Source organism: Astatotilapia calliptera, chromosome 7 (genome assembly GCF_900246225.1).
Source record: "Astatotilapia calliptera chromosome 7, fAstCal1.2, whole genome shotgun sequence".
NCBI lineage: Eukaryota > Metazoa > Chordata > Actinopteri > Cichliformes > Cichlidae > Astatotilapia > Astatotilapia calliptera.
In genome coordinates, this window is record NC_039308.1 from 44,367,950 (window position 1) to 44,656,307 (window position 288,358).

At 39.1% G+C, this 288,358-nt stretch overlaps 4 protein-coding genes and 1 long non-coding RNA gene across 13 annotated transcripts; 4 read left to right on the plus strand and 1 right to left on the minus strand.

The window, feature by feature from the left end:
* Nucleotides 1–58,775: 58,775 nt before the first annotated feature.
* LOC113026342 (uncharacterized) lies at nucleotides 58,776–61,633 on the plus strand. Of its 3 annotated transcripts, XR_003272904.1 has the most exons (3): nucleotides 58,786–59,398; nucleotides 59,899–59,967; nucleotides 61,608–61,633. XR_003272904.1 is itself a non-coding variant. In XM_026175015.1 (2 exons), exon 2 carries the CDS (start codon nucleotides 59,995–59,997, stop codon nucleotides 61,126–61,128), a length of 1,134 nt encoding a protein of 377 aa, XP_026030800.1. In that variant the 5' UTR covers nucleotides 58,776–59,163; nucleotides 59,899–59,994; the 3' UTR covers nucleotides 61,129–61,600. The 3 variants fall into 3 exon arrangements, 2 of the variants coding, with proteins under 2 accessions (XP_026030800.1, XP_026030799.1); XM_026175015.1 differs by lacking the exon at nucleotides 61,608–61,633 and having other exon boundaries at nucleotides 58,776–59,163; nucleotides 59,899–61,600; XM_026175014.1 differs by lacking the exon at nucleotides 61,608–61,633 and having other exon boundaries at nucleotides 58,778–59,398; nucleotides 59,899–61,600.
* Nucleotides 61,624–64,571, plus strand: LOC113026343 (uncharacterized). Its single transcript, XR_003272905.1, has 4 exons — nucleotides 61,624–61,678; nucleotides 61,797–61,834; nucleotides 61,917–62,078; nucleotides 63,518–64,571. It is a non-coding gene; the product is annotated as an uncharacterized LOC113026343 (long non-coding RNA).
* Nucleotides 64,572–98,937: 34,366 nt separating this feature from the next.
* Nucleotides 98,938–227,684, plus strand: mgat4c (mgat4 family member C). 7 transcript variants are annotated; one of them, XM_026175017.1, is made up of 7 exons: nucleotides 98,938–99,723; nucleotides 122,223–122,464; nucleotides 152,571–152,641; nucleotides 166,956–167,039; nucleotides 220,869–221,020; nucleotides 222,310–222,457; nucleotides 223,131–227,684. In XM_026175017.1, the coding sequence occupies exons 5-7, from the start codon at nucleotides 220,892–220,894 to the stop codon at nucleotides 224,285–224,287; spliced, it is 1,434 nt and encodes a 477-aa protein (XP_026030802.1). In that variant the 5' UTR covers nucleotides 98,938–99,723; nucleotides 122,223–122,464; nucleotides 152,571–152,641; nucleotides 166,956–167,039; nucleotides 220,869–220,891; the 3' UTR covers nucleotides 224,288–227,684. The 7 variants fall into 7 exon arrangements, with proteins under 7 accessions (XP_026030802.1, XP_026030806.1, XP_026030803.1 ...); XM_026175021.1 differs by lacking the exon at nucleotides 152,571–152,641; XM_026175018.1 differs by lacking the exon at nucleotides 122,223–122,464.
* Nucleotides 227,685–240,953: 13,269 nt separating this feature from the next.
* On the minus strand, nucleotides 240,954–246,036 carry nts (neurotensin). Its single transcript, XM_026177041.1, has 4 exons — nucleotides 245,759–246,036; nucleotides 244,260–244,321; nucleotides 242,069–242,266; nucleotides 240,954–241,347 (listed from the first exon to the last, which is right to left on the minus strand). Exons 1-4 carry the CDS (start codon nucleotides 245,817–245,819, stop codon nucleotides 241,204–241,206), a joined length of 465 nt encoding a protein of 154 aa, XP_026032826.1. The 5' UTR covers nucleotides 245,820–246,036; the 3' UTR covers nucleotides 240,954–241,203.
* Nucleotides 246,037–251,320: 5,284 nt separating this feature from the next.
* rassf9 (Ras association domain family member 9) lies at nucleotides 251,321–261,938 on the plus strand. Its single transcript, XM_026175024.1, has 2 exons — nucleotides 251,321–251,543; nucleotides 259,103–261,938. Exons 1-2 carry the CDS (start codon nucleotides 251,497–251,499, stop codon nucleotides 260,361–260,363), a joined length of 1,308 nt encoding a protein of 435 aa, XP_026030809.1. The 5' UTR covers nucleotides 251,321–251,496; the 3' UTR covers nucleotides 260,364–261,938.
* The last annotated feature ends 26,420 nt before the right edge of the window (nucleotides 261,939–288,358 follow it).

Below are 288,358 nucleotides of genomic sequence, written 5' to 3' on the forward strand. Positions count from 1 at the left end.
GTCGGCCTCTGTTAAATTGTAGAAACTTTTTATTTGGCATTTTTTTTCAAGTGTTATGCTAAACACATGTAACATAAAATTATTTCAGTGTTTTTAGCATGAATACAAAACACATTTGCTAATATTTGACATTTCAGCTGAAGTTGTTTTAGGAAAATAAAATAGTGTTGACCATTACACACCCTCTATTTGTTTTGTTTTTTCATTTTTGAAACATGCTGGGAGATTCTCACTTTATTTTGTAATATTACAGGGTATGCATTGTTTATATTAGGACATTACAATCTTATCCTTTTGACTCAACAGACAAATGTCAGTAATTTTTTCATTAGTGTTTACTTGGCTTTGAATGTGGTATTACTATCTTCTTAAAGACCTCCTTTCTTTTAGGGAAAAAGGCCCAAATGAACACAAAAACTGTTTGTTTGGAGGATATAGAAAGCCCATTGCAGAAAATACCAGAGCATTTATCACATATTAATTAAAAAGCCATTCCAATAGTGTGCTACTTAATTACTTGCTGAAGAAAGTAATCCATTACACTACCCATTACATTACTTTTCCGTTTCTCCATAACATGACCTGAAATGCATTGTCACATAATTACCAGTTAACAGTATAAACCTTGGGCTATAGTTTCACACACCGACACACCCCAACAAACACAACAATGTCGACGAAACGTTTTGTACCGTCAAAGGCAACCGCGGGTGCCTTTGATTTCATTCTATAACACTGGACTTATTTTTCTATGAAGGTTTGAACTTTGAGAGTGTTTAAACAAGAGAGAAAAGTGTGCAAATGTTCGTGCCTGTCTGACAAAGGTGTATAAAGTGTGTAGTGAGGGTAAAAAAAAAAAAGTTGGCTACTTTGCGGATTTCACCTATCGCGGGTTATTTTTGGAAGCTAACTCCCGCGATAAACGAGGGACCACTGTAATAGCAAAAATACAAGTGTATGAATGTTTCCCAGGACTAAAATCTTCTGATGCTGAAATACATCTTTTAAAATTAAACCTCCCACACTAAACAAAGAAGGGGAGAAGGGCACAAGATGATGACTTAATACTGCTGCATGTGTATACCAAAAAGGATGATGTTGCATTGGTGTTTGTGAGAAACAATACCTGGAAATGAATAAAAATAATTAAACAAAACTAAATTTGCCCAGAAACATGCTAAGAGGAAAGTGGAAGAAAGGGATGCTGTGTGATACAAATGAGAATTGCATTTTGATGCAGGTTTTTCAGATTCCCACTAGAGGGCAGAATGAGCTCTTTATTTGAAATGGAAAAGCCTTTGAAGTGTTCACTGACTTCTGCTGTCTGCTGTTCAGTCCTCCATTAGGTTGCACTCTCACCCAGGATCTTTCCTGAAACTTATTACCTCCCCCTCTCAGACCCACTGACTTCAACCCCTGCAGACAAAATAGAGCACCTATATTCTTGACCATTGGCAAGACTATCATGTAGTTCTCTCCAGCCTCTTTCTCAATTCTCTCTCAATTATTATCCCAGCTTCCTTGAGGAAAACTTTCATCTTGCAGGTGTGCATGAACCCGTCTTACTGCTAAAGATCTCTGACCCAGTTAGTTATCCTTATATAATAATAGTCCACAGGCCCTCATTTAAACCACCAGCTGAATCTTATGCCAGCCTCACCCTCCGTTTGTGTTGTTAAAGTACAAAGTGATTACAGATTTAATTAGCTCAGGACCTTGCTCCCATATCTGTACTGATATTTGTGCAGAGTTTAGAGATAAAAGTCTCAGCTGTGTGGCAATAAGTTGCAAAAAGAAAGTAGCAACGTTTCTGCTCTGCTTATCTGAGACCAAATCACTGCTGTAAGGTGGTAAAAATCACTTCCCACCCTCAATCAAAACACAAAAAAACATCACTTTAAATAATTTCCTAATCTGTTTATCAGTTTTCGGTTTTAAAACAAAACAGGCAACATCTGCCAAGGAGATTTTGCGTAAAACAGTCAGCATGTAGAGCTGTACTTTACTGACACATCTCCTAAATGTATTTGAGTGGGCTTCCAAAATCTCTGTTCTCTTCGCCCACACTAAAAACAAGTCAGTTTTCAGATTCATCTCCTCTAGAGGCAATTTTTTAAAAAGCTGGGCTTTTTGAGTGGTGAAATGGCTTGATATTCCAACCAGTTATGGGCAGCACAAGGATGTCTGAAAAGAGGCCCTTTACAGAAATCATAAGCATAAAGTTAGCATGGACACAAGGTCAAAAGGAGGGAAACAAAGACGAACTATGAAATCAAGAGTCTCAACTTAAGGGTTGTGATAAATACTACAACCTTCCACCCTTCCAGTCATGTTCTATAGGTAGATAGTTAAACATAACGTACAGCATGTCATTTTTAAATAATTTGATCATATAAAAGTTTATGTTGTCATATATAAAATATACTGACCGAAGAAGTAAAAGAAGCACTCCCAGTAAAATCAGATGAATGGGGTTATCTCTTCATTCCAAAATTCATTATAGGGCTGTTATTTTTCTTAGGCATCAAACGTTGTTTTTATTTGCCTTACTCTCAAAAGAAATTCAAAAAGAGCTTTTTTAAAGAACCAAGTGCTGACAAAGGTCTGTGAGGACGGCTGGGGTTTAAAAAAAAAGAACCACTGTGACCTTTTCAAAAGACGCATTTATTGCTAAATGACAGCCACAGTATTATTTCTTTCTTTTACTTTGCTTGAATTTAGTTTGACTTAACATGCTTATTTGTACTTCAAAAGATGAATAGGGTCAAGGAAGGTCTAAATGTGTAAGACAGAACGAAATAACGCATAACATGCTGAAAAATATTGTTATGATTTGTAACTTTCCAAAAGCCCTTTAAACTATGGTAATTATCTAACAGAGAGCTGCCAATAACTCTGGATCACAGCAGTGTAATTATCTTCTTCTATGGACGGACAAGGTCGTGCTTTGCACCTCTCCACACCAGCTATTTATATCAGCTTCACCTTTCACCTGCTCCTGTGTGTATTCATCCCTGACCTGAGAACATTCATTAAAATATGAATGAAACATTCCTTCGTCTTCAAGGGAAGACCGAAGTGTACGACCTTTCTCGCACATCTCAGAACTTCTATTTGTCCAGGGAAGGGTTTTTTCAGCATGCTGTTTTTCAGCTCCACAAGCTCTGTGTTTATACAATATTCATAACTGAGAGAGATACCCAGAACCGGGAAGGTCTTTTACTGCCAATGAGTACCAAGAGTAGTGTGAAAACTTTTTTTCCCTGCAGACTTATTAAAATCAGATGTTAAAAATTATTCCTGTTGTTTTGCGGAGCAGCTGTCTAATTGCTGACCTGTCACACTCGAAATAATTATTGGCAGCAGCTAATCAGCTGGTTAATACCTGAAAATGACATGGTAACATTGGCCTCTCTTGTGCAATGACATTAAATCATCATTCAAGGATAAAACCATCATTGCAGAAGATGATTCACCAATTATCAATAGTGACCTTAATAAACATCAGTGTACTATGATAAATGCATAAAAAATATACTTTGAGGGACCTGTTGAAGGGTGATGGCTAAGTAAAGCTAAGCGAAGAAGTCCTCGAATACACTGACAATTACAAATGAATAACATCTAATAACAGAAGTTCTGAAGACGTCTAGAAATATTTGCTCCACCAAACACGTGACATTTTTCCAGGCTGAGGAATATGCACTTCACAAATTCTACAAAGGTTTTTAAATGTTTGTCAGGACACAGTGTGGCACTGGCGAGCTGACTTCCCCCCCCTTTTTATTCTTCAGTTACACCAATATTCACTTTTTCCAATGCTACTGATATTTTGCAGAGTAGGAATATGAATATGTTGTCATTCTTATGCTGCTAGCGTTTTGCTCAAAGCGCTGCTGTGCTTAAATACAGCCTTGCAGCACCTTACACATGACTGTAGGCCCTTTCATTCCTTTTGCAGCTTTGCTGATTGACATTTTAATAGTCAGGTTTAGTATTCAGCCAGGCAACTTTCCACTCACAAGTCACTGTCACCTACATTTTCTCTTCTCCGAGGTAAATTATGCTGAGAAGTGTCTGATGTATTGTGCTCGACGCCTTTTTCAATGTGGGTTCAGTGTAAGAGTGGGAACAGGGCGTGGACACAAACTTGAAAACAATTGACTGAGTGCAACCTTTTAATATCTCCCCCTTGTCCCCAGGAGGGTTTTATAAAAAGTCTCCCATTTCCAGACTGTCTGCTGGGGTGCTGATAAACTGTGGTACATGTGACCCTCTTAACATGTGAATCAATAATGCACTGTGATATCTTCTTTTTAATCTCCCCAGTCAATTACATTGTACCTGACAGGCTAATCTAAAAGAACACATTACTGTTTGAGCGGCCTTTGGCAAAAGGGTATCGCTCGCCGCATAAGAAAGGGGTTTCTGGCTGCTTGTATGAATTGGAGTACAGACAGCAAAATGAGCATAAATCAAATTGGAGAGATGTGGTAGAAATAATTCACTCTTCATATGAAAATCAATATAAGCCTATGTTTGCAAACCCCCACTCAATTTCTTCTCCGTCACAAGATGGTGATCTGTTGAGCTGACTCTTTCAAAAACTTTTCTAAGTGGAGCAATTGATCACTCGTCAGCTATTTGTCAGTCCAGAATGACACAGAGCACAATCCAAGGATCAGTGTGAGAGAATTACTTCACCATAAATACACCTAACAGTATAGAGTGGATGAGTTTTCTCTGTGTGAATCTATACTTGTCTTTATGTCGAAAAAAAAATACAAATTTCTTTCATACAAAAGAAAGAAAATGTTATTTGTTTTTGTGTGTCTCCATCTTGGGAATACAGGATTAAACTATTAGCGCTTCCTATTCATTCTCTTCTCTCTGGTTCAAAAACAAAAATCAATATGAGCTCCATTATGTAAAAATGTTCAAAGAAACCTGGTCCCAAGGGTCAGGTCGCTCACTCTGAGTATTCCAGTGCATTTCAACTTGAGGATGTACACCCCACTGATAGAACCAAAGATTACCTTTAGACTGAAGTTTTCCAAAAGATCACTTCAAAGTAAAGCCTTTCTGTTATTGAATAATACATTTTTAGATTTTTATGTGAAGTATTCACGATGCCTATGTGGTTTGTGTATGATACTAATGGCACTGTAATAGTAGATGCTATAGGACTAAAGTGTTCCAGCCTCTTGATGCTGGTTGTACTGATGTCAAAATTATGATCTTATCTTAAAACGAAGAATCCAAAGCGTCCGAGCAAATCAGCTAAAGCTGCCAAGGTAAAGCTTTGAGATTGAGTGCCATACAACCACGGGAGGCTTTTGCCTTAAGTGAACAGAATGAAGATTTGTGTTCTTTCATGCCACGTCTTTACTCCCTGCCAAAATTAAATATGAATACAATGTGAGTAAAATGCAATTTCTTTCATCTCTGGACTTGGTCTGAAAAAGAAGAAGAGTAGCAGCACAAAATGCCACTCAAACACACAATTACTCCAGACCTCTGTGGTAATTCTGCGCGATTCCAATTACCACGCCCTGTCATTTGTGCCATTCACACTTTAATGGGCAGCCTAACATAAGAGAGCTAAAGTATCCAAAAATAATTTCTTGCTATGAAAATGGAGGAGACCACTGAGCTAGAAAGTGGTCTTGCTGCTAATTAAAAAGCCACCGTCTGCGCCAGTCGGCTTGCTCATTAATGCCTTCAGTCCTCCCTGGCTCGAGGAAAAACTGTGTTCCTATAATGACCAGGCATCAAGATGAGGGACAGTCAGAGGTTACAACTAAGGAAAAGCAAGGCGGCTTTTTGGAGGATGACATCTAAACCTAAATTAAGTTAATTTGAGGTTCTGCAGTGAGCCTGTCAAATCCTCACAGCATCAGAACTCCAGCACACATAAGACTAATAGGCAGGACAGCTCTGTGGATGAAACACTGTGAGGTGCAGCGTTAGTGTCACATTCTATCTGTGCCTCAGCCCTTCTCATGCCCTTCCCTGACACTGAACATGAATGACATTTTCAGGAAGGAAATTAGAGTTTATTTGCGTGAGGTGTATCTCCGTACATTTTCTCAGGGTTTCTGGTAATGCTTTAAATGACAAATAGTTGCTGTTGTGGGTTGCATGTTGTTATCTGTGCTACTGCACAATATTCTCATTAGGGAAATAAATTGACTTGCTGAATTTTCGTTGGACAATTGCCGTAGCACAATGATGAGGCATAAGCGCCAGACATCAACATCCTCCTTCTTTGATTTATATTCAAATGAGCTGTACACAAGGAATTGAATTTCATGTCATTTCCCAAAGGCTTTTTAATATTCCAACTCACAAATTAGAGGTGATTCTTCATTTTGCATTGCCATTTAAAAAAAGGTATGTCCACAGTGGAGCACAAACACAAATTAACGTTAATTCCACCCTCTTCATAGAATCCCTGCCTTTTCTTTTTCGTTTGTGATTTCCTGAAATAATTAATTATCACTTGGCTATTTTCACATTTATACTTTAAAGTCTTTTTTCCTGCCAATGAAAAGATCGTAGAATTAAAATGAAAACAGTTTGACTGTAGTTTAATATGCTGACATAAATTGTCTTTCTGCAAGGTCTAAATGTTAGCTATGACATTAGATATGCATTATGCTGTATATCATGTCATCAGTTATGATTGTCTGAATTAAAACAAGTGTAGATGCAAACTTGAAAACTACAGGGCACCTTTTTGAGCAGAGAGATTCCACATTTGCTCTGGTCTGGTGTAAGAAATACATTTGATAATATCATTGAACTTCCAGGAAATCCCTTGAGAGCTCAAGGAAGGTCTCAAAACCCAGTACCCAGGTAACTAAAATTTTCTGCAGTTATCCAGTAACCTGACCAACATAAGCCGGAAAAGCACATTAGACCCTACAATCATACAGGGGAAAATTCCAACAATCCACAACCCCCTGTGAGGAAGCACTGAGTGACAGTGGGGAGGAAAAACTCCCTTTAAACAGAAAGAAACCTGCAGATCAGGGAGGGACAGCCATCTGCCTCAACCGGTTGGCGGTGCGAGGACAGAGACAGGACAAAAGACATGTTGGTAGAGAGCCAGAGAATGACGACTACTGATTAAGTGCAGTGAGTTAAAAAAAAAGGTGAGCGAGGTAAAAACACTCAGCGCATCAATGGAAGCCCCAGCTGCCTATGCCATGTACATAAGCAAGAATTCTACTAAAAAGGGTCTGTCTCCCAAATGCAAACTGGGAGCTAGTTCCATTGACAGTAAAGTGCTCTAATACGTCTATTGGGGTATTATGGAACTATGAGGTCTTTAGGATAAGATTGAGGGTGATTAGTCAATTTTTATTCCTAATCTGATGATTAGTTTATTTTTTAAAAACGAATTTTTATTTATTTATGCACAGTAATGAACTATATCTTGCTGAATGTTTCAAAGATATTACATATAGAAACTGGATGTCAATAAATATTCACCTGTAGCCTACAGGTGGATGCTCCTGGAGGGTGACAAACAGCAGGCACCAAGGCATGCCTGTGTTTAGGAACAGCCAACATGATAAATTCAGTGAGCCTATACAAATGACTTCTGGCTTTCATCAGTCAAGCAACATTCGAGGATGCTTTTGTCATGATGCTGCTGCAATTTAAGGAGCAGACTCAGCCAATAAAAAATTTATCTACCAACCAAATGGAATGAATGACAGACATGTGAGGAACTGGGCAGGAACTATTTCAGTCAGGAGGAAGACAGTCTGCAGAGGGAGACTGGTTATTGGTGAGGGGGACAAGTTAGCAACTCCAGCAGAAAACGGAGTTAAGAAGCTCAGAGGTCTTACTTGTTAGCATTGCAATCTGAAGCTAAGAAAAGGTAACTGGTGGCTGGGATCTAGAGAAGATGAAAGCAGTTCAGTGAGATTGGGCAGGCAGGCCATTAACAGGTATGTCCTTGTTTCCACAGTGACTGACTGTGATCTTCTGACTCCACAAAGGAACACAAGTGAGATCTCCAGGGAACTGACACCAAACCGGGAACTAGAAAACAGATAAAGAAAGAGGATTACTAAGCAAAAAGCACAAAAACAAGAACTAAACTTGTTGAACCAATTCTGACTGTAATGGAAGCAAAGATTAACAGCCACAGTTGGTTGTTAAATACTACGTCTTAATGAGGTTATGTGCTGCAGGTGCAGTGTTGGGAAGGTTACTTTTAAAATGTATTCCACTACAGATTACAGAACATATGCCCCAAAATGTATTTTGTAACGTATTCCGTTACGTTACTCAATGAGAGTAACGTATTCTGAATACTTTGTATTACTTAATATATTATCATGCTGTTTACAACTACGTGAATGTACTATTGCTGTGTGATTTATTACTATTACTGAAGGTCCGCGGCTCCGAACCGTAGTAAAGGGACCTCTGGCTAATACCGTGGGTTCCGTGTCGGCTCGTAGCCGAAAAATAGTTTTACTTTGTTGTGTGGGTCAACTTTGCTTGCGAGAGACAGAGAGAGGCGTTGAAAGGCTGCTCCAACGGAACTTATTGTTTTCGGAGGAAAACACGAGCACAGTGTACAGTCGAGTCTTAATAGCTTACTTACAACTGGGCTCGTCAGGCACTCTTCTTGGCTGCAGTGGTTATTATTATATTTACATGCTTCCAGCTCTCGTTTCTGCTCGATGACAGCTTGTACTTTTCCTTTTTCTCCCTCCCTCGCTTACAGACACATAACGGGTGTGGCAGTCCATTCTCCCTGCAGCACGGACTACACTGCCCATGATGCTACATTCTTTAGAGCTATATCTGTAGCATTCTGCTTATTAGCTTAGCACAACAACAACAAATAGGGCTCTCTCACCCAGGAAACACGCAGAGAGAGAGTCACCCTGTAACCATGGCAACCGTAACGCTGCCGCCTGGAACAACAGAACACAGCTGTCAAACAAAACCCAAACAGTCCTGACCCGCCACAATATGAAACAGGGAAGTACCGTCCTGTAATCAATTTATTTCAACAAAGTAACTGTATTCTAAATACCACCTTTTTAAACGGTAACTGTAATGGAATACAGTTACTCATATTTTGTATTTTAAATACGTAACGGCGGTAGGCTCCGTTACTCCCCAACACTGTGCAGGTGGATAAGTGCAAAGGGCAGCCCTGCCCATAGGCAGAGACACAGGTATGCACACCTCTCCACCTGAGAGAACAGAAGAGAGTAATCAGAGAAAAACCCAGAGCCTGCCCAGATACTGACAGGTTCTTGATTTCTTCTTCATTAGCGATAAATAGGCCACCACGCTGCTTGACCTTTCTAACGCCCCCCCCCTCTTCATTGCGTACTTAATTAGTGTGAATGCTTGAAAAGCATTCACAGTATTGTTGTTGTAATCTTTATTATTAGTGTGAATGCTTGAAAAGCATTCACAGTATTGTTATTCTAATCTTTATTATTAGTGTGAATGCTTGAAAAGCATTCACAGTATTGTTCTTCTAATCTTTATTAGTGTGAATGCTTGAAAAGCATTCACAGTATTGTTATTCGAATCTTTATTATTAGTGTGAATGCTTGAAAAGCATTCACAGTATTGTTATTCGAATCTTTATTATTATTATTAGTGTGAATGCTTGAAAAGCATTCACAGTATTGTTATTCGAATCTTTATTATTATTATTAACATGGTTATAACATGGTTGGTTATAACATGGCTGGTTATAACATGGTTGGTTATAACATGGTTATAACATGGTTGGTTATAACATGATAATAACATGGTTGGTTATAACATGGTAATAACATGGTTGGTTATAACATGCTTATAACATGGTTGGTCATAACATGGTTATAACATGATTGGTTATAACATGGTTGGTTATAACATGACTGGTAATAACATGGTTATAACATGGTTGATTATAACATGGTTATAAGATAGTTGGTTATAACATGCTTATAACATGGTTGGTTATAACATGGTTGGTTATAACATGGTTATAACATGGTTGGTTATAACATGGTTATAACATGGTTGATTATAACATGGTTATAACATGGTTGATTATAACATGGTTATAAGATAGTTGGTTATAACATGCTTATGACATGGTTGGTTATAACATGGTTATAACATGGTTGGTTATAACATGGCTGGTTATAACATGGTTGGTAATAACATGGTTATAACATGGTTGGTTATAACATGATAATAACATGGTTGGTTATAACATGGTTATAACATGGTTGGTTATAACATGATTGGTTTTAACATGGTTATAACATGGCTGGTTATAACATGGTTGGTTATAAAATGATTATAACATGGTTGGTTATAACATGGTTGGTTATAACATGCTTATAACATGGTTGGTTATAACATGGTTATAACATGGTTGATTATAACATGGTTATAAGATAGTTGGTTATAACATGGTTATAACATGGTTGGTTATAACATGATTGGTTTTAACATGGTTATAACATGGCTGGTTATAACATGGTTGGTTATAACATGATTATAACATGGTTGGTTATAACATGGTTGGTTATAACATGGTTATATCATGGTTGGTTATAACATGATAATAACATGGTTTGTTATAACATGGTAATAACATGGTTGGTTATATCATTGTTGGTTATAAAATGGTTGGTTATAACATGGTTATAACATGGTTGGTTATAACATGGTTGGTTATAACATGCTTATAACATGGTTGGTTATAACATGGCTGGTTATAAAATGGTTGGTTATAACATGGTTATAACATGGTTGATTATAACATGGTTATAAGATAGTCTGTTATAACATGCTTATAACATGGTTGGTTATAACATGCTTATAACATAATAATCAAAGTGTTTTTATTGAGTTTTCAGAAAGCATATCATACATACAGAAAAGCTCGAACTCAAGTCCTACAACACAGTGTAAGACAAAACTATACCCAGACAGAGAAAAGAGAGAAAAAAATAAATAAAAAATATATATAAGGGGGGGGGGGGGGGGGGGGGTTGCCAGTTATGGAGTAGACGGAAACTCATCTTCAAAATAGGAAATGAAAAGCTGCCAGACCTTAAAGAATTTCTTGGTGTTGCCCTGTATAGTAAATCTGAGATGTTCTAATTTGAGGTGTGCCATCACCTCCTCCACCCTGCGTTTATGGGATGGCGGTGTTGCCTCCTAGCCAACCATGAGGTGAATGCTATTGCCTTCCTCTGAGAGGCTGTTAGTTGAGTTTCCCTCGGTGCCACACCAAAGATGGCTGTCAGAGGCATTGGTTCCATATCTTTATTATAAATGAATGAGAATGTTCTAAAGATATTAGCCCAAAAGTCTTTCAGCCTGGAACAAGACCAGAACATGTGGCATAGGTTGGCTGGCACCTGTTTACATCTGGGGCAGGTCGGATCGGCCCCCTGGTACATTCTTGCCAGTTTCTCCCTTGACAAGTGGAGTCTGTGTAACACCTTGAACTGTATCAATCCATGTCTTACACATACAGAAGCAGAGTGTACTAGATCTACAGCCCCTCCCCAGTCAACCTCTGAAATGTCCAGCCCCAATTCTTCCTCCCATTTCCTTCTTACATTGTCCAGGGAGGGGGAAGCCACATTCACAATATTTGCATATAGCGTGGAGATTGTCCCCTTAGCAGTCGGATCTGTGTCCATCAGCTCGTCTATCCAACTGCTTTGTGGAAGCTCGAGGGAGGGACTGAATGACTTTTTCACAAAGTCCCGAACCTGGAAATATCTAAAGTAATTAGTCTTGGAGGAGATTCCATAGTCCTTTTCCAGTTGAGCAGCAGACATAAAAGTACCATTTTTAAAAAGATGTTTGACACATTCCACCCCAGCTCTATGCCATTCCCTAAAGGCTGTTCCCCCGAGGGCTGGGGGAAACAAGTGATTTCCATAGATGGGAGTAGATAGGAGGGCATTTCTGTTTTTAAAATGTGATCTGAATTGAGTCCAAATTTTCAAAGAATTAGATACCACCGGGTTGTTTGTGTAAAGATGTTTGCTCAAGGGTAGAGGAGCGCAGACCAGGGAGCGCAGGGACACTGGGCTAGAGACATACCTTTCCATATGAACCCATATTGGGGTTTCATCCTCATCTAACTCTTTGACCCAAAATAACAACTTATGTATATTAGCAGCAAAATAATAGTGCATATAGTTCGGCAGAGCCAGGCCTCCCTCTTCTTTCTGTCTCTCAAGAAACTCCCTTCTTATCCTGGGGACTGTTTTTTCCCAAATAAAGGCAGACGTACATTTGTTCAATTCCTTAAAAAATGGTTTAGGAATGAAAATCGGTATCGTCTGAAATAAATAGAGGAGCCGTGGCATTATATTCATTTTAACAGAATTTACCTTCCCTGCTAATGATAAGGGGAGCGATGCCCACCTTTCCATATCTAATTTTGCTTTGTCCAGTGCAACTTTAAAGTTATAGTCCAGTAAATCTTTATACTTACTAGTTACATTGACACCTAAATATATGAATCTATCCTTATGTATTGCAAAGGGATAGGCCCGGAAAGAAAGTTTCCTCGCCTGTTTATTAATAGGGAAAAGAACACTTTTGTCTAAATTAATTTTATAGCCCGACACCCTCCCAAAATCTTTGATAATACCAAGGGCCACCGGGATACTAATGGCAGGGTTTGACAGGAAAAGGAGGAGATCGTCAGCATATAAGGACAGCCTATGGTTTTGTGTCCCCCTTTGTATCCCTACCAATTCAGCAGCCTGTCTCAGCATCATCGGAAGGGGTTCAATTGCCACATCAAAGAGCAGGGGTGATAAAAGGGCACCCCTGTCTTGTTCCCCGGAATAGAGAGAAGGGTTCAGATATGATATTATTCGTTCTCACCATAGCCTGGGGGCTCGAATAAATTATTTTAATCCACGAGCAAAATGTTGGACCAAAGCCGAATCTCTCGAGGGCCATAAATAGATAGTAATGTGGGCATCTAGGGATATCACAATCTCTGGCATAATGTTATCTTCAGCAGTATATACTACATTGAACAGACGGCGGAGATTGCTGGAGAGTTGTCTACCTGCAACAAACCCTGTCTGATCAGGATGTATTATCTTACTTATAACAAGCTCAATTTTAGCTGCCAGTACTTTGGTCAGTATTTTATAATCACATCCAAGTAAACTTACCGGGCGATATGACTCACATTTAAGTGGGTCCTTATTCTTCTTAAGGAGTACAGAGATCAAGGCCTGTGACATTGTTTGGGGCAGAGCTTTTTTATCAAGAACTTCCTTAAATACTCTGCAAAGCAAGGGAATCAGTGCGGGAGCAAATGTTCTATAAAACTCACTTGGGTACCCATCAGGGCCCGGCGCTTTTCCTGTCTTCATACTCCGAATTGCTTTGTCTATCTCTGTGGCAGATATGGGCCCCTCTAACCTATCTCTATCTGCTTGGCCGTTGTGGCCCGGGTGTGCCTTAAACCCCTCAGCTCATACATCTGCCCCTCAGGAATCAACTCTGAAACGACCCAACACTGTGAAGATACCATTTATTTTTCATTTGAAAGCTTTTCTTTTGATTCTCTAAGAAATTGCTTCTAGTTGAATTTTTTTTTACCTTGTACCGTGACATTAAGTGGCACAAAAAGTAAAAGAAGTCATTTTTGTGCTGTTGTTAAAGTGCTGCCTCTTCATTAATCCTCCAACTTTATCTGAGTCCTGAGTCCAAGCTTACTCAGAGAGTTTTTAGAGCTGCTGGTGAGGGGGTGGGTGTGGGTGCAGTGAGGAATGGTGAGAGGTACGCTCGCACCAGGAAGCAACTCAATGGCTCCTTTTGATGCTCTTCAATGATATACAGTATTTCATTACCACTCTCACCACACACACACACAAACTATTATAAGAAAGACCATCAAATGGTATACACATCCATATAACGTCAATAAAAAACACATTTTGTTATTTATAGCCACAGCCGTTTCACACACAAGCACATAGTGTACAGGCACAAGAACAATGACAAAATGAAATCAAACAAACAAAGAAAAAACATTCTGGTGAAAATTTGCATAGAGATAGTTCTTTTAACTTGAGACAGAATCAGCCTCGTCTCTCTAATAATGATAGTCAAATGGAAGATTTCTCTTTAGTCAGGTTCCAAACTTTCTTCACAGAAGGATAGACTGCTGCTGTGGTAACATATTGGTGCTCATGCATGTAAGTTTTAACAGTTTCTGTTCCCTTTTTCAGCATGTGGACTTTAAGATGAGTTTTTAGATAATATACAAGTTCCTAAAGCACAGAAAACACTTTTACAGTTGAGCTGACCTATTAGGATTAGTGGGCAAATGCTATGGGTCTACAACTGCACTGCTATTCAAATCATCATGTTACATCACAGGCAACATATTTATAGATATTTTATGTGTATATATGCATTTGTGGTGTCCAGGATAAATATTTATACTTCTGGTTCTTTTTTAAAAATTTAATTCGTTCAGTTGTCAGGGACACTGAACTGTAGCACATCCTCTGATTCCATCTCATTTTATTCCTAACATCCTGTCACGTCATTCCTCTATATGTTGCTCTTCACTACATCCAAGTTATGTCTGATAACTTCATATCCAGCAGTCTTTTCAACAACCAAAATATGTACCAGTCTTTGTTCAGAGGAGGAATAGAGGGTATTACTGTTTCTCCTCTGAAGATGTCCAAACCATCTCAGCCTCGCTTCTCTCACTTTCTCTCTGAACCGCTCAACCTGAGCTGCCCTTCTGATAAACTAATTTCTAATCCCGTCCATCCTCGTTACTCTCAGTGAAAACCTTAACGCCTTTGCCTTCTGTCTTATTCTCAGTGCCACCACCTGCAAATAATATATCGTAGCATGTCTTTCTACCAACTTGTAAATCTTACATTTTGCTTTTGCTGCTATCCTTCTGCGGCAAAAAACCTCTGACACTCGTCTCCACCTGCTCCACCTTGCCTCTTATTCACCTCTCTTGTGCACTGTCCATTCTGTGTACGTGACAAATAAAATTTGAATTTTTCCTTCAGATGGTTGATGCTAGATATTTAAACTACTCTGCCTTCACTACCTTAGCTCCTTGCAGCTTCATTCCTGATTATTTCCTCTTATTCACACACGTATCCTGTCTCACTTCTACTGACTTTCATTCTTCTTCATTCCAGAGCATACCTCCACCTCTCAAAGCTCTCTTCCACCTGCCCCTTACTCTCTTTGCAGATCACAGTGTTGTCTGCAAACATCAATGCATTCTGCTTTTACAGGTCGCTCCAGCTTTTTTGGAGCTGCGGTTCTCCTGTTGTGTGCGTTGGCTAGATAAATAATGTAACTTGCAAACAAAGAAATCTCAGGAGTGTTTTGTCTGAGAAATAAGAGCTTACTCTGAAAAAACTAAATTGGTTGTCAGTTATCAAAGTTGCCTGTGAGTTTCCTGCTTGTCCATTCTCCACCATCACTGCCGCAGGGAAACTTTGGCTTCCTCCCCCACCTGCAAGCTCATGAGAAAAATACATGTAGCAATCTGAATCAAACCTGAAAGAATAATTCTGGGAATAATAACTATTTTGAAATGGTGCTAACCTTGCTCTCCCCTCTGGCAGTCCTGTTGTGTTTGCATTCTCTCTCTCTGCTGTAATACTTACCAGCATGACACTTACTTGAATCCTGATTTCACTTTAATTTGTGTAATTAAAGAGCTAAAACCTGCTTTGAGTCCATTTGATGTTCTCACCATTTGCACTTAGACATTTTTGGTCTCCTCCAAAAAATCTGGAAAATCTGGAAAGTACAGTCGTTGCAGAGTGACCACTGTGTTGGTGTGGACAAAAAATAATATAATAAAATCCTGCATACTCAAGATAAAGCCACCAAAGTCTCCTGACATTGTCATATAGCTTTGTCTGATCTGATATGACCACTTTGGGTTTGAAGACTGTGGACTTTTCTGGGAAACTGATGTTTGCATTCTTGGCCCTACTTTTGCTCTCTCTTTGAGTGTGAGGTCTGTGTTAAAATTGGACTCAGAAAAGCAGGTGGTCAGAACAGGGATTCTGAGAGGAGAAAAAGTAGGCAGTGAAGGAAGGAAACCTTGAAAGGACATTCTCCCAAACTTAAATCAGGTATGCTAATTGTTTTTCATGGTTGGTGATGTGTAACTTTTTGAATTCACCTCATACATACATCAGGTCCACTGTTCAGCTTTCCTCTGAGTCACTGATGATGGCTCAAAAGAGAAAAGAATGTAACAGAAGTGGCATCGTCACACATTCCAAAACTAGTAAAACTTCTGTAATCATGTCTTCTACAAATGTAAAAGACCACTTACCAAATAGCCATTGATCAAATGAGCAATTTAGCCATTATGAGTCAGACAGGATCACTCTTAAGTGTTACATTTTCTAAAAATGGCAAAAATAGTCCCAATTTTCCCCACATGAAACCCTGCTCCCCTGTGCTGTCCCTCTAAAGCAATTTGTAGCACTAGATTGCCTCTGTGCAGTATGACAGGGAGAAGTGGCTGTTTATCAGGCAAGCTGGTATTTAACTTTGTAGGACACATTTGTATTGATTGGGCTTTGTAATTTTCTCCTGAGTAGATTGAGCTTCTGGTTTCAGGCTGGTGTGCATTAAAATTAACAGGATATGCCTCCAGCATGGCTGAGTAATGCCACAGTGTAGAAAGCAAGGCATGATTCTCACACTCATTTGTGTAAAATGGAAGATTGCCACAGGAGAGGTCTTTTTCCTGGCTGAGAGAAACTGTGGCATCTTTTTTTGGGGCTACTAGCTAAACTTGTAACATATAGCTGTGCTGGATTTTAAGATGTAAAATTCGATTTTATTGATGCCTGTAGGGAAGGTTAAAATTATAGATAAATATGGTTATTTTAAAAAGAAGAGAGGACTATGCTTCAGTATAATTCAGTATAATTTGTTAACAGCCTTCAAAGCAGTGGCCCTGGAGCATGTCTATGTAGATTTTCTTTGTTTTTCCTGTAATTAATGGGAGAAGCTGCAAAGACAGCCATAGTGTTAGTTTTTCTTGTCTGTTTTGTTCGTCTCATTTTTGAGACCATGGCCTTTTGCTGAACCAGTAACAAGATGTAAGTGAGTTTATTTATTAAGCCCTTTTCTTTTTTTTCTTTACTTTACTTTTCGTTTCTTTACTCTAGCACCACTAATGTATACATGCATACTGAAATAAAGATTCATTTTTGGTGAGAAAAAAAAGAGGCCTGTCTAAATAATTAAACATTCATGCAGACATGAAACCATCCATATGAGCTAAGGTGAGCAATTAGCTCATTATATGTTTATTGTAGACAGCTGGTAGGAACCAGAACACAAAGAATTAGACCTAACAGTAATAAAAGGTGAGTTATTGTGAAGAGCTGGATGTAGCAAAAAATGTGATTGCAATAGAAAAAAAAGAGTCTGTTAAGAGTCTGTTAAAGTAATCATGTCTCACAAAAAAGTTGTTTCTATGCAGAGGTCAGTTGGACAAATTAATTATTAAAATTCTTAATGCTATTTTTTTTTATTAGATCAACTAATACCTAAAGCAGTTCAAATTGGCTCCACCTCTTGTAACTGCGACAGTATTGCAATACAGTTACAGGCTTTTTGGCTTTAAGTGGCATATACAGTGCTTTTGTTGATGTTCTTAAGGCAGAGGTATCAAATGTATTTAGTTCATAAGCCACATGCAGCCCAGTTTGATCTCAAGTAGTCCAGACCTGTAAAACCATGGCAAGATTGCATTTTTTAAAAAACAAAACAAAACAAACACTCCAAATTTTTCCCTTTTTGTGAAGAAGTAAAATGCATTCTCAAATTGATCATATTTAGTAATTAGTGCATTCACAAAGCAGTTGAACTGAGATGCCTGAGATGTTTAAGAAAAAAAACAACAACTTTGTTTTTCCAGTCCTTGTGTCATGACAAAGAAACGCTACGCCTGGTTCGTCTGGAGGTTTCTTCATATTTAAAGGGAGTTCTTCCTTTCCACTGTCGCCAAAGTGCTTGTTCATAGGAGGTCCTGATTTCTGTTGTTTTCTTTCTTTTCGCTGTGTTATTGTGTTGTCTTTATTTTACAGCATAAAGTGCTTTAAGGTAACTGCATGTTGTGATTTGGTGCTGTATAAATAAATTGAATTTCACTGAAAGTAAGTCAATAGTTGCATAGCAACAGCAGATCTGCCCAACAAGTGGACAGAGGAAGACTCTTTGCTTTTTGATGGCACTTCATGCTATTAGTGACACATAGTTTACTTCAGTTTTGCTCACTCCAGAATTCAGTTTGACAATTTTATCAGCTTGTCATGGTTTACTCCCTCATTCTGGCTAATTTCCATCTGAGCAGAGATGTGATTATGCTCAAAGTGAGAGGAAGTCTTGATCAACACTCTGGGTTCCCTACTGAGATTCATTATCTTCATTCGCAGCATTATGCCAAAGGTCAGACTTATTTCTGTCCACACACACACACACAAACACACAACAAACATACGTGTGTATATACACACTGACAAATTATGAGACACTATTAAGATTAAAAAAACATTTTTGTTCAACCCTATAAAAGACATACTAAAATCTCACCGCATCAAATATCCATCTACAACATTTCAAATACTTAAAAAAATAAATCTATCATTGTATTCACATGAAAACATTATTTCTTTCAAATGTCTGTCAAACATTGGTACCATCTATACATTGCATATTCCCTGTCATCGTCATAAAATACTTATGTGTAATAGTACGAGAAAAACATTTTATGACTAAATTAGTGTGAAATTTCTTGTGATTCATATCTGCATTTCCTTAAAGACCAAAACCCTGTGGGCTCACGCTCTGAGGACATTTAGTTTGCTTGGATACATTATGCGTTTTTCATTTCAGGCTACTTTAGAATGTAAAAATAATGACACAAGTCATTTATTTCTACTAACCAACCAGGCATTTATTAGAAATTTCCATTCCTAATCACTCTCCTTGCACCTTCATGACAACGTCAATAGTTCCAGAAAAAGTGTTACTAAACCAACTATTCCAGCAAGGAAACAGAAAAAACAAAGGTGTTTGTATATACCAATTGCTCTCAATTTTTGGGTTTAACAACAGTGCAATCTTTTCCTTCCCTTAAGATGGAAGGAATATTTTAGAGCATGATCTGGGTTTCTTTATTAAACCAGAGAAGGTTAAACTCAGGATTGCTCGAGCAGCAGTGTTGCCCTCTCTTTCAAGTTTGAAAAGAGCAGAAGAAACAAAGTGAGAAGAGAGGTTTGTATAAATATATAGCCGTATTTATCCTCTATGGAGTGTTTCATGGCACTAAGCTAAAAGAGCAAGGAAGGCCTGGATACAGCTCAATCTGATTGTGCCTGCACTTGATCATCCTCTGGCTCTCAGCGCCTAACAGGGGAGATGAGTTCTGCTTCCTCAAAGCAGGTTACAGCATTCCCAGCGGTCTTTGCAATGCTGGGGTGGTCCCTGGTGTAAATGTGTGTCTGCAAGGATGTGTGTTTTTACACTTAGCTGTACCTGTGTGCATGTCTATGTGTGTTTGTGTATGTGACTACCCATATACACCTTTCTCATAGGTGTGTGTGAGTGGTCCAGGATGGAAAAGAAACACCACTAATAGCCCTGTCGTCTCTGTGGGCTCTCTTCCAGGCTCAACCGACCTTGAGCGGGGGGCTCTTAAAAGATGACATGCCCAGGCTTTCTACTTGCGCTCGGCTCCAAAGAAATATCGTGTAAACCCTTCCATTAATCACGCAACTCCTGGGTCATTAAGCACCTGAAATCGCCTACTGCAACATCTACTTTTACAGGCATGCTATCCCCTAACAATAGCCAGGAGCTGCTTTTTAATAACAACCGCACACACACACACACACACATATGCAGTCATGTATCCATGGCTTTAAAGGACATTACATTGACCTATATTTATTTCCTGAAGACTTACTTTAACCTTAAACATAAGCACTGCTTGCCTAACCCTTACTCTGACCTTAAGATCTGTCTTCACCTTAAACTTAAACAACCTAATGATTAATGATTTAGGTTACTGTTTTCTTTGTCCTCATAAGGAAGACACATCCCAGGAATGTGACCATGCAGAGATTTCTGTCCCCATAAGATGAGCAATTCCTGGACAGCACACACATCTCTTCCCGCTTCCCTCAATCCTTCCAGCCCAACACTGTTTGAGTGTCAGCTACTCTGCTGGTTAATGCAGAGAGACAGGTGTAAATCAGAAGATAATGGAAAATTCGGAAGCCCTGAACTGGCTCCATGTGTTAATACCTCTGCTCTATTCACTGGAGGCAAATAGCACAGCAGACATGATTTCATGCAGCACAAAACCGTTTCCCTCCATTCACAGGTAATGATAAGTGGATAAATACATGGCATGATGGGATATTTGGCGATACAAACAGAGCTCACAGTGAGACCCACTGAGCACCAATCAGGATCAGACAAGATCTGGCAATCTTCCTTGTACAATGTTAGCTGAAATAAAAGAACTGTGTGAATTTACTAACTTATCGCATGTAGGGGGTTTAAATTAGTAATTTGTTTAGGAAGAGAGCCATTTGGAAGAACAGCTAGTTTATTAAAGTACTGGCCATAATTGGACCCTGTTTCAAGACTGTAAAGTGTACACATTATACTGAGCTCATTATTTTGGGGTTTCAGGGATAACTGAGCAGCCCATTTTATTTTACGTCTCCTTTCCCCCTTTACTATCTACTATCATAATCATTTTATGAGTTGTCCTTGGTGGAACAGTTGGATGTAAAAAAATTTATAAATAAATAAAACTAAAATATGGATCAAACAACAATTGCTTATACATTTAAATAATATTTTTGGTCTATTAGCTTTGTTAAATTCATGTAGATTCATATAGATTATCCTTCAGCAAAATGAAATAAGGAAACCCAAATTGCCAAAACCTAATAGTTAATCTGTATTAAAGCCAGTCATGGGGCTGGATGAGTGGGGGAGACGGTGTACTTCTACAGTGTACCAAGCTCAGAAAAACAGGGATGATTGTGTCAGGAAGGACATGCAGATGGGTGGTGTGACAGAAGAGAATGGGGTGATACGGTGGCAGGTCATCCATAGTGAGATGGTTAATATGCATTTAAAATATACTGGGATCATTTGTTTAATTTATTTTTGAGTGGTAAGTATTCGTGAGTTTATGTTATGATTGAGATCTATATAATTCTTATCAGTGGAACATTCCAGTAGACTTAAAATACATATATGGAAATATAGTGGCAGGTGCAAACAGACTGCACAGAGCGCTGTTCCTCTCAGCTCTACGTGTTTTCTACATATTTCAGACCACTGTTTTGATTTAAAAGGCCACAATTTAATGAATTATTTTTAGCATCAAGTGTGTTTTAGTGAAATCTGCTAACTATGGGGCATGCAACAGGGTAATGATCTCAAACACAGCAGAAAATCTAAATTTATAATCTACAAAGGGGTTGCTGGAGTTGTTGCAACCCTAAACAGAAAAAGTAGAATGAATACTGGAATTAATTGGATAGCCAGAAATACAACTTTAATTCCAACGTGATTATAGCTTTACTGGATTTGGAATTTGTAAGTGGCTGTTGTCCATATTTCTTTTCTAAAGTAACATTGACATATTAATGAGACTGTTCTGCTGGTCTCAAAATCTCATTTAAAAATAATAAATCTTCTTTTAATAAAAAATGTAATATAAAATTTTAAGGCCTTGACCTTTATGTAGTGCTTATAATCTGTGTATTCATAGCACGGTCTGGGTCAATTTTGATCGGACCCAAGAATGGGTGTCTACAGCAAATTTTGAACAACAGATCAATTTAGAATGTATAAACAGCTTGACTGTCATTAACAAATATGTGCTCAATTCTTGATTAATATTTTAGAGCATGGAGGGAGTATAGTTTTTAGCTTTTAAAGCACTTATTTTTGAATAAAATAAGTGCTTCCAGTATTCTCCAGTATTTTTTTTTTTTACTTTATTCCCTGCAGGAATCACCTTTCAAATTTTCATCTTCATAGTATTCTATATTGTACTGTAAAGTATAAACACTACATGCGAATGCTCAAAAAAATGAAATAGCTACATAAAATGAGTCAGTGCATAGCTGTTTTTTCCCCAGAACTCACCTGATCATTTGCTTACAATTAATGACTTTTGACTCCAGTCTCCTGTCTTTTGAATCTGCCAAGATAGTGCTGGTAAGTGAGCCGATGGCTCTTCTTTGTTGCTATAATACCAGATGGAGTCCAGTTAGATTGCTATGGCCACAGTCTCCCTTTGTGCTTTTTCAAGCAGGCTTCACCATTCAATTACTTTTAATTACTGAGGGGAGAATACACTCAGCACCTTAGCAACAGTTGGGGCGAATGGAATTCTGAGCTCATCGGTTGCTGATGGGGAATTAGCAAGCAACAAGGCTGACATTCGTGGTTTATGAATGACTTCTTCTGTGGCTCGTGGGGAACTTCTGTCTGTGCTCCTCAAGGGCTGAATTAGCCCTCTGATCCACTAATCAACTTGGAGAGGAAGGGGAAATGAACACAGGTTCTTGTGCTTGAAGTCAAGAAGGAAATATATTCCTCCCGGGTGTTATAATTCACTGCTTGTGTTTTAAAAAAAAGCAGTGATAAGGAGCAGGTTATTTGTGGCATAGTTCTTCGTTATTATTTCTCTGTGATTTATGGAACACTTTTGCATTTGTTTGAGTATTTTTGAATCAGATTCTTGGCTGAAACAAGCCATTTTTGAGGACTGTTAGGTCCTTGTGATCAGGTAAGAAAAATGTATGAGAACCATCCATGACCTGTATAAATCATATCCACTGGCATATTTAAAGTATTATCTTCCCCTGATGAAATATTCAAATGCAGATTGCTTTCCCCCCAGCACAATGGAGAAGGTAAGTCTGTAATGATGACATAATGACCTAGGAGAAATAAATGGGATTCATGGGAAATGAATCAGAGTCTCCAGGACTCACATTGTGAAAGATGAGGCTAGAAAGTGGGTCAGAACCACAGGTTGGTTGGCTGCACATCTGGGCCAAGATACAAGGTGCGATCAGGCATCAGTAGACATATATCCTGAGGTCAATTATAGATTGTAGCTTTCCAAAATGAGGCCATGGGATGTTAAGAGGAGAAAATGACAGATAATTAATTTCTGTTTTGCACACGAGTTAAAAATGAACTTTAATATCTTTTACCCAACCTTATTCATAACTATTTCAAAACCCCAGCTGTCTCCCTGTGTTGGAACAAAAGACGTGTCATTTTTGGTCATCAAAAGGAACTAAATTGAGCCAACCTTTGACTAAGTTCGGAATTTTCCACTAAGTCAGTCATGTTTTAATCATACCAGCCCTGCAATTAATCACCGAGGTGTTTAGTGTGATTGCAATGAATATTCAGTTACCTACTGAAGTCTTTCACCCAACCTTTCCTCTCCCGTCACCTTAATTATATTCTGTTCAGCAGCCCCGTGGTGGAGCAGTGCCTGTTTGCCTTGCTCACTCAGTCTCCCCTTAACAGTCATTAAGAAAAATGACACAAGCGCAGGTAGTGAAAGTACTTCAGTATGCAGAAATTAGTTTAAAAGCAGACGTCACGAAGCTTGCCGGAATGAAATCCCCTCTACCTTCTCCCGCTCAGTGCAGAGAGTCATAAATCACCATGTGCTACTTCCTGACAGGTGAGAATCAGAGCATTCTGTCTTTGAAAGTGTGAGGGGCTGGGACATCTCCAAATGCATGGCTGCTACAAACTGCCCTTCAAAATGCTCACGCACTTGGATTAATGTTGATTATTGGATATTCAGTGTAAACTTGGCAGTAAGAGGAAAAGCCTTTGTCCTGCTGAGGTGCTTCATGGAGTGGGCATATAGAGATAAATAGCTTTATTGACTGTTAAAAACAATATACTACATATTGGTACAATGCTTAATAAACTGAGGAATGTTATAGTCATGTACTTTCCTCATTATTCATACTGACATTGTGAGCATGTTGGCAAATTATTTTGTTTTTGTTTTATTTTACCCGAAAAGTTGGATTGTTGCACTGGTCACTCAACCACACTTGAATGATGGGGCTATTCATGTCACCGCACCTGCAAACCTCATTGTCTAACACTGATTTTAGACTAATTTTACTTAGTAAGCAATTAAATGTGTGTGCCTGGAGTGATTTACAAGTCTGCAAGCATGCAATGCAAAACTATGTGGAAGACATATTTAAATGTAGCATTGTCAAAATCTTTGAAGTTTTGGAAATGAATCCACAATCAGTTTGTGTTTTTAATGAAGGTTTATCATTGTTTTTTAATTTTTGTAAAAGTCTGATTTCAACTCTTACCGACTGACTGTGATTTTGTGGATGAAACCACACATCACTTACTTTTAGTTTTGTGATGGCTATCACTTCTTAAATTGTCCTTGTCACTTGCTGATGGCGGTTAAAACTGCTTTTGTTTTGCCTTTTTTGTCTGTAGACACAAATACACCCTTGTCTAGCCTTTATTTTTATATGAATTTATTGAGTTTTTATGGGCCAATCTCTTGACGTGTTTCCTTTCTGAAATATAAAGTAATTAGAGATGGATGGATGCCGTGCTATCACTGAAAATATTTCTGGTGATAGCATGGTATCCACACACAAGCATTTACCCAAACAAAAACAAATATATAAATGCACAGGGTTTCTCTGCTCACGTAAAAGAGTGATATTTAAAAGCATTAGTGTAGTGCAGTCACAAGGTTATTTTCTGTTTCATAATTTGGTGTGCATCTCGTGTTAAATGAAGGTTGGAAATGTCAAAATTTTAATAATAATTGCTTTTTAATGAAAACAGTGTGACACTTCATCTCCATTAAATATGCCCTTCAAAATAACTTGCTGCTGAGTGTTGATTACATCATATTGGAGTCTATCATAAAAAATCAAACAAAAACAAGTAAATTCAAGGTTATCCTTTTAAATATATGAAAAATACAAAATATATGAATGGAAAAGAGTGGTCCTTGGTTTTCTTTTTGAATACATAATAATAATAATAATACATACATACATACATACACAAGAAGTATGCTTAAATAAACAACCACCTTTCTGTTACAAAACTAAATGTAGAATTATATTAGGGGGCACGTTTCCCCACAGCGTGGGTAAGCGGCTGTGCCATGAGGTTTTCTCTTTCCCAGTTTGATTTTTAATATCATCAGAAGTATAATTCCTCATTAAAAGGGGGATTCGTTGACATAAATCTTTGGTACAGTCAGGGTAAAAAAAAAATCCAACTGAACCAACAGCCACCCTGGGGCGCCTCTGTCAGCCTCGCCTCTGTCAGTGCGCCCCAGGGTGGCTGTGGCTACAATGTAGCTTGCCATCACCAGTGTGTGAATGTGTGTGTGTGTGTGTGTGAATGGGTGGATGACTGGATGTGTAAAGCGCTTTGGGGTCCTTAGGGACAAGTAAACCGCTATACAAATACAGGCCATTAAAATGATTAAGAGTTTCCTGATCTTAAGAGGTGACTGAGCTAACCTGCAGGACAGCATAAAGTGACTTATAGGTGTATAAACATTCTACCTTCCAAAAGTTGCCTGTGACTTTCTTTCAGACCCAACAGATCACTTAAGTACTGTTATCTACAAGTTCTACAAGAAACATGGTTTAAAATGCATGATTTAATAACTTTAACATTGAATATTCACTGGCAGCATGACCTCAAAAATAACTCTTTTACAATGTTTGCAGTATAATAAGGAGTCATTATACACTTCACGGCTCTCTTGCAGTGCAGTGAGTTATTATTATAATAATTAATCACCCATGTTAGTTGCCTGGGGGCAGATTTGTTGATCTCCCATGGACAAAAAAAGCGTCCTTTCATCTTTCTGTGCAGATCTTGGGAATTAAAAAGACTTGGTGAGAGGATATGTGGATTTGTCTGCTATACTCAGAAACTACTCAGACATGCTTCCTTAATACTAATTTCTAAAGATGGCCTTTTAGAGAACAAAAAAGAAGGAAATTATAGTGAAATGAGAGAGAAAATTGAAGATAATTTGACTGCTTAGTGACAGAATTCCTTTTCATGTTATTGTATGACTTAGCTGCTGACTTACATTAGTCAAATGTGACACCTTTGGCAATGTAAAGCAGATTTGTTGAGACTCCTGCATGTGTTGCTGTCTGCCCAAGACATTTATTTTTGGAAACTGTTCAGTCTGTTCAATGAGGCGTCTAACATTTCAGACCAAACAACTTTATTGTGATAAATTAAATCTTAATGTTTATGTCAGTTCTGAAATTGCTACCATTGTGTTTCATGATGTTATTCTGTGATGATGCAAAATAGCCTATTTGGTAAGCAATGTAGCTGTCACTATATAAGAATGTGATTTAGTAATGGGCGTGTCCTATAAGTCTATCTGACACAAATAACCTGTTGATTATTCTTAATCATATCTGAATATTCTATATTCTGAATATGTAGAATTCAGAGATCTAAATTATAAAAACAAAGAAACCAAAAAGTAATTGTAATCAGTGAATACAATGACAGTGAAGTATGTGCTCTAGGTTGGTGTTGTGTTCTGTAATCTTAAACAAAAACACTAAAAAATATTAAGAACAAACACAGTTTCTGTATTTGTACAAGCATAAATTTTTAATCATTCAAGTTTAAAAAAAAAAGTCCTTCCATCCATTTCCCCCCATAAAACACACAGCACTAAAATCTACAAAGCATCCATTCTCTTGTCCTTGTCAGGATTGCACGGGGGCTGGAGTCTATCCCAGCCACCATAGGGCGAGAGGCAGAGTACACCCTGGACAGGTCGCCAGTCTGTCACAGGGCTAACACATGGGAACAAACAACCATTTGCACCTATGGGCACTTTAGAATTACCAGTTAACCTAATCCGACTAACTGCATCTTCTTGAAATTTGAAAGGAAGTTGGCATACCCAGACAGATCCCACGCACACACAGGGAGAACATGCAAACTCCACACACAAAGGACCCAGCCAGGTCGTGGAATCAAACTCAGGATCTTCTTGCTGTGAGGCAACAGTGCTAATCGCCGCACCACCAGAATCCTCACAGAAAATAAAAGCTGAAGTGAAAAGTTGAATGCCTAAAAAGTGGAGTAAATTCCAGAGGTGACACTGTTGTAGACGTATTTAAAATGTGCACACTTATGTTCTCTGAATTGCGAATTAAAAATATGACTTTATCATTTGAGTGGCTGATGAAAGGTTTTCATTGTTAAAACATCAGTGTGGCTAATGAAAACAGGGAGAAACATGAATGATAAGTAGGCAGAGTACATCTAATGTGATAATGAGATTTCCCACTGATAAAAACTACCACAATTTCTTTACATTGGGTGATTAATGGACAGAAAGGTGTAAAAAGACCAATGAGAAACTAACATTTGATTACCATGAATATACCAATATGTGGTTGTTCCATGAAAAGTGAATTTGGTAAGGAAAAAAAACATAAATTTATATCCCTCAATGTTCACTGGTGGTTATTTATACAAATACATAAATGATCTATGTTTCAGAGAAAATTGGCTAAAACATTTTAACTAGTGCAAACAGCTAAACAGCAAGAAAAGTAAACAGCATATGATAACTACATAAAAATCAAAACAAAGCTAACTTATTTGAGAACAATGTGTGAAGAACATATTTAACACATTTAACATATATTTACCTTTGATGGATCCTTACAGGCACACAGACATGTTCATGGCTCAGTAATCTAAAAGGCATAAGGACAGGGTGCATGGAGAAACTAGGGGACTTCTTTTTATTTATTTAGTTATTATTATTTTACGCCATGAGAATGTATATTTTTTGCCTGTCCACAATATTTTCCTAACTTTGTAAGTGTTAATCTATTAATTCTATTAAGCTTCTGTTAATCTATTTATCAGTAGAGGTTCAATAAAAAAAACAACACATTAAAGAACTGTGTTTTGCATAGCCACAAGGACAGATCCACCACCACCCACATTACTGTCAGTATGAACAGTTCTTTCTTGTAGTGATAATTATTTCTGTGTGAAGCTGAAGACGAAGCTTCACCTGCTTTGTCATAGCCAGCTTAGCTCACTAAACTCACACACAGCTCAGTGTTAACTGTATTAATGTCAATCTTCCCTTTTTCACTGTGATTGTTGGTTTATCTCCTCCATGCAGTTTAGCAGATAGCAGTTAAGAAGTGTAATCCATTGTCCCCATTCTTTCATATCAGCTTGTTTCATCCTCTTGTACCTTGCTTCTATTATTCATGATTATTATGGGGTTACAGGAATGCTAGAGTGCCTCCAGCTTAAACCCCTTCCTCCTCTGTAGGCCTGGTGATCCAGGAACTGAGGCTCAGACTACTACTGTGCACTTTCCACGTCCTTTTAAGCAACAGCTAAATTACTCGCATTAAAGGATGCTAATTCAATGCCAATCAAAGTTATTTTCGAAAAAGGGAGGGGGAGTGCTTTTCTTTTTAGGCTATATATATACTCCTATTTGACAGATCGCCTCTAATAGTGTTGTAAATGGCCTAAAAAGTGATAACTGACAGATCGAGCACAAGCTGTTGTGTGTTTGTTTGTGTGTGTGTGTGTGTGTGTGTGTGTGTGTGTGTGTGTGTGTGTGTGTGTGTGTGTGTGTGTGTGTGTGTGTGTGTGTGTGTGTGTGTGTGTGTGTTAGGACATTGTGAACATGTTTCGGCTGGAAAATACTTAAATTATGTCATCATATGCTGGCACATACCTCCCAGGGAACAAAGGAACTTCATCAGTGGAGCAAGGTTAATGTGGAGTTTTTTCACTGCGTTGAGGCACAGATGGAAATAAGAAAACGTCTTAGAACACACTGTTTATATGCAGCATAATAGTGTATGAATAATTTACTCTCCCTCCAGATGAGTCATTAACACCTCGGCTAGACCACTCCCACCCCCCAGGCTCCAGTAACAATGCTTTCGTTCTGCAGTTTGATTGAAAAGTCAAAGTGATTCTGATTTCTTGGACAAGTTGGACAGCTGTTAATTAGTTTGTCTTTTTTAATCATTTTGGGATGATCCAAATGAAACCTGCCTGTCAGTGTTAATAATTGCGCCTTTTCATCTTTTTCAGAAGTTTTACTAGCACTGCAGAGACAGTCTTGTCATGTAACTGTGTCTTGACAGCTGTGACACCGACTTTACCCAGGAGATAAATGTGCTCTGGCACAGTTGATAGGATTCAAAGATGTAACTTATGTAGAAAAAAATCCAAAATCTAACTTCAGTCTAGAGGTGCTTGAGTGATGTTAATTACCGTATCCCTTGCCAAGACAGTGGCAAGTGACAGTGCTCTACCATTTAAGCTCTAGCATTTCTGAGAAAATAATCTTTCAGAGTTACATACTGAAATGATTAAAAATTAATGCAATACACAAATCTAGGACTTTTCTGTCGTGAACACAACTCTGACCCTAACCACATCCAGCACCTTCAGAATAAACTGCTGACTGTGACCCGAGCCTTATCACTCAGCATCAGTTGCCGTCCTCAGCAATACTCTTGTGGCTGAACGGGAACAAATCCCTGCAGCCAGGCTTCAAATCTAGTAGATATCTTTTCCAGAGGAGGAGGAGGGCTTTAATGAAGCATATTAAGACAAATGAACTACTGTGGTTTTAACATCTTAAAACCAAAACAATTCCTTTGGTCCTCATGTGACTGCTCTCCAGTCACATGAGGACATTTGCATACTTTTAGCCAAGCAGTTTATGGTCTTGAGCAACAAACTCTTAAAAAAAAAAGATTCAGAGCAATAAAAAGAGGCATTTTACTGGAAAGGTTTTTGCATCATGGAAAAAGATAGTCAGGAACCTTTCTGGTTGTTTCTCTGCACTTTTCAAAGGCACGAGAAAGTTTCGCTATGTGTCACCCAGCAATGAGCACCCACAGCACATTTACCTTCACACATCCCAAGATATTTTTGTCATGCATGTTACAAAAGAAAAAAAACTTCAACCCTTTTTACACCTTAAAAGCATCGATTACTCTACACTGTTCACAGCAACTGACTCTAACGCTTCATATTTTAAAGCCCAACCTTTCTGTGCACTGTATCTAAATCATTTGTGACATATGGATAAATAATGAATTTCACCATTAGTTACACAAATACACACACAATAGAACTTCACACTTGTATCTTTAAAGTGGGCTAAACATGGGAATCAACAGATTCACAGTTACATGCATTTAACTTTAAACAACAAACATGTCTTATTTTCAAAGGCATTTTAGCTCTTCACCTGTCATTTAAGAGTGTATGTATGCCTGATATCATTTGACAGACTATAACAAAGTATGATCTGTCCTGACAACCACCTACAAGGATTCTGTGTCTATAAATGCCATCTTTGCCATCTGACTGAGAGAAGAGGGTGTTACTTTGCAGGGATGTTCATTGGTCTAAGTGTCCCTTAGCATGATTGCTGGATCAGTAAATACCAGTTATAAGAGCAAACTGATGGGGTCAACAAAATAACTCCTGTGTAAGGAGTTTACATTTAATAAAATCCTTGTGCTGGAGCTGTTTTGGTATGTGGATCAATCAGCTTTGGGGGGGAAATCGCTGACGATATGAAAAAATAACTGAGAGAAATACTGGATATCTGCAAGTGTCTACATTTTATATAGCTACCAGTTGCAATTGAGACTCAGACTGAACAGCCCTGGCCTCTTTTTATTTATGTTTTTGTGTGTGTAAAACAAAAAATGTATTTAATTTTCATTTGAGATAAAAATCAAGTCTCTTCAAGTGATTTACTGTTTTTAGAAGTGTCTGAAACTGATTTTCAAAGTTTTCAAAGAAGAATGTATTGTGGCTTGTAATAGATATATTCTATAAAGTTATATATCTAACTAAAGGACAAAAAGTAATAAATTCACTAAAATGCAGCTCCAGGATACAACTTTTTAGAGCAAGACAGTTCTACCCCAGAATCTGTTTGGTCAGCTCTTTCGTTTAACTGGAAATTCTAGCCAAAGGTGGCTGCCCCTGCATCTGCTACCCCAGCAATTAATGAGATGGGTCTCAGGAGTCACTGAGGCAGATCCCCAGATAGAGCTGTCCACTTTATCTTAGGCTACATGGAAACGTTGTGGCTTAGACAATGATTCAGTACCTGGGCCTCCTAGAAAGGTCATAGCTTCCTGTACCTCACCACAGGACCTCCCCTACTGTATCCACCAAAGAGTAATGGGGGCTGACTCTGCATGCTCCACAGCTAACATTAACATTTTTCTTTTCTGACATGCTTTCGAATTCTTCAAACCTACTGTAGACTACAGTTTTCCTGCAGCCTGCTGTGGCATACTTGTGGAAATCCAGAGCCAAAATAAAGGTACTATAAAATGTTTAGCTGTGTTTTATTGCCCTGAGGTTCATGATGTTGTCCTGTAGTCAAACCAACTTGTATAATGCCATTTCTAACAAGGATTAAGTTCTCATCACTAACAATATTGGTCCAACAATATAGTACAAGTGTTGTGTTACTTTGATGTCGCTTTGATCTCTCGACTTTCTAAAACTGCTCTTACGATTAATATGCCGTCACATAAATGTTGAGCCTGTTGACACAAAATGTTCCTTACCACATGCTGCCTTGCGTGTCATTTATCGTATCCTCTGAGATTTTGTTCCTCTCATAATTGTGAGCTTCTATAAATAGCATCAGGAGGACTTTTGTATTTGTACCCAAAATTCTATCCAAAACATCCATTTATATTTACTGACAAGGCCTTCAGCATTCTTGAAGCAGAAGACAGGGCATGTGAAAACAACCAGCATCACAGAGATGCCACTTCACACAAGACTAACATTATCACATCATATTTTGTGAAGCATAATAGGCAACTTGCACTGAAAATTTCACAGTGCAAATTACAGTACAGACTGGCATAGACTAGATTAAGATAGCAGATGACCTCCACAGCTATGAAAACTACTACTACTAATACGTCAGGGTAATTCAGCCAGTCCAGAGCATTCAGCTAGAAATGACCTTTCAGATTATTCTCCACCAAAGAAACTAAATTCTTTGTGTGAAAAAGGAGGATAAGATAGGCCATTATCTGTGCACTTTATGAAGGGAGCCTCGATCACAGGCATTTTTTCCATCTGCCCTGATGTGCATCTGAACATCAACTTTGGCTAAAAGATTTGAAGTGCCTGTTCAGCTGCCTCTTTACTTCTAATCATCCTTTCTTACCTCTTTTCTATACCTTTAATTATAAAAAAAACTTTATGGATTTAAACTTTGTAATCAAACACCGGTCCTGCAGGAATGTATCCTCTTGAATGGTTAGATTTTTGTGAACCAGCTGGCATCACTTCTGTTTCTGCCCTCAGTGACCACAAATCATTCTTTTAGTTCCTTGTTTCACCAACAAATTACTGAAGACTCGAATTATCTAAATGCTAAAGCAGTCACATTTATCTGGATTAATGACTTCAGATAAAGACTATTATGCAGTGCAATTCAGAAATCGGTCTGTAGATGTAACGCTGGAGCAGTTAACACTAATGAATCAGCTTTTGTTCACAGAACAAGAAGCCACAGAAATAATGTGCCATTTAAACTGACACTGAGCTTTTGAAGCTCCTCTGCTACTTCATGGTAGGAGTCTTATTCATGGCTGTGGGGAGTTCACACCCAGCACACCCATCAAACTGCTAACACTGAACCATTAAACGAGGAAAACTCTCAAGCTTTTAAGAGGAAAATGCTTCTAGAAATGCTTTGCAATCTGTTTAATGTAATGAAACACAGAAACACAGAAACACACACACACACACACACACACACACACACACACACACGCGCACACACACGCGCACACACACACACACACACACACACACACACACACACACACACACACACACACACACACAGGTATATGAGGGTAATTCTACAGTGGCTAAACGAGGTTACTCACAGGGTGCTGGTAAGAAATATCTATATTGCACGGAGATCATGGACTAACCATCTACCATGAGAGCACAGATGCTTAATAGTTCAGTATTTTTACCTTTTTTAAAGCTACCGGTTTAATACGATTCATAACAGAAGGCCAATTAATCACCTACACATTTCATAGAATTTTCAACAGAAACCCAAAATGATTGTAGTTAAAGCTGATTTAATTACGTGACCTTGAGACTACATCAAATGGTGTGTAGCAATTGACCACTCCTGTTTTATCTCCATCTCTGATCGGCTACCATCGATCTCAGCTGCCTGGCAAATGAGCAGGGGATGCCATTTATTCTCCTGAGACGGCCTTCCGGTCGTCTCGGATGGCCTCCCGGTGAGATCTGACTTAGGAGATACAGGAGAAAACGATTAAGTAAGGCTGCTGCAGGACTCAGAGGACTTTCCTATTGAAGGTGATGTACAGAAAATCCTTAAACTTTGTTTTCCTTTCTTTTCTTTTTTGTGTTTAAGTGAAAACTGCAAGAAGGGCAGGAATGATTTTTTTTAATTGAAAATACGCAATTTTGTATTTTTGTGAAACCTAATATATGGTAGAAAATAAAACATGTTGAGGCTGAAAATCATATATCCATTACGAACAGTAGACTTACAGTCCAAACACTGTCCTGACTAGCTGGCTACTAAAATAAATGATATGAATACATTCATGAAAAATTTACATTTATAATCTTGCAAAATCTTTGGAATATAGAGCTGTCTGTTAATAGACAGGATAAGCTCGCTGTCTAACAACAAAAACTTTCTTTAGAAATATAGCTTAGCATCTGCTTACCCTAACTCTTTTGATGGTTAGGGTTAGTGGCTAGGGTAAGCATTATGTCAATTATGTTCTCACTAAGATATGAAAACAAGTGTGTGTGTGTGTGTATGTGTGTGTGCTCCTGTCTAGCTATCTTTGTGAGGACCGAAATCTGCATTCTACTAGTGAGAACCAACAGTCACTTGTGAGGACACACACACCGGTCCTCACAAGTTTGAAGACCTTTTTGAGGCTCAAAATGTGGTTGTAGTGTCAGGGTTACAATTAGGTTATGGTTAGGTTTAGGGTAAGGGTTAGGCATTCATTTTTAATGGTTAGGGTTAGGGTAAAGGGCTAGGGAAACCATTATGTCAATGAAGGTCCTCACTAAGATAGCTAAACGGGCTTGTGTGTGTGTGCGTGCGTTCGTGCGTGTGTGTGGTGTGTGACTTTATTTATTCGTCAAAGCCAGCAGACGTGCAACTGTGCCCATGCAGGTGTCTGCACTGAGCTGATAGTGCTCTCAGCTTGAGCCTACGACTCAACTGCACAAATAGCTTTAAAACTTTGATTCAGGTGAACCGAGCCCGACTATTATCTAAAACCTAGAAGCAGACTTTGCCACTCACACACCCTTGTCACCTCCTGGCAATCGCCTGTTCAAACTTTTCAAAGAAGTTCCCCACAGAGACGCTTTTTACTCTCCCTCATCTTTCTGGTCCGTCAGAATTAAAAAGAAAGCTGATCTTCAAATAACTTCCTGTTCTGTAAATGACTTAAAAAAGGCATCAAAACAGCAGCAGGTATGACTGAATCTGGTTGCAAGTGTATCAGCAGTGCATGCATGATGAGATGAGAATGCAAGATGAAAATCGTGCATGCTCAGAAAGTTAGCATGTTTGAAATTCAAGCGAGGAGGAAAAAGTTTTAATTTCATATGAGCAAGAGATTCAAAAGACTATTTTTGAAATTTCACTTTTTAAAGGCATCTATGACTGGTGAAAATTTCTTGCTTAATATTAACAGATTCTCTTTGTATTTATTTTGCTGTCAAACTATCCAGGGACCCTTATTAAAATTGCTGTCTGTTTTTTATATTTTGGTTCAACAGCAAAAACAGGAGCAGTGAATGAGATGTCATCACAGGTCACCATGCAATCTTTCTCCTATTGAATTCATGTTTCTGACAGAGAGTAATTTTATAAAGGAAGATATGAAAGAGAAAAAAAATCCTGAGGAAAAGGAATAACATAGTGTCAGCATTACTGGTTATATAATTGGCCTCTCAGCATGAAAATAAGATGGCTTGGATCAGATATTGCTGTTCCCTGGTCATAACTACACCTGTCTGTCATTTTTCTGAGGAATGGCAGGAGAACATCAAAATGGTAGAATATAAACTTAAGCTGAGTCTAAAATTGCAGGATGTTTGTGTACCTAAGATTTATGGAAATTCAACCAATACAGTTATACTTGCACTTGTCATAATAATAATAATGGATTGGATTTATATAGCGCTTTTCAATGCCACTATTCATTCACTCTCACATTCATACACTGGTGAAGGCAGCTACGGTCGTAGCCACAGCTGCCCTGGGGCAGACTGACAGAAGCGAGGCTGCCATATCGTGCCATTGGCCCCTCTGGCCAACACCAGTAGGCGGTAGGGTAAAGTGTCTTGCCCAAGGACACAACGACCAGGACAGAGAACCCGGGGATCGAACCGGTGACCTTCTGGTTACAGATACGCTTCCCAACCCCCTGAGCCACGGTCGCCCCAGCTGTGAGAACCCAAATGCAGGACTCAGGTGCAACGTTAAACTTAAACAGCATCTTTATTGCTAAACTCCAGAACTCAGGGAATGCAAAATTTAGGCATCATCTGAAACTAAGAAACATGGGAAACACACACACACAACAATGTGACAAGGAACAAAGGGAAACTGAAGACTTAAATACACACATGAGGTGTATAAAGAAATTGTTGCAAACTGGGGAATGAAATGATAAGCTTTTACAATTAATACCGTTAATGTTTCACTGCATGAGAAAGAAACTCTCTTCACTTCTAAAGACACGACTACAATGAGTTCTTTAACCTACTTAATCGAAAACAAAAAAATACATGTGTTTATAACAATTTTAACTGCTAGATTTACAAGTTTTAGCTACGCAAGAATTTTTTCTTGCTTTCAATTTAGTCTGTAATAATTCTTTGGAGCATGAGTTTTTGTTTTTGTAAGTATAGTACAAAACTGAAAATGGTGCTCCAAACATGTGGCCACTTCGTAGTCAAAGCAATAAAGCTGTGTGCTAACAGGTTTTTTCTTTTAGCTATCAGTGATTTTTAAAAACCTGATCTACAGCATCTGATTAATTATCAACTCCTTCCCAAAACAAAAACGCAGAAACACAGACACCCTGCAGAAATCTGCTGGGGCTTCAGACACACCTTCAGGCATCTGTGTGTAACAACTCTGGTACATGTTACTCCGACACACTACTGCGGCCTTGTGGGAGGTATTTCATGATAATATGAATGGCTGTGACCTTTCATAGAAACCCAACACTAAATCATTGCCGGTGCTCTATGTTTCTGCAAAAGCTAAGATAAAGTGAACAGCTATGCCTCAGGATCTGCCTCAGCAACTCTTGAGACCGTTCATTAATTGCCGGGGCTGCAGACTGTCACCACAAATCCACTAATTCAGTAACTGAACACATGATTCACTGTAACAAGCACATGAGTCATTGTAACACAGTCAAGAGTTTTAACAACACACAGGTGTCCACTGGAAAGACAGATTTCAGCCTAAAATTACAATGGCAGTGAAATAAATACAGCTGCGTGTATTTTCACTCCACCGACACATTCCTGCCCAATGACAAGTTTCAGTTTGCCTAGATCGTGTTGATTTGCGAGTTAACAGCAGTTTTATTTCTTGAACAGTTAAAAGAGAAATGTTAAATGCAGAACCATTTATTTTAAACTTTATATAAGAGAGGATAGAATGGGCTGAGTGAATGTGATGTACTCCTGTAGACTTCCAGTTCCCCAAGAGATCATAAAATGTCTTGACTTTGACCAACTAGAGCAGAAAAAAATGCAGCATCAACAACCAGATATTATTGTGCACCTGCAAGTGTATGTTGAGTAGATTTTGCTGACATACTTTTATTCTTAATGTAGTATCTTGGGGAACATTGTTTCTATCTGAGTCTCTTGCATAGATTTGCCTATATACACCACTCTATTCAGAGTGAAGGAAAAAAGAAAAAAGCACTTTTCATTGCACTTCAGTAAAATTAGGTAATAATGAATTAATACAGTAGAACAACAAGGTAATAATATGTAAATAACATGTTATTACTGCTTACTTATAAAGTAATGTACAAGCAAAACAAAGCAATAACTAAGTAATATGTTGTATAAACAATAGTTTTAGTAGAGTACTATTATAATGAAATTCATAAAATCTGCTAATAAAGGACCAGAATCTGGGGCTAAACTGTGGAAACAAAAGTAGGCCTATGACGTGAAACCTCTAATATTAAAGTAATACATAAGTAACAATATTATAATCTGCTAGCAATATATTAGTATCATTTGTGCATGAGAATGTTTATATGATGACTTTAAACTGATACCTGATAATAACAATGTAAAGTTTTTGATGGTTTAACATTTTAACATACTATTCCCATATTATAATGCTGGAGTCAATCCTACTATATTCTTTGTTCTTTGAAGGCATCAGTGTCAATATCGTGTTTTATCCTGAGGCTTATGACATGAAAACACTTGTGGCAGTTTCTGTGTAATAACCAGGAATCAGGCTGGGAAATGCAAAACTTCATGTTTCTATAAAACTTCAGGGTAATTTTTCCAATAATGGAAAAGTTTGGGGAGTAAACTATTTGATTGATGCTGCAACTTCTCAAATCACAGTTCAGTTCTCTGATTACGCCATAAGTCAAACGAAGGGAAACAAACTTAAACAATAATCCTTTCTTGTAGCTGAAAAAAATGTGCTCATCGAAATAATGCATGAAAAAAACAGATGAAAAACATTTAGCATTTGTAACGTCATGTTCAGAGAACAGTGACAGTTCAGTGATAGTTGTGATTTTGTTACGGTTTATTATTTTTAACCCATTATGGAGAAGTGGGCATTTCTTGATTCCAGATCAATTTGTTAACATTATGTCTGAGAGCTGAAATAGAATAATTAAATAGATTGGTTTGATATGTTGTTGCTTCTATAGGCAGTACATAGGCTCTGTGTAGGACTAACTGAACTATTAGCATCAGAGGTCTGAATTTACTATGTGGACTAAAAGTTCATGTTTAAAAATTCAAACAAACAGCAGTTTGTTGAACTGAATACCGAGAGTTACTGAACTGATTATCCATCCATCCATCTTCTTTATCTGGGGCCGGGTCGCGGGGGCAGCAGCCTAAGCAGAGACGCCAAGACCTCCCTCTCCCCAGCCACCTCCTCTAGCTCATCCGTGGGAACACCAAGGCGTTCCCAGGCCAGCCGAGAGATATAATCTCTCCAGCGTGTCCTGTGTCCTCCTCCCGGTGGGACATGCCCGGAACACCTCACCCAGGAGGCATACTTGTCAGATGCCCAAACCACCTCAGCTGGCTCCTTTCGATGTGGAGGAGCAGCGGCTCTATGAGCCCCTCCCGGATGGCTGAACTTTAAACCCTATCTCTAAGGGAGAGGCCAGCCACCCTTCGGAGGAAGCTCATTTCCGCCGCTTAACTTAACTGATTAGTTTAGCCAAATGGCTAAACTAATCAAAACAATCATGACATCGCTGACTGGATGATCTGCTCAAGAAAGACAGTCATGTGGGAGCCTTCCATGTATCCTCAGGCCTCCTTCTGCTCGACACCTACCCATCAGTCATCCTGGGCTGAAGTGGTAGTCTGAAGCCACAAGGGGGTCTTGGATGGAGTTTTTTCTCCCCCCTCTCTGAACTGTTCCAACTGCTACATCACCTTATCTGAAAATAATCTATCAACTCAGCTGATGCCCTATAGCAGTTCCATCTCATCCAGGTCTGCACCTGAAAGCAGTGCCTGCTGATATTATTATCTTTCCTTCCCTACATCTGATGCCACTACCCTATCACAGAAGTTGCCTCTCCAGACACACAGTGAAGATCAAGCACTTCATCTGAACACACAGTATTCATCTGGTCATCTCCTCTTCTCCCCAACCACTTATATATTTGCCTGTTTAATGCTGTCACACACTGCTCAGTGCCCAGTAAACACTTTGTGACTGCATTAAATAAGTCTCAAACTGTTTAGTTACTGTTGGTCTAATGTTTAATGCACACAAACCTGGTAGGTCTGTAAGGTCTGCAAGATGTGGTCAACTGGTAGTCCACAGATCTGAAACGAAATAGGCTAATAAGGTATTGCATTTGCTATGCTGCCCAAAGCTGGAACCAAGTATCTGTTAGAGTCAGATGGCAATCTTACCTATTATTTCAAAAAGAAGCTGAAACCAGCAGCTCTATCATTGTTGTTATTCTATTTTTTATAACTACACTATAAATTTTATTATTATAACTAAAACAATAAATAGTGTTTTTTCTGTCTTTTTTTTCTTCGTTTATACCAATATACCAAGGCTGTCTGTGAAATGTTGTCTGTCTTTCTGTGTTAGCCTTGCGATAGACCTGTACAGGATGCACGCTGACTCTCGCCCTATGACAGCTTGGACAGGCTTCCACCCCCAATGCAAGAATCTCAGATCAATGTCTGAATAGGAGAAAGAGTTTATCTGCATGTCCAGTATTGCTTCTAATCTAAACTGTATATTAATAAATTGTCAGTTGTATTGTGTTCTTCAGTTCTAGTCACTGACATATTTAAAACATGCATTTATTATTGAATTATTTTTCAATACATTTTATGCCATGTAAGTTTTATAGAATGCAATACATAAATAGGGTTTTACATTTACATTTGATATCAAGTTATTATGAATAATTGTTACCGGTAATTCTCGTATGTCTGTCTGTGGATAACAGGGTGAATAAGGTTTATTCATCATATGATTCATATTTGATTTGAATGACACCGAGCTGAATGCTTACTGTCGGGCAGAAGGCTAAGTAGAAAGAAATTCCTGGTAAAGTACAACGTTCACTTGATGACTTCATTGTTCACAAAGCCAGTCAACTTGAAAGCCACTACAGCAAAAAGCAATGTAATTTCAGCTTCTATTACAGCTACATTTTAAGAAGTCAGAGGAAAGGGAAAAAACACAGTCTTCATTACAAGTAGTTAGCCTTGATGGGCGTCTTCAATTGACTCTTAAAAACAGCTGTAACGCTGCCAGAGAAACACATGCTGCTATGCTGTAGCAAAAGCCCACTTAAGGAGAAGGGAAATATCTGGGCTGATTTACAAACAGAAATGAGCCCGTTTGCAGTGTGCTCCACCTAAAATTAGGCCAGAAACTCATGCATTTTTCTCAGCTGGGAATGGCTGAAGAGATGCGTTTCGGGACCATTTTAAGCAACCACGCCACATGCGCTATTTGCTGTATTTTAGCAGCTACTTGAACTGCCTTTTGCATCACAGATGGAAAAGCTGGAGTGATCTCCCTGCTGCTGTCAAGGCCACTTTAAAGCTGGCGGAGTTTGCAGATCATCTAAAAAACAAACATTTGATGATTTGTCCTCAGAGGGACTCCTTTCAATTATTCTGGCAGCATTTGAAAAAGAAAGATGCCATGCTGTCTAGTCTCTGTCTGTGCTAAGAGATTGTTCTCTTACTGTGTTGTTACACAGCCACCATGGCACATTTGAATTTCAAAGTTCAATCTTCCCAAAGAAAGTTTCAAGAGTGACTTTCACAACAACAAAAAAAGCTGTGAAAAGGTATCATTCACTCCAAATCCCAAGAGACATTGTTTGTCAGTGCCAATTTAGAATAAGTCCCTTCACATATGGTATTCTGAAGGAGAAGACAAGTATTCAAAGGGATTCTCTTTGCCAGGGAAAAAGATTTCTTTCTTTCTTGAAATATATAAATATAATGTTCTGATACAGCACAGTAACCTAGATCCAATACAATATATATTAATTACTGCATACAATTGTCAGTGCAACCAAATTTGCTCAGTTTTAGGTTAAAAACAGTTTTCACCCAGTACGGCTGGTCAGGAGGTCAAGCTGGAGAATGTTAACATTCACATATATGAACTCATGCATATTAACTCATTAATGCTAAAATGTGAGTGAGACATGTTTAGAAATCCTCATAACGTTTTTGTGGGTATTTGGCTCAACACTTGATTCAATCTTGTTCCATGTTTGTAAAATTGTCCACCTTAAAAATGAAATAATATCTCTGAAGGATCAAACCTATTTCCTTTCAATTTTCAAATCAATTTTATTTATATAGCACCAAATTGCAACAACAGTTGCATCAAACTATTTTCCATTGCAAGGTAAACATGCTTCAATAATACAGAGAAAACAGAAAGAACCCCAACAGTCAGATGGCCCGCTATGACCAAACACTTTGGCGACAGCGGGAAGGAAAAACTCCCTTTTAACCTCCAGGAGAACCAAGCTCAGGAAGGGGCAGCCGTGTGCCGTATTTGGGGTGAGGGGAGGAAGACAGGACGAAGACACACTGTGGAAGAGAGCCAGAGAAGAATAACTATGGATTAAATGAGTGGTGGTGTATAAACATAAACAACTGTAATGCAGCTGTATGAGTAATGGCAACATGATAACTTCAGCTTAGTAGCTAAAAACAAATGTTTACAGCGGTACCAAAGAATAACGAGTACAGTATTTACAAACCAAGTGATGCTGACATAGTTTTAATCTTACAAGTTAAAACAAAAGGTCGATTATACAGAAACAGAAAGGAAATATTAACCAGATCTTTCTTTAAAATCTATTCAGATATTGTAGATAAGCCCAAATCATGCTTTGTGCATGTCATACAGCTCAGGAAAGGGCTGACAGACCTCACTGACTAGGAGCGACATTTCCCATAATTGGGAAAACAGCCCTGCATCCTCTGACCATGAAGCCACATTGATTTTCTATTTATCCATCCCTCTGTTCCTGCAATTCAGTAGTGCAGCCACTGCAGAGGAGAAGCAGCTCCCAGAATGTCTCACCTCCTCTGGGAGCAGCTGCACTCTGAGGAAGAGATGCTCCTGATGTAAACAGCAGGTTGGTGTGGATGTGTGTTTGTTAGTATGTGCTTGGATGTATGCGCCCTGGCTTCATCTGTCTTGCTCTTCATGTTAAGGGCAATGACTCATGCTACAGCAAGGGCCAAGAGACAAACATGGCACAAGCTGCAAGACCACCTGCTGGGCTGGAGAGCAGGGCAAAGGGAAGTGGCTCCATCTGACATCCATCTCGACTCTGATTCATTATCATCTTTATATGAGCAAAAGGTTGCCGTCTGTAGATTCGGTGGAAATAGCGTGTGATGCATTTGTCCGCCTACTATCCCCAAAGGCTCAGCAAACCTTCCCTCCCTCGCTGCCAGCTCTAAGTACTGTTATTTAGAGTGATGCATTTCCCTCTGCCTTCTTGCTGGAGTGGACTCTTCATCACCTACACAAACTCACACACACCAACAGTGGCATTCACGGCGTGAAGACACACATGATGGCTAACGCAAACAGACACACTAACACAAACCTACATAAACATCAGTGGCACTAGTGTGTAGTGCAGGAATTGGAGCACACATGTCAAAGTGTCCAGGGGCAGCAGATCCTCTCCTATGCAGCACAACTTTATTTGAAACAGCTTCGTACTTTGCTAAAGCAAAAGTCAAAGTCCTCCTGCTGACACTCTCTGACTGTGCACATACTGAAGGCAAAAGTTTCTAGGTTAAGGTTTTTCTGAAGAAACAGACATATAATTTTCTTGCTTAGCAGTGGGGAAAGTCTCAGTGGTTGCGTAAACTGAGGAGATCTGAAGTATATGTTTCTCGTGTATAAGATGTATTGTACCTTAGATTTAGAAAAAGGTAATAATCATGTTGGTTAACTCAGTAACTCACACTTTAGCCCAGAAGATTAACGCAGCATGGTGCCTTTTATATCTCATCAATGTGAATGACCAACATTCGTGTTTGGTCAGAAATAATACATTTTGACTTATTTTAACCAGAAGGTGTTTAATTTATCACCACTGAATGCTCTTCTTACACACGTTTTTCAATTAATGTAAATAAATAAACAATCTGTATCATAAGTTGCAAATATACTGATACTGAACATAATGTTCACTGACATAAATATTTATTTTTTCCACTGAAATATCATGACTGTCAGTACAACATGAATCTGCAGGCCAAAAATGCTTTCATTCATTTCTTTTCTCATATTCAGCATTTTTCAAGGTTACATCTGACAGTATGTGATTAAGGTTAAGGAAAGATGAAGGCCTGGTCTAATACAGTGACAGTCTGCGATGACTTGAGACATTATGAATTTGTCCATGTTTAACCAGACTCCTGAACTTTTCTTAACCTCAAAGAGCTTTGGGGAGTCAGCCAGGACTATTTTGCACACCCAACCGTCCACTTCCGATTCCTAAAGCCAAATCTAATGAAGTTCATAAACATTTATTTATGAAAAGTTATTCAGCTACCAATCTTCTAAACCAGAGCTTCCCAAAGTGTGGCGCAGAGCCATTGCAGGAGGGGCACGGTATGAAAAGGAAAAAAAAAACAAACGGGGCACACAAACGCAAAGTAGGAGATGAAGCGTCGCTGAATATGTTTCCAAACCAACTTCATTCTAAGCCAAAGACTAGAAAATCTGGTGAAGCATATCTGCCCTTTGGTTTCACCTGCACAAGTGCCGAGGTAGGTCTCAGAATTGGTTTTCCCTTCCTCGGGACCAGCGCTGGGCTCTTCAAATCACAGACACACAGTATCCCACATTCTTGATTTTTAGTTCACAAACACTTGTTGTAATGACTAAACTACTCCTGACATTTTGGAGATGTTAGCTCTTTATACAGTAAAGTTACAGTGGGATACAAATAATATCAGGCTGATCCTGCCACGATTTGTTTGTTCAAATCACAGACAAACAGTATCCCACGGTTGTTTATGTTTTTGAACCCATTTTGCACAGAGGCATTTTTTGAAAAATGTATTGATAGCAATGTTGAATATTATTACACAGGAAAAAAACAACTACACGTAAAATAATCACACCGTGACGCCTCTGCCTTTCTAAATAGAGGGACAGTAACTGCGTGTGTGTATGTAATCGTGTAAAACGCTTACATACAGATTAACAGTAACAATATTTTGTCTCTATCTGCCATTCTGCAATTCATCTCATGTAAACAATAATGTGGCGCACAGCATGACGTGAAAAAAGGTACAGACGAACTCTGTATTCCTCGTCCACACATAAACACAAAAAAGGAGTTTTAAAAAATCTCGTTTTCGGTGATTGGAAACGCCGTTTACGTGTGGATGAAACAGCTGCGTTTTCAAAAATACCCGTGTAGGTGCGGACGTAGCGTAAAAGAGTTAGTAGTTTACTTTCTTTCTACCTGTAATTTATTGCAGATTACTTGTATTTGCTTAATCGTTTACTAAGTAAGGCGCTATATAAATACAGGCCATTTACCATTTACCATTTAAATGTTTGAGGTGTGAAATAAACGGCAATGGAGCAAAATATGGGTGTGTGTGGTTGGAGGATATGTTGGGGGTGGTGGGGGGGAGGGGGACATTTTTCTTGTAAAACAAAGGGGGGCCCAGTAAAAAAAGTTTAGGAACTGCTGTTCTAAACATTACAAATATACGATACAGACTTGCATTACAATAATGATTTTGAAAAAAATGTCACTGCTGGAATATACTTAAATACATATATTCAATATCTGGACATTGAAGGTGTTTTTGATTTACTTCAGTATTTCTAATGCAAGAAACTTTATACTTGTACACCGCTGCAGATGGAAGGAAATTTTTATTTTATAAATACATTTTTTTTTATAACCTTTCAATGCAGATGATGAACGGCATTTTTCTTCACAGTGAGTGACTTTGAATTTTTCTTTTTTTTTTTTTTTGGATGAAGCACAGTTTTATGGGTTGAGAAGACTTTCGTGTATCCCAAGTTAAGTGCATTATTTGAAGGCCATGCTTGGAATCACCAGAAAGCACCTTCACTAACTCTAAATTTAGGATAGCTTTTCATAGCTCATTAATATTTTCGCTACAGATTTTATTCAATGGCAATGTTAACATATAATCATCTTGTAGAATATGATGCATTAGCGTATACTAGGGGTGTCAAACATAAGGCTCAGGGGCCAGAATCGGCCCTTCAAAGAGTCCTATCTGGCCCACTGGAAAGCTTTAGAAAATGTAAAGGAGTGCATAGAACTGTATGTCAGACGTTTTGCAGCTTTTCTTGTCAATAAAGTCTACAGCTGCATTGCCATCCATACCACACATGCTACAGCAGTTAAGTCATAGATAAGCAATTAAATGACAGAAAAGTTTTGCTTTTCCACTAGTGATACAGCACAAATACAGGACAATTTGGGTAATAAACTATCATAACTAACTAACTAACTAACTAACTAACTAACTAACTAACTAACTAACTAACTAACTATTTTCTGTCTTTTTACGAACTTCTCGTGTAAAGGAACTGAGAACTACTGTTAAATTGCACTTCTTTTACTTATATTAAAATGTCTAAGGGATTAAATGTTTAGTAAAATGTATTTGCACTGACAGAAAGGGCAGTTCGACTAGTCCAACCCACTTGAGATGAGGGTGGACTGTATCTGTCCCACACTGTAAAATGAGACTGAGCTATCCATCAAGTACAATCTTGAATACTCTAGTAATATGCAACTATTAAACATATTAAACACAACACAATTATGTAAAATGATTGTTAGTCTACATAAAAATGTTTACCTACAGGTAAGTTTTTCAGTGCAGTCTCTTTACTTTTATTATCATTATTTTCACACTAAGGCCACTGTTAGTGTTTCTTCAGATAATTCAAAGGAGACATCCACCTGGTTACAAATAAAGAGTCACTTTTATGAAGAAAAAGGTGAGTGAGAAGAAACGCAGAAGTGCATCTTGTTCACGTCTCTCTTCTAGTTTGAATTGGGGAATACAGGACTATAAAATGCACAGACAAGTAACTGAGTAATAGAACAGGGGTAAATTTAAGTAAGGCTGAGAAAGAAATCCTAAAGTCTTTTTAAAACTGAGACACATAAAGCAAAGAGAGATTTAAAAAAAAAAAAAAAGGTATATCGAGGAAAAATAAAATTTTCAAAAAGTGTAGACATAAAAGAAAATATAACATCTCATGTTAGTGTCTTGCTCAGTCTTTGAGACTCACTGAGAGCTCATATTGTTCTCTGTTGTAGTTTATCTCTTGTGATAGAAATAGACAGTCACACAAAGAGATGTGAGTTAAAGTTTGGATCTCAGCTTGAACATCTGGAAAATGAAGGTCTTTGCTTCAGGATAGAGTTCTTCGGATTTCTGCTCTGTTTTGGTTGAAGTTCTTCAGCTTTTCTAAGCAGCTCTTCTAGCCATATGGACCCATCTGCATTTCAGGGTCTGGCAGTCAGCGAGACACTCTGAGGAGCCTCCTTTAATGTTTCAGCATCCAGCAGCCTGGCTCTATAATTTTCCAGCCAGTGTGGCGGAGGGAGCTAAAGTGCTAAATTGCTGTCTGGAGATACTCAGGGATTCCTAAAAAAAGTAACCCCCTGATATGTTCGTGTGCAGGACTGCGCAACCTAGTGCATATTTAATCCCTAGTTAATCAGTGCAGGCGATAGTGCATGTAAGCAGATTAGTCTGACCCTTATTCATCCATAACAGGGCAAATCAATGTCTGTCCATTTTGCTGGAGGAGATCACTGACATGTAACTGACGTGGTCCTTTACTTACCAATAAGATTTTTATAGAAAATGTAATTTTGATTCTAGTCTGCTATTATCTGCCTAATCCTTAGGCGGAATATCATCACTGTCTGGTGAGGACCATGTAGCACTTAAAATAAATAAATAAACAAAATTCTAAATTACGTTTTTTCTGAAAAAAAAAAAGATCGGTAAAGTTCTTCCCTATCTGGAAACTAAAGATCCTAACAAAATGAAAATATTCTATGCAGATGTTATAGCTAGTGCTGTATATGAGCGCTTGAAAGCATGTAGAAAGCATGTAACTTTCATAAAGTTTCACGCCGCGAGAGAACATGAAACTCAAATTTTTGTAGCTCCAGAGACGAGTCCTCAGTCGCTGCACCCCTGGGAACATGCAGATTGTGAACAGAGAAAAGAGATGGAAATAGTTCCTTTAACAGATGGAAATTGATTTTTTTTGTTTTTTGTTAAATTAGTATCAAACTAAAATGCTACAAAGGGATTAAGGTGTTAAGGACATATTAATTTCTTCATAAAAAATGCTTCCTGTATGTCAGTGTTTGCTACAATTGCAGACATCAGTACAATAAGAAAAATATGTTCTGGGATAGCAATGGTCAAACTGTACAATACACCATGTAAGGTTGCTCACAGTGCACAAAATATGACAATGGGATGAAAAACTGTCATCTCACAGCAACAGACACTGACATTAGAAATCTGCAGCCCTTTTAACATTTTATTTTACTGGGTGTAACTTTTTTTTGGCTGCAATTCCCAGGTCATAGATTTACAGTTTTCATAAGCAATTTTAATCTTTTTTCAGATCGATACTTTGAAGTTGTTGCTCCTGTCAGTGACTTCTGACGCTCATCTTCCCTGTCACATATCATTTTCTGTAAAAGCAGTTTTTAATCTGTGTTCAGTTTGAAATAACTGAAAGTAAAAACATATAGAAGTGTCACTCGCCTCCATACCATTATATCGAATGTTAAATTCAAAAGGGAGTATTAGCCCAAGTATTAGAGTTCTTTTGTAGTCACAGAGGCTCAAGAAGAGGACTAATACACATAATCCTTAGAAGTTCCTTTATTCTGCCACCTTGCCTCTTTGTTGCCAAAAATAGACATCTCTTTTCTATTTTCAGATGTTTTGTTTTTTTGTTTTATAAAGTGAAACAGATCAACATACTCAAATAAAAAAAAAAGAAAGAAAACAACCTGAGCTACTCTTCAGAGATTACAACCAGAGGATGAGGCGCAAAATGCAGGAATATGATTAAAACCAAAGCAAGTAGCTGGGGTCAGAAGTCGTTTCACTTGCTAACTGAATATTCATCAATTTCACCCTTAAACCGTGCAGTGATTAATTGAACCTCCAGTGTGATTAAAATATGAATGCGTTCCTTTCAAAGCCTAAACTCTCAGGGGTGGCACATCCAAACTGAGCAGCTCATGTTTAATGCATGAGCTACTTATTGGTTTATCTTGGTGAGACCACTTACTCCTGCCAGGTAGTTTCTTTCCTCACTGTTCACCTCCACGAGCATAAATCACCAAGAGTTGTTTGTTCGTGGCCTCACTGTTTACCCCAGTCAGGTGTCTTTAGAGGCAAAAAATATAAAAGTCAATGCTGCTAATGAAAGAGGGGAAAAAAATGTGCAGAGCGTGCCATTTTTGGGAGCGCACAGAAGCTCCTTCATTGCCTTGGGCGTTGTGTCTCGGCCCAGTTGTGCAGCCAACCAACCTGTGGTTCTGTCCCACTTTCTGCCCTCATCCGTCACACTGAAAGTGTTACAGACTCTGATTCATTTCCCATGAATCCCATTTATTCCTCCCAGGCCGCTGTGTCATCACTGCAGACTTACCTGCTCTATCGTGCTGGAAGCAGGCAGGCTGCATTTGAATATTTCATTATAGCATGATAATACTTTAAATATGCCACAGGATATGATTTATACAGGTCACAGAAGATGTTCACACATTTCTGTGCCTGGGTGTAATTGCCACAGGTTGCGATCAGTGACCTGACATGAGAATGTAGTTTTATATGATGAATTATCAACTGTTAGAAAAGGGTTTGTTCCCTGAGAACAGTATATTTTTTATTCTTCTTGCAGATACCAAAACACATATGTGCATGAACCTGTAGCATTTAAATTCACTAAGAGGAGCTGTAAAAAAAAAAAAAAGGAAGGAAGAAAGAAAAAAAGAAAAGAACAAGAAACAAGCGCTCTGTTAATTTCTCTTCAAAATGATTAGTGGATTGGGGTGTTAATTTGACCCTTGAGGAGCTACACTTAGACAGAGACTCCCTGAGAGCCCCAGAAGAAGTCATCCATAAACCACACATCACCCAGCGGTTAGCCAGCCTGTCCCCTTCCTCCATACACTTCAGCTGCAGTCTGCTGTGGAAAGAAATTGAGCCCAACGTAATTGAATTCACATTATTCCCTAAAGAGCAAGAAAGAAAGAGAGGAAAAGATGACAAATAAGATGATAATGAAAAAAAAATCCAATTAAATCCTGACATTGTTGCTTAAAAACAAGTTGTCCTTGTTGAGCACACAGCATCACACAAACATGTAGCATGATTACATGTTTCTCACATTTGAAAGAAAAGACAACAGATTTTTCAAACCCATTTCAGAAGATTTTGGGATGCTGTGTAAAACGCAGATTAAAACAGACTGCAGTGATTTGCAAAGCTCATGCAGCCATAGTTTATTCACAATAGAACATAAACAATGTATCAAATGCATTAGAAACACATTAGCTCATTTTGAATTTGATGGCAGCACAAAAAAAAAAAAAGTTGGGACATGGGCAACAAAAGTCTGGAAAAGCAAAACACCTGGAGGAACATTTGGCAGCTCCTTAGGTTACTTGACAAGAGGTCAGTAAGACGATTAGGTGAAAAAAGAGGGTCTGAGAGAGACAGGGCTTTTTTAGAAGTAAAGATGCTCAGTGTTACCAGTCTCCACAAAACTGTATATAGAAGCTACTCAGCTTGCACATCTGGATAGGCCCCATCTTTGGTGAGCCATGTGAATTGTAGCCTCCTGTTTCCTGTTCTTCGCTTACAGGAATGACCCATCCTGACCTTCTGCCACTACAGCCCAACTCTTTCAAGGTTCAACGCTGTACATTCAAAGAGTGGTTATGTGAATTACTGTTGCCTTCACTCAAAGCAGTCAGGCCATTATCTGACCTCTGGCATCAACAAGGCATTTTCACCCAGAGAGCTGCCGCTCATTTGACATTTCCCTCTTTTGGACCCCTCTCTGTAAATCCGAGAGATATGAGGTGTTGGAAAATCCCAGCAAGCAGTTTCTGAAGCAGACTAGCACCGTCAACCATGTCATATTAGAAGTCAACTAAATCTCCTTTCATTAGCATTCTGTTTGAACTTCAGCAAGTTCACTTGAACATGACCATTTGTGTAAATATACTGAGTTACCGTCACGTGACTGTCTGATTAGATGTTTGTGCCAATTTGCTGTTGAACAGCCATATCTAATGAGGTGACCAGTGAGTGTAATTTCACTAAGATGCCAAAGCTTTGTAATGGCTTACATGATTGAAAAACCCAAGCTACCATAGGCCCAGGTGGATGGAGAACCTCTCATTATGTTCTCCTCTCCTTACTGTGTTTAATACTGCTATTTTTAATTTATTTTGTGTTTTTTCCTCTTAGGTTTTTTTTCATACCCTTTCTGCGGGTACACTATATAAACTATATGGGCCATACCTCTTAATCACTGAATTCACGTATTTTCAGTCCCAGTGTCCTATAGTAAAAGTCACGCCCCAAGCTATGCAATCTGCAAATGAGCTATTAGATCTGAACTGTGTTTGATGTCCTGTTTTACCTGGCTTTTAAAGAAACACCAACATTAGTGGTGAAAAAAAAGTAGACCACATTAAAACACATAAATCAACAAGGCATTTCTCAGGACAGATAGTGTCTAATATCTCAACTGCTCACTAATTTGACTGACTGAGATTCCAGATACACTGACTCTAATATAAGTGGCCACGGGAGAAACTGGTGGCCTGAGGGAAACACACACCGAGTTAGTAAGTGAAGGTTCATTGGTCATGATCAGGAACACCCTCAGAACGTCAAATGACTGCTGATGGCTGGATTTTTGTTTTGAGCTAAACCTGAAATACTTTTGTAACTAAAGCTTAGTCTAGCCAAAATCCTTTGCTTGATTATTAAACTTTTTTTCCCCAGCTGAAGTATAAAATGATTAAAAGGAAGAATTCCCCATTGATTTCCTGTTGGAAGCATCCTGAGACATGTTTTGTTTATTGCTATTCTGCAAATCAGTGGAGCACAGCAGGAAGAGAGCAATTACAAATGCAAATTCCCAATAAGGGCCTGGAAGGTATGTTGAAAGGTCCTCCAAAGGATATAATTACAGCCTGACTTGATTACATATAAAAAAGAGATGAGGAAGAAACATTGCTGAATTATTCAAGCAAACAAAAAACCCTCCAAGCCTGTGAGAAGGAAGAACTCACAGGCTTGAAGAAGAATAAGAATTTTTTGTCTATCCTCAACTTAAAGATTGACATCAGTGCAATAATTACATACAAATCCTATCTTGATTGTTTGCCTAATGCATTTTTGGTTATTTCTCTCTAAACGCTTCATGTTCCTCATCAAAAATGCATCTCCACTAGAGGAAAATCATATCTTTTTTTTTTCCAATAAATGAAGCTAGAACTGAGTTTTTATGAGGCCATCAAGCCACATTATACATTTTTTATTACCACTCCCCCTAACATTAGCTGAGATTAATGTGAAGTGGAGTCGTTGATTAAACTTCTCTCCAACTGGTCAGGAGTCACCATCAACCTCTTCACTCTTCTCTTCAGTGCCTGAACTGAGATGAGCGAGGCTAAAGTAGAATTTATTTAGTGTGAAACACCACAAGAAACCATTTAAACCCAAACCTTTGGCTTGGGTGTGTCTTTGTCATTTTGTCATATATTGGCTTTGAATGTCTGAAATGATTATTAACTTATACCCACTTCATGATTTTAAATTTGTAAAAAGGGCAGGGCAGCCTGTATCTGCAGCTGCTTTCTAAAGAATGTATTTATTCCATTGTATTAAATTAGTTTTATATATATATATATATATATATATATATATATATATATTCATATTAGGGGTGCAACGATACACCGATCGGTTCGGTTCGATACTTTGGTGTCACGGATATTTTTCGATACAAAAAAATGTTCATGCTTTTTTAATTTTTCATTTATTAAAATTATAAATATATATTTTAACTCAAACGTACAGTTTTTAAATTTAATGTTGCTGAAACAGCAAAGGGATAAAATAATAAATCTATCTGATTGAGGAATCACTCATCTTTGGAAAAGAGAGTTTATTACAGAGAAATGGCTCTTTCCAAAATAAAAACTATACTATACGCTTCTTCTGGGCTATATTCTCAGCAGCATATTAAACATATCAGTCCCCATAAGGAGAATCATGTGCTAACGGCTGTCTAAATGACTCGGGTAAAGTTTGTAGCATGCGTGCTTCTTGTTTTTGTCTGCTTCCACTTGTCTTTGCACTAGGATGATGTCGGCGTAAATGTGCAGTCATATTCATTGTGTTCCCACTAGTGCTGTCAGCGCTAATCTGAAATTACGTTAATGCCACAACACGGCAAATCTCCATTAACGAGCTACCGCAGATCGCCGGTGCGTGGGGCTGGACGGCGTCAACACGTTAACGAGCTAACTGCGCTAACGCAGTAGTTCCCACCATGTAATTGAGCATTGCGTGGCACATCCGACATACTGTTTTACTTTTGCCCATGACACGCTTACCTTCAGGGTCATACTTCACATGAAGACCAAAATAGTTCCAAAGGCCAGATCTGAATGAGGGTGGGGGAGGTTCAATTTGCCATAGCTTCTGTCTTGCTAGCTTGCACTACACTTGGTGGATCTGCACTCGACAGTGCAGCCTACACTGAAAAAAATGCAATAGGGTGGTTGTTGAATTTGCATAGAATTACTTCATATATCCAGCATGACTAATTTAAATTTCACATCTAAACATATTTTTGTCTTTTAATTTTCACATATTCTTTAAGAATATTCATTCTTTTAGAACAAATCATGTTGAAAAGAAACAAGTTAGTCGTGTTTTATCCTCAAGCTCCGCCTCCTGGAAAGGAAAAATCGGCTGCACTGTCCGCCATTTTTGTCTCTCGCTTTGGAAAATCTACTACCATCTGGAGTTTTACACTTGAAGGTAAATAAGATTTTAAAGCTAACACACCAGTGAGAAAGAGTGTAGACCCTTTATATATTTGGACTTTTACTGGGGTGTTGTTATTTTACAGGTATGTGGGCTGTTTATCGAAAACCATGAAAGGCCAATGTTAGCTAGCTCCAGTTAGCTAATGGTAACCGAAATTATGCGATAAGCAAATTAGTAATTAACATATATAATGTGAGTTAATATTGTTTGTATATTCTTTCAGTCTAAATTAACAGACTATTACAAACTTGCATCAGTGTCTGTAGTAAGTGGTGGTACCTGCAGTGTCTTAACCATTAAACAAGCTAATGTAGGGCTGGGATATGACTAGTTTGTTGAAACATGTCTGCTGCCAATGTGACTGCTCACACACGGTAACATTACCAGCACATAGCCACAGCTGCTATAAACATGCTGAAAGGTCAATCTAGCTTCTGTAGTCAGCAGCTGGAAGACTCAACACAGACCCAAGATTCAGTGTAACGGTTATCTAAATGTTGTGTGTCCTGTTTGTAAGCCCAGAAAAAGAAATTAAATAAAATGACGACCTTGAGCTTAAAGCTAATGTAAGCGTAATGCTATAGCATAAAGCGACTAATGCAATGATGAGGTTGTTAAAATAGTAAAAACACAGTAAATATATCCAACATGAATCATTTATATTTTTGGTCTAAACATAATTAAGTCTCGCGCCTTTCACTTGTTTTAGAAGGATGTTCAGTCTTTTAAAACCAGCCATATCAAAATCACAGAAAATAGTTATGTTTTCTGTTGAAACTCCACCGCCCCCGCCCCCCCGCTAATGTGCATTAGCTTTTTTTCAGTGTGTGCCCAGTCACATTCGCTTGTTTTTTCTCAGTGAATACAGACTAACAAACTTGTGTCCATTTAGTTAACTGGTTGTACCTAAAATGTTTTAGTTAAACAGTTAAATAAGCTAGTTTGCCATGGGGTGTGCTCTGTGTGTGTTGGGGGGGGGGGGGGTCTTCACTAAAGTGGGTTTATTTAGGGCATGACACCTATGCAGTACTCATTAGGAGAGGAAGTGCATGACGTGGGGTTTTATTTCATGTTCTGGGGCAGTGAATGTAATGTACTGATAACATGTTACAGACAAACAAAAACCCAACAAATTATTTTAACTGATTTATAGAGAGACTGAGAGGAGGGCTTAAAGAGATAAAAATAATGACAATATAAATATGTTAAATTTATTTTTTCTGTATCGATATATGGTGCTTATCCTCGTGTAGGGCAGATTGGTGTTGCTTCAGAACAATTCTCTAGCGCTGTTATGTAGAGGTGTTACAGTTAAGGTTTTAATAACATTATTTTATTTACTAGTGAAGATTTGCATATGTTATCTCACATTCTGTAAGGTAAATTTTCTGGAAAGGTCAAATTAACTAATTTAACTAAGTATTAATGAAAGACCTTGATGTGTATATGACAATAATAGATGTAGTTTCTGGGTCATTTGGCAGAACTGCAAAATGGCCAGAAGGAGGCAACTGCTGTGATTGCAAACAGGCTTTGGGTGGTATGGAAGTAAGGGCAACTATGGAACTGCTCAGCAACATGGGACCCATAGCTAATAAATAGTAATATGACAAAAAATAACAACTTTGTGTGGATGTAACCTTGTGAGATTTGAGATTTTGACAGCATTTTTATGTGACAACTTCTCTTTTTAGATAAATGCAGAGTTTAAGCGCATTACCACCATGCCACTGCAGTCCATATTACTCTCGCAGATAGATGTGCTATCTGACAAACTAATAAAGGTCTTCAAAAGGCGAGGAGGACAAATAGGAAGAAGACTTCAGAACATTCTGGAGCCCACAGCCCAGGTAAGAAAAAAATTAATTTGTGTATACACTCTAGGGAAAATAATAATTTTAACAAAATGCTGCTTGTCACTCTATGCCAGGAGTATGTTGAAAATCACCTGGGATTTTCACAATTTACCATCGGTGCGTTTTTTGTTTGTCTTTTTTACCTGCATTAGAACTGTGTGTGGAGTTCATAGTTGAACACCTCTCTATGCTCTGACAGTATTCCGCTTCTTTGCATGGAGATTTCACTTCATGCATTACCTTTTTAAGCATTCTGAGGACTCAAATCACATGCTGTAATGAATCCATTTTTGTTCACCTAATGTGTTAATGTTAACATTTTTTGGAATAGTGACACAGATTAAAACAAGATTTGGTATAATGTTCTTTGACCAGTGTTCTGTTTAATTAAATTTTGGAATTCTGCATTTTCTAGGCCACAGATGAAGCCATTATCCAACGATCTAATAAGGAAACAACCATGGGAATTTACATCATAAAGTCAAGAGATGCCAATGGCAGCCCTGAGGACATCAGGATAGTCCTTGAAGGCCAGAGAGTCTGGCAGGATTTGGATAACTATACCCTAGCAGCTGCAATGCTGTTTGGACTAATGTACACTTTGAACCTCACCTATCCACTGGAAAAGTATACCTTTTGAGGTATTATAGAAACTGGTTATGGAGCTCAAAAGGAACAGCCTTTCAAAGAAGGCCCAGGTTTTCAGGACCAGACTGTACGATTGAACAGTTTTCCAGTTATGATGTGGGAACAACATGTTTACCTCTTCGAATATGTACCATCCTTTCTTTTAAGCCAGCACTGGTAAAGTTGCAGTACATAGTGAAACCTATTTTTCTGGCACTTTTCAACTTGGGGCCTTTATTACTGCAGTTTTCACTTTTCAAGCCATGGCTCTTTTAAAAAAAAATTCAAACTTTGAATTTCCATTTTTCTCAATGGAAATGGTGCCTTGCACCAATTTCACCAGTTTGCAATTTTTTTCCCAAGGTGCACCACTACAAACAGATTGCATCGTCTAGTATTAGTGATTGTGATGTTTAGTGATAGAAGCAAGCCAATACTAATCAGTTTAGGTCTCTTGGTTTTGTGCCTGTGGGTTATAATGTTATTTTAAGTCTCTTCTTTGTGTCATTTTAATAATTACACCCCTGTTGCCATATTACCTCATGGCTCTTACATTTAAAAAACTATTTTTTACATAAGCGCGATGTCATAAGGCCCCACAATGTTGAATTCAGGTTACAGCAGATAACTTTGAGGAATGTTGTGGAATGTTTTTCAAGAGATGCATTGTACAAATATGACCCATGAATTGAAAGTCCATTGTTACAACTGTGTAGTATTTTCAAAAATACAGGTCATTCTTCAAAAATGTTTTGCTTATTTCTTTGATTGAGAGAAAGTGTACAGTACATACAGTAAGATCAGCCTTAATTTAGTTTTATTTATTGAACACTCAATTAGAGCAGGGTGATATGGCCAAAAATATTTATCACGATATATATTTGAAAATTTGCGATAACGATATAACTGACGATATAATTGATGCAAGACAAAATACAACTCCACAACATTACTAGCGCAAAAAGACAACCTTCCATTTATTTTCACTTAAACAAGAAGCTGGTTTTTATGTACATTAAAGCTTTATAAAAATGTAACAGTGCAAATGCAAATTCCTTGCTGAAAGTTTAACCAAAAGGCATTTCCAGTAGAAATGGGCTGACATATCCTGAGCATAACCATGTATAATATCCACTGAAGTTAAAAAGAGGTGCTTTGCAACATTAAACTGCAGTGTGCAGTACGTATTTTTCGGACCATAAGGTGCACGGGATTATAAGGCACATTAAGCGAAACAAAGCAGTCAGATAAATCAAACTTTATTAAACTCATTCTTCTTGCTTCCTCCACTTCTGTACCATTGATTCATTAATGTTGAATTCTCTGGCAGCTGCTCTATTCCCATGTTGTTGCAGTATATTAATGACTAACCTTGTATTGTGGATGGATTATCTCAGTTGTTCTCCTGACTGAAGTTTGGTCCGTTTACAGCATCCTGCCATGCGATTGCATTTGTCTCTAACTATCAGGCACGTTAACTTTTATAAGTGGAAAAGTGTTAGTGTTCGTCCTCCAGCTTCACTGTTTATGTCATGCTAACATAGCTGTGTCGCTAGCGATCACGTAGCACATCATTATATACCAGCTAGCCCAACTTCAGTAACCCTACAAACGCCACTGCTGTTTAGTTTCCTCTCTTCATTTATGTTGGAAGTGATAGCAGAGCTGTACGTTTGAATTTTTTCAGAAATCTCTCAGTCAGAACATGCAATATCATGCTTGGGTAACTAGCGAAACTAGCGAGCTAACTTCCGCTAGCTTCCTGCTAACTTCTAACTCCGTTAAATGTAATAAATGTTGTTTTCATGGATGCCTGGAAGTTAAACTTCATAGTTACACCTGGTAAAGCAGCAATGCTGATCGTTTTATTAAAGAATTTAGACAGTTTTTAACTCTCAGTGATGCTGCAGTGTTCGTTTGACCTGAAGGTACAGAGTTTAGGACCCAGATTACTCCCAGATTTAAGAGCATCTTAGTCCGACAAATACAACGGCCGCTTGCATGTTCTGCAAAAAAATGTGCCTTGTCGTGTATCTGACGGACAAACACCAAACCAGTTCCACATCACTGAAGTTGCACCATTTTTACAAACCAATTCTGGTTCATTTGTTTCACTCAACAATCGGCCATGTGCGTATGAAAACAAAGGCGCTGCGCATGCGCGTTTTACTCATATTCTATCGCGATATTTCATTTTCCTATCGTTGCCTAACATTATACCGGTATTACCGTGAACGGTATAATATGGCCCAGCCCTACACTCAATTATATATTAGATTATATATTATATATTAGAAATTTGTTATAAAATAAAATAAGCTTACCATAAAATAATCTTGTCAATATAACATATAGTAGTCCAATACAATTAACACAAAAAGTTCATGTCTGATAAACAAGTGGTTTCTATAAATATTTGACCGGAATGAAAAACATAACAACAACATAAAAAAGTCATGTTCGTGTTACCAGAAAAATGTGTGCAGGTATAACATAAAAAACTAAGGTTAACCAAACATAACTTAATTTCGTGCAACCGATTACAATGATTTTTTTATGTTTATCCCACTGATTATTTTTTTCAGTGTAGGCGGAGTAGTCGAGCGCAGATCCACTGAGCTCTCAACACAGACAGCATTGTCAGAAGAAAAGTTGATAAAATAAATTAAACATTTTGTATTGTTTGATACATATGTGTACCGAACCGAGAGCACTGTATCGAACGATTCAATATCATTTTGTTTGTATCGAAAAAATATTGAACCGTGACACCAAAGTATCGAACCGAACCGTGAATTTTGTGTATCGTTGCACCCCTACTATATATATATATATATATATATATATATATATATACATATATATATATATAAACCACTGAAAAGGTCAAATCTGGTCTAATTTCAAATTTCATTTGACCACATTCCATTAAAATTTACATACACAAGCTACATACATACAGAGTGTAGTTAAAAGTATGTTACATGAACAAGGCAACACACCACAGCATTTATAGGCTAAGCTACTTTGCAGTGCTGGTCCCTAGTTGGCCATTTACAGACTGCATATAAAAGCCTAGTGGTACGTGGATATGAAACTGGAAATTCTTATTGTAAATCAAGCTACATCGTCCAGACTGAGAGGGGGTGGGACCATCAGCACACAGTTCAAGCATCTGGGAGGCATGCAGAACTTGCACATCTTTAAAGGCACTGTTAATACACTGTAAAACCCAACAGTGCATCTTACTAAAAGAAGTAAGTTGTTCTTACTCAGTTCTGAAAAATAGTTAAAGTAACTTTCATGAAGTGTGTTAGGTAGACCCAAAAGTATACATATGATATAATAACTTTATTGTAATAAGTACACATTATGTTTTTGTAACGTTTTAAGTACTGTTGCTTTAAACTGTTTAAGTTGTGCTAATTCATTTGTATTAGTCATCATCCACAGCCCCGCCCCCAGTGTTTTGCCTGGACTTGTCGGCCATGAGACAGGAGCCTCGTCAAGAGAGTGGAAAGTACAAGATAAAGTTATTTTTATGTTTTTTTGTTAATGCTTACTTCTAGCATACAAAACGTACATTTATCAGACTGCTTTGTTTTAGTTGTACTTCGTTGTAATTTATCAGACTACTTTGTTGTAGTAGCTCGTAACTTAGCTTGCCAGCACACAATTCCCGCCTAGCGCTGTATGGAGTCTGCCTTCACAATTTAAAAAATTAACGGTTGGTGGCTTGTTTCAATCAATAGTTGGTAAGTAGTCTGATTTTTGCAAACTGCATGCCACAAAACCTTTGGTAAAATCAGTGTTTACGCTTTTCTGACTCTGACCTTTATCAAGTTCAAATGTAGCCTACTTTTGACACAGTGAAAATAGTAGAAAATTTATTTAGTGTTAATTTTAAGAGTTTAACGGACAAGTTCGCCTTCAGAAATTTTGAATATGATGGTTAGTGGCATTTTAGTCGCGAAATAATTTACCTTTTCAAAGCTGCACTGCACCAAACCTAAACGTTTCTGACTCTGTACTTTCCAAGGGTTAGCCTATTGTGTACTTCACTTGTGTAAAATTGCTTTATTATTTTATAACGTATAGAGTAGTTGACCAACCTGAATTGAAAATGAACTGTAGTGCAAGAATAAATCTTACTGTTTTCCAAGCTTGTGTTATTCAGATTGACTGTTTTTAAGTGAAGTAAAAGTAAAAACTGTTCTGCTAGCTTTCTGTCCTCATGGCTTTTGTGTTATTACAGTCTGACGATTGAAGGAGCAGTAGCATGCCGAGAGATCATCCAGCACTGCACTAAAGACAACCAGTAAAGGTGATTTTAAAACGATTTGGTATCAAAATGTGGAATTGCAAGTTGTGTAGTTTGTCTAGTTTTTCTACTGCCATAAAAGTCATGTTGTTGAAGCATTATCGGCTCAACCATGGTCAGTACTCCACAATTTCACCCTTACCCTGTCTCTACAACACATGCATGTGTACATTTAATACATTTAATTCATTAAAGATACACATGTCAACAATGCACACTCCCACGCAAAGAAAAGACGGTTCTTATCCAGATTTGAATAATTATGGATTTTGTTGCTCTATGTGTAATTTTAAGCAGCCATTTATTGAAAGCCAAATGTTTATCCATCTGAGGGGGCATTTAAAACGAAAAGAAACTGTTCCATGTCCTTTCAAGAACTGCAATTTTAAAACCAATGTCTACTCAACCTTCAATGCCCACAAATGCAGAGACCACCAAAATTCAACAAGTTACAATGAAGGCATTGTGCAAAGTGTTATAAATGTAGAACAAAAAGATGACATGCAGCTTGATTCAATAGAGTCATCAGATGACAATCAAGTGGCATCCACCAGTGAAATCAGTGGAATTGAGGGTTTAGAAGAGCAGTTGCAATACAATCTGGCTGGATTTTTCTTGAAAATGCAGACCCTTCTCCATGTGTCCCAGAGAGCAACACAGGAGATTATTGAGCATATTGATCAGTTGTTTTTGTTATCACAACCTTTGGTTAGAAAATCAGTTGTAGATATACTGAAAAAGCACAACTGTACATATACGGACAAACTGGTGGATGAGATTTGTCAGGCAGTTTCTGATAGTAATGTTTTACATAAATGTGTCACATCTGAAGGACCACTATCTACAGCAAAGAGGAGGAAATCATATTATGAAGAAAATTTTCCATATGTCAAACCTGTGGAGTATTTAATTGAATCGTCAAAGCACACTTATATGTATGTGCCTATTCTCACATCTTTGCAATTGTTGTTGAAAAAAAATGATGTGCTTGAAGAAATTAAACAAGCACCCACACAGATTCCTGGACATTTCATGTCATTTTGTGATGGATCCTACTACCAGGAAAATGTTCTACTGTCACAAGAGGGACAGAAATTGTCAATGATACTTTATGTGGATGATTTTGATCACAAACCCACTTGGTACCTCAAAGAAAATACATAAAGTCTTTGCAGTTTATTGGACACTGGAAAACTTTCCAGTTAAATCTTGTTCTGCTCTACACTGCACCCAGCTTACTCTGCTGTGCAATTCCAATGATGTACGCCAGTTTGGGTGTAAGGAAATGCTGTCACCACTCTTAAATGATCTGAAAACTCTTGAAGAAGTAGGTGCCTACATTGAGACTCTTGGTGAATGTCTTAAAGGCACTGTCTACTCTGTTGTGGCAGACAACCTTCTGCCCATGGACTTGCTGGTTTCAATGAGAGTTTCAGGTCTACATATTTCTGTAGGTTTTGTCATGCCACCCAAACAGAAATGCAAACAGAAAATGCTGTTACAGGGAATTATGTAATGAGAACAAAAGATGCTCATGATAATTATTGTGCAAGAGCTTCAGAATGATGACATTAAGGAAAACTATGGTGTTAAAAACACCTGTGTTCCTTCTGACCATCTCTCTTTCTTTCATCCTGTCACAGGCTTCCCACCTGACTCCCTACACGACCTGTTTGAAGGTGTCATTTCAGTGGAGTTGGCACATTGTTTAAAGGTTTGATTTCTAAGAGATATTTTAACTTAGAAGACTTAAACAGAGCAATTCTGCACTTTCCATACCAACATTCTGACAAAGTTAATCGCCCTCATCCAATAACCTCAAATTTTGCCAGGCGAGGGACCATGGCCAGCACTCTTTCATGAGACACAGGTAAGTACAACTATGTATATAACATTTGCTGCTCATATAGTATGCTGTGTTTTGCTTATAATATTTTTGGAATTCTCTTCAGCTCTACTTTGAATTTCATCGGATCACCAATCAGAATCTGCCACATGTGTTTTATGCTGCGCTGGATGATTATGCTCCTCAGCTGACTGGACTTTACAAAAAGAGGAAAACTGGACGGGTCGGTGAAAGGATGGAGCAGCTTTTGTCGGCATATGGAAAACAGGTATTTAAAAGATACTAATTATTATTCTGCTTGCTTGGCAGTTGCCATTGTTATGTGTTTGTTTATTTATTTATATATTTATATATATATATATGTATATATATATATATATATATATATATATATATACATATACATATATATATATATATATATATATGTATATGTATATATATATTAGGGCTGCCACAAACGATTATTTTGATAGTCGACTAGTCACCGATTATTTTTGCGATTAGTCGACTAATCAGATCATCATCCATTGAACGTAAAAGTACAGCTTATTGCACCAGCAGCATCTGCTCTTATAACTATCATTAGCTTACAGCTTTAAGTGTTTAAGGTCTGTGCTAACTAAAAATAAAGACAAGATGATAGTTAATTGAATTCTAATTAAATGTGCAGATTGTTTCGGTGGAGTTTAATAAACTCAGCCGATTTACTCAGGAACAAATAAAATACTGAAAAAAGCCAAACAATAACATTTTTAAGTTATCTAAGTGACTTGTATATGTTTAACCTGAGTAGGGCGGTGGGTTTGAAAACGATCTGCCGGGAGTCCGGTGCTCTCATGGCCCCCGGCTAGCTATCGAGCTAGTGGGTAGCAGACGCCTCCGAAAACGTCGGAGCGCTTTTGAAAATATGTGGTGTCTTGATAAACTGAGCTGATATTTGAGGTTTACACAGCTACATTCTCGCCTGAAAATATGTTAAACGTTTATTTTGTGACCCAGAAAGAATAATAAGAGTAATATTAAAACTAACTAGCTGCCGCCATTGTTGACAACTGCGCTGGGCCGCGCTATGAATTCTGGGACACAGTTTCTTCTTCTTCGGGGTTTAACGGCAGCTGGCATCCTTGTACATGCAGTGCTGCCATCTTCTGTTTCAGTCCGTTATTACACTCTTAAATCCTGCTACTTATTCCTGCTTTTGGGATCTTACAAAGCTTCAAATGACGCGTCGACTATTAAATCAGTCGTCGACGATTTTGATAGTCGACGTAATCGTGACTAGTCGACTAAGCGTGGCAGCCCTAATATATATATATATATATATAAGGACACAAACGACATCTATGCAACTAGAACAGCAGTTCTGGCCGGCCTACCAATGTACCTCAGAGATTTTCAAAACATGCAAGGTACTTTGGTATTACAATAATTTGCACATTTGAATTTAAAAAAGGTTGAAAGGAGTTTATAAGTCATCTGGACTTGGGTTGAAAGTTGAAGACGTGAAGTTGAATGACTTATAAACTTCTTTCATCCTTGATTTGACTACCTGGATGAATGAAAAATGAACCTTCACTGTCAACTTAAAACATGTTATGATATATAGAATTTGAAAAACTGAAGAAAGGTGCCTGAACATTTGTATTTATGCTTTTAACAGAGATATTACAGATGAATAATTGTGCACTCTGTATTATATCTTAGGGTGAAATTGAGTTCTATGAAGCCATAGAATTGCTCTGGTTGCTGATGTTGATGAAGAGGAGGTGCCTGGAGGAGTTCCTTTCTCACCACGCCAAGTGTTCATAGAACTTGAAGATCAGTTTGTTATGACTCATCACTCATGGACTGATGCCCTGGTGTCTTTGTTTGGGCTAATCTATGCTCTGCATCTGAGCTATCCTATGAAGTATACTGGCTTTTTTGAGTTCATTCAAGTAGTGTTGCTGAAGCTAGACGATGAGAGAAAGCAACTAAAACCAAAATTGCAGACACTAAAAAATGAGCTTGTGCAGATGATGTTTGTTTTTCACTGGTCACTATATTCGTGCTTTTTCAGTTATCTGTGAATGGCTTCAATAGTTTTATTTGTTCTGGGTAATTAGCTTTCTAAAAGGCAATGTGGAGAAAGCTAAGAATAAGGAGAAAATCCATATTTGACGTTTTGTTTGTGATTGAAAAAAATCTTCACATAGTGTGTAATCTTAAGCTTATTTCTAAAAACATATTTTAGTTACATGGAAATCTTTTGCGAGATAACTGATAATTAGTCAATATGTACAGTATACTTTCATGCTTTATTTTTTAATTGTGTGATGAGTGCCAGTTCACTCGAGGTCTGGGCAAAACTGTTGCGAAGCCACAAATACCTTTGAGAATACTTTTTGTTAGTGACATCCTTAGTTCAGCTGTTTTCTATAGTTGCATTGCTGTAGTGCATGTGATTTCATTATTATACTAAATGTTACTTAAAATTGTGATTGTTATGGCTCTAATTGCCTCTAGACTATTGTTTTTTTATGATGTACACCTATGTATCAGGTCTACATGACTAAATTTGTGTTTTGTACATTTAATCGATTTTCAAAATGCTACAAAAAACATTCAAAATTCCCTAAAAGTGCAAGTTTTAAAATGCCTAATTATTTGTTATTTGATAATGGCTTTAGCAGTCATAGGTTATGACTGAAAGTATGGTTGTATTCATTCTGTATTTTCTCTGCAGTTAAAGTTAATAAAAACTGAATGGAAAGAATAATAGCTTGGTTTTGCATTAATAGTACTTGAACCATTTGGTGCAATCGGTTTCCCCAATTGGATTAAGTTGTTTAAATACAATATTTAAGTTAATTTAACTTAATTTGAATATGAGCATGTAACACTTTAAATAAGTTTGAATAAATACAGCATCTTAGTACAAGAAATTTAATGGTTTAAGTTGAAACATACTAAATACAATGAGTAAATAAACATAATGCATTTGAGTTACATTATCATATTTGCTTTGGGTTCTTGGGACTCTAATAAAGTACTTAAATAACCCCAAACTGTTTAAGTTATAAAACTTGAATCAACTGGTGCAATCGGTTTCCCCAAATCATTTGAGTTAACTTAACTTGTCAGGTTTTACAGTGTACTGAGCAACATGTGCTACCATCAAGACAAGATCTTTCAAAAGGGCTTTACATCTGCCACTCCAGCACAGTCATTAAAAGTTTTATTCTCAAAGTTCTTCCCAAAATGTTCATAAACATTCTAAAAAAGCAAATAAATGATGCAGAGTCATAAATATGGCCCTGTCATAACTTTTTGAAGCAACATTTCTCAGTTTCAGAATCTGGTATTTGGTTTTTGGATAATTTGTTGAGGATTTACAATATATACATATGTATATACTTGAATGAACTTTACAGAGTACCAGTTTCTTTGGAAATAGAATTGTAGGAAACAATAACACACCGTTTTACTGAGGCTAGTTTACACTATTGGATAAAACTAGTCTCAGTAAAACCGGACCTTTACTAGATTCCTGGATGCTTCTGATGACCTGAAGACCTTATTGCTTAACTTCAAACTTTTTTCTAAGCTCCAACTCAGCAAAACTAGCCTCAGTAAAACTAGACATTAAAGTGCTGAGTTAAGTATATATTAAGGCTATATCTTAGCTTGTCTGATTTTTAAGTTTTTCAGTGGGGTTCTTCCTCTATAGGAATATGAAATAGAAAACTTATTTAAGGCAAAGCCATGTCAAGGAAACTCAAGTTATAAAGAATTAATCTTATGCAGACAACAGAGGCAACAATAGTGGGCCTCACTCAAAGAGGATCTGTGGGAAGGGAGAGTGCTAATGGATGTTTCTGTCAATTTCTGGATGTTTTCACAGGCTTACCTGTCCCGGCACAGTGCTGGATCAAGAGAGGGGGGTGCTGGTGGGCAGAGTTCAGAGATAGAGAGAAAGCAACTCAGCAGAAAGTGGGCAGGCAGGCAGGTGGATTCCAGGTATGTCACTGTTTCAAAGGAGAGTTTCAACCAGTATGACAAGGCAGTTCTGAGCTGGCTGTGACTGTTTAGTTCTAGAGATTTATTAGTCTTTTATTTATCCAGGTAAAAAATCTCATTGAGATTAAATATTTCATTTCTAAGAGAGACCTGGTATCATGGCAACAAAAGTCAAAATACATGTACTTCATAAGTACATAACATTGAAAACAAATACAATATTGTTGTTATGTTACCATACAACAGATGGTAACAGGTAGGTTTCTTCAAAAGGGAGAGGCAAGAATTCCAGAGAGTTACTAGACGGAAGAAAATATATGGGAATAGCTTTTTGAACGTCAGCAGCTTTAGTGACAAAACGTTGCCCAAAAGGCGTAGAGACAACGATCTGACGGAGAATCACCGCCATAGCCGAGCCTTAAGTTCCCCAGCAGGTGTGCAGCAGCGAGTACGGGAAACAGCAGCTCTGCCCAGCTCTCCACCTGAGAGCGAGAGCAAGAGTGAGGGAGAAAAAAAATGAAACGGGGGGGAAAAAAACCCAGCCTGCCCCGGATCTTACCCATACCATTAAAAAAAGAGTCTTTAAGGACTATCAAATCACTTTTATCATGGCTCTGCTGATTTGTCTCACAAAATGCCAAAAAAATGAATAAAGAGATAAAATAAAAAGGAAATAAGGAAAGGAAAGGAAGTTCTGTCAAAAATGAAAAAATTCTAATGACCTTTAAGCAATATTGCAGAACTTTAATTTTTACATTTCAGTTGTGCTTAACAAAAGGAGGTGTCCGGTGTATCAACACAGAAATAGAGAAGATTAATCTCTGTGACCCATTTGGAGCAGTTTATGTGTGACTGAAGAAGTCAGTGTGACCTTTGGTGTAATGGTATGAATGCAGATAATGATGCTCTGCAGGGAGCCTCGTGTGTAAATTAGGGCTGCTTTTCAGTTTGTTATGGAGCATAATCAAGATTGTGCTCTGGCACCTCTGGATGGAAATTAGCATGGCTGAGGCGGTGAACTGTGAAGGGCTGGGGCATCTCGAGGACAGGTGCTCGCTCATACAGATAAGCTAACTCACTGATACACTTCCCATGTGCACAGACACAGTTATTCACTTTGAGACACATGCACTTGACCTACAGTGATGTTGTTCATCCAAGGTCTCGCTTCCTTTGAGATAAAGAATTCGAAATGTCGAGGGAGTCCAGTGACGTTTAGATCAGCAGGTACTTTTTAAACAGGTTACAGCAAGTGTTTAGTGTTGATTCAATACTAAGATCCTTTAAGTTGAAACCTGTAGTGTTGTGACTTCCTCTGGCAACGAGTAGGCAGGAGTAATGTTAGTGGGACAATGGTGTCCCACTAACTGTATTTGCATTAAAAAAGCCTGGCAATAGATTTACACCTTCATGTTGCTGACTCTTTTCTCAGGGATTCATAAGTAAAGTTATTCCTGCAGATTGTCAGGCTAGTTTTTTTGTTTCTATCAGACCTTCTATACACCTTATTCACAGGAGACAGGTACATGGCAATTAGACACCAGCATCCCTCACTGTACAAGTGTTTTATCTGCCTCTCTCTCAGCTTATAATTAAACTTATTTTTTGTCCACCGTACTGCCAATTAAATGTTTTATGAGAACAGAAACTCCTCCTTGAAATGTTGTTTTATGCTGCTGTAAGAAAAATGTTTCAAGCATGTATGTAAATGCCTCTGCATCAAATGGCTATGTAAATTGAGAGTTTGTATAATGGAAAATTATGCATGTGAGGATGGCAACGCTAGAAAAAAGCAAGCATGCTCGATACACTTTTAAACGGAAGATTGAGGCTTAGAAGTAACACGAAGAGAATGATGCACACATCTCTTCCTTCTTATCAACTGCCACCCTCCTTGATCTGGCAAAGCCATGCCGAGGATCAAATGTGCTTACGAGCTGCCCTCTTTTCATTACCCATCATGTCAGCGTATGTCTCAGCATCTGACACCTGCACACCAAGCCCCCTGAGCCTCTGCTTTTTACACTGCACCTATTTTCACCTTCCCAACTGCCAATTGCAACCCCCCAAATCCCCCCTTCCACCTCCACCCTACCGCACTACTACTACTCCTTCTATTTGAACCTGTTATATTGCTCATTCAGCAAATTACTATTCATGCATGGAACAGTTTCTGCTTCAGGGATGTAGTCGTCCATCTGCACCACTTTATTGTTCACTCACAGCACAGCTTTTTGTGGAGAAGGAAGCATATTCTGTTCATGTCCACTCACCCTCAGCATTCCGGCAAAGGAGGACATGGTTTATCTGCCTGCCCTGCAACGTGTTACTCAACAAGGACCTAGAGATGTTGTGTCACCTGAAGATGTGTATGAACTTGGTCCTTCTATTAAAGCAGTCCTATTGTTTTTGCCTTTTTCCCCTTAATCTGTTTCTGAGATAGTGCTGGAGCTGTTTGAGAAACAGAGCGGGGGAGAGAATGCTAAGAGAATTTGTTTTGTCTCCATGCCAACATGTGGGGCCAGAGGTGGATATTTTAGCATTACAAAATATCAGTGGATTAAAAGATGGCCTGCATGCTGCCAAGGAAGGGCTTTAGTAAACTGAGTGGAAAAATACAGCACCTGTAAAACATGGTGCAATACATACTACAACATGTCAATTTTTTTGCGGGAGTTCACTGTTTGTGTGTCACGTCTTTTTTCATACAACTTGCCTCACATTTAATTTGTACAAATCGGGCAGATATTTTTGTCCAAAGCAGTGCACGAAGGCGCTATCTTCCAGGAGAATTTACATGTACAAAGGTGAATAAGTGCTGTTGGAAGAAGTGCCTCATTTTTATTATCAAGTGGTTCGAAGGCAAGAATTAGATTTTTCTGGGTTTTGCTAGTCATTATCCTTAGGCCTTCCAATTTCTGCCTTTCAGAGATGTTGCATTATATGTAAGATTTTTTTCTGTACCTCATTTCTGCATAGCAAGAAGCAGAATATGCCACAAATTAAGCTAACATGAACATTGCCCTCAAGTAAGCAAGTCTGAGAGAAAAAATAGCAATTTTAAGAGAGACCTGTGGTGACATGAAACAGCAATAATAAGTGTTATTAGAAAATATAAAAGAGAGAATAATTTCATCACCTCGTTTGCAGTCAGTCATACTGCAGACAAAGCGAAGCCATTCACTTATCTTACATCACTTTAAAGCTGATGGATGTTAGCTTCCTGACCTTCCAGGCTCCTGGTTACCCAAGTGACCCTCTAATGTATTACCAGGTTATATTAGTAGCTTCATTTGTTTACATGAAAGCTGAGAAAATCTTATCTCAGGTCCTGCCCATTTTTTGTCATCTGCAGTTATTTTGGCCATGCTCACCTGAGTGTCACTTAGTCTATGTTGTTGCCATGTGGGTGCAAATTACTTAATGTTTGTAGCTTATGGCCCTAGTCACACAGCACACACACACACACACACACACACACACACACACACACACACACACATATTAAATCTATTATTTCAGGCTCACTGAAACACATCAGGCAGTCACTTTGGAAAGGTTGAATTGTAACAATGAAAAATAAGAATTTTTATATAGTTTGCTCATTTTGTACAAAGAACCAAAAAATGTTCACTAATCAATATGAAGAAGAATTTTATGTGTTATGTTCTTCAGTTTCACTCTGAATATTTAAACTCAGGTTACCTGAAGTAGTTTCCGTCATACTTACTGAACAGTATGTAGTGAACCTTGAACCTTGAACCTTGAAAGCCAAAAGCTAATCTCTGTGGGCAGCAGTTTCTGTGCTGTTTTCAATTTCTGTTTGGCCGGTCATTATGTATTACAGTTTTTTACAGACGCTAGGACACATTTCCCAATACTTAGGTCACTTTTGCAAAACACTTCACACAATCCTCCTAACTGACCATCAGCTTGGCAAAGCAGTTCATTCCACATTCAAAATGCACTACAACTACCAAAACACTTCATTCAGGTCTCAAATAAACTCATTCTTCCAGAACACTAGCAAAGGTTGACAGCCGACAAACACACTTTGTCACCCACAAAACAATGACCTAAAAAACACTAACAACATGTAGCATTACACAGTGTTTTCTTGTGTAAAACAAGGACACATCTCTGTTTATAATTTCAATATATGTTACTGGAATGAATCAGACATCATGCAGAATTCGTTAATATTTGTTTCTGTATTTTTATTTTTTTGCACTAAGTAATCCCAAAATACAAGAATTCGTATACACACCATCCACTGATACACATACAATAGTAATGCTAATCTACTCGGTCTTCTCTATTTGGCCACAGGTTCTCATCCACATCACATCTCATGTCATCTAGGGCAATACACCTAGGAAATAATCTTCTGGCATGCCAGAATTGAAGGAGTTGAAAAATTGAAGGAGTAACACCTGTGTAGATGTTCATCTACAATGAGAATAAGCTGTGGCTGGTTAAACTGCATTTTTAGATTTAAAATATGTTTCAATAAAATATTGCTGTTGGATTTTGCTGTCTTTTTAAGTTTTGCATTATGTTATTGTTTTGGCCATAAGTTTAACAGTTTTGAAAACAGTATGTAAGCACATGCAAAATGTCCTGTACGTACAAAGATTTTTGGCAGTTGTTGTGTCTGAGTGAGAAGATAATTCATGAAATTTGAGAGATGTAGTCATTGAATGCATTTTGTGCCAAAACAATGATAACTGGTCCTCAGTTTAGCCCACATAGACTTCTGTTGTGCTCACTGTGTGAGGAGTTTTGCAAACGTGACCTAAGTATTGAGAAATGTGTCCTAGCGTCTGTAAAAAACTGTAATGGCACTAAATTAATATTAACTTATAAAAATGAAACTTGTTGTCAGTTGCTGTCATTCTTTTGCTCTCCACATCCAACAAATCCTTCCTCAGATATCACTGATTAATATCAACACAAGCAGGCTAAAAACCAGAATGCTTCAGGTACGGAAAATCTTGCCCCTTTTCTATAGATTCATTTACTGAATGCTTCAATAAAAATCTTTTGCAATGAAACATTGTTGTCCCAATGCTTAGATGATGTCATTTAAGTTTGTTGATGTTATCATGAAGCCTTAAATAGGGACTGGAACTGGGCCACAGAAGCACAAATTCGAAGCAACAAACAAAAAAGAATACAGCAGCTTTATTATAGTGGTGTTGCTGTCAGATCATATTATTATATTTATAAGTTCAAGTTCACGTAGATGTCTTCAGCTGTAGGCATAATATTTGTTCTCTCTGTAGTATCATGAATACAAATCGCCATGAACACACATGCACACAGTTTTGTTTGTTTTACCTTCACTGTTTTGCATTTCAATTTGACATTTGCATTTGTTTTAAATTCTTGAGGGTCAAATATTAAAAACACATTTCATCTATCATTGAAGCATCTTTCCTGCACTCTTAGTTCTGGTAATGGGATACACTTCCTTCTTGTTATCTACCTCATCTGCTTACTTAACTGACCCATCAAGTCAATTCACATCAATTTAGTTTTACTTATATAGTGCTAAATCACAGCAAAAGTCACCCAAAGGTGCTTTGCATTGTAAGCTAAATACTATGCATAGTTTTTAAATCAATACACCCACAACAATTTATGTAAGCATACAGTACTTAATAAATGTTTACTTTATCCCACCTCAAAGCAATACAGATCACATATATGGTTAATAGCCTTTTAGGGGTTTTTTTCCCCTGGAGGTGTCTATGGGTGTTTTTTGCTTTCATTCAGTTGTTAACTATAAGCATCAGTGTTCAGAATCTCACCTCAATGCATTTGCATTGTTAATGAGTTAATGAGATGTTTCGTTCTCTGATCCAAAGCGTTTGTCTTCCATTGTAGAAATACCATTAATCCATTACTTACAGGTGGGTATTAAGTCCATGTGACACCTTTAGTAGTGTGGGGTGTACAGTTCAGTTTTAAGAGCAAAGACTCACCCTCGAGAAAAAGGAAGCGGGACAATGCCATCTTGGCCCTAAGCACTGTGGATATATATTTATAGTATTTACCAATTGTGCCCAGATCTTTTCGTCCAGCTCCTGTCTGTGTGCTTTCATTGTAGAACTGACGAACTCTTGGAAAGATGGCACTGATGAAGTAAATGAGAAGAAAAGGCTGCGGTATGCCAACTTATTAGCTGAAGCAGAGGAGAGAGGATGGGATGTGAGGGTGGATCTATTGGAAGTGGGCTGCAGGGGCTTTGTTGCCAGCTCAACCATAAGGCTCCTGAAGGAGTTGGGGATAAGAGGGCAGGCTCGAAGAAAGGAAATAAAAGAGCTTGCCACTAACACAGAAAGGAGCATTCATTGGCTTTGGTTAATGTGGAAGACAGTGTGGACTGCAAAAGGACCACGTGAAACTACCATGTGACACGCACCAAGGTCTGATCAGCCTGTGGTGGGCCAGCCTCGGATGAGGGTATGTTGTAATAAACACCCAAAACACTCAATGAGTCCGGGGTATACAGATGATGTGTCAAACTGTCAACTTACAGAAGAGCTGCGATGTCCCATGTGGATTTGTAACACCTAAGGCCAGTCGAAACACAGGATTAGCTGGAGTGCTTGCCCCAGTTCCAACCCACCCAAGAATTGTTCTGATTATTTTAGGGATTCTAACACCCAGTGCTATCAAGCAATGTACACACAAAACATGCTACACGCATGCATATATGTGCTACCACAAGCTGTATAATATATCTTCAATCACAATGTACACCTGCAAGCAGGTGTTCTTCACATAACAATACAGATATAGACTCACATATACATAAACACGTGTATGTGAAGTTCAGAGAAAAGCGAGGTTGAAAAGAGAAATTTGTGTACTCATGGCCATGTCAATGGTCATTATAAGATTGGGGAAACCTGCAGTTAGCTGAGATTGCAGAAGTCACTTGGATGTGACGAAACATTTCTCCAATTAAAAACGTTACGTCCAGATGAACAGAATCAACTTTTTGGCACCAGGACTTTTCTTATTGCTTGCTGCCAAGCCAGTCTGAGTGAATGGGGTAGAAGGGCCTTAGTTAGGGAGGTGATCAAGAGCCCAGTGGTCACTCAGACAGAACTCAGATTAAACCTTTATGGTAGGGTGGCCCGACGAAGTCACTCCTCAGTAAAAGGCGCATGAAAAAGAAGGAATTACTCTTGGGACCACTTTGCCCAACAAAGTATTGAGAAAAGGCCGTGAATACTTCTGTTTATGATATATATACTTAAAGATATAATATAGAATACAATCATAATGATAAGGATGGTGTTATATGGTTGAAAAATGGCACTCAACAACCCACGATATAAAAAATATCAGTGAAAATCCGTAAGGGCAAAGATGGCTCCTGCTCCTGCCCCAAAGAGCCAATCAACAGCTGATTCAGAAACATATGAGCCCATTGTGTTGTGGGACTGATGCAAGCAAACAATGGAAATTTATGACCGTTTTAAATGCTGGTGGACCTATACCTTTTTATACACTAATCAGTAGATACATGTTGTTATCACTTTTCTTGGCTTACTGTACCTATAATAAAATGGTGTATAATTTAAATTACACTACCAAGTTTAAAAAGTGTGGTAAAATAACTTGCCTGCTGCTACAGTAATGTGGGGAATTTGCTAATAACGACATTCATTTTGACTTCTTGACATTTTATAAACAATTTATACATTATTTTCCGCATGACTATACCGAATCTAAAAACTAAAGGCTCCTTTTCCCATTACTTTTTAAAAGAACATTTATTACACAAACATTGTTTGTAGTATTACAGTACGAAATATCATTAAGCTGCTCACATGACACGCAAAATAATTCAGTTGGAACAAAAATTGGATTCAGATCAACTTGCTTTATCAACTGCCATGATCATCATCTGCATTTTCTTAATAGGCCTGTTCCTCTGCAAAATAAAGAAATTTCACTCTCACAAGCGTGTTCACTCATTTTAAGGGATGACATGCTTCTAATGAAGATGACATTATGCCTTGCACAATGGAGATCCATTTAGACAAAAATGTATCTGTCACCCTGAACACTCATTTATCAAGGAAATAGTATGCATCTGTGTATATGTGTGTGTGTGTGTGTGTGTGTGCGTGCGTGCCTGTGTTTCCCATTACATGACAGTGAAATTCTAATAAGCTGGTGTTAACATGTGACTATACATCTAAAGCAAGTAATGTCGATTTATATTAGCACCCCACACAGACGAAGATCACAAAAGCTTTATAGAGCATACATTAACAGAAAAAAATAACTGCATATATATATATATATATATATATATATATATATATATATATGCACATTTATATATTACACAAACCTTTCAAATTATCTTAGTAACAATATACCTGTTAAAAATGTAAATGGTAAATGGTAAATGGCCTGTATTTGTATAGCGCTTTTCTAGTCCCTAAGGACCCCAAAGCGCTTTACACAACCTGTCATCCACCCATTCACACACACTGGTGATGGTAAGCTACATTATAGCCACAGCCACCCTGGGGCGCACTGACAGAGGCGAGGCTGCCGGACACTGGCGCCACCGGGCCCTCTGACCACCACCAGTAGGCAACGGGTGAAGTGTCTCGCCCAAGGACACAACGACGGAGACTGTCCAAGCCGGGGCTCGAACCGGCAACCTTCCGATTACAAGGCGAACTCCCAACTCTTGAGCCACGATCGCCCCAAAATGTATACTACATAAAGTATCTGCATTGGACCCGAGCCACACAAGTCTAGAGACAGTGACCAGTAGGTATTACCTGACCAGTTGGATAGCTCCAGGTTGTTGGCAGTCTAATAATAAAAATGGTTGACATACGAAAAATCTCCTTGTGATTACATAGTTTACATGGAAGCTGGTAACTTGTCTATACACGCAAACTGGCAGCTGTGTGGGAGCATAACTGTGAAAAGTGTGATGCAAACCACAAGCAGAGAATGTTTTCCTTCAAAGTGAAAGTTGTGCTTTACTGCTGCTACCAACCTGCTTCAAAAGTCAAGTTTTTAGTTTGTTCTCTTTTTCCAGTTTATGTCGTACTTTCTTAATTTTTACAGTCACTGCCAAGTTGGTGAATGTTTATAGACGCATCAGCATTTTCCACACAAACTATGGGCAAGGGGCCAATTTGTCAGGCTCCAAAGAAAACACAAGAAGGTTTAGGGTGCAGCAAGCGCTTTGCAGCTGATTTCATGTAGCAACAGACAGCAACCTCCAGCAACCAGAGCAGCGACAGGAGGTTCCAAGGGGACTGATGACAGGCCTCTGTGTGACAGTTGGTCAGTTAAAAGAATCTACAGAATCTGAAAATATCGGTAGAGCAGTCCACAGGTCAGACTGTAAAGCTCAGTTAACTCATCTTTGGATGGTTACACGTGACAGATGTGTATTTGGACTAACTAAGCAAAATGAGGGATGATGAAGATGACACGTGCGATGATACGATGAGCGTTTGCATGCTTTGTATGGAAAGATCACAATTTTAAATTATATCCTGAATGCAACTTGGAGCCCTGTGAAGAGATATAAATAATGGGGTGATATAATACTGTCTGTTTGTCCTATTAAGTACTCCAGCACGAGCATTCTTGATAGCATGCAAGTGATCAAAGGCTGACTCACTAAGTGAGAAGAAAAGTGCATTAGAGTAATCAATGCTAGGAGAAATAACAACATGCATAAGCGTCTTTAGCTCTTTGTAAAATATAGGTCTCAGTTTATTGATCCCAGAGAAAAAAACAAGTTCTACAATCAAAATTAACCCCCATTTAAACATACATATATAGTGTACTATGTAGTTGTATTGCACATCTAATGTGATGGTGATTATGGTTTATGTGCATCTTTGTGTGTGTTTCGGATAAACTAGGGAACACTCATGGACATTATTGGCCACGACAGCTCTGGAGCTGAGCCCAGCCTTGAGCCACATTAACTGATGCGTCAGGTGTTAGCATTTCTTTTTCCTACCATCTTGTCAGATCAACAGACAGATACAGTAAGTCAAGCTGTGCCAAGCAAATCCAAACCAGGCCTTTTCCACTCCACTGCTTTCAGCACACCAGTTTCTGCACTTGGTCAGCACTGACTGTCCCCCACCCGCATATTTTTGGGGGCTGTCAGAAGAGCACAGGGCATATCTAAAAGAGGCAACAAATTGGACAAGATTCTGAATCAGCTACTGGAAAAAGGATAAAAAAAGAATCTTATTGATTTAGGTTACTTTTATTCAACAAATCAGAATAATTTGAATCTTTACAAGGAACATTTACCTGAATTTATCATTTGGAAATAAATATTCCTAGACCTATATAAAATCTTTTAGAAATGATGCTATTGTGAATGGAGTGACAGAACAGATAAGAAAAAATAGATAGAAAAGACGTGTGGTATTGCTCGACAAAGACAAATCCAGATCATATAAATTCAGCAACGTTCATTGCTTCAGCAATAACAGGAGAAATGAAATAAACACTACAACCACTCCATTCACTGGTGTACTGTCGGGAAGGACAATTCCACTCTATCGTATTGATCTAACTATATTGCCACAACATGCTCCAGTGCCTTCCTTACATTTGTAAATGGATGAGCACTTGTAATCTCTAAATTCAGACACAGATTGCAGCCCTTTTTCACCAAAGGTTTATTGCTCACAAACGTAATATATTACAACAGCGCATCATGTCACACTTGCCTCAGGTACAGCAATGTACTGATTAGCAAGAGGTGATTAGGATGAGGATAACACTTGGGCCAGACAGTATTTTGTCATGATTCTAATCCACGTGAAGATTGCATAATTAATCAAATAGTTTCTGCCTGACTATACACCACAAGGTGTGACTTAGGCATTTCTAGGTTGCAAACTAGAAATCTGATCCACTTCAGCATGTGATAGCAGAGCTAGGTGGTACCCCCACCCCCTCCCCTGATTTGGATGTTTATATCCAAGTCAGAAGAAGGAATTGTTGCCTGTCATATGTCTACGAGGGACATCATTTGTAACACTGATGATATTTTCATTTTCATCTTAGCTCTTTGAACTTCAACCTTTTGTTAGTTGGTCTTTCACAGGTGATTTCCGATGTACTGCAGGGACTTAAAAAGGAGAAGAGGTAAAAAAAGGTTTTTCTTTCTTGCTGACTGGTAGGAGAACAAGTGAGCAGCTGAAGGAAGCTGAAGCTGTATACTGCATTGAGGATTGTCATATGATGTCATAGACACATTACTCAAGAGTTGGCAGCCATATTGGATTTGATACAACAACAAGTTGGAAGGTGTACTGCCCCATGCAGGGTTTCCTGGTTGTTACTGGCTGTTGCTATTTAAAACTGGTTGCAGAAGCTGCTGCACCAAAATCCTCCTAGTTATAGCTTTCCTTGCAATGCATTGCTTGCAAGGAGATCACTACAGTTTGCTTTTGATTATCATATCTGTCTTTTAAATTCATGCTAACTACTAGCCAAGTGGTAGTAAAACTTAAAAAAGTATGATGCAAAACCTGAAATGGAGGAGACTTGCATTTAAAGTAAAAAAAAACTACTTTAATGTTGCAGCCAATATGTTTCAAAGGACAAAAGTTTTACTATGAAGGCAAACAGTCTCCATTTTTGTGTCAATCTTAGCTAATTATAGGCCAATCCAAACTTCCTTTTCCTGAAAAGGAAGAGGGTGTCCTGATGGTCGTACTGGTGCTCAAGCACCCTCTGGGAGCACCCTCTGTCCTATACTGGGAGACTTCAAAGCTTATAGACATAAGGGTGTACAAAAGTGCACGTGGCACCAGGACATCCTAGGCCACAGGTCGATGATCCATTTTGTAATCATGTCGTCAGAGCTGCGGCCATATGTTCTGGACACTCGGATGAAGAGAGGGCCTGAGCTGTTAACTGATCACCACATGGTGGTGAGTTGGATCAGGTGGTATGATATGGATCAGGTGATTGACACATGGAAGGATCCTGGACAGACCTCCACAAGATCTTCAACACACACCAGCGGCAGAGCTTCTACAGCATTCCGAGGAATACTGAGGACACTGAGTCCGAATGGACCCTGTTTTAGCACCTCCATTGCTGAAACAGCTGCACTGAGCTGTGGCCGCCAGGTGGTTGGCGCCTGTCGTGGTGTTAATCCCTGAATCAAATGGTGGACACCAGAGTTGAAGGGAGCCACCAGTCCGAAGGAGGAGTTTTGGTTAGCCTGTGGGACTTGAAAGGCAGCTGACAGGTACCAACAGGCCAAGTGGAATGCGACTCAGGCAGTGATTGAAGCAAAAACTTGGGTTTGGAAGGAGTTCGGAAAAAGACTTTCTGACTGCCTTGAAGAAATTTTGCCAAACTGTTAGGCAACTCAGAAGAGGAAAGCGGTGCTCTACCTGCATTGTGTATAGTGCGGGTTGAGCACTGCTGACTTCAACAGAGAAAATTGTCAGGTTGTAGAGCAATCACGTCGAGGACCTCCTTAATCACACTGGCATGTCTCTTCCTTGGCACTCACGCCTCCTTAATCGTACTGGAGGAAGCAGAGTCTGGGGAGGAGGGGGACGATCTCCTGGGGTGAGGTCACTAAGACAGTTAAACAATTCCTTGATGACAGGGGCCCTGGGGTTGATGAGGTTCGCCCTGAGTTCCTGAAGGCTCTGGATGTTGTAGGGCTCTCTTGATTGACACGCCTCTACAATGTTGAGTGGAAATCAGGGGCAGTACCTCTGGACTGGCAGACTTGGGTGGTGGAATCTTTAAGGAAGGTGGGTAATGTATTCTGCCAGTGACGCCCTGTGTAACAAATTCTGTTGATAATTTTTATGGATAGAATTTTCTATCCATAAAAATTATGGATAGACCGCTTGGGTGGTCACAGAATCTCATCTCTGCTTTTGCAGAGGATGTGGTTCTGTTGGCTTCAAGTGAAGGACTCCAGCTCGTACTGGAATGGTTCACAGCCGAGTGTGAAGCAGTGGAAATGAGAATCAGCACCTCCAAATCAGAGGCCATGGTCCTCAGCTGGAAAAGGGTTGAGAAGAGAATGGATGGATGGACGGACGGATGGATGAATGGATGGGTGGATGAATGGATGGATGGATGGATGGATGGATGGATGATTTGTTCTTGCATTTGCACAATAACTAAGACCCGTTTATGTATTTGTTACTTGTAGGCTGGACTATTGTAATTCATTATTATCTGGATGTCCTAGAAACTCCCTGAAAAACCTTCAGTTGATCCGAAATACTACAGCAAGAATACTGACAGCCATTAGAAAGAGAGAGCATATTTCTGCCATATTGGCTTTTCATCACTGATTCATAATCTGGCTCCATCATATCTTAAAGACCTCTTAGTACCGCATCACCCCAATAGTGTGCTTCGCTCTCCTGGCTTACTTGTAGTTCCTAGCATATTTAACAGTGGGAAGAAAGGCAGAACCTTCAGCTTTCAGGCCCCTGTTCTGTGGACCAAGCTCCCAGTGTGGATTCAAGAGATGGACGCCTTCTGTACTTCTAAAATCAAGCTATCCAGCAATCACTTGCAACCAGTCGGGGAACATTCATTTTTCCCTTGGGTTCACTGGGCCAAAATGACAGAAAAGTTAACATCACATGTTTAGTGGTCATATGTCTGCAAAAACCTCAGTAACAGGACAAAGATGATCAGACAAAAACACTGATACTGAGAGTGATACAGTATATACAGTATATTCATTGTCACGGTCTGGAGGGCAGACCGTGGGGATGTGGGGAAAGGAGGACCCAAAACGCAGACTCTGCGATGCAAACAGTGCTCTTTATTTACAGTGGAAAGCTGTAAACACAATAACTCCCCGTTGCTCCCTCGAACCCCATGTGCGTGCTTCCCTCCGATGTCTGTGCTCATGCTCGTGCTCCCCGCTGTTGTGTTATTGCACACCCTGTGCGTGCTGCCCTTCTGGTCCCTCGTTTCACCTGCAGGACAATACAGAAGCAGCCGTTAACACTGAACCCGCGCGCGCGCGCACACACACACACACACACACACACACACACACACACACACACACACACACACACACACACACGATCCGCACTTCCTAATGCTACACACTGCCTTGGAGTCTTAGCTTAATGATCCCGCGCCGGTGGGAGCTCCAACTCTCTCCTAAGTAGCTCCCCCGACGAGCCCTGATCACCAACAGGTGTGGCATGAACTTCAGGTGTGGCCAGTCCTTCCGCAGGGCCACACCCCTCAGGCCTGCAGGTGGCTGAGCTCCATCCTCCAGCCACACCCGCAGACATACACACCCATACCCTGCCTATACATATGAGTGGGACACAGACTAACACAGCACAGTGCAGAAAAACACACACATCACCAAAATAATAATAACAACAATATCAATGGGAGGTGAGTCAAAACTGCTCACGGACCCCGAGTCCTCCAGAGCTGGGTCCGTGACATTCATGGTGATATGGGTAGTTGTTATTCTCATGGGAGTGAGCAGCAACAGTGCAGATGACTGTGTGGTGAGGTCAAAAGAAAGTGTAAGACTGGAAAGATAGAAAGGGAATGCAATCATTGACACATAAACTGAATGTAGCTCCAAGACCATTTGGTTGCTTAAGAAAAAGTCCTTTGTTGTCTTGTACATATATCTAGTAAGATCTCTCTTTACCATTTCTCACTGCACTACATATATAGAATACATTAAATAATAACTTATGTGAACGATGCATGGACACAAACATGCTACTTGCTAATACAAACTTTGTCAGAGACAATATCAGATTTTTAGAGTTCAGACAGTCAGATCATTTCTTCAACAAGTTAACAGGATCTGAACAGGATCTGATATCTTTCTTTCCTCCCAATCGACAATTTCTAAAGTGCTAATGCATACACAAACACCTGAACAGACACACACACACACAGAGGCATTTGACATCCCCAGAGTCCGCCATTATACACAGCTTCATTTGAACACAGTCCTGGGGATGAATAATGATGCAGAAGTGTGAGCACTTTGTCTGCTCACAGCAAGAGCAGCTCAGCTTACTTTCTGAGAGGCTGTCAGGGTAGTCAGCATTTCTCTTGTCATTGGACAACAGCACCCTGCTCTTAACATAAACCAACACAGACACATTTGCATCAGTATACACAAGGGACTTTTTCTGCCTACATCTACTCCTGAAACATTAACCCTTGATATTCATTATTTATTGCAAACGTAACCTCTTTGCTACCAATGTAGCCTTATCTTATAGAAAATGTTTGTATTTTTAAAGATATATAAAATATAAAAATGTTGTTTATGTAGGTTTTTAGCAAAATGACAGCAGATATTGGGGTGGACGCCACAATTCAACTTTTTTGCACATAACAGACATTTGTGAAGTTTGGAATTAGACAGATGTGACTTTGTGGTGAGAAATCCTTAACAGTGACCCTTCCCATAACCTTAACATATTGCGTCCTTACTCTGTCCAAACTGATCTTATATTAAAGGTTGAAAACTCAAGGTGATTTTCAAAGCCTAGCTAGTTACACACATACACACAATATGTGTCTACCCTGGACTCAGTGGGAGCCACTTTTTGAAGACTTCTTATTTGTATTTCAAGGTTGCACACTGCTCACATTGCTGGAGGGCAATGTCTTTGTGTTGATGGCACATTGGAGTTCATGGCAGAAACAGTGAAGTCACTCTGCTGTAAAATGAACAGCAAAATGAAAAGTTTGTAATTTCTTTAATAGTAAATGTAGATTATGTTTTCGGCTTCTATAGAGGAAAGATGGGCATGCTGCAGAGAGTGCACTGCTTGAATTAAATGTGAGACCGTATTATTACTTGAGAGACATTAAATTATTTTCCATTTACTGCAGTTTCATTTGCAGTGGGGTTTTTTTTTTTAGGTTTTATGTTTTCATTTTTTGAAAAAAGTAAATAATCCATCATGCCAACATTCAGAAGATAAATGCTGGCTAATAACACTCTCAGGAAAATAGCTGTTTTTCCCCATAATTTCTTTTTTGTGACAATCCGCATTTTCATATTTTCCTCACAAGGAATGCAGAATCTGTAGAAGAGGTAAAGAGAAAAAACTTCAGGTCTTGCTTTAGGAAAACATACCAGAAATATGATTTCAGGGTTTTTAATTTAATTTAATTAATTTAATTTAATTTCATTATCTTGCACAAATGAGTCCTCCAAAATACACCATTTGAGAGCAGTTCAGTAATTATAAAATGCAATCATAAATGTCTTAGGAAAATAAGGCTCTGTTATACTTTTCAGCTGTGCCAGTCTTTCTAATATCGTGTACCTCGTCTGAATGCGGTAAACACCATCAATCTAGGTTAAAGAAAACATGAAAATTACAGAAACCATCTGAGGCCAGTAATAAGATATTATTTCAGTGTTCAGTGAAAAAAATAAATAAATAAATGTGCTACTAAAGTTAAAGAAAAAAAAGTCTCATTGTCTGTTTCATGGTGCATCATGGGTTCTTGTGCTTCAGGCATCCAGTCACATCATTTTGTAACTCTGAAATGTGGCACAGCTGTCGAAGCTAACAAAACTCCTCGAGTGTGTAAAGAGGTGATTAAATACACTTTCTTCTGCTTTATGAGACTTTGACGCGATACTAAGTTCATCTTCATTCACTGATCCTCAGGGCAATTTAAATGAAAGTGTTGAAAAGGGGTTATTGAGGTCAGGAAAGCAAATTTAAGAAATAAATATGAAGGTAATAAATTAACAAATAAAACGTATGTATCTTCATCATTTCGAACTTATATGTTTGATCTCCAAAGAGTTATAAGAAGTATATTTTTTTTAAAGAGAAGAGGATTTACAAAATGCATCAATCCTGGTGTTGATTTAGGGTTAAAAGGACAAAATTTGTGTATTTAATTATGGTTACTAGAAAATAAAAAGGAGTAAATACGTTATTCCTATAATTTACTCACTTTGTCATTGAAAAGAGGAATGAAGTTGTCATGAAAACTGTGGCTGTAAGATGACTCTAAGAGCCTACTTGTTTTTTGTATTTTGTCCTGTACTTTCTTATTTAACTCCTACTGCTCCTCTATATGACATGAGGGGGGCTATAGCCTATAATATAATAATATATAGCCTAATATAAATTTAAAGCTATTTATACATGTAAATGTCTTTTCTTCACACAAACAAGTTACATAATGTCAAAAAACAACTAACTTTACCTTTCTGGGAATTAACATGACATTTTTGTTTTAGTCAAACAAAAGATTCAGACTTGGAGATTGTGGCGGAGCCTTTAAAAACATTTTGAAATGGAAATAAAAGTCATGTCCTCTCTATATATCACATGTGTCTACAGCAGGTAGTGGGCTTTTTAATTACTTCCTCTTTTTCTAATTAGCAGGTGTTCTTGGAATTTTGTGCTGACAAGAAGAAAATAAACATTAGCAATCAATTATAAAGGGGTGTAGCTTTTGAAGCTCAAGGAAAACAGCAAAATGAAAAGTTTTTTCATTTCTTTGTTTACAAAAATATTAAACCTAAGCATATTTCTGGAGAGCTTAGCTGAATCTGTCATCTAGAAAGCAGTCATAGCTGACTTCTCTTTTTGAAACAAGTCAACCAGAGGTCACTGGAGCAGCGGTATTGCCATAGAAACTCATTCTGCGTGATATGAAACAAACATGGCCACCATGGTCATCCATCATCTCTCTAGTGAATCCCATCCATCATCGCAGACGCATGCTGACATCCACTTTGCTCTGGTTCCTCTCGGCTGGAGTGTGATTGGACGGTGTTAGGGAGCTGAGCTGCCTAAGTACACGGGTGCTTTCATGCTTGCAGAGCAGTGAAATGCCCAAACTGTACAACCTGACAGAAACACACTAATTTAGAAATCTATAGAGATGGGATTCATCAACCTTGGAATTCGGTTCACAAGAAAGATTTCTTTTTTCTCCTTTCAGACAAAAAGCAGTGTGATGACCATGAACACAACAGTAAAGTATTTTCTGATACACACCAGTGTATGTGGGTTTTTTTGTTTTTGTTTTTTAGGAAGATGAAAAATTCACTTTACCAGAGTTTTGGTGAGAAACATCAAAACTGGATAATTCCTACAGGGAAACACGTTACTACAGAAAATTTCAAACCACGTTAATAGCTCAATGCACTCCCCTTTCCTTCCCTTGAAGTTCACAAGCATTAATACATACTCAAAATATAGTTCAAATGTTGAAAAAATACATTTATATCTGTAGTAAATGAAAAGCAAATGTACTTTTGTTCAGAAAAAAAACTTTTTAAAAGTTTGTTTGTCCATGCATCCATTTACCCCGTGCTGGTGACTTACAAGAACTGCTATATCATTTTGCAGTCATGTAATTATAAAAAGCCATCCATCCATCCATGCTTGGTTTTTGTTTTATTTAAATTTTTCTGTTGGGGGAGGGGTGGTTTTAAAATGGAGTTTTGCAGCAATCTGACACTTCTAAGGCAGGAAAAAGAAGAAGGATGTGATTTAACAGAGAAAAGTGAACAAAAGCACTTGAGTTACAGATGCACACATGTCAAAGTTTCATCACAATGTCAGCAGACATTTACTGTAACAAAGTGACAGACTCAAAGCTGATTCCATGAGCAACTTACATTATTTATCTCTGCCATTAATAGTAAAAAGAAAACTACTGATGCTGACATTTCCTCAGCTGACAACAACAGTGCAAAGTGCCTTTTCTTTTCAACTTTCAGATAGACTACGGTTTTTCAGAGATGAAAGCAGCATGACTGGACCAGAACCCATCAAGGCATCCAGATAAGATCCAGCAGGAGATAAGTCAGAGTGAGCCCTTCATACAGGGTACAAAGAAAAGAAAAGCGCCAGTTTCAAATGCTTTTCTTTGAAATTCCACTGAATAAAATGACATTTGAATAACATAGCTATCTACATCTTTGGGAGTTCTGGGTTGTGAAGCTGGTTTTTATCACACCTCATTGTCAAACCATCTCCATAGGATGAATACCTAAAACACCTAAAACAGCCCCACATGCAATAGACACCTGTCATTTATGAATCAGTATTCTTATGATGTGCTGTGATGAGAAAGAAACTGTTCAGTGGGGAAACAAGATGAGAGTGCCTCAATGTTTGTGATGCAGAGCACCAATCAATTAAGTGGATAAGATGTGAATGATTACTCTAAGAGAGTGGCAACTTAATAGCAACATAGACTTCTGCCAATTACGTTAATTACTTCATTTAATTTACAATGGTTTGTTGCAGATGGTGCATTACCGTTGTGGCTAACAGGAATGGTGGACAGAGTGAAATCACGTAAATATAAACAGACCCCATTTTACTGAAACTTTGGTAAATGGACTGATTCTTATATAGCGCTTTCCTACTCTCCCGGAGTACTCAAAGCGCTCTATACAACATGCCTCATTCACCCATTCACACACACACTCATACAAGCACTTCTAAACTCAAGTGCAGCTAATAAACATTCACGCTCCGAGGGCAACCTTCCGATCAGTAGCTGATCTGCAGTGTTGGGAAGGTTACTTTTAAAATGTATTCCATTACAGAATACAGAATACATGCCCCAAAATGTATTCTGTAACGTATTCCGTTACGTTACTCAATGACAGTAACGTATTCTGAATACTTTGGATTACTTAATATATTATCATGCTTTTTACAACAACGTGAATGTACTATTACTGTGTGATTTATTACTATTACTGAAGGTCCGCGACTCCGAACTGTAGTAAAGGGACCTCTGGCTAATACGGCGGGGTCGCTGTCGGCTCGTAGCCCAAAACTAGCTTTACTTTGTTGTGTGGGTCAACTTTTCTTGCGAGAGACAGAGAGAGGCGTTGAAAGGCTGCTCCAACGGAACTTATTGTTTTCGGAGGAAAACACGAACACGGTGTACAGTCGAGTCTTAATAGCTTACTTACAACTGGGCTCGTCAGGCACTCTTCTTGGCTGAAGTGGTTATTATTATATTTACATGCTTCCAGCTCCCGTTTTTCCTCGATGACAACTCGTACCTTTCCACTCCCCTTTTTCTCCCTCCTCGCGCTCACAGACCCATAACGTGTATGGCAATCCATTCTCCCTGCAACACGGACTACACTGCCCATGATGCTACATTCTTTAGAGCTATGCTTGTAGCATTCTGCCTGTTAGCTTAGCACAACAACAACAACAACGAAAAGGCGCTCTCTCACCCAGGAAACACACAGTCGCATAGAGAGAGAGAGAGAGAGAGCGTCGCCCTGTAACCATGGCAACCGTAACGCTGCCGCCTGGAACAACAGCACGTAGCTGTCAAACAAAACCCAAACAGTCCTGACCAGCGACAATATGAAACAGGAAAGTACCGCAGTGTAATCCATTTATTTCAACAAAGTAACTGTATTCTAAATACCACCTTTTTAAACGGTAACTGTAACGGAATACAGTTACTCATATTTTGTATTTTAAATACGTCACGGCGGTACTTGTATTCCGTTACTCCCCAACACTGCTGATCTGCTCTACGACCTGAGCCACAGCCACCTTTGAATTTAAAAGTTGAACAAAACATGAGCCACCTTTTTAAATTTTGAAGATGTTTAGCTTGTGTCTTTTTCACTGCTAAGATAAGTGCAGACAATGGGTAGATTATGTGTTCCTACCTTGTACAGCTTATACTACTGACAGCTTCATATTGGATGTGAAAAAAATCACAACCAGCTGTTTTAACTGTATGTGACTGCAGGTATGTATTTTATCTAATAATTCGCATACCGCCAGAACAGGAGCACAGAGGATGCAGTCTCCATCGCACTGCACTCTGTCCTCTCACACCTGGACAACAACACCTACGCCAGAATGCTGTTTATAGACTTCAGTTCAGCATTCAATACAATCCACCCCTCACAACTCATCAGGGAACTGACAGACCTGGGCATCAGTTCCCTCATCTGCAAATGGTTACTGGACTTCCTGACCAACCGCCCCCAACATGTCCGGCTGGATAACCGCTGCTCATCTACAATCACGATGAACACCGGTGTACCACAAGGCTGTGTGATGAGCCCTTTCCTCTACTCCCTCTTCACCCACGACTGCAGACCTGCTGATGGTTCCAACACCATCATTAAGTTTGCAGATGACACCACGGTGATTGGCCTCATCAGTGACAACGATGAGGCCGCCCACAGGGAGGAGGTGGATCGTCTGGCTGAGTGGTGCGACAGAAACAACCTGCTGCTTAACACCGAGAAGACCAAGGAGCTCATCGTGGACTACAGGAGGAATGCTGACCCACATCCACCCATCCACATTAAGGGGACGGCTGTGGAGCGTGTGAGCAGCTTCAAGTTCCTGGGAGTTCACATCTCCGAGGATCTCACCTGGACGACCAACTGCTCCAAGCTGGTCAAGAAGGCTCACCAGCGCCTCTTCTTCTTGAGGACTCTGAGGAAGAACCACCTGTCCTCAGACATCCTGGTGAACTTCTATCGCTGCACCATCGAGAGCATCCTGACCAACTGTATAACAGTCTGGTACGGGAACTGCTCTGCCTCAGACCGGAAGGCATTGCAGAGGGTCGTGAAAACTGCCCAACGCATCGCCGGAGCACCACTTCCTGCCATAAAAGACATCTACAGGAAGCAGTGTCTGAAAAGGGCTGGGAAAATCATCAAAGACCCCAGTCACCCATCACATGGACTCTTCACCCTCCTGCCCTCTGGGAGGCGCCACAGGAGCCTCCGGACTAAGACCACCAGGTACCGGAACAGCTTCTTCCCCACAGCTGTCAGACTCCTGAACTCTGCCTCCTGACATCTGACCCACGTTAAACTCATGGACTGAACATACACACACACACAATGGACAACTGTACCCTCAAACACACAATAATAACATGGACTGAACCACCACTCACAACCACTAGCACTTTATATAGCCTCTGTAGGAATTATATCTCACTTATCTTAACTGCACTACTGTATAGCTCTGTGTAAATAATCATTCTGTACATTCGATAATCTTTAATCCTACAACTGTTTACAACTTGCATAGTTCCCATTTCTGTATAGCTGTATATCCCAGATTCTGTAAAGTTATTTATTTCATATTCTGTATAGTTTTTCATATTTATATCCTGTTCATATCCTGTACATAGCTTGTACTCACTACAGCCTGTACATACTTATAGTTATAGAACATTCACAACATACTTCATACCGTGTACATTAAAACATACCATAATAGACCCATTTCTGTAATATACTCACATATCTTTATTGTTGCTAATATATATTGTAATATATCTATATCACTAAAGCACTTCTGGATGGATGCAAACTGCATTTCGTTGCCCTGTACCTGTGCATGTGCAATGACAATAAAGTTGAATTCTATTCTATTCTATTCTATTCTAACACTGAATTTTTTTCTTGTGATAATATGAGGTCAATTTTTCATCCAACCTTTCATCTGTCCCAGCTGTAATTGTTGTTTCTTGCTCAGCATGCAAACATGTTAAACATGTTAAACATTACACTGTTGTACATTAGCTGTTAGTGTTGGGACTGACACCACATTAACATATTAACCACACTACAGTTTTACCAAACTTTGTAGTTCAGATTTAATGATGTTTATTTTTCATTTGTTTGTTTACATTAACAGAACAATTTCAAAGATCCATAATTCAATAAGTAAATAGAAAGTAAGAAAGGCTGAAGTTCCCTTTTATTTAATATATGTAAATGGTTTTGCAGGTAATTATTGTGGTATAGTACCAAAAAAAAGTTATCAGTGAGAGGGTTTAATTTCTTTGAACAGATGTATATGAAGGTCATCACCCTCACAATCATTATCATTATCGTCTTAATTATTACCTCAATCAGCATTATCATTATCAGTAATACCCCACTCTCATCCCTGTCACTGTCTCCCCAGTCAAAGCTTTAAGAGGCTTCATATCATAAGGAAGTCAAGTAATAAATATTTATTGGATTTCAGACTCCGTCTTTTTTTCTCGAGGTTAATTATTCAGGAAAAAAAATTGTCATTTGTACATCCTGGTTTTGCATATATAGTAAATGTGCAAGAGAAATCATTATGTTTTAACAGACTTCTGGGTCACCCAGGTAATTTGGTAGAGGCTGAGCTATGCTAACTGTCGTAGCATACTTCCCAGAATCACATTAGTGTATACTGTAATGGGTTACCAGGTAATCTAAGAAAGGACAGAGCAGAAAGATTGCTGCCGTATTCAAAAACGTCAATAGAATTAACAAAATGCTGATCTGGATCCTGTTAGTCAGAGGTAGTGAATATGTCCTTACAATAGATTTTTCATATAATTGCCTGATTACTTGCATATTTTCTTGCCATTTTACTCAAGTGCTTCCATTCTAAAGCCCTGCGTACTTGGCCTGTTATTCAAAAACAAGGTGTGCCATTTTTTTGAAGGTTGCTAAGCATAGCCTTTCTCTACTAAGACTTAATATATCATTTGTTCTGCTTTATTTCTACTGCATCAACATGTCTTCCTATGTTTTCATGTCTTTTGATTATCCTAATTGTAGAGAGCACTTTGGTTAACACTTGTTGTTTTAAATGTGCTATATAGATAAATTTGACTTTGCCTGTCCAGATGGAGAACAGATGGAGAAGAGTGGAGGTCTTCACTAGTGCCCCAACGACTTCACTTCAGGTATAAGGACAAGTGAAGTGAATGGCCTGATGGTGAACACGGGTGACATTTCTTTTTTCAACACGACTCAATAAAATATGATTTGATGATATTTGGTCTGTTTACAATTTTAATGTAATTTTTTTTATCTCACACCCTATTCCCCGCCCCCTAAAATAGATAACCTGAAAGGTAAATTTAACATATGTTATTTTACTTCTATTTTATTCTTTTCCTATAAGATTTATAATGATTTACACCTAATTATACTTTTTATGGGTTTGACAAGCCATTAAAGTTCATGATGACTGTTGAGCAGCCAAATACTTTTTTTTTCCAAGTTAAATGCAAATACCCACTGCATTATATAAACTGTCATAAAAAAACAAAAAGTATAAATGATAATGATAGCTTTACATCCCTGCCAGATCAGCCAGTGTCAGGTCAGCTTAAAACTGCTCATTTGAGTTTATTGTGATTGGCAGAACATAGATTGATCTACCCCACTCCCTGGCAGTGAACTTTAACACTGCAATAGGCAGTGGACCACAGTGTGATGCAAATGCACGCCTACACTCTGTTACCCCGGTGGACAAGTGTCAACACTTTCTGTGAATATTGATCTTTGGACAACACTGGATTTAATATGCTTTGTACTTGTCAACAGCCACAAGAGAAGCATCGCCTTGGCTCTACTTACTGTGATTTGATGAACGTTTTGCCTTAAACTGAGAGGAGAAGTTCTATTTTGAGCACACACAGCAGCATCACAAGGCTTACACAAATATGCCATCCAATTGTAAATGCAATGATCTATCACAATGCCAATTCTGATTCGTTTTTTGGGTTTTTATTACAGTTTAAAATAATACTTTGTTGACTTGATTAACATCATTCTTTAGTATTTAGCTTAACAGCATTTATGAACATAAGTCGATAGACATACATGACAACGATATTTATACATCCGTTTTTAGATTATTTTATAATGTACAACAGAGGTTGCACAGGTAGTCCAACACATCAAGTCCAACACAAAAGCACTTTGAATCACCTTGTTATTGAATTGTGCTATACAAATAAACTTGCCTTGCCTTGCCATTGCCAGAAGATTTGTCGTGTCTCCCAGCAGAGTCTCAGGAATGAGGAAAAGATTGTAGGAGAGCTGGACAGGGACATTGAAGGTCCTAATCCCATGAGCAGAATGGTATCTGCTCCTTGGTGCAAGGAGGAACAGGATGACCTCCAGCAGGCCACTGGAGTGGGCTACCATCCTTGTTTGGTTGGGTATACACCCTGAATTCAATTAGGCCCTACCCTGAAGCTGTGGGTCCTGGGTTCCTTCTGGTGCACAACAATGCATAGGAGAACTACCAAGAACTACCTTCATACTGTGGCAATAGTGTGAAGGTAGTTCTTGGAGTTGGAAAAATACATATCATTGCTCATCCATGCTCATCTGACCTAATCCCAGTAGAACACTTCCTGGGACATTATGTATTAGTCCTTCTGAGGCTTCATCTCAAACTGTCCTGGAGCACAGTGATGCATCCTTTCACACTTAACATATCACTCAGTCCATTTCAGTGTAGATATCCAGCACGAGGGTTTTCCCATTGAGATCTGATTCTGTGTTCTAAGTGTTCCTCTCCTTCGGGATTAATAAAGTATTCTGATTCTGATTTAATTTTGTTTGAGCAGTGTAGACTGATAAAACGAGACAGCAATTTAAATTACACATGTCTGGTCAATACTAGACCCTTCAATAAAGTCAGCATTGGTGCAGTCACTGATGCAGTGTATGTGACTGCTGCATTACTGCTTTTAAAGTAAAAATGTGTGGCATTTTCATCTGTCAGAGTCCTTGCTATTTATTTCTCTCTTGTCTGATCATTACAGCTTTTTCAGCCGTCATATACGACATGATAGCTTTCACAGTTTTACAGTTTTATAGTGATAGCAACATTGTCACCATGGACATATAAAGCTATAGATACGTCTTCAACAGGAAAGCCATGGGGAAATAATTTCACAGCAATGTGCTCACTGTTTGACAGGTCCTCTGGGAAATGCAGCTCAGCAACATCACATTAAAAAAAAAACTGAAAATGCTATCAAATATTTAATATATTCTGTGAAATATATTTAATTAATTTATATTAAATAAAATTACTTTTCAACACAAGCAAAAGGGCAGCACGGTGGCATGGTGGCACTGTTGCCTCACTTCAAGAAGATCCTGAGTTCAATCCCACCATCAGGCCGGGGTCTTTCTGTGTGGCGTTTACATGTTCTCACTGTGTTTGCGTGGGTTCTCCCCGGGTACTCCGGGTTCCTCCTACAGTCCAAAGACATGCAGTTAGTGGGGTTAGGTTAACTGAAATCACTAAATTGCCCAAAGGTGTGAATGGGGGAGTGAATGTGACTGGTTGTTTGTGTCTATGTGTTAGACCTGCAACTATGAGGTGCCGTAAGGGACATTATTACTGAAACGCTCTCACACAGTGTGAGAGCGTTTCAGTAGTGTGTGTGAGAGCTAAAATTTCAGTAGTGTGTGTGAGAGCGTTTCAGTTGTGTGAGAGCGTTTCAGTAATAATGTCCCTTACGGCACCTCATATGCAACAGACTGGCGACCTGTCCAGGGTGTACCCCGCCTCTCACACTAAGACAGCTGGGATAGCGCCAGTGCCCCCCGTGACCCTGAAAAGAATAAGCAGAAGCGAATGGATGGAACACAAACAATATTGCTGCTATTTATGACCATCCTCTTAATTATCACTAATCTTGCTTCTGTGGGTTTTTCTTTTTTTTTTTTAGTAATTTTTTAGCTAATAGCTAAAAGCTGAAAAGCTAATGATTATATAGTGAAGAAACAGAAAAATTTAATAGCTATAGGGCCAGATTTTTTTAAGAGTTTGTGGTGTGAAAAACAAAAGATCCTTTAGAGATATGTTCATCAGTTTGACAGAAATATGCTAATATTGGTCTATGCCTGCCTGTTACAAATTTGCTTGCTAAACCATTAACATAACATGCCATGGATTCACGACCCCCAAAATGTTTCATATACAGATGAAGTATTATTCATTAGTAGCCAATATCAGTTAGCAATGACAGTTTTCTTGGGTGTTTTGTTTTGTGTTATTTTGTGATGCTTTCAGTTCTCTTGTGTAGAGCTACAACAAATGGACCTTGTTAGCTGCTTAGAGCAGAAGTGGACAACCTCTGCTCCTTTCTTGTCTTTTTGCTTTTTGTCTCTCTTATTGACTCTTGCTGTACACAATTATTTAAAGTGTTTCCTTTGTTTCATCACATTATATATTCATGTGCAAATGCCTCTCTCTCAGTCTCTCAGCCAGAGCAAGTTAATGTGAATCTACATTATTTATCCCTGAGCTGAATGAAGAGTTCTAGCTTCCCCAATTCACTGGAATATTACTTGTCCCAAAGTGTCAACACAAGCTCGGTTGTCGACATAATTACATCACATTATTAAATAGCCTAGCGTCATGCCTCATTCAGTTTTTGCATTTCTGCTTGTCTTTCTCTCATTTTATTAAACCCCATACTTTAATATTTCTTCAGTATCCAAGTGGCAGTTACTGATACTTGTCTAAAAATGTCCCCATCCGCAGCCTAAAGGTTTAACATTTATTTACATCACCTTCCAAATGAACAATTACTGGTGAAGGTAAAATTTGCCAAGCATGGTGGGTGGTGATTGTATGCCACACCAGTAATCAAAGGTAAAAATCTTCTCAGATTAAAGCAAGCACTTGCACAGTCCTCGTTGTGTCGATGTGCTGTCAGCTCAGCATGATGATAAATGTTTACGGCACTACATTAAGAGGAAATTACCTCTTTTTGCTAGAGGCCAGATCATTCATTCACAGGCGTAGCATGCCCATCGTCAGCCCTGTCGTAAATTAGTTTGCACCTTTCAGTAGGAAGAAAGGTGGGGAGGATTAGGAAGATCAATCTTTCAGACGGGCAGTTAAAATCATTATTTGGCTTCCTGCAGGACACAGGTTGCGCTAAGGAGTGACAAATTGTACCACACTGTCATAAACATCCCTATTCATGGCAACCCTGGGGTACGGTCGCTTTGTGTTCCTCTGTATGGAGATGACCAAAATAACATAGGGGAAGAGAGGAGACTGAGTTAGTGAGGTTATTAAGGCTTCTGGACCTCCACAGTTATTCATAAGGAGAGAACATAACAAGCCCACTGTGGCTTTTCTAGCCAAAGATTTACAGTGTATTTTAAAAAATCCAGCCATATCTCCACAGAATCTATTATTTTGACTCCATCTCCTCTGTCAAGGTTGGGAACAGAGTTGAATGAAAGTCTTCCTCAGGCATTGCTTTGTGCATCATCTGTCTAAAATTAATCACAATTAGTTTGTTTTAAAGATGTTTTAAAAAGTCTTCATCGCTCTGTGACTGACAACGGTTGCATTCACGTTTTGTTTTGTTTTTTAAAGTAGAGATTTGGGTTTTTAATAAATATAGATCTAAACACTTTCCACACTGATACAATTCAGACCCACAGCAATCACTGCTCGGCCACATCATCTGTTTGCTAATCCAGTTAATCTTTCCATTGGCAACTGTTCTCGGAATGATGCTTTCCCTGTTATTTTAGGAGAACGATTAAGCATTGTGGAATTAACAATGGCTTAACCTCTTCACAAGATTCCTTTACATCCCCCTTGCAGAAGGCTTGGGAAAGTTTTCAATGCGGAGCTCTCCTGCTCTTGCTTCCTGCAGTGAAAACAATGTGAACCAAGATGTTCGGACCAATTACCAGATATAATTCACTGCACAAATGATACTGGGAGAAAAGGGCCTTTCGTCCTCTATTGTGAAATCTTGAATTCTTGTTAAGCGTTTGTTTGGCTGACGTGAATTATCTAGTGTTGTCCTTTCAGCACATAATACACCTTGTATTGTACATGCTCTGTGAGATATGAGGCACACGGTTCTTGTTAAATAAAAAAGCTTAATTATTGGTAATTAAGCTTTTTTAATTACAAGTAAGATCAATTTCCCTCTTTTGTAGCTCAGTAATGACTCATTCCAGGAAATCAATTGATATATTAAGAGGGCAACAGTAAAGTTACTGGAAGGACTTAAAAATAGACCAGATATTTTGCATACTTTGCACAAAGCACAAACCCATAAATTCAAATTAATGCATGGCGACTGGGCCAAACCTCTATGAAAGAATATATGGATCAAATTTAATATATTTGCTGTGTACTGTAGGTTACTGAGGTTTGCTGAAACATGCAGAGTATCTAGTGTCCTTTTTTCACGTGAATACAGCACAGGCCTATCATTACTGTAATTACTGCACTATGTCATCATGCTTTGTTTTTGGTGATAGCCACACTGTTGAATGATGAGAATAATACTTTCTCATTTAAACAAGATGTTTTTTGGATTAAACTTGTGTGAGGAGGAACTAGCAAGATGGTGTTATGTTTCAACCAGGCCCACAGCTTCATGCTTGAGATGGATTGCATCCCAAAGACTGGTCTTTGTCAGTCCATATATCAATAGATTGCTCAAGCGTACAGCTGAAAGCCTCTAAATGTTCATCTATATAAATGTTCTAAGGCAAACTGAGATCCATCCAGTCTTCGATCAGATCAGGCTGTGATCAATAATCTGCAGGCATTGTGAAATGATGTAAAATCATGTCAGATGAGGCCAGTTTGTGCAGCCTGCTTTCTGCTTCAAGTGATCTACTCATTTTTACCTCAGGACTTAATATAGTGTATGCATGTTTGTAATATTTTTGCATAACTCATTCTATCCACCCAGCTGTCTGTAGTAAAATATAATTTTTATTCTGTATAAGGATAAGATAAGAAGAATTCATAGATGTTGTGTTAACAATATTTGTTTTTGTAAAAGTAGTCACGAAGCAGTAAAGGACTTATCGTGATATTATGTAAGTCCATGAAACAGAAGTTAGTTCACATAAGAAATTTCTTTTGCATTGTCACCCTCCCTTAACCCCAACTAGTCGCAGCAGATGGCCGCCCCTCCCTGAGAATGGAAGTTTCTTTCTGTTAAAAGGGACTTTTTCCTTCCCACTGTGTGCTCATAGGGGGTCTTCTGATTTCTCTGTATTATTGTAGGCTCTTAATTTTTCTGTGTAGATAGATAGATAGATAGATAGATAGATAGATAGATAGATAGATAGATAGATAGATAGATAGATAGATAGATAGATAGATAGATAGATAGATAGATAGATATTTGTATTTCTTGCTGCTAAATTGTTTACAGTTGGTATATCAGAGCAAAGCCATTTCTCATACAAGAAGTTATGTGATCAACGCGTCCTGGTAGAATATTTACGATGGTGGCTTTAAAACAATAAATGATGTTAACAAAAATTTTCTTCTCAGCCATGTATATATTATATTGGCATACATTGCAACCCCTTTGAAATGGAGTGTGATTTGTTTGGTTGTTTTGTTCTCTTTTTATAACAGTTTATAGAGCTTTTTTTAAAGCTTATAAGAACATAAGCTCTTCATAGCGTTTTAAAAGAAACTAAAAAAAATCAGGTCACATCTATGTTGATAATCAAGTTATGAATGCAGGCGATAAAATAATTTGAGTATTTTCTCCCTTTAAACTAAACTCTGACCTGGACATGGAAACAAGAAGTATCTGATTTCAGTGTCGAGAAAAGTATCAAATGTGTATGTAGTCCAGCTCTATTAAACCTCAAGAGAGCCAAACCAGATTCTCTTTCCCTGAGGTGCATAAAAACTTCTCTCTCTTCTTAGTTTTGTGCTGAAATAATCTCTGCTGAGAGCTGAGGGGCTGGAGAGGGCTTAGGATAAGTCAGAATGACAATTAGTGGAATGACACATCTTGACACATCAGACCTCCAAACACCCACTAATGAATCATAGGAGCATGTCCAGAAATAGTCCCTGCAGCCCCCGCAAAAGAACAGCCGAACGCCTGTGTCAACTCTGTTTTGCATCCTAACCTGAAACGGTATCCTTAAGCCATTTGTACTTTACGAGGGAAAGCAATCCAACAAGTCATCTAATCTACATCTTTACACAGCTTTGTCCCTATCCTCTCATATATCAGGTATTTTAAGCAGAGGACCAGCGACTGATATTTTGGATTTGCTCAGTGAATTAATCAGAAAACAAAACAAAACACTTCTATCAATAATGAATTTCACAGCACTCTTAAAGTGGCATTAAAGCAAGTCGAACATCCTACTGATGCTTACAGAAAACTCAAACCTAAAACCCCAAATGCATTATATCTGACACACTCACTTACTTTTAAGCAATAAATTGCATAAAGATACCAGATGTAGCACAAATGATACAAATAAATCCAAATTTATATTTTGCTATTTTTTTTTTTTTTTGCATTTGTCAGAAGGTTCAGGTAACACTAAGCTTTTCACATTTAGAGTTCTTTAGCAATTATTTCATGGTTCACACTTTTAAGGGCTAATATGTGGACATGCATGTTAAGAAGTCCTGCCTGTCAGTAGAATATTTCAACACTGCTGTCAGAAGTGAAATACAAGAAAATACAATATTCGGTGACACAAGATTATATGCGACTCATGAGATCGCCTTACCTTACCCGCATCATCTATCAGTAACCATTTAATTTGTTTCAAAATGGATTAATAATTCAAATGTTTCTGTGGTTCATTTGTTATATACAGTGAAACAGTCGTTGATGACCACTGTTGGGGTTGGTGTTAGTCCCTCTGCTGTGTTCGTTCCTCATTTATTATGTAAGAGGCTGCTGTAAAGGACCAGCAACAGGCTTGTGTGAATGCATAAAATACAAGGCAGATCCCCTGTGCCCATGCCACACTGCAAGCATGCCCCTGTATTAGAACTAAACATGGAAGGCTGTTTACATTATTCTAAGAACCTCCAAAACTGTGAGGGGGAAGGGCTATTTCACGTCAGTGTAAGAGTCTCTACCACATCTTTCTGCATTCTCCGACGGTCTGTTTAGCTGCACAGACCTACAGCACCCTGTCTCTGGTTTAAAAGTACTAGTCTTTGGTGACTTTCCTGGTTAGGAGTCAGACAGTTACCATAAGAATATCAGTCAGTCACATATCATATGAACATATTATATTCTCATAATATGTGGGGGGATGAAATTATAACCACAGAGAAGGCAATTCTAATTTTTCTTGCTACCTTATTTTAATCGGAAAATGATAAATTTTTACAAAAACAAAAAAAAAAGAAGCGCTTGCATCAGTGAACTTTATTAAAAAATGTTTTTTAAAAATGTACCAAAATACACTGAAATGCTTTTCTTGAGTAAAGACGTCCTATTTTCCACATTATATCTGCTGGAAAAGGAATGAAAACTTTGCCAAAGCCCAAATGTTAAGAGATGTACTGTTATCAAGCTAAACTTCCCACTGTTTTTGTATCACTTGCAGCGCTGATGTGATTTAGGAATATAGTACTAAGTAACAGTGGCTGTTTTTCTTTGTGTACCACAAAATAAATATTTACATCAACAGTGATACACAACTAAATGCTATAATGAAGGCATTTTCATGCACATTTACACCCCAGTATTATTCAGGAGGCTCAGTATTTCCATTTGGGCCATGAAAACAGTGTTTCCCATCTGGTATAAGCTCCCTTCACAATTATGTGCTGGGATAGGCTCAGGATATCCTAATGTTATTTTGCTGTCACACTAAGTTCTCTATCCATAATAATATCCAAAGTATTTAGCTCAATTATGTGTGCTGAGGTATTTGTGATTAGGATATGAATATGCATATAAACAGCTTAGCCCAAAAATGACCTCAAATGGAGCGTGAGCTGGTACCCAGCATTTTCTCTGAGTGACTGTGTTCTTTCGTGCAAAGTCATTTTCAGTGAAAATTTCCAATCAGCTTGACTTAATAGGCCCACCATGGATACTTGTGATTATAAACAGGCTAATATTTTCATGCTGCATATTTCTTTACTGATTAATGTCAGGGCTTTCACGCTGATATCAAAGTCACATTTTATGGATGATTAATTTTCTGCTTAGATATTGAGCAATTTATACATATAGTCAGAAGTCTGAAACTATACAGGCTCAAAACACAATCAAATTATTTTTCAATTTGACAGCTGTCATCATAAATCAGTTAAAGATGGTTTGAATCCTTTTTCCCACTTATTAATGTATTGCGATTTCAGTTATTGAATAGATAGATAGATAGATAGATAGATAGATAGATAGATAGATAGATAGATAGATAGATAGATAGACATAAATGATATGAATATATGAATATATGGAAAATGGCAAAAGATAGTGCTTTCCAATCCAGGGCTCAGGGTCTTTAGGTTATTTCTGAGAGGTCACTATCAAATGAGATCTGAATTGATTTCTTTCACATAAAAATGTGAGCAATATGGCTCTAAGTTTAGTCAACGATTTCTTCTCTAACCTGGCGCACTCTACATCATGTAGAGGGTTTCTAAGCAAATTGCTGTTATTTGTTAAACTTCTCCCAGAGGAGGAGGGGGGTTGGACAAATGCTCATCTCTGTTGGATCAGAGATGGGATCTCCTAAAATGTTATCAGCGCCCCTGGACCCGAGAGTTATAGCCTGTGAGGTATGTCTCATAATCGGTGCATTTTGAATAGGACACATGCACTCTGTCTTGTGATAACGGTTGAATCCTGGAGCGTTCGTGCCACGCATGCACCGCTGGAGCGCACGAACCCAGTCGCACCGCCCTCCTGTCCGCCTGCTGCCGGGAGGAGCTGAGGAGAGAGCAGACCGGAGCGCAGCGGTACCTTAGGGATGTGGCAGCAATGTTTTATGCTTAGAAATAACCTTCGAAATTGGCAAAGTTTGTCTTTTACTAGAGCTAAAAGAGAATATCAAACCGCGTGTGAGAGAAAAAACAAATGTCCATCGGTCGTTAGAGAAATTTCTTACGGTGCCTGCCCGCCTCCCTGGGCTCTGTCGTAGGAGATTACGAAGCGCATCGGAGCCGGTGTCCGCGCCAGTCTAACCATCAGAAGATAAGAAAGAGAAACAAAGAGAAAAACAAAGAGGTCGTTGGCTCTGCAGAGCCCCCGCTGACACCTGCCTTCGGTCCACGGTAGAGTCTGCCGGTGTGGAGGTGAGTGCAGATGTCATGTTTGTGGGATGTTGGCTGGTTTGATATCCAGTTGAGGTGACGGATGCTGAAGGTAAGGCCACGTGGGTACACTGATAACTGTACCAGCACGCTTGTTCTGGTTCTTATCAAGCTCTGCACAGCATGTCACCGAGATGCGAACCAAGTCATAACTTTTGCACATTACAGCCTCCCTCGCTGCACAGGCGTCACAGCATGTGGGGTTGCGTGTCTGATAACATCAAAAATGCAATAAGTCACACTCGGAGAGCGTGTGTGCAATTTCTATCCAGCCTAGCAACCAGGCAGCACCAGAGGGAAGGAGTTCACATCTTTAACTGTCTTAAAACACGCTGTGGGAGGCTTTTATTTATTTATTTATTATCTTTTTTTTAAATCTAAAGAAATCACATAAACATCCGTGACATACGATGTCATAGCTTCGGGCTGTGCCATATTTAAAAGATCATGGCTCAGAATTCGGTAATATTGATATTAGGTTAATAAACCATAGCCATCTATTGGAATATCAAGCACGTTTTAAATTGTTCAAAAATGTAAAAAATCTTCTACAAAAGGCTTGTTGTTATGAAGGTTTGGTATTTTAAAAAAAAACAAAACACAAATTATTATTATAAATTAAATGTCTTTGGACTATTTTCTGACCAAAGTAAGAAGTTTGGACAATTTCTTTTGTGTGTCTTCTTGTAAACTTCTTCACATTTTAAAGACTTAGTCGTTGTGTAACTGTAGTATTCAGTAGGTTATATAATTACATTTTAATTGGCTGAAACTGTTCTGCAAATCAAAACAGCATCTGCATCACCTGAATAATATAACTCAATAAAAGGAGCAATAAATATGAATATGAGTGTATTATTTCAAAGCATGAACAACTTTGTCACATACTATGATATCCACAATATGAAAAGCACAAGATGCGATTGCACTTCTGAAAGGCTGAATTAAAACTCTAACAGTAAGGCTTCACCAAAGGCATGCATTGTCCTTAAAGTCATCAAAGAATTGCATCATCTGCCAGAGTTGCTCATGGCCTGCGGTGCGAATGACAGCTCCATGGCTCATCTGAAAGGCCTGTAGCAAAACAGCAGCTCATTACAAGAGCAGCGGCTCGGGCTTCCTCTGGCGGGAGGCTGCTGGCTCATTAGGGGTCACAGAGGGGCGAGTCTCCCACTATGAGCTGCAGCTTGTTACCACGGCACTTTGTGAAATCACTGGTATTTGGAATGAATTCATTTTTACAGAAAAACTGAAGAGACGCACAAAAACCAGTATAAAACTTGTGCTATAAATACAGTAGCTTTCAGTTTAAAGCTACAGTAAAAATGAACAAAACCCCAATGTGTGTACATATGTATGTATATATATATATCTATATATCTATCTATCTATATGTATATATATATATATATATATATATATATATATATATATATATATATATATATATATTTCATATATAGACACCTCTCTCCTAAATCCCTCCCATCAAACAAGCATGTCTAATATATGTGAAAATAAAGCCGATGCGATTGGCTTCACAGAATGTTCAACCCAGTGTGCGACTATCTTTATTCCATTTGTATTCTTTATACTTCTTTATTTTACTCATCTGATCTGGTCTGAAAAGACCTGTAATTGGCCAGCCTGACACTACATTTTTCCTCAAGTCTGAAAGTAGAGCCCAAAGGAGGAGAGAGAGTCGACTTCTCTCTAAGGCCTCTTGAATAACATATTGCTTATCCCAGCTTTAACAAGGCATCTTTGGTCATGGAAGTAGGCTTTGAATTAGATATATGGAACAACAACAACAACAAAATAGAATACTTCATCACTTCATCATGACATTAAAAAGAAAAATAAATAAATAAATAAATAAATAAATAAATAAATAATCCACTTACATACTGCAGGAGATGGTGCTTCTGATTGTCCAGTCCTCAGTGTAAATATGTGAAGTAGGACATTTCTGATTATTCAGTGTATAATGTTGCAACTGTTATCAGCTCGAAAATAAAATAAAAAAAACATTGTCAACCAGAAGACAGCAGAAGAGACAGGGCCAACTCCACAGAAGTCATCAAATAAAAATCACAGTGTACATACATTTACATAAGCTGTCTGACTGGTCACTGACCCACTGTTCAAGCCTACTACATGAAGACTTCATGAACATAAACTTTACACTGCCCTGTTTGGTACTGTAATACTAGGCAAATCTCACTCTTAAGTGTGAGCATGGAGTAGAAGTCAGGCTAGAACCAACAATGGAACTACACCCCCCCCCACCCGCTCCACTCCTCCGCCTCCACCAGTTTATAAAATGACTAGACTCCCAAAAAAAATGAGTCATGCTTTTACATTCATTTCTACTGTCCAAGCAATTTAAATGAAGTCATACTTCTTTAAAAGGATAGAGAAACTGTGTGCTCAGGCAGAACGTAAACCTAAAATGCTCTAATCCTTTCTGCTTTCTGAATGGAATTACATGCAGGCTTATTTCTGTTGCCTTGCCACAGTTAATACAGACGTTCTATGTAGTGAAGATGGAAGTGTCCATCCTAGTAAGACATTTACACTTGAATCCATTCTCAGCTGTCTTTTTCCAAACATTGTCGGTATAACTTCACTCTTACTATAGCTTATTTGAGAATTTTCTAGAACTGGCAAGCGCAACTGAAAATGCTGTGAGGATATCCCTCCTATCGTTAGACTGTTTTCAGCTTCCAAAATAAAAGAAGCACTAATTAGATTTTTAAAAGAGTAACTTTATCCCTGTGTAAGATGCACTGAACTTTTAGCTGTCTGGAGACACTGAAAATTGCCACAGCATCCGCTCAGATAGTCTGGGCAGCCACTCACTTGATTTATCCGTGAAAGGTTAGACAAATGCCATAAATAATTGTTAGTCTGCCTCCTGACCATACTATTCCCCCTAGTGACTTACCATGTTGATTTTCTGAGGTGGCGCAGGTCATGAATTTCTGGGCAGCTCGAATCTATTGGACAGCCACTGAGCTTTGCTGTGACATGAAGGATGTGAGGCGTAAGCGTTGGAGTATGAAGGCTGCTTCAGTGATAGTGGGATCTTAGCTCTGGTATATGTTCAGTTGCTGTGAAGAAAAATCTTAATGTCAGTGCAATGACTGAATGACTGAGTTGCTGACTGGTTTCCTGGCTGGCTGAATGAGTGAAAAAATGGACTTTACTTACAGCATGCTTAACATCGATGCCAAGATTAGCACAGGAAGGAGATGAAACACTCTAGGCATGAATCCAGACTGTATATTCATACACTCAGAGATGCACTGATGTTGCTGTCAAGTGCTTAGCCGGTTCAGTGAGCATTGTGATGCAAAGCTTGAATATCATGTTTATTAAGAGAGGAGAGGAGGGGTCTCTGGCTGTGGGTATAATATTCAGCCCCATGTGCTCAGCATGTTTTCTTTGTTTTGTTTTGTTTTTATATCAGAGTGTTTAATTGAATTCACCTTAAATGTTGGCAGCTGTTCCTGGAGTTAAATGCAAAATTGACGTTTTATTTTAAATTGTACAGGACTTGGATGAATGTATTTAACCCTTGTATGGTGTTCGGGTCTGTGAGACCCGTGTTCAGTTTTTTTCAAAAGAAAAATTAAACAATTAATTATTTTTTCACGTGTAAATGTGTTGTGTCTTTCCACTCACTCCACTTGATTATAACTGATTTATTTATAATATTTTATATAAAAGAAAAACGAGAAGCACATTAATTCATAAATGTGATCTAACAAAGGTAAAGGGAAAAAATTAACCATGTTTGCTGTTCATATGTCTTGTAATTGGGATGAAGTAAACATCTGTTGAGTAATTTAACATAAAATTGTTTGATAGTGTTAATTTGGAAAGCCAAAACTCTAGCGGGTCCACCAGACCCATGAACACTGGCTGAGTAACAAAAATACGAACACCACACAAGGGTTAAGTTGCATGACATAAAAAAAGTCCCAAACAAATTAAAGCTATTTGAATTGAATCCACTTGTGGTTACATGTTTTAAAAAAATTTTTCCAACCATAGCAGAAAGAGTCGGCTTTAATGTGACAGTACTGAGCTACAAAATAGTTCAAGCAAGAACAGCTTATTAAATCCATACCAGGAAAAATACTTATACCTATTAGCTGAATTAAGTCTTATGTTTGGAGACTGACCCGAAACTCAGTGAAGTGTTCTTTTGCCTTTGTCCTGTCTACAACTATTTTCCTGCAGTTTTTCTCCTTGTGCTGCTCATTTATTATAATGTGACTTCTGGCCCAGTGGTGGCCAAGAAGAGTCATGCTCACAGTTTATTGCTGGATTTAGATTAATGAAGATAGACTATTCATTTTATAGGAAAATTTAGGTATTTCTAAAACTAGGCCCATTTTCTGGCATTTTTCATGGTCTAATATATTACATGGACCAAAAAACCTTTGGAATTGGTTCTATATTGCGTGAGATAATTATGACCTCAAAGTCCTGTCAGTGTAATCCCATGGAACAGCTGTCCATGTCAAAGTAAAGGTACTTGTTTTTTGCAGTGACAGGCTCAGATTGTTGAGCCAAAACATCAATATTATGGAAAGCATTACTACAGAGATCTGTCTAACATATTTCAGAAGTCAAGCTCATGTAGAAGTCTTGCTCTGAAATCTCACAGGAGTTGAGTTGTTGCAGGAAGACAACAAGACAACAAGAGTTGCAGAGAGCTAAAAGGCTCTCTGCAAAGAGAAGTGGAAAGGTATGTGTATATATATATATGTGTGTGTGTGTGTGTGTGTGTGTGTGTGTAGAGAGAGACTACAGTAAAGTCAAGTTAGAGTAAAAAACAAATCGCATGTGGCTACTCTTTTTCTAAATTGTGGCAAACATAGCAATCAATACTGGTTCAATATCCTATTAACAACTTACAAATTTACAAAACAAAAAGAAATACCAAAATTTTCTTTAAAGGATTTATCTGTTGTGTTTGGAATATAGTCATCACCCAACAGTGCCTCTTTGTAATTCTGATATACAGCCTATTGGGTTTGGCTTGTAGTACCATAATGTATAAAACATTTAATTCTAATCAAAACTGTGCATATTAAAAATCTGATGTAATGACTAACCATACTCTTATACTCATCAAGTCAATAAAAATAACCTGAAGTGTATTGTCTCCCAATTATCATTTGACAGTATAAACCCAAGGCAACAGTTCTTCACAACAACACAGATTCCCATCCTAATGATAGTAGTGTTTACGTATGAACCCAAAACATGTAACCCTCACTGCTCATCACTGCCTTTGTTACCTGTTGAAGTTGTGGCTCTGGCTGCTGAACTGGGGTCAGCATTCAGCTTTATTATCACTTTGTGCTCTTGGCTAGCTTGGCTAGTATGTTAGTGTACTGTCTGTGCATATGCTTGCAAAGAGCTCAAGTTATGATTGCAGGACAATACAGTTGCTTCCACCCTTAATGCTGTTTGCCCTTTATCATTGTGCTATTGTGCTTTTGTGCAATAAAAGTAAAAGTAATGTCCATATTTCCATTCCTGAAAAACTGTAGACCACCCCACTATTACCCCCGTCCTGCACATGAAATGAAATCAGATGATTGAAGCAGAATGAAAAAGGCAACTTTGTTTGATGTTTTTTTGCTTTCTACGCATCCATCATGCAGGTAACTGAGAAGCTTTTCTAATGCAAGTAACAAATTGTAGCTGGAGTGTAATTAGTACATTTTGTACATTAACGCATTACATTACTGCTTTACTGAAAAATGTGATTACACCCAACGCTTGCTTCATAAAATGATGTGAATACCAAGGAGCAAGACAGCATTACACTGTGGGGAACATCATCTACAATTTTCAAACAACTGCTAGTTTGTTCAGAAGTGGAACCTCAGTCGTTTCAAGGGCAAACTATTCTGTAGGCACTCTGCTACTGTTATTGTTACCAAACATTCACAACGAAGATATGCATGGGTGCCAGTAAAAGGGTTTTTTTTTTTTTAAAGTAATGTGTTCTAAGTGGAAGGATCACAGAGACTTTCTGTCACAACAACATTAAACATGTTTGCTGTGGACCAGAAACTATTTTAATATGTGAGGTCTTCTTTCCTAAAGTTGAAATTGATCAAGAAGTGTACAATTTCTTTTAGGGATATAATCAGTCTAAGCACATTAACGAGGTAAGATTATGAAATTTTCTAGTCAACATGGAACCTCTTGTGGGGGATGTTAAAATGTGTAGCACAAGCATGAAAGACTTTAAACATTGCACATAGCTAAATTATTTTTTCAGGTTAGTCAGCAATTTCATGTACTTACTTTGTCACGTCTCTAAATATTCATTTTTTAAATGCATCAGGTCTGTTTAAAGTGTATGAAATTACTTTAGCGGTGTGTTTTATTCTAACAGTTAGAGAGCATTTTAGAGAGCAGAGCTGAGATGTAATATACAGTGTATTAGAGTTGTAAGAGACTTCTTGCTATCTCTGATAAAGACTGATAAAGATGATAATGGGCACTAATGTATTGCTAGACAGCAGCACCGAAGTGCCGAAGAATCAAAGCAAGACAGTGAATTCCCTTATGAAATATGCATCAATGACAATGAAATAAGACCAAAGGCAAGCTGTGTTTGTTTGGAAAATAGGGTGGAGTGCTGGTTGAAATAGGTTGCATAACCATACCATATTGCCATTCCTTTTTTGAAAATCTTCACACCAGCTGCTGATGAAGACACAAGCAGCTTTGATCAGCAAGAGTAGGTGCACTAACATTGACAGTGCAGATGTGGACCTGAAGGCAACTGACGCTGCCTGTCTTCTTGATTTATTTGTTTATTTATCCTAAAATAGTTTTTTTGCTATACATTTCTGTTTGGAAATTCAACCGAGGTAAATATTTTAAAGTTGAGTTTGATTGGTTAATTTCGTCCTAAGAAGTTTTGCTTTACTTCCCCACACTTAACAGTTAAAACTGTTAAAAGTGGTAAAAAGTATCGTGGGCCAGCCTGTTTTTTTAATATTCCGAGTGAATCATTTATATACAAATGCTGCCAGTTTATGCAGGTGTTATGCAAAACACATTCCAGGACACATTAAAGCTTTTATGAACTGCTTGTAGATTTTCTCCTAATAGAGTCACAAGGATTATCAAATAAATGACTGAAGAAGTGGCTGCATGTGCTGGTATTTTCAGTTAATAGGTCTGAGTGAGCTATTAAAAGCTGCTCACTAAAAGCTCAGATTGACAAAAGGTGCAAACTGCAAAGCTCAGCATATGCACAAGGTGCCTTGGGAAGGAAATTCAAATAGCACAGTTGATGCACCTGCAATTGAAGCTGTTCGTTGCCATCACTAATTTATCAGTGTAATTTCAGGTAACACAGGTGTTCAGACAGTATGTGTAAGTCTGAAGACTTCTGCTGGATTTGATTCATAATGTGCTTCTGTAAATTTTCCTAAAATATTTTGACACATTTCTAACAGAATAATTTGAATAATACAGGTTGCTGGTTCAAGGCACACAGTCCTTTTTGGAGTTGTGTTAGGAAGGACATCTCAAACCCAAATTTAAACATGTGAAGTCACTCACTGTGGTGACCAGGGAGCAACCAAAAGGAGCTTTACAAATAAATACATTTAGTAGGTGATTGTTACACAGTTATATTTGACATCGAGTCTTTAGCAATGTAATTGACAATGACACCTGAAGCCGTTTGAATTTGATATATTTGATTTCTTTTTCCTTTTTAATAGAACACAAATATTGTCAAGACTTACATTGTCATAGCCTCCTGTTCAGGTGGAGCCCTTGTTACTTCAGTTTTTTGTAGCTTTATTTTGAAATTGCTCCATTTGTTCATCTTTTAAAAGCTCAAAGCTTTGGTTTAAATGGTTATAAGATGATAAAATTAGCATTGTAACACTAGTTCATTACTAAGTAACAACATTTAATAACATTAGTCACTATGTACCACTGTGCACTACTTTCACTGTCCAACAAACAAAATATTTTCAGTCCTTAAAGGGTAAATTTTAAGGGATTAAAGAGCTGGCCTCTACATCCCTATTCAGTGAGATTACATTGCTGGATTTAAATAAATGTCCAACTGTGATGACGCTGTTTGGAAAACTTGATGTTTTGAAGATTACCCTTAGTATTTTGGGCCTAAACCAAAATAGAAAATGTGCTTAAACATGCCCAGCACCAGGGGAGTGGTTTACATGTCATATTCTTTACACAGCAATTTAAAACAAAAAAGAGGTGCATCTAATGGTTGGAAGGATGCTTGAATGACTTGAACACATCAAACCTTAAGAACAAACCAAATCAATAACTTCTGTTATTTTTGACCTGAGTATTACATTAAAAAGCACTGATTTACCTTTTATTATTATGCCTAATGACTGATATATGAACAATATATTGTTTTTGTGGAAAGAAGATTTGATGAAGAAATCATAAATGGACACATTTCCTTTACGTAAGAGCTGTTCTACCAATCACACTGCTATCTAACTGCTTACTTGTCTCTTTTTTGAAAAATATGATTTCCCTGTTTGAATTAGTTAGAGGCCACACATACCTCCAGACCTCTTGATGCTGACAGATTTGTTCAGTTGCCAAAAGACTGATAAATGCAGGAGATTACTCGATAGCCTTTCATTTATGCCGTGTATATCGCCAGATACACACACACACATACACAGTGTCAACAGGGTGTCTCTAAGAAAACCTAATATTGCTCCTTCTGCAAGCTTCGCTACTTTAGGTACACATCTGCCGTCACCCTTTAAATTGAGCTCATGAATTATGGATGTCTGTCCCGCTGCTTCAACCCCTAAACTGTAATTAGTTTTGCCCAACACTTCTCATCATGACACACTTTGTGAGCTGCAAGAACAGAGAGGGGGCAGGGTTGAGGGGGTGTGAATACATTGTTCCTTTAAGACAGCAAAACAGGAGACCGGAGAAGAATAAGGTGGAATGAACCAATAAGAAACCATGGTTTGCAGAAGCTGTTAGTGACACCTTGATGAGGAGAGTAAGGCTGTGAGGGATAAAGAGGAAGGTGTGGTGGGACTTTTGGAGTGTGGGTGGGGGCTCTTGAGCTAGTCAGCAGATGCAGGAGACAGACTGGAGGGGGGGTGGAACAGAATAATGAAAGAAAGAATGTCCATGCGCAGAAGTGAGAACACAAAACTATTGCCAGGCTACTCACTGCCATTACAATGATTGTTTATCCCACTTTTCTGAACGCCAATTATCTGTTCCCGCATGAATCATGGAGATCATTTAGACTGGTGGCGTGCGCAGAGCACCAGCAGAGCTCCCTCACGATACAAACACGGTAGGAATGACTGAGTGCAGAGGTGCATTTACATGCTTTAGGCAGGTGAGTGTGTGCTGATTATTTTCATGATGGTGCTGCTGCGAATGAGCGACGTGGTTCGATTCTCTGCATGCTGCTCCATATGTATGTTATTCCTAGTCTCATTGTCTTAACAGAGGAATATCCGAGTGCTCTCTGGCTGTGTGTCTCTCTATCTCACACTGTGCCTCTGCTCCCTTTCAAATGAAAATCCCTGATGTCCCTGTGGTGTTCAGTATTCTGCTCCTCCACTCTGTAATTTCCTTTTGTTTTTTCCTCTTTTGCCACTGACATTGTCAAGATGTCATTATGTCTGATCCAGACGTAATAAGTCATCTGAGACATATGGTGCTTTCCATGCTGCAACAGTTAACCTGCATAGTCGTGCTGCGATGTGCAATGTTTGATGACCCAAGTTTTTAGTCTCAGAGTCATGTGCTCTGTTCATCAAATTAATTAAGATGCCTTATTTTACGTCCAACATTTACCTTTGCAAACATGGCTGGAGGCATAAATACAAAGCTGTATCATCGCGTCATATTTGTCTTGTCGTTCCAGTGAGGTTTCTTCACGTACCTCAAGCTCAGCCCCTCTTACCCTGACCTGCACTGGCTCATTCCATACATCGAAAACTTCATTTAACTTTGCAGAAGTTACCAAACAGGTAAACCTCGGCTGTCTCGCCGAGTCCTTTAGCAATAGCAATGAATTGCCTTCCTGGCCTGCTTGACTCTATTTCATACTATTGTCTGCTCATGGTGATTAACTGCCTGCGCTTGTGGCTCGGGTGATTTCTGCTTTGTGTTGAGAGCTGGGCTGCGGCCGGAGGACAGGCCTGTGAGCAGGGGACGGCTGCCAGGATTGGAGGGTCAGCTGATCAGCTCTGAGGTGCGGGAGATTTATGACCCCCCACAACAAAGCTGTGTCTGCTGAGGGACCATAAACCATAAATCAGGAAGAAGTGGGTCAGTTTGGGTCAGTGCTCATCTGCTTGCTGCGGATCTGCTCGCTGTTTTCCTAAAAGTTGTTTTTTTTTTTTGTGCAGCTGACTTTGTGACATTATAAGTGACTTCCAGCCTTTGCTCTTCAACAACAAGGCCTGCTATGTTAATCGCGGTTTTATTTTCTCCGCTGTTAAATTCACTGATTTTTCAACTGCCAATCACATTTACTAATGAATTCCTGTTTTCTATTTTAAAAACCCATTAAGCTTCTCTAAGTGAATCACCCCTAATCCTTTTATTATCTCAAGCTATGTTAACACTGTTGGCCTTTAGTCTCTGCTCATCTTAATCATCCTAATTACACAATGTTTGTCTTTTAAGAGGGTGATGAGAATGAAATGGCATGGCATTGAGGCAGCGACTTGTTACTGATTGTACAAGAGGCATTATACCGTCCTCTGTCTGAATCCAGTCTGTTTGATTCTGATCGCTGGTTTGACTAGTTTTGTGATTTGTCTTCCTAAGGGCAGCTAAGGCCAAAGTGAAAAATTGATTTTCTGCAGAAGGATTAGTGGTGGGGTTATAGCTATAGGCATGCATTACATTACAATGATTTATGCGGCATCTGCACACCAAAGCAAGCAAAACAAATTCTTTATTAGCAGTTGTATAAGACTTTTATTTTACAAAAACATGCACAGGCGTGGAGACGACTGTAGTCTTTACTGTCAAGGCAGTGGGCGATGAGTATGGGAATAGCAATGAATAACTTGAAGCTGTGTTTTCGAAGTTCAGACAGCTTGAGTAGGGAGATAAATAATCTCTGCCAGGAAGGACGGATCTTAATTTATTTGTGTCTGTATTGTTGCACAAAGAGGCATTGCAGACTGCTGCTGGAAATCAAACAAATGCAAATGCTGGCTGTGGAATGGAAATGACTGTGAAACATCAGAAGTCTCTCAGTATGACTGCCATAACAGCAGGGATTTGTACTTTTGTTTACGACAACACTGATAATATTTTCTCCCATTTTAGTTTGAACAGGAATTAAGCATGAATGCAGAGGGGGCTGTGTTAATGTTTTTCACTGTTATCCTATCACCTGACATGTTTACATTATGTATAGTGTTGTCATGTGCATGTGTACGTGTTGTGAGAAGAGAAATATTGAAAAAATGTTGCTTTAAATAAGTGTACATAACAAGTGTTGCTCATATCTTTAAAATGAAAAAAAAACATCCTTTTCCAAGCAAAATGTTAATTTTTAAAATATTTGAAAAGCTACTGAAATGATTAGAGAGTGAAGTTTTGCTGCTATGATAGCTTTTATTGTCAGAGTTGCTATAATGAGTAACACAAATGCCACAGCCAAGTCTCTAGGGTCAGCTATTTGGCCAGTGATTGCTTTATTACTGCAGTCCATTCTTATAGTTATCAGTAGTTTGGATGTAGGACTTTACTGGAAAATTGTTTTCTTGCCCATTAAAACGAATTCCCACAGCAGTTTAGCAGCATTATTATATGGTAATGTACAGCTCAAAGCTGCAGTGCTTTTATGACCATCTCAACAGTGAAGAGTAAATGAGAAAAACAAAATGGTAACATGTGCACTTGGCAATTTATCATTTTAATGTGCGTTCTCTGAATAGCACACTTGGCTTGTCCCTGCTGAACACTTTGGAACCGTAATCTGGTTTTAGAAGTAGTTTACATATTTCTCCTAGGTGTACTCTTTATTTCAATGTAAAGATCTGAATTTAACTCACCGACTACAACTGAAATGAAAAAAAAAAAAAGAATACTGAAGGATTTTTTTTCAACATAGCAGGAGAGTTTACGTTTAATGGGGGAGAATTTTCTGTCATAAATCAATGATCATCAGACCACATTGAAAACATGCACAGCACTATTCACTATTCTTGAGCTACCCTTTGTTTCTTTGTGTTTTCCTTGAAAAATGGGAACTTGGTGCTGCAGTTTATTGAAACATGCAATCATACAAGGGAATACAATATATATGGCTAAAACAAAGTTGGTACAAGACTAATGAGCTTGAAAGTCAATATTTGTTATCGCCACCTTGTTTTTTCAGTATATCCTAATAATTTCCTTCGGAATTAATAAAGTATTCTGATTCTGATTCTGAAACTCTGTTGGACAAACTTTCTTCTCATTTCTTCAAGTAGTCTTTAGAAATAGATTCTTGAAGGATACTCTGAAGCTCTTCTTCAGATTTTGTCTTCCTTTTTTGTGTTCTCTGCCAAGACGATCTCACGCTGCTCTAGTAATATCTGGGTGGGGCTGGATGTTCACAGTGTTTCATTGTGTGCATTTTCTATCCAGGTATGCCTTTACTGCATTGGCAGTATGCTGAAAAAAACCCATTGCCAATCTGACATTTTCTAGATGGTATTACACAGTGGATTAAAATCTGATGTCATTTTTCTACAATCATAATTCTGCCAGTTTTCACAAGATCACCAACATCACTGGCTGAAAGCAGCCACAAACCATGACAGAGCCTCCACTGTGTTTTACATATAGTTGTAGACATTCGCTGTTGTACTTCTCTCCTGACTTCCTCTGTACATATTCAGCCAAAATGTTCAAATTTGGATTCTTCTTCCATTTCTTGTGGTATTTGGTATAGCTCAGGCTATTTCCTTTCCTTAAGAATGGCTTCTTGACGGGCACCATCCAACTGAGACCATTTCTGATGAGGCTTGAGTATTCAAAAATACTATTTTATGGCTGTCAAACATTGTTATCCTCTTGCCATTTCTCATGGGTTCAGCTAATGAAATGGGGACAAAATATGTTTTTTGCAGCAGGCTGCTATTAACAAAGTTCCCAATTGGTACTTTGCTATGTTTTTTGTTATGTGCAGACAAAGCACACCAACTTGAGTTAGGTTATTTTTCTTGAACAATTCATAGGTCAGTTTTGTAAGTGGCTTAACAAGCAAGCAAAACATTCTTCTGAAAATGGTTGGTTACTGCACTGAAAACCAGTCAAAAAGCAGCAAATATCCAAAGACAAGCATTGAACTTCAGACTTCAGATATCCTGGAGAACTATTGTTCAATACCACATTAGAAGTAGTGGTTCAATAATCTTTTGTACAATACTGTATATATACGGTATATGTATTACATAACATTCACAAAACTGTTGACTCTCCTCTGTACCTAGCAGGTTTCCCCCACAGAGCCTGGTGAGCTTGGAATAAAAAAAATTGTCGTGCTTTGAATTTAACGTCAGCCCTGCATCACTTCTATGGGTTTAATTCATAGAACATCATAAGGCATCATAATTTCTCCCCAGACAGCCTTGAATGAGCAATAATGTCATATGCAGCAAAGTGATGGCCTTATGCTTAGTGGGGAATAAATCATTGTGCCATTTTAAAATTACAGTGTAAGACAGAGCTGCCAGTAGTCACTTATCTAAAGAATTTTAGGTATTTTTGGACACGTTAAAGCCATGCCTTTCCAAAAGGACATTACAGTGCATTTAAAATAAGTAGCTAATGAATTGAAGTTATTTTAATCACAATTTGTCCTCAGCTGAATGGATCAGATCGACAGGTCAGGTATTATGCACAGCACAAGACTTTAAAAACCTCTGTAGGAACTGGGAGATAAGATAAATGGCTATAAAAGCCTCATTTCAGTACATTCCTGCACAATTGAGCTCAGATTTGCTGACAGATTTTAGCATTACTTCTAATGAAAGTGAAGCAGAACAAAAGGAATGAATAGATGTAGTTCAAAGTCTTCATAGTTGTTATGCTGTGATTAATGGATTTCTGTTTTAACATTAAAATTAAATGTGAAACAGACTTTACCAATACTATGCTGGGGCGATCGTGGCTCAAGAGTTTGGAGTTCGCCATGTAATCGGAAGGTCGCCGGTTCGAGCCCCAGCTCGGCCAGTCTCGGTCGCTGTGTCCTTGGGCAAGACACTTCACCTACTGCCTACTGGTGTTGGCCAGAAGGGCTGATGGTGCAATATGCCTTGTTTCTGTCAGTCTACCCCAGGGCAGCTGTGGCTACAGCTGTAGCTTGCCTCCACCAGTGTGTGAATGGGTGGATGACTGGGTGTGTAAAGTGCCTTGGGGTCCCTAGGGGGGACTAGTAAAAGCGCTATACAAATACAGGCCATTTACCATATGAAAACATTTACAATATTGCAAAAAAAAAAAATTTGACGGGTAATGTTTGCAAGATTCAACTAATTATAGCCATCACAGGCATCTGTTACCTTCTTTGATGCTGTGAATGAATTGGAAGCCTTTAAGGTATATCTTAATTTACAAGTAATTTACAATATTGAAACTTAATGGGAGTATAGTAGTTAGTCAGTTTCACTCATGAGTGCGATTACGCACGCTCAGAACAGATATCAAACTAAAGTTCCACTAAATGCCTGGACTACTCATTAGACGTGAACACACTGTGCGCTGCTGTAGAAGAATAAGCTATTAACAGCAATAAATATATAGCTATAAGTAGGTAAAAATCAATCATTAAATCCAAGAAGGCCAATCGGTGAGCTCAAAACTAAACCAATGAATCAACTCTTACTGAATACTAACATTAATAGTACTAGATCTCTCTCTTTTGTTCGTTGTTAGATTTAGTGTCATCTTCTGCATCTTAAGGCTTTGTGGCCAGCAAACCATGGTAAGTCTAAACGCATCTTGAGCTAAATTTGCTACAGATTTTAACAGAATACAGTCAGAAAAGTAAATAACGTCATGATGATAGAGAACATGTATAAAGTTAGTATACAGCTAAATGGATGATCAACAGGATATATGAACTTTATGGTGTTGTTTCTGTAATTAGATGAGTGCATAGATGCCCACAACAATCGGTATGGCTCTGTCTACAGTGAAAATAGCTAGAAAACATGTTTTTGGCATCAATTGCCCCTGAAAGAAAAAGGCCCTTTAGATTATGCTAATTCAAGTGGTCTGAGTGGTGTATGGGCTGTGTTTTTCGGTTTTAGAAAATCTAGTTGATGATGTGAGACTTTGGGCAATCACAGGTATTTTCAGAGCTTGTAAAGCAAGTATAAAGTAACAGCACAATAGCTATAGCTGAAGGAAATGTCTATATAGAAAAAGGATTCATTTTATTAAATATTAAGCAGGGTTTTTACCTGGAGCAGTAGGGATAGTATCAGTTATTTTAGCTTAGCTATTGTAATTGTCAGAAGTTTGTAACTAATTATAATAAATAATTCAGTCAAGGTTTTAATTTCTGTTTTATCAGTGCTGCAATGTTTCTGGCAGCCTTCAAGTATGTTGGTGTCCTATAAAGGTGTCCAATACTAATGAGTTGAAAGCATGAGTTTTGTTAATTTAGGCTAAATTAGCATTTTTCACATTGCAGATTTTAAGGCAAATTATACTTCTCTGCTTGCCAAATTCTAGTCTGCTGCTGAAATAAACATTTTCTCTGCTCTTGAGTAACAGTGGGATTTGACACTTTTAAAAAGAACACGTTAGCATTTCAGGAGCCAAAGTAATGCATTTTTAGCAAAAAGCTCCTCTTTCTGTATTGATTAGCAGTTTATCCATAATTTGTGCTTCAGCTTCACTGTGTTTCACTTTTGCAGCTTATTCTGAGCTTACATGAACCAAAAATGGATATAAACATGTATATGAAAATAGTTGACAGCAATGAATCTTGTTCTGTATCAATACTACTTACACAGCATTCACATTCAGTCCTCCTCCAAACCTATATTTATAGATTATGAGTACGGTATTGAAAAACACACCGGAGCACTTTCAATTAAACAAATACCAGTTAAACCTTGGCTGACATTCCACCTGTTAATACAGGATTAGATGTAAATATTTTGTTTTTATAGGATGTTTTGCACACACACCTTCACAAATATGTTAATTGATTGTTGGACTAGCCAACCTTAATGTACCCTATATTGCATACATTGCATACATATAACGCAGATAAAACAAATGTCTGCCTTCACACACATATGATGTCAGCCCAACCTATGCAGCTATAACAGCTTCAACTCTTCTTGGAAGGCTTTCCACAAGGTCTATGAGTGTATTTATGGGAATTTTGATCATTCTTCCAGAAGTACAATTGTGAGTTCAGACACTGATTGTGAAGGAGAAGGCCTGGCTTGCAGTTTGCACTCTAATTAATCTCAAAATGCTCTTTTATGTTGAGGTCAGGACTGTGCAGACCAGTTAAGTTCTTCCACACCACACTCACTCATCCAACTCTGTACGGAGCTTGCGTTGTGCACTGGTATGTGGTCATGTTGGAACAGGAAGGGGCCATCCTCAAACTATTCCCACAAAGTTAGGAGCATGAAATGTTTGAAATTGTCTTACTGAACCATTAAGAGCATTAGGAGTTTCGTTAGTTGGAACACAGGGCCAAAGCCTCATGAAAAACAACCGCACATCACCACTGCATCTGACACGCTTGCACCTCATGATGTAAGGCTTGGATACAGTTGCTCAGCCATGGAAACAAACTCCATGAAGCTCTTAACACACTGTTCATTAACTACCCACAAGACCACATGAAGTTTGAAGGTCTGTGACTGACTCTGCAGAAAGTTGGCAACCTCTGCACACTGTGCCTTAGCATCTGCTGACCATGCTCTGTGATTTTGCACCTACCACTTCATGGCTGGGTTGCTGTCATTCCCAATCATTTACACTTTGTTATAATACCACTAATAGTTGACTGTGGAATATTATATAATGATGAAGAAATATCATGACTTGACTTGTTGCATGAGACATCTGATCACGCTGACATTAACTGAGCTCCAGAAAGCGACCCATTCGTTCACAAATGTTTGTAGAAGCAGTCCTCATCATTAGCTGCTTGATTATAAACACCTGTGACCATGGAAGTGACTGGAACACCTGAATTCAATGATTTGGATGGGTGAGCGAATACTTCTGACAATATAGTGTACAAGTGTGTTTCTGTGACCACAACAAATTGGTATGTTCAGTAACAATACCTCGACCGCAGTAGGTTATAAATGACATTTTTATAGTCTGACTTTTTTATAGTCTCTATTTTCAGTGTTTGCTGCAAAGGAATGTTCAGACTGCGCCTCAAAATTCAGGCCATGTGCCAGCAGTTTTCAGCAGGTTTCAGATGCAGGATTACTTTGCAGCACCATCTACCACTGAGGTAGTTCCTATTCCTGGGCTTCCCGTTGCCTTTGTATCCTGCGTAGGATAGTGTGAGCAGATAGAGACAGAGCAGCGGAATGAATGGGCGGCAGAGGCAGCAGCGAGGTGGACTAGAGAGATTAACTGGGAAATTGACACTGACAAATCTCATACATTAAGGCTTCCTGGGAGGCAGGTATCGGTTGAATAGGCGGCAGGTACCATATCCCATAAATGGCACTGGGTTTCTTTAATGCTCGGCTCACAGCATGTAAAAAAGCTGAACCACCCTGTTGTCGACAGCAGAAAAGATAAGAAAGCCAGGTGTGCTCAGAGACATTTCATTTGACTAATGTGTTTACTGCTAGAATAATGAATAGAGTGAAGAAGATGAGAGTAATTAATTTGAGCTGTGCTAGCTAAATAACAAAGCAAATATGGGTAAAACTGTTTCATATCCCTTTGGAAATGATTTTTTTTCTCACTTTCTTGCCTGTTTTAATGAGATAAAGCCAGGCTTCTTTGATAAGGAGTCCTTTTTACTGTTGTTAGTAGCATAGTAGCCTTTTGATCTGTTCTAAGGGTATTTGTTCACTGTTTCATGATGAAAAGGATATAACCATCAACACAATTTACATTTTACACCCTAAACAATTAACTCCATTTTGGAAAAACAGAAATATGTATTGCTGTTTTCAAAATATGAAATGTAAGATTTGACCTTAATAGGTCATCATTGTCCTACTCACACGCTGTAATCCTTTTAGAAAATGTTGCTATTCTGTATGTTTCTTTCCTTCGTAAGAGTAAAGAGTCTCGATACTAAACATAAGAAAACCACTTTGGCCTCTGCAGCCACAGTACTTGATGTTGACTGAGTGTTATTCCCAGCGACTTAACCCCGCTCAAGAGGTTCATGGTGTCTTCCTTCTATCTTTATTTATTTTGGACAGTGAAGTTGTTTTCCCGAAAAAGGACTGGTGCCCTTGCTGTTGCCTAGCAACTGCGTGAGTCCACGGACTTAGCATCTTGCAGGATCTTTCTAAATACCTTGAAAGTCTCCTCTTTAGGCGTGAGAAGAAAGTTTGAGTATTCATTATTGTGCATGACTAATGAAGTACCATTTACAATAATGAAAAAAAATTAGGCCAGTTGATAGTCGCATTATTCAAAGCTCACCACAGGTTTAAACGTGTGATTTCCCTTCTCAATAAAAATTGCTGTGAATTAATTTGATTAAGGCTGCCAGAGTACATGTGGATGTGTGAAGTTTTTTAAAGTGCAAGTCATTTAAAATGCTCCTTGCTGTATTAATAGAAAATAGACGTCTTGTTTTCTAAGACCCATTACTATTATACAGACATATTGTACAGCACTGTCTTGGTAGCAGCAGCATTGCATTGGCATTTTTTCCACTCAGATAGTGAATTCATCAGACTTTTTACTGTTAGCTGTTAAATATTCATGGAGCTGTTGTGTTGTTAAAATAAGCCTCATTAGCACTTCCAGCCTCTTTTCAAGTTCCGCCTTTCTCTTGTCACTCTCAAAAGAGCAACACAAACATGTTATTCATCTCTCACAATCTCTGCACCCAAACTGGGTTAAAACATAACACCAAGCCTTTGTGTTGAAATCAGACTTGCTGTAATACTGTCTCATCATATTTTCATTCTGTTATTTTATAAGAATATTGACTGAATACAGGGTGGATTCTTAAATTAATGTCACCATATGGTCTTAAGAGGATATGTGTGTAGTCCTACTATAATATAGCCATTTAACCTGAGTACACTGAGAATAGGATTTAACCCACTACAGTACTGGGATGCTATAGCAGGTTGTAGCCCCCTGTATCCTACCAATGCTAAGCATAGTAATGCAAAAAAAAATATTGGACAGACATTAAGATTCCTTGGACTGCACTGTTTTAATCCACCGTTTGTTTTTGCACTCATCAAAATGACTGAAAAGAAATTCTGACATAAGCCCAAAAAATATATTTGCTTCAAATTCAAACAGTTTAGTTAAATATTATTTTAATAATTGATTTCAGTACTTTGGGTCTGTACTCCACCATCAGTCCTAGCTATAGTAGTTTTATTTCTTTTTTATCACCCCAAAAATCACTATATGATGAATAACCCGTTTTAGGAAAAATCATACATAAGAGATGATGGAGTTTTATTCTAGCAGAGTTACATCACTTTTAAAATGCCAAGAGGTCAAAATTACCCCCTTGGTAGTTTTAGTTTTCAGCCACTGTAGATGTCCAGATGGATTCCTCTAATGCAACCTTCTCGTTTATGTTTTTAGTTGACATTAGTTACAAAAGTTTAATATTACGTGTAGTTTTGGAATTGTGTAGTTTTGCACCTGTGGCTTTGATATCATTGTTTAGCAGTGTGTGAATCTGAAGCCTGTTATTGAGTGTACAATTAGAGAGAGACGGCAATAAGTATGTGGGTAATGACTATCCATTACTTTTTAAATGTTTTACTAATCCATCTGTTGGATACTGTGCAAACTCTACAGCTCCACATTTGTTTCATTAAGGACAGATTTGGTATATTACACAGTTACACATGCACTTGTCTCTTTAATAGTTGTTTCTGCTGGAGAGGGGCTCACCTCACTTAGAGGCTTGGTGCACCCATAGGCAACCTATTAACATCCACTTTATCCGCCCTTCCATATTTCATGAACTAGTTCATCAAACTTTAATGCAGTTCTGCTTCTCTCTCTTTTTTTTTAATGGAAAGCCTTGTCTGAATTGAAAGCCTCACCTATAAGTCGTTTGCTGGAATCTTTACCACAGCTCAAAGGAAATTATATATATACTCTTTTGAAGCAAGGTTACTTTTCACCTGTTCCTGTGCACGCTGTCAATGGGCTATCTAAAAAATTGGGAATGGATGGATTATGGCTTGTGAAAGAACATGTTTAGAGATGTGAAATGATTTCACAAAGCCAAAAACCAGCTGAAAGAAACTGATGGGCCAAGCACCAGTGGTTTCTCACTCTCCATGGACATGGCATTCAAGCTGCTATGCCACACCAGAGTATGTCTGGGATAATGTGCTACTCTCAGATTGTTGGAGTCTTAATGAGCCTGTGGGACACATGATTAGCCTGTGCCCAGACCTGATATCCAGTAATCAGAGCCAAGCACCAGTAGATGAATAGAAAGAACTGGAGAAGATTGGAAAGGACAAAAGTAGGCCCAGTATAGATTTGTGTGCCCATAATATGTAGGAAACACTGTCGGTGTTTGAGCATTTTTTGTACTGAAGCAAAAATCCATTTGCCACTGAATTATTGTGTGTGTGTGTGTGTTTGGTGGGGGTGGTGGTGTGTGTGTGTGTGTGTGTGTGTGTGTGTGTGTGTGTGTGTGTGTGTGTGTGTGTGTGTGTGTGTGTGTGTGTGTGTGTGTGCGCGCGTGTGTGGTGGTGGTGGGCTCCAAGACCGTTTCATTGTGAATGAAAATGATTTTAAAAGGGTGCACTGAATACGGCAATCACTATGAACAAACTGCATTTACAGCTTTACTGTATGCTACTGATGATTTCAGTTCGACTCCAGGTCAGTGTGCTGTATTTTGAAATGATTTTCCTGGTAGCAGAGCAAGGGCGGACATGTAGTCTGGAAGTCTAAGAGGTGTTGGGCTTAGTTTATGGTCCCTGCATTCTGGTTACCTTTGATTTTAAGCTTATACAAAAAGAAGAAAAAAAACATTGTCTTTGGTGTTCAGACTCAAACAAATGCTGTGTTACCAATTTTTTTATAAGCTTCATTTTGTCCATCCATCCATTCGCTTATCTTTTTCAGGGCCACTGGACCCTATCCCAGCTGTCATAGGGCGAGAGGCAGGGTATACTCTGGACAGGTCACCAGTCTAACACACAGAGACAGACAACCATTCACACCTTTGGGCAATTTGGATTAATCAATTAACTTATCCCCACAAACTGCATATCTTTGGATGGTGGGAGAAAGCCGGAATACTCAGAGGGAACCCACGCAAACACGGGGAGAACATGCAAACTCCACACAGAAAGGCCCTGGCCTGATGGTGGAATTAAACTCAGGACCTTCTTGCTGTGCGGCAACAGTGCTAACCACCGTGCCACCGTACTGCCGTTCTGCTGCGTTTTGTTAATTGATATAATGTTTCAGTGCTTGCATTGTAGAACATAATCACTAAAAACCAAACCTTTTACTGGTTGCACTCATACAAACAAGAACTTTATTAGTAGTAATTATTAATTTAGTTTTTAAATGTTGTTTTGGTGCTAAGTAATATAACAGATTATTTGATAACTGATTATTTGATTTGTTTTCGGCGATAAAGTAATTGTCTGCACATACTCTATCAACTGTCACTTTAAAATAATATCTTTGGATTTGGACAAACCTGTATAAAAGACAATGCAGGTTGTTTGTTAGTCCATTTGTCTCGTATATACTGCTTCCCCTGTCGATTATGGCCAGTTAGAGTCAGTTAGGCAAGTAAAGGCATGCTATAAGCGGATTAGCTGTAAACCAACTGGGACTGAAAAATATACGCCCACAATGAATAATTGAGAGTTTAATGAGATGAGGCAGAGCTAAAGAAGTGACCTAGTTGGTGGTTAAGTGAGTAGAGAAATGAAAAACTCAGTATGGCTACCTCTTTGTTATGCATAAATTAGAGAGCCATACCTCAGTCATATGTCTCAGTCAGTGTTTAGTTTACTGCTTAGTCTTTTTTCAAAGAGGGAGTTTACTAACATCTGATCAATATTGTAGACATAATTACAATAATTACAATTATTAAATCAAATATTTTCCTGTTTGGAATATCTTTAAAAGGGCACTCAGGGCACTCAGGATACCTGAGGACTCTTTTTCTGGCACATTATCAAGAGAAAACACAGGTAAGGCAAAATTGTCCTCAACTTATGCTATACGTTGTCTCCCCTACCCATTAGGTTACACATCAAGAAAGAAAGGGGACCGGAGGACCGGGGGGAACCAGCACCCCAGTCTGCCAATCCAGAGGTACCGCCCCTCATCTCCACTCAACATTGTAGAGGCATTGTAGAGGTGTGTCAACCAAGACAGCTCTACAACATCCAGAGCCTTCAGGAACTCAGGTGGACCTCATCCACCCCAGAGGCTCTGCAACCAAGGAGCTGTTTAACTGCCTTAGTGACCTTGCTCCTGGAGATAGGTGAGTCATCCCCTTCATCCCCAGACTCTGCTTCCTCCATGGAAGACGTGCCAGTGGGATTAAGGAGGTCCTCGAAGTATTCCTTCAGCCCGACAATTTTCTCAGTCAAAGTCAGCAGGTAGAGCACTTCTTTCTCCTCCTGAGTTGCCTGATGGTTTGCCAGAATCTCTTCAATGCTATCCAAAAGTCTTTTTCCATGGCCTCTCTGAACTCCTCCCACACTCAAGTTATTGCTTCAGCCACTGCCCGAGCCGCTTTCTGTATGGCCCATCGGTAGCTATGATATGATAAGCCTGATAGTTAGTCCCACAGGCTATCCAAGCCCGATAGGACTCCTTCAGCCTGGTCGCTCCCTTCACCTCTGGTGTCCACCATTTGGTTTGGAGGTTACCAGCACGACAGGCATCAACCACCTTGTGCAGCTCAGTACAGTGGCTTCGGCAATGGAGGTGCTGAACATGGTCCATTTGGTCTCAATGTCCCCACTCTCTCTTGGAATGCTGTTGAAGGTCCTCCAGAGCTCTGCTGGATATACAGTGGTCCCTCGTTTATCACTGTAGTTACGTTCTAAAACTAAGCCGCGATAGGTGAAATCCGTGAAGTAGCCAACTTTATTTTTAACAATTATTATAGATGTTTTAAAGCTGTAAACCAGACAGGCGTGAAAATTTTCACACTTTTCTGTCTTGTTTAAACACTCTCAAAATTCAAACTTTCGTAGAAAAATAAGTCCAGTATTATAGAATGAAGCCAAAGACACCCACAGGTTCCTTTGACGGTGGAAAACGTTTCATCGACATTGTTGTGTTTTTTGGGGAGAAAACTTGCAAACATACAGTACAGCACTTCAGAGTCACACTGCTAGCGATAGAAGATGTATGTAATTTTAACAAGCTGAATGCATTCTGTACTGTACAGGACCACAGCATGAGATTGACTGACAATGGTCTACAGCCAATCAGGACACAGAACACAAAAAAAAAAAAACATGCAAAATTGCACAAAAGAAAAAAATCCGCAAAACAGCGAGGCTGCAAAAGGTGAACCGCGTTATAGTGACTATGTCCATCTAACTGGCTATGGCGCTTCATGTATGTTATGTGCTGGATTCTCTCACGGGCAACTTTACACAGGCTGCAGCTGAGGTCTTGCCTGGTGTGGTAAATCCCATCCTCTATCGATCTTGTCCTGAGAGCTTGTTCCTGTGCTGCCATGGTTAGTGCATCTGTGCTGTCTTTCAGTCCAGCTTCGTCCAGCCACTGGTAGGATTTCTGCATATCTGACACTTTTTCTATGTGCCTGTCATACATACCGTGCAGGGGCCTGTTCTTTCATGATGGTTCTTCTCCTTCCTCCTCTTCTTTCTCATGTTTCTGCTGCCTGAGGTATTCTCCAATTGCATGGTTGGTTGTGGCCATCTTTCTGATGTACCAATGAATCTTTGTTGTCTCATCCTGGACAATGGTTCTGACACTCACCAGTCCACATCCTCCATATTTTCAGTTAGGGTACAGTCTCAGAGTGCTGGACTTGACTTGAAACCCTCCATGCATGGTCAGGAGCTTCCTTGTCTTGATGTCAGTAGCTTCTACCTCCGCTTTGGCCACCTTATTATTATTATTCCAGGGGGTTATCTGATTACCAACAGAGTGTAGGTGTTAACTGCCCAAATCTTGTTCTTTCCATTCACCTGACTCCTCAGGACACGCCTTTCCCTCTGCAGGTAATTGGCAGTTGCGGCTTTCCTAGAGGCCTCTTCATGATTCCCATTTGCCTGTGGGATTCCCAGGTACTTGTAGCTGTCCTCAACTACATTCTACAGCTAGTCTTGTCAATGATCTCACTGAGGGGGTTCGGGCCTATGTAGAACAGCAGTTGGGATGGAGTATCACCTATATAGCTCTCGCACTTCATGATGATTTGTCCAGTTGGCTTAAATTGTTCACTAGTGTTGTTCCCCACATCCCCATTAATTTACTGATGAAGGCTCTTCGTGTCCTGTTGATCTTTTACACTGCGAGGCATTCCAGGATCCATGTGTGGAGCACTGAGTCATAGGCTTTCTTGTAGTTAATCCAGTTGATGAACAGGTTGGTCAGTCTGGTCTTGCAGTCTCAGTCTACTGCTCTGTCTACTAGTCTGTTGTAGATAGAGCTCATGTATTGAGCCATGTGCCTGTCCGTCTTACCCACTATGATGTCTGACAGGAGCTTCTATGTGGTACTGAGGCAGGTTATTGGATGGTAGTTGGATGGGTCAATCCTGATGTCCTGCCTTCAGTTAGCCATTCCGGGTGTGCCTCATCTATTATCAGCTGGTTCATGTGTGCTGCCAGGTGCTCATGGAGTGCAGAGAGCTTCTCCGCCAGTAGGCATGAATCATGTCAGGGCCTGATGCTGTCCAATTCTTCATCCTGGAGACCCTTTCTTAGATGTCTGCCACTGTGATGGTTGCCCGTAATGCTGCATTCACGTCTTCTAGTAGACCTTCAGAGGATACTTCACATAGTCTCAGTAATGAGCTATGGAGGGTTCAGGTTTCCAGTTTTCCCATGATCTTATCTTTCCGGTCACCTGCTCTCGCACTCAACAATCCTTCTGTTGTACTTGAATCTTGGTACGTTTTTTTACACTTTCTCACCAGCATTGATAAAAGTTGCCTCCCATGCACCTTTTAACACCCCACTCTTTAGTAAACTGTCATTGTCACCCAGCCTGTTGGTATGTTTTTATTTTCCCAATATCCCTCTATAGGCTTTAACCATTTATATCATTTATAGGCAATATGCACAAGCACACAGACATTCACACAAAAGTGTCCAAAGGGAACTGAAGACAATAGCAGTTAAATGATCTGGATTCCTCCAGGACACAGTGGCATTCAATCACCGGAGACAGTCCAGCCCCAAGAAATGCACACAATAATAGCACATTATGGAGAGGAAAATGGAGAAATATACAGGGCTTCACAAACAACAGTTTGCTCTGATTCCATGATGCCCTCCGACTACCAGTATAACCCATTAATTATCATTGTGGACTCATAACATGGTTGATTAGTGCCTTAAATGGGCTCTGCAGCCATGGACCCACAGTTGTTTGTACAGTAAAATTATGAACACAATGAAAAGTGTGGCAATAGTGGTGATTGATGGTGTTCTTTTTCTTTGAGTCTGTTCATGAATCCATTAGTTTTCAAATGCGCTTAATGTAAAATTGAACTGGAGAATTCTTTGAAAAAAGGAAGAAAAAAAAGCTAATGCAACTTAGGAATAAAAAGGCCATAAAATATTGCAATGTACCATACTTAAAATAGTTTTTTCTCCATGCGGTGCATTGGGTCATTAAAATATAATATTAAATTTATACAGAACTCCAAACATGTAAATTTGATATTATCTACTTTGTTTCTTTTGAAACACTGTTACTTTGTCCATCTTCGTGTTTTATATTTCTAGATTTTCTAAATAAAGTTCTCTTAACAGACAAAGATGCTGTTTATTGATGAACAGGACTTCTGCTCCTGCTGGTCTTTCCATGCCACTGACCACCACCTTCTGAGCGCCTCCTTACGCCTCATTGCTTCCTTGTGGTCCATGGTGTGGTAACTGGCATGCCACTTCCTCTCATCCCCATATCTACCTGTGGGGTGATTGAAACAAGAGTGAGCTCTTGTCAGGGCCTCGGCCACCATGTAATTGAATTCTTCCTTGTTTCACAGAGTGCAACAAAGCATAGCACTGGATAGAGGGTAAATATACTCAGCACTTAGAGGCAAACCTAGATGACTGTTCAACAACAAACAGTACTACAAAAGGGTATTGCTTGGCATCATTTACAGACTTGGTGTTACCTTTAGAGTAAAACACTGACATAGGGCTGGTAGAGATAGTAGTATAGTAGTGATAAGTATAAATCAATAGTCAATATGAAAATAAAATAGCTTTTTCTGTCAAGCTTAAAATGTCATTTTTACTCCTAACTGAAGTTATACTTTATAGTTAATTTAGATTTTAAATATTTGTTTTCTGTTCTGTCAGAATTTGAACATGATAAGTGTGCTGTAGAACATTACAGAACAGTATTTTAAATAATAATATTAGGTATTAGTTATATATAATAAACAAAATCCTAATTCTGGCTGGTCTAAAATGTGAAGTCTTTCTTTGGTCAGTTTCAAATAAATAACCTAAATATGAATGCAAAATAAAATCACAAAAAGAATTATACTGTGGTAAATTGTTGGAAAACAAACCCCCCAAAAATTCATGAAATCTTTCTTTATATATCCTCATAAAAAATTCAAGAAGCTTTCAAATGTAAACAAAGCAGAATATTAACAAACCTGAAATAGTCACTCAGCTGTGCTCCGCTTATCCTCCCAGACAAAGAATAAATTAAATTAAAAAGAATAAATAAAAAGACAGCTATTCAGTGGACTGTGCACACCATGTGTAAGTTGTAAGGGCCATTAGAAGAGAAATGTTTGTAGAGTTGGTAACAACAATTAATTAATTTAATCAGCCCGCTTAAATCAGACATTTTTGCCTGTGCTTACTAGGATAATGTATTTTGCAATACAGTAGGCTGTTAGATTTGTGGTCTCACTATGTCTCTTTTTTAATACTCCTCTTAGTTTCTGAGCCATGTAAAATCATACTATGCAGCTTTGGGCAACAGAAAAAATAACCATTAGGTATTGAAAGTATTTATTATCAGTTACTGACTATAGAAACCCTAAAAATGTGATGATGTGATGACACTGAGTTGAATATATAAATGAGTAAGTCTACAATCATTTGTCTTCTAATTAAGCTGTATTTTAGATGTACAGTAGATCTACAGTATGTATATGTAAAGGTTTAGTTAACATTCTGCAACAGCTAAGGTCGTACTCACAAGCAAAGTGACCTTCAAAGTCCAGTTTGTTTGTCTACTATGATCTCTGTGTGTCATGCCCAGGCACAGCAAAGCAAACTGTCCCCGGTCGGGTAGGTAAGCCCCGGAGAGCTTCAGTTGCACTAGAGCACATAGATCATATAGTGTGATCGCTACTCCACAAATTCCTAGACAACAGCTTCCTCTGTGAAAACTGATGAGTTTGGTAAATAACAAATCTATAGTACCTATGAGAGGATGGAGCCGCAAAGTGCACAAAATCATGAACTTGATTTTGCTCAGCATGAGGCCTTTTCAAGTGTGTATACACGAAGAGAGAGACGGAAAGTGCAAGAGCGGCATGCATACTTGGCCTGGAAGAAGTAGAAGTAGCGCGATCTTAAAATTTTCCCATTTCAGTTGTTAATGGCTGTGTGAGGCTTACAGGCAAGTGGCAAGAATAGACAATGGTACAAACAAATTGAACAAAGCAACTGTGCCTAGTGCGAGCACAATTACAATGCGGTCTAGTCTTATCTTTGCCTAGTGGGAAAGTATGTATCCTTTGTATGTTTTTGTAAAAAATAAAAAAAGGTTAGATGGAAGCACAACTCCAATTTTCAGAAGGGAAAATGGTACTATATTGTCAGGCCTGCTTCAAGGCATTGCATATGTCATTCCACCCAGGCAGGAGGCTTGAAGCAGGCTTGAAACAGTCATTGGCCTGTTTGCTGTTGGCTAATCTAAAGAGATGGATTCTCAGTGTGGGTCTCACTCTGGCTACTGTGCTTAATGGATCTGACTCCCCAGGACATCGTTTCAATCTAAAGGTCACCGTGGTCTTAACTCTAACTGAGCACCTCAAAATCCAGACTAATTTGCTTCTGAACCATATTTCCCACTATACTTGAGAGGGTTCTGTTACAACTTTTGAAGTATTTCTGAGAACATTACTATGATCACCAGTGTGTGAATGTGAGAGTGAATGAATAGTGGAATTGTAAAGTGCTTTGAGGGCCCTGAAAAGCGCTATATAAATGCAATCCAGTATTATTATTATTATTATTATTATTATTATTATTATTATTATTATTGTTATTATTATCTTCAATATATGAGCGGCAATACCTTAAAAGCATTTAGAAACAATATCTTTATTAGAATGATAAGTCAGGACATCTTATACTTTTGGTTCATTTCCAGTTGTTAAGTCCCCTTAACAACTCTGACCTGTCACTAAAGTACAGCTGATTTCAGTACTTGGTCCTTACATTACAAAAACAGAAATGAATAATTTAATTAACAAATCAGGTAGCACTGCCTGAAGGTTGTCAGTAAGACACAGTCCAGTCTGGTAAGTTCAGTGTTAATAAGAACAAATTATTAAAAAAATAAATGAAAGTTATATAACAGAAACAGTCGCTGTTCGAATTATTGACCACTGATTTGTCAAATCAGCATACTATGTGCAAATTGTTAAGTCAGACTGCTGCCAGACTTTGTCACTTGTATCAGAATTATGGCATGAGGTGTAAATTGCCTTTATCTAGTATAAAAAGGATGAATTATGCAGAGACAGTGGCTTAATGAGCAATAAACAGAAGAAGAAAGAGAAATGATTGTCTTCTCCACTTGCTTATTATTTTAATCCTACTTCACTGAGGAATTCAGAGAGCAGTTATTCTGTGGTCAAAACTTATGTGAATATGATTCATTACATTTTTTTCTTAGAATGCAGATGAACAAGAAACTTTATAGGGGAGTCTTTTCTTTTCAAAAAGGCCAAAAATAAACAATGCTAACTTGGTTGGTTGCTTTGAAACTCGACTGTACTGTACAGTTGGGTTTTCCTCCTGTCAGTATGTTGGTGCACCGCGCTTCTTTTAGAAGTCTCCCACTGCTTGGTAATAGAACTCAGCTGCTTTCTGCCATGTTTTGGTTTCATGCCACCTCTAAGGTGACATGTGGCTTATAAGGCCTCAAATAAAGGTCTAACAGAGTCCACTTGCCTACTCTAATTTATCTAAGGGATTTCTTGTGCTGCATATATTTTGTTCCTTGAGCAGTCAAGCATTAAATTGCTTTCCATTGGGAACAGCTCGTATGCCAGGGTCGCCAAAGCTGTGGCTGGTTTCCAATGAGATGGTTTGGCAGCAAAGCCAACACTGTAATTAGGGTCACCCGGCTCTGGAGCTGCTGCAGGGGTAAAGGGTCTTCATGGTTGCATAGTGCATTTGAAAGTCACTACTAAGCTGGAGGATGATAACACGTAACTTCCTAGATCATAAATCAACAGAACACTAATGTGGTATATTATCCAAACTTTTTTTCTATTAAGGAAAAAAACTATATATGCATTCAGAGAACTTTTCAGGAAATAATTATTTATTATCTCAGATAGTTATGTAGGCAAATTCTTTGAATTGCTACTATATAACAATAAAATGAAAGGAGGAAGACTAAGGTAGATTTGACAGATCGAGGTAAGGTGTGAATATTGAATGTGCCATATATAAGTAGTAGCCAGCTTTGTTGCATTTTGCCAGAAGCGGACTTCAGCAGCCTCTATCATTTGAGCTGTCAATAAAGCTTCCTGCCTGTAGAGTGTACCTCCCCAAATGTAGCCTGTGGTGCTTTTTCATAAGAAGGCAACACAGCATGTGACCATCTGCAAAGCTCTTCAGTGTGTCCAGTGGGATAAAATAGAAGTCACTGTCATTCTTAGGCAATAGAAAGTGCAGGTGCTTCTGCAAAACGTGTAGAGAAGAAACATTTGAAGAGGAGCTGCTCATAAGAATTTTTAGTGTCTTGACTTTGTTGTAACTTGTGATTTCTATGTGAAATTGGATAAGCAGAAGAAAATGGATGACGTGGATGGATCTTAACCATAAGTGTTAAAGAGACTGTTTCTTGAAATATGTCTTTTTTAAAGGTACAGTGTGTAAAATCTCACAACTAGATGGCAGTAGATTGCAAATTGCAAGCAACTGATTTCTGTTTTCTTATTCCTCCCAATTTAATTGTATAATCCGAGCTACGGTGGGCAATGTAGGACAAACAACTATGCCATTAATCTGTCATGAGTGTAGGACGAGTGTCCACATCTATTTACTCTGGAAGAAGATGTAAAACTTCATGAAAGAATCCCAAAACACGTCTAAATGAGTCACTGAGGTGAATTATTGAATTTTCCTGTCAGTAAGCGCTGCTGTGTTAGTGAAACTTTCTTTGAAGTGGATACAATGAAATCAAACTGTTTACCATTACCATTGTCAGTGTTGTCAGAGACGGTAGGGTCTAAGTAAGTTCTGCACAACAGAACTGAAGAAACTGGAAAGGACTCTAAACTGTGAAAGCTTAACTAAATGGACTGAGAAACTGTTGAAACAGCTTTACTGCTGAATTGTAGTGTTGAATTAATGTGTTCTGTTTCAATAAAACAAGATACAACAAGATCAAAGATCTTAGCTTTCTCTTGTAGAATTAGTGGTTAAATATACATTGTTACACAATTTGACTTGATTTGAAAGCTTGGAAATGTAACTCAGTCACCAAAGAATTTTTGTAATTGGACAGTTAAATATCCGAGTTAGAATGCAAGTCACGTTGCATTATGATTTATTAAATATATTTTAGCTTAAACAAATCCTGAAAAGCAAAAATGAATTTTGCTAGTTGGCAAACAAATTTGTAGGGAGCGCTACAGCCAGCAACACCTGCACACCCCTCTAAAGCAGATAAAAGACCACCTTCCTCAGCTCTGCTGTGATTGTTCTAAGGAATTCAGCTTATTAAAAAATAAATATTTATCACCTTTCAGAAAACCCACAACACTGCACACCAAGCATATTTTAAAAACTAGCTTGCGTTCTCTACCCGCTCTTGTTGAATTATTAATCCATTCATTTTGAATGGTACCAGCCAGTGTTTAAAGTTGTGATTAATTGCGGTTACAATATTTTGACAAAAGCATTCTCACATATTATCTTACCATAAATACATATAGTGGTGTTCGACAGTAAACAGATGCTCATATAAACGACACCATCCCAAGTGGCTGGCTTAAATTAAGCAGCATCAGAGGAGCAGCAATTTATTATGCTTTTATGCTCAGATATCTACACACCCACACAACATATGTCTGTTAATACACAGTGACAGTAATGGTGGCTTTAGCTGTCCGGGCAAATCGATGAACATAAGAGATTACTTTGCATTATTGTCAATTTATAATGCTAGAAATTACATTACCAGAGTCATTTTGACCGTGCCCTGTGACAACAATGGCAAAGAGGTCATTTCCTGAGGAAGTGGCATTTTCATTGGATTTTCTAATTATCTAATTATAAAAAAGATTAGATTAGAAGTATTTAAGATAATGTTGCAGAAGGTTCATTAGTTTTGCAAATTTTATATATTATTAATTAAATACCATTATTTATTACATCATAAAGTTAAATATAAATTTGAATTCACTAATAAATAGGTACATCACAACACAATTGCTAAAACAGCCAAAATATGTAGTAGAAGAAAATATTATGGAAAAGTTGAAAAATGAATTTTAGATGATGTGTCATTTTGGTTGCACTAAAATAAAGAGGGTATAAAACAAAGATCACTCACTGTGAAATAGATTAAAGAGGTGACATGCCTATGCTTTATAAACACCCTCACAGTTGGCTGAAGCAAAATAAGAAACAAATAATAAGTTAATTATTGCAATGAAGGTTTTTCAAAAACTCATCTTTGCCACACCTCCATCTCTCTCATCATCTATCCCCACTGCTCCACCTCAGGTCTGCTCCTCTGACCGACTCGGCTGCTCTCCTTTGGTTTCTCTGTTTATTTGCTTGGATTAGTAGTCCAGACTCTGAACTCTCTGCTCAGTTTGGCTAAGGTTGTTCTGATGCTCTACACAGCCTGCAACTCTCCCTGGGATGTGTTCAGATAAAAATTATCTGTCAAGACTGTCTGGAGGAGCAGCACTCTCTAAAAAAAACTTCTTACATTTCTCACCATGTTCCACCGCCTGTCAAATATATTTAAAAAAAGAGCTGTCAAACTTGTGTTAGTCCTCCCCTCTACTAGGACTGGTCACATTAAGGTTCAGCACTTCAGAAGTGAGATACTTTATTAAGATATGTTATTTATTTCCTCCATATTTAATGAGGGAAGCAGATGGTATGTTAGCTGTAATAAACCAGAGTTGACTTAAGTGGTTTTGTGAGGAATTGAGCTGTTAAGCTTTGCTATTTCACACCCCACATTGTTGAAGGGTCAAAAGGTGTGCAGTGTGTGGGTGTGTATTCACTCAAAGAGTGTGTGTTCATTCACCAGGCACAAATAGATTACTTTTATAACTCTGGACAGGTTCTCATTGCCCCCAGTGAAGCATCATATATTGATGCAGAGAGAACAAAAATTACTGTAAGCTCTGACCCCGTTGTTCACAGAGCCAGCATTAAAGTTGCTGAGTAAGGGTTTCACAGTTCAGCTGTGTTTTATTGTTACGCTCAGCAGAAGTGATGCGAGTGTACACACATGCACAAACTCAGACGGAGATTCACCGAGAGCACACGATCACACGAGTGTCCTCTGAGATTTCTGTGAAGTTCTTGAAATGAAGGAAGTTACAGGTGTTTTGGTCATCAGAAAATAAAACATGATTCTTTATTCTCACAGTGAGAGAACTAACAGATGAATCTTGCTAATCTATGGCTTAGTCCAAAAAATATTAAAAAAAAATACATGAAACAGATGGTCTTTTATAGGTGCATCAGGATGAAAATATGATGGCTGCCAATTCTTAAAAACTACATCTGGCAATGAGCATTTTCCCCTAAAGTTACCTATGTGATTGGTGATTTCTTTAAGTGCTTAGCCCACAGATGGTGGGTTGTAGCTTTCTGTGATGTCTGAGTATATTTCACGTCTTCAGTTCACTCTGAAGACTCTGAGAGAGGCTGGAAACTGGCGGCAGCTGTCTGACCCTGAATATTCCCATCGTCTCTGGCTAATGTCGATAATTAAGGAGTAAATACATTTTAGGAAGTCCCTGGTGTGTAGTAGCTTCTACTTTCAACCTCGACCTGTCGCAGGGCACCTTGAAGGTAAATCCGAGCAGGTTTTGGGGACGTTGGAAAGTGAAGAGTGGGTTGAAATGATTCCTCGTCTCAACTAGGTACTTTCACAAAGTGAGACAAAGGATGTGTGTGGAAAAAAATATCCACTTAGTGCTGCATATTAAATAGAGGCCTGATGAGTAAAACATGAATGTTTAAGCTTATTTCTACTGATACAATCCAGCAATTACAGCCCCAGGGTTGCAGATAGAGCTGGGCGATAGAACGATAACGATATGTATTGCGAAATAACTTTTTCTCGATAGAAAAATTTAACTATTGCGATAGGCCTCACCGCTCTTGTCCTCTTAAATAAAAAAGAACAGCCAATCCAAATTAAGTAGCGCAGAGCCGAACCAATCACAGCCGCAGCGTCACGTCACGTGACTTGTTACGTACAGCACAAGTGCCAAGCCGCACATGTGTATTTGTTTGGGAAGCAGCCAGCCGCCGTGCCGCCCGGGTGTGCCGACTAGAGAAAAATCAACCGAGAGTGTGACCGAAGGTTACCGAAGAGAAAACAGTTGATGGTTCCAGTGCCGGAGAGATTGTCGAACGGAAGAGCCATAGACGTTCCGTAGTGTGAAAGTATTTCGGCTATTTCAAGTCTGACAAAAAACAGAGTAGCGCGCACTGTAAATTGTGCCGAAAGCAAGTCTGGAAATACAATAAAGCGGTGCATGCTCAATCTCTGACTGGAAGCGCTAATTCGTCATTCGGCTTTTGTCAGACTAAAGTAACTGTTAAAACTGTTTGAAAAGCTAAGCTATACAACAAGGAGAGATTGAGAATTTCCTTTTAGTTATCAGTTTATTTGATATTGACAAAAGTTAGTCAGTTTTGTCTGTTCTTCTGTAAAACAAACTAAGATTTATTTTTAGAATTAATATTTTGTTTCTAAGTGGAATTGACAATTTAGTCTGTTTCGTTTGTTCTATTTTGAAACTGAAACGCTTTAGCGGCTGCCTTTTGTGTAGTTCAACAGGGTAGATGTACTTAAGGAACAGGAGACTTTTTCAGATAAATAAAGGCAAATATTGCAAACTTATTATGGGAAATAAATATTTAAATCAAAACAAGCTGATTATTTCACATTTTACTTGTGAGCAACGGCACATTTAAATCTTACAAATATAGTTATTTGGCTTATCGTGATAGATATCGTTATCGCCTGAAATGAAAAAAAAACAACATATCATGATATGAAAAAATCTTATATCGCCCAGGTCTAGTTGCAGACTGCCGGGGCTGACCGTGTGTACTTATTTTCAGACAAATACCATTGTTAAAGGGACAGAGAAGAGATCTTAACAACTTAAAGGAACCTCCCACGAGATGGACTGGGAAAGAGAAGGAGGGCTGATGGGATGGAAAACAGGGGATCACCACAGTGTGCTATTGAGAAGAATGAATGAATAAATTGGAAGCGATGGCATTCCTGGCGATCTTCAAGGCAATGAGACATTATTGATTTCGAAGGAGAAAACGCATTCTTAATGTGTCCAGGGATCCAGGCCTTCTTTTTCATTCTGCTTGTTGTCCTTGCTCTTTTTCTACAGCTTTGTATTCCCAAAAAAAATGTCTGAGGAGTGAAAGCAAGATGTAAAATCCTAATGTAGCTCATGATGTGTCAGTCTAGCTGCTGGAACACTGAGCACTCGTCTCAATTGACAGTGAAGGTACTGTATACTGCACCACAGCCATCTGTTCCCTTTTGATACAATGCAGTGAATCAGCACTTGAGTTTTTTGAACGGGTGCATCCTAAAAGCCTTTTATCTGCAAGGATGGAGGCAGGGAATGGCTGTGAAGACGGTAATTTGTGTTGATATTAAGAGGAAGGGAACAATAAATTGTGCTATTGCTACTGCACCCACTTTCTTAAAAAATATTGTGAGGCAAACAAGCTTTTTGTTTTGATTTTTAACTCTCAACAACATGATGGTCCATTGGTATATGGTTATCACCCACCCACTTTTTTCTGCTTACCCTTATCAGGGTTGCAGGGGGGCTGAAGCCAATCCCGACTGTCATAGGAGAAAGAAAGAGTACACCCTGGAGAGGTTTCCAGTCTATCGCATGGCTAACACAGGGAGACAGGCAACCATTCGCACTCACATTAACACCTGTGGCCAATTCACCTCTTTGGAATGTGGGAGGAAGCCAGAGTACCCGGAGAGAACCAACACAAACACGGGGAACACATGCAAACTTCACACAGAAAGGCCCTGGCCAGATGTTGGAGTCAAACTAAGGACCTTCTTGCTGTGAGGCAACAGTGCTAACCATGCCACTGTGCTGCCCCCCACCGGTATATGCTTACCTCCAGCAAAATAGTATTTTTAGTATTTTTTTCAACAAAATGCTTCTTGTGAATAAATGAATGAATGAATGAATGAATATATGATTCTGACATTATCTGCCACAGTGTGTACATTTTACCATTTTATGACGCCCTGCCTTGGGTCTGAGTGTTAGCTGTACTTTTCCTTCTGGGCGCCGCTCCAGGGTAAAAGATTCTAATGTGAGGTGGTAAGCCATAGATTAAAGATCATATCAAACCCAGCAAATAGACAAAGTGTCTCAAGTATGATGGCACAGTCAGGAAACGCAGACAAAGTTTGAGGTGATATGGAGTACAGCCTTGTATTTATCATATAGCGCAACAATAGCCAGTGTATAGCAATCAAGGAGATGGTGTGCTGTGCGGGATGGACTCAGAAAATGTTTACGTTCAAGGACACAGAGTTATGTAGGCGTGTAAAGCCTCTGTTTGAGGCTGTAATATTGTCCCGTTTTTCTGCCTCACACTTTTTATATGTAAAGATACAAAAGAAGAATGGGGTCTTTGTTGCGGGACCTTTAAGCCGACTGCGGAGATATGGACATTTGTGTAAGTGGAAGAGCTGGCATCTCAGACTGCCATTGCTGTTGTGTAAGGTGTTATGCCCCCTATATTCCACATCATATGAAAAATCGCCCACTGGAGAGGAATTACACTGGCTTGGTGTGGGTTAGTCTGGACAAGCTAAGGCCTCATGAAGAGCTCATCTGAATGCCGTTATGCCAAAACCTCTGTATAAAAAGGGATTAAGTAAGTTTATGGTGTATCAAAACATCATTTAGTACACAGTGGTGAGTGGAGTCTGTTTAAGGGGCTTTGAAGTAATATTAGAACAGTATGTACCTAAAAGGCAGGGAAATGTTTAGTACTTCAAGCTATATTAGATTTGGAGACAATGCTCTAAAGAAAATCCAGAATCGTTAGCTACATGGTACGGTATTGCTGTTGGACAGTCTGATGTGTTTAATGTTTTGTTTTCTAAAGGAAGCTGATTTTATGATGTTGACTGAGGTCTTTATGTCAGTCAAGGTGGCCCACTTGGAACTGGCACATAGGGGAAACTTGACATTGGTAGTGGCACTTGGACTCAAACAAAGAGCACTTGATGAGTACTTAGCCTAGAGGGGCACTTGGGCCACTTTGATTCCCATCTGATGTGACATAAATAGATAAAAAGAAATCTTGGTCAGTTCAGTCCAACAGTGCATTAAGTAGCTGTACTATAACAATTTTGATGTCATCATGGAAGAAATTCCTTTTCATGTATTTTGGAAGGTGGGTAAATTCATTTCCCTTGAATAGCTGTATATCCAAGAATCGCTTAGCAAAGAGAAGATTAAGTGCACACATTAATCCAGCAGTCAGAGCAATCTTGTAATCCACTCAGTATGCTAATTGCCTGTTCTTTCTCCAGCAAAGGGGTTTACAGGCCATTAAATGGCACTGAGCAGTTGACAAAGGATAGCCAGCATGCTCCCCCACCCACTTTCCCTCTTTCTCTATTTCTCACTTGGACAGGCTGTTGCACACCCACACAACGCTCCTCTAAAGAAATATGCAGAATCTAAAAAGTCTGCCACTGTGTGATTCCAAAGCACTTATTTATTTTACACCGTTAACGTAGAAATACCAAGCCAGGTTTCTGTTGATTCTGACAATGACAAAAGTGGATGTCTTGGTTGCTGCTGAAACTTTTTATCTTCCTGACTTTGAGGAGTTGTCGTTGGGCAATCTTCACCAGCATGCCAACGTTTTTGTTTGTTTTTTGTTTGTAATATTTGTCCATATCTGACAGTTGGACAAGTAAATAATGAAAGATAGTTGCTATTGTCTCCATCACAGCGCACATGCCTCTCTTTCTCTCCCCACAAGGGGATCATGCCAAGGTAAAGTGCAATTCGTAGCGCACTACTGCCTGTGTAGTCCCTCAAGTGGCCTTGGCAGCCTTAACATGATGGATGTTGTTCCAGATTGGGTTTCTCGCTACACTGATAAAACAGCCTTGTCAAAACACATTCACTACCAATGTAAGCATATAAAGATAGCTGCAGATAATTAGAAGATTTGTGCTTTGCGTCATTTCTAGTGCCAACTGCCAAGGAACAGGGCTGTGACGGATGACTCAAAAAAGAGAATTCGGCTTGAAGCCTGACTGCAAATGTTGCTAGTAATGACCAGAGTGTGTTTTTCAGATGCAGCTAATGAGCACGGCCATTAGACATAAATGACATTTTAAAAACCTGGGGAGTAAGGAAATGAAGAAATACTTGACTGCCTGTAGGCAACAAATATGGCAAGAGCATCTGGAGGATGCAGTGCTCTGTTCACATAGATGACCTCCATCCAGAATGTTGATGCTGTCAGTCATTGTACTGCTAGTAACTGTGAAGATGAGCGCTTGTTACAGTGAAATTCTTTAAGCCGTGTTCCTGTCAGTATGTGCATGGCCTCTCAGAGATATGTGAAAGTGACACTTATCCTTACATGACTGCAGAAAACATGGACTGCCCAACGGCAGCCCCAAAGTGAAGCCAAAATGTCGCCCCCTGGTGTTTGGGTGCAGTATAGGTCGTAAACCCGCTATCTCCATGCTAGTGGATGAGACTTGGATCAACTTAAAAGAAAAGAAGGTTTCCCAAAGATGCTTTCTGCCATTGTTAATTGTGCTCATCATGCTGATTTGGGTTAACTGGGTCACTTTTTCTGATTTGATTTTAATTGTTAACATTATGCTGTGAAATGTCATGATGACAGCTTTGATTAGCAGTTGCAGTTACGGAGAAACTTGCATATCCCTGTTCAGGAATTGCAGATAGAGTAGGGCCACTGAAAGGAGGTCCAGTGTTTACTTTCCATAACCACCACTGTGGGCTTCAAACTGACAGACTGAGGTATTCCGCACTAAACCGGACAAATCAATATAAGGGATTTAAGGGATCGTCACAGTTTTTCATTAGGTAAATGTGTGATATCTAGCCTAATCAGTAATTAACATTATTGGCTAGTTAGCTAAGATGACCAGTCAGCTATTGGGAGGAAGCTGATGTTTGGAAGCTAATCTGTCTACATTAATGAATTTACCTTGACTAAAGAATGGTAAATGGCCTGTATTTATATAGCGCTTTACTAGTCCCTAAGGACCCCAAAGCGCTTTACATATCCAGTCATCCACCCATTCACACACTGGTGATGGCAAGCTACATTGTAGCCACAGCCACCCTGGGGCGCACTGACAGAGGCGAGGCTGCCGGACACTGGCGCCACCGGGCCCTCTGACCACCACCAGTAGGCAACGGGTGAAGTGTCTTGCCCAAGGACACAACGACCGAGACTGTCCAAGCCGGGGCTCGAACCGGCAACCTTCCGATTACAAGGCGAACGCCCAACTCTTGAGCCACGATCGCCCCAAAGAAATCTCTGATGTGCTTAAATGTTAATTAAAGTCAGTGATGTAGTTTAGATATTAACGTTGTAAATCTGACTACAATATACTGAAGGATGTTCAGACCTGTAGCAGGCAGCCAAAGATGAGGCACTGCATTGATTTATATGTGAAGCAGAGAAAAATCTGCAGGCCTACACAGTCACTGGCTTACGCTACTGTTACTGTATTTTTATTAGTAGTATTACACTGCAAGAGCAACAGGCTGGACTTTTTTTCAGCTGCTGTCCAGAAGAATATTATTACATATCTAAAAACAGCTGTGTGAGCATGTCAGTAGAACTGCAGACTGAAAAAAAGGAAGCGCAGAGCTACAGAACCTGAAGTCTGTGAGATGTTCTACAGTTTGTGATGGTTTTGTCTTTCTGATTGTAGGAGCTCCTCTCAGATTCAGACCTGAGTACCACCCAGTGACAAGAGACAAAAGTACTAAATACATTTATTTGTTGTAATATTGGTGTAAATTTGCAGTAACTCCATAGTTAATTGATTTAAAAAAATAGTACATATACTAAGCTAACATATTATGTACTGTGGGTGAAACTGGCAATACATAAAATGATATGTAGATTTTTTTTTTTTTGACAGCATAAACAAATAAATAAATAAAACAAGAGGTAAAAAGTATAGGGTAAAAAAATTCTTCATGTGTATGTGCCAAAAAGCTTTAATATGAAATTATTTCACACTGTGTTTTGCTAATAGTGTGTTATTTACCATAAAGTAATTAAGAAGCATTCATGCCAAAGTAACCAGGGAGTATAATAGATATTTTAAATCTACTATTTTCTGCAGGAGGGAACAACATAATTTGGCAAAACTCCAGAGCCTCTGTGATGATGTAACAATGTTCAGTACTTCTAGCATTACACAAATGAAAGGTTGCTACCACACTGTTCATAATGCGATTTGTCCTTCTTCTCAACTGAGCCTACGCTGGGGCTCTAAAAAAGAAGATTTTACTTTGAGTCCTGCTTGGTACCTGCAATGAGTTTCAGTTCTCCTGATTTTTCTGACACGATATCTGCCTCACTGGGTCAACAGATCATTTAGTACAGGAAGTCTATGATGGAAAAAAAAAGGGAGGGCATTTCTGCAAACCTCTCAATCCAGGAATCCATGCTCGGTTTGGTGCCGATGGTCTACCTCACTCATTTTCCCCCCAGGGTGTAGCTGTTAATAATAATCTGGACTCTGGGTCCTGTTGTTAACCCTTGTATGGTGTTCGGGTCTGTGAGACCTGTTTTCAGTTTTTTTCAAAAGAAAAATTAAACAATTAATTATTTTTTCAACCTGAAATTCATTGGCTTTGGCTTATTTTCTGTATAGAACATAAATCCGAACTAATTTTCAATGACCTCATACTGTACCTTCCCCCACGCATTTACATTACATACAAGGTGTTCGGGTCCACTGGACCCAGGTCTAATAAAAGTGTTGAAAGTGAAGGTCCTGTGTTCCCACACTCTGTCTTCCTCCTTTCTGGTGCTGCTGATAGTGTTTTCTTCTCCTCCTGCTCCGCACAAAGTTGCAACATTGTTGAAAATTCAACTATCAACACCGTCTGCTCTTACATTCCCGCACATTTTACCCTCTTTCTTTAGGGATCCAAATTTTATTTTCTCATACCCTGTCCCACCTGCAAATTAGGGGCATAATACTATAAAAAAGACTTTGCCAGTGTGGTTCTTTATCACAACTGATCAAGATGGCAAAAGATTATCTGCTGCGAGGGCCATCCAATTGATTTTTGGAAGAGAGAGGTGCTTCGGATGATGATGTTGACAAAGAGGTTTCAGAATATTTCACATTTCTGAAAATTCAGAGTCTGACAGTGACTTTGAAGAAGAGGATGAGGTTGAGCACCATTTAGTAACAAAACGAAGACGAGTACCGCATCTGCAGCCAGCTCCAGGACCAGAACAAGCCCACCAGACAGCAAGTGAAGAAATATGGATGTCAATAACTGGTGAAATTGAATGGTCTTCTTGCCCAAGAAATGAGCCACCCTGCAGAGCTGCTACTGTGATAAGCCAGGGCCAACACGGCTGACAGTTACTCATGTGCAGGACATCAAGTCTTCATTTGAGCTTTTCATCCCAGATTCCATCCAGAAAATGATTCTGGATTGCAGTAATCTAGAAGGAAGATGTGTTTTTGGAGAGAGGTGGAAGGAGATGGACCAAATCCATCTAAGAATCCCAAAGGCCTACTTTGGGGTTCTTATCCTCGCAGGAGTTTTCAGGTCCAAAGGGGAATCCACAGAATCCCTGTGGGATGCAGAAACCGGCAAGAAACTTTCCGTGCATCAATGTCTCTGGAAAACTTCCACAAAATTTCCAGGATTATCCATTTTGATAACCGAGACGACAGACCAGCTCGACGGCAGAGAGACAAGCTTGCTGCCATCAGGACAGTGTTGGATAAGTGTGTGCACCACCTCCCCCTGTTTTACAACTCTGGGCCTAATGTCACCATTGATGAGCAGCTGATCCCATTTAGTTGTGAAACATATTGCTTCACGTGTAAATGTGTTGTCTTTCCACTCACTCCACTTGATTATAACTGATTTATTTTTTTAATAACATTTTATAAAAAAAAAAAAAAACGAGAAGCACATTAATTCATGAATGTGATCTAACAAAGGTAAAGGGAAAAACCATGTTTGCTGTTCATATGGCTTGTAATTGGGATGAAGTAAACATCTCTTGAGTGATTTAACATATAATTGTTTGATAGTGTTAATTTGAAAAGCCAAAACTCTAGCGGGTCCACCAGACCCAAGAACACTGGTTGAGTAACAAAAATATGAACACCACACAAGGGTTAAATGGAAAGAACAAATTACACTTCTTTGAAACCTTTGACGGATGTGCTTTTAAATGTAACATTTTATTTAAAGTTTTCTATTTTCTGTTTTTATATGTTACCAGGATATAGAGTGCTCTGTGAGTAATGGATGTAAAACTGTTTACATCATCCTCAGTCTAATATTAAAATCTCAGAAATCAACATTTCATTTCCAGATAATTCTAATATTTACAATAACTCTGGGCCTCATCAAGGTACCAGTGATGAGAGAAACACAAGTGTGTAGACTTGCTGACTAGTCTACACACTAGTGTAGATGGCGCCAGTGTGTACGGCTTGCTGTCTGATTCTGTTTGTACTAGTGTTTTATTTTTACTTTGTTTTAAAACATGCTAACTCTCTGTTTGTATATGATCGTCAAATGCTGCTGGCTATAAGATCCTCTCAGTTAAAAACTCTTTATTGCAATCGTGGATATCAGGGAACCGTCTCCCCACCACTCCTGTCAGGAGTTCCAGCTTGTATCCGTTGCGTTCCGGCGCTACCTCAACTGAGAGGGCGCCGTAGACGCCGTGGGAAACGCAGTGGCTTATTGGTGAGAATGAAGGCTACCTGGACACGATTTCGAAAAATACCTCACCCTATCCCGACTGGATTTGACCGCGTCAACTACTGGCACTCTCTGGACACGGCTTACACCTGCCTGACACCTGTTGACGGGCTTACGACAATAACCCCGCGCCAGCGTCCCCCCCGTCTTCGCTCAGGTGGAGTAAACCCTCAGAATCTACGGCCGATAGGTCGGGCACCCACATCCGCCGCTGAGCCACCTGTACCACTGAGATTAAGTCTTGTTAATGCACGATCGCTAGCAAATAAAACTTTTATTCTTAAGGACTTCTTTACCGATCGGGAACTGGATCTAATGCTTTTAACGGAAACTTGGCAGAGAGTCGGTGAGTCCAGTTGTTTTACTGAACTTTTCCTATGGGCTCAAAATGTGGTCATAAATATTTTGTACTTGTAAAAAAGATTTGTATGTGTAAAAAAGATTTGTATGTGTAAAAAGAATTTGTGTATGCGTAAAAAAGATTTGTATGTGTAAAAAAGATTTGTGTGTGCGTAAAAAAGATTTGTGTGTGCGTAAAAAAGATTTGTGTGTGCGTAAAAAAGATTTGTGTGTGCGTAAAAAAGATTTGTATGTGTAAAAAAGATTTGTGTGTGCATAAAAAAGATTTGTGTGTGGACTTAGAAAAAAAACCCCTGCAAGTTACAAGTATGGATTTTGACCCTATTTTTCTTCCTTTCATCTGATTGGTCAATGTCATGTCAATCACAAATGTAACAATCCAATCAGAGAACAGATGGGTTTGGCTGTCAGAGGGGCCCTTTTTTTCCTTGAAGGGTGATACAGTTGAAAGCTGGAGGATCTCTATCTGGTTGTTCAGTGATGACGAGACGAATCCTACTTCCGGGTCTAAAGTAGTCTGCGTTTAATATGGCTTTTGTGTTGTTAACATGTTTAATGCTATGTATTTTCTTCTATTTGATCTCAAAAAGCTCCTAAAACAGTCAGTGATCACTGTTGACCTCCCTCGGCTTTTATTACCACTAATCATTTATTTAAGCTCAGTTTTTAAAACCTTAGGATGTAGCTACAGCCCAGCCCATGCAGCAGTATATGAATGACTAACCTCGTATTGTGGATGGATTATCTCAGTTGTTCTCCTGGCTGAAGTTTGGTCCTTTTACAGCATCCTGCCATGCGATTACATTTGTTCCTGACCACTGAGAACACTCACGTTAACTTTTATCGAGTGGAAAAAAAGTTAGCTTGTTTATATTATGCTAACATAGCTGTGTCGCTAGCGGTCACGTAGCACATCATTATATACCAGCTAGCCCAACTTCAGTAACCCTACAAACGTCACTGCTGTTTAGTTTTCTGTCTTAATTTATGCTGGAAGTGATAGCAGAGCTGTACGTTTTAATTTGTTTCCAAAACCCCGCAGTCAGGACATGCTATGTTGTATTTAGATAGAAGCTAGCGAGCTAACTTCCTGCTAACTTCTAACTCCGTTAAATGTCATAAATTCCGTTTTCATGGATGCCTGGATGTTAAACTCAATTGTTACACCTGGTAGAGCAGAACGCTGATCATTTTATTAAAGATGAAAGACTTTAGATAGTTTTTCAACTCTCAGTAATGCCATAGTGATCGTTTGATATATGGACCTGCAGCGGAGTTTAGACCCAGACACGGCTAGTGACGTCAGACTGAACAATCGGATATAAATATCCGATAGCAGCTAGGTCCCCTAACTTTCAGTAGCTGTTGAAAGGAAAAAGTTGTGGTATATCAGTGGTTAGAAATACCATTATTACTTTAGGATTAGTTTAACACAAAGTCAGGGCTGACCCAGGACCATTGCTGTGAGTCACAGTGCACAGCATAAAAGTCCTTTCACATTGGACGCAGGATGTGCTGCTAATGCTAACTGCTAACTAAAAGCAAAGGATCCAGAATTTGTTGCGCTGGCTGCTGAGCTCTGTGGGTTTTTGCAGCAGCTCTACCTGTACTAGATGCACCTGCTCCTTGTCTTTTCTATCTCTGACTTTATGTCCTCTACAAGAGTTTCTGTTTTTTTTGCTGGTTCCTCAAATGTTCAATAAAAACATGTATGCTAATTCATAACGAAGAAAGCTTTGTAATGAAGACTGTCATTTCCAAAACACTGCCCGCCCCCACCCCGCGGTCCGCAGCGCTGTTGAAAAGGCTGTGGAAGTCCCTGTATTAAACACGTAGACCTGTGACACAAAAATCACCAAACTCTGACGACCACAGACTGTTTTCCTTCGTGGTGATGAAGGAAAACGCTGGGTTGGCATGTAAAAGGGCATTTATTCCTGCGGTGGCCCCTAGAGACAAAGCACGTACAAACTCCAAAACACTTGCAAACTCCAAAGCACATGCAAACTCCAAAACACATGCAAATTCCAAAACACATGCAAAGTCAAAACACTTGCAAACTAAAAAACACATGCAAACTCCAAAACACGTACAAACTCCAAAACACTTGCAAAATCCAAAACACTTGCAAACTCAAAAACACATGCAAACTCCAAAACACGTACAAAATCCAAAACACTTGCAAAATCCAAAACACTTGCAAACTCAAAAACACATGCAAATTCCAAAACACAACGGAAGTGCTCCAGGACGCTAGGGGCAGTGTTGAGCTCGAATTGCAAAATAAACGGCAAGTTTGTCTGTATGGAACGGTCTAGTCTCCGTCGCGCTTCCCAGGTTGCCTAGCAACCATGATACTAACCGCTGGAAACATGTCATACAACTTGGTTTGACAGAAATGAGGGAGAACATATTTTGTTCATTTGTTTGTTTGTTTCTACAAGAGCTTTGTGTGATTTGATAAGTATCTGAGGCTGAGACCACAGGACAGTAAAACATGATTTTTGGGCTTCATTTCTGTACTGAACAGTTATTTCAAGATTAGTTAGTAAATAACAATTAGCTAATGTTGTTCATGAGACTAAAGTCATATCACTTTGGTAATGTAAATATAATATGGCCAATATTATAGTTATTATATTAATCATTATTAGCTATTACAGCAGTGAACATGAACTCTGTGTCAAATACTGAGCTTCAGTACAGATTCAAGTTGCAGTTATTTATATGTCTTATCACCTTAAATCTTCACTCAAAGACAAGTATCTTTGACAGTGCATATATAGGTGTATCATATATAAGAGACAAATGTTGTTCCTTCAGTATGTTGGCATTACTAAATTTGGCTCATTGCTTACATATATTTATTAAAAGAAAATGTACAAGCTGTGATAACTGTTTCTGATAAAATGAAGAGTAGACTGATATATGAAATATTCCTTTATTGGGTGAGAAAATCAGACCATGTCATAACTGCTTTAAGTCATACAGAATAGATATCAGAGCCTTAAACAGGCTGGCTTCTGCTAAATGGGTCAAACTGGGCAGAAAGTATACAAACACATAACATCCTTATAGAATATGATGTAACACTATAGATCAACTTACCTCAGAATATATAAAGCATATAAACAATTACAGCAATATGATGCAACAAACACAGCAGTACTACTAATCCAAAATACTCAAAGCTTCATAGAACTGAAACAAACATTTATTTTTAGCTCCATTCTGCTGCTGATACATACTTTAGGTTTCTAAACATTACACTTGTTGCTGCCTTTCATAGTGTGTAACTTGAAGGCCCTGAGTACTTTCTCCCACACTGAAAACACTGGGATGATCAAATTATTTGAACATTACCTAATAAGACTGATTCAGGACAGACAATTAGTTATTTTAAACTTTTCTAGCAGTCCTTCACAAACAGGGAACAGTCTGTCTATTCTCTCCATCTGTCAGCTGCTGCTGGCTCTTCCTCCTCCTCTTCCTCACACACTGTTGAGTTTGTCCTGGTGGATCATCAGGGGTGCAAAGCCTCACAGATGATGTGCAGCAGTGTGTCCCTCAGTCTGTCCTCACTCTGGACACTTGCAGGTGTCACACATGGAAATCAAATGTGTGTTAAGCTGCAGGATTCAAACACAAGTGTAACTTATAAGCACATGTTCATACTTTTATTACACAATCAGAGAGAAAGAAAAAGAGAGCGAGTGCAGGACAGACAGACAGGTGACAGTCCCAGGTGTACACACTGCTACAAAACAGCACAAAAGAAGGAGGATTTAGTGTTTGTGTTATTAAGAAACAAGAAGAGTTCCCAGATGGTACAGTGGACACATGTGTGACCCCTGTGATTAAAGCATCTTTCTTTCAGCTTAACGAGTGAACCGTCAGCTCGTTCAAACACACGTTAAAGTCTGTTTGGCTCGACACCACCGAACAGAGGCAGCAATATAACATAGCTAACATTAACAGTGCAGTGGATCCTGCTTGTGCCGTGATATTCAGGACTGCAAACCGAGCAGCATCACTGACTTTCAGCTTGTTGTGTTTGTGGATATATGACTGACTTTAATTATCCACAAAATCATCACAATCTCTGTAAGATTAAGGTCGACTATATATATATTTTTTGAAGTAAAGGCTTTAAAACCAAGTTAATTCTGAAAGTACAGACATCGCTAATGTCACATAACTTTCCCGACATGTGGCCAACAAGAATGGTTTAATGTTCTTCATTAAAAAAATATTTGCGCATAAATAAGTGACATAATATTCAGTACTTACTTCTGAAAGTTTACTCTTCCTCCGCTCCGCTTCCACCGTTTTTTTTTTTCGGCAAAATTATCCACACCACCACCGCACTATGAAGTCTGGGATATGTTGGGCCATGAAGGCTACACTGACCCATCCTTAAAATTCAGGGAAATTAAGGACGCATTTGAGGGCCGCATTTCGAGCAGCCTTTGAATTGGGAAAGCCTTCTCTTGTGGCTGTGACGTAATCGGCCTTAAAATGCGGCCTTTAAGGCTGCAAACCCCAAATCCGGTCATTGGTACTTCCTGGCTTGTGTAGTTACTAGGTAACAAAAGCTCAACACTGCCTCTAGCGTCCTGGAGCACTTCCGTTGTGTTTTGGAATTTGCATGTGTTTTTGAGTTTGCAAGTGTTTTGGAGTTTGCAAGTGTTTTGGAGTTTGTACATGTTTTGGAGTTTGCATGTGTTTTTTAGTTTGCAAGTGTTTTGGATTTTGCAAGTGTTTTGGAGTTTGTACGTGTTTTGGAGTTTGCATGTGTTTTTTAGTTTGCAAGTGTTTTGGAGTTTGCATGTGTTTTGGAATTTGCATGTGTTTTGGAGTTTGCATGTGCTTTGGAGTTTGTACATGTTTTGGAGTTTTATGGAGTTAAATCAGGGCCATAATGTTTGTGTAGTTAAAAGAAAAATTTGAAATCAAAAATATGTAAACTGAAAGCAAAAGTCACATTTTTCGAGTGAACTTTTTAAAAGAAAGAGTTGGATTTAAAATAAAATCAAACATTTTGAATATTTGTATTAACTGAAAACCCAATGGTTCTTTTATCTATTTCTCTGAGTAGACTTTATTTAAAAATTTTCAGTAATCTTTTTTTCATTATTATTATTTTTAAAAAAATCTATTCAGTCTCAGATTACATTTTTTCAGATTCAGATCTTTTAAATTAATGTACAAAAAAAAATTCTTCAGGTTGTATTCTTGTACAGCACTTTGGTCAACGCTCCTGTTGTAATTAAATGTGCTATATAAGTAATTAAACTATTAACTAAACTAAACTAACAAATGTTTTCTTACACAGTGCATGTGCTAACTGCTAGCTTAACTGTAGCTTAACACAAAGGAGCTTGCAAAGAAAAGCGTCTGGACTTCTTTAAGTTGCTTGAAGACGTTTCACCTCTCATCCAAGAAGCTTCTTCAGTTCTAAGGTCAAATGGTGGAGAGTCCCAAATATAAACCTAGTGGGAGTAACCCCCCACAGAGGGACAAAAGGACCCCCTGATGATCCTCTAATCGCCTGAGCCAAGGTGTGAAACTGGGTGTGGGTCCCAATCAGCCAGAGTTTCGGGTGTGTTCATTGTGAAACCTGGCCCCACCTTATCATGCGAATTCCTGAGGTCAGTCCAGACGCTTTTTTTTGCACACACCCGAAACTCTGGCTGATTGGGACCCACACCCAGTTTCACACCTTGGCTCAGGCGATTAGAGGATCATCAGGGGGTCCTTTTGTCCCTCTGTGGGGGGTTACTTCCACTAGGTTTATATCTGGGACTCTCCACCATTTGACCTTAGAACTGAAGAAGCTTCTCGGATGAGAGGTGAAACGTCTTCAAGCAACTTAAAGAAGTCCAGACGCTTTTCTTTGCAAGCTCCTTTGACTACGATGACCTGGATGACTGAGAACCTTCACAGACATGTAGCTTAACACATTAACTGTAAGAGCTTCGGAATGATTTTAATGCTGTATAAACTATAGTATGTTAAGATTTTTGTGTTTTTAAATCTAGTGTCAATGTTATATTTGTCATGATTTAAGAAGCTGTCAATTGCATAAAACTATCAGCAGTCAATCATTAAAAAGCTGGGTGTGTCGCAGTCACATCCAGCAGGTAAGTGAGTGGGCTCTTGCTCCAAAAATGCAAGATAGCCCCCATAAGATCCGACATCACAGTTTATAATTTGAGACAGTATGTTGATTCAGTCGCAAGGAAAATGCTGCCTCTAGAAATACAGAAAAGAGAATGCTGCACAAAAGAACTCACCAGATGGACTGGTTTTCTTCTGTTTAAACAGTACCTCTAAAGCATGTGCTACTTAATCTCAAGAATCTGCAGCTAATTTTTGCAACCAATCACCATGCACACACCCATCTATAACTGAATGTGTGCACATAAGGATGAAAGCAGGCAGATTTAACTTTTAAAAAGGTTGCAAATATATAATTCTAGTTATGTAGTTCGTTGTTATGATGTAGGTTTAACAATACTGATTCTGGTCCGGTGAGATCTTTTAAAAGCTTTTTTTTAAAAGAACTGGTTGTGATATTTTTCTTCACATAAGGCTGTTCTGTTGTGTTCATAACTATCTATCTCCTCTTTTTTATTTGTATTTCTTTCTACATTGTAGATACAAACTGAAGATGTGAAATATATCAAGTAAGATATATGGAATAATGTAGCAAAGAAAAAATTAATAAATAACTCTAATAATAACTAAATATGTCTTATATTTTAGATTCCTGAACGTAGTCACCCTTTGCTTTTTTGACAGCACTGCAAACCCTTGGTTTTCTCTCAATTAGCTTCATGATGTAGTTGCCTGAAATGGTTTTAATTTCACAGGTGTGCCTTGTTAGGGTGTTTGTGGAATTTCTTGCCTTCTTAAAGGGGTTGGAACCATCGGTTGTGTTGTGCAAAAGTGCATAATCAGAAGAGATTTGTTTGGGCCAAGAAACACAAGGGATGAACATTGGACCAGTGGAAATCTGTTCTTTGGTCTGATTAGTCTAATTAAGATCTTTGGTTCCACCTGCTGTGTCTTTGTGTGACGCAGAAAAGGTGAACGGATGGTCTCAACATTCATGGTTCCCACCGTGAAGCAGGGAGCAGGAGGTGGGTTGGTGTGGGGATGCTTTGCTGGTGACACTGTTGGGGATTTATTCAAAATTGAAGGCACACTGAGCCGGCATGGCTACCACAGCTTCTGCAGCAACATGCCATCGCATCCAGTTTGCGTTTAGTTGGACCATCATTTATTTGTCAAGAGAATAATGACTCCAAACACACCTCCAGGCTGTGTAAAGGCTGTTTGACCAAGAAGGAGAGTGATGGAGTGCAGCACCAGATGGCCTGGCCTCCACAGTCACCTGACCTAAACCCAATCGAGATGGTTTGGGATTGGATGGGCTGCAGGGTGAAGGCAAAAGGGCCAACAAGTGCATCTCTGGGAACTCCTTCAAGACTAGGCAATTGCATTAACAAGCAGTTGAGCAGGTGTACAAAGTGGCTGCTGAATGCATATTGCTAATAAGCGCATTCCTGTGCCTACATTTAGACAACATCCACTTACCATAAAACAAAAGTTCTAGCATGCTGACTGCTAGAAATATGTTTTGTGTATCTGTGTATTTGTTACACCAGTGTGTAACAATATCACAGTAATAATAGCAATGTAAGACATGGAACGTCTTTTTTGCATGTGTAGGTGTATGTGTTTTAATTTGTTTTGCTCATGAAACCCTCGCTAAAGGATATTTTCCTGAAAATGATAACCTTCAAGTATTCCCTTGGTATTTCTGAAGGTATTCTGAGGTGCTATCGTTCTGTTGCTCTGAATAAAGGGCAGTGGGTTGGGGGTATTATAAAGTGCAGATGAGTTGCTAAGGTAGGACTGTATGTGGGTGGTTGTCTCTCAGGAGTTTTTCTGGAAGCTATGGAGGTCACAGTAGAAAGGTGCAGTAAATATGCTTTGTGCCAGCACAATGTTGGGAGTAAAATCCTTCTCTGCTCACTCGATGAGAATATGATTTTTTGCACTGAAGCTTGCTTAATCCATCCCACATACCTTAGCTAAAAACAGTCAAGCCTCTATTTATCATTTGGTTCAGTTCAGTTTAAATTTTATATCTCCAAACCAGAGCATAAGTAAATTTTAGACACCTTACATATGTAAAGTCAAAAGACCCTAAATAATGGCAATGCACCCGTTAAAGATCCAAACTTTCTAACAGGAACGGACTACGGAGACCTTGCTAACAACTTGTACTAACAGGTGGAGAAATAATAACAACCTAACAGGGACAGCTCACAAATTTCTGACTTACAAGACATCACAAGGGTAGAGATTGTTACATTTTAAAATATATAAAACTGTGTTTTAGTATATTGCCATGGAATTAAACATTTCTGAGGTCTGATTGGTTCACAGTTGCATCCTTTATACCCTGACTGTAGATATTAATGCCACAGAAGAATAAAACACCATTAATTGTAATTTGTAATTGTAATTTACTTTTTACAAACATGCCTCAGGACAAAAGCTGTTAAGTGACAAATGCAAGTGTTCAAAGGTTATATAATTTTCACTCAGAACAGTGGAAAAGGAGCCTATTAAATTACTTGTGCATTTTACATTAAAAATCTCACATTATCTTACCTTGCAGAGAGATTAGGCTCAACTGATGGTCCCAGGGACATGCTAACAAGTAGCTCATTAGTTATCAGTGATTGAAGCTACAAAATAAAATACACATAGCACCTTTAAAGCTTTCAGGCAGTTACAAAAACTGATCTGTCAGAGAGGTCCCTCTTAAAGACAGTAGTATTTTGTATAATTCTGAAGGTACTGCGCTCATTTCATTCTCCCTGACAGTAATCCCAGCCCTAACCCTTTAAAGAAAAACATCAGATCAACAGAAATCACACAAATTTGGATTTGAAACTGATTTTCGCCAAAATATGACATGTTTGTATCCCAGCGATTTAAACTGATACAATGTAATGTGTAAATAAAAATACTCCTAATATTGCAAAAATATATATGTAATGTCTATATAAATTATGTTTTAGAGGGAAAAAGGAAGGAAGAGTACTGTAGAAACAGTAACCACCTTAATTCTTGGGCCACAAAAACCAAGTGAGTGAGAAGCACTTTGTAAAATGAGGTCATCCCCACACATCCTTTGATCCCTCCATTCTTCATCTTGGAGGCAAGTGGCATATAAGAGGATCTATCTTTGTGAACAGTTTTGAGCCTCCAAAATTACAAACAAACTAAAGGCAGGGGATCGATACAGTGTGTCTCACAGAATGATGAAGTGGCACTTCAGAGGGTGAAAATCAATGTCGCGTTCCCTTTCTCTCCTTCTCCTCTCGCCATCCTTCTTTGTGGGTCCTAACCTAGCTTCACAGTCCTTATACCACGGTGTTAAAGTGTGTATGTTGCTTGGAGCTTGGTCTCACACTGTGATTTAATAGTCCTTTGTTTTTTTTTTATTCCTTTTTAGCCTGGAAGACCCCTGCCACTATGATGTGTGAGCACACCCACCAATAATGGCCCATAGGATACACAGTGAAAGTAAGTGCTTCTGGTCTGATTTATGATTGGAATGTTCCTTCACCCTTTACTGTCCTTCTGAACCTCAGCTCATTTGTTGAGGCAGTATCGATCAGGATTACATAGCAATCATTAAATCATAGCATGGCACTTGACATGAAACTGCCAGCATGAAAGCAAATATTTAGTACAACACATGCACTGGACAAACAAGTTCATTTCTGTGCATTTTTATAGCTCATGAAGTGTTGGAAGTGAAGAAGCCATTTACAACTTTGGAAAAATAAAAGGAAGTTGATTATATATATTAAACAAAGAATTAACAAAGCTTCCCAAGGAGAAAATTGGATTTCAAGTGCTCTGGCAGTGGCTAGAAATTAATTGTAGCACTGTGGCAACTTTTGAAGATCGCATTCACAGCAGAAGGAAGCATATTTTGCCTCAATACTGGGACATTGTCCCCAAAGAAGTATAGGATTAGGTTTTGTTATGTGTTACTTACTGCTTGAGTTGAACAGTTTCAGTATCTGTTTTGCATTTACTGCTTTCGGTTAAGAAGGAGTTTTTCAATTACTGGAGCATGATTATATTTGGGTTGGGATTTTCAGGTTATGGCATAGACTAATGTACATCATTCATGTTTGTCTTAGTAATATTGTCTCAATATCAGTTCCCACTTAAATGTGGTACTTTTTGTGATGGATTCTACCAGAAACATTGGTAAGTTGTTTGATGAGCATGTACTGTACAAATATGTACAAAAAGAAAAAAACTGTCTAAAGTAGCTGACAGTTTGTGGTGTAGGTAAACATATGGCAGTTTCAGGCTGCTGGTTGGCACATCTGTAAATCTGATCAATATATTTATGGTCCTCACAAGGATTAGGGTTCATTGATTAGAACAAATATATCAAACTGAAGTAGTACAGGTAGTTAGTATAGATAGTGTGTAAACTGTTTGCCCACTTCCTGATTTCCTGTATTTTGTATGTTTGTCACACTTAATGTTTCAGCTCATAAAGCAAATTTAAATATTTAAATCACTTTTTCACACAGGGCCATGTAAGATTGGATTTTTGTTTCCCACTTAATCGTAAACAACTTCATTTAGAAACAGCATTTTTGTTTTTATTTGCGTTATCTTTGTCTGATATTTAAATGTGTTTGATGAGCTGAAAGATCTAAGTGGGACAAACACACAAAAAAAAAAAAAAAAAAAAAAGAAGCACAACTGTAGATTTCAGTTGTGGCCTGATGATACATCCCTATAGTTTCAAGAGGTTTTATCTAACAAAACCAGCAGGACGGTGTATGCAAAAAGAAAACATTGCCAGCATTGTGTACTGTGATTTACAGTTCTTGTAGTGATGAGTTATTATTTGCACTGATAACCGTGTCACTTCAACATCATCAACATTGTCTCAAAATTTCTTTAGTACCTTGAATGTAGTCATGTTCCCTTTTTCTTGTACAGTCTTTGCATTACTTGTCTCGATGTGTGGATGTATAGGACGTAATCTGCATGCACATAATCTGTATGAGTGAATGTATTCTGTGTTTGAGAGGAGTCTGCAATACTGTTCAGGGCGTTACTTGCTTTTGTGATGTTGGTGAGCTCTGAGACAGCCCCTGTTGGTGCTGGAAGGCAGCGCTGTCAGCTATCTTCCTGTCAGCCCTGCCTCAAGTTCTAGAGCTGAAAGATGAAGCCTGAGACAGGTATCCACGTAGTGAAGTAGTTGGGGGAAATAGATATGCATTTATCTTACTCCCCATCTATAGTTATCTATATACCGTATGTAGCTACAGAGTCTATTTGTCTTCTTTTGTTTGTCTTTGTCTGTCTCCAGGGGTGCAGCATGGGGTGAAAGGCTGCTGTGTTTCAGCAGTGAAATATTCATAGTATGTGCAGGGAGTTTGACGAGGAGCACTTGACACTTCCATAGTCACCACCCTCATTTTCATTTCCTCTCTGGCGCTGGCACTTTACCTCAGAGCTCCGCTGGTCTTTCATTCAACACTGTATTATAGAGGCTCAGTACATGATGAAAACAAGCCCACAGCATGCTGCTTTCACATTTCATCGCTGAGTGAATGTGATGTTAAACAAAGAAAAATACTGCATATTAGTGAATATTTTAGCTGTAAATCTCAAATATGAATTTTTATTACTATTCTCTGAAGGTTTTCATGGTAAAATTGTTCATTGAGATGCTTTTTGCCATCCCTCTTGTGCTGCGATAATAGCAACTTGGGAACATTTTCAGTTTAAATTCAAAACGGATGATATATTCGACATCGGTTGTACCTGACTTCCAACATTTCCCTGTCTTACATCATCAGTCAAAAAACTCAGCCAAACACACCCAGTCGGATTACAGGTTTAATTACAGAATATCACGATAAAATAGAAATAGAATTCATATTAACAAGACAGGATTGGTCTAGTGAAAAAAGTCTGACCTCTTTCTAAAGCTGCATTGCACCTTGCCCCTGAATTATGGAATTATTGATTTGGTGCGTCTCTGTAAAGAATTCAACATTTTCTACCTTTTTATTCTCTTGTATAGTGATAGTATCTTAACAGCATCTTATCTAAATATAGGCATCTATCCCAGAAATAAGGAAGTAACTCAACCAAAAAGGTTTCAATATAAATAACAATTTTTCCAGTTTAGATTTCTATAAAAATTCATGTGAGAAGGTTTAACAACAACAAACCACAGGATCATAAGCTCTTTTTTTAAGGAATTATGTGCAAAAATCTCATGTCATCTTTCATTTTTTTATATTTTGCTAATAAAATGGAAACTACCTGCTGTGATTTATTGAAACACCTGCAGACATGCATGGTACTAAACATATAAAGCAAAATATATAATATAGAAGTTTGTACTCATTGGCAGGCAGCATGGTGGCACGGTGGTTAGCACTGTTGCCGCACAGCAAGAAGGTCCTGAGTTCAATTCCACCATCAGGGCCAGGGTCTTTCTGTGTGGAGTTTGCATGTTCTCCCCGTGTCTGCGTGGGTTCCCTCCGGGTACTCCGGCTTCCTCCCACCGTCCAAAGACATGCAGTTTGTGGGGATAGGTTAATTGGATAATCCAAATTGCCACTAGGTGTGAATGTGAGTATGAATGGTTGTCTGTCCTTGTGTGTTAGCCCTGCGACAGACTGGCGACCTGTCCAGGGTGTACCCCGCCTCTCGCCCTATGACAGCTGGGATAGGCTCCAGCGCCCCCCGCCACCCTGAAAAGGATTAGCGAATGGATGGATGGATGGGTACTCATTGTAAATGCAAAAGTACTATTTTATCACTGTCAAACTGTTATCGTTTTTCATAGACTAAAGATATGGACAACAGAGAAGTACCTAGAGATACAGTTTTTATTTGGTTCTTTGCCAAGTTGTCCATTATGCATAGACACAACATTAGTTCATTCCTTGACTTAGGTGCTTTTTCTTGAATGATCTATAGGGCAGTGTTAAGTGGCTTAAACCAAAAACAGTGGTAAGGTACACAGAATGGACTAAAATGAGTAAAGAAGCAGTTATCAAAAAAATAAATAAAAAATTATGAGACTTTGTGGCTTTTTGGAAGCAAAATCTAAAGAAAGAGGGTTGACTCAGGAGATTTGCACATTACTGTATGTAAGTACTGTGTGTAAGACATTCTGTAAAATAAAGTTTTACATTTGACAGTGTGTGCAACAGTTTCAGTTATTTCATTTTGTGTAAAGGCTCATGAAATTACATTTAATCTACTGATTTTTGTTAAGAGACCTGACATTTCCTTTAGTGTGTAAATGCATACAGATATGTTTCATGTCATAAACTCAAACCTCTTGTTTTACTTTATGCCCACTGCACAAAGTGATGCGGCTTCTTGAGCTAAAACAACAGTGAGCAGCTGGTCGGTGTGATTTTACCAACCTGCTGAGCATCGACAAAGACTGTCGAGCAGATAGTCAAGTTCATACATACACACTTGCACAAACTTCTCATAATGTGCCTGGCAACTTCTCTCAGTCCTGCTACTGTTCACAAACACACACACTTCCTCTTACAAAGCTCTTCACAATAAAATGAGCCATGTATAATGCAAATGCTCTTTTAAATGTATTAAACATATTGCACTCCTTTTAAAAGGAATTGCAAAAAATTTTCTGAAAACTTTCATCGTGATTATTTTACCATTATTATTACAAATTATAAGTTGATTGATAAAAATAAATAAACCAGTTAAAGAACAACAGGAAGATGTGAAATAACAGATAAAAAACAAAAACCCACATATACTGAATAAATCAATAGCCTAACACATAATAGTTCTTGTTTGTTTATACAAAATCAGTATTCATATGCATCATGTTGAAAACAACAATGTTGATATTTGTAAATAAAAAATATTACATTTATTAATCATGTAAATTTCCTGCACCTGTCATAGACGTCCACATGATGCCCAAAAAAATTACCCAGTCCAAAGTTCAAATGTTGAACATCTTGATGTCGAGGCTGTGTCATGGTTGCATGTCCAAATTGCGAAGTTCGGATGTCATCTAGATGTCCAGAATTGGTCATGGACCAACGGACACAATATAGACACGTTTATCCAACGTCCATTGTTTAGCAGGTAGGAACCTGAGCCAATAGGTGTGCTATTTAAGCTGTTTTAGTCTGCTTACAGCTGCTGTGCATCTGCAACTCACTTTGCAACCCACTGCATCTGTATCTGTTGTAATCATTGTCACATCTGTTGTCACTGATGCCTGCTTTGTTGCTGCTGCTCTCTTTGCTTCGAGGCTTCCATGGTTTAACATGAAAGGCTGGTGAGGTCTGCTATCAGGACATCTTGTCAATATATACTTTTCACCAAATAAAAATAGCAGTCGACCATTCGCCTTTTGACTTAACTCTGACTTTTAGGTTTCCTGGGAACCTGTTGGGTGTCAAGTAAATATACTTCCAATTTAATTATATTTAGCTTCAAAGTTTTTCTGACTGTCAAATAATATTTAGTACAATAGTATTCATGTACACAAACAGCAGTATTACCTTTTTGACACTATCATGTTTTGCTAAGAGATGCTGTGCTTTTTTAGCAGGTGCTTTAGTCTTCTATCCATCCACTTTCGCTTAACAATACTCTTATCATTACAGGCAGATGTGAAATGTAAACATGAGATCCGAGGTTAAATGTCACATGATATTTCAATGCAAACTATAACGTGATATTTAGAGTCCTCATATATTAGCATAGTTTCCTTTTTTTTATGACTCAGATTAGATTTTAATATACAACCCCCCCCCCCCCCCCCAAAAAAAACACCCAAAAGATAGCAGAATGGACATTCCCAGTAACAGCAACAGAACAAATTGAGAATCAATGCATATTTCCATCCCCCCCCCCCCCCCCCCAAAAAAAAAAAAGATGCCAACATTTCACATAGACCAGATTACAGCTATCCTATTTAGTCCGACCTTAACTACTTTAGCTGGATACGTCACTGACCTGTATGTAGAAAGTAGTTAGCCCACTTATCATTATAGTCGTCCAGTCTATTTAGCAGTCTATATGATAATCTTTCATAAGCTGCCACTTGTCCCAAAGAGGTATACCACTGAGAGAAGGTAGGAGTCGATGAGGCCTTCCACTCTTCCACCAACAGCTTCCTCCCCAGCATAATCGCCGTTTGTACCCAATGAGCAAGAGAAGTGGATAAGTGACTCAAAGCTGAAGGGTCTCCTAATACATAAAGACTGTTCATAAATGGGACCCCTTGACCTACAACCTTCTCTACTACAGTGTGAATATGAATCCAATAATCTTGGACTTTGGAGCACCCCCAGAGCAAATGTTAAAGTGTGCCACTTCCTTGCTGGCATTTCCAGCATGCATCATCAGTCGCTAGACCCACCTTATGTAACCGTGAGGGTGTCCAGTATACTCTATTTAAAATCTTAAATTGAACCAATCTTGAACGCAATTCGCGTGACATTTTTTTCAGATTCCTGAGGATGCCATTCCATTCCTCCACTGTAAAGTTGAGATTTAAGTCCATTTCCTACGTTCTTTTGAGGGACAGTGTGTTAGGATCAGAAGCTAATAAAAGCATTTTGTAATAAGCTGATGCCTCTTGTCCACGCCCAAAGGTTTTTTTTATTTCCTCCAGAAAGTCTCAGCTTAAAGGGAACTTTGCGAATGAACCACATGTATTGGCCATCAAATTTCTTAGTTGCAGGTATTTCCAAAATTCCTGTCTAGGTAAATCATATTCTTCTGCAAGTTTTCCATGTGATTTAAATATACTATTTTTATAAAGATCCCCCAACACTGTTATACCTCTCTGAAACCAGAGCTTCCAAAAGAAGGGTAGTTTAGCAATAGAAAGTTGGGGATTATACCAAATACCAGCAGATTGGTTAAGATATGGATCAAATGTGAATAATTTGGACATTCTTTTCCATACTTCTTTCAAATGAGAAAGTGCCGGATGTGATTGGATACGGGGGGACAAATTAGTTGATAAGCTATATAATGGTGTAAATGGCGAGCAAGCAGTACTTTCAATGGAAAACCAAGGAGGCGCTTTCTCAGGGGGTAAGAACCAATGTGCCAAATGCCAAAGAGAAAAAGCATAATGATATAAAAGTAGATTAGGCATCCCTAACCCACCTCTGTCCACTGGTTTCTGCTGTTTTCTCAGATTCAATCTAGGCTTTTTATTATTCCATATAAATGCCTTACAGAGCTGGTCAAATTGTTTGGTGTATTTCAAAGGAACATGAATTGGTAGAGCCTGCAACAAATAATTGAACTTAGGTGTACATACCATTTTGATTACGTTTACCTTTCCCCACATTGAGAGATACATCTGAGACCAATGCTCAATATTAATTTTCATATCGCTGAGTAAAGGTTCAAAATTTATCTTTATCAGGTCTGACAAATGAGGCGGGAAGGTGATGCCTAAATACTTAATGCCCTTCTGAGGCCAGGAAAACATACAGGTTTGAAAAAGTGACCTAGGACAATAACTAGTTAACGGAAGGGCCTCTGATTTGGTCCAATTCACCTTATAACCAGAAATAGCTGAAAACGTATTTATTATTGCCTGCAAGGAGTTTAAAGACTTTTCTGGGTCTGATATAAAAAGCAAAATGTCATCGGCGTAAAACATCAGTTTATGACAGTCTCCCCCTATACTGACACCTGGAAAATTGGGCTCCCTACGAATAGCCACTGCCAACGGCTCAAGGGCCAGAGCAAAAAGAAATGGAGAGAGGGGATCCCCCTGCCTGGTTCCTCTACCTAGTTCAAAAGAAGGCCCTATTATTCCATTTGTGAGTACTGATGCCTTGGGGTGTACATATATAAGCTGAATCCAATTAATAAAGCTTTTGGTAAAACCGAAACACTCCAAAGTGGCGAATAAATATCTCCACTTGACTCTGTCGAATGCCTTTTCGGCATCCAGCGAAATCGCAGCTATGGGAGAATGGCTGTCCTGAACCGCCCACATAATATCAATTAACCTCCTAATATTATCAGCTGAAGAGCGTGAGCTTATGAAACCAACTTGATCTACATGTACAAGAGAGGTTATTACCCGGTTTAATCGATTAGCCAGAATTTTAGATAAAATCTTACTATCATAGGAGGTCAGACTTATCGGTCTGTAGCTTTTACAGTCAGTGGGGTCATTATCCTTCTTTAGGATAAGTGTAATGATGGCTTCAGATAGTGAAGGTGGGAGCCTACCCTCTTGAAAAGATTCATTATAAGTGTTTAAAAGCAGTGGCGCTAGATCTTCTGGAAAAGATTTATAAATTTCAGCCGTATATCCATCCAGGCCTGGTGCTTTATCAGAGGGCAGGTGTTTAATAACTCCCACTATCTCTTCAACGGTAATGGGAGCGTCCAAATATTTCAGTTGATCCACTGTCACCTTAGGAAGATTTAAAGATAACAAAGATTTCTTTATATCACTCTCTGAAATGCTTGATTTCGAGCTATAAAGATCTTTATAAAGGTTACTAAATATTGTATTAATTTCTTTAGGTTTAAAGAAAAGACGTCCATTATTATCTTTAACAGCTGAGATCATAGCCATAGTCTCTCTCTGTTTAATATATATTAGCATAGTTTCCTAAATGTTGCCAATACAATCAAAGGCAGCTAAATTTGACGCATAGGTTTAAACATTTTTTGTTTTTATAAAAGTTTGACCTTATTTGACTTCGAAGATGAAATCAGAGGTCTAAAGTTACATATTTAGAGACCCCATAATATCATAATACCCCAGCATGCCTATATGCTGTCAATATAAATAAAATAGATAAATAAAATAGTTCTGTATAGCATTAATATCATGTTGACCTTTAAATCAGTCTGTTGACCATAAAGGGGAGGTCAGAGGTCAAATGTGACATCATACTTTAAATATTATAAGATACTTTCTTCATGTTGGCAATATACACCTGACTTGTAAGAATCATAGTTTTTAAGTCATAAAAAAAACCAATAAATCATTAAGCTAACCTTGAAGAAATTGGCTGTAAGCCAAATTTTAATGGATTGTTAACATGACCTCACTCGATATCCCTTTCATTCATAGCTTTTTGAGCTTACAGATAGACACACACACACACACTTAAACGCTAACAAATCCTTAACCCACTTGGCAAAGGTAATAAATATAGAATTGAAGTATATAAACTTACATTAAATTTCTCCACGTGTCAAAAGCAGAAAACGAGCTTTCATGACAGGAGATTTGTTAAAATCCACGACTCTTGCTGCAAGATGGCATTGAACTGCTCTTTGCTCGCTGCATAATTCTCGCTGCATCGTACTACTGTAAAATTAGTCTCAGAGGGAAAAGTAAACAGAGCCTGGTAAAAGTTGAAAATCACATCGTCATTATATTTTTATGCCGCCACCCTCGTAAGTCATCCTCACAGAGTCCAGGCCTCTTGTTCTGAACACTGCAGAAATATCAATATGGATTTAGGAGACTCCCTGAAGCAAGGTCCTCAGCTAATTAAATCTGTAATCACTTTGTACTGTAAAAACACAAGCAGGGGAGGTGAACAGAGGGCTATGTGGTGGTTTAAATGCAGGCCGGTGGAGTTTTATTTAACAAAGACGGCTAATTGGGTCAGAGCTCTTTATCCTCATAAAGTTCCAAGGTTTCTTGCTATTTGGACAACTTATGGCACTTCTGACGACATCTAAGAAAGTGAGAGAAAAGAAGAGAGGTTAAGTCGGAGATGGAGAACAGCCACTGTTGTCAAGGCTACTGCAAACAGCTATTTGATATTGTCTTCGGGGTTTGAAGTCTGTTGTACAATGTAGAATGTAATGAAATACACAGGAGCTGCGTGGCAAGAATGCATTTAGCGGGAGATGTTACAGAGGTGTACAATATCATGAACTCCTTCCATCTTTAATTTCTAGAAGGAGAACCATTCAGCCATGTTGTAAATATGATCCAGTCATTATCAGGTCAGCTTCATTCAGTCTTCAGGCATCTCGAAATTCTCAAAGATTACTGCCTTGTGTGGTATCTGCATTTTATCACACCTTCTTTAATCACTTTATATGATGATATTTGTGCAAAATCAATGAATGAAATTAAAAACTAAAAATAAAGTAATAATACATAATCAAATTGACTGGAGCTGGTGATAAAGGTTTAGGGATATGAAGTATAACTAATTAAAGTATTTGAAACTAACTGATTAAACTTTGTTTCTCCTACTCGTTGACACTAGTAATACCTGCCTTGGATTTTTATTTTTTATTTTTGGCCTTTTAACTGGCTTTATTGATAGAAACAGAGAAGATTGACAGGAAAGCGTAGAGAAAGAAAGAGGGGAAGATGTGCAGCAAAGAGCCACTGGTCGGACTGGAACCAGGGCCGGCTGCTTTCAGCCATGCGGTATATGGGCACCTGCTCATAACTGAGCTGAACCAGCGCCCAAAGCCATCTTCTTTAGCTAATTATTAATATCATCAATACACAGTAATAGTTAACTATCCACTGCAGTGCAATTGTTCCAGTAATAGGTTATAAATGAGGAATGTGGATTATGTAACAGGTGACATCTATAAAAGCAGCATGATTTAGCATAATTTTGATGTAATAAATATGGCTGTCTGCATAGACGGGCATAAAAACCGAAGGATTGTGTGAAAGCCTAAGTATTTTATATTTTGCTAACACAGAGACAGATTTTTAAAAAATGATCTTGAGCAGTAATCCTGCAAGCTTTGTGATAGTCTTTCAAAGTTTTTCTTCAGACAATGGCTGCTTTTTCACTTCTTTTCAATCCAGTCCTCGTACCTGGCCATTTTCAGCCATATGTTTGTTTGTTAAGCCACTTCCATGAAATATGTTGTTCCCATTTAGTTAAATATATTATACATGAGATAAAAAGGCATAAAATATCATTTTTGCACCATGAATGTGAATCCCAAACAGCTATTAGCTGAAAACTTGACATGACATGCATGAATGGTGTGCAGTGTGTTCTTAAAAAATTTGAGGAATCTGGACAATGAGAACAGCAGATGAACAGTATCTGTTCTCACAGAAATAGAAAAAAATACAGCCATGACACAGAGCCAAAGAGATCCATTTGGCCTTTCAGTTGATCCATCTACTGTTTGTGGCTGAATGGCTGTCAAGGAGTCATTCTGAAGTCTTTATTTTAGAAGCGAGACAAAATTTTAGAGAAAAAATTCAAACAGTTCTGGAAAGAAGAGAAGGCTAGCTTTATGGGGATATTTAGTGTATCATGGTAGCACAAGGTATTCACAAGGTACTACCGTCTTAAAATGGACAGAAAGAAACGAGCTCTGCCTAGATTTTACCTTGTGCTCTACATATTACCATACTCCTTAACCATTTTGTGCTAGAGAAATATTTAAAATGGTTCCTCAAAGATGAGAATTTTCTTTCTTTTTGCATTTTACAACCAAAATCCAAAGCAAAGTTTCTTGTTGTTGAAGAAATTTGCAATTCTATGTAAGCAGTTTAGATATTAAACATGTCATACCTCCTGTTTACAGTAAATAGCTGCAAAGCACACTTCATTAAAACTTTAGAGCGAAGTCAAATTAAGAAACAAAAGGAGGCTCTTTCTATGGATGTTCTCACTATTTGCTCTCTTTTCCCTCTGAATTTTAAGCCTTAAGGAGTCACTATGTATCTGCGATTACCATTTGAGCTGCAGCTCTGAGGTGCTGACCTCATGCTGCCTCCATTCTCTGTGTTACTCACATTTGTGTCTGTCCCCAGGGCTCTTCGTCTAAAGAGCCTCGACTGAAGAGGCAGGCGGGCCAAGCACAGTATGGCGGGGTTAGACCTGCCCTGGAGAAATCTTTACAGCGACCTGATTTCACTCAGTTGCTCCCCTTATTCCCCAGATCTCACGCTCATATTCACCTGATCCTGTGTCGGAGCCATTTTGGGTGGAAAAACTTCTTTAACAACAGTTAAACTAGAGCAAGATTTCAGAATCCAGTGATTGTTCATGCGCTGCAGCCACAGTCCTTGTCCCCGAGATCTTCGTTTCTGTTTAATCTAGCACATAATTTCATTCATTGTTCGAAATCTTTCGTAATGTCTGAGAGATCTGATCGTGACCATTTTCACGAATCTCCCTCAAAATTGCACATTTTCAGTATCAGCCCAAAAGCAATGTGTTGAAAAGAATCTCTCATCCCAGCTTGTTACATGTATCTCACAGGGATCTGAATTAATATTAGCGATTGGTCCCCAAGTCACGTTCATCCCCATCTTTTCACTCTAGCATCTGGATTTAATTGGTGCTACGCCGTAAAGCCACAGCTGCTCTTCCTGTTAGAACAATAAATTATCCCAATTAGGAGTTGAACAAAAGAGGCTGTCTGACACAGCAGCCCACTGCCATGCCTAGAGATTGGACTGCGATGGAATGAGGCTTCTCGCTGACATGAAGCCGCACCAAAACACCTGCCCCATCATCTCTCTGATCAAAATACAGTTCCAGTCCAGGGAATATATAGAACAGAAAGAGACTGCTTTGCATGACTTGCAAACATGAGAGCTTCTTGTATATAAATGAAACAGAAAAAGAATCACTGTGTTTGAAATTAGTGAAAGGTATATTGTGTAATTGCTGGGCGGATGATTAATTGGTGTTTGGATGATGGGTTGTGGATACAGCCGGGTTTTCTGGCAGCTGCCTTCCATATCGATGGCACCAGTAATGAAGGCAATATTGACATAGGGTTCAGAAAGATGTGGAATGGGAGGAACAATAGGAGCATCTGTGCCTCTCAGTAGTTACGAGTATAATTGAGACCATATTTTAGCTTGCTCTTTGAAAACTAGCCTTACTATATTTCCCTTCTCCTTCCCTGACAGACGAGACATATTTATTTGCCACAATGTCACGTTCAGGAGCTTTGGCAACTCAGGCGATCTACCGTTTAAAAGAATGTAGGCTATCCACCACTACGATGGCGGCCTGTGTTGTGATTGACACTACTTCCACATGCTGGCCTGGCCACACCATCTCTTTGTCTCACCGCTTGCTGTGAACATGCCATTAAGCCAGTCAAAGTTTGACAAGAAAAATGAAGTGTGCCGGTTCCTGTGGCCTCGAGTGTCTCTCTGAATAATGAGCACATTGCCTGTACCCCCCTGTCTCCACTCCGTGCCATCAGTTTTACTCTTCCCCTTGAAGTTCTAGTCTGCTGAGAGAGTGAAGGGGTCTTTAGGTTGTCGCGTGTCCAGGAAGAAAAATGTGGTCATGCAAATCTGTCAAACTAAATCTGTAAAACCCAGAAAAGAAGCGTATGATGAATGAAGTATATTTTTATTGATATAATTCCCCCATTTCATTTTACGGCATTAGGACGGGGAGTTCTGTTTCATAGGAGCTGTCCAATATGAGGGAGCGTCATAAGATGTCGCAAACAGCTGCAATTTTGCGAGCCAAATTAGCTGGCACTGTTTTCCTTGTTGACTTTATTTCACTGCTTTTTAAAACACAACAAACGGCTGAGCAGCGCTGCTGGATCATAGCATCATAGCTGCCTTGCACAGCAAACACTGAGAAGAAAGGGCAGCTCCACTGCTACTTCCTTACCCAGCCTTATTTCTCCCAATTACCAGCGTGTGAGCAAACAGTATGACATGACTGACCTCCTCTCAGAGAGCTGTGGTCATGACTGCGAGGCTCTCTCAGCTTATTATGACAGAAGTGTTATGGTAATAGAAGGAAAGTCTGTGCCGTGGCGATAGCACCTCAGGAGCGCATAGCCTATTATCCTCCACTGTGTAGTGGTAGTAATGGTGAGACAGAGGGCATCCTATCTGTTATGGTGATGATGCATTTTGAATGGGTAGTGCCTATTATATATCAGTGGATGATAATGCCAGGAAAGAGCATCCTCTGGGTATGGTCATGATGCCAAGAAATGGGTGAAAGGGTCTGAACAGAATATACAATGTGCCATATCAGGTTTATGGTGATAGATTAAAGAGAATGGCAGGATCTTTTTTTTTTTTGAGCTATGAAAATTGGAGGCTAGCCCCTGTGTTCAAAGAGCGTGAATATCCAGGGAAAGGAAGACAATGAGGAGCATGTGTGTACGTGTGCATACAACAAACAAGAGCCACGCAGTCAAAGGAGAATCTTAGTTAGCTGTCTGCTTGGCGCTTCGCCGCCCCTGTGATGTATGTTTATGGCCCATCATCTCTAGCCAATTACCCTGCCTCAGTGTGGGAGCACTGCACCTTCTCATCACAGCCGTCAGTGTCTGAGTGTGGAGAGAGACGGTGACAGTTAACGTTCCTGGACATCTCCTGGCAAAGTGCTGTTTTCCTTAGGGGACTCTTGAGATTCATCTTTAAAAGTAAGCCACTGGGTAACAGAGTGTGTTGAGCCTTATAGCTGCTTTGGGAATTGAATGCTTGTTTATTGTATGTATGTTTGTGTGTGCATATGTGCGTGTGTGTGTGTGTGTGTGTGTGTGTGTGTGTGTGTGTGTGTGTGTGTGTGTGTGTGTGTGTGTGTGTGTGTGTGTGGACGGTGGGTGGGGGGTGCTAACGCATGTGTCTGTAGGTGTGCATGAGTGCTGTGTGGGTGCTGTAAGTTGGAACAGTATCTCTGTAAACTTTGTAAATCTCATGTTTCCCACGCACTCCTGTTTCCATCATTATGGCATTATAGGATATGTGGATAACTCACTGCTCTCTATATTGATGTGTGCATAAGGCTACATGCTGTAAATGATGTGTGAAATAACCTTGGCATTTTGGGTGTCTTTGTTTTTCCAGATATAGCTGAGGTAGACGTGCTCATGTATCCCGTCCATGTCAACCTGCAGACTTTCTCCTACAGACACATCTGACTTTTACAAGGTGCGTTTAAATGCCTTTTTTGTTTTTGCATGTGTGTCGCAAATCTGCAGTGTGCTTGTGTCTAGTCAAAGTAAATGTAAATCCCCTGCAGAGCAGTGACATTAGAAAAGGTAAAGCAAATCAGACTCGCAGCTCAGGAGCAATGAAGGCTAATTTAGTTTTAGGAGAAATCGGAAACATTTTTGGGAGTGCTTAAACTTTGTTTCGATGATTCCTTTGTAAAACTGAGAATGCACAGTGACAAGAAAAGGATTTGCAATGATAATATTTATTTATTTATTTTTGGCTCCATATTCATACTGTGTGACAGATTGAAGCTGCAAAGCTGTGTTTGCGTTGGCTAGACTAAGGAGCGCTTCTGCCCAGAGGGTTTATCAGGGAGAGAAAATATTGACCGCGAACAGTTGCACTTTGGTGGTGTTATTGCTTTTCACACTTGTGTGATACAGACAGCAGTCGCCAAGTACAACAATTGTAAACCCGCAGCCATATCGACGGTCGCATTGCTCTTCTGTACAGGACAACATATTCCACTTGTGGTGTTTACATTTTAGTTTATTTCACTGGAGTGCTTTTTGCAGATAGATGGTGTAAGATTACAGGAACCTGGTAAAAAGAAAAGGAAGTACTTATTGTTTAAGTGAAATGCAAAAACCCAAAGTGGCCTCTTAATTTGATTCTGAAATATGAATGCAAAACAACGTGACAAGACAAATCTGTGTTTGTGCACATGTGGTGTGATTTTTCATTAATATATACTGGGATTTCACTTGTTAAATCAGCTGTGTTTACTTCCTTATTATTATTATTATTCCTTACTGGCTAGTGCACAATTGAAGTTTATCACCTCAGTTTTAGAGTAGCATCGAGCTATTAGCTATCTCCACAGGTGTGCATGATTCTCTGAATGAGATACTGATGTTACTATGATTATATGACACTGATAAGTTTATTGGTACTGTAACAATGTGTACTCTACAATAAAAAAGCCAAACTGTTGCACCTAATTCTTGTCTTTTTAAGTGATATAATAACTGATATATGTACATATGCTATTACTAAATCTGAGAACCATTTAATGCCAAAAATTCATTAAACAAAGGCATTTTAACCCATTAATCATTCTTTAATTCTTTGTTATTAATTCTTTAATAACAAATCATGCTTCTTAATTGTGTGGCACCTCACATGCAGTATCAACATTGCTCAGAAAATGAAAAGCAAATTTAAATAGACAGATGTTAAATACGATATGAAAACATGTTACCACAAAATTTAGCATATTGTAAAATTTAAAAAAAGTATTATAAAATCTGACAAATTACTTTCCAGAAAACTGAAGAAGGATCTCCTAACCACTTCCTCAAGCTTATCTGGGGAAATGTTGAGCCAGTGGGGCCAGAGTCTACCATGGGTCCTGCTACCAGTAGGACATGCCCAGTCAGAACACCTTACCCAGGAAAAGCCCACTTCGGCTGCCTCCTTTCGATGTGTAGCAGCGGCTCTACTCTGTGCTCCACCCAAACGACTGAACTCCTCTTTATATCGCTAAGGGAAAGCCCATCCACCTTTCAGATAAAGCTTGTTTATGATGGTTGTCTCCGAAATCTAATGTTTAGCCTTTAATTGAAGTAGTGATAATAGTGTTAACAAAAAGGCCCCGTTGAGATTAAAGGATTCATGGCGTTTCTCAACAGTGATGCTCCATCTGGTGGCAGATGGCTGCATAAGATGAGAACACAATTATTTACCTGCCTTGGGTATCAATAAAAATGCAAAACAATTAGATTAAACGACTACTATGTCTCGTACCAACTACAATATATATATATATATATATATATATTAGGGGTGCAACGATACACAAAATTCACGGTTCGGTTCGGTTCGATACTTTGGTGTCACGGTTCGATATTTTTTCGATACAAAAAAATGTTCATGCATTTTTAATTTGGCATTTATTAAAATTATAAATATATATTTTAACTCAAAAGTACAGTTTTTAAATTTAACCCTAACCCTTGTGCGTGTTTTTCATTTTGACAGCGAATGCGCACCTGCGGACCACTTATGTGCACCCCTGGTTATTTAGCTCGTCATATTGCAGCCACAGAAATTCTTTTGTCCATGAAACCATAAAGCTGCACTTTCTTTTTGCCTTATAGTCTGATTTGTCGTAACTTCTCCGTTTTGTGGTAAGCTTTTCTTTGGCTGCCACTTCTTCACCCTGACCTGTCTTATTTGGCTCAGCAGAACTAAAATATATATCCTGCTACTTTTACACACGCACTCACATAAGCTCAGCGATTCTCTGCGCGATCAACCTCTCACATGTTTAAGCTTGCTGCGGGAGATTTCACTTGTCATGTTTGCATAGTAAGCTAACGATTAATAAGACGATGTCAGAGGAATTGGTGCACAAATTATCATCACTCACAGATCAGTGCTGTCGCTCTCTATACACAGTTCGCACGATTGCAAAGTGAAAGCAAAAAAACAAGCGCAAATTCAAACGCGACTTCAATATGTCACATATTGACAGTGGCTCACCGATGCCAATGACATAATTACCCAGCTACATTTCTGAAAGAATGCAAAAGCATTGACATATATTTTTCCTTCCTACAATAGCCCGACGGGCAGGGAAGAGATAGATTTTGGTAGCCCGACTGAAAAAATCACTAGCTCCGGGACGTCGGGCTAGCGATATTGCGAGCCCTGTATCTGATTGAGGAATCACTCATCTTTGGAAAAGAGAGTTTATTACAGAGAAATGTCTCTTTCCAAAATAAAAGCTATACTATCCGCTTCTTCTGGGCTATATTCTCAGCAGCATAAGGAGAATCATGTGCTAACAGCTGTCTAAATGACTCGGCTAAAGTTAGTAGCATGCTTGTTGTTTTGGTCTTTACACTAGGATGATGTCGGCGTAAATGTGCAGTCATATTCGTTGTGTTCCCACTAGTGCTTTCAGGTTAATCTCGTTGAAATGACCTTAACGCCACAACACGGCAAATCTCCGTTAACGAGCTACCGTCGATCGCTCCGGCATGGGGCTAGACGGCCAACACGTTAACGAGCTAACTGCGCTAACACACTAGTTCACACCAATGTAATTGAGCATTGCATGGCACATCCAACATACTGTTTTACTTTAGTCCATGACTCGCTTACCTTCAGGGTCATACGTCACATGAAAACCAAAATAATTCCAAACGCCAGATCTGAATGAGGTTCAATTTGCCTGTTGCAAGGAGAGCTTAACTTCTGTCTCGCTAGCTTGCCCTGCGCTCTTCCTTCTGACGATGCTGTCTGTGTTGAGCGCTCAGTCGATCTGCGCTCGACAGTGCAGCCTAGGCGGAGTAGTCGAACACAGATTCACTGAGCGCTCAACACAGACAGCATCGTCAGAAGGAAAATTGATAAAATAAATTACAAATGTTGTATTGTTCGATACATATGCGTACCGAACCGAAAGCACTGTATCGAACGGTTCAATATCGATACGAATATCGTTGCACCCCTAATATATATATATATACTAGGGGTGCAACGATACACAAAATTCACGGTTCGGTTCAGTTCGATACTTTGGTGTCACGGTTCGATATATTTTCGATACCAAAAAAAATGTTCATACCTTTTTAATTTGTCATTTATTAAAATTATAAATATATATTTTAACTCAAATGTACAGTTTTTAAATTTAATGTTGCTGAAACAAAAAAGTAATAAAAAAAATGAATATATCTTAGGGCTCGCAAAATGTCAAAATCCCCGGTAGCCCTTCGGGCAGGGACTCTTCAGTTTTTGGTAGCCCAAAATAAATTTAAGTAGCCCGAATAAAAAAGAGAGCAATATTTTGATTGATGCTTTGTTTCCTGTTTAGTTTCCGTTACAATATTATACTTTAATGTATAATATTGTAACGGAAACAAAACATTAATCAAAAAATTGTTGATAAACAAATTACAACATTGTATAAAAATTACAATCATCAACTCAAATACTTGGTTCTAATTGAACAGAAATTTCTATGAACTTGTAAGAACTGTGTAGGACATGAATCCGTCTGTGTCAGATCCTGAATTTGAAATTTCCGCTGAAGTCACATGTAAGAGGCAAGTGGAACCAAGATCTAGGCCATTTGCTTTTTGAAGTTTGCAAAGACTGCTAAATTTTGCCATTGGTAGTTCACTCTTTGCAACATAGTACGCTGTTTTAAACTGATTTTCAGGTTTATTTTTAGTATGTTATTTGCAATTGGTGTTTTCAGATATTGCAGACTGAGCAATAATGCATTTCTTGCATTTCTCATGGGTTCTAATGGGGGCCTTTCTTAATGACTGGTCCCAGTAACAAAGGCACTTGTCGACTCAGAAATCGAGAGAAAACCAACAACACACCCGGCAGAACATTATGTTATTTACACGGATGCACATAGGTGGTCCGCATGTGTGCATTCACTGTCAAAATAAAAGACGCGCACCAGATAAGAAGTTGCAACGCGTGTTTGCGTCCATATAAAAAGCACTGTTTTTGTCCGCTAGAGTGGGATTTTCACGGCACATTCCGCACCACATCTCTGTGCGTTCATCATTTGTTTGAAGCCAGCTCACCTCCTGCAACCACTTTTTCGAGAATACGTGCTTCTTTTGTGGTTCGGACTCCTTCTGACATTTCTTTGGAGGTAGAGGAACACCAAAGTAACTGCTTAAAGGAGCTTCTTCGACATCTTTAAGAGTTTTAAACAAATGTCTGTCCTCCTCCAGAAAATCTTATGTATGCAAACACGCGTTGCAACTTCATATCTTGTGCGCGTTTTTTTTTCTTTATTTTGACAGCGAATGCGCACCTGCGGACCACTTATGTGCAGCCCCGGTTATATAGCTCGTCATATTGCAGCCACAGAAATTCTTTTGTCCATGAAACCATAAAGCTGCACTTTCTTTTTGCCTTATAGTCTGATTTGTCATAACTTTTCCGTTTTGTGGTAAACTTTTCTTTGGCTGTCACTTCTTCACCCTGACCTGTCTTATTTGGCTCAGCAGAACTAAAATATATATCCTGCTGCTTTTACACACGCACTCACATAAGCTCAGCGATTCTCTGCGCGATCAACCTCTCACATGTTTAAGCTTGCTGCGGGAGATTCCACTTATCATGTTTGCATAGTAAGCTAACGATTGATAAGACGATGTCAGAGGAATTGGTGCACAAATTATCATCACTCACAGATCAGTACTGTCGCTCTCTATACACAGTTCGCGCGATTGCAAAGTGAAAGCAAAAAACAAGCGCAAATTCAAACGCGATTTCAATATGTCACATATTGACAGTGGCTCACCGATGCCAATGACATAATTACCCAGCTACATTTCCGAAAGAATGCAAAAGCATTGACATATATTTTTCCTTCCTACGATAGGCTGACGGGCAGGGAAGAGATAGATTTTGGTAGCCCGACTGGAAAAATCGCTAGCCCCGGGACGTCGGGCTAGAGATTTTGCGAGCCCTGTATCTGATTGAGGAATCACTCATCTTTGGAAAAGAGACTTTATTACAGAGAAATGGCTCTTTCCAAAATAAAAGCTATACTATCTGCTTCTTCTGGGCCCCGTGCGTGGGGCTAGACGGCTAACACGTTAACGAGCTAACTGCGCTAACACACTAGTTCCCACCCATGTAATTGAGCATTGCGTGGCACATCCAACATACTGTTTTACTTTTGCCCATGACGCGCTTACCTTCAGGGTCATACTTCACATGAAAACCAAAATAGTTCCAAACGCCAGATCTGAATGAGGGTAGGGGAGGTTCAATTTGCCATGTTGCAAGGAGAGCTTAACTGCTGTCTCGCTAGCTTACCCTGCGCTCAGTGAATCTGCGTTCGACTACTCCGCCTAGGCTGCACTGTCGAGCGCAGATCCACTGAGCGCTCAACACAGACAGCATCATCAGAAGGAAAGTTGATAAAATAAATTTAAAATTTTGTATTGTTTGATACATATGCGTACCGAACCGAAAGCACTGTATCGAACGGTTCAATATCGATACAAGTATTGTTGCACCCCTAATATATATATATATATATATATACGTGTATCACTGTACTGTATGTGCCACAGTTTGAGTAAACTGTTGTTGCTGTTGTTGCTTTGCTAACCTATAACATTTTTAAGTGGCGCTCTCCAGAAAATGAGGCATTTGACATTCTGAAATGGCAGGGACTTCAAATAGCTTAAATCAAGGATTGAGGTGATCCTCCACATTCTCATCTGTTGAAATGGCATACCAGTGTGGGTGTACGTTAAACATTCATGCAAACAGCTGTTTCTTCTACAGGACAGCATGGCACAGAGCATGGCTTAGATTTCAAATCAGGCAAGTCTAGAAGAGCTGGGTTTGAAGAATATCACATGCAGTGTCGTGTATGAGGACAGGAAATTAACATATGCTTGGCTCTACTATCAGCAAAAGAAACACATTTTTTGAAACTGGCTGCAGGAATCCATAAATTTCCTGCAGGAAAGAAAATTGTGTTTACAATAGAGTTTGGTAAAACTGACTCAAATTTGCTAAAACAGACCAATTAAGCAACAGTCTACTTTATGATCCTCGGTGATTCTGATCTGAAACCACTGAATAAGTGAAATGTATTCATGGAAACACACATCATAGAGCCCAAATAAGTTATTTTCACAGAACACATTGCAATAACATTTTAATTCATGTTAAATTGATGCAACATGGTCACAGACAGCTTGAAAGGATGCCATAATTTCAATGCATTTCCAACACGTTTCAGCTGACATTTTAAGGATGTTTCACAATAGATGCAGTGATAATGAATGCTAGTTCTAGGCAGCTATGTTGTGAGTGTTAGGTATGAGGTACACATTCACAGCAAATGCATTGCTATCATCATGCCTTCTCTTTCTTGTGCCCACATGCACCCTTACTCTCATGATTACTCTCATATTTGTTCAGTTTTCTGTCTCTGCGTGAAATATCTGCATCAGTAGCGCTAAAATCCAAACACAGCAAAGATGAAAGCACAAGGTGTGTGTTTACTTTTCCATATGTCTGCAATCTACTCTTCGTACCTCCCAAATGATCTTTAAAAGTGTACCATAGGTCACAAGCCTGATCTCTTCACAGGAGCTTTGCAGTGACCATTTGAATAGCACTGTGACAGACAGATTACCAATTTACAGCCCACACAAAACCAGCACACCAGTAAATCAAAGTGCAGCTCTGTAATGACAAACACACACAAAGAAAATACAGCTGGCTCCTGTTGAACATTATCTCCTTTCCCCCTTCTTCATCTTTAAAATTATACTGAGTGTGAAAAAAGATTGAGAATGTTAGTGACTAAAACAAAAAAGACATTGTCACCTATTACCACAAAGTCACACCTCACTCTAAACCACCCGCCATGCCAAATAATATGATGGCAAGCCATTCCTGCTGCATAGTGCAGGAATAAGCAAATTATCCGCTTTAGAAATAACAGCTGGTTGTGTTTTTTCTAATGGTGAGTCTCCATCACTGCCCGTCACTCCTCATTCATCAGCAGCTGTTAGCCATCACGCTCACCCTTCTGCTGTAGTGCAGTTTTTTATTGGCACATATCAGTTTGGATAAATGCATCATAACACAAACATTAAGGTGGATGAGGACAATTTCTGCACAAGTAGTTTGCAGAAACATGGCTACCTAGTCCGTTTCTAATAACAGTTGATCAACTGAACAAAGTAGCTGTTTCTGATGAGGTTATGAGTAGAAGGAACGGTATTGATTCCAGCTTTTGAAATTACATGTCTTTGTTAGAACGTTTTTATGCATGCTGAACCACCAGACATATTAGAAACCCTTAATGTTTGTTAAGCTTTTCATTTTCTAATTAAATTTGAACCCCACCAGGAGAATTCATAGCTTAGACATATAACATGCTTTCATTGCAAATTAAAATTGCCTCTAAATCTTAACATTCCCTTTTTCAGCTGAGTGAAAGTTACTTTTGAAAGCTATTTCTTTTTTCTTGCTTCTAATAGAGTTTTGTGAACTATTGTTCACTGACTATACTTAAATGTCTAATTTTTAGTGTCAGTTACTCACACCCCATGACTTCTGTCTTAACATATTTTCCACATTCATCACTCACAAAGACAGAAATTCATCATAAGAGGAGACAAACACATTTTTTACATCATTTGCAACCTCATAGTCTCCTAATGATTGTGATAACATCTTAACAAGATTTGCTACTTTCTTACTTCAGTGTGTCTTAACTGCAGGAGACGGCCTTTTATCAAGGTTATTTAGTTTCATTTTAGAAAAATAATTTAACAATATCCGTAAGTGTTAAAGTTAACGCATTAAAGTGTGGATTTTTCTTGGAGGTGCACATCAGAGATGTGTAAAGCTTGCCCCTAGATTGTTGGAATGGCGCTATCTTTAGCGTACACCCACATATTTTTCTGCATGCTGGTAACCCTCTCAGCCTTCTTCATTTCTCTCAGCTCGGTGTGAGAAGAGACTTGACAAGTCAACCCCATATGAATCTTGATTCCCACCAATGCTCGTTGACTTATGGTAGCATCTTGCCCCAGTGTCAGGAAAAAGGAGAGGAGAAACAGAGCGAAGGAGTGAAGACTATGAGCTTAATGTAGATCTGTCATCAGCTGGCTGCAGATCAAAAGAGCAGCATTGGCAGGCGGAGCACAGAATCCACCGGAACCTCCTCTCTATGCCAAGCTTCGGCTTCTCTGAGGTAGACTAGCACAGAGGGGCCTGGCTCCAGGCGAGGCGTGTGCATATCTACTTTCATTGTGTTTATGTATGTGTATTTTAGGAGGTGGAGAGGTGTGGGCACATGCACGCTGTCTCAAGGCAAGGATCTGGCACTGTGAAAATGTTACCGAAATCCCAGAAACACACTAGAAAAAAGGAAGAAACATGAAGAGAATGGAGAAAGTGTGATGAGCAGACGCATTTGCTCTGGGAGGTGTGGGATTTGGAGACTATGAAAGGCTGAACCGTTCTCACAGAGTGGGAGATTGGGAGAAATAAAAACAATGGCACAAAGACAGAGAGATGCAGGCTGTTTTAGGCTATACAGTGTGCAAGTGTTAAGTGGATTCAAGGACGTATCTAAATTTCAGCCTTCAGAGGGTTGCAAGTGATTTCTTGCTTTCAACTATTGATATAAGAAATATCTTTGAATTCGCCGGTTCACTGTGCACTTCAGCGTGTCATTTTAAAATCAGACAAACCAGCAGATACGTTTTCTGTCTGGATGACCAAATTGATTTCAAATATTTAATCATTTGTTCATTAGCCAACTCTCAAATGCAATTTCTGTAACATAATACCAATTTGATACATCATCATGCTTCAGTTTTGCTGTGAGTGAAATGGCAAGGGGTATTTCAATTCAGTGCTTGAGTATTGCATATTGTGCCCATAGTGATCCTCAAAGCAAAACAGTGTGTAATTATGTCTTTCAACAAATGGATCCATTCTCATAAATTTAGAATTAATTCATTAAAAATACATAAGAGTGGATTTGCGGTTTGCGGACTACGCCATGTTCCCCCACCATATTGGAATACAGTGGATACAATAGGTCTTTCTTTCGACTAATCAAATTTTATGTGAGTGGCTAGAGACCAGCCACATATTAATAACATTAAAGATTGAGAAGAAGAGAAGTCATAGGAGCCGTGGAGGAACATTTCAATTTGTGTCTGCAGGAACGGAAAGAAACAATGCCAGCAGCAATAAAATCCTCTTCCTTCTCACCTCAACCCTCATTTCCTGATCTGAAGTGAGGGCTTTAAACAACAACTACAGCAAGTTATAAGCTAAACATTACGAAATTATAAGCATTATAAGCTAACATTATGCCAGCTAATGGTAGGCTTGAAGTCACACTTTCCATCTGATAAACCGTTTGATTACTTTCTCACATAGCATAGTTCATTCATTTAGTGTCAAAGTCAAACAAAGTTACATTCACTTCAAAGACAGTTTCACTAACAGCGGCTAACAGAGGCTGATAATAGCAAAAACAGCCGTCTTACTGACAGAAAACTTCAGCATATCCTCAGCTACTCACCTCACTATCGCTGTCATCATTTAGAAAAGAGGTAAACATTGGACTGACATCTTTCCACAGACAGGGAAAAACGCTGGAGCGAATGTAGATCTGGATCCAGTCTTCGGCTGCAGCTATCGGTTATTTTAGTTATCGAGTCTTTTGTTGATTATTCCATCGATTAATTGAGTAATCGAATAAGAAATACATTGGTCTTATTAATGAGCAATAATAAATATTCAAAAGAGTTTAAAGGCAGAAAACATCTGTAAAAAAAACAACTCAACCCTTTGAATGTGTGTTATGTGCTATATTAAATTTTAATGAAAACATTTTCTCAACATAATCTCAAGGACAGTAAAAGGTCAAATAAAATATAAGCAATCCAAACTAAGGCAGAAAACATTTACCTTTACTCTGACGTTAATAGGAGGGAAAACAAGTTCTGACAGTGTTTTTTTCTCCTGGATGAGGTAGATTGGTGTGTGTTCATGTTTATGAGTTTTTGTGCATGTTTTAGTGTGTAAGTGAATAAGTGAGTTTGTATCTGTAAGCCTTTCAAAGATAATGTGGTGGCTACAATGAAGAAAAGTGAGGATATCAGCATTCTGAAGTTTGCCCTGTGCTTTGATGCAAAGTTTTTGTGTAGCTGAAGACATAAAATTATGATAGTGTAAATGCTAATGAATATTAATAATAATTCAATGTCTAATTTAACAACTTACTAGCAACAAGTTGTCCGTAGCTCATAATTACTGGCCCATTTACAATATTATTGGTTTGTGAAAAAGGTTTTTCACACACAATTTGTATTATGTCAATTTCAATCTGAAAAAGTTTACAAAAGCCTTGTAATTAACTCATTCACTGCCATTGACGTCTATAGACGTCAATTGAAAAACTTACGTTGACTGCCATTGACGTCTATAGACGTCAATTACGTTTTTCAATGGGAGGGGCCAGAATACATTTTATTTTTTCATATATTTGTAAATAAATTGTTTTGATAAAACATAACCTTTCTCAGTGTTATTTCTGTTTTATAGAAGTGAAAAACTATTTTATATGTTAGAGGTGTCACAAAGCAAGAAATATTAGCACTTTTCTGCTTGAAATGTATTTTTCACAAAAAGCTCGTTTTCTCCCTTTTTTTGGTCAAAACAGGCATTTTTGGTGGAACCCACCTCTCTTCTATAGCTGATTACTAAAGAATGGAAAATGGTAGAAACAAGATTTTTTTTTTTGGATGAAAGAAGAGAGTCTGTTCTTCATTTTGGTAGGTTCAGCGTTTATATGATCATAACACACAGTTTTCTGTGGCTCTTCAAAAATGAGTAAAAATGCTCAAAAACCCTGGCAGTGGGGAGTTACCTGATTTGAAAATGGCTGGCAGTGAATGAGTTAATAGGGTCTAGTACACCCCGTGGCCCCTTTAGACTCACCCCTGTTTGTTGCAGGTATCGCTTCCATGTAAAATAGGACGGCTACCGTGAGCCTTCAGCAAGCTGTATAATTTAAACATGGTGTTAAACAGTAATCTGTATAGTTGAATACAAATTCTGCCTTACTGCTGATTTTTTTGCTAACACAAACAGCGGTGGATGAAGCAGCTACAAAGTTCAGTTTTCTTCACGCTAGTGTTAGTTGATCAGGTGCTTTGATGAATGGCTCCCACTGGCTTTTTCCCAGTAAAGGTTTTAATGGCGATTTACAGGAACAGCTCTTTTGTTTTTAAACGCTAGACAAAAGTTTTCTTTCACTCTATCTGAGCTCACCATCTCGGTAACACATCCACCTCTTTATGTGTTTTTAGTTGCAAATTTAGGTGAAGCACTCGTGTTTACATCAAAGCAAAACGGCCACCAGTGGAAGAATAATGCATTTCATTTGGGAGGGGTGAGAAAAAATAACTCATTTGGCTGCTAGAGATGTCTAGTGGTGAAAAATTTACACGTTATAACTTTAAAAACAAAACGTTGGAATATTGTATTGTGAATTTGACTGAAAACAAGCTAATAAAAAACTAAAAGAACTTCCAGTAAGGTTTGTGTCTTACCTGTGAGTTTCTTCTTTATTATAGCAAGGAGGAATTGGATTATCTCAGGACTTCTACAACTGTCTTAATGTGAGATTTTGCAGAAAGTTGAACAAGTAAGGATGGAGTAAAATGGCAACAATTGAAATACCTAATTTCCAATATACACCTTTAATAATGATTACTTCAAATGAATATTTTTTATGATTTTCACACTGAAATATCTCAGAAAACATTTCATTTCAGAAAAAACTTACAGGTAAAACGAAACTTTTTAAGGCAATTTGTGAAAATTACAGAAAATCACTTTTCATTAACACTTAAGACATTTTTTCTGTCTATTGATAATATTTTGACTTATCCAGTTAAAGGAGGACATTTCCAAACTTCTCTCAGCAGATAAATGTAATTTTCAACAATCAGCAAAATGAAGCTAGAATCTGGCTTTTATTCATGGCCAGATTTCCGTTCTGCTCAAATGTAGACAAATGCTGCCTAATTTCCAAAAGAATGTTATCAGTTGAGGGTTCGAGTTAATGTTTGCTGTTGGCAATTTTCTGTTTTATTATTCCATGCAATGTGCATCTGTAAACTGAGCAAATAATCTGCAGGGATTTGAGCTCTTTTGTTGATAACGTAGATGTGCAGGTTAGGCAAATTACTACTGTAAGCAGCAGATACTAAAAGGGGAGAATCTGTGACAACAAAGATGTGTGAGCAGCACACTGTGTACATGTTTATCTTTGTAGCCTGAAGAGTTTTTAAAGAGTTGGTTGCTGAAATCACAGCTTGTCCTTACCAATCTTGCCCCAAAGTGTTAGTGTAAAGGTGCAACAAAGGAAGTGTGTGCGAGGGAAAATGCAGACATTTGTTTTTTAAAGTGTGTGTATGTGCGTTTGTGTGTGTGTGTGTGTGTGTGTGTGTGTGTGTGTGTGTGAGACTCGTGTGTTCTGACGTTTACTCGAACTCAATGTCAAACCTATTTCCAAACCACTGATTCAGCTGGTTGTGGAGATATACAGTGGTGCTGCCAGTGCTAACCTTTAGAGATTACGGTGACATTAAAAGCTGCATATGGCGAGTGGTGAGACCCAACCACTCGGCACCTCATCTGATGCAAATGTCCTCTCTCACCTCTATCAGCAAAAGTAATTATGGCAAACCACTGTGACATCTCAGGCTGCACAAAAGAGGGGAAGTTATAGGTCACAGAAATACACCCGTCTCGCTGGGTAAGGAGGTGACAATTATCTTTCCATGTGGAGAGGATAGAGGTGTGGAGGGAGGAGCTCTTTAGCCCTCCAACTCCATCATTTCTCAAACGGAAGTATCTTTTGTACCATCAGCCTCGAAGGACTCTGTTGAGAAACTGACACTGATGCTAACATGCTCTGGGCTAAGAAGCTGCATCTGTATATTTGTACTTTCCCTCTTGGTTACTGGGGTTCATTATGTTGCCAACAAATGTATTAGGTTTAGATTTTACAATACTTTTTTTTTTCAGTCACCACACAAATATGAAAATGGAAAGCACTCTGGCAGTGTCTCTGCTGCAGTAATCAAATGTTGAAAAAGTGTCTGAGCAGAACAAACGTGCATGTGGACATATCCATATGCAGCGACTTATCCATAAGAGAGAAAGAAAAAAGGAGGAGAAGAAAACAAGCTCATTAGATTTGCTGTTTTCTTTGCCTCACTTGTATCTGCTTTCTTTGATATTGTATTTTCTCTTCAGCTTTTATTTGTGATAGAAAGTGTAAGTGGGCTTTTAAATCGAACATATTCAGACAAACAAAGCATTTATTTGTAAAATAGGCCACCTTTTCAATAGCTTCGGGCATCTTTTTGAGAAACCGATCTAAAAACAGGGTAAACATTTGCAGCATTTACTCATGTAAGTTGTACTTTTTGAAAATCTTTCGTGTTTAAGCTGTGTGATAAATAGATAACAGATAAAACTGCACATTTTCCATGCTTGAAGCAGCCGTAATCCTCTTGAAAGGTTTTTTTGTTTTGTTTTGTTTTTTTGTTTTTCCCCCCTCCAGTTATCATGTTTGTGTTGCTTGTGTGTTTTTTGTTGGAGTGCTTTATCAAGCAGAGGGGTTCTACAGCCCCGCCGCTGACCAGTCAGTGGGCTGTGGTGGCCCAGAGTGGCTTACGCTAACCTCTAACCCCCTGGCAGTCGCTGCTGGCTTTGCCAAACAAGTCAGCTGGGCTTTGTGCCCGAAAGATCCGACCTGTGTAAGTGTCATCTGCCCCTGTGGCGAGATCCCCTGCACCTGAGGGTGAGCCTCACCACATTATCCAATTCACTCGTGAGACAAGGTGGCATGGTACTTTACAAGGCTGGCCTGTTCAGCCAGTAAATGTAAGTATAAATATATTATTTTTTTGGTCATAGCTACATTTAAATTAGTTAATGTTAATGTAAATGCACCCAGGATATATCATCTTTTAGTCCAATGAAATTGTGGAGAACTATTACATGTCTGCATTTATTTCAACCTCCTCTATAAACTTAGGACTCCTGCATTTATGCAGATTATACCTAAACTATCCTAGTGCTGGAAAATACTGTAAGCTTTGGTTTTCTGCCACTGGCTTTATGCAAAAAGTTTTGTAACCACAGTGTCGTCACCCATTGGTATATGGACTATAATCTTTAAGCATGAAATTGCAAATTTTGTGTGATTTATCTTGGGCTTTTCATTTGTTTGTTTTTATTTATTTATTATTTTTTTAAATCTGAGGTTTCAAGTGGCAGGGGAAATGGAGAAACTGAGAGCAAACTATGTTCAAATTTTCAATCACACTGTTGCCATGTCCTTAATTATACACGGTTTTATTGTGCTGTTATATTTTAAATCAAACCAGAATTTACAAAATGAACACTGTGCTGTAATAAACAAGACTCATCATTTTATTTTTCCATAGCTGTCAGTCGCTTATGAAAGCCCGTTTCCACCACTTGAAAACAAAAACAAAAAAAACAAGTATCCATAACTCGAAATCTTGACTTATTAACTCAAAATTTCAACTAATTAACTCGAAATTTCGAGTTAGCCCTGCCAATCAGTAATCTACGTGAATGAGGTCACTTTCTTGTTACCCTGAAGCATATGGCGCAGAGTAACGCGCACTCAAAACCAGATCACAACAAATTGGCTCTTTCGCGAGTACATTGGCTGATAGTAACGCCATGTGATTCAGCTAATAATACAAGGATTTCATAATTTTTGAAGCCACGCTGAAAATACTCAGCAAACTGTGCATTCATGACTGGATGTAATACCGGTAGCTTAGCTGTAGCATTTGTAGCTGAGGGCTTCAGCTTCCGGGTAACAAGGAAATGATGTTATTCACGTAGATTACTGATTGGCAGCGCTAACTCGAAATTTCAAGTTTTCAAGTTTCAAGTTGCTTTAATAAGTTGAAATTTTGAGAAAATAACTCGAGATTTCAGGAAAATAACTCGAAATCTCGAGTTATGGATCCTTTTTTTTTGTGGCGGAAACGGGCTTCCATAGTCGCTTGTGAAATCAACTTTAGCAGCAATAATTTTAACTAATCCTTTTCTGTAAGACTTTGTGGCATCTCTGCCACTCTGCTTTTACGCCATTGCACCAGTTCATTGAGATTTGCACACATTCATTTATGCACGTCTGTCTTTTTTTTTTTTTTTTCCTTTTTTTTTTTTTTTTCCTTTTTTTTTTTTTTTTTTTTTTTCTTCTTTTTTTCTCTTTTTTTTCTCTTTTTTTTCTTTTTTTTCCTTTTTTTTCCCTTTTTTTTTTCTCTTTTTTTTTTTTCCCTTTTTTTTTTTCCGCCTGTCCCATTTGGTTCTTTAGCCATCCGAATTGTTGTCTGAAGACCAACAAGGATACCCAATGGATTTACTTTGCCAAATGGATCATCGTGGCATTGCCGTATTGGTCCATTTGGTCGATCTTTGTTTTTATTATTTATTATATTTTATTTTCAGATGTTACAGGCGGGACAGACATGAGTGAGAGATAGGAAAGGGAGAAAGAAAGAGGAAGGAAAGGAAAAACAGAAGGGGAGAGGGACAGTGGGAAAGGGGGGGAGAAAAAAAAAATCTCCTGGATCACCTGTTGAGAGAAGAATAGAAAACAAGCAAAAAAAGACAAAAAAAAACAAAAAACAAAGCAACATACTAAACACAACACCATCGCATTAATCTAGCTAAGTGTAAACAGCAGTAAATACTAAATATTCAATGTTGTTGTGCAGCACGCAGGACAGATGTGCTTCGAAGTAGCAGCCAAGAAAGGTGTAATTTGGGTCTACGAGCAGTGAACACCCGTGTGCATACCTGTGTGGATCAGCGCGCTTGTATTCCAAAGGTTTCTCCATGTAACGATCTGCTAGGGAGTGTGGGGGGGCCACAGCCCCGTCCTCCAGGGTGTGAAGCAGGTATGGAGGAGATCAAAACTCCAGACATCCAGAGGCCCCCAGAACACAAGAAACCATGGAAGACCAACAGAGGGGCAGCCGCGCCACTGTTCCAGTAAGAGCTGACGAGAGTCCCAGATGAGGGCTCACTCAGCAGCCGCACGTCTGTCTTAAAGTCCTGCCACGGTATTTCTGTCGAGTTGAGGTCTGGACTTTGACTTGGCCGTTGCAACAGCTTGATCCCTTTATTTTAGCCATTCTGTTGTAGATTTGCTGCTGCGTTTGTTGTTGTTGATCTGTTTAAATAACTCAGACATGTATTCAGTTTCATTGTCACTAAGCCAATTTAGACCAAGCTTTAGCTTTGAAACTGACTGATGACTTCAGACTGATTAAGCATAACTGAAGAGTTCATGGTTGTGTCTGCAAAACAAGCCCAAATCATCACCTCTCCAAAACTGTGCTGGATAGTCGATATGAGGGGTTCGTGCTAACTGGGTGTTTGATTTTTTCACCAAATTGTCTAAAGGACATCGTTGCAACAGTATTGTGGTTTGTTCAGTTTAAATTGGCAAGCATGGCAAATCTAGACCATGCTGCTGTTTTTCTAAGAGAAAAGTGCTAAGATGCACCTGAATGCTCCATACAAGAAAAATTCCAAAAGTTCTGTACTGATAGGTGGAAACCAGCTGATGATTGGTTTATCAAATGCATTCAATTAGCAGCATCTGGCTGCTACTCTTAATTCCTACAGAAGCAGTAAGGGTGCAGTTAGTTTTCACAGACGTGCACAGAGTCCTGTGAAAACTTTCTTTTTCACATGACTGTATACAGTATACTACAGCCATTTTCCTCCAATTCACATTGTTCTCTTTTTTTGGTAATTATATTAGTTGCATCATAGTTCTGCAATTTCATAAATGCAGTAAAAATATAATAAAATATTGTAAAAGTGAAAAGCACCAAATAATCATAAATAGCTCACTGCATTAAAAAGATTTTTATTTTTATGTCTTAGTATAATTTATACTTAATAAGTTCTTTATTGGCAAAAGGAGAAAAAGTGTACGATCTTATTTTTTAACAACTAAGTCGTTTTTGTTTTATGCAGGGACTATGTTTCAAAACTTTTCTGCTTTTTCTCTTGCAGAATTACAATATGCAAAATGTTAATAAATGAAAAAGAAAAATAGTTTTATCAAGTCAAATAAAAGTTTACTTCACTAGTGTTTTTTTGATTTGTTCTGCATGATTTGCCCCATCTAAGAATAATTTGTTCAAGCTGGATATGGAAAGTTATACATTTGAAACCGCAGTTAATGCAGAGGCTGCCTGATAATAGATTGTGGTTAATCCGGTGTACTGTTGTGTAGAGTAAACACATATTTCTCATGTTCGGGTTGTCGGTTCCAAGTAAAACACTTGCCATATTAATTTTGACTGTGTTGGAAGAGTGGGGGCGTTCAGGCAGTCTGTCCAATTAGTTATTGCACTGAGTGAGGAAAAGCATCACATTCATTATGTGAAAATATGGCCACCATGAAGGAGCCTCTTGAATTGTAATGAAGGAGGTCCCTTGATAGCCATGAATTCACCAATTAAGGTTCTCATATAACGTTCAAATTATGTGCATTTTAACGACTAGTTTTGCCACGGAAACACTTGCGTTTTCCTTTGGTTTCAAGGAGCTTTCCTGCTCGCAATTGTACAAGTAATTAGAATAATTAAAGCTTTTGATGTTCCGCATAGAATGTGACGCATGACAATATAGAGAAAATGCAAAAAAGTTGTAATTAATTTTAAAGCTTTGTGCTCCTGTTCTCTCCCAGTAAAGCAGCTCTTATTGTCTGAGATCCCATTTTCATTCAGTGAAACAATTCTTATTAGTTGGGGAGAAAATGGCAGCTTCATTTTCCAGAATTAACAACTTTGTCTCTTTCACATGTCAACTCAATAGCTGAAGTAACTCTATTAGAGGAATCCAAAGTAAATTGCTTTTCTTTAAACTTTTTTTTCTTCTGGGAATGTTTTATTTTTCTTATCTATTTATTTTTTTCTGAACACACACTTATTTCTCCCACTCAGGCCCTCTTGATATGTGGTTATATCATAAACACAGTCTGACCCCACTATTTCGCTGCTGACAGCAGAACAAAGCATAAAGTTTAGCTGTGAAACATCCAGTGCCAACCACAGGTTTCGCTACATGTTTTTTAACTCAGTTTTGTCCCTGATATGTCCTTATTTCCATGCTTTGTAACGTGATGGCTATTTTAAAGCAAGAAATAACATCTTCCTGAGATCAGCTGAACGCATGGGCCTACATCATGTATGCGTGATATATGTGTGAGAAAGAAAGAGACAGCAGAAAGAGGCAGGAGAGCTCCCTCTCTGAGTTTTTATCATCCTTAAGTATACCAAAATGAGTCTTGGGGAAAAACGAAGCTGTGTGTCTTTTGAAGGATTAATAAGCCTGTCTCATTTGAATGTGTGTAGCGTCTCGGACAGTGTGTGGAAGCCCCAGTTCCACACTTTCCTGACAGCGCCTTTGATGAGCACTGATAACGTACAACGACTCCCAGGGAGTGAGGCATCCAACAATGGGGGTAGAGTCAGTGGAGGCTGGCTGCGCTGATCCTGACTGAGCTTTATTATCTGGCCTCTCTCCAGCTAAGTAGTGCATTAGGTATTCCCGAGACAAAGTATTTGGTACAGAGTGTGTGCCCATTGTTCTCTGCTTCTACTCAAGGAAATCTCTTACTCTCACAGAGGTCATTGGTTTCCTCACCTGGTGGGTGCTGTCTCTTTATCACATGGGTATTTGTTAAATCCTCTTTGTGTAGCATTGCATCCTTAGCATTGTTTGGGTTTGTCTTGAAGCTTTTTTGCAATTTGAAGAAAAAAAAGTCAAATTTTCAAAACAGAATTTACTTTGACATGAATTTAATTGGATGGCATTTGCAATTTAAAGGGTGTTTTGGCACACTGTGTAGATTCAGAGGTCCTCTCCGTTATCTATTCACTTCCAAATTATAGTTCACATCCAGTGTTGAGTTTTCCCACTTGTCATGTCATGTCTATTTAGTGTCACATTAATGTGGTTTGAGGAAGGGTGTGATTAGTGCTATTGTGATAAAAGCTACCATCCAGAAAATTTCATAAAGCGCGATGAGTCAGAGGCCCAGAAATGGGTTTCGGCAAACAAAATGAGTGGGCAGAGGTGCCACTGAAGCAGGTACATAACTATGAGCCCTTGCCAAGTAATTTTCTACTCTGTGACTCATAACCTACAGGAAATGACAAAAAGCATTATCTGCCTTTGTTGGGGACAATTTTGTGATTATGGGGTTGATAGGTACATTTTGCCATTTGATAGCAGACACATCTGCTCATTTTAGCTCTAGTTTGGCCAGCTCTTTTTGCACCAGCTTCACCCCCCAAAAGTGCCCCTCCATCCTTTCATCCTTACATGTTTGTTACTCTAATTACTGCTTTCTGTGTTTAGAGCATGATAAAGTAGCCAGAGGAGAAGATTCAGCTTAAAAGTTTTGAAAAGCACAATTTCTTTGATGTGAGGCTCTCGGTGAAGCTGCACTGATGGAGTTTGTGCATCTCCAGTGTGTTTATCTGTATTTACTGTACATGTGGCTAGCTATATAATTTGGGCGGTTTTAATATTTATGTGTTCTGACTTCCATATAGTCTTTGATGAGCTGTGACGATAAGCAACAACGATTTGATCCAGTTTGGAAAAGCTAGAAGATGTGCTTGTGTGTACATAAGAAAACACATTCATTGAGTACATCTGCTCAAGTTTCTTCATCTATGTATCTGAACTCCACCAGGTTCTGGCAAAAATACTAATGAAAGCAGTGGGGTATTTTCCCAAGGTCAATTAAAGTATATCTGCATTTAATTTACTGATGCAGCCAGACTCTAAATATGATCATTTCTGAGATGGTTCGCTGCATACATTTCAACCTCACCTGAAACATACTTGTTACATCAAAACGAAAATTTGACAAGGAGCCCTGGGGAAAGCTAGCCTGTGACCCTGTTTTAATATGTTGCCTCGGGCAATTTCTCTGCTGCAATAACATTCACTCACACTGGTAACTTGACAGGTGATGTGAAGGCCAAGGAAAAAAATGCAATCTACCCGCAGAATGCTGGGAACCATCCATAGGAGAAGGACAGTACATATAAATAAGCCTTGAGGGACATTTTTAAAGAACTAAACTTTCTAATTGACCAGAAGAGGGGAAAAGTTTCCTGTCTGGCCAGATACTTTAACATAAAGCTGAAGTGAGTGGCACTTGTTGGTGGCAAGGTTATTATAATAAAGTAAAGTAAAAACTTACTTTATTTTAGTTGACTAAAAATCATTTTAGTCAACTAAAATATGTTAATAAACTATCTGAAATCATTTTGTGAACTTGGAAAACGAACTAAAGTAAAATCAAAATGTAGAGGAAATATCCTTTTTAGTTTTAGTATCAGTTAGTTTGGTAAACACTAAATTACAACTTGCCTTGATGAAGCGTTGACTGAGATGTTTATTGGGACTCTGGGTGTCTAAAAGACTGATTTCAAGAAGTTGTGTTTTATTTGAATATTATGTGAATACTTATGCAGATTTTTCTAAATCTGTCCTCTGATATATTTCCTCAGGACAATAATAATTAAAAACTCTAAACCTAACAATGAAAGAAAACTAAAACTAAACATTTTCAAACAATAAAAACAAAACTGAAAAAAAGGAAAACAAACTCTGGGAACTAACTGAATTGAAACTGAATTAAAAACAAAAATTCACAAATTAAAAACTAATACAAAACTATGACTATGTAATAACTCTTGCTTACTTGCTTAAAGTAATCACGCCATTCCACAACTTGATAACCAGGAAGTTGTTATCATGTAAATGAAAATAACATAACCAAAGGCCTGGATAATGGGAAACAGCAAGTATGCTTAAATGAAAGTGAGCCATGAGCAGGATATTGACATGAAGAGCAAAATTGGAATTGATTTGTGGGGAAAATGGGGTTGCCTTCTTCTAGAAGCAGCAGCTCCTATGAATTCCTAATCCAGCAGAACCGGGCTCCCATTTCTCTCACAGACAGTCCTGCAATCTGTAGGAGATTGGAAGCTTGACAAGCATCAGCCTGTATTAAGATTCAACCCCTCTGCGATGTTGGCAGACCACAGGTCTGACAGGAGTCTTGTAAACAGGCAGCTCACCAGCGGGCATCTGGGTACAGAACATTTAAAACTTAAAAAAAGAAGGGAAAAAAAGAAAATCTGTCCATATAACTCATCAGCAACACATATTTGCTCTGAGCTGTTTTACTTTGCTGTGTTTAAATGCGGTTTTCTGTTTTGCTGATGAATATTTTTTAATAATACACATTGAGAAAGACTCAGTGGAAAGACTGTTCTACTGCTTTGTGTCAACATCTTGCAGAGACACGGGCCCTGCTACTCAGCGGAAAGTTGTTTTTTAATCCCTCGTCCCCTACAGTGTTAATTGGGCAGCAGGTCCACAACAACAGACAGAACTCCCACCGCAGGAGCTTTAGTGCAAGGCTGCAGGGAGGCAGTGAAATCTAAACTGAAGTGACACTGAGTGACTGGGCCATGGGGAAGGGAAAATGAGCTTTTCCTGGAGAAAGGGGAAATCTTTGAATAGGCAGATTGACAGGTTGAGCAGTCGGAGGAGATGGAAAGCACTTGTTGCTGCTCAGATGCACCGAGAGGTCAGATGCCAGGGTTGACAGCTTTGCCGGAGTGGCGGCCGTTTTCCATGTGACATTCTTGTCAAATGTTTGGCTGCTGGATCTCTCACAACAAACACAGCGGTAAGCTGACGGTTAATCTAATTTCAGCGGCCACAATCATGCGCGTGGCCTCAGGGGGTTGTTTTGCCTCGATAAGATGTTAGAGGGGATGTAGACAGAAGTCTCGGCTGTGCTGTGTGCTTGGCGGTGGTTTGTTTGAGAGGAAACCTTTAAAGTGATACGAGGAAGTATGTATCAAAATGAAAAATTCACCTGTTATTGCTCCTGTGTGTCAGACTGCGTTGATACGACAGAGAAAATTGCTTTTATCATGGAAACACCACAAGCAATACAGTGCAGGGAACAAAGAAAAATCATGACATATGTCACTTAGAAGAGAATAAAGAAAACCGCTGTCAGTGCTAGTGGCAAGCTGCACTCAGAGGAGGTGTCGGGTACGACTCCAGTGTGTAAGAAAGGACTCTTTAAACTAGGAGATGGGATTTAAAAGCAAAAAATCCCACATTAAAGTGCGTTTTGTGGTTTGTGAAAAGACTAATTAATTTTTTCCTGACTGTTTGTCAGTAACCCAGCAACATCAGTCAGTACTGTTGTATCTAACAATGGATCAAAAAAAAATATCCTCCATTAGAAAATCAGAGAAAATCACTAAGAGACATTTCCGCATTTTGATGTCAATACTTAACTAAAACTTTACTAGGTACACAAACACAACAGTCAGCCACATCATTAAACCTATTGACATGGCACTGCCCTGGCTTCCCCAGCAGGCTATTGCACCAAAAATGAGAGAAAAACTACTCAAGAACATCATGAAGAACATGACAAAGTGCACAGGGCTCTGTCTCAGCCTCCAACCCCCCCACTAATTTAACCTCTGCTGGAATCATGAGAGCACAGAAATGCCACCCCCGCAAGACCAAAACCATCAGTCGGAGAAGGGTTAATGACACAACAGAGACCCAGACAATATTAGACTGGTGGTTTTTGTTGCGGCTCGTTTGTGTGTGTATTGGAGCCATGTGTCTGCTAGCTTGTTTTAGAGCTACGGGGAGTGCAGAATTATTAGGCAAATGAGTATTTTGTCCACATCATCCTCTTCATGCATGTTGTCTTACTCCAAGCTGTATAGGCTCGAAAGCCTACTACCAATTAAGCATATTAGGTGATGTGCATCTCTGTAATGAGAAGGGGTGTGGTCTAATGACATCAACACCCTATATCAGGTGTGCATAATTATTAGGCAACTTCCTTTTCTTTGGCAAAATGGGTCAAAACAAGGACTTGACAGGCTCAGAAAAGTCAAAAATAGTGAGATATCTTGCAGAGGGATGCAGCAGTCTCAAAATTGCAAAGCTTCTGAAGCGTGATCATCGAACAATCAAGCGTTTCATTCAAAATAGTCAACAGGGTCGCAAGAAGTGTGTGGAAAAACCAAGGCGCAAAATAACTGCCCATGAACTGAGAAAAGTCAAGCGTGCAGCTGCCAAGATGCCACTTGCCACCAGTTTGGCCATATTTCAGAGCTGCAACATCACTGGAGTGCCCAAAAGCACAAGGTGTGCAATACTCAGAGACATGGCCAAGGTAAGAAAGGCTGAAAGACGACCACCACTGAACAAGACACACAAGCTGAAACGTCAAGACTGGACCAAGAAAAATCTCAAGACTGGTTTTTCTAAGGTTTTATGGACTGATGAAATGAGAGTGAGTCTTGATGGGCCAGATGGATGGGCCCGTGGCTGGATTGGTAAAGGGCAGAGAGCTCCAGTCCGACTCAGACGCCAGCAAGGTGGAGGTGGAGTACTGGTTTGGGCTGGTATCATCAAAGATGAGCTTGTGGGGCCTTTTCGGGTTGAGGATGGAGTCAAGCTCAACTCCCAGTCCTACTGCCAGTTTCTGGAAGACACCTTCTTCAAGCAGTGGTACAGGAAGAAGTCTGCATCCTTCAAGAAAAACATGATTTTCATGCAGGACAATGCTCCATCATACGCGTCCAAGTACTCCACAGCGTGGCTGGCAAGAAAGGGTATAAAAGAAGAAAAACTAATGACATGGCCTCCTTGTTCACCTGATCTGAACCCCATTGAGAACCTGTGGTCCATAATCAAATGTGAGATTTACAAGGAGGGAAAACAGTACACCTCTCTGAACAGTGTCTGGGAGGCTGTGGTTGCTGCTGCACGCAATGTTGATGGTGAACAGATCAAAACACTGACAGAATCCATGGATGGCAGGCTTTTGAGTGTCCTTGCAAAGAAAGGTGGCTATATTGGTCGCTGATTTGTTTTTGTTTTGTTTTTGAATGTCAGAAATGTATATTTGTGAATGTGGAGATGTTATATTGGTGTCACTGGTAAAAATAAATAATTGAAATGGGTATATATTTGTTTTTTGTTAAGTTGCCTAATAATTATGCATAGTAATAGTCACCTGCACACACAGATATCCCCCTAAAATAGCTAAAACTAAAAACAAACTAAAAACTACTTCCAAAAACATTCAGCTTTGATATTAATGAGTTTTTTGGGTTCATTGAGAACATGGTTGTTGTTCAATAATAACATTATTCCTCAAAAATACAACTTGCCTAATTATTCTGCACTCCCTGTAGTCTGCGAAACCGTTACTGAGAGGTTTTTGACATTATTAAGTTGGTGGATATTAATGGAGTCACATATTGTTTGGGTATATAACATATTTGCAAAAATGCAGTCACAAATGGTGTCACTCATTTGTCATAATTGGGTCAAATATGCCCTTGGAGGCAGGGCAGAGGAAGAACCTAAACAAAGTAATTATGTTTTAGTTTACTTGGTCGTCTGCTTTTCCAGCAGAGCTGCCAGGGGATGTTTGATAAACAGCAATGAGACGACTGCTCCAGGTTCATTTGATACAGCGCTGCCTCAGCCTCTGAAATAAGCTGATAGTGGGAATGGATGCCGTCCTTATAATTTATAAAGCCTCCATTATGTTGTGTTCTTGACAGGATTTACCTTGAAAGTGTTCCCTTGGCGCTGCACGGGAAGTTGAAAACCTACTTTTTAAATGACAAATATTCCCAAACATGTAACAGTATCTCTTTCATCTTTTCGTGCTCACAGTTCAATGTTGTACACCTAACTCTTAATCCAAAAACAAACAGAGGACATAAAGGGAGGAAGAAGAATATTTGTTGCTCTCAAAGTGCATTAGTGACCCACTGATACATTAATCAAAAGCATTAAAGGAAGGAGGTCTTTATCTTCCACTGAACTTACAGTTTATTTAATTTGCAAACACTGGAGGCATACAGCTCTGTATGAAATCGCTGTTGAACAAAAAAATGTAAAAAAAAAAGATTTGATAGAGCATATTTTACATAAAAGCCATAGTGCTGAGAAATTTAAGAATTAATATGCATAACTGATGCACTTACAACATCCCAGATTGGCATTTTAATTCTCCCATTATCTGCTGAGGGAGAGACAGCTCCCATGTGCAGCTGATCTTGCTGACTTGCGTAAAACTACGTGTGCTAATGCTGGATGAAAAGCCAGAAAGGCAGAAAACAAATCATGAAAAATCGTTAATTAGTAAATAAAACAGAGTGCTTTGAGAGTTTCAAGCATAAGAAAGTCAAATTATTGTTATTTAGAGAATCCACCACTGATCCAGTGTCTCAAATCTGAACAGACTCTTTGCAACAGTTAGCAACTTTAATGGTCATCAGGGATCCACAGTGTTTCCATTCAATCCAAGTCAAATGAGCTATTACAAAAGCATAGGCTACAACTGAGGCATTTAACAGCACAATTAAATTCCAATGGCCTAGTATCTATTGAGCAATTAACCTTTGGTAAACCAATTATTATTTAGTGTATGATGACAAAAGTTAGGTCCTGGAGGAGCCATGTCCTGTTTTAATAGACGGTCTTATGCCCTATAAAAGATGGAAATGTGGAGCCATTTTAGTACCCCATTAGCTTAGCTGTGCTGAAAAGCTGCCAGCTTACTTCAGCCGTAAGTATTGATTAATCGGCACAGAACGTCTCACTGTCTGGGTTGGCAGGAAGGAGACAATGAATAGATTAAAAAAAACACACAAAAAAACGTCCAATCCACCCAGAGCTGGTACAACGCACCAAACTCTTCTCATTCCCAAGGTAACTTATATTGCTATTTTGTTATAGCTTCTGCCATCTCTGATCCATGTACCGACTATTGCAATATTTGACAGCGACACTTTGAAAGTGCCACCAAGACTCTATAAGACGGCATCAGTCAGCAAACTGTCCTCCTCGAGACTGTAGGTTCCACCACCTGTTTTTACACTTAGTTTGGTTTTATTTTCACTTGCTTTTTACTTTGGATGTCATAGTTGTTGCTTGGTAAGACATAAAATACATAAAAAACCATGTACACTGAAAAATATCACAATGCAATAAATTGCTGCCAAGGGGGTCTGACCAAGTGTCCATATGTCAGTTAGGAATAAAGTTGACCAGCTGTTCTGTTGTCCATCAAGGGCCGTCCTGTTAAGTAAAGTTTCCAAAGCCTCTTACATCAAGTCTTTGGAAGCAGCTCTGCTCCCCTCTTGTCTTACTGACAGCAGTTCCGTAAGTTTGACAGCTCTCTGTACAGCCCGTCTGTTCACGCAGCATTGTGTAAATATAATGCATCGACTGCCATTACAGCACACTTAGTCATTTGAATGACATTGTAAATGACGTTGTTGATTGTCACTGGAGGGTCATTTGTCATTTTAGTTGTGACTTCAACAATCTGGACAATTCCCAGCCCGTTATATCCCTCATGGAACATGGAGGAGCTCAGCCATAAATTTATCACCAGCAATGCCATTACCTTTAGCTTGACGGCCCTCAAGCAATGGCAGTGCAATAATAGAGAATAGATTTTATCCCGTACGGAGCCGAGGCTTTCGCTTGTGCTTTATTTCCTCCTTCCAGCCTCCGAGATAAAGGAGAAAATAAGGTAGCCACTGAAGTGTTATACCTACCTTAATGAAAGGTTTTAAACTGATACTGATATTGACTCAGAAGCCCCAGGAGCATCCCTGTATATCAGATTCAGTGTCATAAATGAAGATCAAGAATCCTGTTAACTTTCCCTTACACTAACCTAAAGGAAAAACAAATCAAGCACTGCACTGATGAGCCTTCTAATTATATTTTCTGTTGCGATACGCAGTGATTCTTCAGTGAGATCATAAGAGACGATGAAATGCCTCACATCATGAAAATGTTTAATCTCGTGATGGTCTCTGACAGCTCACAAAATCGCCAGCAAACACAGCAACTCAGATTTCTTTTATATAAATGGACTTAAATAGCGGTCCCCCCTGATTTGTCTTGTAGATCGATAATGATAATGGAGGATGATCAATAGCTAACCGTTGGGACTCTGTGTCAGAGTTGATGTCGATTTGTGATGCATTGTGTGTGAGACGTCAGCTGGGATATTGATATGAGTGCTCATTTCCTGTTTACCACCAGCACTTTGGTGACGATATGAGCCGTTAATGAAAAAAATCAGTGGAGCTTGTCAACTGTCATCATGACCAAATGAGGCAAAAAAGAGGAGTGAGAGGTGGGGGATTTAATAAAGCACACATTTTCCTTTTAGTCCATATATGTAGCATAATCTAGATATTTGTTTTAAAAAATAGAATTTAATAATGGATTGCATTTATATAGCGCTTTTCGGGGCCCTCAAAGCGCTTTACAATTCCACTATTCATTCACACACTGGTGGAGGCAGTTACAGTTGTAGCCACAGCTGCCCTGGGGCAGACTGACAGAAGCAAGGCTGCCATATCGCGCCATCGGCCCCTCTGGCCATCACCAGTAGGTGAAGTGTCTTGCCCAAGGACACAACGACCGAGACTGTCCGATCCGGGGCTCGAGCCGGCAACCTTCCGGTTACAAGACGAACTGCCAACTCTTTGAGCCGCGATCGCCCCAATTTGTGATGTTTTTTTTTATTTTTTCAAGTGGAAATCGCATCAGAACTTTAAAGAGAACCTGCTAAGGCACATATTTTTCTGCCAACACAAATTACGACATCTAAGGTTACAAGATATCCTTTCATTGCTTTATTTGATTTTCTGGGTTCTTTTTTTCTCACATTTTTAGGCTGACTTGCAAAGAGATTTTAGATGTGCCGTGATTACATGATTATGTGGTTTCTGAGGACTATGCGCTGATTATTTTTATAGGGGAAATACTGCAGCCACTCCAGACCATTTTCTCCAGCCTGTTAAATGCTTCTCCTATTGTTATCTCTATCTGCTGTTTTTACTCCTAGCTTGCTGTTCGAGATAGCAAAACTCCTGCTGTACTTCCCCAAAAACTAATCTGATAATGTATGTGGGCAGGAAATAAGACACTGTCCACTGGCCAGACTCAAGAGCATAAGAACGTGCACTCTCCATGTCACACTTCTTGCTGCCTTATTAGCATAAATTCATTTGTTTCTTGTTAATTATGCATTAATCTCAACCTACTAATGAAGGCGAGGTCGAGGCACTGGTAAAAGATTCCAGCAGTGAATACACCCAAAGGAAATTAAGAATTTCAAGACAGGGAATTCTTGAATATTTCTCACATTCGGTGACTGCTCAGTACCTTCGAGTGCAGGCATCATGGGATGATAGGTGTGCTCGTTAAAGGTTGCATAGAGCTACCGGGCTCGCTGTCATCACAGCGCCTGTTCTTCCATTCCTCTCTCTATCTCTCGTATTCTTTTTCTCTCAGTCTGACTGAATCTGAACCCGGTGCAGAGCATTCGCTGCCGTGCCCTAGCCTGAAAACAGCACGGCTTCTTTCCTCGCTACACCTCTACTCCCTCATTATCGGCCACCATCTGCCCGACCTTAGCCGCACATCACCCCCCCACCCCCATAGCAAGCCCATCAACACTCCCCTCTCACTCTCCACTGGCACCTTGGCTCACAAGGCAGCCCCAACTGCCATTTCTCTCCCAGTCACACATTTGTCCTCTTCAGCCATGTTTTTTCCCCTCTGTAATACCTCTGTTTTGAGACCCTCATACGTGAACAAGCTGTTTGTTCTAAATTAGTCTTTTTGTCAGTATTTACATTTTTACCCTTCAGCCTGAAAGGCTCATAACCCCACTGGTTGGATGGCCAGTTGGGTGGCTTTTACACCAAACTCTGAGAACACAGTAACTTGAATAAAAGGCAATTTAGGATTTTGAAATTAATAAAATAGCTTAGAGGCTAGAGCTCATTTTACTAAATGAGTCCCTTATGGATAAATTTTGACTTCTAATACCTATAAAGAAAACCTTGTGAATAAGTTAAGTACATTTCATGAACTCGATCTCTAAAACAAAAATAAATAAATAAATAATTATTATTCAGTGTTTCCACTTTTAGCTAGTCTAAATGTAACACACGGACAGGTTATTTTCATAAAGCAGCACAGCCGGGTGTCTACAGTCTAAGAAATCAATCTATAAACGTACAGAAAATGTATGTAACAATCGCTGAAGTCATGGAAAAAGTCGTATCTGTTGAATGAAATCGTATATAGTCCATTGATTCATCCATGATGAAAACCCACCTAATTCTTTGTTTTTTGATGGTGTGTCTACTTATATTGGTGTAGCACGGCAGGCCAGTGATGGTTTCTTTGACAGTAAGAAGGTAAAAATGATGAAGATTCAAACCTGTGGACCATCAGTTTGGACTCTGATGACATGATGTATTCTTAAGGACAAAGGCCAAATACATCTGTGACACCCCATCACACATGTATCTACTAAAAACCTTGGAACACTTTTTTCGGTGGTCTGGGCGTCAACGTTAAGGCTAGAGGTCAAGTACTACTAAAAATCTTATGAACATAAAAGCTTGAGAAGAACGTCCTGTGCTGTCCTGGGTAAGCCACAACTGACCAAACTTCTTGGCACAGCCACTTTTTCTATCAGCCCTGTCTTTCTGTCTTCATGTTGTCTAAGACTTTGTCAACCCAGAGAGCTTACAGGCAGAACTGGGAGAAAATGGGGCCCTACAGCCGCTCATCCTGACAGATAAACAGGATTTTGTGCCTGGCAAGCTGAAGATTGTCAGCTTCAATCTCTGCAGAGAATTACAACCGGCAGTCAATGCTGGGACACTGGCTCAACAGACAGAGCATCAGACCCTGTGTACCAACGAGTGGGAGACGCTGACTCCTTCATCATGATAGCACAGCATGGTTTATTCATGGCTGACAGAGCCAAGGGTACAGTTCACAGTATCAACATCTCTGTTTTTCAGTGCCCAAACGGCCCTTTTAGAAACACATTAGAAAAGGACAGAATGTAAATGTCACCGCGTTTGTGTAAAAACTAATAACTTGAGCTTGAATTCAAGAGAACAGGTAGCTGACAAGGTATCGCAGCTCATGCTTCATGATTTATGAGCTTTTTATATTTTAACCTTTCATCTGCGCCTCTTTATCTTCAGGCACCGTCTACTGTGCCACCTAGTAGTCTACACAACACTGGCAGTGAAAGAACAATGGCTTTAATTGCATAAGTAGCATTAACGTTTAACAAATAGCCTTCACAGTCAGAACTCAGCTTGTGAGCGCTCGAATCCAGCTTTTGACCCCTTTTTCTTTGAATGGAGCCCTGGAGGTTGCATTGTTGTCTTTATTAAATGCCAGCAGTTAGCGTCTCAAAGCAATGTCGGCAGTTTAAACTATGCAGGGTGGATAAACGCTTGCCTCTGTGTCACTGAGTGCTTTAACCAGGTTGTTGCTTCCTTTCATAAAGGTGGTGAGTTTTTGATGCTCTCTAAATCAATTGGAACCAGTTGGCTGCGAGGCCCCTTTGGTGTTGAGTGGCATTACCCAGAGATAAGGGAGCTCAGACGTGACAAGCAATGTTAACCAGAAAGCTCTCCTCCCAGTTGGATCATTGCTGTGCAGCTCGTGTGCAGGAGGGAGCCTACTGTCTAATTGAACAGTCTGAATTTCTGTTGACAAGACTATAATTTCTACATATCAGCAAGGAAAACACTTGTCTTGTTTCTCTGCTCGTGCGCCAAGGCTCTGATAAATGTGGGCTAATTTCTATTTGTGAAGACATACCTCATTCACGTCAGAAACAAGGTTTGGTTCGAGATAATTTACTGGAAAGGGTAAGAGGGCTGTGGATGGGGGCTAAGCGGATCTATATCCATATCTTTAGCCTACCCAAAGCTCAGATGTTAATCTAATTTGATGTCTGGGGGGGAGGAAGCACAGACTAGACTGGAGGATGAATTATATCGGATGTCATTGGGAACATGACACAATAATTTCGTTACCAACGTGTGGAATGATATTTATTGGATTGTGACAGGCGTTTTTTAGAAAGAGTAGTTAGTACCTGTCTGACCTTCCACTGCAAAAATGTTTATTATGAGGAAGCGAAACAGTCATGAAAGCAAGGAAACTTCAATTGAACCTCAGTTTTACAGCATTTCATAAGACAGTTGCTTCTTGTCACCCATGACCAGCTGTTCTGGTTGTTTTGTTGTTCAGTTCACCAAGCAGTTGGTGTCATTGGGAAGGAAGAAGCAGGGAGGGAGGGGCAGCCATCGGCCGTAAGTGGTTGGAGGGGAGGGGAGGGTGAAAAGGCAAAAGAAAAACTGTGGAAGAGAGACAGAGTTTAACAATAACAAATGATTAAATGCAAAGTGGTGTTTAAACACGCAGAGAGTTCTGGCTGGACGCTATTTGTTTCTCCTGTTTTCGATTGAAACCTGGATGGATTTTTTTAGTACATCTGTGTGTGCGTCTATGTGCGTGTGCCTGTGTGTGGGTATAAAATATTATTTTTCAATTTTTAAGATTGTTGTGCTTCCTCTGAAGGTTTTCTTCAAATAATTAACGTAATCAAAGCATTTATGGTTGTTATTCACAGTTCAGTTCGTTTGCCAACACATTTCATTCCTAGGCATCACAATCCAGTCGATTATAGTAAAGTCAGTCATAATCATTTGCCTGCTGCTGTTGTCGTCTGCTAGCTTTTTATGATGTAATTTATGAGAGCATGAGATTTTTCACTCATCCACAGAGGTGTGGTGCTATTTGTTTGAGTAGCGGAGTGCATCGGTCACGTGCACGCCCCTACACACGCGCATGTTTGAGTTGTAATTTGTTTCTAAGGCTGTTTCCTCACAGTGACAGGTTTACAATATTCAACTATAAGTGAGCAAAGTGGTCAAATGTCAGTCTGAATTTAAGAACATAAAGATGTCTTCATCAGCTTGCAGCTCTGTCCTCCCGGGTCTTCTTGGCGCTCGTCTCGCTCCTTCACTTATTTTCTTGTGAATTTTGAATTTTACCATTTTTCACAGAGTTAACGTCACAGTTACAGATATATCTGTCAGCTGTGGTCGAGACAGGATTTATCCAGAGGTGAGCTGCTTTATGACAAACTATTCCACTGTTTAAATCCTCAAATCTGTGTTACAGCTGACCTGTGCAGGGTGCTGTACGTTGTTTTGGTGTCTGCTATTTAAACTTTTTCACATTGTCTTTATGGGGTATTGTGTGTGTGTGTGTGTGTGTGTGTGTGTGTGTGTGTGTGTGTGTGTGTGTGTGTGTGTGTGTGTGTGTGTGCGTGCGTGCGTGCGTGCGTGCGTGCGTGTGTGTGTGTGTGTGTGTAGGAGGGCAGTTTTATAAAAGTGCACAGTCTCGTGTGTATGTAGTGTATATTCAGAGAAGTGAATAAAAAGTCTGATGGCCACACATCCACAGCCTGCTTTGGGTCACTACACAGTTGTGTGTGTATGCGAATTAATGTGTGAAGTCCTTGCTTTAAAGCTGTCAGGCTCAGGAAAGAAAGCTATCAGCACCATCAGACAACTGTGTCTACAGCAATGTTTCAATATTTTGCATGCTCTGCCTCCCATATGGCGTGCTATTTCCTTCATGAAGAGCCCACCATGCATATTATTGTCTTCTGTTTTGAGAGACTCCCCACTGTGGAGTGTGTGGAGTGAAATGTAGGGGGTTTTACCAAAGTCTGTCCCCACCAGGGCCAGCCCTACAGCAGCTGTGACTGATAAAGCGGATCCTCTCCACAACAGAAAAAAACTTGTTCTCTGCTCCCACTCGACTCTCAACCCACTCCTCCTGTCCTGTCCCTGAGGCACAAACGTCCAACTTCCAAATGCCAACTCAGTCAGGAGTTATTGCCACCATTTCCCAAGTGAAAAATGTCAGATGGATGGTGATTTTCTGCTTTATGATTTCACAGGAGGGGTGACTGTACAGTGTGAGGGAGATACTCTGTCCCAGTTTGATAAGTGGGGCATAATAATGAAAATGGCTTTTAGACAACTAAAGTAAACCTCATTTAAGCTCTGGCAGTGGTCATCTGAAACGGTAAAGAACAGTGTTTACCACACATTTCCAATTGTTAGCCTTTTTTTTTCATCCTTAATACTGCGTGCACATTTTTGCTAGGATGTCATAAATATAGCAGCGGCCTTCTCTGAGCTTTGTTGTCGCACAAATTGTTCGTTATGGGTATATTTCACAGCCGGTGAGACACAAATGAAACACAGAGCAGTCCATGGCTCAGCAGCCATTCTCACTCTTCCTGAACACAAGGCAATAATCACCCATGCATCCACAAACTCGAGACGAGAATAAAAAGGTGAGAAAATAAGTCTCAAGGCACCACTGCAGGGGGATGAAATGTGAAAGGATACTCAATGACACGCCTTCTACATTTAGCATCACTGCACTTGTTAAAAGTTATATATTTCGCAGTTATCCGAGCCCAGCAGCATTAGGACCCTAAAAACAAGACTGCACTTTTCTCCTGATGGCTATGCGGAGTGAAGTGGTCACAAAGTGAATACAGTGATTCCAGTGTAGGTTAATATATACTGTCACAGCGGAAGCTACCTAAAGCTGTTACAGTCAGATCTGACTGCTATTTGTCACGTTTCTTTTTAAGACATGAATGGAGCACAGAGAAGAGGCTTACTGGGTATTTTTAGACTCTCTTTGATGGCTTATTAGCTGGACTGGTATGCTTCGACTTGCTTAAACCCACATATGAATATATCACAATGATGGAAAAGGACCAAAAATAACTTACTATTTCTGTGACTGTCAGCAGAAGAAGGAAAACGAAGGAAATGATTACTTCAAAATTAAAAGAATTTCTATTCTCTGTGATTGCAAGACCACTGTTAGCCTTGAAACACTGGTGTATTTGATGTCCAGTACATGCCATTTTGCTTGTTTCAGTGCTTTTTAAAAACCTTTAGAATCTTAAGAGCCCTTTGGTCTCCTAATTCACAAAGGTCTTCTCTATCCACGACTTACATTGTAAAAATAATTCTGGATTCACTAGCAAAGACCCCTAATCCCAAGTGCGAGTGAAAAATATTTGTTAATAATGAAGCAGCGAGCTTGGCCGGAGGCTGCGGTTTGAGGAAGGATCATTGAGTATCCCTCTGATACCTTTGAGACAAGTGAACAAACAGAAAAAAAGAGGATGGACGAGTGAGCGGCAACAGGTTTGTGTCCAAGTCTGCTTTTATAAGGTTGGGTTGACCATCTGCTGCTTCCAAACGTATAAACCTTTCTTTAAAGTAAGGTTTGTTACATTTGTGTGATATTGTTCCATGGTGACTTGTACATCCTATACATGCTTGGAGATGGTGGAAACTGATGCTATTTGTCAAGGCGAGGTAAAACTCCTCTGCTTAGGATTAAGACTGTCACATATTTTTTTTATTTTACCTCTATACGTCACCACAGTGGATTTCAGATAAAACAAATAAAACAATCTGGAGTGCACAATTGCAGATTTAATTCAGTGGTTTAAGAAATGTATTGGAATAACTTTTAAAGAATTTACAGCCATTTTTATACATAGTGTCCCATTTCAGATGTAAAAGTAACTCAGCAGTTGACTACCACAGGGGTCTCCAGAAATCTGGACCCTATATGCAAGCATTCTCTTTGGGCCCCCTTATTAAAGTAAATGAATTTAACAAGAGGGAATTTTCCACAAGTTCAGTTTTATTTATACAATGCCCAATCACAACAACAGTCGCCTCAAGGTGATTTATATTATAAGGTAGATCCTACAATAATATTGTAGCAAGGACCACGATCTGACACACTGTTTCGTGTTAATTCTGTCAATTTTATTGGTGACGATACTGTTTTTGCTGTTCTTCAGCTCAGCACCTGCTTCAGCTTTTCAGCTGGCCTCCAGCACACATGCTGTCTCTTCTCTGGGCTCCAGCTTCACTATATAAGGGAGAAACATCATCAGTTTGATTTTGTGCCCCTTGCACCGCCCCTTGAGTTAACTGCACCACCCCTCCCCTGCAGCTCAGCCAGGGACCACACCTCCACCACTAATACATGCAGAGAAAAACCCAACAATCATATGACCCCTTATGAGCAAGCACTTTGGCGACAGTGGGAAGGAAAAACTCCCTTTTAACAGGAAGAACCCGGCTCAGGCAGGGGTGGCCATCTGCCATGACCGGTTGGGGTGAGAGAAGGAAGACAGGATAAAAGACATGCTGTGGAAGAGAGACAGAGGTTAATAACAGATATGATTCAGTGCAGAGAGGTCTATTAACACATAGTAAGTGGGAAAGGTGACTGAAGAAGAAATACTCAATGCATCATGGAAATCTCCCAGCAGCCTACACCTATTGCAGCATAACTAAGGGAGGATTCAGGGTCACCTGATCCAGCCCTAACTATATGCTTTAGCAAAAAGGAAAGTTTAAAGCCTAATCTTAAAAGTAGAGATAGTGTCTATCTCCCAAATCCAAACTGGAAGTATCATCATATAACTTTCTTTCATTTTTTAATAATGGACAAACTGTCTTTGTGATATTTGAAACTGAAATTTCATTGGCAGAATGCACACTGACTTCTTCAAAATACCCTGCTTGTTTCATGACATACTGTTTGAGACCCACTGGTTTAATATACAATGCTGCAGTTGTGTTCTATCAGGGCAAAGTCAAATCTAAAAACACATTAGTTAAACATTTCAAAGTAAAGCAGTTTAGCTGTTGTCACTGAAAGCTGTGCTTGGTTGTGCGACCGTGTCCCATTAATGATGACTTGAACTATAGGCGAGCTGACCAACCAGCAGCTTTTTTCTGGTGGTTTGCGAATTCACATTGTCGTTAAACTTGGAGGAAACTGATGGTAGACCAGCGTCCCAGGCAAGCTGCCTTTGGCTCTGCTTTCACTGCTCGGTGATCAGTTACGTTCTGCGCTTTGTATGAAAACAGAGCTAGCATTAGCAAGTAAATGGGATCCAGTGATTTATCAACATCACAGATGACTTTCCACTTGCTAACACCAAAATGTGTGATGTAGAAAAAATGGAAATTTGTGTGATGATAGTATCTGAAAAAACGGAGGTTCAACTGATACTAATTGTCAGGCCACCTGCCTGCTCAACTGATCTGCTAATATTAGCTATTTCACGATGTATTAATAACAGGCTAAAAAAAATTTAAGTAAAGAAACAAGACGAGAGAAAAAACACCCTTCAACTATGTCATGAGTTATGGTGCATAGTTTGTCTAGCAGAGGGTATCAGCAGCTTCCCTGTTGGCAACTGATCCATGTAGTTACACAAAGTGTACACAAGTTATCCACAACTTTAAACTGTGTTGTAATATTATCTAGAAAGAACTCATAAATAGCTGCATGAAGCAAATGTTAAGGAAATCAGTTTATGTTTTGTGTGTCAGAAAGAAACAAAATTAGAACTAAGATTGAAAATTTTTAAATCACAAGATACAGGTATCACTTTAATTCTTGAAAGTTCTATAGGCCACAGCCTGTTTACCTAACCTCCATCCATGAGCTCATCTCTAAAACAAAAAGAATGAAATAATAAATTACCCACCTATTTTCCTGTTTTGTGATTGTGTTTCTAGTATTTATTTTGGTGTAGCATGGCAGGCTGGGGAGGATTTCTTAGTGAGTAAGAAGGCTGTAAAAACAACAACAATTCAAAACTCTGACCCATCAGTTTGGACTCTCATGACTTGATCATTTCTTCAGCACAAAATGCAGTGAAGAGTTCACATTTACACCTTACTTCATACTTCTTCTTCACAATTTTCACATTTTTACTTCCTTTTCACAATTTTCAAAGCCATCTACTGAGCCGCCCCGGGCCATATGTTCGACACCCCTGCTACTAGGCAACCCCTGAAGACCTCTCTCCACCCTGTAATAGATACACGGTAAAATACCGGAGCAGTCCAACTCTATGCATTCATTTTCATGCACAGATCGCCCAGTACACTCTTATTATCTCTCATTTAGTGAGTGTCTCCCTGAATACCAAGCAATCTGGAAAGAGTACAAGTCAGATACTGTAGCATAACATGCGGTACTGAACCACCCAGTGAATGAGAGGTGTGTGACACTTTTCTAAGATGATGCAAGAACACCTCCCACAGCTATTCAAATCTGCACCCTTTATGTTCTTTTCTTTCTGTGAGGGCAGGTGAGGATGCAGTGCCTTTGCACAAATGCATATACAGACCACACAGCAACAGAGTAGAGGTCATGAATATTTGAGGTGGGAAGAATAAAGCTTTGAGAACTTTAAGGCGAACTCACTGGTCACCATGCATATTTAATCGGGTCTGTCCCTCTTGTTGGACAGCAGGAAAAGGATAACTGCGGGGACCCAGAGTTTGAGAAAGTGGTTGGCCCTCTCCACCTTGATGAATAAGTAAACACATTCAACCAGGCAGAGATGGAGTCAGCAGCCTTTGAGTCAATAACAAGTAGATTTGTTTTCTTCTGAAAGCAGCATTGTTTACAAGCTACCGATTAGCCCTCAAATTTGATCCATCTCTCAACAGTTTTAGTCCAGCCGCCTTCTCCTTTCAGCTTTTCCACACGGCAGCATTTGAAAGGTGTATTTCATGGTGCAATAAAAAAGAAATTAGGTTGCAACTTCTCTGAGCTCGTGTTTATGAGGTTCCCATAAATATTTTCTGTCTAAACTCGTGTCAGTTCTAAAGCTGTTTCCTCCTATGGAGACAAACTTGAATTTCTGGAGCCAATATAATATTCACAGCATATACTTGAGATGCACAGCGCTCAAGGTTATTTTCAATAAATGTTAAATGTTAAATCCGTCTCTGCATAAACTGAAAAAAAGAAAACTTTACATACAAGTGTGCATTTCTACTCAAGTAACAATAACCTCTGTGAATCGTAAGCTGCACAATCCAAGTCAAAAGGCACATTTTCTTCAAGTCAGACATTGATAAGTGTTTTATTTTTCCCAAAATCCAATTCGTTCCATTGCATGCATGTCATCAAACAAATAAACAATAATGTTTACCAAATGGCTTTGTTGTACAACATACCCGCTTATTAAAATGGCATCTCATTAGAAGCATTGAGCAGCCGTTTTACATGAGATTAATTGGGTTTTTTGAAAGCACTTTCTCCTCATTATCATTCTGTCTTGCAAATGGATTCACAGCAAAGGCAATGCATATTCATTTTACAGGAAGCTTGAAAATTGTTCAGAAATGAGCCAAAGGTGGAGCTGGGCTGGTGTGCAGACTTATGTTGAATAATAAACCACTAGAGCCTCTGCTCTGGAGGTGAACGAGAATGGCTGTCTGTAGAATATATTTGTGCTGGAAACACGACTCTCCCCTTCTGTAAAAAGGTTGCAGTTAATGTGCTTAAGCCTTTATTTGTGATAATTTTATCAGGCCTGATGTGATTTTAACTCATTATTATTTAGAATACAATTGTGTACGTTGTAAACATTTGTGAATTTTAGACTCAAAATGGTCAAAATGTTTGGTTTTTGTTTCGCATGAAGCCCAAAAAAGATTTGGATTCAAGGCATATTCTTGGATAGTTCTTTCACTATACAGGCATTAATAATGCAGACAGACAAGCTTTTAGTGGATTCTGATTTGCTTTTTCAAAAGGCAGGAGGAAATGTGCGGCATCCTTTCTTGATAGAGTAGGAGTTGCACTTTCATGATATGAGCGGGGTTGTTTCTGTGCCTCTCTCTCTCTCTTTGACATACTATTTTGTATGTGCAATGTGTATATTTCAACATCAGAGGAGCCCACTTGGTTTGAAAACCTGCCCGAGGCAAGGAACCAAACAAAAAGTTTTCCTTTTTGCCAAGTTATGGACACTTTTACCTGAGGCAAGATGAAGTACTTCAAAGGTAAAGGGCATCCTTTGTCAGCATCTCAAAATGACAGAAACAGATCCTCCTCAAGAGTAATTGTAGACAACTGCTGTTTAAAAAAACACTCCCATTGGCTCCACATTCATAAACAAGAGGCACAATTTGTCAGAACCATAATCCATAACCATAACCATAATCATAGATGCTTGACCTCAGCAGGCTCGGTGAAGGCTCGTTGGTGGGAAAAGGTCATTTAATAATACTCTCTGTAAATTGTATGAATTAACATGCTCACATGCATGTCACCATCCATCCATTCTCCAATTCAGGGTTGCAGTGGGGCTGGAGCCTATCCCCGCTACTATAGGGCAAAAGCAGGATACATCCCGGACAGGTCCCCAGTCTGTCACAGAGCTAACAGACAGACAGAGAACCATTGGCACTCACTGCAGGGCCATTCAGAATCACCAATTAACCTAAGCCCACTCACTGCATGTCTTTGGACTGTGGGAGGAAGCCAGAGTACCCACTCACACACGGATAGAACATGCAAACAGCACACAGAAACACCCTAGGGAGGTGGTGGATTAGAGCCCTGTTTGTATGATTGTATTACAATCATACAAACAACTGCACTGAGAATTTTAAATGCTCTTTTAACTGACAGGATGGCCTTCAACCTGAGTTGAAAAACGAAAGGAATCAGAGCTAGAAAATGTACCAGTGTCTTCTTTGTGGAGACATCAATGTTTAGTGCTTTGCATAAATGTCACTGAACAGTAAAACTCATTAATTAAAGTGTAATTGTGTTACAGTTGGTTCGGTGCCTCGTTTACTTCGATCTGATTATAGCCATAAACTGCCACTATAGTTTCATATATGACTGACAAAAAGCTTTTGTGTTAGTGTGTAACAAGGGATGCAGTCAAATAATCAACATTATGTTGAATCACACATGACTTCGGGTTTCTTTCCTCACCCCCTTAGAGGCTTTGATGCATTTGAAGTCAAATGATATAAATTAATAAGAGTGGCTCGACGATGACCATGCTTTTTCAGATTTCAAGAGAAACTAAATCTGGCAGGGGAAATGTAACATTTTTCCATATTATTTCACAGTTTTCCACTCTCACTCTTTGTAGATCGGAAGAGCTGCGTCAGAATAGTGGTGAAAGGTGCTCTATATAAGGATCGTTAAAGGCCTACAGAATCTGTATCAGGTTTTATGAGGGCCTGTAAGCTCATTTCTCTCAGCAGAAATGCCAGTGTTTTGCATAACCAAGGTTATAAAATGATGGGAAACAAAAGGTCTGAGGAATGACTGCAGGAATTTGCTGAACATTCTGCAATGTTGCTGTAGCACAAACAGGGTCGTTGAGGTTGAATGAGTACAGACACAAGTCCAAGAATTGCTAATTAATAGACTACATGTGCTCCTGAAGACTCGTGGGAAGCCAGACAGCAAACACAGGCGGGTTAGCTGTACAATAATATACGTCTCACTTTTACATTTCCTTGGTAGAGAGAAATATGAATCTAACATTTAAAAATGAATATGTCTCATCTTTGTATCAAGTTTGAATCCTAATGCATTCTCAGTCTTCCATGCATATATTATAGCAGTATCGCTGATTCTCATGAAAAGGCCCTTTTTTCATCCATGAAACGTTTGTTTTTGATTACCAGCAGAGAAGCTCAGCAAGGGCTGCCCAGTCATGGGTATTGGAGATAAACGTCTTTTAGTGATTGGCACACACATCCCTCATCAAATATTCATGATGGAGACTTGGGAGAATTCAGAGGATGCAGGGATATGGGATATTCTCCCATCAGTCTAGCACTGGGATAGGTAGTCAATTGATCAACAGAGAGCTGCCTCCAGGAGAACTCTGTTATTCAAGACTGGTGAGGCTGGCAGGAAACATGTGCTTCTCTGCTCAGGTAATGTGCTGTTCATCTCACTTTCTGCTGGTTTTTCATTCTCTTGCTTTCAGGAGGGAAGAATTTGTGATTTGCAGGACTGTGGAGATTGCTTTTGAAGTTATAAATCTTTAACGATTACAGATTTCTTGATTCATTCCTTGATAAAAACCGCTGCGTCAGCCCACTGTAAGGGGTGATATTTTGCTTCCACAATCCACACAAGATGCAATTTACTCATTGTGACAATAACAGTGTTATCAACTGAAGAGCTATTAAAGATTTTATTAAAATGTTGATTTTTTACATCAAACTGCTTTCACTCCAAATGATGTTAGCTGCTTCAAATGTATCTGTATGCTCATTAAAAATGAACAAGTTCCCATCACCTTTAAAGCTGTGTTGATCACAGAGATTTGCCATGATTTATTACTCGCTAGCTAATCCCGCAGTTGCTCAACAGAACATCAGTTAACAATGAGGAAGATGCTGGAACACTGCAGCCTTAATTAAACATGACTAGTACAACCTGGGGGTCATCTTGTAAGTCAAGGTCGCAATAAGCACTTTTTGGATGCTACACAAGCTGAAAAGGAAGAGCTAATATTGCCCATACAGTTGCTGCGGCTAATAGTTTAGCAAACAGTTATCACTTAAAATGACATTCTGCGCCACTTCCTCTGTTTAGCTGTTTGTCATCGGCTAATTATAAATATATCTAATTCTCTAGCTTTGATGCTGCGTTATGGAGTGAGTGTACAAAGTGTAAGTACAGTAGAAAAGAAGAACCCTAAGAGTCTGACTGTGCAAGCACAAGATAAGACCAGTATTAGATGACTTCTGTTAAATGATATATGGCTGATATTTACGGTGGCCCTTAAAGGTCAAACGTATAGCTTAGGAAAACACCAGAACACAAAAGCACACAAAACACAACGGAAGTCACATAAAAAACAAAAGAAATAGAAAAATTGCACCACTGCACAGCAGAAGTGTCCCCAACGACACTGAAGAATCCTCCGCTTCTTTTAAGCGTGTCTCAGTGCAGTCTTTCATATGTTTTGGTTTCATCAGAGTGAGGTGATATTGCTTTACACACAATAGACACTACTGAGTCACACATTGATTAAAGCAGTGACGTCCATCTGCAGCTATTACAAATCACTGTGGGACTCCAGGTGATGCTGCTGTTTTGTGCAAACAGGGCTTATATGTTATGGGCACATTTTATGAGTCACAGCTGCAAGCCCTGTACTTAAATAGGCATAATTTTGTTGGTATATATTTCACAGAAGTTCATGAGCCCCCAATGTCAAGAGATAATTCAGCATCAATGGCCCATTTCCAAACACCTGATAACATCAATTCAGGTTTTACTACTCCAATTTGCACCTTAGGGAGAGAGTGGATGTTCACTCTATGTGACTCTGAGAATTTCAGTTGAGTTCTAGGATTCATTTCCTTAATGGTAACAACAGCTCCTGACTTAAATTGAAGGACAAGGATGTGGCTTTAAATTTACCTGAGTGATTAAATGCAAAAACCCAGCTGTGTGAGCTCACATTCGGCTCTTTGGCTCTCCACTATCTGCTTGACCAAAAGCCTCATCCTCTAAGAGCACTTCAATGTATGCGCTGTCATACTTGGTGAAAGTGGGCCATCTTATTGTGTCTCCAGTCCTTATTTCAACCTCTTTTGTTTTGAAAAGTCTGCCAGTGCCTCATCCTCCACTGCACTAAATGTGTAGGGGAAAGATAGTGCATTCTCATGTTATCTGCTGCTGGCCTATTGCCCCTTCAGCTATTTTCTCATTTCACAGATTTGACCAGGAGGTGACCTTGGTTTTTTAAGTGCTTTTAAGGCAGAGCCAAGTCTCCTTTTTGCTGTCTCCCAAATGGAGACAGAGAGAGGGGAGGAACGGGAGAGGGGGTTTCTTCCTGGTACTTTTTTTTTTAAATGGCCGTTTTCCCTCTATTGTTTTCCATTCTCCGTCTTGCCCTTGGCACAGTCCAGTTTTTTTTGTTTTTAAGAATAGACACGATGACAGGATGCTGTCGGCTAATTCACATGGGTCTGTGTTTTTAATGTAGAAAATGGCCTCAGGGGAGCAGCAGCATATGTTTATGACACATGACGTCAAGCACAGAGGATAGATGTGGAGTTTGAAGTCGAGATGCCGCACGGTCCATTAGTGGATTGCGGTATAACAAAGAACTAATTGAATATCTTTGCCCTGGAGAGAAATTCACAGTATCCAAATACTAATCATCTTGTGTTACAGATAGAGATACTACGTAATACTTGATATCAAAAATAAAACCAGTATGCAAGCGTCTGCATGTGCTCAGGGAGTGAACATATGTCAAGAGTGTTTTCTTGTGGAAATAAGCAGACACTATCGTAGTCCTCCATTGCCATGCCTCCCAAGTGCACCTCTGACAGAGTGCTAATCTAGGTCAAAGTGCTAAGTGGTTAGAAGGGCCTAGGAGAGACCAAATTATTTCTCACACTTCACTGTCCTCTTTATGTTCACTGCCTCTGGAACCATAAAAAGCTTTTCAAAATTCCCTCTAACCTTACATCCAGAATATACTTCAAATATACGCTGTTTAACGTAGCTTCAGTAGGAGCCATACATCATATATCTCTGTGTATCACTGTAGAGTGTGAGTGCGTCTATGTCATGAAGCGTGTGTATGTTGCCACCTTATCAGCACATTACGCTCCTTGATTGCACTCAGTTTGTGTTTCGTGATAAATGCAGTCTCCCTTTCACAGTGCTGCTAAAGTTAAGGGTTGGCTGCACAGAGATGGCACAAGTGGATTGAAAGCTATAAAATTATGAGACGCCTCTTCTCCATCCAGTAAAATAAATAATTTAAACAAAATATATATGGACCGATCTGATGAGGCTCTGCACAATCACATTTCAGTTACGGACCATGAATAATCTGCACAGTTGTACCGCGGCAGAGCGAGTGCCAGAGCTGTTTGTTCCGACTGTTTTGATGCTTGATTGCTCTGAAGCTAGCATCAATGGGATGCGCATGCTTAACATTTCATGAGAATGTATTCGAGTAGCTTGCGCCACCTGTGCCAGTGCTGATGAATTGAAAGCCTTTACTGGCGTCTCCAACATATACTGGAACTAGAACAATGGACTGGCCTCTCATTGTGTGAGCTTACAGAGGCAAGAACACGAGGGTGGGTGTGCGAGGGCTGGTGGGGGTCTTGGTGGAGGCTGGAAATATTCTAGTGTCAGAGCACCTGACAGGATGACGAGCTGAGACCATTTGGGGTTTTTAAAGCGTCATGGCTTGTCTTGCACACCAGCTCTTTATGAGGGAACAGCTGGAAGTGCCATTGTCACTGGTCTGCATGTTTCTCCCACGAGGGCCACGGCGTGGTAGCAGTGGCAGTCGGTGGTGGTGGGGGAGGGTGGCACAGTATGTCCACGGGGAATGCATCACATTCAGCACTCACTCTCCCCTCTGCTGCCACCGCAATACTCAACCCCCCCCCCATTAGAGTGAGTGAGCTCAGCCTGCTGACAGCAGTGACAGGCCCAGCACAGGGAGACAATGGGGGGAGGGTAGGGCTGCCTCTGTGCTGGGGTGTTACATCTGTTTGGATCCTTGGCATAGCAGCCTGGCAAAGCGAACCGTCTGACTCGGTTTTATGATCAGAAATCTGCTTGGCAGTTTACAGAGGGAATATAGGAGTGTTCTCCCTTTGGAAGAATACCTTTGTGGAGATGACAGGTTGTCAAACGTGATTGGCTGTTGTGATACGCAGGGTTTGTTGGAATTACATTTGCATCTCGATAATTAAGATCATTTCTGTGTTTCCCTAACAGCCGTGGCTCTCTGACAAGGGTCTGTGGACTTTGTAGATGACAGATTCCTTTCTCTGGCATGCTGCGAGAATGCAGTAATTGGTAAACTGTTTGACCAGTTAGATTAATAAAAGACTCATTTCATAATAAACAGATTTATTATTCCACTGCATGCCACAATTTTGTTATCAACAAAAGCCTCTGTTACTCTCGGCTTTTTATCGAGAACGAAAATCCATTGAAAGTGGCTGAAGGCCTGACACAAAGCAACTGCTGAATACCTGCAAATCTCCCGGCTTAATTGATTATTTGTGCAGAGCTGTATATCTGCAAGGTGCAGGATACCCAGGGGAAATAATGTAAAACAGATAACAAGATGAAATGTGGGAGAATTGCTTTCTGCTGCCCATTTTATTAATCTGTTCCCCTTTTCTTATTCGCAATAAGTTTCCCATTTAGGTTTTCCCATTACAGAAATGCTTCTTCACTCTTCTAAAAACGTGGCCTAAATTGAATGTTGAAAGTTGATTCAAGCTGGCAAGAAATGTGTTTGTTAAGAGGTTATTTTGATTTTTGAATAGCACGTGGAGGGGCTTGCTGCTGTGTGTACCTGAGATTCCCAGAGGAGAACATTTTATTTTCAAATCTCTTCTTCATTATTCGGCCTTTTCCCAGTTCGCTGCCTGCATTCAGAAAAATAAATTCATTAAGCTGATAGTATACACCAACTATGTTTTGTTTTTTTTAAAGCTATCCATTCAAATTATTCTCAAATTCAGGTTAGCAGGTGTTACGCTTCAACCAAGCTACGTGTCCTCCAAGGTGCAGTGGTATCGCCACAATGGAAGTGACTTTGATAAAACAACCTCCGGAAGATGGGATGTGAAATTACTGTGGAGCTCAACTCATGTTTGTGTCACTGCCGCTCTGCACCGTCCTATACCTTGTTTCATTTACTCCGGCCGAGCTCTTCGTTTTCCTTTCACAGCACTTGACAAAAAGAAAGTGGTATCGTTGGCATGCAGGACTGCTGCCACTCTGCACCAATCAAGCCACTGCAAATGGAGGAAGACATGAAAGCCTTTTGTTTTTGTTGTTTTTTCTCTAGTTTTTTTCTTTCTGTTTTTTTTTGCCATCATATCGAAAGCTTGGCATTAGAGCTGCACATCAGGCTGGACCACACAATTGCCTTCTTCGCGCGGGGCAGCTGCTTGGTTTCCATTTGCAGTTGGCCTCTGTCAGATTTCACCATTAGAGGATGTGGAGGATGGGGGACAATTTCTGAATAAGTCATGTCGTATGCACTGCCACAGAAACGTGGAGGACGTTGAGGATGAATGCAGAGATTGCTTGTCAAGGTAGTTTAAGTCTAGATACATGAAAAAAGGGATATCGCTTACGAAACATGTAAAAGCTCGCTTTAAAATTCTCGCCCTTCATGATATTGTTTCAACTAATAGAAGTGTTGCATAATGAATCTGTTATTTGTTATGTGTTTTTTTTTTGTCTCTTTATTGTGGTAAATTTTACAACTTTTACTTAGACTGTGGATTATTATTATTATTATTATTACTAATATTAACTCATTCACTGCCAGCCATTGGCAGTGAATGAGTTAAACCCATTGACTCATTCACTGCCATTGACGGCGTCAATGGCAGTGAATGAGTTAATATTATTATCCTCATTGAATAAATAAACCAGTTCCAGCCTATAAGCCTTTAATATTACTCTCCATTAACTTCAGTGTATCGATGCTCCCATTCAGTCAAGATTCACTATATGCTCTCGATTGTTGAACATAAATTTTTCATCTTCATTTTGTGACCGGTTCACATTAGAGGTCTTCTCATAATTTTCCAAGCCCCTTTGTTTACCATTTTTTCTTCCTCTGGTGATCATCTTTCTGCACAACAACATAAGCTTCATAAGCTCGCTGTGACGTCAAAGATTGATGGGCGAAAGATTTCCAGCTGAGAGCCATTTCCAACCCCTAAGGCTCTGGTGTGATACAACCAGGTGATAGTTTCCTTGGAGGATTTTTGAAGGGGCATATTTTCTATCTTATCTCATCCAGGAGCAACCGAAGCATCGATCTTAAAGGATTTTTGCAGACTGCTTGTTATAGAATACAAAGCAAAGTATGCTGAACAAAAATTACAAGGCTTGAGAAGTTTTGATCACGCTGAGCATTTAGTGGCCTAATGCCTAAATCAAATTTGGGAGGTCTTTACGGCCAGAGTGCTTGGCTTTTGTGACAGTTTTGTTGCCACCGAGCCCTTTATGCCTGTGTAACAGGATTTAACTTCTTATTGAGAGCACGGTTTTCAAAAGGCGTTTGGGACAGGCAGTTGATGCGACTTCAGTGCACAACGCACTGCTAGGCAAAAGCAAGCAGAGGGGCGGTATTGTGGTTTATTTGGTCCAGTTCACACACAGCGCATAATGGATATTTAACAGCCCCAGCTTGCTGGAAGTATACTGTGTCCCAAAATGGTGCTGAGGACATCCGAGGGGCTGTGTGACTGCCAGGATGACACACCCATTAAAATACACTTAGTGCATTTCACTGCTGCAGCTCCACTCTGGATTCATGCCACAAGAATAAACACAACAAGCCGCACATCCCACCCACTTGTTATTGGAAGCTATCGGTGAATTCATACAGCATGCCAGCGTATACCTGGTCTATGTTCTAGCGAATTCTCAGAGTAAGGAGGTGACACTGTTTTAGATGTTCTGCTGTGTAAAATAAAATAAAATAAAATAAAGAAGTGAAATCTAGGGTAGCAGAAGTGAGCATGTTTCCCAGCTGTGCCTGTGGCAGGAGGAGGATCTCATCCTCTTCCTGCTCTGAGACCATACTGAATTATTGAAATAAGAGGCGCCTTTCTTTGTCTTGTAACTTGATGACAGACACTCAAGTCTCCATCCAGAGGCATAAACTCCTCCCCAACATTGGAATAGAAAGTTGTCTAATTGTAGCGTTCACACGGGATTGTCCAAAGAATTTAATTTGATTTAATTGTATGCAAAACGTCCCAACACAGCTTATGTTTGTGCAGATATCGAAAGATCTGCTGCTGATATCTCACTAAGGAGGTTCTAAGAAGCAAAGAGAGTTACCTGAGCTGTGCCGTCAGGAGGACTCTTGTACTTGTAGCCATCAGCTGAGATTTCTCCAGAGTCGGCCTAATGATTCTTCTCATCATCGTGCTCCACTCAGCTTCCTCACACAATATGCAAGCTGTTTTGCATCAACCATAGTTCTGCACGGTTATACAAGATGCATTTCAGACAGCTAGCATATTCCTTTCAGATATTATCTGTACTGCAGTAGCTCATGAAGCGTTCATGAAGATTGCAATTCCTCTTTTTGCAGATAAAATATTAACTCAGGTGTTCAGACTGCATATATTAGAGAAATATCTAGCAAAATGTTTCTTATGTGATAAAAGATATCGCCCCCTACAACTCAGACTGAACTGATTACAGTTCATTCAATAATATCTCAAGATGTGGTCTTACTAGAAGGATGTTGTGCTGCTGCAGCTTAAACAGCACAGTTTGTTAATCTGTAATGACGTCATAACCAAGCAGTTCACAACAAATGCAGATGTGTTCATCCACATCAGTGTTTTATATATAAAAAATAAGGACATTTGTGTTTGATGAGTTATTTCTTTGTTATAACAATGCTTTTTTGGCATCTTATACCATTTTCCTATACTATTCTATTCCTATACTATTTCCTATACTATCCCACATTTGTGAGGAGAATGTATTTGTGGGTTGAGCAGCAGACTTGAGTATGTGGGTTGCACCCATTAAAACCTTGCCAAATCTTCTCTGTCAATGCCAGCCAACCTATTCTGTGACCAGAACAACCACATTGGCTGACTTGCGATAAATGCTGGTTGAAAAATGGGATGCCATCCTACAGCAATGTGTGACCGAGCTGGTGAGCAACATGAGGAGGAGGTGCCAGGCTGTTTTGACTGTGTATGGTTCTTCCACATGCTTCTGAGGTCCCCGTTATTTAAGTTAGTAAAACCTCAATCATCCGGTCCAATAAATAACACCAAACAAGAGGCAATAGTAGAATAAGCAGGTTGGCACTGACAGATAAGGTTTGGAAAGTTTTACATACTCAATATATATATATATATATATATATATATATATATATATATATATATATATGTTGAGTATGTAAAACTTTCCAAATCTGTAATGACGTCATAACCAAGCAGCATCTTGCACCCTATATATATATATATATACATATATATATATATATATATAGGGTGCAAGATGCTAGCAGGCAAGGCATACATGGAACGCCATAACCAAGTGGCCGGCATAGTGTACAGGAACATCTGTGCCGAGTATAATCTGGAAGTCCCGAGGTCAAAATGGGAGATGCCCCCAAGGGTGGTGGAGAATGACCGAGCTAAGATCCTGTGGGACTTCCAGATACAGACGGACAAAATGGTGGTGGCTAACCAACCGGACATAGTGGTGGTAGACAAACAGAAGAAGACGGCCGTAGTGATCGATGTAGCGGTTCCGAATGACAGCAATATCAGGAAGAAGGAACACGAGAAGCTGGAGAAATACCAAGAGTGGCTCCAGCAGATCCCGGGAACAACATCGGAGATCTCTGTCCAGAAGAGCGCAGTCCTGGGAACAGCTAAGATACTGCGCAGGACCCTCAAGCTCCCAGGCCTCTGGTAGAGGACCCGAGCTTGAAGGATAAACCGCCCGCAGGGGCGTGCTGGGTGTTTTTTGTTTATATATATATATATATATATATACACACATATACACACACACACATATATATGTGTGTGTGTGTGTGTGTGTGTGTGTGTGTGTGTGTGTGTGTGTGTGTGTGTGTATATATATACACACACAGTTATGGCTGAACCACAGTGAGGTGAAAATTGCAGAGAACAGGCCGGACAGATATGTTAAATTTAGTTTTCAAGTGTGCAAAAAGAGGTATTGACTAGTCAAAACCCCAGTGAAGCTGACTCTTGGTGTGGGTGATTGATTTGTACGTGGTCATTGAACTGAGCTTAGAGGTAGTTTGTATTCTATTAGACATCTCATGGGCTTTGCAACAAGGGAACAAAAGGGAATGCTGATGCCTAATTGCTGGCAAACAAAAGGACAGACACCACTTGCATCATGTCTGTGGACTGTTACTTCTGCTGCCGCTGTTTATAGGCTTTTTCTCCCTCAGTAGGTTTCACTTGTACATGTGCTTTGAGAGCTTTCTGTTCCCGTTGTGACTGAAGCTAGTGTGTATGGCTCTGTTCTAGCTGAAAGCTGTGTTTGATGTAGCTTTTATTTGTTGAATTGTCCATGTACCAACATTACACAAACTGTGTTCTGTATTTCTTGTACTATTAACGTCGGCAATAGAGAAATGCCACAATTCATACAACAAAACTGATTTGTTGAACGGAGAAACTGTGTGCGGAACAAACAACACATAAGTATAACTTAAGCTTCTTAAAAGTCATATTTAGATATATATTACATTTGATTGCACAGGTCTATAAATGGTGCTATATTGTGCTTCTCCTCTTCCTTCATAATCCCACTGTTGTCCTTGCACTGTTAGTAATAGTAGTTAAAATAGTAGTTAAAAGCAGACATTGAGAATGGCTTACAGGATTCAATAAAGATTGTGAATGTGAGTGCTTGCTTGGCAACCAAGGTCACCATTTCCTAGTTCATCATAGTACTAAAATAAAACCTAAAATGTCTTTATATAAAATTATAAGTTTTTGACCCGAAGCCTGAGATTTCGTAGATAACTAGCAGTTATAATAAGTAATTGTAACAAGACAGACTGATAGATAGATGTGTCTATAGCTTTTAAAGGATGAAGAAACTGTTTTGTGCATCACCATTAAAAATTATTCAGTTCCTGACGCGTCACTCTGGGAACCCATTGGCTAATCTGTTAACTCAGCAGATTTTGGGGGCTTTTGGGCCAGTGTATCCAATCCAGATTTGTTTTTTAAGTTCACTAGTTAATGTTTAGGAATGTGTGATGCTATACGCATGTGCTGCTTTAAGGGTGGCTGTAGCTCAGGAGACAGAGCAGGTCATCCACTAATTGGAAGGTTGGTGGTTTGATCCCTGGCTGCTCCACTCTGCACGCAATTTGAACCCCAAGTTGCTCTCTGATGTGTGATTGTTAGATAGAAAGCACTTAGGTGTAGAAAAAATTGCTTTAGGTGAATTTGGGAAGGTTGTATAAAGTGCTTTGAGTGCTATAGACGAACCAATCCATTTACTGCATGCAACCAAAGCTGCCTTAAATCTGATTGGTTAATTGAACAAAACCAACAATAATGTCCTTTGGATAAAAACCAGTAGTAGTACCAGTAACGCAGAACAGAAAATGCAGTGACAGTTCTAAAATGTTTTGACTTTTTGCCTTTTTTACAGATTCAGTACTTTTGAATTTTGCACTGACTTTACCTACGATGGGAAGCAAAAACACGTCATTGTAGTTAATAGAATTAGAATAGAATAGAATAGAATAGAATTCAACTTTATTGTCATTGCACATGCACAGGTACAGGGCAACGAAATGCAGTTTGCATCCATCCAGAAGTGCTTTAGTGATATAGATATATTACAATATATATTAGCAATAATATAGATATGTGAGTATATTACAGAAATGGGTCTATTATGGTATGTTATAATGTACACGGTATGAAGTATGTTGTGAATATTCTATAACTATAAGTATGTACAGGCTGTAGTGAGTACAAGCTATGTACAGGATATGAACAGGATATAAATATGAAAAACTATACAGAATATGAAATAAATAACTTTACAGAATCTGGGATATACAGCTATACAGAAATGGGAACTATGCAAGTTGTAAACAGTTGTAGGATTAAAGATTATCGAATGTACAGAATGATTATTTACACAGAGCTATACAGTAGTGCAGTTAAGATAAGTGAGGGTGTAGATAGTTTCTACAGAGGCTATATAAAGTGCTAGTGGTTGTGAGTGGTGGTTCACTCCATGTTATTATTGTGTTTGAGGGTACAGTTGTCCATTGTGGGTGTGTGTATGTTCAGTCCATGAGTTTAACGTGGGTCAGATGTCAGGAGGCAGAGTTCAGGAGTCTGACAGCTGTGGGGAAGAAGCTGTTCCGGTACCTGGTGGTCTTAGTCCGGAGGCTCCTGTGGCGCCTCCCAGAGGGCAGGAGGGTGAAGAGTCCATGTGATGGGTGACTGGGGTCTTTGATGATTTTCCCAGCCCTTTTCAGACACCGCTTCCTGTAGATGTCTTTTATGGCAGGAAGTGGTGCTCCGGCGATGCGCTGGGCAGTTTTCACGACCCTCTGCAACGCCTTCCGGTCCGAGGCAGAGCAGTTCCCGTACCAGACTGTTATACAGTTGGTCAGGATGCTCTCGATGGTGCAGCGATAGAAGTTCACCAGGATGTCTGAGGACAGGTGGTTCTTCCTCAGAGTCCTCAAGAAGAAGAGGCGCTGGTGAGCCTTCTTGACCAGCTTGGAGCAGTTGGTCGTCCAGGTGAGATCCTCGGAGATGTGGACTCCCAGGAACTTGAAGCTGCTCACACGCTCCACAGCCGTCCCCTTAATGTGGATGGGTGGATGTGGGTCAGCATTCCTCCTGTAGTCCACGATGAGCTCCTTGGTCTTCTCGGTGTTAAGCAGCAGGTTGTTTCTGTCGCACCACTCAGCCAGACGATCCACCTCCTCCCTGTAGGCGGCCTCATCGTTGTCACTGATGAGGCCAATCACCGTGGTGTCATCTGCAAACTTAATGATGGTGTTGGAACCATCAGCAGGTCTGCAGTCGTGGGTGAAGAGGGAGTAGAGGAAAGGGCTCATCACACAGCCTTGTGGTACACCGGTGTTCATAATAGATTATTGAAAGTACTTATTTTTTTGCAGCTTTAGAAAATACCTATGTACTGACTAGCTATGAAAAACCTTTCACCCATTTTGCTCTCTCTTCTTTTGCCCTCTGTGTCTTTTAATTTCTTTCTTTTATCGACCAGAAATCGGAAATAAAGAGACATGATTGAAAATTGAATTTTCCTCTCCTCTTGAGTGATGATGGCCTGTAATCTACAAACATTATTCCACTATGAAGGAGTTTGCTAGCTGATGAGAGCAGGCAGAAGCATTGTTTTCTTTGACCAAGAAAGCACTGAAATGTGTGCTGTCAGAAATGGCATGAGCCTTCATCACTGAAGACCTAAAAATAGATTAAAGGGGAACGGGAACAGAACAAATTTACTGCTCAGTGTATATTAATGTATTTGTGTACAATAAAAAAAACATTACCCATTACACTTGTGGGGGATAATAATACATGAAAGATGGTCTTATGTTGCTAAAATCTCACAACAGTCTGCTAAAGGCAAATTATCTGCAGAATCGTGGCTGATGAAATTCAAAGCATACACTTCTGTCTTGTGTGATGTGTTTTTGCTCATGTTTATTTCGTGCAGATCTCAGCAATACTGTGTAGAGCATGAGGCTGATGTGGAAATCCCTGGACAAGATGAGATGTCTGAGGAAACGCTCCACTATTCCCTTCCTCGGCTTCCTCATCACCTTCCTCCTCTTCCTGAACCTTTACATTGAAGATGGCTACGTGCTGGTTAGTCAATTGTTCTATGTATGCGCATTTGCAGAAGTGTTTTTACAGAGCATTAGACACTTTATGTTTGTATTTCTTCTGGATGTCTTCTTGATGCACACTTGACCACATTTCCAGACGTGCTTCCTGTTTGATGTGCAGTTGCTCTTTTGTAAGAGAGACATATTTAAATGTTAATGAGGTGGACACATTGAGATCATCTTTATGATTTATCATTTATTCATGATGCCAGCAACTCTTGTTGATCTCAGTATATTATCAGTGTTTGTTCTTTAAAATATTAAGGTGGTTTGGCGGCTTTTTCTCCTCACTGCCTGCAGGGGTTTAAACAAACCTTCTGAAATGGAGGTTTAGTTGTGTCATGTCAATAGATTTGATATCAATATAAAGAAAGAAATGTGTTTTCCGAGGCAACACTTGAGAAAATAGTGTTTTAAGCTACTTAGCTAAATTTGAATACTTGAAAAAATGTATATAATATGAAGTTTCACAACACAGGGGTATGTCTGCTGAGGATGAACTGCACAAAATAGTCAAATGGTCCTGGTCAAACACAGATTTGGGGTGTGTGAGGGGCTTCACTGTCAACTGCAATGTTTTTCATCAGTTTAAGGCTGTTTCAGTGGTTCTGTATGTTTAGAAGCCTTGTAAAGTTTTACCCAGTACTGAAATGATCAGCAGTATCCTAATATACACAAACCCTAATACACATGCTATACATAGCTAGTTTTCTCAGCTATCCATCAACCTGGCTCTTCACAAAATGAATCTAGTTCTTCTTCTTCTGATCAGGAAAATAGGAAAATTGTTCTTTTAATTTTTGCACATAAAGAAGCTCAATTACAGGATAAAAGTACTGCTAGCTACTAAGCTATACACTTTAAAAACACCTTGAAGCAACTCTTGTTGTGATTTGGCGCTGTTGCGATTGTACATAAAATTGACTTGAACTGAATTTAAACCGAATACTCTGAAAATCAATAGATGTTAATGCATGTCATAGAGCTTCAATAATGATGGGAATGGTTTCAGTCTTAAACTTTACAGGCTTTCCATGTTTTTTGCGGAAATGTTTAAATATGTATAATATGCCAAGACACAAATTTTTTACTTTTCATTTACTTGTCAAAAGAAACATCTGATGTCCACCTTATTTGATGCTGAGATGTGAAATACTTTATTTATTTGATAATTGGGAACTTTAATAATTTGCATAATTAGATTTTTTTTCCAGATTTTTTTGTGTGCATCAGTTGATAATGTGTTTTTTTTTTAATGTTTTGCTCCAGGAAGGGGATAAAAGGCAGCTTAGGGAAACATCAGTCCACCCTTCAAGCTCAGAACGATACGTCCACACCTTCAGAGACCTGAGTAATTTCTCTGGATCCATCAACGTCACATATCGCTATCTCGCTGGTACCCCACTGAACCGCAAGAGTAAGTTTACTGTTTCTTTTTAATAGAAATTTACATTGAGTCTTTCATGGGCCGGGGCAAATTACAGTGAATTGTATTTGCAAGAAGAGGATGCAAAATTAAATTTAAAATCTGTGACATTGGGATTTAATGCATAGCAATAAACAGAAACTGCTCCACAGGGGCTTCTTTACCTCAACATTAAATTCTTCTTTAGTGCTTTGTGCTTTATTCACAAAGCTTTTATGTCTATTTTCCCTCATAGACAATAACTGTGTGCTGTTAAATAAGTGAGCACTGAGCACAATTGTTTATTCAGCAAAAATATTTAGAAAATGCTTTAGAAAAATACAAATGCATTTAAAAATTTGTATTACGTTTATTTTCTCAAATAATACTGGTGGACTTTGACATAGTTTGAATTCAAAGTGACTTTCAACTACGCTGGAACTTTGGTCATGTGATAAGGGCTGATTGTAAATAAAGATCAGCTGATGACCATTTGAAGGCTCAGGAAGCAACTAATAAGCAGACCTTGAAATAAATTTACTTAAACTCTAATTTCACGTTTACAATTTTAGGAGTATATTTTCTCAGACAGCGTTGAAACTTATGCAGTTCATCTGAAACCTGTCCTTTAAAGATGTTTTTGGAAATAGTGATCAAAGTTGACATTCATATTTTTTATTCACAGAGTATCTCACCATCGGGCTCTCATCTGTCAAAAGAAAAAGAGGAAACTACCTCCTGGAAACGATCAAATCCATATTTGATCAGTCCAGTTACGAGGAACTGAAAGAGATTGTGGTTGTCGTCCATCTGGCGGACTTCGACCTGGTCTGGTGTGAGAACCTGGTGCAGGAAATCACCAGGAAGTTTGCACACCACATCATAGCTGGACGTCTCTTAGTAATCCAAGCTCCAGAGGAGTACTATCCGTCTCTGGACGGATTGAAAAGGAACTACAACGACCCAGAGGACAGGGTCCGTTTCCGCTCCAAGCAGAACGTGGACTATGCTTTCCTGCTCAACTTCTGCACAAACCTCTCCGACTTCTACATGATGTTAGAGGACGATGTGCGCTGCTCCAGGAACTTCCTGACAGCACTGAAGAAGGTGATCACCTCCAGAGAAGGTTCCTACTGGGTGATGTTGGAATTCTCCAAGCTGGGCTACATCGGGAAGCTGTATCACTCCAGAGACCTGCCGCGCTTGGCTCATTTCCTGCTCATGTTCTACCAGGAAATGCCCTGCGACTGGCTCCTCATCCACTTCAGAGGCCTGCTTGCACAGAAGGACGTGATCCGCTTCAAGCCTTCGCTGTTCCAGCACATGGGCTACTACTCCTCCTATAAAGGTGCCGAGAACAAGCTGAAGGATGATGACTTTGAGGAAGACTCCATAGACATTCCCGACAACCCCCCCGCCAGCCTTTACACAAACATCAATGTCTTTGAAAACTATGACGCCACCAAGGCTTACAGCACAGTGGACGAATACTTTTGGGGAAAACCTCCCTCCACTGGAGATTTCTTTATTGTAGTCTTTAACAAATCTACCAAAATCAGTAAAATTAAGATTGTTACTGGGTCTGATGACCGGCAGAATGACATTCTTCATCACGGAGCTCTGGAAGTAGGAGAGAAATTAGTTGGGACTAAAAAAGGCAAACAGTGTTCCTCTTATATCACATTAGGAGAGTTTAAAAATGGCAACATTGAGGTCCATGACGTAGACCACAAAATAGCCTTTGACATTGAGTGTGTACGCATTGTGGTCACAGGCAGCCAGAAAGAATGGCTCATTATCAGAAGTATAAGTTTATGGACTACGCAACCCCCCAGCCAATGATGACTATACAGAGACTTTTAATATGTCATAAAGGCAAAGGTTTTTATTATTATTTAGTAATGTATGTATTTCCAGATTTATTTATTCATTTTATATGTATTTATTGATACTCGTTTTGATTGCCAAATCAATCTATAGTTTTTTACCTGCAAGTTGTACTCTTAGTGGAGCATCTTCACAGTCATTCTCAAGGACTGTTCAGCTGACCTCAAAGTGTTCATTAACACATGTTGAAGTGTTACAGGAGTTTATCCATTTCAGCTTTTGATAGCGATCCTTAATACACGGCTGGGTGATAATTCACTGTTATTGTTTAGCAGCTTTAAGTAATATCATGTCACAATGTTCTGATTGTTGGGTTTTTGTTTAGCTTTGTTTTGACTATTCTCCTGCCCAAAGGAAAATATGGTTTACAATTTCAGTATTTTGTTTCTGTAACAAAATTCCATGAAAAGACTAAAACATACTATTTTGTACTCTCTATCTCCAGTGTGATATACAGCATGTTGTTTCTCAGTGTCGTTAAGCTCAGTTATCCAAAATATCATTTTACCCTGTTTCTGCTCTTACATGGTTGCCAAAGCACTAAATACAAAATAATGTATCCTTTGCTTACAGCGCCCAGCAGTAACAGCACTGGAGTTTTTGGAAAGTTTTGAGAGATCGAGCAGAGTTTTTGTGTTGGCTTTTTTTTTCATGGGATTTGTTGACAATAACAAAGTTGTGGGGAAATTCAGTTGAAAGTGTAGTCATTAAGAGTTTTTCTTCATACATTCACACATTTAATATGCTCAAAATGATAACTGTGAAAGACGAGCACCGCATTGAACACCGTCAAGGTCATAAATGCATGATTATGCGTCCATTTGGTGTACAGTATCATTCATATTTAATAACTGTCAAATTTTAGAAACTGTTGAGCTGATACTACGCTCAGTCATCACACCCACTCACCCATTAGTAATTCAAATAACTATATATTATTTAGGAATGTTTTTGAAAGCTTTTCAGGAAGGCACTTCATGTAAATGATGAACACAAATTTTATTTGTAGGACACTGTACTACTGATTTGCTGCAGTTTTTTGTTTCGGAGTATTATGAAGTACTAATTTATAATTGAAGGACTTATTATTAAGTGTAACATGGTATTCTTTAAACAACCACCTTATTGAAAATCCTGTAGGGTTTTTTTTGTTGTTTGTTTCTTTGTTTTTGTTTTTTTTTATCATGACGGACAATGAACTGGCAAAAGTGTAGCCCTTGGATTTCTCTCTGAGGATGTCCCCTCTTGACCCTTAATCATTTTCCAGCTCGAAATCTCATCAGGAAGTGTCAGAGGTCATTGTTGCCTTGAATATTCATCAAGTAACACCAGATTTCTCTGCTTTAAATATTCTTTCCTGTTTAATCGTCTTCTTAGTTACGGGTAAGGCAGATGTGTGACTGAGTTGAGCTCTTTTTCAAACACTGTATATCCTGTCAGCGCTGCTGACGGGAGAGCACTGTTTGTGTTCGCCCATCTTCTCCAAGAGCTGAGATTAGATTGCACAGTGAGAAATGGGCCAGGTCTGCTCATACGACTCTTTCTTTTTTTTTCCTTTCTTTTTTAACAACACAGTTTTCCTCCTAGTAAATTGGTCTGTGTTTGCCTCACTCTCTACACCAGCAAAACAACATCTTCCCTGGAGCTATAAGATCTCAATTCGTTCTTTCCCCAGTGCTGGGCTCTCACTCCTTCACTGTTTCTGCTCTTACATGGTTGCTTCTCCGTGATCTTTGATCTCTGTTCATACAGTTTCTTTTGGGGGAACTTGCTTGAGTTTCCCCTGAAGATGCTTTTGGGCTCATTGCTCAATATTGTTAAACAGCTAACCTTCTGAGAATTAAGCAGACACATGGCATGTTAACTTATCATTGCCATGATACCCAAAGCAGTTCAGTACCATGCTTTAAAAGTAACCTTGTTGTGTGATCAGAATCTGCTATATGTCACATTAGTTTCTAAATTGAAGTGGTGGCAAGAAATGTTTACATTGTACCGATGTTCTTTAGGAACATGCAGCGCACGCAGGTCATCATTAAGCATGCTGGAACAGTTTTGTACAGCTTTGTTCCGCTTGTGTGATAGCCACCTGTTTCGTGTTTTCCCTCAAGGTCTTGTTCAGTGTTACAGATCGAGACCTTTCACAGATTGGCTTGTACTGCAATCTTGAAATTCTCCCTGAGCAAATCCCCCATGTACTATCTGAAATGAAATTAGAATGCCCACCACCTTACAATACGGCTTATTGTTTTTCCTCAACATTTCCCTGGGAAAACCACTATTCATTTTAGTAAATGATTCCAGGACCTGCATGGATCAGCTCCTTGGAGGGGATGTTGTTTGAATGGATGATGCTTGGAAGCACAATTTACATTGTGCTGTGCGTGTGTGTGTGGCATTCTTCGTGACACACATTGCGGTGCCAATTCAACCCAGTGTTACCTGCTTATTACCTGCCTATGAGCTATAAACACATGATGTTACCACAGGGCAGTTAGCTGTTGCACAAGTGGTAATGGATAGCTTTAATAAGCCTCGTCTCCAAGCAGTGCAACCATGTTGTGAAGGTGATATTTGTGGAGGAGAAATTGCTGTCTGGTCTTTATATGAAATAAGATGTCAGCTAAAAGTAGCCGCACACTGCAGAATTATGGACAGATTTACATCTTGAGGATCAACAAAGCCTGAATAAATTCCTCAAAAGAATATCAGCAAACTGCTGTGCAGAGCATTCTTTGCTATTGGCAATATGTTTGGAAACCTCAGTTCATACTATGGCCTTGGGTGAACCGCGTGAAAAGGATCCATTATACATTTGTCTTAATACTTAAAGGGCCCTTTAATTTTCTTAAGGTTACAATTGTCTAAAATCAAAGAGTAACTGCATCAAACCTCACCGGACCTGTGAGGGAAAAAGCAGAACTTTATGATTCACCTGCAGGAAACTAACTATCTAAGTTGTTCAGTTATATTGGCTTTGAAGGTCTAGTCCCCAAAGCTCTGAGCAAATGATGACTGTGTGAACGTGATGTGTGGGAGTTATATGAAACGTGAGCTGTCTTCCAGTGGAGCATGTACAAAGTGCATGAACAAAAGCATTTTCAGTGGATAAAACAACTCCTTTTGTATGTAAGGATCTATGAATTATTGTTCAGCTTCTGCTAATGAAATTGTTCTGAGTCTGTACGTAGAAGCCTACCATTCACCAAGTTTAGAGTTGACATGCTGTATATTGTTAAGTGGAGCGGGTGTGTTAAGATGTTGTTTCTGTGTCTGTTTTACTTTCCATCGTTCTCTAATTGGTACTGTATTGTAAGATGACATATATTTTTTTATACATATCATTTCAAATGTTGTATTGTAAATGCTGTATTTAAAAATAAGTTAGATTAAACAAATGAATGCTTACTTTGTTGTGCACTGACTTCTAAGACACACCAGTAAGCTCAATGGATCACAACATACTGAATATATGTCTGCAGTGTGTCGGGGCTTGAATCGTTGCTTTGAAAGCCCAGCGGATAACTAAACAGCATTTACATGACTCTAAATCAAGAACTAGTTTTGCTTCAGTGTGAAGAACGACATTAAAAAAAGATCATACTCTTACAACATACATTTTCACTAAAACTAATAATTGACATTTGAAGTTTCTTTAAATTTGCAGCAAGAGCGAGCCTGCTTTACTCAGATGCAGTTGTAGCTTAAAGCAGAAAACATACATTATTCATTTCAATATTCATAAGCTTTCTGCTCTTTTTCCTGCATACTTAATGAAAGTGTACAGATGATCCCAGAGAAATTGGGGGTGGTGTGTGAGGGGGTACTGTAACGTGTAAAGCTTTGTGCTCTTGGGCCATTGGTCAACACGAGTCACATATTTTCTGAAAATGCACTGTCAGGCAAAAATGCATTCTGAAGCAAACACTGTTGTTAAAGTGGGACTTTATACAGTCTAACATGCTGTATAAGTTTTATGGCCGGTGTAAATGGATACATAAGCCTCTGTACGGTAAGTGTCTGTTTAACATGTGCCCAGTGCATTAAAAACAACACCATCTTTTATATATATATAAATACAGGCATTTTACAATTTACAGTGTTATCAGCAGTGTTATCTCCACTTAGTAGATATACACTTAAACAATCTATTTAAACCCATCTCTTAGAACATTTTTATTTTGTAGAACGTTGTACAAATTATGACAAAAAATAAAACTAATTAAATAAAGAAAAACTCCACTCCATGTTTGATTATATGAATGGGTGAATGAGGCATATTGTATAGGGTGCCTTAAGTGCTCAAATACAGTAGAAATCCCCATATAAGAAACAGCCCATTTACCATTTACTATGGGAAAATAAACAGGTTTTCCAACAACTATAAGATTAATTGCCAAGAAGCACTGTTAAAACAACAATGCAAGAAATGATCAACCCAACATAAATTCCTTTACTTTTTCTAAGTTCATATGAAGAGCCAAGATAATATTGTTCAATGATAGCAGGAATAACAATGAGACCACAGAAGGTGGGCTGAAAACATTTTACACATTCCTAGGCCATAAAATGATACATCAGCACAATCTGCTGATTCTACTTTTTTATTTTATTTTTTATTTAGAAACTAAACGTTTATGTATGTTTATACACATGCATACGTACAATAAAAAAAATCAAGTTCAAAGTCCATTTCCCTTCACTTCAAACAGAGTTTAATTCATCAAATGAAGACAATTAGTGATCATCACTTGAACAAAATATGGAGGTGGCTGTCATGAACATTTATTATCTCATATGTATGTTTTTTTATGTATGTGTTGTTGGTTTTGGGGGGGGGGGGGGGGGGTTTAACCAGAAATTAGTAATTTCAGAATTCAAGAGATCACATAATCAGAAGTGTCTCGGTAGCTGTAACCTAAATAAAGCTGAACTCCTGGAGAAAAAGCCACACAGGCATGTAAAGAACATGCAAACTGCACACAGAAGGAGGCTATCCTGGATCAAACTCTCTTGCTGTGAGGCTGCTGTCAAGTTTAAAAACAACACGTTTAAAAAAGTGTTCTTGGGGGATTTTCACTTTTCTGCAAGAATCCGATGAAACACGAGTGACAAGGTTATTTCCCAGCAGTGCGTGAGTGAATGAACATTTTATAAAGTTTTACAAAACCAAAATGAACAATGTCACTCTTATCTATAAAACCTTTCACTGAATCAGTGAGAGTCCATGAAGTTGGGAGATACAGGGACTGCTTTTAAAATATAGAGAAGCATAACATATTAATTAGAAGGAGTGGAATAATTCTCACTGACAACTGGAGTTTATTTAATCAGGAACGTCAAACAATGCTAAAGATTTAGATTTCAAATTTGGATGCAAACTAACTTTTTTTTTTATAGAGGAATGGTACAGAATCAATAAATATTAGGAGTTTCATGACATGTTTAATAAAGGAGTTGGGACTTGATAGCACTGGCTCTGTTTCAGAGCCTCTGAGTGTTCCTCTGAGTCGTCTCTGTCTCGCTCCACATGCTGCCCTTCAAAGTCATCCAGAACCAAATGAAAGGTAAGCATACATGACGACCCGGCGCCCGAGAAACCACGGCTAATACACACCATGAAGGAGCCAGGGAGGCAAGTAAAAAACCAATATCCCACATAACAAGACCTGCGCTGTGCACAGTGGGAGACATCGGCCAATCAATGCTGTGGTTGCCATGGTGCTGCCAGCACGAACCTGCACAGGAGGAAAAACCCCACATGATATCAAACTGATATGGATTGTGTGGATTTCCTCATTTGCCTCTTGATCTGTCCTGCACTCTCTGGGAATTCAACATTGTAGATGGATTTTAATTCCACCTCACATGTCTATTAAGAAGCTGCAGCAATGTGTTCAGCAAATCAAAAGAACAATGGGCGAGGCTTGTTTGTTATTTTGGCTGCTTCTTCTCTTAAGGTGCAGATGCAATATGCTGTCATGCACACAGTAGTGCAGCATCAAAGCTTGTATATAGCTTTTGATTGGGTCCATTTTGTGCCTTGTGTTTTATGGAGCTCTTACAGCACAGACCCACGAGCCAGGTGCACTGGCTGAGGTTGGGCCAAGCTGGGGAAATGGTGGAGGAGAGATAAAAGACATATTGAGGAAGCTGAAAAGAAGTGTAATGAACAGGCAAATGGGCAAGTACGGGGGATTTGAAAGCATTGAATTTGAAGCAAAGCTTAAGGTAGAGAAACACAAAGCAGGCCCAGATGATGAATGACTCGTAATAACCTGGCTAGCAACCTGTGATTGTGTGCCTTTCAGTGATGGAGGAGTCCCCGAGCATTTTGGTGCTATCGTGTTGATGAGAAGCCAGTTACAATAGATGCTGAGGTGCCTGAGCCAGCCTGTGCTGCTGGTTGTGGAATCAGAGTGCATTCCTAACAGCCAAAACTATGATGAAAACGGCTGAGGGTAAACAAAAAAAAACATATGACGCATTTGATCATCTTTTGTTTTCAGATGGTGGAAAAGCGAAGCAATGAGAAGTAGAATCTACTTGTGCTGACTGGGGGCTTCAGCTTTCATCAGCAACTGTATGTAAACAGCAGTATACTGGTATTCTTAACATGAGAAGTACGATTGATTGACGGCATGAATGGAAGGAGTGGTGGAATGCATTTATCTTGCATGTAAAGTTTCAGTGTACTCATACTTTCTATGCTATAATACTTTGCACTATATTTTTGGATGCAAATATTTCACTTTCTGACCTCTGTGCAGATTATTCAGACCTAAATTTGCTGCTCTTACACTGACGTTTGTATCCCAGTATCAGGTGGGTCTCCCACTTTGGATATGACAGGGTAGCATTAGCAATTTATAGCCATGAGACTGTGTTGTTTATGTTCTTTATCTTTCTCTGTCACACCAACCCTCTGCATATCCTCCCTCAATACATCTATGACTCTTCTCTGTGATCTTCCTATTTTCCTTCTGCCCAGCATCTCTATATTCAATACCCTTTGTCCAATATATCTACCATCCCTCCTCTGCACATTTCCAAACCATCTCACCCTTGCCTCTCTAGCTTTGTCTCCAAACAGCTCAACCCTAGCTCTCCCTCTGATGTACTCATTTCTAATCTTGTCTATTCTGGTCACTCATGGTGAAAATCTTACCATCTTCAGCTCTGCCTCCTATCTTTTTGTCACCAAACTTAGATCATAGCAGGTCTAGCACCACTATTATCTTGTAAAACTTCCCTCTCACTCTTGCTTCTGTCCTTCTGTCACAAATCCCCTCTGACACTCGTCCTCACCCAGTCCACCCTGCCTGCACTCTCTTCTTTCACCTCTCTTTTGTAGTTGGTTTGGGTGGTTGACCCCAGGTATTTAAACGTATCTACCTTCATGACCTCTGCTCCTTGCATCTCCACTGTTAGTCTCATTCGCACACATGTATTCTGTCTTGCTTTGTTTCCTCTTATCTGCAGAGCATACCTCCACCTCTCCAGGTTCTCTCTCACCTTCTTTCTACTCTCAGTACAAATCCCAAAGTCGGCTCCAAACCTCAGTACACAGAGACTCCTGCCTGAGTCTCATACTTTAATACTGTTAATATACAGTTTCATCACGTGAGTTCTTTATGCAGTTCTCTGGAGGAGAGGAGTAGCTCTAGTTTTGTTGTTGTTTTTGATTTTTAAAGACTCGTTTATTTCTGCTGTGTATTTCACATGTCATCATGAGAGTCTGGAGTGGTTGATTTGCTTTTAGAGCAAACTTCAAGTGACCAGTTGAGGAACTGGCTGTCACACATGGGGGAAAAAAAAAAAAAAAGTAACGGCATATAACTGTGTAGGTCATGAGTTTAATTACATGGGCTAAGCCACAATCTCACTGCATAGATTATCCATTGCAAGGGCAGGCAACCTCAAGAAAATTCTTTTCATTTGCCGTCATGATGTTGAACATTAACCATGAACCCGCCCAGCAGAACACTGCGTGCTTCCCTTTAACAACTCCCATGGCATTTACAGGGTCTTCTTGAGGAGTGGAGATAAAAGGGACTGTGCTGCAGGCGCTGCTGGAGCCAGCTTCTGCCTCAAAGTGTATAGTCCCTACGGCGAATGAGAGTTTAATCGCTCCCAATTGCTTTGCTTCACAAAGGTGTGACCCCCCCGCACCCCTCCCGTCCCCCCTCTCCTGTTCCCACCACCACCCTCCCATCTGTCTCTCATTGTTGCCAGCGAATAAATCTTGCCGCAGGGAGATGTGCTGCTACTTTTCCTCAGTCTCCTCTTCCCTAAAACCTTCACTTTCAGTTTTGTAATGCTTTCATCCAACTGGGAACAGGGAAAGGAGTAATCAAAACAATTACCTAAGTCCCATTTCGTTTCATATGAGACTTGTCTTTTTTCATGTGAATTGTCTGCCAGGATGAAACAGGTTGTGTCTTGGGGACTTTTTGTGGAACATCACACAGGCAGCAGCTGTCACAACACAAGAACAGCTTCAGTGGCATGCTGGTTTTACCAGCAGGTTTATCACTTGGCTCTTTCGACAAACAATTACCAAAAACAAAATGAAAAAGAAGAAGTGCAAAAAAAATTCACTTTAGTTATCAGAAGACCTTCATGGTAGAACTTATAGCACTGTGTAGAAAACAGACAACGACAGTGCGCGTTTCACTATTATTACCTCTGGGGATTGTTATCTATTTTCTCAAATGATACAAAAAAAAGCTTCCTCAGTGACAAGCTTACCTCATAGTGTGCCTCATGATTAGCCAAACAGATGAGAAAAAGGAAAAAAATAAATAAATTTTAAAAAGCCAGGCAATATTTTGGCAGATCAACAGAGCTTTGACTTTGATGAGACAAAATGAGCTCACCACAAGATATAACATATTTCCTGGCCCTCCCCACTGCTCATATCTATCCACTACAGTAACTCTCACACTCTCAGGCATGTCGTCCGAAATTGTAAAGGCCTTAATTAAAGATTAATGTCAGGGTTTCTTGCATGCGCCGCTTAGATAACACATTTCCCAGGGCGCAAAGCTTAAAATCGCACAGGCTGGACACCAGATTTTTCAGCTTTCAGAACAAAAGCTCTCAGTTCTCTGGCCAACCAGATCTTTTCAGTTGAAGGACAAGCAATAACAGCTCCACTACTGTCTTTTGCAATGCCACCAGTGTGACTGAGGATGGGGGGGGGGGGGGGGGGTGTTTTAATTATCATAGACAGTCACAGTGACACAATCAGCCAGTTGAAGACCCACTGCACCAACCGCACGTCCCTCTTCCCCCTCGAAACAATTACTGATCCTTGTCTTATTCATGAAGCCTGCTTATAATGCCAGGGCATCCTGCAGAGTGGAGGGATCTGTCTGTGAGAATCAGCCTTGTGAATGCCTTTCCACACACAATGGCGTACATGTATGCACAGGAAGCAATTCAACCACATGTATGCATGTGTGCTTATGTAAACATGTGTTTCAGCACTGTCAGACAGATGTAGATGAGATCTGACCAGCTCCAGTGGAGCGCCCCGCAGTGCCGGCAGTGCTGCAGTGGGGCTTGTTGCTTTAACTGTCACCTGACAAACAACGTCTTGTCCCATCATCTCTTCTTTGAGGACAATAAGATCCACAAACAGTGTCACAGCAACCACACAGGGACATAAACGTACATGTTCAAAATCAATATACTAAGTCTTATTGTGAGAGAGCTTGTGTAGGTGCAAGTGAGATAACTCTGATGGTTTGAAAGCCATGTAATATAGCCCTTTCTGAACACCTACACTGTAGCCGTCTCTAAATAACAAGTGTTAAAAGAACAAGAAAGAAAGAGACTTTCATAAAGTAGTGAGAGAACTCTGCAATAACCAGCAGCTGTCTTAGCCATAAGATAACAAATAGTTCTGCAGCACAGAGTGTCATATTTACTTAACTTTTCTGGAGTTAGAGAGACTATGTTACTGCCGACACTTTTACTGTGAGAGCACATCTTGAGCCTTAAACTTAGAGTGAATGCCAGTTTCAGTCATTAGTTTAGTTTGGTATCGCCTTTGTAGCTGTTAAGGTGATGGTTCAGTTTGCCCCGTTCAGCAGCGACTTCTGTGTGGTACTGGCATAATTATACAGGTGAACTATGAAACTGTGTCAGTGATCATACAGTATCCATAGCTGTAGTTCTATGGAGAATGCATATACATCGCCAATTTGCTTGTTTCATTAGCAATAACACCAGGAATAGAAAAGCCAGAGATGGCGTTGAATGGGTGAGGTCCATTGGTTTCCTTTATCAGAATGTGTGAAAGGACTTTCTGATAAGCCACTGACAATTACCAAAGAAACAGAGAATAGCCTTTGTTTAATTAACTCAAGTCAGATTAGCAAGAACATTTACTGAAAACGTACCTAGTAGACCCTGGTTGTGTTATCCTTGCAAAAAAGACCGGATTAACACTCTGCCAAGCCAAATACCCATGGCTGCCTAAAGCTCAAAACTCATTATCTGTGAACTGCTTAATTCGATTAACATTTGCTTAAATTAAACATTTAATTAGTTATAGACATGTGATAGTTGTAGACATATAAGACATCCTGGGTAATATGTTATCCAGGCATGCAAACAAACATATCAGGCATTTCTGGCAGGCAGTTACCCCCTTTCCTCCAACAGTGCCATGAGCAAGATCATTGTCTTGCTAATCATGTCAGTCATGTCAAGTGTCAAGTTTCTCCTAAGTATTAAAGCTCCTAATCCCTTCTTAGCACATCTTAGTAACATCGGTTGAATTCAGTTTTATTTATACAGCACAACAGTCGTCGCCTCAAGGTGCTTACAGTAAAAACCCATTTGGCAAGGGTGAGAAGGAAAAACTCCCTTTTAACAGGACGAAACCCCTGCCAGCCATCTGCCGCAACTATTTGGGAGTAATGGATAACTATAGGCCAACCTTTAAAGGTTCTGACTGCCTCTGTTAACTTAAATAAATGTCATGGGGTTTTTTGACTTGGCATTTTGTTTGTGTTCTCCAGTGGTGGCGAACACTGAACTGAGTCTCTTAAGCCTTTTTTTTTTTTGTTGCCCTTTGTCTCTGTCTGCTGTCTAACTAACCAGGGAGCATTATTCACAACTGACATTGACAGCCTTACCTGTGACAATAAACTGCATTGACATGGCTCTCCCTTCACTGCCCTTGCTGAAGGCTTCGGTAATGCAGCCCATATGCAAGCCCTAATTACTTTCTCCGATGGCCCCTGCAACAAGGTCACACTTGTTATGCCACTGTCCCATCCACACAATCAGATTTTTTACAAAGGAAGCTAATCTCATTCCTTCACAAGCCATTATCTTGATCGGACTGGCTTTTTACGCAATTTGCAACGCTGTCCAGATGAGAGAATGACTTTCCTTTAGGAGTGAAGACGCTCCTATCAGCATCCCAGTGAGAAGCTTCAAGCTGTCAGCCAACATCCACCAACTCCAAATTGGAGTTAAATTGAAGAGGCGTTCGGCTGGAGAAAGGCCAAGACAAGCAGGCCAGAGCACTGCTGCAGCGGCAGATGTCGATGAAGGTTTTTAATGGAGTTGAATTAATTCACGCAGGGTGTAATTTGTCCCGTGGATGTGGGAGGCGTACTAAGCCTGAACTTTTTCAGGGTCACAAGAGTCGTTATATTGATAGACATCTGCTGAGGCAGCCTGCAAATTTGCAAAAACTGACAGATCTGTTCTGATGTTGAGATAATGATAAATAGCATTCCTCCAGCGCGAGGCTTGTTGTAAAGCCAGAGCTGCACCCTCACATATGTTTGCCCAATACTGAGTAAATAGAGAGCGTTAAAGTAAATAACTGCCGATTTACTCTCCTAGTTAATTTTCCAAATTTAAATTGGCCAATTTATTGTTGAGTGAATTCTGTGCACCATACCGTGGAAAGGTTTTGGCTCTACAAGTAAGGAGGATTTCAAATGCATGTAAATGAAAGAGCTTTAATCTACCAGTTGTTAAACAGCAGAAGTTCTTCTAAGCAGTTTCTGAAAGTGTTTAGCTTTTAGCTCTCTAACTGTCTAACGTCAGCCACCACACTTCTGTTACAGGAGTCCTTGTTCTTGTAGTTGAAGATAGTGTATGACTCTGGTTGTATATCTCGAGTCAGTGACGTCCTGTAGAAAATTACATGAAGAATCTGATCATCTGAGGTGCCAAAAGCCTTTGCATAGTACTTTATCTTTATATTAAAGCTAAAAGTCCAATCCACATTTGTTTTTTCTATTCAGAAACATTTGAGAAAGGTTGTCTGTCTCTATTTGTTAGCCCTGCAACAGACTGGCAACCTGTCCAGGGTGTACCCCGCCTCTCGCCTTATGGCAGCTGCCGTGTTCCCCTCATGTTTGCTCACCACTCTTTTTTTTTTTTTTTTTTTTTTGTGGTGTACATATTGTGGAGCCTTCCCGTCATCCTTTGTCCTGTCATCCACACTGCCTTCTGTTTCCCTTGCTCTGATTTCTCTGAGTTTCCCAAGCGTGTGTGGGATGTTTGGATTCTTTGTTATCTTTTGGATTTGGAACTTTGTAATTTTCTGGACCAAGGAGCATTAAAGCTTGTTTTAAAGTTTATTCCTGCCCCAAGAGTCAAGATTTGGGCCCATAAAGGTTTGTCAGCCTTATAGTGTTTCATGGCACTGCACAGCAGTCAAGTGTCTGTAGCATTTATGAGGCTTGATGTAACAGTACCAATCTAAAGAGAATTTGTAGAGCTCTATTTGACACTGAAATAAAGTTCTCATTCTTTCCTAATAGTTGGAAGCACACTGTTGCAGAATGTGATTAAAATGAACCAGTTGTAGTAATCACTGGAGAAAGACAACATTTGTTTATTAAGAACATTTCTTGTTCATTTGTTGTGTGATTGTTAGACTTCTCTTTCTAATAACTGCAGGATTTGTATCTCACAACATACATGCCTTGAAATGGCTACTGCTGTTACCTGGCACTGTGTGCATAAAACTGAATTAACTGAATAGAACTGAATTAAAATCAAATGACCATTTCAGGATTCTGACTAAAATCTATTTAAGCAGGAAATTATTACTAAAGAAGAACCAAAGGTCAGTCTTGAAATGATTCATGTCATCTTCTTGCCTCTTCCCACACCAGTATAATAAGTGGTCTGGATTAGCTTTGTGATGTACTGCCATCTGCTGGTAGTGAACGTGCATGTGCACAACTAACAAAATGAAACATTTTGATTTGTTTACAATCCATCTTTTGAAATACATTTTTCCTGACTGGAGCTAGGTTGGAGTATAGTAAACCAAGAAACAGACCAGTTTAATATAATCATAATATCTGTTATTATGTATCATGATGGGTAAAAGCCTGCAGGATATTGCTATTGCTCTTTGAACTCCTAGTTTTACAATATCCACAACTAAATCACTTAAAAGGTTTCCTTGATCGCAACACAAACAAGAAACACTGCACTTTGACATTTTCACTCGTTTTATTAAAAATAAACATGCAGTTAAAATGTGTTGCTGAATGTAAGTCGCAAGAGCCTTCACAATTGTGAACGTAACATCACAGGGTCATTTCTTGCATTGATATGACTTATTTTGTTAAGCTTTGAACATTTTTGTTTATACAGAATATTCAAACAAGTATAAGCATGGTTGTAGACTTAACTGATTTCCAGATGTTAACAGCTGTGAGGCTGTGAGGCCACAAAACACCACAATACTGCCCTGCTACAAAACCTGTTTCAGTTTAAAGCTACAACTACAATTACAGAATTGTGTTTTCATTGACGTGTCATAGTATGTGAAAAAATATCATTCCAGTTTTTCTTAAACAGCATATACTTTTCTGTTAAAATTTAAAGTTGACCAAAAAAATCCCAATGCTCTCACTTTATGATGCAGATCTCTACAAAGATTTTGTGACTGTTCTTTCTTTTTTCTTTTTTTTCTCTTGATATGTGACTCTTCCCCCTAAAGGTATACTTGAATTTCTGACAGCAGCCATTCACACAGTAAATCTGAAGTAGTTACACAACACCGCCATCCACTGCCCGTGATGGGCGCATACAGTGTTGGTGGCCACTGACTTGAAAAGAATAATAATGAAGGTTGTCTATATGATATATTTTTAACCTTTGTTCATGCAAAGTTTGACCTTTCCTTGTTACACCTGATGTATTTGATGTATTCAAATGGAGCTATTTGAAACATTCTGGGGCATTCAGCTGTGCAGAACTACCTGGTTTAAAGGTGCGCCGGCAGTAATTTTGGTATGAAAGTTTAAATGGCAGCTTTAAAACTAACTGACTTGATAAATACCTGCAGTAACTGGAGTGAATGAAAAGCTAGAACGATGATGGCTGCATATTATTTCATCTCAGCGATGTAATTTAAGTTCAGAGGACCTTTTACCTTTTTTGTGTTACATTCAGAAAAAGATACCAAATGAACTCAGTTGGTAAATATCATAAAAAAGAAATTCGACATCCACCTGTATCCAGGAGCACAGTTAGATTTCGTTTCACATGTGGGACTTTGAGCTATCTGTCTCTGATATTTCATCTGTCACCCCAATACAAAGGAGGTGAACATCATTTTCCTTTTAGGTACTCAAAAATTGAGAAATTACATTTGAAGATTTTCTTGTAACCTTTCCCTGACAGAGAAATGGTTCCACTGAAATATGACCACATCGGGGTCTGGGGATTATCCCTGTTATCCGAAACGCTTTTTTAAAGGAGATAATGAGTCCATACCCAAGTATGACCCTTTACTATCAGCAAGGCTGGACATAGCTGTCCCGCTTAGAAATGCAGTTTTGCTTTTTGATTCTTTTTCGTACGGGATTACGTGTTGTAAGCATGTTTTGAGGGGACTGAGTTCAGGTGAAATATCAGGTGTTGATGGTAACATGAATTTTTTGTGCCTGATTTCTCACTTACCTTCATCTCAAAAAGTGTTACCAAAACTTTTGTAGAACAAAGAAATCCTTTGTACCTAATTGTTTGGCCCAAACGTGTTTTGAATAAAAACAGCTTTTCCTTTGCGTCAAACTCCAAATCTAATCTTCTCACATCACCTGCTCTCTCAGGCAACAAGATGAAGCCATCCCAAATGCGTGTTTGATTGTGTGTTGCACGTCATCCAAGTGCTTTGGCTGTCAAGGTTAAGAACCAAGTTTCAAAGAACACCAAAGCTTTTTGATTTAGAGAGGAAACTGCCATTTATTAAGGCCAAGACCTCTCATTCGCTGTAGTAAAGGTGTATTTCATCTGCTGAAGTCAAAGGGCCTCTGTGCTCCTTTGAAAAATGCTCAGCATAGCACATGCTATTAAGATCAATGTGTTGATATTAAAGGCGCCACAAGCTGAATTTTAACATCAAGAAATCATTACGGCATCAGTGTTCAGACCTGACTGTAGTTGCAAGTGGATCCCAAGTCAAAGAGTGGCAGCATTTATTGGGCTGTTTTTCATTATATTATAGATTTTTCATCAATCTATAAAAGTTATAAAAGGAGACAAACGCCGTTAATAATAAATTACATTGCAACAATGCTGCTACCGGCAAAGTCTACTATTTTTTCCAAATTATAAATGTATTTTAGGATATGTAAAATTCCATCACTGATATTTGTATAAATGACTGATTTGAATTCCAAACAAAAAAAGACATAAATCAAGATCTCAGATTGCATTATTATACATAAGAATGGATGTCTAAAGAACAAGGTCATTCTATATTTCCATACTAAGAAATATAGAATAACCTTTTTGGTCTTATGGAAGACCAAAAACCAACAGCATGTTTGTACTTTTTCTTTTTTTTCTTTTTTTTTAAAAATGATTAAGCATAGCTAACATTTTAGGCACTATTTGTGTTTCATTTCTAATTTGTTGGGATTTTTCTAAATGCATATCAATCCATATTTAGGATCTAGCAGCCCAATTGTGCATAAAGAAAAGATAACTTTTATCTTATCTTTTTGCACAATTTTATGTACAATAAAGTACTGAGTCCTAAACTAAACTGTGTTCATTGAGATTAAAGTTGATAAAGAATGAGGACAGATGAGAAATTAAAGCGAAAATATGGATCCTGGGCTTAATGCCGTGGGAGCAGTTTGATTTCACAGTATGGGTCCACAGAGACATTTTTCTATGCTGATGAGAGTGATCTTTTCCAAGATGACAAAACCTCTATCCATGGCGCGCAGTGGGACTGAATTAATGATGAAGGTGAATAATATGCTGTGGCCTTTGCAGTAACCAATTTTCAACCGGTTGAACAGTGTTGCTTCTACTCTGTGTTTCCATGCATGTCAAAGTAGAGTTGCAGAGACTTGGAGAGTTTGTGCTAAACCGACTGAAGCTACTGGTGACACTTAGGGAGACATAAAGTGTCTCCTGGTTTTGTTTGGTCAGAGGAGTAATTTGTTGTAGGTTGTGATCCTGTGAATGCTAATTAAGTATTATAAAGGATGAAATATGACACAACTTAGCTAAGTCATTACATAAATAGAAAAAGCAGATTGTGACATTGCGCTGGTTTTGTATCATGAATCCTTTAATTTCTGAAACAAAATAGATTTATTTTGCAGTGAATAAATAGCATACATAAATACAGTTTCTCAGAGATACACTATTTCTTTGATGCTAAGGATTTTATTTTCAGGAGCAGGATAAAGACAGGCCTCTCTGTTGGACATACAATCAAAGGGTCTGATTGGATAAAAAGGAACAGGAAAAAAAAAAAGACTGCATCTACAAGAAGACAGAAAATAAACACAATCACATAATTACACAAAACATGTGGTCCGGTCCCTTAAAATGGTGCTGCGGTCTCTGGGATGTCAGTAAAATGTACTTCGTTTTAAGATGTACGGCCGCCGAGTCTTAGTGATATGCCCCACTTGCCTCTTCAATATGTAGGGTGACTTTCGTTTCAGTGGAGCGTCGCTGTTCTCCTCTGAATACTCTAGAGAGTCTTGGAGTAGCTGTGAGGAGTGAAGGGAGACACAGCAGAGGATGAGTGTCACGCAACATGAGGGAGTGTGAGGGGGGCGGGCGGCAGGCAAACATGTTTTGGTACTGACTGCTAATCTGCAGGTGTTGTGTTAACATTTAAAAAAAGAGAAATGCCACAGTGCGAGGAGCCAAAAGTGGAGAGAAAAACGATGACAGCGAGTGAGGAAGAGATGAGGAGGCGAAGTGGGGGAGAGGGGAGATTTAATGAAGTGTGTTTGCTTTAGGGGAGAACACACATACTCCTGTGTGTTCTGGCGATGTGAGTGAGTAAGTGTGTATGTACACAAGTCTGTGTATTTGTTTTGACTGGGCTTTTGGTTGACAGTTACTTCTCAACAAGTAGCTTAGGTAGGAGATTAGGACTTTTGAGAATTTCCTTAGCTATCCATAATTTCCCATATGGAAAAGAAATAGTAAAAACTTATATGTGATTACTTATGAAAGTGGCCACTTTCTCATTACTTTCATACATTGTTTTAGTAAGTATCCAAAACATACAAGTTTCATTATATCATTTTTCAAGGGATCTTATATCTGTTTTCACACTTATATGCTTTTCATACAAGTTTCACACAAGACAGATACAAACTTTATAAGATTTATATATCTTTTCCATATGGGTATGCAATGTTGTTATTTGAAAAGTAGCCCACACAGCAAAAGAAAGTAAGTTAAAGATGATTGTCTGACCCTCTCCTCCCGGCTCTGCAGTACTCGGCAGATGTGTTGCAAGTTGTACATTTCATCCAGCAGCTGGAGGCTCCCCTCCCTCAGACCCCCATCCTCCTCCTCCCCACTCCACGCCTCCTGGCGCAGGGCGCTCAGCATCTTACAGAGGTTGGCCAGAGACACGCGCCAATAGGGGGCACTCTGCTTATTCTGTTTCATCTGCACAGAGGGCACAAGATACCAGGATGAGACAGTTAAATGGATTGAGTGGTTGGGTTTTTAACACTCAGAGTGCATCACTTAATCAGATTCCTGCTTTGAGCAATATTTTCGTTGGTGTTTTCGTGTATTTTGTGAACTTGGGTGAAGTGAAAACTGTACTGACCACTCAAGAGGCTGATGTTTCAGGTGGTTTAGAAGCTTTTTGGTTTAATGGGGATTGTTTTCTCTCGTGAAACATTTATATTGACAGAAATGATCTGACTGAAAAACGACATTTTCAGGTATTACTCAATCCGCGTCCTCAACACTGTAATCACAAACTGTGGCCATAATTTTAAAATTCAGCCAAACTGTTGATTCGATACCTCAATCTGACTTAATCATTTTGATATTTGTCATTTCATAGCTTATGTTTGAGCAAACAGAATACAGTCAGTATTGTGAACTACACCTTAGTCTCACTTTTAATGTTGTACATTTTGCATTTGCAGCAGTAAATACTCAGGTAGTTCCTTTAAAAAGGGACTGAGGATTCTGCATGTGAGACTTTTACAATGTAATCTAAGCACCTATTATTTCTTAAAGACACATGCACTCAGAGTGAACAGAGTGAGACTACTGAGTTATAATCTAGTGTCTCTAGAGTGCAGTGAGATGGTAAAGAGCCCCCAGAATCCTCTGTGTGTACTGGCTGTCACGTGCATGTTGCAGTCAAAGATGTCAGTGTCAGGGAGGCTCACTCATCATTTATGACCAGTGGAAGTATCCTCAAATATAAAGACGAAAACTCTTTTTGTTTGCCAGGCAGGAGACGTGGATAAAAGCTTTAGTGGCATCAAATGAACAAGCGTCAGGATCAAACATAGGCAGCTGACATTTGGAAATTGCCCATGCACAAAAGACAAACTAGCTGAGTTAGTGTGGCCATGCAATTGTGCTGTAATGTCATATGAAAGATTGTGGTGCTTCACTGGAAATTTCTACCTTAACGTTAGTCTCCTGGGCTCTTTAGCGTTCACAAACTTGCATTTTATAGAGACGCAAAAGTTCAATCTAAATTCCAGCATCGGAACAACTAACGATACTGAACACAGAGGTCAGTGACTCACTATGCAGAGTAATAAGAAGGTAATTTAGTTGTATTCAGTAGAGAATGAAAAACCACAATGGAGCATTAACCGTGGTATCTAATCAGATGAAAGGAAGGGAGGAGTATATCAGTCAATTTTATTGTCAAATATATAGTGTGTAGATAAAGAGCCACAATTAGGTCTATCTTCCACCATACTGCACTTTCCAGCCTCTTGAGCAGTCTGTCAGTCATGCAGCAAGTTATTATTACAATCATCACCCCTGAGCAACCTCTGAGCATCGGCAGCTATGAATCAAATGGCTGATTTGTCACCGTCATGTCTCCGTGTGAGCATCGCAGTTTTTCATCAGCAAGAACGGTAAAAGATGTGTCGTAACTATGCTGCCAGGTCCATCTGAATCCTATTAGGATCGGCCATCCGTCTGTGCGTGCCTTTGGTTCCACATTCACTGATTTCATACCTGATCTTTGCATAGCCTCAGGCAGACATCAGATAAATGTGATAAAAAGCTCAAGGTTACAACTGAATTAGAATGCCCAATCTCAGCTCTTATTTTCTCCTCGTTTCAAAGCACTGCAGCAAATGGAAAGGTGATTATTTGTTATTTTTCTGAGCACATTTGAACTGGATACACTTTTAAAAAGAGCAAATTGACTTAAAAAAAACAAAGTAAATGCTCAGGCAGCCTGAGTGGCATAAAAAGCCTCTTGTGGTAAATTATTTATCTCCCACTCAGCATGAGCACAACCGCAAGCTGAGGTTGCCACTGAAGCGTGGATGTAGATTTCATGAAAGAACACCTGGAAAGCCTTTATCGGCGAGGTCAGAGACCGACCCGGCAGGATGAAGCTTTTCTTTCCAGTCTCTGATATCACAGATGTAAAAAGACCAGATACCTTGGAAGTGAAGAGACTGCTGAGTAGTTCCTCTTCTAGCGCTCGCTGCTCCTGGTCAACATCTGTCAGTTACAGAAAAACAGCTTTACAACATTCAGATTTCACACAAATAAAAACACAAAACAAAAGATAAAACATAAACAAAAAACATAAATAAAACATAAACATAAATCAGTATAATTAAAACAAATATACTAAGTCTAATCTAAATGTATACTCAGTCGGTTTCATTTGAACTGATTCCATTAAATTTAATGTTTTACATTCTACTTGTGTAACAACATAAAAAAATTGACATGTTATCCAACTACTTAAAGAAGTCAGTATTTTGGGCATAAATATTTTTGGAGTGTAGTTTAGTTCAGTCCTCAATGAAATGTTATTTAAATTAACAATTAAGTATAGTTTCTCATCATTTACATTTGAATAGTAAAGTGGTGAAGAAACCCAGCCCTCGGTATCTGATGGTGGTCATCTTCATCACTATTGATAACAGAGTCCCCGTGCACCCTGACAGTGACAAAAAGCAACACATAATATCAATAAGAATTCCATGTGCATCTCTCTCTCTCTCCCTATATATATATATATATATATATATATATATATATATATATATATATATATATATATATATATATGTGTGTGTGTGTGTGTGTGTGTGTGTGTGTGTGTGTGTGTGTGTGTGTGTGTGTGTGTGTGTGTGTGTGTGTGTTATGTGCGCGCATGCATAAAAGTTGTCCTTTATTTGGTTATTGATCCAAAAGTAACTATCATCTAGTAACAATCCATTCTCATTTTGAGTATTGGAAATAGTTCAGTGTAAACTGCATTTAATGTAAAATAAATGAAACTAATTAAGTTTCATTTCCCTAACATAAGATCAAACAAAGAATGAGAACAATAGTGTAAGTTACATTAATAGTTACATTAATAGTTTTTTCTGCTGTGCCGTGTTTGGAAGAGGTGAAGTGAAACTGTCATAAAAGCCCATATTCACATGTGACTATGGCCACTTTTAAGCTTTCAACAGGTGACACTATTGATCAGCCTGAGTCCCAGTGCACCCTGACAGTTAAACAAAGCACAAATTATGCATGGATTTAAAAGAATGGAAGAGGCAATTGATCTTTGAGGGGGAAAGGGGTTTTATAGTAGCCTAAAAGAGCTGTAATCCTTGAGCAAAATTAAGATTTTCACTTATACAGTTATTTTTTTTAATAAACCGAGGTTTAAAAGTTAGCTATGTCATGAAGTCACACGCCATTCTCTGATTTTTCCCGAGAGAACAAATCAGGTTATTTCAGTATTTAATCTAAAGGACCAAACTCAAAACCATCCTGTTTAACCAACTTTGCCATTCAAGGTTTTTCAGAAATATTTGCAGTAATTTTTCCTTCTTTTATGCACATGCAACATTTCAGTATGATGCACCTGTTTTGTGAATAAATCCATAAAGTTCTACATAGAAAACCTGTTGAAAGAACACCAGTGCTTACCTGTACAAAGTGCACCACATGTTAAACAGAGGAGAAGCATACACGCCAACTGTGTCTGCATCTTGATCAGAACAAAAAAATCTGAAAAGAAATACCCCAAAAGAACAAAAAAAAGGATCCCACACTGAAGAATTCACCTGAGGAGGAATCTAGTCCATAAGGTTAGGGGCCAGACACAGACAAAGAGAGGCTGGAGACACAATTTAGTGAAGCTGCTGTTTTGTTTTTTCTTGTTCTTCTTCTTCAGATCTATACACACTTAAGCAGTTTCTGCTGCTGGGATGTGAAGCACAGTGGGCTCCATTCCCTGGGTATATAAGAGCCAAAATGATGTCACAGCATCTGCCCCCCCCCCCCCCCCTTACCCCACCCACACAGACACACATCTCCATCCCCACCTTTCCACCCATTACCACATCCCACTCATTCTCCTGTGTCATCAGATGTTTCATCCGACGACACTCCGGCATCATGACGTGAAAGGTTTTTGCGTCAAGGTTTTGAAGATGTGGTTATTTCCCTTCATGAATGCACACAGTCCGAGGTTAGTTTTGCCTCATGTTCCACTGATGGGTACCAGCAGTGATGAGGCAGGATGAACGAATCAGGCTCACTTTTTGCTTCACAGTTTGAACAGTCTTTTCATTTTTTTTCTAATTCACCAGGTTGTTGTCTTGGTTAACAAACAAAACCACTACATGCTAAAGGCTCAAATATTGGTGACGATTACAATTTAATTAACGTGAAGGCACAACTCTGTCCATGTTTCTCTAAAGCAGGTTTTACTTTGTAATAGTTATTTTTTCTACTATAAATTCCCGCTGACATAAATGTAATCCATAAACCAACAAATAGCTTGAAATTTATTACTGCATTGCATGATCATCACAATCAGTCCACAACCTGCAGATGTTGGGATTTCTGTTTTTGACTTTAATAATAAAAAGCTTTTTCACTGGAGCTTAACCTGGCTTTCACAACTTGTTAAGAGGACCTTGGAAACAATGACTAAGAAAATAATCTTACCACCAGGTCTGTTTGGTAGATTTTTGAAAGCTTTCCATCAAATATCCTCCAACTTTATTTCTCTTTTTAGGATTATATTTTTGCTTAATTCCATAGAAAACACTTTTAAATCAGCATACTTACTCTATGAACTTAAGAGCAAATATAAACTCATGCACTAATTTCTGATTCATTTTGTTAGTGTAGTTTAAATAGAGCTGTTTTCTGGTTTTGTTGCCAGAGATGGGCAGTAACGCGTTACAAGTAACAAGTAACAAGTAACGCGTTACTGTAATCCAATTACTTTTTTCAAGTAACGAGTAAAGTAAGGGATTACTATTGCAAAAACGGGAATTAGATTACCGTTACTTTCCCGTAGGAACGCTGCGTTACTGCGTTACTGCGTTACTAAAACCGTGATTTTTTGCGAGAATGTCTCATGACAGTGACGTGCGAAGTTCGTGGCAACAGCTGTGTGCAGATCAACAATGGATCACATATCAATTGTGGGAGAGAGTATGAGCGTGCAGCGTTTAAAGCGTGGAAGTACTGACCTTACTTTGAGTTTGATCCCATAAAAAGTGACAAAAACATTAGCGTCCATCGTGCGTGGGAAGAAAACTTCTTTTTACAGCAAAAAAACCCCTAAACTTCCAAACAAGCACAGAGTGTGCTACGACATAATGGGAAATTCACAGAGAAACTCGTGGATTCTTCCACTGACTGCTGCGGCACACCTGCACCAGGGTAAACCTCCAGCTACCCCACTCCTGCTTTACAGGTGAAAATAGAGCAACAGGACCGCTAGTCTTTGATTTTATTTATTTTCTGCTGTGTTTTACTTGCATCTATTTGAAAGACTGAGTGTAAACACACACAAAAAAATATTTTATGTGCTGGAATGTGCAGAAAATAGGTTTAAATATTAAACAAATTTCTTCCAGTCAGAGAATGGTGCATATAATTAAATTTTTGCTTGATGCATAAAGTTAAAAGATTAAAACTAATAAAACAAGTTTTAAAAAGGGACCTTTCCGTTTGATAACATTTTGTATGATGGATTATGCAGAAAAAGTAGAATTGGGCTGAAAGATCTATCGCTTTATTACCTATTCAGGTTGTAAATCGTGTTTTTAAAAAGTAACTAAGTAACTAGGTAATTAATTACTTTTGAAAATAAGTAATCAGTAAAGTAACAGGATTACTTTTTTGGGGAAGTAATCAGTAATTAGTTACTGATTACTTTTTTCAAGTAACTTGACCAACACTGTTTGTTGCACAAAATTGTAAAGGGGGAGCCATTTGTTGTGACCGGTTGAGCCTGAGGAAAAAACATGAGATGAGGTAAGTGAAGAAGAAGCCTTCTGGGAGCCTAACTCTATTGCAGCTAACCAATGGATGGTCCATGGTCACCTGATCCAGCCCTTACTATAGGCTACATCAAAAGGGAAGTTTTAAGCCTAATTTTAAAAGTGAAGAACCTGTCTGTCTCCCAAACTGGGAACCGATTAAGGTCAAATTAGTTCAATTTAATTATATTTATATAGCATCAAATCACAACAGTTGCCTCAATGTGGTTTATAGACCCTCTGATAATACAGAGAAAAACTTCTCAATCAGATGTCACACTCTGGTGACAGTGGGAAGGAAAAACTCCCGTTTAACAGGAATAAACCTCTGGCAGAACCCGGCTCAGGGAGGGGCGGCCATCTGCAACAACCGGCTGTAAGTGAGGAGAGGAAGACAGGATGAAGACATGCTGAGAGAGCCAGAGATTAATAATAAATAACGATTAAATTCAAGGAGACAGAAGAGGGACCTGATAGCTGAAAGTTCCACCTCAAATTCTCCTTTAAAGATTTGTATGTGAGGAGAAGAATTTTAACTTCTTTATTTAACAGGGAGCCAGTGAAGAGAGGCCGATGTAGAAAAATAGAATTTCTCTTTCTAGTCCCTGTCAGAATTCTCACTGCAGCCTTCTGATGTAACATTTAACTGCAAATGTGTCTGCAGAAGCAGACACCGACAACCATTAATGGGTTTAACGTGTTTATTGAACAGATAGTAAAGGGTAGGTGAGTGACTTAGAATGCTACAACCTTTATGGGAGTCTCTACTGAAGGAGACAGAGTGCATGCAGGTAAGTCTCTGTAAGTTATTAGAGGTGAGAGAAAATTCTTACTTGTAATTTGCTTGAACAGGGATTTAAGAGGGACTGCTGGCACACAGACACAATACCTTAGGAGTAGTGAGTGGGTTGGTGGAAAGTGGGGAGGCAGGTGAGATGAGGGTGAGTCCTTCTGTCTTCAAAGCTCAGATGATGTCTGTAGAACTCCTTGGTGAAGCATGGATCAGGAAACTTGAACAGAAGAAAGACAGCACAGGCCGAGAGTGGACATAGGGAGGCAAAGCAGAGAGAGAAAGAAAGACAGACCAAGAAGAAAACCCCACATCTGCCCAACCATAACATCTGGATCAAATGAAAACCTTTTCAGGGAGCTTCTGAACGAGCAGATAATAATTATTTACAGGAGTCCAGTCATTGTAGGTAGTCCTATATATACCTGTTACGGCCCTAGCAGGGCCTCTCTCCTGAAGGTGCCTGTGTGGGCGTGTCCCACCACCTCTTCTGCCTGAGGTGCCACCTTTCCCTTTTGTGCAGCTGACTCTCGTCAGTAATCAAGGAGATTTAAGCCCAGGGAAAGGTGAGCTCTGGGCCAGAGTGCCAGTAGTGTGGTTGCAGCTAGTGAGCTGTATGTTTGTGTGGTTACAGCTAGTGAGCTGAGTGTTTGGTGTATTTGCAGTTAGTGAGCTGCTCTTTCTTTTTGGCTTACGTTTTACTTTATTGACCAACGCCTGAGTTTTGTTTGTTTTCTTAAATGGTGATAGCGGCTTGTCCGTCTCTTTTAGTTGAGCTACTTTAATAAAACTCTTTAATTTAACCCTCATACCTTCTTGTCTCCTTTTTCTGACCCGGATACTTTTCGTTACTTCCCCCTCACCGCCTAGACCCCTCAGGGGAACGTAACAATACCTTTAATATGCACACTGAAGGATATATGAAAGAATAAGTGAATATATCAAAGATTCCTTGCAGTGTTATTGGAGCCCAAGGTAGTACCATCAAGGCTTACATGTCTATTAGGCACATCTGAAGGTTCAGTAAATGATTTGTATCTCCTGCCTTCATGAGAAACTGAGTTTTATCAACATAGCAATGAAAGTTTTTGCAGTTATTTCTACTAACATTGTCTAAGGGAAGCATGTGCTGTCAATAGTATTGATCCCAGCCCAGAACCCAGAAGAATTTTCCCCTAATGGTTAATTTTATTTGTAAAGAAATTCATGAAGTCATTAGCAGTTAAGGTCAAAGGAATACTTGGGTCAGCAGAGCTCTGACTCTTTGCCTGGCTGCTCTGCTGAACAGAAACTGTTTTCCTCTATCAGATGTCTAATCATTGAGGGCTTTTTAAAGAGTAGCAAAGTATTTTTTCCAGATCAGAAGAAGGTTTTCTAATTTAGTGAAATGCCATTTCCTCCCTAGTTTAAAAGTTGCCTGCTTTAAGACAGGTGTGACTTATACAAAGCTGTACGTTTCTCTGCTTTGTTGAGTCATAGTTGGGCTGTTACATAGGTAACAAGATAATCTGTCTCTGAAGGAGTAAGATTCAGGTAGCTGCTCGCATCATGAGTCAGTACATGGTATTATTGAAGATAACAGTGCAAGGATCATGTCTTTAAACTTTGTTACAGCACTTTCAGAGAGACCTCCACTGTAATGAAATGTATTCCCATTATTGTAAATTTAAATTTAAAAAATGGTCAGACAAGACATGTTTTCAGGGAATACTGTTAAATACTCAGTTTCTATGATGTACCATATGTCAGGACAAGATTCAGAGTGTTTTTAAAATGACGAGTCAGTTCATTTACATTCTGAAAGAAGCTAATTGTGTTTAAATCACATACAGTGTGGAGGCTGTTGCTCTCAGCATTTACACTAATGTTAAAATCACTTTCAACGATGAGTTTAAGTAATGCTCAGTCAGTTGTTTTAGCTGTGTGTTTTTGTGGCTACCCTATTTAGTAATTAACCCCCAAAAACAATTAAATAATTTCAATATGTGTTAGGACAGCTTGAAAAACCACGTGCTCTTTGAGAGATTTACAGCGTCAAACACTCTTAGACTTTTTTTTTTTAAACAGGCTGTTTCATCTCAATGTAACATTTGTTGATCCAGAAAGGAAGACCATTTATCAAAATCCAACATGTTACATTTTCCTGGGTTGTAATGTAAACATGTTGTAACATTACATTACAGCTTTTTTTTATGTCGTCAGCAGGGTGGATACATGAAAAGAAATGCTGTTATTCTGTGCCTTATCTGCTCTATATTTTATATTATAGTTCCGCTAATATTTCAACATAATCTACAATGTTCTCTAATTGTTACGTTATTTCGTATTTCTGCAGAGCTGAGTATCCTTTTGAAGAAAGTGTTTCGTTTAGTCGTTCAGGTTGTTCCTGCAGGTGGAAGGGGGCAGAGTTTCACCATTAAATCTCGTTTGGCTGTAGGAAACACCTCCCTCCGCTTTTCGGATGGGGCGGATAGAGTTGCACCCGGGACACCCGTCAACTTTTCTGAAACATTCCGATAAGTGTCCGACGTCCTACAATGCCTGGACTGTAACTCACTTTGGATCGCCGGTCTGTTTTCTTGTGCTCCTGAGTCATGGCTCCATTTGGAAAAAACTTCCTTAAAGCCCGAATGAAAAACAGGTAACTTGATCAGATGAGTATGAGCTTTCTTTAAACCTGTTGAGTGTGTTTTCCCCCAACTTCGAACATTAAAAAAAGACGTTACAATGAAATGCGTGAGGGAGACGATTTACGCTCAACTCGGCGCGCATCGAACTACGAATGAGCAGCACAAAATAAAACGCAGTTAAGTTGTTAATTTAGTTCTGCATATCATCTTTTTGACTATTATTATTGTTTTAAAAAATGATGTCTCCCCGGTCCAGTTAGAAAAACTGACAAACCTCCATACTGAATTCCAAGGAAATAATATACACTTCCGTGGAATATGAGATTTTGAGCGTCCTTTTTTTCATCAAGGTTATTACTATCTTAAACCAATTCATTCTTAATTTCCTTAATACTATTTGGGGAGTAATATATATTAATTTTACTAATTAAAAGCCAGTTTTGGCGAACCTGTCCGTGTGTGCACATGTTAAGATTTTTCATGTTACATTTTTAATGTAACTATACATGAACGATTTTATCAGTGTGCCAATGAGTGATGTGCCTTTTAGTGGTGGTCTTTGTTTGTTTACAACACTGCAGGCCTACTGTACATTAGCTTGTAAACGTTTGGACTTTCTTCTGCTATTATAAAAAAACGCACACACATATGTACACGTACAAAGTAGTAGAGATCATGTAATCTGTATTACCATAATTTGCTTTTTGCAATTTCCCTAAGAGCATAGCTTGGCCTTTTGATGTGCTTCTCTCTGCAGCTGGGGTCCAGCTACAGTTCTGTAAAGGCAAGGAGGAAAGTAGAGTTACTGAGCCACAAGCTGTCGTCTCTTATTGGTGTAGACATTCTGCTTCTTTTGTTGACTACAGACTTTTGTTGTGCAGAGCTGGTAAACAGAGTTCTCTTTCTGAGTATCTAGGTCATGATTGAATCCCTTGCTGCCAAGATCAAGACAAGGAAAGTTAAAGGGTTTTAATTAGCTTTACTCATTAAGGGTCTCAATTAACACCAAACACAGCAACAACGCTGAGAGGTATGGTAGTGTACAGTGCTAAATTACAACACTTTGACAGAGGCACCATCAGCAGAATTGATGCATTTTCACATCACACAGAGCTGAGATGAATTATCTTTGATAACTTCAAACAGTCTGACTGAAGTTGTCTCCAGTGGCTGTCTTATTTTTTTTTTCTTGCATAGTAATTATCATCGAGGCACCTATAATTATCTCAAGTGTTTAGATCTTTAGACATGTCAAACCCTTCACTTCGGAGACACCTGAGGCTGGCTCCTACTCGAGGTGAAACTTTGAGCTGGATGTTGACAACATGTGCAGTCGGAGCAAGCCGAAGCATCAAAATATTCACAAAATAAGAAAACGTTAATGTTGATTTGGTAAATGTAAAAAATATTGGAATATTCCATACTAAAATCAGGGAGTCTGATCCTTCAAACAACAGGAAATACAAGCCTCAGAATTATGTGACCAAAGCAATGTAGTGACCACTTGCACTAAGCCACCACTATAGCATTGTTAATTAGTTTTTAACATTGCTAGATTAATACAAATTTGCAGGCTGCTGAAAGCAATAAAAAAAAAAGACCGTTTGTGTTTAAAAAGGACAGGGGAAGTCATTTCTTTTAATGAGAAAGGGTTGTTATGGTGATTTAGATACTTCCTGTGGGCAAAAGATAATAGGGGTGGGCGATTTCACATAGGAAAGGAACAAACAGGGTGTGTTGTGTCTCTGCTCACAGATGCTTATCAGGGAAGGAGTCTTCCCAGAGATCAACATATCCAGATAAAAAAGTCACATTATTTCCTCAGCAATCCCTCATTCTTATCCTCAGATAAGAACAAGAGGAAACGTCTCCTGTCCAGCATCCAATAGTTTCTCTTCTGCATTCTCTGTGTTAAAGCCAAGCCAGACAGACACTTTGTAGATACTTTAGACTAGTATGATTTATTTGTTTTGGCTTGGATTTCTATATCTTACCTTTTTTAGTAAACCCCTATTGTTTTATATACACCAGTCAAACCTATAATTTGTTAGATAAACTACAAGTGTTGGTCTCGAAGAAAGAGAAACTTTGATTAGTGTAGGAAATGCAAATGCAAGCTTCTTATTGTCCCCTTTCACTTGTCTGATATTATTGACATTTATGTTTTTGAAGAAAAAAAAAGTGCAGAGGTCATGAGTCTGCAGTGCATTGTGTCATATCCTGCAGCGCACATTCAGTTTCCTTTTAAAGGAAATACAGCTGAAAAATGTCTTCACTTCATCTCTAGTTGATCCAGTCAGCCACAACTTTTTATCAGAACTTGTTCTTCCAGTCAGCATTAGTTTAGTCATAAAATCAGGATGAGTAAGTAAGAAATGTTGGATTGCACATAGGCCTTTTTTTCTGGTTTTAACTTGAGGTTAGCATTTGTGATTTGAGGATTTATGTTTACTTATTTGATTGTACTTAGCTTGGCTTAACTGAACAGATCAAGATGCCAGTAAAATTCATGACTTTTCCATCAACCTCGTGTTAAGTGCTAATTATGAGGTATTACAGCTATGAAAACCACAAACAAAATGAAGGCGTTAGCATAAATCACACAGATTTTAATTTTGAATTGGTTGATGCTGCATAGAAGGTGAATTAATCTATCTGGGGTAAGTTTGATCGTTTCACTCAGGACTGTTTTGAGCTGTAAAAGCAAACCTGTGATCTTATCAGCAGCAAATATAATCAAATCCAAATATACTCACGATTCCATAGTGAGACGTGTTGACAGCAGAGGCTAAAGGACATGTTTGCCTATCTGCTATCAAAGCTTTGTTTCTGTTGAGCATATTTGCATCTCTTTTTCGTCATTGATCTGCCAAAACATGTCGGGACACTTTAGAGCTATAGCTCTGTCATTTGCTATGACTTGCTCAAACCACCAGCATACAGGCCTCTGTGGTAACTTGTACCTTGCAAACCTATCACACAAGTGGGAACTGTTAATTCCTTCCAGGTTGTCATTATGAGCATTACAATATGCTACCGCAATGCAGCCGTAACGTAATCATCCAACACAGAAGCTGGTACGGAAATTCCTATAATTTAAGGTTAAACTGAACTTAGACGTGTGGGTAGTTTCCTCCCGCACGTCCCAGTTCTAACTGGATATCTCTGCCTCTAAGTTCAAGGTGAGGTCAAGTGGGTCTGCTCAGGTTTCTCGGGTTCATTCAAGTGTGAATTTAAAGTCGAACCTGTACTGTGCCAGTTGCCGTGCAACATCCGTCTTCACCCATAAGGGCTTTATATTTTAGTTTTTCTTGAAAGTATGTGTCATCTGAAGCTGTAATTCAACATTAGCTTTGAGTTCATTACACTATCAGTGTCAGCTTTGTCATTTACCACCCAGCAGTGTGACCTATGAAGGCACCCTCATTTGCTGCGTCTGGAACTGCTGTGTAATCCCAAGCTATGAATATCAAATGGCACCCAAAGTGACAGCCCTCATAAAGTATGTGGTGCGATGCAATCAGCGCAGCAGTGCATGCACTACTTGTGTATCTCTTGTCAGAGTCCTAACAGTTTGCCATGCATCTAATTGTTTGCTCTTAAAAAACACCGCAAAGTTCTGGTTAACCACATTTCAGCCAGTACAGTAAGTCAAAGTGGTGATGTCTGTGAGGCTAAGCCAGCACAATTCAAGTTGCCATTAATGGAGTCATATTCCTGCAGTATTCTTTCCAAAATAAACACAGCAGAAGAATCATTGTTCTATGAGGTAGAGCTTTAAAGAAAAAATATGCTATCATTTAGGCTGAGGGGCTAGTGTACAGCCGTCTTTAATACCCTTTAGTACCCTGATAAAAATTGCTGTTTTCCTCAATAAGAAGCAATGTAAAAAGCCATAAAAGTGCAAGTTAGGTACTGTTTACAAGGTTGTGTCAGTGACAGAAAACTTCCAGGAATTGCTGGGAGTTTATGTGGATTTTGATGTACTAGCAGTTGACTCACAACCCTGAGGCTTACAGGGGCCTTAAATGTAAGTGATAATGCTGTTAGCTGCAGAAATGCAAAGCAGGATACCAAGAGCTTTCAATAAGTTCTGCCACAGCAGGACACAGACTTCACATCTACTAACTGCTGGGAATCATTGAGGCTTTGCCATTTTGGCTGCATTGCATAAGCTACAGTGTTTAGACATTCTCCAAGTCAATTCACACTGGCATTAGTTGCAGCATGTGTATCTGGACCTTAACAATCAAAGAACTCTAACAATAAATATTCCTTTAACTAATTTGGAAACTAAATTAGACTCATAAAAGTCATTCTCATGAATAAATGAAATATTTATTTCTTTTTCGTCCAAATAAATCATTTGCTTTCAGTTCCAATGTGTTCCAGTGATAACGCGTAATAGAAACTGTTAGCTCTTTCTTCACAGTAGAATGAAAATTAAAAGTAACCATAGTGAGCAACATGGAATCTCTTTTCCTCCCTTCCTCCTACAGTGCATAAAACTATAGTGGCAGGATGTTGCCTGAGTGCTGGTGATTGTGGCCTGAGACAAATACAGGTGTTTCCCTGCCTAACTGTACTGTCTTCCTGCACAGCTGTGGCCTTGGGTCACCCTTTCTGAAATAGCCAGTGTATGTACAGCATGTTTATTCGCCTGCAAGATTAGAAATGAGGACAGTGTGTGACAGGTTCAGGTTTATTGGAAACATCTGCATTGTGTATTTACAGATGTGTAGTATAGCTATGCTGCACTGAACATGTAATTATGATTTTGTTCCCTTTTCCTTTACCTTTCTTCTTTCGTGCCCTTGCACTTCTTGCCTCAGCCATTCTTTCATCCTTGCAATACAGTATAACAGTGGCTCACAAAATATTTTTTGGCCCCATATAATGAAATTGCTCTGATTTTTGGATTCCTCATCACATGCTGAGAAGGTGGGAGAGGTTTTGACCCATTAATGCACATGTGAAAGTAACCTTTAAGTATTGTTTTATCAATAATAAATAAAATATGCATAATTGGTCAGGTTTACCACTCGTAATTCATCCAAATAAATTTGTTTTGTACATAGCATTTTAATTTAAGCTGACAACGACACTATGTTTAATAAAAGTAATGGGTTAAAAAGTGAAATAATGTATTGTATTATATTATAATAAGACTTTTTCAAACACACCACAAACTTGCCACAGTTGATGCCATGGTTCATGCCCTAACACATATTGACTGCTCTATGATGTTGAGCTGTTGTGTCAGATAAGCTCATTTTTTAAGCATGTGGCCACTATGTACAGTGTACTGGGTACACCGCCTGTTTTCTTTCCTGTGCAGCAGTAGCACTGGGGCTGTGTTGTATTGGGTGAAGTTGGAAATTCCATGGTCAAAGCAACAAGGGTTGTTGTCTATTAAATGCTTGAGGCATGTTGGAATTGTTTGGCCTACACATAGCTCAGGTATTTGCTTTGCTCCGGTTTTCTCCAAGAGTCTCAATAACCATTAACCAACCTATGAATTGCATTCCTGAGACCTTATTCGCCAGATGTTTACACTATGCTCCAGTTGGGTGTTCATGTGTTATGTGGGAACCAATACATTGTGGTATCAGTCTGTCAAATCTACAAACTGAGAGATAAGCCTCTTTCTCCCTTTGAATAATATACACAATGTCTTAGACATGCAGGTTGGGGTATCCTATCTTAATAGGATGTGGCTTGTTTTTTGTTTTTTTTGGTTTGGTTGGTTGGTTTTTTTGCTTCCTCCCGCATTGGTGACGTAAATTAGCATAAGTTGCATTCGGCCAAGGTTATCAGAACAAATAAAGGCAAAGCAGGTACATGATGTAGGGTTTAGATGTGAAGACGTTGCTGCATACCAACCTGAGGAACAACACTGAACTTTGATAGCTGGGCTAAACAAAGGACTTGATTTTAATCCCAAAGTCTGTTTTAATACATTGTAAATATAGATAAGACTTCAGATTTATCTAGATAGTAAAGTGAAATATAATTTTAAAAGGCTTAGATGAAAATCCCACTTCCAGACAAGTGTGTTGGCCCATTCCTTTTACCCATCAGTGTCACTATATCAAATTTCCTGACAAGCTACAGCCAGATTTCCTTGTTGATGTTTTCTGCTTTTGTTATTTAAGGCTAATTTTTTCAACCTTTTTTTATTCGTAGATGTGATATTATCCAGGATTAGAAGAATGTTTTTCTCTATTACTGTGAACTGACTAAAGAAGTATTGTCTTTTGGGTTGAAAAACCACAGACCAACATTCCTTTAACCCACAAAAATCAGTCTGCAGTTAAACCATCAAAGGAGGAGTTCTACTTTTTTGTGTCTGTGATTTTTATGTGGATAATCTTTCTCTGGGTTTCTTTGCGATTAAACTGTCTGCAATTATAGGAGTATTATGTGTCACTTATTTTTCCCTGAAGACTAGAATTTAACTTTAAATAATTCACCAAGACAGAAACTTGGCAGTCAGAGATTCCCTAATGAAACACATGAATCGCAGAATGTTCCTAACATGTTATCTTTCATATAAATAATAGAGTGATACATCATTCTTTATCCTGAAATCAGATTTAAATGTCTGGTGATGTTATCTTCTTATTTGTGGCCGTCTGCATTGCCGGTGCCTATCATTTAATGACTGGATATTAGGTCCTGAATATTACCGGTGGTTCATTAAGGATGTAAAAAATGAATATCTTCGGCCCATCAGAGGTCAATTTTTGAACAGGTTTTACGATCCATGCAAAAACTTAATGAGGGCCTTGAGGTTAAATAGCTCAGAACCGAACCATTAAGTGATCATCTCTGATGAGTAAGACGATGAGAAACAGTAATAGAATCAAGCCAGGAAGCACAAAATGACTGAATGTAGTTTTCTGCTCATTGACCTAATGGAAAGCCATCAAATAAGGATGCATTCATAAAAACATACTACTTAGAATAGGAAAACAACTTTTAAAGTATTATAGAGAGAGAGACTTATTTTACTTCAGATGGCAAGTATGTTGAAATATGGCTGTCTAAATTTCCTTTTGGGATTATTTATCTAACTACATTTTTTTTAACCCTTTTGTTGAACTGCTGTCTAGAAAGGAGCATTTCTAATCCCCAAATGCACGTGTCTAGAATTGAATTTGTGAACATAACTACTACTACCACTAAAAATGTATTCCAATTCAATTTATAAAGCACCAAAACACAACACCAAGTTAAAGACTTACAATAATACAGAGAAAACAGAGAAAACTTCAAAAATCAGATGTCGCACTTTAGTGACTGTGGGAAGGAAAAACTCCATATTTACAGGAAGAAACCTGCGGCAGAACCAGGCTCAGTGGGGGCCAGCCATCTGCCCCAACTGGTTGGAGGTGAGGGGAAGGAAACACGACCAGCAATCCAAACCCGCCTTAATGCAATGAAACATGAAGGGTTATATTTTAATGTCACAGAGTGTAAACATTGTAGAGCATTAACTTAAGAAAGCATTTCCAAGTTTTCATGCATAGCCAAAGTTGTAACTTTTGTTTTTTTGTCTTCTGCATAGGACAAAAGATGCAGAGCCTGTGGTAGGAAAGGAGATCCAAGTTACTGTCTGCAATGAAGAGAAGGTTGTCTGTGGAGTAACAAAGCATACGACATGTGCAGATATGATTCAGGCATTGCTGGATGATCACAAGTCAGTCCCAGAGAGCAAGCGGCTACTGGATGGAGAACCCAAAGACTTCTGTCTCGTTGAACGGTGGAAGGGTTTCGAGAGAGCTTTGCCACCTCTTACCAGAATACTGAGACTCTGGTATGCTTGGGGTGATCAGAGGCCCTTCATACAGTTTATTCTAGTTAAAACCAGTGATTTCGTGCCTCAGCCTGCTAAGAAAGGTGGAAAGTGCAAAGGGGCCAAGCTGAAGCGATGTGAGCACGGTCGTGCTCAGTATTCCCAGTCTCTGCCAGCGGAAAAACAAAAGCGCATGGTAAAAAAAGCTTTCCGAAAGCTGGAGAAACTTCATATGGAGAGCAAAAGCTCCCTAGGTGCAGAGGAGATCGACCAGATGGTGCAACTTATTCTCAACCAGGACCACACAATTAGAGAGCAGATCCAGCGGATAAGGGAGCTAGATTCAGAGATTGAGCGGATTGAGCTGCAAGTCCAGCAAGAAACCAAGTCGGAGACTTCCTTGGCTCAGGCCTGCAGTCCAAATTCCGAGGCACACATTGAGGAGCAGCTGCAAGAATACTTGTACACCAGCGATGGGGTTGTACAGCTGGACATGGAGGTTCAGAGGCACCAGGAACTCATCCTCCAGTTGTCCCATGAAATTGATGCTGAGCTTAGGAAGGCCAGCCTCGCTCTGGCTCAAGATGAAGACCAGGAAGGAATGGCCACTGGTTCCTGGATCCCCGCTGACACAGACGAAGCATTTTATACTGCTGAAATCAAGAGGCTGCGGGGCGAACTGAATCACAGCCTCTTCACCGGTGTTTCCATTCACAACCAAGCTGCTGAAATAGACAAGCAGATAAAGTACTTTGACAATACACTGGTTTCTAAGGATCAAGAGTGCTGGCAGCTAGCCGCCCAGCTGAGCTCATTGCAAATCACGGACAGCACAGAGGAGGAGCAGCCCATAACAGTCCAAGGGAAAAGTGAGACCCAGTGCGGCATTTCTCAGACAGTGAAACTCAAACACACCCTGTCCCCTCTAGACATTACAGACACAGACTCAGACACTGGGATTAGCTCCACACACAGTCAGGACTCTCTGTCACCGTGTCTCGATTTCCCTCCCCCGCTGGACACAGACGTTTGAAGAACCCGGTTCACTCAGCAATGTGTTCTTCTTCAGTCACCAGCTGCAGTTTTTTACTCCTCACATGTGCTCTTTGTTTCATGCTCTGTGCTTGCAAAATTAGCAAAAAGACACATTTTCTGCAATTTTTAGTGTCTCCGGAACTTTGTTGCATCGTCATCACACCATGCCAAAAAGAAGAATGTAAGAAATGTCAACTTGGGTTCCAACAAATTAATACAAGAGTACTGTGGTTGATTCTTAAACGTGTTCACAGAAAATTGGTCAAAAATGTTTTTGCAAAGAGTTTGCAAGATGCAAAACATATCCTTGTTTAATATGAATAATTTTCTCAGGTATCAAAGTAACAGATGGTTAGGTATCAGTGTAACATGAAATAATACATGCAAGACACTAACTGAGGCTGTGCGTGCGCTACTTATAATCCTACATTATTGATAGAAGGTTTTCCCATTTTTAATTGCCAACAGAGATGCAAAGACCAATTTTTAGATGTTTAGATTTGTCACTTTAGATGATAGTAAATAAGCTTTTTGCTTTTTGTAAAGTCCTCAAGCTATTTATTAAGTTGCACTTCTTACACACTTAAGGCTATTAACAATGTTTTATATTAAAACAAAAAGATAATAGTTTTGATGTAGTATTTGTAAAAGAAAAATATACTTTAAACACTGTTCTTGACTATTCTGTAAATACAAACCTAGTTCGTCCGATTTCAAATGGTAATTGCCCCTTCTTGATATATCATTATTTAACTGTGATTAGATGACATCTTTCTGTCTAGAAAGGGCTACAAAGTCATTTCTAAGGCTTTCATGATTCAACACTAAGAAAGAGAATAGATAAAAATGGCATCCATTGCAGAGTTCCAAGGTGAAAATCACTGCTGACCAAAAAGAACACAAAACCTTGTGTCACATCTACCAAAAACAACTTGATTCCCGAATATTCTGTGGATTGATTAGACAAAAGCAGAACTTTCTGAAAGGTTTGCATCCTGTTACACCTGACGTAAAAGGTAGCACAGCATTTCATAAGGAAAACATCATACCAACAGTCAAACGCAGTGGTGGTAGTGTGATGGTCTAGGGCTGCTTTCCTGCATCAAGGCTTTGGCAACTCTCTACCGAACAGACTCTATCCTGGCAGACGGCATCACCTGGAACTCAAGTGCACTGAGGTTATGCAGCAGGACAATGATCCAAAGTACGCCACTGAATGGCTTAAATACACACAAAGAGCAATGAGCTCACAAGGAGTCCAAACTGAAATCTAATTGAGATGTTATGCCAAAACATCTCAATTAGTTCATGCTCAAAAATATTCCAGTGGGGCTTAATTAAAACAATTCTGCAAAGAAGAGTAGAACAAAGTTCCTCCACAGTGATGTGAAGGACTCATTGCCAGTTATTGCTAATGTGTAATTGCAGTCCATGCTGCTAAGATTGGCACAACCTGTTATTGGGTTTAGGGGTTTCGTTTTTGACACAAGACCTTGTTGCATTTAGTTATTTTACCTTAATAGATAAAATCATCATTTAAAAAGTGCATTTTGTATTTACCCGGGTTATCTTTGTCTAATGTTTAAAACAGTGTGACAAATATGCAGAAATATAAGATATCAGGAAGGAGGCAAATACTTTTTCGCAGCACCTTATGCTTCTGCAAGTAATATAAGTAATTACTGAGAAAGGCACAATTGTAAAAGAAAAGCTTATTTATTTACTGTAGTTACCAAACTACCAGTTACCAGAATTTTGGGACATTGTGTAAAATTCAAGTAAAAATAAAATGCAATGGGTTCATGAGATCTGCAAATCTTGTAAACCCATTTTGCTCGTAAACATTTCAAACATTTTAATATTTCATGAAAATATTATCTCATTTTGGATTTGGTGACAGCAGCATGTCTCAGAAAAGTTGGTGAAGGGCAAACGAAATTCAAGTTACAACAATTTCTGGTACATAAATAGCTGGTGGGACATTTTTCAGATAATTTGGCAACAGGTCAGTAAAATGACACAGTCTGAAAACATGGGAAGCCAAAAATATGACAAAGAAGAAAAAGAATCTTATATCAAATAAGAATGGGAAAACATTCCTCTCCCACGAGTCCAGCAACCGTTCTCCTGAGTTCCCACATGTTTACAGACTTAGGGGAAGCTACACAGCATAAACGTGGCTCTCTTCCAACTTTTTTGTCATGCAGAGATGTGTTGCTGCAGTCAATTTCAAAATGAGCTAATATCTTTTTCTTAAAATGCCACATTTTTCTCAGTTTAAGCATTGAACGTGTATCCTCTTGTTAATTAAATATGGGTTTATGAGATTTGCTTATCACTGCATTGTTTTTGTTTGCAATTTTCACAACGTTCCAGCTTATTTGGAAATGGGTTTGTATTTTTCAGATGTAATTTTGTGACAAATCACTATTCGCTACCTGCCTAATCAAACACTATTTTCACTATCCACCAAATTCAATTCACACGCCCTGTGTTTTAACCACTTAAAACGTAAGCTATTATAAAGAATAATGTACATCTTGACTTTCATAATAAAAGCTAATACTTTAAATAACTAAAAACACTGTCGTTGGGTTTTTCGGCACCATTTGTTTAGGATTTGATTGTCTTATAAATAAAGCCTAGCAACAGCACTGACTAAGGAAGGGTATCTTCTTATACAAATCATAGGATTTGAAATCATAGGGCTGCTTGCCACATTTCCAACAGTTTCACATCTAGTTAGGGTCTTTAAACACTTACAAATTGGTTTTGATCAAACACAAATCTACGCCTGGAGACTGGCGTAGTTTTGTGTCCTTTTTGGGAAGAATACATCTTCCAATGTTTTTTATCATTATTATTATTATTTTAGTTGCCATTTGTATAGGCACAAAATCTTGGGTTATTAAAAATGCAAAAAAAAAAAATAGTTAAGCACTGGGCTGCTTCTAGAAAATCTTTATTCTAAGGTTAAAAGGGGGAAAAAAACTAGTGTGTCATACCCATTGAATTGAATTAAGCTCTCAGTCACCATAGAGATATGACACAGTTACCTCAGAGTCCTCAGGCACCATATAATCAGACGAGATGGTCACCAGGCTAGCACAAACAACAGCGAACACTCTCCTCATGTCTAGGTACTGCTGACAGATGAACACTTTGTGCTCAGGGCAGAGCTGGGCTGGAAAAAAGCAGAGGATATCTATTTCACACACTAATTGACTCACCCACCCTGCCCTCTGTCTTTGCTCCTTCAAGCTACCAAGTAACCAAGCATGAAAGGCCTGAGAGCTTACAGTTCGAAGCAATCTTGCACTGGCATCCCCAACCTGTTGATGAAATGGAGGTTTATGGTGTTATGGACCAGGCTTTCTATAGCTCCTTTCTACTCCTTTCTGAGAACTCAAGCACTTTCTTCTAGTGTCAATCACATTATCATACATGCACATAGTGGTTTTATCTATACAAAAGCACTTTTATCTAACTCACTCACACTCTGATGGATACATCAGGGAAAACTTGGGGTTTAGTATCTTGCCCATCTTGCTCTTTGAGACATGGGGAACACAGAAATATCTGGGGATTGATCTGACCAGACAGTCTGCTATCCAACTACTAACCAGGCGCTAACATTTTCCAAAATCCGACAAGATCGGATTAGTTTTATTAAACTTTTAAGAAATATACTTTTGGCGCATTTGAAGGAAATGATCAAATAAAGAGCCACAGACCAAATAGTTTTCATTGTGTCATAATAAAGTTTGATTTCCCTCTGATCTATAGAGAGAGCCCAAGCTGTTTTTTGATACTGCATTTTGTAAGTGACCCCACTGATTGTGGCCACAGCAGACTCACTCACTATGAGTCACAGCATCTAGATAGAAGAGCTAGATTGCTTAGCTGTCTGCCGCTGAGGCAGATAAAAGACAGACTGTGGCTACAGCCATGGTTGTACTTTGGTTCTTATGATTACGCATATGACACATTAGCTTATAATGAGTGTTGCACTACGTGCAGAGGTTTTATGACGTATGGAGTGAAAATCATGATTGTGCTAACTAGGCATTGTATTAAACTACTGTGTTCTTTAACGGCTTAGGTGGATTGGTAGCAAATCTTTCATATGTAATGAGAATAACTTTTGTGGCTAACATGCAGGTTAATGCCAACAGGACCACTGAAGGACAGTCACAGCACAACACACACTGAACCGAAGTTACATGTGCTTGAATGATATTGATGTGGATTGTGCTTTGATCAGAGCCACCAGTGCACATTTAAAATGCCACAAAGGCTGGTCCAACCGTAAGTGAAAATATCACGAGGGCCCCCTCACTGAAAAAAAGCATGCAAAAATAAGAACAGGTTAAAACCAAAGTCAGAAAAATCAACCGTGTCTATGTTGAAAGATCAAATTAAAAATGATAATAATGGTTTACAAGTGCAATGCCGGAGGGTGAAATTTCACTGCATGAGTCATCAGTGCTCTTAATACCTCAGGGGGAGCAACAGAATCAAACTCCTTTGTTTACAAGCATCAATAAATTGAAGAGTTTGAGCATGTGAAGCAATAACTTCCTGAAAAAGTCATGGACACACGAGGAGAATGTGGGTGTTTCTGACAGCAAGTCTGAATTTGGATGAGCCAAATTTTCAAAAATAAAATCTGTTCACATCAAGAGCACAGTGTCGTGCCTCAGACACCACATGATCAACGTAAGCCAGAAAACAGGTTCTCAGATACTAGCAGGAGAATGTGGGGTTCAGAATCAAGGGCTTCAAGTACCTCTGGAACAGCCACATGTGTTGAAGCAGAAGCTTATATGGCTGCTCTTCTTGCTCCAAGACTGTTTAAAGCCAAATATCATTTGGTCCCACAATAACAGGAAATAGGAAAAAGAAATGAGCGATTCAAGTGTTGACAACAGCCTCACTTGCTCTTATAAACCCCCTTCTCAAGTCAATAAGAGCCTCAAGAAGCCATGTGCAAAGCAGCGTGTTCAATAGATGTAATTATAAGGTATCCTATTTCAACAATATAGAGAGCGAGGATCTAACGGCCTTGCTGCTGTTCATTCTTATGGTTGAGGAGAATGTTGAAGTCCAAACTGTCTGTGAGTCTCATATGAGAGGGTCTATGTTCCTGGCAGGGCTCTGCTGGGCTGTTTGTGATTGAATGAATTTAGGAGGCATTAAAACACAAAGCTGGATGTTGAGATCTCAGTTTGGTACTGGCTAGCATTGGAAGTAATAATCATTTAAAGTCTGAACCATGAAATTATGGCCAGAATATTCAAATTCTTTGTAATTGAAGCATTTTGTTGTTTTGTTTTTTTAAACCTTCCATCAATTTTTAAGAATAAAACACGTTTGGTTTGCTTAGAAATGCAATGTGCAATTTATTGTGCCTTTTTTTTTGGGGGGGGGGGGGGGGGGGTCATACCGATGTTGTTAAAGTCTCAAAAACTTAAAAAAAAACTTGTGTATGAAATATGATGCACTAGGCATTAAGGGGAAAATGTACGATCTGTGATAACCAACCAAAATTAAATAACTGCTATGCTAATAGATTTCAGAAAGCTCATAAGTGAGCAGCAGGCCACGACACAGAAGAGCTGCAGCGGTGGTTATAGCAAGTGGCTGCATACTTTAACATCTCCATTTGAAATAATTTAGCACATCAAGCGTTACATAATTACACTTTGCACTGTACGATGAACTGAAATGTAAAAGTTCTGGATTAGGTCGAATAAAACAAAAATACTAAGAGGAAGCCAAAAGAAAGTAGATCCAAAATAAAAAATTTCCATTGCAACCTCTGCAGGGGTCTATTGAAAATGGCAAATAGAGGTCTTAAAATACAAACTCACCTCTTTCTGCAGTTAAACGTGTTCAGGCACCTACTGTGCTCAAATGGCAGTAAATATTAAAATGAACAGAGATTTTGGCTCTGGTTCTTTAGGGTGTTAAGGAGCTGCTTGTTCTTTCGCAAACTATTTGCTGCCAAGGCAGCTGACGCACCAAAAGACATTTAACAAAGATTGGGTATACATTTCCAATCATGGGCAGGCTGAAAAGCCTCAGAAGCAGTGCTTAAGTGAAAGGGGTAAAAGAAAACTCCATTTACTGTCAAGGTGCCTTGAAAATATGCAATGTTTTAAATACTTCCCACAGAAATACTTTTTTTGTTTGAAGGACGCTGCAGGTAACATTTACCTCTTCTCTCTGCTGCAGATCAGCAATTCAAAGACTTACCAGCTCACAAGTGTGTTTGCTGACAACAATAATTACATCTACCAAAATGACAATTAGAGACACTGCAAACCTGTCTTTGTTCAGTCCATCCAGTTACTACAACTGGGCAGTTTGAGTAAACCATAATCTGGCATCAGCTGCCTGTGCTGAAGATGAGAGCTGATTTTTTAATGTATATTTTTGTGTGTAGTATATCTTTACCCAGAAACATAGTATCTCAAATTACAGACAAACAAAAACATGCTTGTCAAAAAGATCAAAGAGGAATTTACTAAATGTATTAAATCTATTACATCTATCTGATGTTTTTATCTCAGCCTTGAGAAAACCAGATCTTTTAAACTCAGAAAAAAGTGAATCAATAGTGAGGAAAACAATGTGCACACCGTCGTATGCAAAGTGTGCTGCAGCTATGGTTTGTTAAGCAGCGTTCAAAACCTGGGAGTATCAAGATGAACTGATAATTGTCATTTCAAGTTTGCGAATGGTTGACTGAGTGAGCTCAGGAAGCAGCTTCCAACCCACAATTCTTGTGTCTTGGAGCAAACCTAACAACATGAAGAGCTGGTTTAAATAATTACTTAACTGTCACACTCCTGTCCTGTGAAAACAGGTTTTAAAGGCACAACCCTCTGCTTTTAAGATCATGTTCAGAGTGAAAAATACTTAATTAGGCTTTTTCCAGATGGCTCGGGTAACTGCAAAGTGCCGGTTACCATAGCTATAACTAATGGCTCATGCTACTGAGGGACTTCTTGTGATGCATCAAACATTTCTGCTTCACCCCCACTTTTTGTCATTAAATATTATTTAATTTCTCTCTCTCTTCCGTCCAATAGTTTGCACAGTTTGTAGTGCATTTTCTCTCTTTTCTGACCTTGTCCCCAACTACTCTAGAGGGTTTTTTCCTGTTAAGCTGACGTTTTTTGTCCCCACCGTCTTCAAGTGCCTTCTCATGGGGGAACACTTGATTCCTTGAGGTTGTAGGTTCTTTACAATAGAAAACACCCAGATAGGACTGCTATTTGAATTGAAGCTTTTGTTTGATCTCAAAGGCACAGTAAATTGCCAGCAAGGACACTGACATGATTCCTTTTCACTGGAATAATACTGTAAAATTCTTACAGACGCCATTACTACTCTGAGTTTGTGGCAGATGAGGTGAGACAGAAAAATCCAGCTGACTACCGTGCCTAATTGTTGAGTGAAATGAACAAATTCTAAATCATCACTGTAAGTTCAGTGGCTTGTAATGCGGGGAAATGATTGAAGAAGCGTGCAAAACACATTCAGTTTTTGTTTCCACGTGTTTGTGTGGAGAAACATTACCACAGTACACCCAGCAGTAAATGTAGTTTTATTATACTAAAATCAAAGTATCTGTGTCTGTTTGTGTAACTTCCCTCTCGCTATACATACTGAATTCAGACTGGGGACGTTTATTTTATGAGTATGACCTGGAATTAAAGCAAAACACATCAGGATTGTCTCTTGCATCAAATGCTGTTTATGTGGCATTCCAACAGTCCCAGCAGCCAGCCCGTCAGTCAGTCACATCTGAGTTCACCTTGGACAAATTGGGACCTGTCAAAGTAGTTTAAATGCCTTGGGCTTAATTGCCTCAATCAAAGCACTTTTGTAGTGCCACCCATCCAAAAGCCATGAAGCCAAGTCATGAGTCACCCTATAAAAAAGCCCAAAGTGCAATAAACTATGACTGCTGCCAGATAAAAGCAAGAGTGCAAACAGGGAACCGCGCGAGTGAGTGTGTGTGCACGGTGTGTTAAAGATAAAATTTCAGAAATGTGATCTGGGTTGTGCGGTTGTTTACTGCAGAAAATTTTTTAATTTGTTCCCCAACATTAATGTTTCTTTGCAAATCCTTTGAATCCTCCCACCACCACTTCTCTCCTTGTAGCTCCTGTAAACACATTTTCTTTTGGCGTGGATGTTAATTTTCCTCTTTATTAGAGTTGCTGCCCTGGCCTTTCGACAGGTGTTCTCTGATGCTGCTCGCTGCCCCCGCAGACGTTTATTACAAGACTGCCACTCAGACAGTCAAAGGCACAGACAGAAAACATGGTTCCAGTTGGTTCAAACAGAGGAAGAAATGGAGAAACGAAAAGTTGGATTTTGCTCTGTGGCTGAGCTGCTCTAGAAGCAGAAATAATCCAAGTGGGAGAATGAAAGCTCAGTGGGCACAATCAAACAAAATCACATTCTTCTGGCAAAGTAACATTAGACTGGAGGTCCAGTTCAGTCAGGTCAGAGATGTAAGAGCCACCTTTAGTATAAAGCCCTTCAGATAAAAGCCAAAAAGCACATTTTAAAGCTGCATTAAGGTAGAATTCCTAAGGATTTAATCCTAAACCGGTTAGTACTCACATTCTTGTGAGTCAGCAGGTATACAATTATTGTCTGATTTATTTAAACTGTGTGTGTTGATCTTAATTCAGGGTAACCTTTTACAGTTGTACAATATCATCTTTCAAAGAAGTGGGCTCCACAACAGTTATTATTTATATTAATATCAGGCCATTTACCTGGCTGAATGAATCAGAATCTAGTCTAATCTAGTGCTCTTAAAGCATCTGGCATAGGATCAATTAGTTCCATATTTTCATATAATTTCCAGATTTATTTAATCATATTTGTATTTCTTGGGCGAGCATTTCTGAGCGACATCGGTTGTCTCACAGAAAAATTGCATATTTAGCTCAGATTAAAAGATCATCAGCATGACAATGACCAGAATGTCAGTGTCAAAATTATTCTTAAAAAGCACATTTTGAACCAAAAGCACTGGTAAGAGGTCCTGAACAATAATTTCCTTGGGAAGTTGGGTGAATAATAGGAATTTGTGAAGAAAGAATGTGATAACACCTAAAGCCATGCACCTGTGACGAAACAACGGTTTGTTGAACAAAACGACTTACATGCATGAGGACCTAGTGGCAGGTGCAGACATGTTTTAGGTGTGAGTTATCCTTCAAGAGTGACAGATGGTTCAACCAGTCACCTGCCAAGGATTTGCATGCTCTGTTGCAAACGGCTTCTAAAGAATATTTCTCAGATTAGTCTATAACAAAAGACCCAGAACAACAGGTTTGGTTGCCATTATTATTATAGCGCAATATGAAAACTTTTTACATTTTTTTAAATTATACCTAATTTGGTCCCATCAAGGCTGTCTCCTTGTACCTCTGAGGAACACATCCTGCATAGTGTGTCACGAGTTATGCAATGTGGCCCCAATATAATATAAATATAAGCAGAAGACACAATGGGGATGATAACGGGAACACGATGGAAGGATAACAGACGTTATGACAAAGGCCAAGGGGAGAACTGAGTCTGTAAATACACACAGGGTGATTAGGACAAAGGGCAATAGATGGGTAAACAAGCCGGTGCAACAGCTTAAGATAAATAAGATACAGGAAGTAAAACTAAAACATGATGCCAGAGTCTGAAACAAGGAGCAGTTTGGAGGATTGGCCAGATGGCCTGTGGCAGGGACTAAGCAGTTCACGGAGCCAACCAGAAGGCCAGCACAGGGGCCAAAACAGTTCAGAGGGTCGACAGGAGGCCAGCAAGGGAGACCCTCTGGTAGCTTACCTTGAGGCCAGCAGAGGTGATGGGCCACCTCAGGAGGCTTGGCCGGAGGCCAGTGGTGGGAGTAGAGATGGGACTCCTTATTTCACTCCTACACAGCAGTCATTAGGATTCTTGTGTTTAATGAATGGCCAGGGTCAGCTCATATAGGTCAGGTCATCGTAGTCTAAGGAGCTTGGAAAGAAAAGCCATCTATGTCCACTGTGAATGACCAGAGGTGGAGGAACAGAGGTGGTGGCTTACGACACCAACTGTCTGCCCTCTGTAATCCAGTGTTGAGATCCCAGATGCCTTAACGCCCACTCACATCCACTCACTAAATCACATGATAAGGTGGGGCTAGGTTTCACAATGGTTTCACCTGAAACCTTGGCTGATTGTGACCCAAACCTGTTTTCATACCTTGGCTCGTGTGATTAGGTAGAGGATCAACAGGGGGTCCATGACCCTCTTGGGCACACTCCCATAGGGCTTAAAAAACGAGATGCTCCACCAATTGCTCTTAGAACTGAAGAAGCTTCTCGGATGAGAGGTGAAACGTCATCAAGAAACTTAAAGAAGTCCAGATGCTGCATATATGTGCAGTGATGCAGATTCTTGTAGGCTCAGAACTGGACTGTTATACTGCAGCGACTGATACACAGTTGGATAGGCAGTGACATCATACACAGAAGTAAAAAACATTTAAAAAGTTGTAACAAGTAAAACTTCTTCTTCTAAACATTACTCAAAGAAAGAATTCCGGCCCTATTTTAGAGCAGGTATTAGTTAAATTAAAACAAAAATCTCCAGCCACCCTACCAGCTGTTTTACGCAGTAGCTTTCTTTGAGCTAAATCACCATACTAACATGCATGCTGCTATCATTTACAAGATTTACTAATTACCACTAAACAAAGATCACACAGGAGACTGATACGAATCTAGTTTGTTTTGTAGTTTTGTCTTTGGTAATACGTATCAGACAAATTAGAATTAGAATTATTATATGATTATAGTGTTAAGAGATACAGTCCAGTTACCATAAATATAGCAATCGATTAATTGGATTCGATTCAATTAATCACCATAACAGTTGCCCCTAGGTACTTTATATTGTAAGGTAAAGACCCTACAATAATCCAAAGAAAGCAGAGAAAACCCCAACAACCATATTGCCCCCAGTGAGCATGATCTTTGGCAACAGTGGGAAGGAAAAACTCTCTTTTAACAGGAAGAAACCTCCAGCAGAACCAGGCTCAGGGAGGGGCGGCTGGTTGTCTGCTGCAACCGGTTGGGGTGAGAGAAGGAAAACAGGATAGAAGACATGCTGTGGAAGAGAGTCAGAGATAAATAATAACAGTTATGATTATGATTAAATGCAGTAAGGTGTATAAACACACAGTGAGTGAATCATGGGAATCCCCCAGCCTAGACCTACTGCAGCATAACTAAAGGAAGATTCACCCGATCCAGCCCTAACCATATGTTTTATCGAAAAGTAAAGTTTTAAGTCTAATCTTAAAAGTAGAGATAGTGTCTGTATCCCAAATCCAAACTGGAAGCTGGTTCCACAGAAGAGGGGCCTGAAAACTGAAGGCTCTGCCTCCCATTCTACTTCTAAATACTCTGGGAACAACAAGTAGGCCTGCAGAGCGAGAGCGAAGTGCTCTAATGGGGTGATACGGTACTTTGTGGTCATTACGATAAGATGGGGCCTGATTATTTAAGACCTTGTACATGAGGAGCAGGATTTAGTCCAGCCTAGAAGTAATAACTGCATGAACTAGTTTTTCAGTGTCACTCTGAGACAGGATATTTCTAATTTTAGAGATATTGCGCAAATGGAAGAAAGCAGCCCTACATATTTTTTTATATGTGCACTGAAGGACATATACTGGTTAAAAAAAAAAAAAAAAAACCTCCAAGTTTCCTCACAATGCTACTGGAAGCCAGGGTAATGCCATTAATGCCAGTAAGAATATGATTATAAATCGATTTTTCAAGATTTTTAGGGCCGAGTACAAGAACCTCAGTTTTATCTGAATTTAGAAGCAGGAAATTAGAAGTCTTTATATCTTTGAGACATTACTGCTGATTAACTAATTGGTGTGTGTTATCTGGCTTCACGGATAGATGGAAGTCGGGTGTCATCCGCATAGCGGTGAAAATATATGCTATACCTTCTAAAGGAAGGATGTATAATGTAAGCACCTTAGAAAAGTAATTTGTATATGGCGGAAAACATATTCCAAGTTATTTCAAGTTCAACTATCATACAGAGAATAGGAGGGTGGAGGGAGGTACTGAGTTACATGTTGCTGTTAAAAAGAACAATCAGGCTAATACACTTCTGATTCAAAAAGAAGCAAGCAAAAAAGAAGACTTTGAAGAACTAGCTTGACTCGCAAAAGGTTTGAAGTGGCAAACTACTGACGACCGATTCTTTGAGTTGAGATCTGCTGTGGCTTTGATGGTGGGCAAGAGGCTCTCTTTTTTCCTGTGCCATGTTGAGCCTAGATGACAGGACTAATCTAGACATACTTCCCCCTCCAGGGCTTGCACTTTGAAGACCCCTGCCTGAGAGATTATGATTTGGGCCTTACTTACAGAGAGGGTCCTGTTATTGCAAAGTCACTCAGACATACAGTACATCCTGTACACTAATGCACATATAGAGCATTCACAGACATGTATATGCCTACTACTTGTACAAGTAAACAAAAAAGCCCACAATCTACAGCAGCTGTTTCCTCCACAACTCATCGCCATGGGGACTGAAAGCACACTGAGCTCCTTGGCAGTTAAGCCCAGCTCTGTACTTGTGAAAAGGTGCAAAAGTCCCAATGGAAAAAGCTCAGAAACCTTGTTCTGTTACAGTCTGTTCACTGTAACCAAACTTTCTCCATATTTTCTGCTGCCAATTGCAGGTTTGACTTTTTTCTATTATTATCATAAAGATCCAAAATGTTCTAAACTGAATTTTTAGAATTCACCATTTAAATAAATAGTCAGATTCAGACTCGACTATAAATCCAATACACCTGTTTTGCATGTCAAGAAAAAGAGACAAAAGCTATGATTTGAGGTTGTGCTGACTCTGACACAAAGAGCTGCATTCCTCTCGCTTTGCTGTATGACGGAGCAGGGCCCAACCTGGACTGGTGGGCCGAGGCCTCTTCCTGTTGCTCCTGTGCGCTCGTGGGTAGTGGCTTCCTGCTATGTTTCCTGTCAAATGGGGGGCTTTCAGGGCAGCAGTTACTGCCCTTTGGGAGGAATGCAAAAGATAAGAAATGAGCTGGCCATTGACATGGGCTCAAAAATATTTACAAACAGTAATTTTTTTACGGGTTGTTATTGTCTTCATATGCGTACACACTGTGGGAGAAGGCAATAAACGTCACAGTAATAAAGCATGGAATTCAAATTCATAGTTTTCATTGTAAGCAACAAGACAATATGTTGAAATAAAGCATATCAATCAGGCTCAAAATTAGACCCATTGATAGGCTTCTTGCTCAAGTCCACTGAAGAAACTTGTGTAAATTTGTAAAATGCAACTAAATCAATTGCTTTGTGTGAACAGATCAGATCCTCTGTCTGATCTTCCTGCATTTGTTCGCTCATGCAACACTCATGCAGACATTACAGTTTTCTCTTAAAATTTAGCAAATTAAGACGCAGATAAAAACCATCACAGTCACACTGTGTGACAGATGAGTGTTTACTCTGATCACCAATATCCCAAATCCAATACGGCAAACGTGCCCGCATGGAGAGTTGGCCACTGAGAAAAGATGAGATGCATCATATTATAATTGTACATTTGAATAGAGATCCGATGGTGAGGAATACCCCTACATTTTTTTTTACTTTGTACGTATATTTCTAACATTACTAATTCTAAGAAAAAATGGAAGGCTGTTCCATAAACTCCATGAGGATGGTGCCAGGCAGCACAGGAACTCAAGGAAGTGGCATGTTTTTGCAGAGAAAGGTCAGCAGTCAAAGTGGAGCCTAACTGTATGTATTCTGGAGGACTGCACTGACAATCAGCAGTTACAGGAGACAGACATGCTTAGGCACTTGAGAGTCTCTTTCTGTGTGAAAACAGAGAAAACAGAGATATAACACAGTGTTTCATGTGGTTCAGTCCAAAGGAAAACATAATGGAACATTGAACTGCTTGTCTTGCTTACAAATGCCCAGATAAACATGAAACTTTAACTGGTTATTTCTAATGTCATCATCATCTCAAGGGAAAAGTGTCTCAATTTACACATCCTGGCTCAGACTAAACTGTGAAGAAATGTGATTTTTCATGTTTCATGTTGTAACTATAGAGCAAAGTTGAAGATTACTGCCTTATTACATTTACTATTTATAAATTTTACAATTACTTTACTGGGCAGATTGATATAGAGTATTTTAGGATGTAAGTCTTTCTTCTGTCATGTAGACGCATCTTATTATAACTTTTTTTCACTGCACACACTCTTTGGATTTCACTAAAATGTTTAAAACTGTGAGGAAATGTGAAGAATGTTGAAGGCTTTGAACAATTTCTTAGCATAATTGATTAAATGTACTGACCAGTGAGCACGCGGTCACAGCTCTGTGTAGATCCATTAGTGTGCAAAGTCATTTATTTTAAAAAGCAAGTGATTTTCCACCATCCCAAGAATATTATAACCTGCATATCAAAAGTTTGGTTTTCATTATAGTGGCAATCAGGCAACTGATAGAAAGAAGAGTTCATTCTAATGCAGCACTGGTATGAAACTTTAAATCAAATGAGTGATTCATGCCCACTGGGATCGTTCCTGTCTGTGAAGGTTGTGGTATTGAAAAAGAATATAATATCACTGTAGACACTGTGTAGCGAGAACAGACAGTTAACCTTTAACACGGTCTTACATAATATTATACAGGTCGGGTCATCTGGTCTCCCTCGTTCATATGAGTCAGAATGCTGATCACATGATTAAAACTCAGCTACCACTAAGCTCTGCCTGTTGTCATTAATCTTATACAGGCATTTCTCAGATTGCATAGCATGCGAATTTCAGTAATGTAAAGACTCCTATTTTTATTATCTCATTTATTTATTGAGGTAAAAATCTTATTGAGAGTAGTAAATCACTTTTTCAAAAGTATTTTTTAACTTTTCGAAAGTCAGGAAGATTATTCTTGTCATATGAAGTTAATTATAGCAAACGCAGTTGCTATGAATGATATACGCATTGGGTTTCTTTTTTTGACAGGAGGTGCTTGCTGGCTATAATACTTAATACTATAATACTGTTGGTGTTGTTCAATGAAGTAGTGCAGTTAAAAAGTATTGTCAAATATCTAAATATGTGTGTATTTTCTGATATCACATTTGATAATACTACGTAATACTACTTCCTGTTTTACGGATCAAAAACAGTGAAAATGCTTTAAAAAGTTCACACATTCACTAGATTAACGACATTTTTGCTCATGCTTTGTAGAGTAGAATTAGTAGAACTAGAATTTAATTAGAATTTAGTTACTCTTAATTTCCAAGTGTTATCAATTATAAGTATCCTGAAAGTCCAAAAAGTCCCCAGATTTGTAATCGTTTTGCTGTTAATCTTTGTCCTTTGCACTCCTGATCCTACATCCTCTCACTCCTCTGACTCTTTATCTGGTTTTCAGCTGTGCCTGCTCTTTCACTAGAATTTGATTATGTCGGGGGTGTAGCGCCACATTTGCTGTATTTGGATACGAAATAACTGGAACAGTGGAAAATCCCCCGTTTATGATCACCTTTCCTGGAACAGGCCTATCAGACTCTTCTCTTACGCAACAGATTGAAGTGCACATAAGTTTAGGACAGCAGGGAATTCAATTACCTGAGAACAACAGCAGCACAGCTTTGAAAAACCTGTTGATTTTCTTGCAATAGCCAAGAGCCAACAAGCCCAATGTAAAGAGTATTTTTGGGGGGGTGGGGGGGTTGCAATCTTCTCTTGGGTTAGCACAAGCTTATAGAGGGAGAAAGGCTTGTGCAGCGTACTGAATGTTGAGAAGCTCCCAAGGCTGTAAAGATCCAGCTAAAACAATGCTAATGAAGTACTAGTATAAATAGGGTACATGTATGGGCATGTATAGTTGACAGTGATTTCCCAGTGGTTGATTTGCCAACAGAACCTGGACCGATTCCACCCGAAATGTCAATGCAGAGGGGCCTGGTCTGCCCACCACCCTCAATATCCAAATATCCAGAGCAGGCGTCTGTGAGAGTAGACGGAAACTTTTAATTTATTAGCAATGGCTTCACTGTTAAGTCAAAGAAAAGCACCAACTACAGTATCATATTGATAAAAGGATCAGAGCAAAAAGCATCACAGTAAAATAAAGCACATGAGTCACTGGATATAAAGTTAGCTGGGCAGTTCACTTTAGAACTACTTTATATTCCCCGCGAGTATAACAGGAGCAATTGCCATTATTGTGTTCAATGACTTTCATGACCTTTATGACCATGACACTTTGCAAAAAGAAAAAACAACTCCTGCCTTCCTGGACTCTGCAGGAATGTGCTTTTTCTTCCCCCTTTTAAAACTGAATCATGTCCGCAGTGTTTCCATTAGCTCTGACAGTCACATTAACTCTCTCCAGGGAGACGTGGGATGTTGTAAACACTGGCCCCTGCAGGACCAGTGACATCACTTTTTTTCTCTGTCCATCCCCTCCCTCAGACTTGATCCAAAACCTCTGGTCTTAATTATCACTTCACTGAAGCCTCACAGTGGAGATGAACAACCCCTGCAGACAGTAAACAAACAAGTGAGCTTCTTTCATGAAGCATCATCACAAAAGTTGATTGCACCACAGAAGTGCTCACTCCCAACAGTAAACAGCAATTACAGCACTCATGGCTTTTTATCTCTTTCAAACATATTTCAAGAGCTCCTCCCTCACAAAAGCTTCATCAGTGGCCTTTTTGAATGCTTTATTACTCATTTGGGGTAATTTTAGAAACTTTAGACCACAAAAGTGTCAGAGGGTTAGAAAAGCTGGATAAATAAATGTGGAAGTGAAAAAACCATCCACAGTGGTCAGCCGACTGTCCACAAAACATAAACACTTCCTCTGTCGGCCTATCCAGAACACAAAGGCAGAATTTAAACACCAGACTGACATTGCCAAGCCCCCTTGACAGTCGTGGCAATACGAGCCAGCTGCCTGTGGGTAAACAATAGGTTTAAACATGACCCTTTCCCACTGCCAGAAAAGCTCCTTACAGTCCACTGAAACCTGCTTGTCTCAGTGAGCGAGAGCACAGTTAAAACCGGAATGCAATTACCCACTCCGATAACGTGACAAGTAAACACTTTATTCTTAAAGAAGTTTCTGGCAGAGAGCCCATTGCTTAGGATTTTGGCTTCAATTTTAAGCTCAGTCAGTTACGCATTATTATACTTTTTTGAATATATAATCCTTGTTTCTCATGTTAATAAGGGTCAGAAAGAAAAAGGCATGTAATCCTATATTGCTAAAGAAAAATCCTCTCCAGAGTTACTGCTTTTTACATCAAATGTACACAGAAATTCAGCAAATGACTTTTTCAAGTACACTGTTAGGGCCGCAGTCCGGTGGCTGCCATTTTTCTGCTTAAGGTGATTAATTTGATTTTGACTTAGCATGTAAGAGAAATGTTTTATTCAAGGCCTGATACGGAAAATTATGAGTAAAGTGCCTTACAAACAACAGCCAAAGTAGTAATGATAGTAACAAGCCTTTGGATAATAATAATAATAATAATAATAATAATAATAATAATAATAATAATAATAATAATAATAATAATGATAAGCAATTCTGTTCATTTCAATTCATTCATGTGACTTCATGGCGTACTTTCACCTAACAAGTAAAAAACCCTCAGTTTGAAACCAGGAGGAGACAGAAACTCCTTTTGATTGGTTCTGGTGTAAAAACCTGCCAAATAAAACATGCTAAGCTACATGTTGTGGTGCCCCCTTATGAATAAGTTAACAGCTGAAAGCAGATGTTTTCCAGTGGAAAGCAAACATAGTTAGTATCCTGTAAGTCTAATATTGGACTACATTTTCATTCAGATTAAGCTTCTGTAATTTTTATCAAGTTTCGGTTCATATTTGCAAACTTGTTTGTCTGGACTGTCGCAGGAAGTCAGCAGGGCTGTGACGTGTACCATTTTTTGACTGCTGTGTGTTCTTCTGGCTTTAAAGAGTGTGGAAACAAAAAACAGATAATAGAGACTGGCAGTAATTGGGAAAGCATTCATTTTGCAACACATGGGATAAGCAAACATCCATACTGCAGACAGTTCATATCAAAGTCTTAGCAGTAATCAGGTAATAAGTTTATGCTGCTTTTCTAAAATGCCTACAAAAGACATTCACAATAAAGGAGGAGCCCCATATGCCGTCCAAGTGTGGCTCAATGCTTATGAAATCAAAGCACTATTGAGACAGCCCACCACACATGTATTTTAACATCTCACTCCCACATTGTTTTTGGTCTGCTTTCTTTGGCTTCGGCACAGCCTAATAATGCTACGCTTTGGGATATGATGTCAGGGCAGACGTAGGGAGCACCTGTTGATTTACGCACAGAGGCGGGGAGCGAGCTGATAGGTTCATGACCCCTACCGGCACTTACGTGGAAGCATCTGGATGCAACGACTGCCCAGCCAATTATGTGCATAGAGTGTACGTTACTGTGGTCAGAGTGAAGCACATCTATGCAACGCTAGATGTTATTAAAGCACGATAACTGCCAGCTTCAAATGCACAAACACTGCAGATGCACTCCCTCAGTAATCAGAGGAAGGTGGTAGAAGGCTTGCTTTGATTCCAACAGGAAATACCCTCCATTGTTCTTCTATGGTAGCTAACCCACACCCACGGTCTGCCCTCTCATTAAAAAGTCATTTTTACACCATTGTTCCTTGCTCTGACAGGTATTTGTGTTTTAATATAGTCCCTCTTATCCCGTTGTACATTCCAATTCCATTTTAGGCAAGAGGCTGACGCCGAAAAGCTTTAAGAGATGCTGCACGTTGTCCTTAAAAAATGTCTGAAAATAACCAGTTAGCAGGTAAATCCAGTGACCCCAAGGATCACATCAAGACTATGTCAGTTAAAAACTATGTAAGTTTAGCTCAAAAGTGTCCCCATATGTGTGTGTGTATATATAGATATATATATAACCACTTCTATAAATCATATTATAGAAGGGGTTTATGCTCCCCACATTCATTTCTTATGTTTCTAAATGTATTGCTTATTTTTTCACTTTTCTTCATGTTTCATTTATGCAAAAAACACAAGGATGCAAACTATATGAAATATTTTTTAAAAAACAGATATTTTTTAAATATAAAGGTTATATTGTTGTTGTTTAAATTCATTAATAATGATTAGAAAGTAAAATTTACTGTGTAAACCTTGTCACATAAAATTATAAAAGCTATTTATAAAAAATTTGACATGCTGCGTTTTATCAAATAAGACCCAAAAACCTGTGTGAAGGACTTGTTAGCGTCTTGATGAACCACACCTACTTTATTGTATTACCTCCATCCTAATCTATTTTCCACACAAATTTCAAAACAGTATTAGACTCCAGTATTAGAGTTTTGTAGAAGTATATGAACACATTTAATCCAAACATAAATGAATAAAATAAATTATTAAAAGTTACAATAAAATTTCCAGATCTTCCGAGTCTTTGGCATTAAATGATGAGGCCACGCAGATAATAAGGCCATTTCCTCCAAGTGAAGTCTGAAAACACTGTATTCTGTGGAACATGACGTGCCAGTGTAGTAGATCTTGTTATTCATCCTTGCTCCTAATTATGTTGCAGAATCTTACACATTACACTGACTTCCTGTTTGTATTTTTCTCACCTATCTTCAGGCTGTATCTTATCTTAGACTGTCCCAGAGGACTGGCCAATCAGCAGCTTGACTCATCAAACGTGCATCTCGAAAGAGGGTGCCCACGCTAGGAACTGATTCCCACAGTATGAAAATCCCATTCCCAATACATTGCTGAGAACCTCTACATGTAAAGCAAGTGGGTGAGTATGCTTCATGAAAATTCAGCAGCCGCCTCCAAGCAAGATATAAGCGCAACAAGATAGAAATCCAGCTCTGTAATATACATTTTATATACATTCATTGAGCTTTTGTGAAAGCAATCAAACATGGGTGCTGGTCATGTCTCCTATTTATACTTTTCCATAATGGACTGGCAAATAAGTCACATTTGGAGTACCCATTAGAGTTCGCACTGGTTAACTGAAGTTAACTGGTTAACTGCCTGCAGAAAAAAGTAGTTGAAGCAAGAGCACTAAACACATTATTTATTTAGTTATCACTATTATTGTTCTATTTATTTATCTATAAATTTATTTGATTGTTGCTTTTGGTGGATGAACAAATGAATGTTGGCCTATAAGAACCATACCAAATTCTGAAAGTGCATTATTCTACCAACTTGTTCTGCACAGAACCAATGAGATAGCTAAAAGCACAACACACACAAGTAATTGTGTAATTTCAGGTAGTTGCAAAAACAAACTAAGCTCTGAATCAATTTCCTTTACTTTGAGTAAACTCTGAATTTTCCAAAATGCAAGGTTCCGGGAATGTGAAGTGGCAAACAAATCCACAACATGCCCCAGGCCCTGCCTGTGCCACAGAAGGTGATAGCTTTGTCTAAAGAAGTCTCTGTTCTTAATCTCACTAAGGCTAAAGAGTGTCTGGTGTCTGTTAAGAACCACACTGTCTATAGGGGTGAAATGGGAGGTCTTGTTTTGACACCATGGGATAGTTTGCTTTGTTCTTACTTATCTCTCCCTTTTGTAGCTAACCCCTACGTGCTGTTTCCCTGTGATGTCTGGGTGTAAGATACCAGACTATGAAAACACGACCTGCTCATCTCAGAGAGCAGCAGAGCTCCTCTTCTGATTGGGAATTTATCTATACTTATATAATAAATCCTTATTAGAAATCTATGGGACAAAAACAGATATCAGATACAAACTACAGTGACTTACGGTCAGTACTGAATTTTCTTTTTCTTTGCATATCAATATCATGAATTAGCATGTTCAAGCGATGTTGCTCCACAAATGTACAAAAAAGCTAAAATAATGGATTAGCAAGTAATTTTTGGTTCTTAAGCACTTCTTTTGCTTGCTTTGGCACTGTGTTGTATTAAGATTCCTGTCAGGAGTTCTTTCTAGGACCACTTGCAGAAAGCTATTAATCTGTTTAATGATATACAAATCCCATTACGATATTGTCCTCCTTCGATTTCACGACCTGTGTCACACAGTTTATGTATTGTTTCAATATTGAAACTGTCAAAGCCTTGCATGTACTCATAACAATCCATATCAGTTACCTTATCTTATGAGCATTCACCCCCTCTACTCACTCCCCATTTACACTACCTGGGTGTATTGTTTCCTGGAGAGCCCATGTGATTTGCTGTGCTGAGCTTAAGATTGTATTTCAGCCTGAGGCGCTAGAGTGGCCGTACATCTTGGGAGAGTGAGAATTAGCTCCACGGGGGGAGGCCAAACAAGTAACTGCCGACCAGTTCAAGTTCTAATCCTATTGAATGGCAGTAAGAGGTGAGAAACTCTACCGCACATAAAAAGACAGAGGCCTCATTTTACACACTCTGCTCAAAGATCTCAGCCTCCCACAGCCTGTCTACAATGGGAATTAATGGATTTGTGGCTTTCCACAGCAATGTTTGGCCTAAACACCTTAAGATTTGCATGAGAGCTTTTCATCAAGAAGCTGGAGTGCACGACTTGGTGCCCAATATAGCTTAACTGTACTGAGCAAAGGATTAACTAAACTTGTATAACGGTGTTTGACTTCCTTTGCCTGGCCTGACTCACAACGAGCCCACAACTAAGAGTGTGTTCCAACTCATCGTCACAATCTAACTGAGCTGTGTTTTCTGTATTTCTTGCTGCACAAAACAAAAGGGAAACATATCTGCATACAGATCGGTTTTTGCTTTCAAAATTAAATTAATCTGACGCTTATCTCCAGACGCCGTGCATCCAGGAAATGGTGGAGTTACAGCTGCAAAACAATTAAAACTAATTATGAGACTAACAAGAGCTTCAGGAATATTTCAAAAAGATTACATTTTGAATTTCTTCATCGAGACATTTGGACTAACAGTTTGCTAACAAGTTGGAGAAATCTAGCCAGTGTTAAAACTATGACAAAAGATGTCATATTGTTTATGTGCGACACTTCTAAGACTTTTACTTTAATTAATATTATAATTTAAATGCTGCTACAACTGTTACAACTGTAACTAATTTTAACTTCTGTAATAATATGGGGCGATCGTAGCTCAAGAGTTGGCACTTCGTCAAGTAATCGGCAACAATGGAGCTTGCCATCACCAGGGTGTGGATGGGTGGATGACTGAAAGTAGTGTAAAGCACTTTGGGGTCCATTGAGACTAAGTAAAGCGCTATACAAATACAGACCATTTACATTTACCATTATTGAAACTGTCTGTCAATCTTATCCAATCGAGGCCCAGAAAAAGTGAAAACAACAACAAATGAAGCAAAAATCTTTTTCAATTGTAACTTATGAAGGTTGAACTTTAAATAAACCTTTAAAATGAATATAATGTCTGCCAAAAAAGAAAAGTTAGAAAAACAGAAGACTGACAACTAGAAGTCATTAAAGACGTATGCTGTAAAATCTTTGGATAAAAAGAAGAGTTCAGAGAAATCATTAAAGCCCCAAATGACCGTGACATTTAAGTAAACTTCTGACCACAACTGTAACTTTTAAAATTGCTTCTGTGAGCGGGGTTCTCCACTGTGATGACTCTGTTGATTGTGCTACTCAAGGATATAAAAGCTCGATGCAGTGTGTCTTCATAACGCACGACTGGCACGCTAAAATGGTATCCAGGAGCTTATTATTTCCAGCTTATTAGCAACCTGAGAAAGCGCGTGTAGTTCTTGTACGAGTAAATTGATACTAAGTGGTGAGATTAACCCAGTGTTATACTGACAAATTAGTTTTGGCTTTGTCTTTTATTCCATTCCATCCTCTACAAATGATAGAGTCTGAAAGGCAGAAAATATAATGAGTGAATGTGAGAAGTGGGTGTTCTCTATGAAGAACACTGAAAACCTTTTGTACTTTAAGATAAAAACATGTGTTGCACATCAGTGAGGAATTAGCCTGAACAGTTCACAGGTGTACAGGTCCGGACGTATTCAAAGTTTCTGATTTGCCTTTAGGTGGTTAGACAAGTTTTTTTTATTACCGATGCCAGCCAAGAGAAAACTGCTGTTAGGAGAAGTGAAAAGAAAAACAAATCTCTTCAAAATTCACCTCAAATAACTGAAATGTGGTTTATAAACTTTGCCAGTGTTCAGTCTTTGCCAAGACCTCATACAGTGCTGTGAAAAAAAAACTATTTCCCCCTATCTGATTTCTTATTTCTTGCATATTTGTCACTTTTACATGTTTCAAATAATCAAAAAAAAGTAATAATTGAATACAATGACAAAAATGATAACCCAATTTATTATTGTTAGTTACTATAAAATGCATAAAATTCTATTTTTTTTAAATGATTTAATGTATTGAGGACAAGCCTACTTGGCCCTTAGTTGTAACACCTTTGGCAGCAAGAACTGCAATCACCCATTTGTGACAACTGTCAGTGAGTCTTTCATGTAGGTTTGGAGGAATTTTCACCTGCTCTGCTTTGGCCGACTCAGAATCATTTCAAATCAACCACATTGGAGCTAAAGCTTCTCAACTGGATTTCAGACCATGTTTTGACTAGGCCACTCCAATGCCAGGTACTGGTGTGTTTCAGATCCATAACGCCAGTGGGATGGGGCTTCAGGGCATGCATTGGTGGCCAAACATCAGTTGCAGCAAGTTATCCAGATCCTGAAACAGGAAAGCAGCCCTACTCCATAACACCACATCTATGCTTGACTCTCAGTGTGATATTCTTTTTATGAAATGCTGTTTTAGTTTTACACCAGATGTTCATCTATTCATTCTTTCTTTAGCTTGAGCCTATCACAGCTGCCATACACAGAGAGGTCTGGCACACCCTGAACAGCTCGTCAGTCTGTTACACACTGAAAAAAGTGATATTGGCTCCTTTTAGTAGGGGTGCAACGATATTCGTATCGATATTGAACCGTTCGATACAGTGCTTTCGGTTCGGTATGCATATGTATCAAACAATACAACATTTGTAATTTATTTTATCAACTTTCCTTCTGACGATGCTGTCTGTGTTGAGCGCTCAGTGAATCTGCGTTCGACTACTCCGCCCTAGGCGGAGTAGTCGAACGCAGATTCACTGAGCGCTCAACACAGACAGCATCGTCAGAAGGAAGAGGGCAGGGCAAGCTAGCGAGACAGAAGTTAAGCTCTCCTTACAACATGGACCTCCCCCACCCTCATTCAGATCTGGCGTTTGGAATTATTTTGGTTTTCATGTGACGTATGACCCTGAAGGTAAGCAGTCATGGACTAAAGTAAAACAGTATGTTGGATGTGCCATGCAATGCTCAATTACATGGGTGGGAGCTAGTGTGTTAGCGCAGTTAGCTCGTTAACGTGTTGGCCGTCTAGCTCCATGCACAGGCAATCGGCGGTAGCTCGTTAACGGAGATTTGCCGTGTTGTGGCGTTAACGTCATTTCAACGAGATTAACCTGAAAGCACTAGTGGGAACACAACGAATATGACTGCACATTTACGCCGACATCATCCTAGTGCAAAGACAAGTGGAAGCAGAAAAAAAACAAGCAAGCATGCTACTAACTTTAGCCGAGTCATTTAGACAGCTGTTTAATATGCTGCTGAGAATATAGCCCAGAAGAAGCGGATAGTATAGCTTTTATTTTGGAAAGAGCCATTTCTCTGTAATAAACTCTCTTTTCCAAAGATGAGTGATTCCTCAATCAGATACAGGGCTCGCAATATCGCTAGCCCGACGTCCGGGGCTAGCGATTTTTTTCAGTCAGGGTACCAAAATCTTTCTCTTCCCTGCCCGTCGGGCTATTGTAGGAAAAATATATGTCAATGCTTTTGCATTCTTTCAGAAATGTAGCTGGGTAATTATGTCATTGGCATCGGTGAGCCACTGTCAATATGTGACATATTGAAATCGCGTTTGAATTTGCGCTTGTTTTTTTGCTTTCACTTTGCAATCACTCGAACTGTGTATAGAGAGCGACAGCACTGATCTGTGAGTGATGATAATTTGCGCACCAATTCCTCTGACATCGTCTTATTAATTGTTAGCTTACTATGCAAACATGACAAGTGAAATCTCCCGCAGCTTAAACATGTGAGAGGTTGATCGCGCAGAGAATCGCTGAGCTTATGTGAGTACAAGCAGCAGGATTTATATTTGACTACGATGACCTGGATGACTGAGAACCTTCACAGACAGATATATATTTTAGTTCTGCTGAGCCAAATAAGACAGGTCAGGGTGAAGAAGTGACAGCCAAAGAAAAGCTTACCACAAAACGGAGAAGTTATGACAAATCAGACTATAAGGCAAAAAGAAAGTGCAGCTTTATGGTTTCATGGACAAAATAATTTCTGTGGCTGCAATATGACGAGCTATATAACCAGGGCTGCACACAAGTGGTCCGCAGGTGCGCATTCGCTGTCAAAATAAAAAACACGCACAAGGGTTAGGGTTAAATTTAAAAACTGTACTTTTGAGTTAAAATATATATTTATAATTTTAATAAATGCCAAATTAAAAAGGCATGAACATTTTTTTTGTATCGAAAAAATATCGAACCGTGACACCAAAGTATCGAACCGAACCGTGAATTTTGTGTATCGTTGCACCCCTACCTTTTAGATATAGCATATTATATTTTGGTATATCTTTTCAATTCAAATGAGTAATTCCTGTCTACATATATAATTCGAGTAACTCCAGAATACATTCCCTGCGTTATAATCCAATTAATTTTAGTTAATTAAATGTAGCTCAAAATGCTTAAGTATGTTATTCATAGCATCCTGCTGGGCCATTTTGCGCATGCGTTAGGACAGGCCACCATTTTGCGGGCGGACTGAAAAAGCGGACGCTGTGTGCTGCAAGCGGGCTCAAGTTAATCACACAACTTCGTGTAAAGGTGGTCTAGCTTCGGTAAGTAAACCTTTTACGGTCGTTTTTGTTTTATTTTTTTACCTCAGTCAAAGCATGTTGACTCTTTAAGATGTGTGCACATGGAGAAAGAAGTCTAAGTAGTTGTACACCTCTGAACTTTGTCGTGATTTGACTTAAGCTAGCTATGTGCTCTATTAGCTACTGCTCTATTAAAAGAGTAATTGTATTGATGCGTTAAAATGTCATGTTTTTAGCTTAGTTCTGGTGGCACACTTTGTACTAACAAATTATGGAACGAGGCAATTTCTCTGTAGTTAGCTGTAAAGTTCACTGTACAGTCGCCTGCAGTTTTAAATTGAGAAATCGTCCCTCCCGCCACAACATTGGCATTAAGGAATAGTCGGGCGGGGGAGGGGGCTTCTGAACGCACCTGCACAGTCAGGGGTGCAGTAGGAAATAAATAAGTAGGATTGGCGTTGCACAACGTCTTTTGTGCAGAAACAAATAATGGTTGTAAACTGTGGAGGAGAATAACTCAGTGGTTGGCAAAAATGTGAGACTGAGAGATGTTTGTCAGGACTGAAATTAACTCAGAAAAGAATTTGCTTCACGTGATAGAGCTGTTGAGTGCGAGACCTGTCAGCGGCCTGGTTTAGCATTTGAAGCCTCGCTACGTGCTTCCAAACCGCTGCATTTAATCTCAGAGAAAACTAACACAGAGAAGTAAAGCAAGTGTGTAAGTTCATCTCTTTATGTTTGCATAGTATTTCCATGTTGAGCTTAACAACCGATGTATGGAGCCACAGCTGGACTGGCTGTCGGAGTTTTGTATTGAGGGGGAAAGGAAGCAATTTGTTTCGTACTTCAGCTACAATGAAAAAAGACACAAAGCTGGAGTTATTCGGTGTCTTCATGCTGAGCTAAAACTTCTTCTCTCATTCTCCCCCCTCCCTCTCCTGTTGCTACTTCAATCATGAAACTGATCAATTATCAGGTGATCAGCTTTTCTGTCGCTAGTCTCTCTCATTTGTTAGTCACCCAGTTTGCGCTAGAAAGAGGAAAACGGCAGATAAACAACAGCAGCACGTTTAAGCTTGATAAGCTGTTGCTAGAATTTTTTTTAATATTACTTCTAGTATCCGCTTATGTTTTCTGAAGGCAAAGCTGTAATAGCTGCTGGTCATGATATCGGTTTGGTTATGTGGAAACGTGAAGGTGAAACCAGGAGAAGTTTTTACTGAATCATTAGAGCTGAACAGGTGATGGAGAAACAGGTTTACATTTTAGGTGACATGAATGAGTTGAAGGGAAGTTATGAACTGTTTCTGAGAGACAAATAACACCAGGATCCTTTTCTATGTAGCTGACATCTGGTAACTGTGCAGGGGCGGATCTAGCAAAGTTTTGCCAGGGGGCAGGTAGGGCATTAACAGGGAAAGGGAGACACAAAGACATAATTTTCTTCTTTCTTATTCTCATTTAAAATGTCTAGCTTTTAATAAATAATTATTCTAAATCTTAACACCAAAGTGGTGATCTGGTTAAATAGAGATCCATTATTGTATGTAGTAAATATTAAGTCTAATATATACCCTAGTAATAGTAGTACATATAGCACTTTTTCCTTTGGGAAGGTACCATCTGGGCTGTCTGCAACTGTATTGAAGAAAAATGTTGAATCTAATTATTATAGAAAAATAATTGATTTCTGTGCATTAAAGTAGATTACGTCAATTAAGCATTATCAGGCAGAGGGTGCGGGGTGGTTTCCTAATATTTTTGCTGGGAGTTGGCAGTCCTATTAGTTAGGTTGTTTAATATTTCTATGTACTGTTTAGAATACCTGAATAAGGAGGATGGTGTAAGTTTTTTAGGTTGATCAGTAATGCTGAAGTATAAAATATTTTGGGTGCAGTGTATTTTTTGCATACAGGTATAACAGAATAGCTT

Bases quoted from the DNA above. Each gene is read 5' to 3' on its own strand.
- nts (XM_026177041.1), bottom strand. From the start codon at position 245,819: ATGCAGACACAGTTGGCGTGTATGCTTCTCCTCTGTTTAACATGTGGT. The intron at 244,322-245,758 runs GTAAGCACTGGT...TGTAACTGACAG, and splicing joins ATGTGGTGCACTTTGTACAG to ATGTTGACCAGGAGCAGCGA. The intron at 242,267-244,259 runs GTATCTGGTCTT...CCCTCTGTGCAG, and splicing joins GCAGTCTCTTCACTTCCAAG to ATGAAACAGAATAAGCAGAG.
- mgat4c (XM_026175017.1), top strand. From the start codon at position 220,892: ATGAGGCTGATGTGGAAATCCCTGGACAAGATGAGATGTCTGAGGAAA. The intron at 221,021-222,309 runs GTTAGTCAATTG...GTTTTGCTCCAG, and splicing joins TTGAAGATGGCTACGTGCTG to GAAGGGGATAAAAGGCAGCT. The intron at 222,458-223,130 runs GTAAGTTTACTG...TTTTATTCACAG, and splicing joins TACCCCACTGAACCGCAAGA to AGTATCTCACCATCGGGCTC.
- rassf9 (XM_026175024.1), top strand. From the start codon at position 251,497: ATGGCTCCATTTGGAAAAAACTTCCTTAAAGCCCGAATGAAAAACAG. The intron at 251,544-259,102 runs GTAACTTGATCA...TCTTCTGCATAG, and splicing joins AAAGCCCGAATGAAAAACAG to GACAAAAGATGCAGAGCCTG.
- LOC113026342 (XM_026175015.1), top strand. From the start codon at position 59,995: ATGTGGAATTGCAAGTTGTGTAGTTTGTCTAGTTTTTCTACTGCCATA.